Source organism: Nomascus leucogenys, chromosome 5 (genome assembly GCF_006542625.1).
Source record: "Nomascus leucogenys isolate Asia chromosome 5, Asia_NLE_v1, whole genome shotgun sequence".
NCBI classification, from domain to species: Eukaryota; Metazoa; Chordata; class Mammalia; order Primates; family Hylobatidae; genus Nomascus; species Nomascus leucogenys.
The window spans coordinates 47,812,852-48,060,041 of record NC_044385.1 but is presented as its reverse complement, the minus strand read 5'-3'; the positions used below and the strand labels follow the sequence as shown (position 1 = coordinate 48,060,041).

Sequence of the window (247,190 nt, the reverse complement as noted above, 5' to 3'; positions counted from 1 at the left end):
ATTTTTTTATTTTTTTATTCTCCAGATCTCAAGACGGTGTCTGGCACATACCATTCAACACAAGTTTGGTACCTGGAACCCACTGAACCCACTGAATGTGCATGTCCAGTAACTATTAACTACATGTGTTGGTGCAAGGGAGGTCGAGCAACCGGATCTGCTCCATCACAGCCCGTCTCAGTTGCTTCATTCACGTCAGCGGGGTGAGGTTGAGGGGATTCCAACTTCACAAGGGCAGATTTCTCATGGACTCTCTTTCTCTGGTTGTACTGGAACACTTTCTGGCGTTATTCCTCTGCTGGGATAGCATGACTTTATGAAACGTGGTCCTGTCTGCCCTAAAGCCGGGGTCTCACCGAGACGGACAGCGATGCTGGGGCGAGAAATAAAGTTCGTCCTGGGCCTGCGTACGGTACAGTGCCCTTGGGAAGCCCTTGTGGAGCTGAGGGTGATGCCCACTTCTTTGTCTCCCTCATTCTGTTTCGGTGGCTCTCTCGTTCCCAGTTCCAAGCTGCCCACTTGTTAGAAGAGCCACTGCTTACCAGGCATCTGGTTTAATAAAACATGGCCAGAGCGACTGCATGTTAAAGTGAGTAACTAGGCACTCACAGGGCACCTACAAGGTTAATGCTAAAGGTCTGAAAATAGCCGCATTCTAAGCTGACTAACAGTTATAATCACACAATATTTATGGTCACACAGGACATCTCCCACCGAGTCTGAGGAATGTCCAGATGTCCTGAGTTTTTTTTTTTTTTTAGACAGAAAATTTTTTTTTTTTTACAGAAAATTTTTGGTGCTCTCAGTCTAGGCACCAGGATGCTGCAGTGAAGAAAACTTTTAAACAAAAATCCCTACCCTCATGGAGCTTACATTCTACTGGGACTAGGGATGGGGTGGGGAACAGAATACAAGTAAACCAAAAGATGGGAAAGATATTTACTACATTAAATGGCAATAAATGCTATGGAGGAAAATAAAGCGAGAGAGAGAGTATCAGGAGTGCTGAAGGTGCTGGGAGCAGGAGTAGATTGAAGCGAAAAATAGGGTGTCACGAAGTTCTAGCTTCGAAGGCGACATTCCAGCAAAGACCCAAAGGAGGTGAAGGAGTGAGCCCTGTGGAAATGGGGCTGCAGGGACAGCTGCCAGTTAGAAGAGCAGCAGGTGCAAGGGAGTATTAACAATGGTTAATGCTGTATGAGCACTGTGTGCCGGGGCCCTTTGAGTGCTTTACGTACCTAATCTCATTTAATTACTTACAAGTCATTATCTCATTATACCCTTAATCTTACAAACAGATGATCTGCATATATGTCTATCACTAATATATTTCTATCACTAATACAGTTCTTTCAGTTTGCAAAGTTTTGTACTGTTGTTTGCTTGATCCCCAAAACGTTTCAGGAGGGTTACCGACCCCATCATAGAGTAACTGAAGGCCAGATAGGTCTAATTACTTGCCCGGATCACACAGCCAGTGAGTGCTGAAGCTAGGAAGAAAACCCAGGTATGTCTGGATCTAGACGTTGCACTCCCCTCTCTAAGCCACCAACTTTGGAGGGCATGGACTCTACCGCGTTTAACATTGTATTTGTCAACCCCACACACCTAAACCAAAAGCCTGCACCAAAGAGAAAAGGGGGTTTTCTCAAAAGGAGCTGAATTCCCATCATCGTTCCAGATGAGGGACACCAGATAAACTTCTGGAATCACACCCAGACACACATACATTTGATTTTTGCCTTTGTCCTGGAGCACCCACACTGTGCCCCAGACCACTGGCTGTGCCCAGTGCTCCGTAGAGCTAACCTAAAGAGGTGCTCCAAAAGAAGTTGTTGGGGGCTGGGTGCGGTGGCTCATGCCTGTAATCCCAGCACTCTGGGAGGTCGAGGCAGGTGGATCACCTGAGGTCAGGAGTTCGAGGCAAGCCTGACCAACATGGTAAAACCCCATCTCTACTAAAAATACAAAAAATTAGCTGGGTGTGGTGACAGGTGCCTGTAATCCCAGCTACTTGGGAAGCTAAGGCAGGAGAATCGCTTGAACCCGGGAGGCGGAGGTTGCAGTGAGCCGAGATCGTGCTATTGCACTCCAGCCTGGGTGACAGAGAGAGACTCTGTCTGAAAAAAAAAAAAAAAGAAGAAAAAAAAAGAAAGCAAAAGAAGTTGTTGGTTGGCAGATTAATTATTACTGGTTTTGCTCTGTTGTATTTTTAGCAGGGCATTATTATGAATTGATGGAATTGTTTAGAAATACATTACTTTGGCAAATATGTATTGAGATTCATTATGACATCTAGCAGGGCCAGAGATAAACATGGGCCCTACCCTCTGGGAGCTTGCGGTCTAGTGGGATAAAAAGATGAACTTTTTGTATGTGCTACATAACCTGCTGTGTGCCAGGCATCATGCCAGCCATGGGCACTGTCGTCAACATCAACAGTAATAATAATAGCAAACATTATTGACCCCTGATTATGCGCCAGGCACTGTACTAAGCCCTTTACATGGGCAAACTCTTCATTACAGCTTCACGAGGGAGATGTCACTACTATTTTAAGGATAAGGCATCTGAGGCTTGAGGAGGTTGAGTATCTCACCAATGACCATATGATAAGTAGGTAACAAAATGAGGATTTGCACTCAGGCCTGTTTGCCCTGTCACACTTACACACACAATTGTGACACATGTCAGAGAGTGAGCCGGTCAGATGGGAGACAGAAAAAATTACAAGGGGTGCCAGGAGAGGGAGAGTCTCTGCCCATGGGGGCTTCAAGGAAGGGCTCTTGATGGGGGTGCCACTGAGCTGAAGAGCAGGCCTCCAGACAGAGGGGCCAAGTCAGACAGGGTCTGTTTGGGTGATTGCTCCTGCAATTTTGGTGCTGGTTCAAGACATGCCTGATACAAATAAATTGCTATTGGAAGCCGTGAGTGCAGACATCAGGCTGTGCATCCAACAAACCCGGGTAAGACTCCCTTCTTCCCCTTTTACTGATTGTGTTGACCATGGAGAAGCCAACCAACTTTTCTGAGCCTTGGTTGCCTCATTTGTAAAATGGATATAACCATGATATTTATGCCTCCTGGAGATGTTCTAAGGATTTAATCAGACATAGGGGTAAAGTGGGCCAGGCGTGGTGGCTCACGCCTGTAATCCCAACACTTTGGGAGGCCGAGGTGGCAGATTGCCTGAGCTCAGGAGTTCCGGACCAGCCTAGACAACATGTGAAACCCCGTCTCTACTAAAATACAAAAAAAAAAAAAAAAAAATAGCTGGGCGTGGTGGTGTGCACCTGTAGTCCCAGCTACTCAGGAGGCTGAGGCATGAGAATTGCTTGAACCTGGGAGGCAGAGGTTGCACTGAGCCGAGCTCAAGCCACTGCACTCCAGCCTGAGTGACAGAGCAAGACTGTGTCTTAAAAAAAAGAAAGAAAGAAAAAGAAAGAAAGAAAGAAAGAAAGAAAGAAAGAAAGAAAGAAAGAAAGAAAGAAAGAAAAAGACATAGGTGTAAAGTAGTTAATATTGTCCCTGGCACATAGCAAGGGCTCCATAAATGTTACTGATGATGAGGAGGGTGATGATAGCAGTAGCCACACTCTAATTCTGAGGACTCTTCATAAAAACAGAGTCCCACCTTCCTGATCCCTGCTGGCCTCCACTCCGCTAGGCTTAGGCATCGAAAAAATGAACAAGTAGTGTGCTCTGGGCCCAAGGAGAAGGGGCCCTCGAAGACCAAGATTTTCATCCTACACAATGGCAAGAGTGGGGAGTCTTTCAGAACCAGAGGCAGCAGCAGTAGGATGAGGGTTCTCTCCTTACGATGGATGAGGGGAGCAGTAAGGTCCCCAGAGTCAACATGGGAGAGAAAGTGAGTAAACAAACGTTGAGGGATGGGCTGGAAGCTTTCAGTGACATTGCTCAGTGTCCCTTCATAACACCCCCATGGGGTGCTATTATGATTTCTGTCTTATGGATAAAGAAATGAGTAAGTAACTACCAAGGTCATGTAGCTGAGAAGAGCCTGGGCAGATTCCTAGTCAAGGCCTTCCTGACTACAAAGCCACCCTCACAGTCCCGCCTGTCTGGGCTGAGCTGGGCTAAGGGTGCAGGGGTGGGCTCAGGAGTCCATCAGGTGGACTGTCTCTGGACAGATGTCTCTGGAATCTGTCTCTTCCTCTGCCAGCCACTGCCCTAGTCTGGGCTATTATAGGAGTCTCCTTTGCGGCCTCTCTCGCCATCCTCCTCCTCCAATCTGAGCTCTCGCTTCAGGCAAAGAAACACAGTGGACCAGTCCCCTCCGGTGTACAACCCTCTTTTGCCCACAGGCCTGCTTCTCACATAAGCAATGTCTGCCTAGGGGCATGCAGCACAGCAGGAGGCTGCCTTCCTGTAGTGCCAATTATACTTTCAAGTTACGACAAGTCCATGCTACAGAGTGGGACACAAAGTGTCCAGGGATTGTGCTCAGAGCAGGAGTTTGTGTGTGCTGCGGGGAAGAGAGGGGCAGAGAGGAGTATCGTTCCTCATCAGAAAGGTTTCAATGGCCACAAAGATGGAGATAAATTCAGAGCTTCGTCCAGCAGGCCCTGCTGCACCTGGCTTCCGAGGGCTCTCCAGTTGTGTGTCCACGACACCTGGGGGTGCTCTATGCTCCAGCCAGAACCATCTCTAGCCAACTTCCTTATCAGAAGCAATTTATTGCCTCTCTGACCAGAATGTCTTTCCATCCCATTTTGGGCTTGGGAAGCTCCTATGTATTCCTTAAGGTCAATTCCAAGTACCCCTCCTCTGAGAAGCCCTCCCTGATCCCACCTCATGGCTGAATGTCACGTCCTTTCCCAACCCCAGTCTGCAGTGTGTTCCCTCGGCACCTTGCATGTCCCTCCTCACAGCTTCTTACCACAGGGCACTGTTTCACTGCTCTCAGAGGCAGCCTCTCCAGGAGGCCGTGAGCCCATGAGTTGGGGAGTTCATCATTAACTCTGCCTTCATTTGCTCATTCAACACACATTCAGAGCCCCTCCTGATGCCAGGCAAGGGGCTCTGGATGCAAGGACGATTCAGTGTGTCCTCAGAGGAGCCCATGATCTGAGGGAAGACAAACCATCCATTCATTTATTGATTGCTATATTAAAACAACACATCAACCAAAAAACAAAACCCTGTGATAAGCACCAACACTGGGCCAGGCCCTCTGCTCAGGGATGAGGATAGAGAAAAAAGCAAAACCTGTTCTTGCCCTCAAGGAGATCCTATTCTGGCCAGGGGAGATCGCTAAGTGCAGGGTGTGTCCCCAGAGCTGTGGGGCACCAAGGCAGTTGTGGAGTCCTTTTCTTGCTTTCTTTCTTTTTGATAACCAATTAATAAATGAGAGAATGAATAGATTTTTTTTCTGTGTGGGTTTTTGTTTTTTTGGTTTTTTTTTTTTGCAGGGGGTGGGGTGGTGCATCATGGGGCTTTAACCATGAATAAGCTCTGTAAATCAAGTCATTCAATAAATTCTGACCAGTTGATTGACTGAAATGTCACACAGGAAATCACTAGCAGCAACAGGGCTAGATTCTGGGTTTCCACGACCTTGGGATCTCCACCAACCTGGACTTTCTCAAATGGGGAGCAAATCTACTCCGTGGCTGTCTTGATAGGACTCTGCAGCCTGGAGCTGCAGAGCCTCCTGCAATCTCACAGTAAAATGCAGCATTCTTGGCCTGCCTCCCAAGGAGGTTGTGAGCATTAATTAGTTACCATTGGTAAAGTGCTCTGAAGATGTGGGGGTGTATAAACACGGCAAGTCATTAGGCCTCTCCACACCACTATGCTGTACAGCCTGGGGACTGCTAATTGAGAAATAATTAACACCTCAGGGTGCTGAGGACAGCTGCCTGGCTTTTCCAGGATCAGAAGGGATGTAATAATGAGCACAGGAGCAGGGAGAAATTAAAGGCTACTTTGGATACGTAGATCCAAGAAATTCTGAAGTTTATTTGCCCCCTGCCCCCAAAGAGGAGGAGTGAGGAATATCAGTCTAGTGAAACCTTGGGGAAAGCCTCTACCACAGCACTGGGCTGTAGAGGCTGAGCAAGGCTCTTAGAGACAAAATTGCTCAGGTCCACCCCAGCCCTGCCTGGCCTCCTAGCTGGTGGGTAAATGCAGTCGTGTGCTCCACCTGAGCTGTGTTTTCTTCAACTGTAAGACCAGGATAATAACATGTTATCTACCCCCCTGTCCCCTCCACCACCAGGTTGTCCAGTGCCTTTCCTCTAGGCCTACAGATCTAACCCCAGCTGCACATTAGAATTTCCTGGGGACTATAAAATAATAATGTCTGGACCCACCCCAGATCCACAACCAGCATCTCGGGACAGAGGGTGGGAGTGGGTGCATATGGTGACTGTAATGCAGTCAAGGTTGAGAATCACTGCTCTGGCCTGTGTGCCAAGCTCTGTGTGAGGAGCTGGGAGAAATAAACATGTAAATCACACCACACCCTATGCTTCCTTCACACTGGCTCATCATTTCCTGAGCTGTGCCTTTGAATGTCCTGGTCCCTCTGCCTGAACATTGCACTCCACTCCCGCTGCCATTCTTGTCTGGGTAGACCCCATTCATCCTTCAGGTCCAGCTCAAAGGTCACCTCCTCAGTGAAGCCTTCCTTCCCCACGCTCCCATAGGGGCTTGCTCAGCCCCTATCACACCACTGATCACACGGAGTTGTTGCTGGAAGATCCTGGCGAGCTGAGAGCTTCTTGGGGCCAGTATCAGAATCACCAGTGTCCAGCATTGGATCTGGTATGTTTTAGGCATTCAATAACTGTAGTTGTTATTAGGTAGAGTTATACAACATGCAGTTCCCACTTCAGGACATTTGCATTTCTTGTTTCCTGTGTCTGGAAAATTCTTCCCCCTGCAAGGCTCTCTCACTCCCTTCCGGTTTTTGCTAAAATGCCACCTACTTGATGAGGCTTTTCCTGATCCTCCTATTTTAAATTGCAAACACTTGGCCGCGCGCGGTGGCTCACACCTATAATCCTAATACTTTGGGAGGCTGAGGTGGGTGAATCACCACCTGAGGTCAGGAGTTCGAGACTAGCCTGGCCGACATGGTGAAACCCCATCTCTACTAAAAATACAAAAAGTAGTCGGACGTGGTGATGGGCGCCTGCAATCCCAGCTACTCGGGTGGTTGAGGCAGGAGAATTGCTTGAACCCGGGAGAAGGAGGTTGCAGTGAGCCGAGATCACGCCATTGGACTCCAGCCTGGGCGACAAGAGCAAAACTCCGTCTCAAAAAAACAACGAAAAAAATTGCAAACATTTAACTCCCCCACTCCATTCTCCTTCCCTAATTTTTTCTTTATAGCCCTTAGCACCATCTGACTGACAGATTCTGTCTTTCAAATTTTGATATTTTGTTTGCCATGGATTTTTTGCATTAATTTTGTTTTTTTAAAAAAACAATTGTATTAAAATACTGTTTATCTTGGTTACTGAGTTCTTTGCTCCCATTCCCTTCCCTGCTTAAATTTCGCTGTATTGGTTTATTGACTGCGTCCTCTCTAGAACACAAGCTACACTGAATGCAGTTAATTTTGTCTGTTTGGTTCACTTCACCGTCCCCAGTGTCTACAGCAGTGGCTTCTACGTGGCAGCAGCTCAAAAAATATTTTGTGCATGGAAGTTTGTATTTGTGTCTTAAAGACTGTCTTGGGCACTGTAATAAAGGTGTCTTTCTCCAACTGTTTCACAATTTTATACTATTTAAGTGGAAAGCCCGTAAAAATCATAGGATCGATTAGAAACTACCCTGCCCCGTGTGTCGTCATGGTTACACCGTCGCCAGCGGTTCTCCTATTGGGTGAGTGGGCGGGGCCTGGCAGTGGGCGGGAACATCACCCTCAAATCATCATAGAGTTATACCTCCCAAATTCCTAGAAAGTACTTCCGGAACGGTGATTTACTCGTGTCTGCCCTGGCCAATCAACGATCTTGGGGAAAGCCGGGTTCTCTCTCTTTGGCTACACTTCCGGAAAACCCTCTCACGGGCGTCTAGCGTGGGGCGGGGCCAGAGCGCTCCTGCACTCGGCCCCGCCTCCGTGAGCGCGGCTTTGCAATTGGTGAGAAGGGCAGGAGGCGGGGCTTAGGAGCGGGCTTGCTCGACGCGCAAGCGCGCTGGCCCGGCACGGCGGTGGTCTTGCGGGCGGCGTGGGCTCCGATTGCGGTAGGTGAACGTGGGTGACTCCCAGACCTGAGGGACGGGCGCGGGCAGCGAAGTGAAACGAGCACGCGGTGTGGGCGCGGAGACCTAGGGCCCTGGTGTCCGTTTTCCCACTTGCATCCCGTCCGTGAGTTGGGGCGGGCTGAGAGTCCCATAAACTTGGATACTCCTCGTCGCCGGGTCTCCGTGTCCTCCGTTGTAAAATGAGGGCAGCACTTCCTGGTCCCTCCCTCGGTCGTCGTGAGAGTCACACGGTGTTCTCGAAGTGCCAGCTCTGGAAAGGCCCTGGGACCACCTGCTACCAGAGCCAGCCTTCCCGTTTTTTGTTGGACAAAACGGAGGTCCGGAGTGAAGTGATTGGACCAGGGTCGCCGAGCGAGTGAAGGCCGAGCCGTTCTTAGACGTAGGCCTAGGGTTCCATTGCTGTTTAATGTAGCACAGTTCGTGATGGAAACTGTAGGATTTGGAGGCGGGGACCTTGCCTTCCAGGTCTGACCCTGCGCTTATTTGCTGTGTGGCTTGACACAAGTGACTTTATATTTCAGAGCCTCCCTTTTCTGAGTTGGGCATAATAATAATAGCACTTTGTGGCACTTAATAGTATGTATCAGGTACCGTTGTAAACGCTTTATGTACAACTTTTCTGATTAGATTGGGGGGCAATGGTGCGTCAAAGAATCTTTAAAAAGGTCTGGGCTGGAGGGGCTGACGTCCCGCAGAGAGTAGGTACTCAAAAAAATCGACTGAATGACTCAGAGGCTGTTTGCCAGAGCCTGAAGTGTTGCATACGTTAGTTACTATATTGCTTTCTAGATATTCCCTGTAGATAACTGAAAAATTGAGATAATTCTACTATTCTCCTGTTTGTATAAGCTGAGGGGTTTGAGGACAGACATGCTGAACGCGGAGGAGGAGGGCTTAAAGCTCTCGTTTAAATTATCCAGATAATTATATCATTGCACCTGTTTGCTTTGCTCTTGATTTATTAACATATTTCATCAACATAAGAATAGCCTAAATAGTAGGCATTATGCTAGACTCCGAAATTTAAAGATGTATAAAACTTCATGAACTTGTAATTTCATCAAGGAATAGAATGTTAAACGTCGACACTGACCTCCCCTCCTGGCCCCCGTACACACCCCCAGAAAGAAAAAAAAATGTATGTGAAACACCATTCGCTTCCAATGCCTGGCACACGATAGTTCCTCAAAAATATTTTTGGAGCTGATTCTAGTACAGTATACCAAAAAGAGGTGTGTGCAGTGGAGCACAGAGGAGGTGACTTTCTCTGTTTAGAGGGGTTGGAGAAAGTTTCTTGGAGTAAGTGAACCTTGAATTCGAGTTGGAATTGCTGGGGGTTTGGGGGAGGTCAGTCTGTTTCAAGAATGATGAGCAACTTGGGGAATGGTAGGATAAGAAGCTGGAAGAGGTGTGTTGGGATCAAAATATGAAGAGCTTTGGTGCCATTCTGAGAAAATTATGAGAGCCAGCCGTTAATGGATTGTAAACAGGGGAGTGATTGAGTCAGCTATCTTTTTAGCAGGAGACTAATATGGAGACTGGACTGACAGGGTTCAAGAATTAGTTCATTCATTGATAGAACATGTATTGAGCCTGGGCACAGTGGCTCACGCCTGTAATCCCAGCAATTTGGGAAGCTGAAGCAGGTGGATCGCATGAGGCCAGGAGTTCAAGACCAGCCTGGGCAACATAGCAAGACTCCAACTCTATTTTTTAAGAAAGAAAGAAAAAAAAGAACATGTATTTAGTGTCCTCTGTGTCCAGGCACTGTGCTGAATGCTGCAGATAAAACTTGGAATAAAATAGACATAACTGTCATTCTCATGGAGTTTGAGACTTTAGTTATTGGTGGTACACAGCTAGACCCTTGCAGTGGTTCTCCCAGTGGGGTCCCTGGACCAGCAGCATCAGTGTCACCTGGGAACTTGTTAGAAATACAGGTTCTCTGCCCATACCCCAAACTTACTAAATCAGAAGCGCTGGAGATGGGCCTCTGCAATCACTGTTTTAACAAGCCCAACCAGGCATGGTGGCTCACACCTGTAATCCCAGCACTTTGGGAGGCCATGGTGGGCCGATCACTTGAGGTTAAGGAGTTTGAGACCAGCCTGGCCAACGTGGTGAAACTCTGTCTCTACTAAAAATACGAAAAATAGCTGGGCATGGTGGCGCATACCTGTAATCCCAGCTACTCAGGAGGCTGAGGCAAGAGAATCGCTTGAGCCTGGGGGTACAGAGGTTGCAGTGATCTGAGATTGCACCACTGCACTCCAGCCTGGGTGATAGAGTGAGCTCTGTCTCAAAAAAAAAAAGAAAAAAAAAAAAAAAAAAACAAGCCCTCCAGTGATTCTGATGCTTGATTAGATTTCAGAACCACTGGGCGACTGTAATGTAGCAAGTGGTATTGAGGGGCTAACCTAATGTTGAGGCAGTAAGGGCCAGAAAGGAGGGGGTGGACTTAAGGGAAACCTTGAGACAGACTCATTTGCTTTAGGAGGAATCAAGGATGAGTTTCTGGCTGGAGCCACTCGCCTAAGTAAGGCTGGATCACAAGGAAGTGATAGAGCCAGGGGTGAATCCACATGTGCCTTGCCTCCGTGGCCTGTACGTTCCTACAACACCACACTAGGGCTCTGTGGCAGTGCCTCACCACCTTTAAACATTTGTACAGTGCACAGGGGAAATGGATGAGGCTGCTTGAGGTTGGAGAGGACCAGCTGGAGGACCTCAGGCTGCTAGAGGTAACCAGCTGGGAGATCCCAGCTCCCTAGAGCTGAGGGGAATCAGTAACCCATTCCCAGCATACTGCCGGGAGCTTTGTTGCATGGACTGTGCTGAAAAGTAGAGGTACTCACTAAATTTGGCGATACAAATAAAAAATCTCAAAAGAATTTATAGCCTTTGATTCAGTAATTCCATTCTTCAACGCCTCTCCCAAATATATAACAAAAAAAAGCCTTCTCTTCATTGTAGATTATGTATAACAGAGAAAAACAACTACTGATTTTTGATGTAGTCAATCAATGGAATGTCGTACTGCCATTAGAAATATGTGATTATTTTGTAAAATCAGAGAAACATACTTGCCTATTGGACAATGTCTAGTAAGCCCATGTCATGTGCTGAAGATACAGGGGTGAGCAAGCTAGACAGGTCCTTGCTTGCACTGAGCCAAGTGTCTGGGAGAAGACAGGCAGCCAAATGGGCAGGAACCCCAGGAGACAAGTGGACTATGCGGGAAAAGCCAGCCCTTTGGGGGTATGGGGAGTGGGACAAGAAAGGCTTCTTGGGGAGAGGATGGTAATCCTGAGGCCTGGAGGATGGCTAGATGTTGGCAGGAAAAGGGGAGAGGGTGTTCTGTGCAAAAGGGACAGTGTGTTTAAGAATGGGCATGGGGCCGGGCGCAGTGGCTCACACCTGTAATCCCAGCACTTTGGGAGGCCGAGGCAGGCGGATCACGAGGTCAGGAGGTCGAGACCATCCGGGCTAACATGGTGAAACCCCGTCTCTACTAAAGATACAAAAAAAAGATTAGCCGGGCGTGGTGGCGGGTGCCTGTAGTCCCAGCTACTCGAGAGGCTGAGGCAGGAGAATGGCGTGAACCCGGGAGGCAGAACTTGCAGTGAGCCGAGATCACGCCACTGCGCTCCAGCCTGGGTGACAGAGCGAGAATCCGTCTCAAAGAAAAAAAAAAGAGTGGGCATGGCGAAGCCGGATCAGAGAGGGGGCAGTGGTGAGATGAGGCCCAAGGGGGTCAGCTCATGTGGGGCTGTGCACACTCTGAAAGTCAGAAGCTTAGACCTTATTCTAAGGGTAGCAGGAGGCTGTTTTAACCAAGAAAGGCTGTTAGCATCTGTGTTTGGGAAGTATCCCCTGTGCCTGCACTATAGAGAAGGGATTGAAGGAGGGCAGGAATGGAAGTCAGGAGACCAGTGGGGAGGCTGTTGCAATCGTCCAGGTGAGAGGTGAGGGTGGCCTGGACCTGTGCGGAGGCTGTGGAGAGAAGAGGGACAGATTGAACAGCAAGTGAAGAGGTAGGAATGACAGGGCCAAGAGGGCTGTGAATGTGGGACACAGAAAGGGGCAGAGCAGGCGAACCCCACATTTTGGTTTGGGCAAAGTGCAACTTTTGGTGCCATTCACAATGACAGGCAGTGCTGGAGGGGGAGTGGGTTTGAGGGGAGCGTGCTGAGTTCATTCTGGGATGTGGAGTTTGAAGTACCTGCCTGATGTATTCTCCAGGAGGCAGGTGGAGATTTTGAGTCAGCCCTCAGCATGCAGGCTGTCCGGGGAGTGTGTGCTGTGAAGAGGGAAGAGGCCCATGACATTTAAATGTTGGGGGCAGGTAGAGGGACAAGAGAGGGATGTGCAAAGGACAGGGTTTGCAAGAGACAGATCGCAACAAAACGTCAGCTGCAGTTGACTCGAGGCTGAGGGATTACAGTTGATTTTCTTTTCTTTTTTTTTTTCCTTTGAGAAAGAGTCTTACTGTGTTGCCTAGGCTGGAATGCAGTGGCATAGTCTTAGCTCACTGCAACCTCCACCTCCCAGGTTCAAGTGATTCTCCTGCCTCAGCCTCTCAAGTAGCTGGGATTACAGGCGTGTGCCACCATGCCCAGCCAATTTTTGTATTTTTAGTAGAGATGGTTTCGCCATGTTGGTCAGGCTGGTCTCAAACTCCTGACCTCAGGTGATCCGCCCATCTTGGCCTCCCAAAGTGCTGGAATTACAGGCATAAGCCATCGTGCCCAGCCTTCTTTTCTTTTTTGTTTTCAGATTTCCCCCCTAGTTTTCTGTAATAATAATAGCAGACATTAGTTGAGCTCATAGTACACGCCAGATACTGTTCCAAGAACTTTTATAACTCTTAGAAGTGTCCACAATAAGCCTAGAAGGTAGGTTCTGTTGTTATTACCATTTTACAGATGAAGAAACAGCACAGAGGGGTTAAGACACATGTCCCCAGCTACACGGTGCAGCCAGTGGGAGGCCTGACTGGAATCCAGGCTGCCTGATTCCAGAGCCTGTGCAGTCACTACACGATGCTGTCTCTCCACAGGATGTTGTTAATGTTTTTATAATCAGGAAAATATTGATTTTTCGAAAACGGAAGTAAGAGGTTAGAGAAATAGTGCTTTGATCTGCTAGGATATTAGAAATGGAAGGATTTGTATCTGCAAAATCAGTGGCCGCCTTCAAGGTTTGTTGAGAGCAGGCTGGGTTGGCTGCTTCATGGTGTTGGAACACGGATGATGCTCATTCTCACACAACTCATTTTTCCTCAGGTGCCTGTTCTTCCCGGTGCCAGGGTGTCATGGAAGGGCTGCTGACAAGATGCAGAGCATTGCCCGCCCTGGCCACCTGCAGCCACCAGCTCTCTGGGTATGTTCCTTGCAGGTTTCACCACTGTGCCCCAAGAAGAGGGCGGCGCCTGCTGCTGTCTCGTGTGTTCCAGCCACAGAACCTTCGGGAAGACCGGGTGCTCTCCCTGCAGGACAAATTTGATGACCTGACCTGTAAGAGCCAGCGGCTGATGCTGCAGGTGGGCCTGATCTACCCAGCAAGCCCCGGCTGTTACCACCTCCTGCCATACACCGTCCGTGCCATGGAGAAGCTCGTGCGAGTGATAGACCAGGAGATGCAGGCCATCGGGGGCCAGAAAGTCAACATGCCCAGCCTCAGCCCGGCAGAGCTCTGGCAAGCCACCAACCGGTGGGACTTGATGGGCAAGGAGCTGCTAAGACTTAGAGACAGGCATGGCAAGGAATACTGCTTAGGACCAACTCACGAGGAAGCCATTACAGCCTTAATTGCCTCCCAGAAGAAACTGTCCTACAAGCAGCTTCCCTTCCTGCTGTACCAAGTGACAAGGAAGTTTCGGGATGAGCCCAGGCCCCGCTTTGGTCTTCTCCGTGGCCGAGAGTTTTACATGAAGGATATGTACACCTTTGACTCCTCCCCAGAGGCTGCCCAGCAGACCTACAGCCTGGTGTGTGATGCCTATTGCAGCCTGTTCAACAGGCTAGGGCTGCCATTTGTCAAGGTCCAGGCCGATGTGGGCACCATCGGGGGCACAGTGTCTCATGAGTTCCAGCTCCCAGTGGATATTGGAGAGGACCGGCTTGCCATCTGTCCCCGCTGCAGCTTCTCAGCCAACATGGAGACACTAGACTTTTCGCAAATGAACTGCCCTGCTTGCCAGGGCCCACTGACTAAAACCAAAGGCATTGAGGTGGGGCACACATTTTACCTGGGTACCAAGTACTCATCCATTTTCAATGCCCAGTTTACCAATGTCTATGGCAAACCAACCCTGGCTGAAATGGGGTGCTACGGCTTGGGTGTGACACGGATCTTGGCTGCTGCCATTGAAGTCCTCTCTACAGAAGACTGTGTCCGCTGGCCCAGCCTACTGGCCCCTTACCAAGCCTGCCTCATCCCCCCTAAGAAGGGCAGTAAGGAGGAGGCAGCCTCCGAGCTCATAGGGCAGCTGTACGACCACATCACAGAGGCAGTGCCTCAGCTTCACGGGGAGGTGCTCCTGGACGACAGGACCCATCTGACCATCGGAAACAGACTGAAAGATGCCAACAAGTTTGGCTACCCCTTTGTGATAATCGCTGGCAAGAGGGCCCTGGAGGACCCTGCATATTTTGAGGTTTGGTGTCAGAACACTGGTGAGGTGGTCTTCCTCACCAAAGATGGAGTCATGGATTTACTGACCCAAGTGCAGACTGTCTAAATGTCCCCAGCCCACCCCTGCCCCCATTTGCAGCCTTGTTGTTCGTTCTAACACTGCATTTTCCTACACCCCTTTCCTGGACTGCTCTCTCCAGAAACAGCACAGCTCGTGGAGGGTGAGATCACGTTAGGGAAAACAATTTTTATCTAGTCATTTGTTCAGATTATTTGTATTTGAAGTCATTAACTTGATCCCTTTCTCCAGACTGGCCATGCTGCCATATACCTTTCCTTTTGTATTCCATTGTGGAAGCTTCTAGGAGTCTGAGAGGCAGGAGATCCAAGCTCCAGTCTTGGGTGTTACCCTGAGGGGTAAGTCACTTCCCTTCTCTCAGCTGAGTTTTTCACATGTAAGATGGGAATGGCTGATGGCTGAGAGCCCACCAACCTTCCCCACCCCATGTCAGTTTGACCACGGGCCTTTTGCTACATTCTGTCCAGAGAGCAGGCCTGCCAGCCCCTGTCCACTGAGAAGTTGGGCTGAGAGTATGGGGAAAAGAATCGAGAGACCTGACTGCCACCAACTCACTAGTGACTTAGATACATACCCTCCCCCTGCTGGGGCCTCAGTTTCCCCATCTGTAACTTGAGAAAATGGAACTAGATCTGTAAAGTCTGGAACTAGATCTGTAACATCCTTATAGGTGTCACTAGGGGGTTCCATGAGAGGTTTGTGACAGGCAGTCTGATTCCTCTCATTCTCCATAGTCTGTTTCCTGGAAAGTCGATGTAATTAACTGATGGCCCAAAAACTACCTCAAGAGACCTGGCCCTATTAAGACGGCTTAACCACTGAGATCACGTACTATTGATTTAATAAAGCCAAACTATTGGAATGGGCCTTGCACATTAATTTGAAACTGATAACATCTGCCATTTTAACAGTGCAACAGCTTCCTACTCCTTTTCTTTCCTTTTTGACTGTTCCCACACACCCCACCCCCAACATAAAAAATCGGGTGGTTAGGAAAATATAGTTTAAACCATTTCTTCCCTCAAGTATCGGGGCAGCAGGCTTCAACTGCCACGGTGACCTTATCCTAGGTGCAGAGTTGGATCCTAGAGCCAAGATGGGGTGAATATTAAGAGCTGGTCTCTTGTGTCCTTAATGTAGAAGCTGGTTTAAAAAAAAAAAAAAGAAAAAGCTACTTTCTGCCTGAATTCTATGGAAAGTTGGAGCAAGCTTGAACTACCCTAGCAATGCCAGCTACTTTCATTGCTCCTGCATCCTAGGTAAGGAACATAACCAAGTTTTCCATCCTTGGCCCTCTAGGGTCTCTACATGTCCATATCTGACAAGAATCCTATCAAGACCAAGCTCAAAGCCAGCACCTCCTAAAAAGCTGCCTGGCAGCTCTGAATAGTGGTTTTCCTTCTGCCTCCCACAGCACAGATCACATCCCTTCTTGTTTTGTGCATACACAGCTCATTGTACAGTGGTCCTGCCTCTTGTTGATGGTGAGCTCCCTGAGGCCGGGCCCCTGAGCTAATTCCCAGTGCACTGCAGTTCTTATTTTGGCCAGTGGTTCCACCTGCTAAACAGCCTCCAGGCAGCTTGTTACTGGTAGAGCAACCCTGCCTGCCTCCACATAGCATCAGGTTTCCTGTTTTTGTTTTTGTTTTTGTTTTTTGAGACGGAGTTTCGCTCTTGTTGCCCAGGCTGGAGTGCAATGGCGCATTCTCAGCACACCACAACCTCCGCCTCCCAGGTTCAAGCGATACTCCTGCCTCAGCCTCCCGAGTAGCTGGGATTACAGGCATGCGCCACCACACCTGGCTAATTTTGTATTTTTAGTAGAGACGGTTTCTACACGTTGGTCAGGTTAATCTCAAACTCCCGACCTCAGGTGATCTGCCTGCCTCGGCCTCCCAAAGTGGTGGGATTACAGGCGTGAGCCACCATGCCCAGCCAGCATCGGGTTTTCTAATGATTGTGTAGCCAAGCCCTACCAGCTCCCAGCCCTGCCATTGGAGCTCCGGGCCCAGGATTCCTTTGGAATACTTCAGATTTTCAGGCTAGGAGACGTGCATTCTGAAAGCAAACCTACTAAGGCTAGATTACAAGGCAGAGGATCTTACCCTTGCACATTGGAATCACCTGGGTCCAGAGGGTCTGGTTACGTGTAGGGCGTGGCCTGGGCATTGGGAAGTTTAAAGCTTCCCAGCTGATTGTAATGTGCAGTCAAAGTCAATTGAGAGCTCCTGGTGCAAGAGCTGCCTCCTCTGGGTCCACTTTGTAGCTGGGCATTTCTTTTAGTAATTTCAGTTGTTCATTATCAGACTGATGTGCGCACTCTGCTTTTAATGGGCTGGCCATTTATTTGTTGAGGATCTGCCGTATGCCACTGTGGTGTGAGGCACTTTTAAAATTTTTTATTTACTTTTATTTTTTAGAGATGGGGCCTCACTATGTTGCTCAGGCAACAGGTTTCAAACTCCTGGGCTCAAGCGATCCTGCCTCAGCCTCCTGAGTGGCTTGGGGCTACAGGTGTGCACCATCCACGGCAGCTAGTGTTTTTCTTTTTTTTTTTTTTTAAGAGACAGGCTCTCGCTTACTTTGTTGCCCAGGCTGGTCTCCAACTCCTGGCTTCAAGTGATCCTCCTGCCTCAGCCTCCCAAAGTGCTAGGATTACAGGTGTGAGCCACTGCGCCTGGCCACTGTTAGGCACTTCTATATACATTTTCAGATTTCACAATTGTGCAAGGCAGATGCTGTTACCTCATTTTACAGATGAGGAAGCATGAGGATCTATTTCAGCAACTTACCCAAGGATGCACAGCTATTATGATCATAGCTAGATTGCAGGCACTGGCCAAAAACTGTCCTTCTCACTACACTGCTTAGCCTCTGCAAAAGTGATTTCAATAAATAAAACTAAATTATGTATATCTCTCTAACCAAGTTAGCCTAAAGTATGTGAGAAATTAGGATTCATGCAAATGGGTGCTTTAAATATATATATATTTTTTAAGAGACAGGGTTTTTACCTGGGAGCAGCCCAGCACTTTGGGAGGCTGAGGCCGGCAGATCACTTGAGCCCAAGAGTTGAAGACCAGCCTGGACAACATAACCCGAGCATGGTGGCACACACCTGTAGTCCCAGCTACTTGGGAGGCTGAGGTGGGAGGATTGCTTGAGCCCAGGAGGTGGAGGTTGCAGTGAGCTGAGATGGCACCACTACACTCCAGCCTGGGTGACAGAGCCAGACTCTGTCTCAATAAAGAGAGGCGGAGTTCTTGCTATGTTGTTCAGGCTGGACTTAACTCCTGGGCTTAAGCAATCCTCCCAATTCAGCCTCCCAAGTAGTGTGCCACTTCGGCTAAAAAATTTTTATTTTTATTTTTTGGCCAAATAATTTTTTAACTTTAAATTTATGCCCCATAAGCTTGCTTGTTTATGGGAGGTTAGCCTAATGTAAGCACTTTTAAAAACCAGATTCCAGGAATAGAGAGCCAGTTAATTTTACTTTTGATTAATGTGCAAGGCCTAGACTGACTTGAGGATGATATAGAATCCTGGAGCTTTAGAGTTTAGCTAAACTTGAAGCCGGCCTTGGCTCTCAGCTGGGAAGTGAGCCTGGAACAGGAATGAACCCGCCACATGTCATCTGACTCGCAAGACACCCGAGGACGGGACAGGCACTACTCCTCTCTGGTTGGTCCTGCTGAGTGAAGAGAAGACGGGCTGGATCAACCTTTGAGCTGCCAAAGCTGTGTAAGTTCGTGAAACAGGTAGGTGCCCATTCTCTTTATTTTACAATAGGGAGAGAAATACAGGGAGGACACCAATTTGCCCAAGGTCAGGCTGAATGAAACCTAAGTGTCCTGATGAGGAAGCTAGTGTTTCTTCTAGTAGCCGGGGCAGTGTGATTTGGCGAAAAGATCAGAGCCTTGAAGAGACGTAATCCTATATTCACTTACTGGGGATGTGACCTCAGACAAATTACTTGCCCTATGTGCGTCTCAGATTCTCCACTGGTGAGACGCTCGTGCTGATGGTATCCACCTTGTAGGTGGTTTGGGGGTTGACCAAGCTCACTTATGTGAAATGCTTAATTACCCCTTAGTCTTTACTCAGAGACACTTCCCTTACACCAGACGACTTAGGAAATCCCCCCACTGGGAGCTCAGGTTCTGCTGTGAAGTTTGTTATCTCAAGACCTGGATCTTGTTTTGTTGATAAGATGCTTGACAACTTTCCTGGGAAATGCCACGGGCAAGAATTAGGAGGCACCTGCAGAATAGCTGTATCTCCTTAGAGAAAAAGACAGAAATACTCAAACTGTACCTTACTGTCTCATTTCTGAACTTGCCAATTTTACCTCTTGCCATAAATTGATGAAATGGGATGCTGGCAAAATAGCAGGTACAGGCTGTATTATCATTGCTCATTCCTTGGGGAGATCTAGCAGCGACTGCCTGGGAAATATTTAGCAGAATTAATACTTGGGGACAAAGGCTGGTGCATAACAAAACCATTGTGTAAATCAGGCTTAGAATGTAAATCAAGGCCTCCATTAATATTCTGTGTTTTAATGGAAGAAACACCTGCTGGGCTATCCATAAAGGAGCTTTGCAGAAATCTGTTGAAATTGTCATTTCCTTAACTACTTGAGTGCCAGGTCTCCAGAGTTCCCATGATCCGTTTCCATGCTAAGATGCATGAGTGCTTTTTAGAATGGGTTACGCATCCAAGGGCATGTGAGGCTTGTTTTAGAGTTAGGAAAAGGATTTTTAAGTTTCCTTATAACGTGGAAAATGGGAAAATATTTTTATGATGTTATTGCAAACTTAACATCTGAAAAAAGTCAAGGTATTTTGCTTAATTTAAAATAATGAGGCTGGGCGCACGCCTGTAATCCTAGAGTTTGAGACCAGCCTGGGCCACATGACAAAACCCCGTGTCTACGAAAAATACAAAAATTAGCTGGGCGTGGTGGCGGGCACCTGTAGTGCCAGCTATTTGGGAGGCTGAGGTGGGAGGATGGCTTGAGCCCAGGAGGCAGAGGTGGCAGTGAGCCAAGATCCTGCCACTGTATTCCAACCTGGGCAACAGAGAGAGACCCTGTCTCAAAAATAAAATTGGAATAAAAGGCTTTTTTCTTTTCTTTTTTTTTTTTTTTTTAGACGGAGTCTCACTCTGTCGCCCAGGCTGGAGTGCAGTGGTGCGATCCCGGCTCACTGCAAGCTCCGCCTCCCGGGTTCACGCCATTCTCCTGCCTCAGCCTCTCCGAGTAGCTGGGACTACAGGCGCCCGCCACCACGCCCGGCTAATTTTTTGTATTTTTAGTAGAGACGGGGTTTCACCATGGTCTCGATCTCCTGACCTTGTGATCCGCCCGCCTCGGCCTCCTAAAGTGCTGGGATTACAAGCGTGAGCCACCGCGCCTGGCGGAATAAAAGGCTTATAGTGACCCCAGCTACAGACTCTGGAGTCAGACTGTCTGGGCCACTCACTATCTCCGTGACATTTGTGCAAGGCACTGCCTCATAGTCCCTCCACTTTAGCTTTCTTATCTGCAAAATGGGGATAACAGTGTCTGGTCCACAGCAGAGGCTTGGCCAAGTGGAGCTGCCTGTATATTAAGTGATACTTGGCACAGAAGGTAAGTGGGTGGTGCACTATGGCCAGCAGAACGGGGTGGCAACTTTAAGCACCATCCTGGTGCAGGGATTCCTGTCAAGCCAGCAGTGCCCAAGGCTGCTAATGAGCCCCTATGGTTAAAGCTTAAGTGCCCTTAGCTAATCAAAACTATGTAGGGCCAGGAGAGTGGAAAGGTGGCACCAGTTCATGTTTACTCAGGATGCCCGTTTTCCAGGGCAGCACTTCCTGCCAAGGCTTGCCAAGAAAAGCTCATAGGGTGACGGGAGCCCCATTGGCAAGGTATTGGGTGCTATGGGGATTCGACAGTGGGCTCTGGCAGGGGTTTCCACAGACTGAATTATTCTACCCAGGCAGAGAGGATGGGGACACTGCATGACACAGTGAGTGCTAAGACTTTACCATAAGCTTGGACTGAGCAAGGCAAGGGCAGCTGGGTCTATTGCAACTCCTTGAAGGCAGAGGGCTGGTCTCGTTAATATCGATATCTCCTGAGGGGCTTAGCAGAGTCCTGAATTCAAGTTCTGGCTCTACTTTTCATTAGCTAGCTGACTTTGGGAAAGTTACTTAACCTCTTCGCACCACTTTTCCTGTCAGTAAAATAGGGCTATAAAGCTACGTGCCTTCTAGAGGTGTTGAGAGGATTAAGTGAACCAATCCAAATAAAGCACCAAGAATGTTGCCTGGCATATCCTATGTGCTCAAGAGGTGGCAGCTGCCATTACTGAGCCAGGCCAGCACAGGTACTACCCCTGGAATATGCCAGAAGGCCCTCCCATCCCCCAATTCCTTCTTCAACTTCGTGACCCAAGTCCATCGTATATGGTGGCTTCCATCCCTGATCTGTTCAGAATTAATCACTCCTTGCTCTATATCATCAGCTAGTAATAATTTGTTGTGCATCTACTATGTGCTGAGCAGGTGCAGTAGTAGGCCCTGGCATTAGAAAGTGCACAGCTCAGGGTCCCTGACTCAGTTTACAGAGTGGGAACCATTGAGTAAACAATTAACAATGCACTGTGGTGCAGGCAGGTGCCATGGGGACATGCGGGATAAGGAGACAGGGAGGGCTTCCTGAAGGAGGCAGTTGGGCCTGATTGAAGGCTACGTGTTAAATAGTGAAGGGAGGAACAGTTGGGTGTGGAAGGAGGGGAACAAGTGGAAGGAAGAATGGTCCCAGCAGAGAGAATAGGATGAACAAAGGCCCAAAGCCCAGAGAGCATAACAAGGTTAGGGAATAGAAAATAACAATGTCATAGATTGAACACGTACTTTGAGGCAAGCTGTGTTCCACATGCTTCATGCAGATTAATGCATTTAATCCACATAGCACCTGCATGAGGTAGGTGCTGTTATCCTGCTCATGTTGCAGATGAGGAAACTGAGGCACAGAGAGCCTAAGCAAAGTGCCCAAGGCCTCCTCCAGCTAGTAAGCTGTGAGGCTGGAATTGGGATGCAGGCGCCTGGCTCCACAGCCAATCAATACTCAGCCACTGCACCCCCTGCCCCATAGCTGAACCATTCAGGATGGCTGGGCTAAGGAGGTCAGAGAGTGGAAGCTGTAGAGGTGGTGAGGGCCCAGATCCTGAACGGCCTTGAATGCCACACCAAGAGCGCTGATGAGGGAAGGGAGAGTCACTGGGGGCTCAGAGCAGGGCTGATGACAGACTTGCTTGTTGTGGCTGTATTTCTCTTCATTGGAGCAGTTCCCAGACCATTAGATTTATTGCATCCATTTAACAGCATAACCTTGAAGGCAGAGGCTGCCTGATGCACTTCAGCCTCGATGCTCTGCTCGTGGCAGGTGCCACATAAATGTTCGTAAAGCAAACGGAATAGCACAAAAGAGGAGGAAGGCGGGCTCTGGAGTGAGGTGCTTGGGTTCAGTTCCTGGCTTGGCACTCATTAGTGGGGTGACTGTGTGCCTCCATGTCCTTATTTATAAAATTGGATAACAGACCTGAGAGAGTGGCCGTTGGGATTAAATAAGAGAATCCAGGTACAGTGGTTAGCACGGTACCAGAATTCAATGTCAACAGCGCCTTTCCTTGCCTGCCTGCAGTGTATTTCAGGGGGCTTTGTTCCCATACCCACTTCTTCAGCTGCCACCCCAAATCCATAGAGGTAACCAGACAGAAGTCAGGTGGTCCCACCTCCATCACCGACCCCTGGCCCTGAGAAGGAAGGGCGGCACTCTGCTCCAGGGATGGGGGGTGCAAGAGGCTCTGCCCTGTGGTCAGGTGTGCGGATGTGAGTGCAGGTGCCTTGGCCTGGTCCTCATCAATGAGGCAGGGGAGGTTGGCTCTGCCAGAGTCCCGGGCACAGTGGTGGCGGAGGCCCACATCTGCAGGGAGCATTGGCCTTGCTCCTTGTTCTGCCAGCCCCCGGAGAAAGGGAAGCCCCCAGGGCCCTTCACCTGGCTCTCCCTGGCTCCTGGAAACACGCCGCTGCAGCAGGGCCTAGGCTCTGCGGCTGCCGTAAGCAACGGGACCCTCCTGCACTGCGCTCAAGCCAGCCACAGCTGGGGCTACCTCCCGGCCCAGTTCTAGTCCTTCCCTCTGTGGGCTCAGGGCGGAGGGAAGCCCTGCGCCTTATGTGGGCAGGAACCAGAATGCCAGGTGCAGCTGCACCACCTCAACTCCCCGCCCCACCCCGGGGCTCCCCAGTCTGTGCTGAGTCCAAAGTCCTGGCAACCAGAATAGATGGATAGCAGAGGCCAAAGAAGGCAGAGCCCATGGGCTGGGAGGCCAAGAGTCTCCCTGGAGGAGATGTAAGGTGGTCACGTTGGGCTTGGGCCTGGGAATGCTGTTGCTGATGCTTGTGTGTGCAAGTGGGGGCCTGGGAACAGGGCACTGGCTTATTTTACTCTTTCATTCATTAGTTCCTTCGTTGGTTCATCCATCCATCCACTCAGCACACTCACACACACCGAGCTTCTACCATGTGTCAGGCGCTGGGCACTCAGATGAATCCCTATGTGGCCCCTGCCCACTAAGCACTCACCTGCTGTAAGGGGAGGCAGACACCTGGACATCTGGGTGCCATGCAGTATTACAGGGGCAGGACAGATGGAGGGTGACGGTGGGAGTGTGTGCATGTCCATCAGGGAGGGCCAGCTCTACCAGCAGGCAGGGGAAACGTCCTAGTGAAGGTACCCTTTGGACTTCTCTGAAAATAGGTAGGTTTTTGGCAGGTAGACCAGGCAGGGGAAGGACATTCCAAGTAGAGGGAACTGGAGCAAAGGCATGGACCTATGAAGCATCTGGTGTGTTAGGGGAACTGTAATCAGGTTGATGTGGGCAGTTGGGGAGAAAGCCTGGAGAGGCCAAGGTTTGGGCAGAGCCAGGGTATGTGGGTGGACTGCTGTTAGGTGGCAGAGGTAACCCCTCACCCCATTGGCTGAGGATTCAGCTCTAGGGCTCATTCTGGGCCTTTAAAGCAGCAGGAGTACCTATGGAGAGATTGCTCGTGCCAGGTGCCATGTCCTTGGCCAGGGAGCCCGCAGACCTCATCAAGACCCTGCATCTGGTTTTCCTTGCCACCTTCTGGGGCATGCAGATCTGGGTGATATTTCTTTCAGGCGTGTCTCAGGGAAGGGACTTGTCCAGCCCATGACTTTGGCTGGGTTCCTAGGGTTGTTGAACACTACTTATCGCATGCCAGGCATTAAGCAAAGGTACTGAATATATTGCACCGCCTGGAGGCATTGCAGCACTCCCTAACCCCCCATATTCGGCAGTATTTTTGCCCAAATTTACAGATGATCAAATTGAGGCTCAGAGTGATTAAGTGACATGCACACAGCCTTTATGTAGCAGAGCCAGAGTTCAAACCAGTATCTGTTGGATATCAGGAACCATGCTGTCTCTCATACACAGGAATAGAAAGAAAGGAAAAAAAACCCACAACCCAGGCCGGGCGCGGTGGCTCACGCTTGTAATCCCAGCACTTTGGGAGGCCGAGGCGGGCGGATCACAAGGTCAGGAGATCGAGACCACGGTGAAACCCCGTCTCTACTAAAAATACAAAAAATTAGCCGGGCGTGGTGGCGGGCGCCTGTAGTCCCAGCTACTCGGAGAGGCTGAGGCAGGAGAATGGCATGAACCTGGGAGGCGGAGCTTGCAGTGAGCCGAGATTGCGCCACCGCACTCCAGCCTGGGCGACAGAGCAAGACTCCGTCTCAAAAAAAAAAAAATCCACAACCCGTGCTGTCTGTGGGCTAGAACACTACTTTTCTGGTGAGGACTTATGCTACATGCTGTTTAAAAGGAATAATAAGCCTTACAGGATCTAGTGTGTTGTTCCCATTTTTTAGATAGAAAAACCAAGGCCCAGGGAGGGCAGGGACTTGCTAGGATTAGGCAGTCCCTGGGCGCTGGCCCTGTCAGCAGGTCCTAGGGCTCCTGCCTTCTATCCAGGACACTCTAAAACAGGGAAGGACAGGTCAGTGGCTCACACCTGTAACCCCAGTGCCTTCGGAGGCTGAGGTGGGAGGATCACTTGATGCTAGGAGTTTGAGACCAGCCTGGGCAACAGAGCAAGACCCCATCACTACAAAAAAAAATTTTTTTTTAATTTTTTTAAATAAAAATAAAGAGGCAGGACCCTTTTCAGTCTGGCTATGCCTCTGGAATCCAGGATTTCTGGAAGACTCCTGAGGGCTGAGTCCACTTGTGGAGAGGCCCACCCTTCATGGGGCCTTAGAGCCATGGCAGTTCCTCATCTGGGGTCAAGTCAGGGGAGAAGCATCCTAGGCAAAGAGTTGTCCTACAGAGCAGCGGTCCCCAACCTTTTTGGCACCAGGGATGAATTTGGTGGAAGACCATTCTTCCACAGGATGGGGGAGGAAGATGGTTTGGGGATGAAACTGTTTCACCTCAGATCATCAGGCATTAGATTCTCATAAGGAGTGTGCAACCTAGATCCCTTGTGTGTGCAGTTCACAACAGGGTTCGTGCTCCTATGATAATTTAATGATGTCACTGACCTGATAGGAGGTGGAGCTCGGGCGGCAATGCTTTTCTGCCCACCACTCAACTGCTGTGTGGCCTGGTTCCTCACAGGACATGAACTGGTACCAGTCCACGGCCCAGGGGTTGGGGACCCCTGCAATAGAGTGCCTGATACCCATAACAACCAATGCTTACTAAGCACCTACTGTGTGCCAGGTGCCAGCCATTTAATCCTGAAAACAGTCCTCTGAGAATATATTATTAAATGTCCTTATATATAAGGAAACTGAGGCACAAGGTGGTTATGAAACTTGCCCAGAGTCACACAGCTATTAAGTGGCAGAACTGGACTTTGAACTGTGGCCCTTGGGTTTGAGAGTTCATGCTCTTAACTATTATGTTCCAACTGCCTTGGAGTATCAGCATCCACAGACCCTGGATGTAGATGGGCCCTGCAGGGAGGGTAAAGAGGGGCCCTGGGCCCACCAGTCACTTCTAGCCACTGATACTGCACGCACCATGTCTCACGGCCTTTGTGGGAAAGCAGCTTACCTTGGCGAATTCTGGGCTCCATCCAGAGCAGGATCTTCCCCTTCTGCTTCCACATCGGCTCTGCCTGCGCCTTCTACAACCTGGTGTTTTGTCATGTGCCAGCCAAGGGAGCTCGACGAGGAGGCCACCCAGGTATGCAGGCCCTTCATGCTCCTGGCCCTGCCTGTACTCTGGCTGCCAGACAGAGCTTTGGAAGACCCCTCTGGGCATACCACTCCCTGAGCCAAATGCACCCATGGCTGCCCAGGGTGTATGAACAAACACCTGGGCCCACAATCAAGGAAGGCTACACCTCCTGCCACTGGCCCATCTCTTCTTTGCTCCAGTATTCTCACACTCACTAGTCCTCAGACATGCCAGTGAGGCACCACCACATTCTTGGAGCACCTCTGTGCTCAGCTCTGAGGGGTATTGGGAATACAGGCACCAGATGCAGGCCTGGTCCTCAAGGAGCTCACAGTCTGGTGGGGGAAAGGGGTAGGAAGTCCTGCGAGTGGACAAAGATGTCGGGAGCCACACCTGGGGAGGGCAGAGGGTCAAGGAAAGGCTTCCATGTCCTTGCCTATGCTGAGCCCTCTGCCAGGAATGCTTAGCTTGGGCCTCTTCATCCCTGAACTCCAGTTTGGGTCACCTCTGGGAAGCCTTTTCTAAGCTCCCCCACACTCCATCAGGATCAGTCACTCCTACCTCTGCTCAGCTAAAGGGGGCTTGGGCCCCCTTTGTGCACCCTCGTTTCATATTGGTTTCCACATCACTCTCCCTGATGGCCTGGGAGCTCCTCAAGGGCAGGGCCCAGGGTGGGAGCTGACCCAGAGCCAGCCTCAGTGAGGCTTGTGACTAAATGACAGAAGCAAGTAGGTCTCCCCAGCCTGGTGTGGCCGGAAATATCCAACAACCTCCACAGCAGTGGGTGGGGAGGCAGTTCTGCCCAAGAGTTAGAGTACCCTTGGTACCCGATGGACTGGAGGTGTCCTTCATTCCAGGGGTCGTAAACAGGACCCTCTGCCCTCCCCAGGTGTGGCTCCCGACATCTTTGTCCACTCGCAGGACTTCCTACCCCTTTCCCCCACCAGACTGTGAGCTCCTTGAGAACCAGGCCTGCATCTGGTGCCTGTACTCCCAATACCCGTAATTCCTACGCCCTGCAGCCTGCGGCAAAGCCTTTCCACATGCAGTGTCTTGAGTTGCTGCTCCCACTGCCTCCTGATGGAGGACAGACAGGAGCATTTCACTGTCAGTAATACTGAGTGCAGCTACTATTATTAACGTCATTTGGCAAAAGATTCTGGGGCTCAGAGGTTACAAAACTCATCCAAGGTGCCTGTCATGGTGGGAGACCACAGAAGGAGGGTCGTGCCCTAACCTTTTCTCTCCTGTCATGCTTTCGTCATCTTGTGTGTGTGTGTGTGTGGCCATGGCCACGTTGAATGCCCAGTGGTTTGGGCAGATAACATTGGACATCATGGGTGACATGCATCTCAATGAATAGAGCTATGGCCTAGGCCACAACATTGGCCCCTTCTCCAGGAAGTCCTACACTCGTTACCAAGTCTTGCTACCAGGACCTCTGCAACCTGGGCTGCACCTGCAATGGCCTGAGCCTGTACTACCTGGCCATGCACCTCTCCACACTCTGGTCCCACGTGGCTTTCTCCCAAGTGAGCCTCTGGCCCTGCTGGGGGAGGGGGCTCCCTTGGCAAGCCTGCTGTGCTGAAAAGGCCCCAAATCCACATTCAAGGTTCCTAAACCCAGAATGTAGAACTGCAGGGGGTCTTAGGGATATCTCCAACCCTCTCTATAACACACGGTGGCGGGGTGGGGGGGCGGGGGTTGATGCACATAATGTGACAGAGCTTGCTCCAGGCCACACCGCTGGGCTGTGTAAACTGCTTCTGTCTACTTGAGGTCAGTGAGGAGGCTGACATCCACTTTCCCGATTGACCTAGGGTTCACGGTAGGCCCATTTCTAGCCACAAAGGCTTCTCCCCAGCTGCAGACACACCATGGACCTTACGTGTCCACAACACAGTGGTGTCCCAGGCCCCATTCCCTCTGGCTTTTCTGCAAGGACTGCCCACTAGGTCTTGGCAATAAGGGGCCAGGCTCTGTTTCCCATGTCAGGGATGGGGATGAAAAAGGGTTGCAGAAAGAACACAGCAAACATTCAGTCCTTCATTTCCCTTCTCCATCTGATAGATGTTCAGAGAGAAGGAATGTCATGTGACCCACATGATGGGTCAGGGCAGGGTCAAGACTCCAGGTTCCCATGTGGCTAACAGTACTTGAATACAGGATCAGGCCTCAGCAGGGGCAGAGCTCTCCCCTTTTCCCATCACTCTGTGCTAACAATCCCTAAAATTACTCTCTCAGTCTCTCCTAGGTCTGACAGCAGAGAGTGCACAAAGGACCTCATGTCCATCGGCCTCCTGGTCCTCAGGTCCTTAAGTGGCCAAAACCAGGCGTAGGAAGGAGACTGAACTTCAGCTTCCTGGCCACAAGCCACAGACGGACCGGCACCTGGAAGCTGCATGGTTCTTTCTTTGTAAGTATTCCACAGCCAATTTCCTTTCAAAGACAGTGAGGCACACTACACAAAACTCTAAATTAGTCTACTTTTTTGTTGTTGTTTGTGTTTGAGACAGGGTTTTGCTCTTGTTGCCCAGGCTGAAGTGCAATGGCACGATCTTGGCTCACTGCAACCTCTGCCTCCTGGGTTGAAGTGATTCTATTGCCTCAGCCTCCTGAGTAGCTGGGATTACAGATGCCTGCCACCACGCCTGGCTAATTTTTGTATTTTTAGTAGACACGGGGTTTGCTATGTTGGCCAGGCTGGTCTCGAACTCCTGACCTCAGGTGATCCACCCACCTCTGCCTCCCAGTGTCGGGATTACAGGCGTGAGCCACCGCACCCAGCCTCAAATTAGTCCACTTTTAAGGACAGCAGCTGGTTCCAGTTTACTGATGTATTAGCTCTGCTATAGTAACAACCAACCCACAAATCTCACTGCTTACTACAGCAAACATTGCCCTCTCATTCCTGTGACACTCAGTGGCTGCAGGCCAGCTGCTGTAGCTCGGCTCCATGGAATGGCTCCTCTGTGGGAAATGTGTTCTCACTGCAGAGGGAAGAGCACAGGCCAACCACACATGACTCTTCAGGCTTCTGTCAGACACAGGACAGCTCATGCCTGCGCATATCCCCCTGCATCGGGAGCAGGGAAGTACACTCTCCCGGGGGGATGCGGTGGGGGCACTACAAGAAGTCACACAGCTACAGGTCAGGATGGATAAACTCCTCTTAGGAACGGGGCAACAAACAGCTGCGGACAAAAATATACCCTATAACAACCCAACATGCTACAAGATTTTCCAGTTTAAAAGACACAAAATCCTAAATGTCAAAACTGCAGAGGAACTCAGAGGCCACTGTGCAAGTCTGTCACAGTCCTCCATATGGCAAAGATGAAGAAAATTGGCAATCTTTTTAGGGGTACCAAGGATCACAGTTTGTATGGTCTTTATAAATGCAGAGCAAGATGTGGCTTTCCTGCCCCCATTTCACCTCAAGGCATCTGCAGCAACCCCACGTGGCTTCCCTCTGTGAGCATGAAATAACTTGAGGCCAGGGTCTCAGCTTTAAAGCCTTGGAATCCTATGCATTGTTTGCTTGCGTGTAGATGTGCAGTTTGAGGGGTAGCTTCTCTAAGGTGTCAAACTCCACAAAAGTTCAGGATCATGTCACTGGATCCTGAGTCCATCTCCACAGACCAGGGTGCCCCTCAGGTCAGTTGCTGTGGTAACTGCAGCAGATGGTCCCTTTAGCAATGGAGTCCAGGGACATCATGGCCAAGGCCCAGAGTTTTATATCAACTGAGGAAAGTGAAGACCAGCTAGAGAGGCTGCAGTTGACGGAAGCCAGCGGCTCCTCCCCCACCACGATGCTACGAAGGACTATCCCCAGGGTGAGGGAAAGAAAGCACTGGACTCCAGCAGTATGTCCAGCTGATTCAGGTGTGCTAGGTTCCCAGCAGAGGAGGGTGAGGGAGGAGATCCAGGGGCCCTGGCTTAATCATCGTATCTGGTACACCTTTCTCCCCCGGAGATAATTCTTGCAAAAAGGAGAGGATCCTACACAGACCAAAAATGCTGGTGTCAGGGCTTTTACAAAGTACCTGCCGTGAACACAACAAAAGAGAGGGTGTTAATTTAATTACAATCTTAACCATCCATGCACCTTCCTAACAACATTCAAGGTGAGCCTTTGGATGGCAGTCAACATGAAAATGTAAGTTTAGCACAGTTATTTGGTGGTTCATAAATCTGGCAAATTAGCATGACATTCTCATCCTTACAACCTAGCCAGAACCTTTAGGCCAGTCCTCTGGCATCATGCATGTCTGTGGCTAAATATGAAATAAAAATATAAAGCATGGTTTTATTCATTCATTCAACATTCAGTGGTAAGCCAGGCCCTGTGCTGAAAACACAGAGATTAAAAAACAAACACCCACACACCATCATCTTTGTTGTCAAATTCGGTCCTGGAGGGGAGGGAGATGAGGAACAAATTAATGACAGCAAGGCACAACTGCAGAAGCATTTGTGAGGCACAGCATTATCCCAAGGAGGCACGATTCCCTCTATGAGGAAGGGAATCAAAAAAGGCTTCCTGGAAGATGCCATGTCTGAACTTGGCTTTAATTTGGGGAAGGGGTGGTGATGGGGGTTGGGGAGCAAAAGCCAGGAGGCGCAAGTAACCAGAACGTTTGCTGTGGCTAGGGCACAAAGCAAAAGGAGTCAGGCAGGCTAGAGAGGCAGGGAGGGCTTTGGCCTCCCAGGGATAGGGGTGTTGCATTACTCAGTGGGCCTGCTTTGGGACAGAGGGCCTATTTCGTGGCTCCACCCAGTTTAGGGTCTGAAGTTGCCAGAAATCAGTCCTGGGTAGGCTCTTGCCTATGGTAATAATTTTAAAGGTAGTAACTTCCAACAGCATTTACATTTTCTGAGAAGCATGAAACTGATTTCCTCCAAGCATCGGTCTGCTTTCTATTTAGATTTCTCCTCTGGGGTAGGGCAGAACTCAGGCCTTTAAAGAATTCTGGGTAATTTGCTAACACCTGAGAAAATGAGCAGCTAAAAATGTCTCCACGAACTAGAAGAAGAGAGATTTGGGACCAGAGCAAAACACCACCAAAGGTATCAATCAGATCTGGAAAAACCTTTCCTTCCTGACTACCAAGCCAAAGCATTAAGACTAGCTGGACACCCCTATCACATCACTCAACACTACACCAGCTCCCATCCAATCTACCTCCTAAACCTCTTTCTAATCCACCTCCTCCTACTTCAGGCCTCGCCACTGAACGGTACACTTCAAATCTTTACATCACTCTAATTTTTTTGGGTGGTGGGAGGATGGGATCTCACTCTCACCTAGGTTGGAGTGCAGTGGTGTGATCATAGCTCACTGCAGCCTCGAAATGCTGGGCTCAAGCAATCTTCCTGCCTCAGCCTCCCAAATAGCTAGGACTACAGGTGCACAACACCATAAAAAAAATTTCTGTAGAGACAGGATCTTGCTATGTTTCTCAGGATGATCTCTAACTTCTGAGCTCAGGTGATCCTCATGCCTTAGCCTCCCAAAATGCTGGAATTATAGGTGTGAGCCACTGTACCCGGCCTATTCTGTACATCTTTTAAAATCTTTTTAATTTTTAAAATCAACCCTGGTGTACACCACAATCAGGATAAAGTTTACGCTCCTTAGCAGGGCATTCAGGCCTTCCTGTATGGCCCTAACTTAGCTTTCTAGCCTCATTTCCTACCACATCCAACCACTCTCTTTACACTAATACACTGGGCTCTTTTAGCTTAAGTGCAAAAGCATCTGCTTTTCTCTTCTTTGCTTTGCTCAAAGCTTAAGGAAAAGTAGTCCAAGAGTCAATTTGCAAATCTGCTGAGGGTTTTCCCTTATAGTCCAGGAACACCTCACGGCTTCTCTGAGACAGCTGCCAAATCCAACTTCCTGCCACTGCTAATGACAAAGATGCCCTCCTACAGCAGGACTGCCCTGTGCAGTTTACAACAGCACTTCAACTCCTATCCTCTCATTGGCTCTCAAGTACCTGAGAAATGTGTAGGCATGTATTCCTCCCATTCCAGAGATGAGGCGGCAGTCCCAGAGAGGCAGCATGTGCTTAGAGTCACACAGCCAGTAAATGATGATGGGTCTGACTTCAAGAGCCAATGCTGTCTTCATATGACAGTATCAGGAGCCGGGTCACTAGCATGCACTCGATATCCCAGCTACCTGGGAGGGTGAGGCAGGAGAACTGCTTGAGCCCAGGAGTTCAAGACCAGCCTGGAGAAGATACCCTGTCTCTATCATAAAAATAATTTTTAAAAAAATTTTAGGGGCTGGGTGTGGTGGCTCACATCTGTAATCTCAGCACTTTGGGAGGCTGAGGTGGGTGGATTGCTTGAGCCCAGGAGTTCAAGACCAGCCTGGCCAACATGGTAAAACCCTGTCTCTGTTTAAAAAAAAAAAAAATTAAAAATAAGAAAAAGCAAACAAAGCATCAGGAGACATAGGTATAGGTACGAATAGGAAAAGGAAGGCTGGCCGGGTGCAGTGGCTCGCCTGTAATCCCAGCACTTTGGAAGACCAAGGTGCGTGGATCACCTGAGGTCAGGAGTTTGAGACCAGCCTGGACGACATGGTGAAACCCCGTCTCTATTAAAAATACAAAAATTAGCCAGGCGTGGTGGCGGGTACCTGTAATCTCAGCTACTCAGGAAGCTGAGGCAGGAGAATTGCTTCAACCTGGGAGGTGGAGGTTGCAGCGAGCCAAGATCGCACCACTGCACTCCAGCCTGGGTGACAGAGCGAGACACCGTCTCAAAAAAAAAAAGGCCATCCTAGTAGCCTTCATATACAAAAGCCAGGTAGCTTTTCCCTTCTCAGACCAGCCCTATTTATCTCCCCTGGTCTGGAGTGTTATGGCTGTGGTGCAGTGGGCTATCATCACACTAGAGCCTGTTTGACCAATGGCTAAGTTTAATGGGCCAGGCCAGTCTCCATGGCTGCTGTCTCACACAGCTCTGTGCTCAGGGCAGAAGGGACGGAAGTATGAGGCAATCAATCAGCAGCAGAATGAGAACTGGCTGTACTCCTGGGATGGTGCCTGAGTGATATGGTTTGGCTCTGTATCCCCACCCAAATCTCATCTTGTAGCTCCCAGGATTCCCATGTGTTGTGGGAGGGACCCGGTGGGAGATGACTGAATCATGGGGGTATGTCTTTCCTGTGCCGTTCTCGTGATGGCAACTAAGTCTCACGAGATCTGATGCTTTTAAAAATGGGAGTTTTTGACCGGGAGTGGTGGCTCACGCCTGTAATCCCAGCACTTTGGGAGGCCAAGGCAGGTGGATTACCTGAAGTCAGGAGTTCGAGACCAGCCTGGCCAACATGGTGAAACCCCGTCTCTACTAAAAATACAAAAGTTAGCCGGGCGTGATGGCAGGCACCTATAATCCCAACTACTCAGGAGGCTGAGGCAGGAGACTTGCTTGAACCCAGGAGGTGGAGGTTGCAGTGAGCCGAGATAGCACCATTGCACTCCAGCCTGGGCGACAAGAGAAAACTCCATCTCAAAAAAAAAAGGGAGTTTTCCTGCACAAGGCTCTCTCTCGTTGCCTTCCGCCATCCACGTAAGAGGTGACTTGCTCCTCCTTGCCTTCTGCCATGATTGTGAGGCTTCCCCAGCCACGTGGAACTGTGAGTTCTCCACTAAACCTCTTTTCTTTATAAATTGCCCAGTCTCAGGTATGTCTTTATCAGCAGTGTGAAAATGGACTAATACACTGAGCATCTTCCCCAGTCTACTCAGCGCCATGAGATGACTCACCTGTGGTGCTGTAGAACTCGCAGCAAGGTGCTCTTGGCAGGCACCCGGTATAGTTCTGCCCTGTCCTCATCCTCAAAGTAGACCTGCAAGATTAACAGAAGGGCAAGAGTCAGAGATAAAGTGCTTCGGCAGCCTTAGTTGAGGCTAAGCCCAGGGAAAATTAAAAAGATGGCAACGGTTAGCAGTTGAATGCCTCCTTTATATGGTTGTGTAGCTGGGTGCTTTACATTTAGTCCCCCCCATGCCACTGTAAGAGAGGCTATTATCAGTTCCATCTTCCAAAGACAGAATCAAGGCTCAGAGAAGGAGAACAACTTGCCAACATTACCCAGCTGGTAAACAGAAGAGTCAAGACTCAAGGCCAGGCCTATGTAGCCCTCCTTTCCCTAACAATTCAGACTAAAGCCATCAGGTATGTGGAGGAGAAAGCTATGGTGGCTCAGAGCAGCAAAGAGCCTGAGGAAGGAGAGAAAGATGTCTGTGCAGGGTGTCAAAGCCCAAGCAGGGTGAGGAAGATGCCTGCACAGGAAGCTGCCGGGGTGTCAGAGCAGGACCAGTGGAGAAGGGCATCCATGCTGGGGGCCAGCAGGCCTGAGTAGGGGAAGAAGGGCTCCCTTGTAAGATGGCTGTCCAAGGTGGGGTGTCAGAGGCCATGTGGGGTGAAAAGGGTATCCATGCATGAGGACAACTAATATGGAGTATACAGGCCCAACTAGGGTGAGGAGGGTGACCACTCATGGCAGGGGTGGCCTGCTGTGGGGGGTCAGAGCCCAAGCAGGATGAGGAGGATGTCCATGTAGGGTCGTTGAGCAGTGCGGGATGTCAGAGTCTGTGCAGGGTGAGGAAGACACCCACACTAGGGCAGCAGCGTAACATGCGGAGTCAAGAGTCCAAGTAGGGTGAGGAAGGCTCCACGTAGGAGAGGGGCCAGCGGTGATAACAGGAGGGGAACTGATCAAACAAATAACTATATTAAGAATAATAAAGTCAGGCCAGGCATGGTGGTTTATGCCTGTAATCTGAACACTTTGGGAGGCTGAGGCAGGTGGATCACTTGAGTCCAGGAGTTCAAGACCAGCCTGGGCAACATGGTGAAACCCCATCTCTACTAAAAATACAAAAATTAGTTGGGCACGGTGGCAAACGCCTACGGTCCCAGCTACTTGGGAGGCTGAGGTGGGAGGATCATTTGAGCCCAGGAGGTTGATCTTGGCAGTGAGCCAAGATCTCCCCACCACACTCCAGCCTGGGCAACACAGCCAGACCCCGTCTCAAAAAAAAAAAAAAAAGAAAAAGAACAAGAAGAAAGTCATTGTTACAAATATAGAAAGGGAGAAAAAATCCTGTGGATGTTGAATTAGAGTTGGAGATACCAATGAGACTTCATGGTTTTACAAACACACACACACACACACACTCTCCCCAGCTGTGGCACTGAGAAGGCACTGAGGCAGTAAGCTTGCCTCTCTACCCCCATTGTATTAATCAATACACTTATACACTTATTGCACAGAGATCTCAGCTTCTAAATACCATTCTTCACTAGAAAGAACCAGGGCTCCTTGGGAAAAAAGAGCTAATTCCAGAGCTGGGGCAAGGAAAGCAAAATCTGAACCTAGAACATCCTGTGTAAGGAAGCAACCACTTAAAAAATAGACACAAGTCAAAAGGACACAGAAACAAATTTGAAGAGATTCCCACTGGCCAAATCTGGGATATTCTGAGCATTAAACAAACAATCATAGTAATGGATTAAAACTCATTAAATGAAACAGGAAACTATAAATCCACCAATATAAATAAATATGTTGAATGTCTGACGAGCAATGGGATATTTACACCATTTCAAAGCACCTCCCTATAAAACACTTATTAATCGTAAAGAAAAAGTAACTGTACAGTGGAGAAGGCTGGCAGACCCCACCTCAATCAGGTGATCAGAGTGAACATCATGAGTAATGGGACAAATGGAGATCATGTACCGTCTGATAGGTGCAATGAGAATACAGCATCACTTCTGTAATATTCCCGCCAAACATGCATAATCCAGGCCGGGCGTGGTGGCTCATGCCTGTAATCCTAGCACTCTGGGAGGCCAAATCGGGCAGATCATTTGAGGTCAGGAGTTTGAGATCAGCCTGGCCAACATGGCAAAACCCCGTCTCTATTAAAAATACAAAAAATTAGCTGGGCATGGTGGCGGACGCCTGTAATCCCAGCTACTCTGGAGGCTGAGGCAGGAGAATCACTTGGACCTTGGAGGCAGAGGCTGCAGTGAGCCGAGATCACACCATTGCACTTCAGCATGGGCAACAAGAGCAAAATTCCATCTCAAAGCAAACAAACAAATATATATAATCCAAATCTAGTCAGAAGAAAACATGAGACAAACCCATAATGACAGACATTCTACAAAATATGTGGTCTGTAATCTTCAAAGGTGCAGTTGAGTCACATGATCACAAAAATATGAATAAAAATTTTTTAAGTAAAAAAAAAAAAAGTGGAGGAAAGACTGAGGAGCTCTTCCATACTGAAGGAGACTAAGGGGACATGATCACTAAATACAGTATGTGATTCTGAACAAAACCCTTTTGCTATAAAGAATTTGTGAAACCTGAATGGAGTCTGAAGGTTAGATGGTAACAGTGAATTAATGTAAACTTCCTGCTTTGATAGCTATATGGGTATTATAAAGAAAAATGTCCTTTTGTGTAGGAAATACACAGTAAAGTATTCAGGGGTAATGGGACATCAGTTGGCATCCTACTCTCAAATGCTAGAAAAAGGTAATTTTTTATACTGGATATTGTGATTTTTTATTTAAAAAATCCCAACAATGGAATGTTATTCAGCCTTAAAAAGGAAAGAAATTGGCCAGGCGCGGTGGCTCACGCTTGTAATCCCAGCACTTTGGGAGGCCGAGGTGGGCGGATCACGAGGTCAGGAGATCGAGACCATGGTGAAACCCCGTCTCTACTAAAAATACAAAAAATTAGCCGGGTGTGGTGGCGGGCGCCTGTAGCGCCTCAGCTATTCGGAGAGGCTGAGACAGGAGAATGGCGTGAACCCGGGAGGCGGAGCTTGCAGTGAGCCGAGATTGCGCCACTGCACTCCAGCCTGGGTGACAGAATTCTGGCTGGGCATGGTAGCTCACACCTGTAATCCCAGCACTTTGGGAGGCCAAGAAGGGCAGATCACTTGAGGCCAGGAGTTCAAGACCAGCCTGGCCAACATAGCAAAACCCCATCTCTACTGAAAATACAAACAAAATTAGCCAGGCATGGTGGTGCATGCCTGTAATCCCAGCTACCTGGAAGCCTGAGGCATGAAAATCACTTGAACCAAGAGGCAAGGTTGCAATGATCTGAGATTGCACCACAGCACTCCAGCCTAGGTGACAGAGCAAGATTCTGTCTCTAAAAATAAATAAAAAGGAAGACAATTCTGGCTGGGCGTGGTGGCTCACACCTGTAATCCCAGCACTTTGAAAAGCCGAGGTGAGTGGATCACTTGAGGTCAGGAGTTCGAGACCAGCCTGGCCAACATGGTGAAACCCCATCTCTACTAAAAATACAAAACTTAGCTGGGTGTGGTGGCACGCGTCTGTAATCCCAGCTACTCAGGAGGCTGAGGCAAGAGAATCGCTTGAACCTGGGAGGCAGAGGTTGCAGTGAGCCAAGATCGCACCACTGCACTCCAGCCTGGGTAAAACAGCGAGACTCCGTCTCAAAAATTAAAAAAAAAAGGAAATTCTGACACATGCTACAATATGTAATGAACCTGGAAGACATTATGCTAAGTGAAATAAGCCAGACATAAAAGGACAAATACTGTATGATTCCACTTATATGAAGTACTTAGAGTTTCAATTTGGGAAGATGAAAAAGTTTTGGAGATGGCTGGTGGTGATAGTTGCACAACAATGTGAATGTACTTAATGCCACTGACCTATATACCTAAAAATGGTTAAAATGGTAAATATTATGTCATGTATATTTTACTATAATTTTCAAAAAAATAAAGCAGACTGCTTCCCCCGCCGCAAAAAAAAAAAAAAAAAAAAATTAATTCCATAGAGGAACGAAATAAAACTTCTCTTACCTCCAAATTATCAGGGCAATATTTCTGCTCTAGGTCCCAAGAGGGTGTTTCACCAAACATCACCATTAGATGATCAATAAACCTAAGGATAAAACATGTACTTTCTGGGTATCAGTAACTCACGATCTATTTCCCCACATCGGTCCCCAGACACTAATTCAAAGTTATCTAGAATGTATAAAACATGAAATGCAGGCTTAACCCATTTGACAGCAGTACCCCAAATGTGTATATGTATCACTTGTCCTATTATGACATAATTTTCTTTCTTTTTTTTTTTTTTGAGACAGGGTCTCACTCTGTCACCCTGGCTAGAGTACAGTGGCATGATAACAGCTCACTGTAGCCTCGACTTCCGGGCTTAAGCAATTCGTCTACCTTAGCCTCCTGCGTAGCTGAGACTACAGGCACATGCCACCATGCCTGGCTAATTTTTTTCTTTTTTTGCAGAGACAGGGGTCTCCCTATATTGCCCAGGCTGGTCTCAAACTCCTGGGCTCAAATTATCCTCCTGCCTCAGCCTCCCAAAGTATTGGGATTACAGGTGTGAGCCCTGCACCTGACTGACAGGATTTTCTTTTTTTCTTTTCTTTTTTTTTTTTTTTTGAGACAAAGTCTTGCTCTGTCACCAAGGCTGGAGTGCAGTGGAGCAATCTCTGCTCACTGCAACCTCCACCTCCTGGGTTCAAGAGATTCTCGTGCCCCAGCCTCCCAGGCAGCTGGGACTACAGGCATGCGCCACCAGGCCTGGCTAATTTTTTATATTTTTATTAGGCACGGGATTTTGCCATGTTTGCCAGGCTGGTCTTGAAATCCTGGCCTCTAGTAATCCTCCTGTCTTGGCTTCCCAAAGTGTTGGGATTACAGGCATGAGCCACCGTGCCCAGCTGACATAATTTTCTTTAAACAGCTTCAGGGTTAAAAACATTTCTGGTAGGGTGCCGTGGCTCACGCCTGTAATCCCAGCACTTTGGGAGGCCGAGGTGGGAGGAACATTTGAGCCCAGGAGTTCAAGACAAGCCTGAGCAACAGAGAGAGACTCTGTGTCTACCAAGAATTAAAAAATTACCCAGATGTGGTGATGTTCACCTGTGGTCCCAGCTACTTGAGAGGCTGAGGCAGGAGGATCACCTGAGCCTGGGAGCTGGAGGCTGTGATGAACCATAATCACGCCACTGCACCCCAGCCTAGGCGACAGAGCAAGACCTGGTCTCCAAAAAAAAAAAAAAAAATTACAAAAAAAATTTTCTCACACTTAGACTCATTCTACACATTAACCCTATGAAATCACAAGTTTGATATATATATATCTCAAAGACATATATATATATAGAGAGAGAGAGCTTTTTTTTTTTTTTGAGACAGGGTCTTGCTTTGTCACCCAGGCTGGAGTGTAGTGGCGAGATCTCGGCTCACTGCAACCTCCACCTCCCAGGTTCAAGTGATTCTCATACCTCAGCCTCCTGAGTAGCTGAGATTACAGACGCCCAGCTAATTTTTTGTATTTTTAGTAGAGACTGGGTTTCACCATGTTGGCCAGGCTGGTCTCGAACTCCCGGCCTCAAGTAATCTGCCTGACTTGGCCTCCCAAAGTGCTGGGATTACAGGCATGAGCCACAGCGCCCGGCCTCTATATTTTTTTTCTAATTAATATTCACTTAAATTGCTATGCATGTATTACCTAAAATGACTTCATATTTTATCAGTGATGTGTACCACTGTTTGGTAAACACAATCCTGTGGTGTTGCGCGTACTAGCCCAGTTAGTATGACGATGAGACTTTTGTCTGTCATTGCAAACCTAGTTAGTCAAGGTTCAGTCAGCTACAGGATAGAGAGGTTATTATCAAACCAGATGGTGTGAAACTCTCTAAACCATTATCTTCCCTTCTTAACCAAAAATCCAGTTGTCCCTCCTGCCACAAAAACAGAGACAGCATGCAAGGAAAAGCAGAGGGCTCCTGGGCAAGTCAGTACCTGGAGTCCTCATGAAAAGCAGAGATGAAGTCCGACTGGGCATACTCTGGGTACAGGAAGAGCACAGGCCAGCTCAGCCTGCCCTGTTCATCTAGACTCAGCCTGGCTCCATGGGGGTTCTCAGAGCTGAGTCCATCCAGGAAAAGCTCACCTAGACCTTCTGAGGCTGAATCTTCATCCTCACAGGCAGCTTCTGAGAGCCTGATATTCCTAGCCTGGGTTAAAGACAGAAACACACACACATAATGCACATCTTATTGTGTGGGAGGATGCAAACCCATTTTACTGAAATAAACCATAATGCCCGGCTGATTTTTTTTATTTTTTATTTATTTTTATTTTTTGAAGAGACAGAGTTTCACTATATTGTCCAGGCTGCATGACTAACTTTATTTTTAATTTAATTTTCTCCATCTGTACCCTGAATGAACATGGACAACTAACTTTAATACACCAAAAAACAAACAAACAAACAAACAAAAACACCATAACAATGGGAGCTCCCTGAGGGACAGCTCTACACACAATCCATCTTCATTAGCTCTGAGGCCTGCCGCATAGTAGGTACCACTTAACTCACCTTCATTGGGCATCTACCTTGGGCTGGACCCTGTGTCACAGAGAATTAGACATGGTTACCTGCCCTCAAGCCTCTGCTCAATATCAAGTGGTGAGACAGCTATGGAAATAATGATGATATAAGGTAAGTAGTGGAGTTGTGGAACCATAGACAATGGAATAATTAATTCAGCCTTGGGGGCTGGAGGTGACTGAGATATGCTAGGCCTTGAACAATGACTTTGAAAAGCAGAGAAGTTGGAAGGGAGGGGCACTTAGAAGGGACAAAGAGCCTTCCACTCCAACGAGCAGCAAGTACAAAAGGACAGAAAAGATAAAAAAAAAAAAATGTCAAATGTTTCAGTTTAGTTGGGACATGGAATACTAGAAAGAGTGTGCATTGACTTAATCTTGACTGTCTCCTAGACATGGGCATAAATCAAGGGTCTGAAATAGTAGGGTCACCTCTTATGTAGGTGTGCAGGGGTTCCTAAGGTCAGCACATGAGGGGAAATGACATGCAATCAAAATTAGATTTGATGATATCCCCTAAATTGGAGGTTAGCAAACTTTTTCTTAAAGCATTAGATATGAAATATTTTAAGAGTTCTGGACAATGGTCTCTGTCAAAATTAACTACTCAACTCTGCCACTGTAGTGTGAAAACAGCCATAAGTAGTACATAAACAAATAGGCAGGGCTGTGTTCCAATGGCTGCAGTTTGCTGACTCCTCCCTTAAACCATTAGTAAAATACAGCATGCATGGCTTTGTGTACTGTTGAGAGTAATTCTTATGTATGCTAAGTTTGAGATGAAGGGTTACACTAAAGAAGAGAACCAAAAAAAAAAAAAAAAAGGATGTATGCAAATGTCTGGGTGTCTGGGCATCCCATATTCTACATTTAAGAAAACAAACAAATCCCTCACTGTGAATGAGAATTAGATGGAAAATCTGGAGCATTCTAATCTGTTTAACGTGTTAATACATGTAAACAGATTGTTTTGGGGAGTGAATAGTGGAGTATGTTTTAGCAGTGTTAAGTTTCTTACCGTCAACAAGTAACATAAATGGTGCATAATTTAACTGAACAAATAATGAAACAAAAAACCTATCCCGGCTGGGCACGGTGGCTCACGCCTATAATCCCAGCACTGTGGGAGGCCAAGGCAGGTGGATCGCCTGAGGTCAGGGGTTTGAGACCAGCCTGACCAATAAGGTGAAGCCCCGTCTCTACTGAAAATTTAAAAATTAGCTGGGCGTGGTGGTGTGCACCTGTAGTCCCAGCTACTCGGGAGGCTGAGGCAGAATTGCTTGAACCCAGGAAGTGGAGGCTGCAGTGAGCCGAGATCGCACCACTACACTCCAGCCTGGGCGACAGAGCGACATTCCATCTCAAAACAAAAAACAAAAAACAAACCTATCCCATAATCTCCCAGCAGATATTCTCTCCTTTGTTAAGACCAAACAAGCTCAAACAGGTGACTCCCTAGGTATGAAGGTTAAAGCAAGATTTGGGTCAGACTCTACATCTATTTCAAAACACAGAAAAGACAGAGAGAGGGTTGGGTGTGGGGTTCTGTTATTGTTGTTGTTATAGGAGCAACATCCTAAAATGTCAGACTTCCTCAAGATGCAGAGTATAACCCAGTGGTTAAGAGCAAGGACCTCGCTCTAACACCTTAGCTGGGTAAGGTTTCTTCAGCTCTCTGAAACTATTTTATTATCCAGAAAAACAGAAACAAGACAACCTATTTCAGAAGGCCACTGTGAAGATTAAATAACACTTAACCCAAAGCAGGTATTCAGTACAATAGTGTCCCCTTATCCATGGTTTTGCTTCCCACAGTTTCAGTTACCAGTGGTCAACCATGGTCTGAAAATATTAAATGAAAACTTCCAGAAATAAACAACCTGCAAGTTTTAAATTATGCACTGAGTAGCAGATGATGAAATCACAGGCTCTGCTCCTTTGTCCAGCACCTCCACGCTGTAGATGATACCCACCTGTGAGTTAGTATCCATCTCAATGATCAGATTGACTGTCATGGTATCACAGTCCCTGTATTAAGTAACACTCATTTTACTTAATAAGGACCCCAAAGCACAAGAGTACTGATGCTGGCAATTCGGATATGCCAAACAGAAGCTATAAACTACCTCCTTTAAGTAAAAAGGTGAAACTTCTCAACTTAATTAGAAGAAAAATTGTATGCTGAGGTTGCTAAGATCTATGGTAAGAGCAACCTTCTATCTGTGAAATTACAAAGAAGGAAAAAGAAATTCCTGCTAGTTTTGCTGTTGCTGATGTACCTCAAACTGCAAAAATTATGGCCACAGTGTGTGGTAAGTGCTTTAGCTAAGATAGAAAAGGCATTATATTTGTGGGTGGAAAATACAAACAGAAATGTGTTCTGACTGATGGCAATTGGGTTTGGAACTATTTGAGATTTCAAGCATCCACCGTGGATCCTGGAATACATCTGCTTCAGGTAAGTGGAGACAACTGTATATGTTACTGAGACCAACACATGCACATGAGAGAGCTGACTGAACTGGGGTGGCCTGACTCCAGAGCCTGGTCTCCTCCGTCACACTGCTTTACCAAAGTAGAAAGAAAATGAACAAATTCCTTCAGGTAAAGCACCCCAAGAAAGGTTCCCAACAAGCTTCACAGGATTAGTGGATTTAACAGGACCATAAAAACCTAAGGTTTGAGAACTCACCTTGATGGCCTGGAGTAAAGCCTCATTCTGATTCCTCTCCTTCTTTTCTTTCAAGTTAGCTTTCCTCACATCCCTCTGTTCAATTCGCTAAAAAATGAAATTTAGATGCATCAGCTCTAGAGACCTGGCTTCCTCTTCTGTTGCACTAGCCTGCTCCTAAATTACTGTCTCTGGTCTCTATCCAACCCAAGCTCCTGTGTTAAGGAATACCAGGTGGCCAGATTCAGTTCAATAAACATTTACAAAGTACATGCCTAGATGTCAGACCCAGTGGCAGCAGCAGTTTAAATTTACTTCCAGTATGTACCCGAGGAACTCACAGTCTACTGAGGGGTTGAGGGGTACAGACAAGTAAAGAGCCAGTGTAACAGGTCGATTATGTACTACTCTGGTGCTGTGATCCGAGTGCTATGAAACACAGCCTGGGTGACAGAAACCCTGTCTCTATAGATTTTTTTTTAAAAAGTATAACCACCCTAGTGGGTATGCAATGGTATCTTACTATGGTTTTTATTTGCATTTCCTAATTATTAATGATGTTGAACATCTTTTCATGTGCTTTTTGGCCATTTGTGTGTCTTTGGAGAAATGTCTATTCATATCCTTTGCTCATTTAAAAAACTGAGTTACCTGTCTTATTGAGATGGTAAGAGTTGTTTATATATCGTAGATAAAAGTCCCTTATGACTTACAAATATTGTCTTCCATTCTGTAGGCTTTTTCACCTTTTTTTTTTTTTTTGTAGAGACAAGGTCTCACTTTGTTGCCCAGGTTGGTCTCGAATTCCTGGCCTCAAGTGGTCCTCCTGCCCTGGCCTCCCAAAAGGCTAGGATTACAGGTGTGAGCCACTGCATCTGGCCCCTTTTCACTTTTTTCCTCACATTTATCTTAACCTTTTCATTTTTTTGATGGTATCCTTTGAAGCAAAAAGTTTTTACTTTTGATGAAGTGCAATCGATCTACTTTTCCTTTTGTTGTTTGTGCGTTGTGTCATATCCAAGTTCATGAAGATTTATATCTATGTTTCCTTTTAAGAGTTGTATAGTCTTAGCTCTTACATTTAGGTATTTGATCCACTTTGGGTAACTTTTTTATATAGTATGAGGTAAAGTTCTAGCTTCATTCTCCCACATGTGAATATCCAGTTGTCCCACTATCATTTGTTGAAAAGATTAACTCCCTACTGAATGGTCTTGGCACACTTGTTGAAAATAAATTCCCCATAAATGTGAGGGCTTATTTCTGAGCTCTCAATTTTATTACATTGACCTATATGTCTATTCTTATGCCAGTACCACAATGCCTTGATTACTGTAGCTCTGTCATATGTTTTGAAATTGTGAAGTGTGAGTCTTCCAATTCTGTTTTTTTTTTTGTCTTTCATGATTGTTGGTTATTCAGAGTCCTTTGAATTTCTGTGTGAATATTATGATCAGCCTGTCCATTTCTGCAGAGAAGCCAATTGGACTTTTGATAGATTGCACTGAAATTAGCCAGATGTGGCATCACATGCCTATAGTCCCAGTTGCTTGGGAGACTGAGGCAGGAGGGCTGCTTGAGCCCAGGAGTTTGAGGCTGCAGTGAGCCACGATCATGCCACTGCACTCCAGCTTGAATATTAAAGCAAGTTCATGTCTCAAAAAAGAAAATTACACTAAATTGATATACTAATTTTGGGAGTATTGCCATCTAACAATATTAAGATCTAATCTATGAACATGGGATGTCTTCCTATTTACTTAGGTCTTCTTTAATTTCTTTCAACAATGTTTTTTGTATTTTTAGAGTATAAGTTTTAGCACTTTTGTTAAATGTACTCCTAAGTATTTTTTGATGCTGTTTAAAATGGAATTGTTTTCTTAAGTTCATTTTCAGAGTGTTCATTAAAAATCTATAGAATACAAATGATTTTTGTGTACTGGTGATGTTGTTTCCAAAAAGCTTGCTGAACTTATTAGTTCCAAGAGTTTTTTAGTGGATCCCTTAGGATTTTCTATATACAAGGTCATGTTGTCTGCATATAGATGGTTTTACTACTACTTCTCTTCCACTCTTTCATTTTTGAAGAATAGATTTCTAAATATAGAATTCTTACAGTCTTTTTCTTTTAGCTCTTTGAATATGTCATTTACCTGCCTTTTGGCCTTCATGGCTTCTGATGAGAAAGCTGTTAATTTTCCTTGGATTTTTTGTATATGAAGAGTCATTTTTCTCTTGCTGCTTTTAAGGTTCTCTTCTTTGTTTTCCAACAGTTTGATTATAATGTGTTTAGGTAGAGATCACTTTAAGTTTATCCCACTTATAGTTTGTTAAACTTTTTGAATGTATACATTAGTGTTTTTCACCAAATTTGGGAAGTTTTTGGCCAATATTTCCCCAAGTATTCTTTTGCCCATTTCTCTCTCTTTCCTCTCCTTCTAGGACCCCCACTATGCCTTTGCTGGTATGCTTGATGGCATTGTACAAGTCTCTCTTCATCCTTATTCTTTTCTCATTCTGTTCTTCAGACTGGATAATCTTAACTGATACATCTTAAGTGTGATGATTCTTATTACTGCCTGCTCAAATGTGCTGTTGAGCCCCTCTAGTGAATTTTTCATTTCAGTTATTGTACTTTTCAACTACACAACTTCTGTTAAGTTCCTTTTAGTAACTTCTCTTTGTTGATATTCTCTATTTGGAAAGATATCATTCTCATACTTTTTTTAGTTCTTTAGACACTATTTCCTTTCATTCTGAGAAGATATTTAAATTAGCTGGTTTAAAGTCTTTGTCTAGTAAGTCCCACATCTAGGCTTCCTCTAGTTAATGACCAGACAGTAAGTCTTCCAATCTTTGTCAAGAGGCTTTGTGTACATGTTGAAGCATACTTTTAGCATTCACCCAAGCAGTTTACAATTCTACCTTAGCCTTCACTTCCTTCTTGCAGAGACTCTGAGAGCTTAGGGTCTTCTCAGGTCTTTCCTGAGCACATGTATAGCCCTGGGCACATGTGTGACCATCCAGATCTCCAGGAATACTGGAGCTTTTTGGAGCCCCCATAGAATTTCATTCCCCAGTTTTTCCTTTTAAGCTTTATGATGCACCTATTGTTTGCTCCAGTATTATCCACTGCTTCAGCTTCTACAGTCTTTAACAATTGCCTCTAATTGTTTTTTGACAAATTCTCTCCCACCTTTTCATTCCCTCTATTTTCTGGCCCTATGTAAAAAAGCTTTTTATACTGGGTAAGCTCCAAGTCAGGTCATATAAAAATAGGCCTGTGAGCGGGGTCTTCCAGGGATCTACCAGATGGTCAAATCATGACAGTTCTCTGGGGAAAAGGCTTTGAAAGAGCTCCAACCCTGTTCTGCCTCGTCTGGTGGCTGCAGGCTGCTTATTTTCACCATCTCTGTGGGCTACTGGCTTTCAAGGCTACTGCGGAACTGGGGAGGAGGGAGATGAGAATAGAGCAAGTTAAAATGTCACAAAGCTTGCTGTTCTTACTGAGGTTCCATCATTTTTCTTGAATAAACATGCTCCAGATTGCTGCAAACCTCTGGTTCATTTCCAGAGTCCTAGAAAAGTTAATTCTGATCATTTTTGCCAGTTTCCTCATTGATTTTATGGAGGAGAAAAATTTTAAGGGTCTTTAGTCTACCACTGTGACTGACACTACCCCTCTCTATTTTTTAAATACTGGTTTTATTAATTACTGAGATAGTTGATATTTCCACCTATTTATTGATTTGTCTCTTCTTTAAGTTGTCAAGTTTTGCATCATGCATTTTGAAGCTGTTAGTAGGTGCCTACACATTTAGAATTGTTAAATATTCTTATAAGCTGGTCCTTTTATCATTTAAAAAAATGCTTCAATGGCTGGGCACAGTGGCTCATGCCTGTAATTCTAGCACTTTTTTTTTTTTTTTTTTTTTTTTTTTGAGATGGAGTCTCGCTCTGTCACCCAGGCTGGAGTGCAGTGGCGCAATCTCGGCTCACTGCAAGCTCTGCCTCCCGGGTTCACGCCATTCTCCTGCCTCAGCCTCTCTGAGTAGCTGGGACTACAAGCGCCCGCCACCACGCCCGGCTAATTTTTTTTGTATTTTTAGTAGAGACGGGGTTTCACTGTGGTCTCGATCTCCTGACCTCGTGATCCGCCCGCCTCGGCCTCCCAAAGTGCTGGGATTACAAGCGTGAGCCACCGCGCCCGGCCAATTCTAGCACTTTGGAAGGCTAAGGCAGGAAGATTAAAGCCCAGGAGTTTGGGACTAGCCTGGGCAACACAGTGAAACCTCAACTCTAAAATTTACAAATTAAAAAAAAAAAAATTAGCCTGGCATGGTGGTGCACGCCTGTAGTTCCAGCTACTCAGGAGATTGAGGCAGGAGGATCAGTTGATCCCAGGAGGTCAAGGCTGCAGTAAGCCATGATCATGCCACTGCACTCCAGCCTGGGCAACAGAACAAGACTCTGTCTCAAGAAAAAAAGCTTCACTTCATCTGTGGGAACACTTGCTGCCTTGAAGTCTACTCCGTCTGATATTAACATAGCCACGAGTCTGTTGGCTATATGCCAAGCACATAGGAACCCAGAATCAGCTTGTACTCAGAAACAGGGGAATAATTCAGCTATTCAGCAAGCAATGTCACCTAGACCTAATATCAGGCTTCTGGGCCTTGAAATCTCCCTTTAATTGTGACTGTCCCCAGTAGCCCTCTAGACATTCATTCCTGTATATACCACTTTCAGAAATTCTGGCCACACCCAATTACCTAGGCTCAGAATTCTGTTATTGAGCCATGTGGGTCCATAGAGATCTACCTTTTCTACCATTTCATATGACCAGAATGACCTCTGGTCATTGCTGATGATATGTGACATTTCTGGCACATAATAGCTAAAATGATGATTAAAAACAGTAATAATAACAGAATACCATACTACCCAAAATAATATCCAACATTTAAATAGCACTACTGTGTGTATGCTCCAGGTGTTATTTAAAAACATTACTTATGTTAAACCATCTAAACTATATAATAGCCCTATAAGGTAGTATTTTAATTCTCCTTCTACTAGTGAGGTAGCTAAAGCACAAAGAGATCAGCAAGTTGTCCAAGTCACACAACTGTCGTGAAGGGAGTCTTTGAATTTAGGCAGTGGCTCCAGAGTCTAAGCTCTTAGTCACTGTGCAATACTGCCTTACAAGCCTGTTAATAGAAAGCCAGAACTAGTCTTAAGGTCTCTTAATTCCTGGTTTAGGTCTCTCCTCATGGCTTATACTATGGAATGGGAGTATATAATATACACTGGGAGTCTTTAGCTGGCCCTGAACACGTGACATTGTTATGTGACTGTGTATAGTAATGGTATCTAATTTTGCCCTGGACAAGATGTATCTCCATTCAGATTGATGGGGATACATTCTGAAAAATGCGCAATCATTGTTGTACAAGCATCGTGGAATGTACTTACACAAACTGAGATGGTATAGCCTGCTACATACCTAGATTATATGGTACAGCCTATTGCACCCAGGCTACAAACCTGTAAAGCACATAACTACACTGAATACTGTAGGCAACTGTAACACAATGGTAAGTATCTGTGTAGCTAAACACATCTAAACACAGAAAAAGTACAGTTAAAATATGGCATTATGATCTTATGGGACCACTGTAATATATACGGAGTTCCATCATTGAATGAAACACTGTCATGTGGCACATGACTGTACTACCACTATACACACCATCTACCCTTGCTTACCTCTATATCACACTATAACTGTTTACTTGTCTGTGTCCTCCACAGTTCCAGGAGTAGGGACTAGTTTGGGGTTTTGTTTTTAAAAAGTTTACAATGACTTGACAGACACGATCTTGGGAATGCTAATTAATGCTAATTAGCAAATGCTAATTAGTTGCTGACAGTCACCAACCTTCAGCTTGTCTGCTTTAGCCCTCATTTCCAGAAGCTTCTTCTCTTTGGCATCTATTTGCAGTCCCTCATCACACCAGTTCACGGCCTCGGCAAAGTGTTTCAGTTCCAGATGGCATAAGGCACCTGCAGAACCCAGAACCCTTAGGATTCAAGAACAACATGCATGGAAAGAGCCTGCTTTGGGCAAGATCTCCCACCCCCACCAACTACCAGCCAGTACCCTGAAGGCAAAATGTAGGATAATGCCCCTTATACTGCAGTCCCCAGACAAGGAAGAATATTTTTTGTGTCCTAAATCAGAAAAATCCCTAAGGTCCATTTAGTTCAAAACTCCTGTAAGTCTTCCTGGTATTAAGGGCTCTTAAAGTAGGAAAAGCTATAACTTAGTGGCAAACCAGATAGATCAAGGCTAGAAATCTGGCTGTGTCATTTGCCAACTAGACCTTAGACAAAGGACCAAGCATATCCAAGCTTTAGGTTCCTCATCTGCAAACAGGAAGGATAAAGTCCATCCCAGATGATTTTTTAAATGGAGGGAAAAAGCAGAATTTGCTTCAGCTATTCATCAAGGCAGTGGCAAGGCCAAAGACATTAGGTGTCTCCTAATTTTGTTCTTTATGGCTACCAGTTTAAGCTGCCTCTCCATCAAAAAAAAAAAAAAAAAAAAAAAATTTAATGTTATCATGTACATTTTTCTCCAGTTAGCCTCTTTAGGTTTTCCACAGAATTTCAAAATATAAGCATTGTAAGGGCTTAGATGCCAAGAGATTCTAACCCCATCTTCTAGAGATGAGCAAACTGATATTCAAAGTGGGTGTCTTGCCAAGGTCACATTGTAAGTTAAACCAACAACTGAATCAAGGATTACACACTTCTAGGCTGAGGCAAATTCCACAGGATTACCTAGGTTCAATTTATCAGCCAATCTTTGTTCAGTACCTTCTTTTCCTACAGCTGAGGGACACGGATCTGCCTACTGCCCTTAACCATGAACATTTAAAGAGGCATAATTTTGAGAAAGCATTTTAAGCTGGTCCATGGGGATGCAGGGAAGATTAATATGTGATGAATAAATTAAAGTTTGCAAAGCACCTATGAGCTTCCCAAAGAAAAGGTGAAGTATAAAAGTAATAAAAGCATTATTATTACATAGAAAGGTCAGACTACAAGAGAAAACATAATCTGAGAATATCTCAGCACCAGAGTCATCAGCAAAGGTCCCATAACTTATCTTTTAATTAACATTAACATGGCATTTGAAGACCTTGCCTTTCAATCAGCTAATTTGGAAAAAAAAATCAGAATATGGCTTTGCAACTGCTTTGTTTTAATTAATTTTATTTTTTATTACTTTAAAATGAGGGGCTTCTATTTCTCTACAAATTCTTATTACGTAAAGGGTTAAGTCATTCTCTGAGGAATTCTTTTAAAAGTGGCATGTTGCTGTTGATAAGGAACAGGAACTTAATACCCAGAGTGCAAAAATAAGATGACTTTATTAGTATCCTAGCACCTTCATATCAAAGCTTTAAATGTCATACTATAGTTCTACAAGACTTACCTCTTATTATTGCTTTGAGGTGGCAGGGTTTTAGCTTTCTGGCAGCTGTCACATCATTGAGAGCAGAACGAAAATTGCCTAACAAAACACCGTTTAGTAAAAGAGAGAAGTTTTGAGATCAAAATGTTTCCAAAATTATATATGTAGTGACAAAGACACTCTTGTAAACCTTGGGGAAATACAAATGACAGCAACTGTTTTTTTGAAAAAATATGGTTGTACTTGTCAAGAGCCTTAGAAATGTCTATAACAGGCAGTCTACAGAACTGTAAATGGCTAGTAAGCACATGAAAACATGTTCAGCATCACTAATGATTAGGAAATTAAAATTAAGAAATTGCTAAAAGTTAGAAAAATAATATCTATATTAGAAAAGATATGAAAAAGGGGTACTTTCAGGGTAAATTAGAAAGCAAATTAGCATGTATTTTGTACATATACTTTGACACAACAATTTTCTTCTGGAAAGTTATCAAAAATACTTGAACAAATGTGCAGGGATAAATGTAAAAGCATGTTAACTACAGCATTACTTTAATTGTGAAAAGCTGGAGATAACTCAGATATCCTCAATTTGGTAATGATTACATGAATTATGGTAAATCCATACTATTGAATACTATGCAGCCATTAAAAAGAATGAGATAGATCCTCATGTAAGAAACATGGTAGGATGTCTGTTCTATATTGTTTCAAGTGGTGGTTCTATGAGTATAGAGGAAGCCTATTTAAAAAAAAAAAAAAAAAACTAAATATCTAGACACACATGTATGTATTTGTAAGTGCATTTAAAAAAAAAAGAAGTATGCAATCACACACATATCAGTTATCCAAACTAGGAAGCCATGAGGTATACTTTAACTTTCCAGAGTATACTGTAATTATTACTTAATGGTTTAGTATTTACCTAAATCTCTAGCCCAGGGGTCAGCAAAATATTTTGTAAAGGGCCAGATGAATATTTTAGATGTTGCAGGCCGCATGTGGTCTACTGCACATTCTCCTTCATTTTATTACAATTCTTGAAAAATGTAAGAAACCTCTGGGGAGGTGGCTCACTCCTGCAATCCCAGCACTATGGGAGACCGAGGTGAGAGGATTGCTTAAGACCAGGAGTTCAAGACCAGCCTGGGCAATATAGCAAGACTCTCTACAAAAAAATTGTTTAAAATTAGCTGGGCATGGTGTTACATGCCTATAGTTCTACCTACTCGGGAGGCAGAAGTGAGAGAATTGCTTGAGCCCAGGAGTCTAAGATTGCACTAAGCTTCTTTGATCACGGCTAGTACACTCCAGCCTGAACAGAGTAAGACCCTGTCTCTTTAAAAAAAAAAAAAAAAAAAAAAGTATGGAACATTTTTAGTTCATGGCAACCCAAGGGGCCTGGGGTAGACTCTGAGTCCTAGTTTGCCAAATCCTGCTTTAGCCTAATGAATAATCAGAATTATCAGAAAAATATTATGACTTTATTTATTTGTGCATTATTTATAAAAACCAAAAAACAGTCTATATACGCAACAATAGTAGACTAATAAAGCAAACAGTATAAATAGTGGCATGTCCATATGATGCAACTTTAGCTATTGAAATAACATTCAGAAATGATTTTTAATGACGGTGAAATTTTTTGTTATAAAATTAAGTGAAAAAACTGAATATCAAACTGGAAGAACAGCAGGATCTCAACCATGGAAAAAAATGCACATGAAAGTGATCCAAGGACTTTTAAAGGAGGCAGATTGAACACATACATTTAACTTAATCCCCACTCTCCCTCCCATAAAGACAAAGAAAATGAGAAGAACACAGAACACATTCTGAAAGCTGGAAAACAAAGGGACAAGTAACTGATGTATCAGGCTTAAGGAAACTGAATTCTAAACCAGCAGAGGGAAAGCACAAAAGCTACCAAGCTGTACTGCAGAAACTACAAAGTACTCAGGACTCAGGAACTGATGGCGCCAGGTACCTCTGGAAGTGGGGGTGAAGGTGGGTTGAAAATCTACTTAAGAAGCAGTCAGAGTCCCATATTCCTTACCCCTCTGCTGCACCAGTGACCTACTCCTCCTCTGTTCCTCCAGGTGGAGGACTGGAGGTTTAGCCTAGCAGACAATAAAACAGTGGGTCTTTGGATTGGAACCACCAGGCACAAAGGTGATTCAGTAAAGGAAATATTAAAGATTGAGCCCTTGGTCCTCTTCTCCTACTTGGTTCCCAAAGTACCAGCAGCCAGGATTTCCAAAAAGAGAAAAAGGAGTAAAAAAGAACAAGAAAAATATCAAAGAATCCAGGAAAATTTCCTAGAAACATGAGTTTCCAGACTGAAAAGTTCCACTGAGTACCCAACACAAGGCACAGTGTTATGAAATTTCAGCATACCAGCCCCAGAGTCCTAGGTCCTCTCTGAATTCTGTGATAACAAACAGAGGTCTAGGCTGGGTGCAGTGGCTCACGCCAGTAATACCAGCACTTTGGGAGACCAAGGCAGGTGGATCGCTTGAGCTCAGGAGTTCAAGGCCAGCCTGGGCAACATAGCGAGACCCCTGTCTCAATTAAAAAAATAAATCATTAAAAAAAAAAAAAACCACAGGTCTAACATAACCAAGACTAGTCACCAGCAATACTACTTAAATAATCATTTCCCAAATTTACAACTACAGAATCTGCATGATGTTAGTATTACCTGAAGAGGAAGCTTACAAAATTTGAGAAACCCAGGGTAAATTTATTTTCTTGCAGGCTATCTCAGTGTCTTTAACATGTTAATGTGTACTGTAAATCTCTAAGAAGCAGCAGTTTCCAAACTTCCTCAATCTCCTGGGTGCGGTGGCTCACACCTGTAATTCCAATACTTTGGGAGGCTGAGGCAGATGGATCACTTGAGCCCGAGTTCGAGACCAGCCCGGGCAACATGGCAAAACCCTGTCTCTACAAAGAATGTAATAAAGTAAAAAATATGAATAAATAAATAAAAGAGTTAAAATTCCTCATCCAAACAACTTTTTAGAAACAGGGTCTTGCTTTGTCACCCAGGCTGGAGTGCAGTGGTGTGATTATGGCTCCCTGTAGCCTTGAGCAATCCTCCTGCCTCGGCCTCCCAAGTAGCTAGGACTACAGGCAGGCACCACCACGCCCAGCTAACTTTTTTGTAGAGACAGGGTCTCACTATGTTGCCAGGTTGGTCTTGAACTTCTGGCCTCAGGTGATCCTCCTGTCTCAGCCTCCCAAAGTGCTTGGATTACAGGTGTGAGCCACTGCACCCAACCAAAAAATATTTTTAACTCAAAGGTTCCACAGAACGCTCTGAAATATTCTCCCTTAGATTAAAATAGCTTATCTCACCTAAAGATCTCTACTGCCTTAATCCTGCTGGCATCCTTGAAAAGAGGATAAAGGGCCAGTAAAACACATTTTTTGAGAGAGTAGAAGCCCTTGGGCTCAAAAATCTCAGAACATACTGCCTCATACATCCAACAACTTACTTGAGTGACCAAGTCACTTTTTGGGTTCAGATAGTAAGAGTTACACAATCCATCCTGTTTCTCTTTTCATCATGTCAACTTGGAAGACCAGAGTTCAATCAGAGTAAACTATCCTTAGTCTAGGTTTCTGTGATAACAGCCCCTCATCCTCTGATGTTCTCAGACCTCCACTAACCATCATGATGGCTTGTATCATAAGTTTATTCTTCAGAAAGCACTTATAAATTACCCAGATAGTACTGTGCTGCTGCCCGGTTGGTATAAAGGACAGCATTCAAATCAGGATCTGCACATTTCTTCTTTAATCCTTCAGTGTACGAAATTACAGCTTTCTTGTAGTCTTTTTCTTTAAAGTAATCATTGCCCTCATCTTTATAGGTCTTGGCCTGTTCTGCAAAGAAGAGGAAAAATAATCACTATTGCCTACTTTTTAAAAGGCTCATCAAAAATAGATTCTAAATCATATAATAATGTACTATATGATACACCAAAGTGAAGAAACCAATAGGGAAAGGAAACTCAACGTTATGATAAAAGTGGGTATCAACATAGACAAAGTCACACAAATGTAATGCTAATTCCAAATATCTTACAAGGTAGATTACTAAGTGCTTTCCAGAAAAAGAAGCATAAAGGAAAAAAGTATGCTCATCCTAGCTATTGAAGAAAAGAATTTTTTTAAATTACTGAACAAATCAGTGACGGGCAGGGGAATTGATTATACTTCTGCTTTTGCTTATGTTGTTTATTCTGTGGAGTGCAAATTCCCCTCCTCACCCTAGTAAAAGCCTACAAAATTACAAAGATTCAGCTCAAATTTCCTATCTATTGTGAATCCACTCCTGTTCCTTAAAGTGTTCCAACAGGACCCACTACAGCTGTAGTATACACCTACATGTTGACACTTATAGCACAAGTTTGTCTTGATTCTTTAAGACAATAGGCTTCTCACTGAGCCTGACCTTGGAGGGTGGAATCACAATTCACCCCTGTATCCCCAGTCCCTACCACTTAGTAGGTACACAAAGAGTATGTTGGAATGAATAATGACAAGTTAGCTCAGGCTAACTACTTCTTGTTATCAATCAGAACCCTTCTAACCCACACTTAATTTCAATTCAATGGAAACACACAAAAAATATTAGTCATGTTAAGATACCTTCTGGAGAACGCTCCTCATCAAAAATAATTGACTGGAGACAAGCCAAGTCAGGATTCTCCCTGGGATCAATTTCTGATGGTGCTCTCGTCATAAATAGGGGGACCTTTTCAAATTCCTATAAATGGTTAAGAATGAACTATATGAATAAGCTTTTCTACTGAACAGATCCAATTCCATGACTCATTATCAAAGTTTTTTTGCTCATCATGATTTGCAAATCATCACAGCTAGCTGTATCCATTGAGGCCTCCGCTTCCCTTCTGTAAAATGGGAGTGCGGTGTCATGGTCTCTAATGATTGTTTTAGTTCTCACATTCTACAAGAGCGGCAGGAATTATCATTAATTGAGCGCCCTTATGTTCTCGACATTTTACCAACTGTCTCATTTCATCTTTGCTATTGGTGATATAGTTCGGGCAGTTTTACAGATGAGGAAACGGACTCTGAGAAGTTAAGTAACTGACTCATATCAGAGCCAGTTAAGTGGTGGAGTCACAGGCCCCCGAAACCTAGGTTCTCAAATGTACTGACAGCTTAAGAAGCGACTCAAAACCTCGAGGCCGATTTTCAATACTAAACTAGAAACCAGCCATCGGCTGGCAGCGCCAGGGATCCGGGATTGAGGGAGGCTCCCCAGAGCCCGGGTGCCCCACGAGTCCGGACGACGCCCCTACACACGTGGGGAGACCCCAGGACCGCCCACCTTCTCCCACTGGTCCTCATGAAAGCCGCCACGGTAAGGCTGGCTCTGGAACTTTTCCAGGAACGAGTCCATGACGTCGTCTGAGGTGGGATCCTGCCCAGGTTGTTCCATAGCTGATGCCCTGCCTTCCAGCCCGGGTCCTGGCGCCGTGAAGCGAGCGGCTCCTTCCGGCGGCGCGGGTGCCCTTCCCTCAATCCTCCCGGCAGCGCAGGGCCGCGCGCCTCGGGTTCCGCCGGCCTGGGGGCGTGGCCGGGCGTGGCCAATACGCTCCTCCCCCGGCCCGCCCTCCTCGGCAGTGCCTGGCCTCGCCCGGCCTTCGAATGCTTTCGGGGTGGTGCGTAAACCCGAATTCCCAAAGCCCCCATCTCACTTCATTCATTTGTTCGTCAGTCAGTCAACACACACTTAGCTCTTTCTGCGCTTCCGGCCTGTTCTAGTGGCTGGCTATATAGTAGTGGGCAGAGCAGATGAAATCCCTGCCCTCTAGGAGTTGCTAAGGCACTGGGGAGGAAAGGACGATAGTTGAGATGTTAAGAGTTTGTCAGGGGTAGCAAGAGCTATTGGGGAAAAGTTTTAAACAGGATGGGCAGACATTCTGCCAGAGGCCTGGGAGTGACTAGGAGGGGTCTGGGAAAGGCATTCCCATGGAAGGAACAGGGAACAGGACGGAAGCCTGATGCGAGAGAGTCTTCTGTGCTTGGGGAACAGCAAGGAGGCCAGTGGGGCTGAAGCAGAGTGAGGAAGGGGGCAAGGAGATGATGAGGTGGGAGGACAAAAGGGCTGTAACTATGAGGAGTTGGCTATTTCCTCAGTGGCATGGGACCTTTTGGAGAGTTTCGAGGAAAGGAGAGACTGATCAGACCTCTATCTCTGAGCTTAGCCACCCCTAACTCCCACAGTTCAGATGGAAAAGGGTCTTCAGTCCAGGTGCTGCAGGCCTGGTTAGGCAGCCGCTGTGGCTTCCTGCAGCCGCTCTACTGGCCAGCAAATGGCTGCAGGTCCCTGCACCGGGGCTACAGCCTTGGGGAGCTCCTAGCCTGGTCTGGAATGAAAAGCAGACAGGAAGCATACCAATCTAAACTGGCATTGGGTCACAGGTCTGCTCAGTGAAGGCTCAGAGGGGTGGGATTCAAGGTGATGCAGAGCTGAGATCAGAGCTGAGGAAGGTCTCTGCAGATGGATAGAGGACTCGGCGTTTTAGGCAGTGGGAGCTCATATGTGGAGAGAGGCATGGAGGTGTGCACTGGCCCGCCATGCTAGGTACTGCAAGTGTTAAGAGGTGTGGCCGGGGCCGGGCGCGGTGGCTCACACCTGTAATCCCAGCACTTTGGGGTGCCGAGGCAGGTGGTTCATGAGGTCAGGAGTTCGAGACCATCCTGGCTAACACAGTGAAACCCCATCTCTACTAAAAATACAAAAAATTAGCCAGGCGTGGTGGCACGCACCTGTAGTCCCAGCTACTGGGGAGGCTGGGGCAGGAGAATCGCTTGAATCCGGGAGGTGGAGGTTGCAGTAAGCCGAGATTGTGCCACTGCACTCCAGCCTGGGCGACAGAGCAAGACTCCACCTCAACAACAAACAAACAAAAAAAAAGAGGTGTGGCTGGCAAGTGAGTAGGGGCCAGAAGGCCTGCCTGCCTCGCTAACCTTGGTCCTGCAGAGGATAATGAGCCACTGAAAAGACCTAAGAGGAGCGAGGGCCGTGAGCACATTTGTCTTAGGAAGACCTGGGCTGCCAGGTGAAGCATTGATGGGGGGAGGTTGGTTAAGAGATTGACAAGGAGGATGCTGATAAGAGACCAAGGTAAGAGAGAGATCTGAATCCCTGCAGTGGAGCTGGCAGGGTGGTCATTCTTTGATACGGGGATGGAGACAGCATGGCTAAGGATGGCACATGGGGACCATGAGCCTTCCAGTGCTGGGACTTTATCTTTTCCCTTCTGATTCTCCCACACCCAGCAGAACACTTGGTCCTAGCGCTTCCTTTCCTCCAAATCCAAACCTCCTTTTACACACTTCCTCCAGCCCAGCTCCCTAATCCTGGTTCCCTCCGTTATTCTCCTCTTCATCATCTTTTCCTTTACTGAGTCCAGAGCCTACAGAGTCTTTTTGCTTTCATTTTTTTTTTCATTTGATTCCCGTGAGAACACTGTGAGGTATGAACCCATTTTATAGGTAACAATAGGGGAAGCTAAGAGAAGCAAAGTGACTTGCCCAGCACACTCTGAACCTTCCAACTCAAAACTACTTAGTGGTCTTGGCTGATAACTGAGTCTATCAGCCTTTGCTGTGCTTAGGGGCCACCCAGACCCAAAATATAGCAGCTGTCATCTGTCAAGGCCACCCTAGACCTGGGTCCTAGCCCATGAAAGCAGAAGTAGTTCTGGGTGGAAAGGGTTCAGGTATAGGAGTCTGGAGATCTTCGGCACCTACACGTCCATTAGTTCCCTTGCATGACCTTGGGCAAGGCCCATGCCTCATTAAGCTGTGTCCTCATCTGTGGAATGTGAGCAGTAAAGCCAGTCTGCCTTCCCCATAATCCAGTCTGCTTTCCCCATAATCCAGTCTGCCTTCCCCATAATCCAGTCTGCCTTCCCCATAATCCAGTCTGCCTTCCCCATAATCCAGTCTGCCTTCCCCATAATCCAGTCTGCCTTCCCCATAATCCAGTCTGCCTTCCCCATAATCCAGTCTGCCTTCCCCATAATCCAGTCTGCCTTCCCCATAATCCAGTCTGCCTTCCCCATAATCCAGTCTGCCTTCCCCATAATCCAGTCTGCCTTCCCCACAATCCACAGGGCTACTGTAAGACTCCAAGGAGGCAATGTTTGTGAACATTCTCAGTGATGGAAAGGATTGTGCAAATGAATCTCCCCATTTCCTACTCTCTCTCAGGCCCAGAATACCAATGGCCTGGGCTACCATTTATTAGAAGATGATTGTGTGGTCAACATCATGGGTTCCTCACCCCCAACAGGAGCTTAAGTTAGCTGCTCCACAGGCCGATGTCTCTGCCCACTCTACATACTCTCCCAGGGAAATTGCACCCCAGCCCCTACACACAGATGAATCCCAAATCTGCTTCCTTCTTAGGTCCCTCGGCTGAGCTCCACCTGTGTCCCTTTGTGGCCGCCATAGTCTATTCAGGCTGCTGTAACGGAATACCATCAACTCTGTGGTGCGTAAACAGCAAACATTTATTTCTGACAGTTGTGGAGACTAGGAAATCCAAGATCAAGGCCTGGCAGATTCGGTGTCTGGTGAGGGCCTGCTTTCTGTTTCACAGATGCCATCTTCTCAGTGTCCTCCCATGGTGTGAGTGGTGAGGGAGCTCTCTGAAGGCTCTTTTATGAGGGCACTAATCCCATTCACTAATCCCTAATCACCTCTCAAAGGCCCCCACCTCCTAATATAATGACCTTGGGGGTTCGGATTTCATATGAATTTGGGGGGACACAGCATTCAGACCACAGCGGAAGCCAACTGCCCTGTGGATATCTCCACTAGCTTGCCGCACAGTCCCTCAAGCTTACCATTCCCATATTGAACTCATCCCCTGCCCCGCAGCCTTCTCCTGGTCCTGGGTTCACCGCTCAGTGTGGGCCCCATTGGCTCAGTCATCCACCCAGAAATCTGGGTGCCAAACTCAGCGCCTCCCTCTCCCTCCTCCCTCCTCCATTCTGTCAACCACTAGGCTCTGAAAGTCCCCTTCCTCAGTCTCCTGCAGGCCTGGCCATCCTCTCCATTTTGTGCTGCAAGGTCTGGTCACTGTTCTCTCAGCAGTTTCTGGCTAAGTCTCCCTGATGGTGCTCTCGTCCACCCTGCCATCCAGCCCTTTCACTCTGTGACATAGTGAGCTTCTTCTGCTTCCTTTTTTATTTACTCCCTTTTATACCCCAAAGCCCTCCTCCTTACCCTAATCAATCATTCTAGCATGTTTTATTAGCATTTTTTGGTTGTGTTTTATAGAGATGGAGGTCTCACTATATTGCCCAGGCTGGTCTTGAACTCCTGGCCTCAAGTGATCCTCCTGCCTCGGCCTCCCAAAGTGTTGGGGTTACAGGCGGGAGCCGCCACGCCTGGCCTCTAGTGTGTTCACTGTGTCTTCTCAGTTTCTAAGTGTTCTTCCAAAATGTGAATTCTTTTGTGTGTACATTCTTTTTTTTTTTTTTTTTTTGAGATGGAGTTTTGCTCTTGTTGCCCAGGCAGGAGTGCAATGGCGCAATCTTGCCTCACTGCAACCTCCGCCTCCCAGGTTCAAGTGATTCTCCTGCCTCAGCCTCCTGAGTAGCTGGGGTTACAGGTATGTGCCACCACGCCTGGCTAATTTTGTATTTCTAATAAAGATGGGGTTTAACCATGTTTGTCAGGCTGGTCTCGAACTCCTGACTCAGGTGATCCACCTGCTTCAGACTCCCAAAGTGCTGGCATTACAGGAGTAAGCCACCGCGCCTGGCCAACTTTTGTGTATACATTCTTGATAACAGTTTTTCCCTCAGCACTGGGTTTTAGGTCCCATCTAGCAGCCCCGAACTGCTGTGCAGGGCTCCACGGCACACATCCTCTCCCAAGGGATGGATACCCAGGCTGCCTCCTCTCCCCACCACCACAAAGAACACTGATCAACTTCCTCATGCATCTCTCTTTATGGACCTGTGGAAGATTCCTCTGAGCTATGTATCCATGAGTGGAACTGCTCAGTTGTGGGTATGCATGAACTTAGTAAGACTGAAGTGACCGAATAATGACAGATTTCTACAGATTCCAGAAGAGCTGTGCCAATTTACCATCTCACCAGCAGTGCCTGAGGGTTCCTGTATCCCCAGGAGGAGGCGCCTTCTAAAGCAGGCATCTGTCTACATCCCTCCCCTGCTTAGCATCCCACAATGCCTTACCACTCCTATCTGGATGAAGTCTCCCTCCTTAACACAGCCTCCAAGGCTTCTGTGGCTCTAGCCTGGAACTCCTCTCCCCTCTCTCTGTGGGCTTTGTACACTAAAGGACTGCAATTGTTCCTTGGTCCCATGTGTCCTGCTCCCTTCCATACATGTTCTTTCCAAACCCCCTGCAGGGGAGTTTCTTCCCTCAGAAGCCTTATCTGACACCTCACCGCCTGCTGGTCTGTGTACCTCCTCTGGACGCCGCAGCCCCCATGCTGACCTGCTGTGCTGTTAGTGTCTGTATATGTTTCTGACACTTTCATTAGACCACAGTTTCTCAACCGTGGCACTTTCGACAATTGGGATCGGGAACTCCTTGTTGAAGGACTGCCCTCAGCAGAGTAGGATGTTTAGCAGCATCCCTGGCCACTACCCATTAGATGATAATAGCACACCCCCAGCCCCCACAAGTGTAACAGCCAGAAACATCTCCAGACATTGTTAAATATTACCTGGGGATCAAAATCGCCCCTGGCTGAGAACCACTGTATCAGACTATGAACTGCTAGCGCTTGGTCTGGGGCTGGGTCTTGTTCATGTATGTATCATGGCACCCAGAGGAGGGCTGGCCCAGATTAGATGCTCAGTAAATGCTGCTAGAATCTGTGATGGCCAATTACTGGGCAAAGACCCAAGGGTGGGACTCAGAATTCAGGGTTTTGGGATATGCATGATGTCATGGGGGTGGGGCTGTCTCTTCTTTCCTTTTTTTCCCTTTCCCCAATGGCCACCCAAATCATCATCTCCTTTTGTTCTTATAATATGGGGCAGGGGAAACTGAGACATCCAGCAGACTTACTGTGTGGCCCTGGGGAAGCCACTTCATCCCTCTGGGCCTCCGCTTCCTCACTTATACAACAGGGGCAAAACAGACTATGTCAGTCAGTATTTATTGACCGAGCCAACAAACCAAGGCAAACTCCTCTCAAAGAGATGGCTGCTCAGAGTCTGGGGGATGTCCCAGGAGGAAACAATCAAGCTAGAGAGGTAAGCCACATGACACTTATAGGGAGCATGGCTGGAGCTCAACCACCCTGAGGAGGGCTGGGGGCTCAGGGACGTCACTGCTTCAAGGACATCTTCCAGGAGCCCAGTGCCTGCATGATCCAGGAGCGCCGCTGGTGGGAAGTGGGCAGGTTCTCACAGCTGGGACTCCAGCGGTGCGTGGTGGCCGGGTAACACACCCACGAGTCCCCGTGCGGCAGCCAGGAGTTCTGCCAGCAGCTGGCCAGGATGTGGTCCTGGACCTGGGCCGCACAGATGCACACTGATGCTTCTGGGTCATGTCTCAAGTTTTCCAGAGCTGCGTCATGGGGAAGGGAGAAGCCTCCTGTTAAGACCCAGGGCCCTATGTGGGTCTCATACCTAATCCTTCCCATCTCCATGCCTTGGCTTAGGCACCCTCTGCTTGGCATCCCCTCATCTCACTTTCCTCCTGGCAATTCAAATTATTCACATTTTTCAGAGCCTGAATCAAAACCTGCCTCCTCCAGGAAGCCTTCCTGGACTGTCCCAGCCTACCTTAATGCTTTCATCATATTCCTTGGTTACAAAGTGAGTCAGTCCCCACTTAAGAGTCGCCCTGCACTAAATGGCTTTCGCTCTCGATTTTGAGCCTCATTTCCTTAATGAGATTGTGAGCTCCCCTAGGGCAGGGCTGTGTGTTCTGTCTCTTGGTAACCCAGTGGTACCTAATGCTATACTAACCCTGGATTAAAAACTAGTAAAATTGGCCCCGCGCAGTGGCTCATGCCTGTAATTCCAGCACTTTGGGAGGCAGAAGCAGGCGGATCACTTGAGGTCAGGAGTTCAAGACCAGCGTGGCCAACATGGTGAAACCCTGTCTCTACTGAAGATACAAAAATTAGCCAGGCACAGTGGCATGTGCCTGTAGTCCCAGCTACTTGCGAGGCTGAAGCAGGAGAATCGCTTGAACCAGGAGGGGGAGGTTGCAGTGAGCCGAGATTGCGCCATTGCACGCCAGCCTGGGTGATAGAGTGAGACTCCGTCTCAAAACAAACAAACAAACAAACAAAAAACTAGTGCAACTGAACTGAGTTGAAGACCCTTGTCTTGGGACACATCCCTTCCCTTTCCCTATTACCCACTGTGATTCTACTCACTGTCTCACTGTCCCCTGAAATCTCACCAACGCGGGGCATGACTTACCTGCTTTCACTTCATTCAGACGATCTTCTGTCATTATGCTCTCCATGCAGGGGACCAGGGACCCTTGAGCATAATCCAAGAAGTGAGGGAATTTGTCTTCCGAAGTTGACCCCACCCCAACCCACCCTTAGACCAGAGCTCCTCAGAGATGCTTTTCCCATTATCCTCCAGCCCCACGCATGAGGACACAAAACTTCATTTGGACCCTGGGACAGACTCCCCAAGAGGGGTTGGGAAGGATGGCTGGTCCAGTGGGCAGGATGGCACCAAGATAGGGGCAGTATCTGGGCTGCAGCTGACTCTCAGTGCAGCCTGAGGCTGGCCCAGTACCCAGGCTGAGGCTCAGTTTCCTCATCTGTGACACAAGGAATTGCTACCTCTGCTGTCCACTTCTATGGGGAATTTGAGCAGTAATGTAAGACACTGAGCACCTTGCATACCTGTCAGGCAAGGCTATAGCAGGGCCCTAGAGGGCTGAGATTCAGCTATGCTGGGTCAAGGATATGTTTCTGATGACTCCCTGATGCATTGCTCATCCCTCCCTTGCTCCCAGCCTGTGAGCCTGGCTCCTGCAGTATTTACAGGTCCTTAAATGGGCTGTACCTCTCAGAGGCTCCTTCCTTCACTATCGTTTTTTGTTTGTTTGTTTGTTTGTTTAGACAGTGTTGCCCAGGCTGGAGTGCAGTGGCATGATCATAGCACACTGTAGCCTCAAACTCCTGGGCTCAAGCAGTCCTCCTGCCTCAGCCTCCTGAGTAGCTAGGACTATAAGCATATGCCACTATGCCCAGCTAACTTTTTTAGTATTTGTTTTTTGTAGAGGTGGGGTCTTGCTATATTGCTTAGGCTACTCTCAAATTCCTGCCCTTAAATGATCCTCTCACCTTGACTCCCCAAAGGATTGGGATCACAGGAGTAAGCCACCCTGCCTGGCCCCTCACTTCTTTTCCTGGTAATTCGTATTTGTCCTTGAATATGCAATTTAACAAGTGGTTCCTCCAGGAAGTCCTTCCTCACCCTGCTGCGGATAAGTTAGGTGCTTCTCTAGGTTTCTTGAGTATCTGTGAGCTTTTCTCTATCTGTTTATACCACATTGTATTTTACTTGTGATTTATGAATTTTATCTCCCACCAGACCAGAAGTTACTTAATCTTAGATCCACTGAGGGGTGAGAGTGGGAGGGCAAGGATCTGAGGATCCAGCCGAGGATGCAAAATTGTATACATATATGCATTTTTTTCAGGAAAGTATTCATAATTTTCTTCAGAGTCTCACAAAAAAGCCATAACCCAAAAAAGGTTAATAATCATTGCACTGCTCTGGGAGCTATCTATGGGCCATAGATATCTGGGAGCTATCCATGGGAGCTATCTATGGGCAGATCCAGGCTCTACTCAACTCTGTTTCCCCAGCACAGGCCCTGACATAGAGATGATTCCCAGGGTGTTAGACACTCCATTTTAGAAGTGATTAATTCGGAGCAAGATTTAAAGAAATCAGCACGTAGGAAGCAGATGTCTCTGAGCAGCCCCCACATTCTAAGGGATCCCTCCAGTCCTGGGCATTTTTCTTCTGCCCCAGCACTGATCATGTTAACAGCCACCTCCTATCACCACACCTTCATCAGCATCACCTCCTGAAGGGCTCTTTGTTGTTCTAGCCTAAGCATCGCACCTCTCACAGGGTAGGGAATCAACGTTCGCTAAATAAACCAGCAGATGGGTGGATGGATGATCGGATGGATGAAAACAGCAAATTAACTTGGGAAAGGTACTAAAAGAAATATCACTTCACAAATGGCATCATTTCCAAGCCTCTTTGCAACAAGGTCTCCTGGCCCTTGGTGAAGGGCACGTGGTTATTTGGAGGGAGGGGTGAGTAACTGGGAGGAGACACACCCACTTGCCATCAGAAGGGTCCTGTGGGGGGCTCTGGTCAAGGGGAATGTACTGTTTGTTTTTGGTGTTTTTTGTTTGTTTGTTTGTTTGTTTTTTCCAAAAAGGCAGAGTTGGGATTATGGGAAATGGAAGAATGAAGATTGCTAACGCTGAGCACCTGTATGTGCCATCCCTCCCCTTTTAAAAAATATTCTCATTCAGTCTGTGAAACAGGAGGTGATCCCTATCTTACAGATGAGGAAACTGAGGCTCAGTGGGAGTAAATGATCCAGTAAGGGTGACACAGGAAGGGAACCATGGAACTGAGATTCTACTTGACTCTTTTCACTATGCTGCTTGGTCCCTCCTGCTGCTCTCAATGGGGGATTTGCCCAGGCTCCTGCTAGGCTTGTACCCATGCTGTACTCCAGAGAAAAGCAGCAGTCCTGCCATGTACAGTTGCCAAGGTTGTGACCTGCACAAAGACTTCAGACTGAATCCAGCCTGTGGCTCACTTCCTAAGCCATGATCTTAGAGTGGGGAAAACCATTCTAACTTGCACGGTGGCTGTCTGCTGGCCAAGCCTTGCACCCAAAGGGAGGCATCCACCCAGGTGCTGGAAGGGCTAGCAGCCTTGGAGGAAACAAATTGGAGAGCAGGCAGAGCCCTGGCAGCAGGATGACTTATGCCAGGGCAGGTTACCTATGAACATGACTGAGCACTTCCGGAGGGAGGCCCGTGAGTTCTTGGCATACTCCAGGCTCTGGCTGAGGAATATGAAGGCGCTGTCTCGGTGGGTGTTCACCTAGGACAAAGAGAAACCCCAAAAGTGCTGGCCTCTCAGAGGAACCAATTGTTCATCCACCCTTCTTGAAGCTAGGAATGGTGACCCTCACCCCCTGCCTCTTAAATACATCTGCTCCCTCTGCCTGAGCCCCCCAGAGGCCAGGGCTTATCTCCTCTTAGCTGATTACAACAATCACTTTGATGATGTTCCTGCCTTGGGTGTCTCCTCTTCCAATTTATCCCCCTGCTGCAGTCAGAGGGAAAGTTCTAAAATGCAGATCCAGCCAGAGATGCGAATGGACATGGCATGTGAGGGACATAGGTAAGGAGACAGTTTGACCAGGATGAAGGATTCAAGGTATAGAGCAATGGGGACAAACTGGAGAGTTAGGGGGTCTTAAAAGCCCTTAAAAGCCAGACAGAAATAGGACTTACTCGTACATTAGGAAATAGGAAGGCAACATTGATTTATTCTTAATAGGACAGTGAGAAAACCACGTTTTGGGTAAAATAGTCTGACAAAGGTAGTCATGATGGGTTTGACAGGTAGAAAGTGGTAGACAGTTGTCCAGCTAAGGAGCTGTTGAGGGAGAAGATAAGAAATCTGATTTGATCACTCTCCTGTTGACAACCGATGTATATCAAGGCCTAAGCCTGGCATGCAAAGCTTCACGATCATGTTCTGGGTCTGACCTTCCTTCCAAGTCTCAGCTCCTTCCACTGACTCCACCTGTCATGCCCACCATGCTGCACTCCGAGGATATGGCCAGCTATCCCCAGATCTGCACCTTCTACAAGAAATTGCTCCTATTTGGAGTGCCCTTCCCACTCTTCTTCACCTTATAAATTCCCTCTCATCCTTTAAGCCCCAGCTCAGGTGCTACCTCCTCCCTGAAGCCTTCCACAGCTCTTAGGCAGAGCTCCATCCCACCACTCTTGATGTTTCTAGCAGATCTTGCTCATCCTTTGTCATGACACCTATGACACTGTGTTGTAATTATTTATACTGATCTCCCCCAACTATGTCTCGAGCTCCCCCAACTATATCTCGAGCTTCCCCAAGAGAAGGGGCCATTTCACTCAGCTAAGAGTCTCAGCACCCTGGACAGGGCCTGGCTTGCAGCAGGTGCCCAAAAAGTGTCAGATGAATGAATGAACAAATGAATGAACAGGTTACCAGCCCCTTCTTAAAGCTAAGCCTGGAGGTTGACCTTTAAATGAGCAAAGCTCTTGATGGCCTGAAGAGCAAAGAAGAAACTGAGGACCCAGAGGGGTCTAATGTAGAGGTCACAAGATGGCAGCCACGGGCTACAGTAGCCTGCAGAGCAATGACAAGCACAGTGTTTAAAACGTGCTACATTCGGCCGGGTGCAGTAGCTCACACCTGTAATCCCAGCATTTTGGGAGGCTGAGGCGGGCAGATCACCTGAGGTCAAGAGTTCAAGACCAGTCTGACCAACATGGAGAAACTCCATCTCTACTAAAAATACAAAAAAATTAGCTGGGTGTGGAGGTGCACGCCTAAAATTCCAGCTACTTAGGAGGCCGACGCAGGAGAATCTCTTGAACCCCCTAAGGTGGAGGTTGCAGTGAGCCGAGATCACACCACTCACTGCACTCCAGCCTGAGTGACAGAGTGAGACTCCGTCTCAAAAAAAAAAAAAAAAAAAAAAGAATAGGTTTCTAGCTTTTCTCATGAAACCAGAGGACCTGGCAAGAGAGGGGCCTGCACGGTGAGCTTGAGCTCTTCACCCCTACCTTCAACGGGGCCTGGGCTCTCCAGGGTGCTCAGGGACCGCCACTTCCACACCACTCATGATTATCTGCCTGGTCACTGGCTACTGTAAGCATTTGAATTAGTGACCCTGGCCAAGCACTTCCTCCAGACCTCTATTTCCCGCTGGAATGTGATGGTAATATCATTAGACCCTCAATTGCAGAGGCTTTGAGCATTACTGATAACGGTGGTGGCCAAAGAGCTTTTCTCAGTCCAGTAACAATTTGTGGCTTTGTATATTTGTGTTAGATTGGTGTGGGGAGTGATGGACTCCCCACTCAGATGTCCCTTCACACGGGAGGGATTAATTCCCCCAACTCTGGGCGTTGCCTGGGCTGAGAACTGCCTGGCCCGAGGTCAAGCCCTTCCCAGGGTGACTGGCATCGAGTGACAGATGAACACAGGAGTGTACAGACCTGACCCCCAGGCCAAATTTGGGAATCTCATGGCAGTGCTGGCTGAGACCTCCGCTGAAGCTACATTAAAACTTGACCTCTCCCTTTTTATTCCTGTTTCTTCCACTCCCTTCCACGGGTATCGGTCCCGGGGCACTCCCTCATATGCTCACTGCTGCCCACAACAACAGGGAAAGTAGATTGAGACCGCAGGCAAAGCTTCCCAAATGACATGTAGAGGACTAGGCTGTATCCTGCAGAGTTGTGCTTCTGTGTGTGTGTGTGTGTGTGTGCGCGCGCGCGCATGCACGTGGCTTGCTCCTACCTCATGATGTTCACGGGTATCACTGAGAAAGGAAGCTCTGTGGTTAAATAAGTTTGGGAAACTATTATATAAACAACCATGAACACAGTTCCTCAACACAAAACATCTCAGAGCCTTTAGTATCCTGATGTCATTGCAAATCTACAAGAGGAGAATGTCAGTGCAGAATTTCCCAAACTTACTTGCCTTCAGACTTCTTTTCCTCCCTCTGGGGCATATTTTGTGAGACTGGTGTTGCAGGTAATACACTCTGGGAATTGGTGTCATAGTGCGGCCCTTGAGGCCGGGATCTAATACAAGCAGACTGTGTTTTAACAAGACCATTCTGGTGGCCTGCATGGGAAATGGATTGGAGGGGATGAAGTTAAAGGCTGGGAGACCCCTTGGGTGGCTGGGCCAATAGCCTAACCGAGGGGTGTGGGTGCCCTGAATTAAGGGCAATGACGGCAGCAGGGTGGGGAGGGAAAAGCAGATTCCAAGATACTCGGGATATTTAAGATTGATCAAATGTGGAGGGTGAGGGAGATGAAGGAGCCCAAGATGATTCTAGGTTTCTGCTTGGGGGCTCTAGAGGGAAAAGGAGGAATTGAAAGGAAAAGGCACAGGCTCAAAACAGACAAGCTGAGCTTGAAGTGCCCATGATCATCGTGGGAGGTATGCAGGAAGCCACTGAACAGAGAACACTAGAAGTCAGGAGAGAAGCCAGGGATGGAGAGGAACGTTCCAGAGCCAACAACTTGTAGTTGGTCATGGAAATAGGATGCTGGTGGGAAAAGAAGGAAGAGAGAGACACAGAATTCGCCACCTCCAACACGCTTGTAAAAAGCCACCCTACCCTCTGGGAGTACTCACAAGGCACTTGCAAATTTTGGCCACCGTCTGCTGCTGGCTGTCCCAGGGCTTCCGGCTATAAGCTCTTTTTGGCAACTCCCAAGCCATGAAGTAAGAACAGCGCAACAGGGTCTTCACACATTTCTGGGAATCAATAGGAAGAAAATGTCAGAACTGTGGACAGCCAGACTGTGGTCCAGAAAAAGGGATTTTGAAAACTCAGTTTCTATTTGAAATTGTACAAGCGAAGCTGACCATTTTTAATTTTTTAATTACTGTTATTTTATTTTTATTTTGCCCATGATTTAGGACCTTTTTCTTTTTTTATGCATCAGCTATGACCAGAAGCTGTGGCCATGTTGAGGAAGAATCCTGATGTGAGTGCCTTTAGCAAACAGACATGGACATACATAACTGCCCCCAGGATTGTTTGAGACTCTGGCTTGGTTAACGTAAAAAGAGGTGTGCCCACAGGGCCCGAGGGAGGGGTACAGGGTGCAGGGCCCACGCACACTCACCTGGCTTACCTTGGCGTTGCCCTCCTGCATGGTCAGCAGTAGGGGCACCAAGGTGCTGACCAGCTGCTCCTCCATGGCCTGAGTGCGTGGTGCCCGAAGCTTCTGGACCACCTTCCCATACAGGTTGATGCAGGAGGAGCGCACGTCCTCTCGTGCCTGGGGAAGACCAAAGGCTCAGAGGGGGTCCTTCCCCTGGGACGCCACTCACTGCGGCTGATTCAGAGCAATTGTTCCCCTCACTCAAGCCTAGGTCTGGAACTCTCCCGACTCTTCCCAGCCAGACCCCCACTAACCTGAAAGGCACCTGAGCACTAAGCAGGAAAATGCCTCCCTCCCCTCCTCTGCTGGGAGCAGTTTAAAGAAAAAAAAAGAAAAAACTGGCCAGGTGCTGTGGCTCATGCCTGTAATCCCAGCACTTTGGGAGGCTGAGGCGGGGCCGGGGGTGGGGGGGCGGGATCACGTGAGTCCAGGAGTTCAAGACCAGCCTGGGCAACATAGGGAGACCCCCATCTCTACAAAAAATGCAAAATTAGCTGGGCATGGTGGTGCATGCCCATAGTCCCAGCTATTAGGAGGCTGAGGTGGGAGAATTGCTTGAGCCAGGAAGGTGGAGCTGAGATCTTGCCACTGCACTCCAGCCTGGGTGCCAGAGCAAGATCGTCTTTAAAAAGAAAGTACCCCCTCTAGATGAACCAGTCACAATAGATGACCCTCTCTGGGGAGACTCGATTGTGAAAGAAGAGCTTCCTCTGTCAGAACCAGTTAGAATAAGGAACCTTTACAAAAAGATGTGGACCAGCTGGGACAAAGTTCCTCTCCCAGTAGGCTGACCCAACCCTGCCCAGGTCCCGATGGGGGCATAGGAGGAATTGCAGCCCCCGAGGTAGTAAAAGACCCCCTCTCGATCCCTCCTGCTCCTTCGCTCTGTGGGGTCCTCACGTCGCTGAAGTGCGGCAGCAGGATCTGCAGCATCTCCACATAGACCGCACTGTCCATCAGCTTCCGGTCCCGCCCCTTGAAGACAGCCTTGAGGTTGTGGACCGCTTCCACCACCAGCATCCCATCCATGTTCTTCAGGCCCTTCACCATGGAGGGCAGGAGGGCCTTCACCTTGGCGGTCTGTGGGGCAGGAGCATTTGGGATGAGGGCTCCTACCTGAGCTAGCAAGTAGGAAGAGACCCAGCCTCTGATTCACTGAAATGAACTTGGTGGTCCAATCCCCACTTCCAGGCCTTGGCTATGCCGCCCCACCTGCCTGGAATACCCTCGCCCAACCGCTTGCTGCTCCTCGAAGCCCTCTTTGGCCTCACTGACTCCTTGGCCAGGACCCTTGAGGCTCTTTGCTGTCTGCCCCCTTCCTTGGCTCTAGGTAGGTGACATGCTGTGTTGTCAGTTAGCTTTCTATGTCCTGTCCTTTCATAGCAGCTACATCGTGAGCTGCAACAGTGCCTGGTAGAGAAAAACAAAGCACTTTTAAAAATGCTAATGATGCCGCAACAATCTGGGCTCAGTTTCCTTATCTGTAAAATAGGAATACTTGTGCCACCCTTTGCCCTTCCTATACACACTGCCTTTAGAATCATTGTGAAAAACCTAGATTAGAAACTGTTCAAAAGGAATAAAATATATAGATTTTTAAAGGATATCTATTTTACAGATGGGGCAACTGAGGCTGAGATAGAAATGATCTCTGATTCCAGCTGTGGGCTTCTGAGGGACTATAATTGTGAAGCTCTGCCCTTCCTCCAGTCTGGGGCCTGGCTGGGCCACGCTTTCCTCTGCCTCCCACTCACCTTCTCAGTCCTGCGGGCCAGGATGACCAGGCCTCGAATGGAGAGCACCTTCATGATGGGGTCGTGGTGGATCAGGCCTTCTGCCATCCGCCCCAGAGAGTATTCCTCGGGGATCCGGCGCACCTGCTCCATCTGGAGGAGCTGAGGGAGCAAAGGGTCATTACTTCCCAGGCTGAGGGGGGCAGGGCAGCCCCCTGGCCTCTCATGCACTGGGATTGCACATTGGATACCAGGCTCAGCTCTGCCCAGACCGTCAGACTTGCAAAACCAACAGATTGCTGAAAGTCTCCATCTGATGTCCATCAGCACTGTGTGGCAAAGCTGAGTGTGTCACTCTCCAGCTCTGAGCCCGTGACTGCCCGTTGTTGCCTTTCCCATCAGGCCCCTGCCTGCCCTGTGGCCTCATTAACAGCAGCGTGCCCACCCTCCAGCCCACACCCTCACCACCAGCCAGCCAGCTTCCAACCAAGCTGTCCCCTGTTCCCTGAACTACCCAGGCTGTTCCACCCCTTCTGTGCTGGCAAAATGCCCTTCTTCTGGGATGCCCACCTCCACTCTGACCCCTGCCACCTCGCAGGGCTCCATCCAAAACTCAGAGCCTTAAAGCTAGGCTTGACACTGCCCCTGGCCTCATTTAGGCTGACTGCCTCCTTCCCTGGGCCCTTGGGTGCCCTGGACTTCCTCCTGAGGTGACAACTGGAAACCTTCAGTGCCTCCATCTGCCTCCCCTATCCAACAGGGGATTTCCCTGACGACAAAACCCGAGTTGTTCCTCCATGGGCCCCTGTTAGCTAACATCAACTCTGGTGCAGAATATGTGCTCAGGGACTGCGTGCTGCATGAGTTCAGGTCCAACATGAATCTTGGCTTGGGCCGGGCACGGTGGCTCATGCCTGTAATCCCAGCTACTCAGGAGGCCAAGGTGGGTGGGTCACCTGAGGTATGGAGTTCAAGACCAGCCTGGGCAACACGGTGAAACCCCCGTCTCTACTAAAAATACAAAAAATTAGCCAGGTGTGGTGGCACATGCCCCAACTACTTGGGAGGCTGAGGCAGGAGAATCACTTGAACCTAGGAGGTGGAGCTTGCAGTGAGCCAAGATCGCATCACTGCACTCCAGCCTCGGCGACAAGAGCGAGACTCCACCTTGAAAAAAGGAAGGAAGGAAGGAAGGAGAGAGAGAGAGAGAGAAGGAGGGAGGGAAGGAGGGAGGGAGGAAGGAAGGAAAGGGGAAAGAAGAAACAAAGAAAGAAAGAAGGAAGGAAGGAACAAAGGAAAGAAAGAAAGAAAGAAAGAAAGAAAGAAAGAAAGAAAGAAAGAAAGAAAGAAAGAAAGAAAGAAAGAAAGGGAAAGAAAGAAGGAAAGAGAAAGAGAGAAAGAAAGAAAGGAAGGCCAGGCAAGGTGGCTCACAGCTGTAATCCCAGCACTTTGAGAGGCTGAGGCGGGTAAATCACCTGAGGTCAGGAGTTTGAGACCTGGCCAACATGGGGAAACCTCGTCTCTACTAAAAATACAAAAATTAGCTGGGTGTGGTGGCAGGTGCCTGTAATCCCAGCCACTCAGGAGGATGAGGCATCAGAATCACTTGAAACTGGGAGGGGGAGGTTGCAGTGAGCCAAGATGGCGCCATTGCACTCCAGCCTGGGAGACAAGAATGAAACTCCATCTAAAAAAAACAAAAGAAAGAAACTTGGCTCCTTTCCTCCTAGGTATGCCCTCCTCTTGCACTCCCTGTGGCGGGGTTAGCACTACCAGCCCCCCATCGTCCAAGCTGCACACCAGCCTCCCCTTATCTCCCACCTCTCCCCCACTGGCCTCCCCACCCACGGCAGCCAACAGGTCTTCGATGCCTGCTGCTTCACTCTCACAAACGCTTCTCGCCTCCATGCCCTTGCCTGACATCTCCTGTGACTGTTGAGCCCATGTGTCTGCATTATGGGAGGAAAGAGCTGGGGAGAGGCAGAGCTGGAGGAGGGGGCAGGACAGGTCACCAGGGGGAGGAGGCAGAAAAGGAGGGGCTCCACCTATCCCCTGTCCTCCACCAATTTACACCACCAATATTCAGGCCTGCTGTGCACAGCTTCTGGACTGGGCACTGGAGACATGGAAAAGAGTCATGAGAACCCTAAAAGCAATGTAACTGACTCACAGAGAGCACTTCCTATGTGCCAGGCACTGTTCTAAGTGCTTTATGTAAAACTGACCACTCTAGGAGGTGGTCATCATCCCCATACTACAGGTGAGGAAACTGAGGCACAAGCAGGTTAAGTGACTTGCCCAAGGTGGCACACTTCCCTTAAGGAGTTCACCTGCCACTGGGAGAAGCAAGCACACACACCGTCACAGCCGAGAGGGCGACAGGAAGCCAGGGCGGAGGGGACGAGGGTGAAAGGGGCGTCTGAGCTACATCAAAGTGCCACGGCTTTAATGGTGGGGCTGACTCTGGCCAGGAGCAGACACCTCTTCTGGGGAGGTAGAAAAGACTGAACCTGGGCGAAGACCCTTGCTGCAGGGCAGAAGGGCCGCTGCTCAGGAGTCCAGGGAATGTTGGGGACAAGTTAAACCTAGAGTCCCTGACTTTATGGTGGACACAGGAATGCCCCATAAGGTCTGGCAAGATCCAACCTCCCTCCTCTCCTGCAAGAACCCATGTGGTAGCCACTAACAGACTTAGAAGTGCCTCTCCCAAGAGGCTGACCAAAATAGAGGACCGTGTCAGGCAGGCCTGTTTTGATCTCTCTGGACTCTCTGAGCTCTGTGACCTTAAAAAATTCCGCTTAACTCACCTAAGCATGTGTATCACAATTTCTTCTCGGCAGGGTTGCTGTGCAGATTAGTGAGATAACATTTAAAAGAGGTCAATACAAGTGTTTGGCACATAGTAGGCCTGTAAGAAATGGTAGTTTCCCTTTCTCTTTCCCTCACCATGGTCAGGGAAATTGGAGTTAGAACTGGATTGAGCTGGGGCTGGAACCCAGGACTCCCGACCCCAAGGCCAGGTTTGTTCTACCTGGAGGTGACACATTCTGCTGGTACCTGCAGTATTTATTCGGGCACTCCTTCATCCATCCCATCCCCACTTCTTGGGGCCCTCCTAAAGTTGGACCTGGGGGTGCAATGCCAACATGACATGGTCCCTTCTCCCAACTCACAGCCCACATGCAGTGGCAGAAAAGATGACAAAAGTACCTAGGATGCCCATGCTGCCTCTTGTTCATTCAGCAAACTTTAAGGTTCAGCTTAAATGTCATCTCCTCCAGGAAGCCTTCCTTAACCTTCACACTATCCAAGCAGCCAATGAGCCTCCTGCCTCTGAGCCTCACTATACAGATCCTAGTGATAGCCCAGACCTGCCTCATGACAACCATCAGGTCACAAGAACTAGGCAAGCATGGTGGTAAAAAGAGTGGGTTTTACTATGTCAGTCAACAGACAAATGGATAAACAAAATGTGGTATGTACATGCAATGAAATACTATTCAGTCTTCAAAAGTAAGGAAATTTTGGCCAGACGCAGTGGCTCACACCTGTAATCCCAGCACTTTGGGAGGCCGAGGCGGGAGGATCATTTGAGGTCAGGAGTTCGAGGCCAGCCTGGCCAACATGGGGAAACCCCATCTCTACTAAAAATACAAAAATTAGCTGGACGTGGTGGTGCTTGCCTGTAATCCCAGCTACTCGGGAGGCTGAGACAGAAGAATTGCTTGAATCTGGGAGGCGGAATTTGCAGTGAGCCAAAATCACACCACTGCACTCCAACCTGGGCAACAGAGCAAGACTCCATCTCAAAAAAAAAAAAAAAACAGTAAGGAAATTCTGATGCATGCAACAACACAGATAAATCTTGAAGACATTATGTTTAGGGAAACAGCCAGGCACAAAAGGACAAATACTGTATGATTCCACTTACATAAGATACCTAGAATAGGCAAATTCATAGAGATAGAGAGTAGAATAGAGGTTACTAGGGGCTAGGGGAGTGGAACGGGGAGTTTGTGTTTAGTGGGTGTCGAGTTTCAGTAGTGAAAGATATGAAAGTTCTGGAGATGAATGGTGGTGATGGTTGCATAACAATATGAATGTATTAATGTCATTGAACTGTACACCTAAAGTGGTTAAAATGGCAAATTTTATGTTATGTATATTTTACCACAATTTTTTAAAAACTAAAAGGAAAGGGGAGGGCTTTAGAGCCCAAATGTCTTTATTTGAATCCTGGATCTGCCACTTACAAGCTGTGTGGTCTTGGGAAAGTTTCTTAAATTGATGCCTCAGGGTTTTTTTTTCTCTAAAATGGGGCATGGAATAGTATCTGAGTCATAAGATTAGTATGAGACCAAATGAATCAATGTGTGTCAAGCTCTTAGAACATGCTTGGAAGATAGTAAGTGCTCAATAAATATTAGCTGTTATTATTAGCAAGTCTCTCTCTTCTGGGTCTGTCCCTACCAACTTCTCCTGACACCTCTCCCCAGCACCTCCCTAACACACACTCAGCTTAGTTGTCACCTCCTCCAGGAAGCCCTCCCTCCCTGATGCCTCCCTCCTTCAAGTCACTTGTTTCCCCACCACAGCCTGGATGGCCCCACCATAGCCCAAGTCACTCACTGGCATCACCCCCATGTTATAACTGGGGTGTCCTCTGTGTCCTCTGCCACACCAAAAATTCCTTGAGGGCAAGGTAGAGTCAAATTCACATTTATGTCTGGTGCCTGACACACAGAGGTGCCCAGCAAAGGTTTGTGGTTCCCTGGGCACTAGGGGAGTCTGGTTAAGAGTGGAATGGGGTAAAGGGTGGAGAGACGGGGAGAGGAGGGAGGGAGACCAACAAGATCATAGTCAAGAGAAGTCACTCCCATGGGAAGGCTTTGTAAACTATAAAGTACAGTTTACATAGGAGAAATGACCAGTGATGTGAACCGAGGCCCGGGAGGAGCTCCCGCTGTGTGCCCGCTGCCCCCATTGGTACCTCCACGAAGAAGGCCGTGGCCGTGATCTTGTGCTTCTCGTCGCCTCGCTCCAGGAGCGGGATGAGCAGGTAGAGGATGCGGCACAGCTCCTGGCAGGAGTACTGCACCATGGCCCTGGGGGTGGGAAGGGGGAGCAGTCCCCTCAGGTCTCCAGCCCCAGGGGGATTTCTGGGGTTTGCTTGTGACACTGGAAATCCTGGGTAAGCCAGGATCACCTGGATTCCTGCGTTCCCAGGATTTTCCACCTGGGTGGGATCTCAGAGGTCATCTGGTTTCACTGCTTCATTTTACAGATGAAGAAACTGAAGTCCAGAGGGGAAAGAGACTTGCCTGAGGGCACAGCACAAATCAGTAAGAGAGCCAGGCTGAAGACCCTCAGCTGCACAGGACCACGTCAGGCAGCAGAGAGAGGAAGGAGAGGATGTGAAGGCCCACTCACCAGGCGCCAGGCGGAAGGCACATGCGTTCACATTGTTACTCCATCTGATCCTTCGAAGCAGGTTACTGTTATTATCCCCATTTCATAGATGAGGAAACAGAGGCTCTAGGTGTGAACTGCCCACGGTCACAGAGCTAGAAAATGGCAGAGCTGGAGCCCCAACCGAGGGCTTGCATTCCAGCTGCCTCGTTCATTCTACTAAGCCAGTGGTCCTCTAAGCGCCATCTCCACTCAACCAGAGTATCAGCATCAGCTGGGAGCTTGTTAGAAGTGAACTATCCCAGGCCAGGTGTGGTGGCTCAGGCCTGACCACTTTGGGAGGCTGAGACGGGCAGATCATTTGAGGTCAGGAGTTCGAGACCAGCCTGGTCAACATGGTAAAACCCCGTCTCTACTAAAAATACAAAAGAAAAATTGGCTGGGTGTGGTGGCACATGCCTGAAATCCTAGCTACTTGGGAGGCTGAGGCAGAAGAATCACTTAAACCCAGGAGGCAGAGGTTGCAGTGAACTGACATTGTGCCACTGCACTCCAGCCTGGGCAACAGAGTGAGACTCCATCTCAAAAAAGAAATGCACCATCCCAGATCTACTAAGCAGGAACTCTTAGGGCAGGGGGCACAGCAACCAGTGTTTTCACAGGTCCGGCAGTTGATTCCGTTGCACACTCAAGTCTGAGGAGCACTGCATTATGCTCCACCGTCAGTGAATCCAGTGCAGTCTGGCAATCATGTGTGGAGTCCGGAATGGGACAGCTGGGTTCAAATCCTGGCCCCAGCATTAGCTGTGTGACTTGGAGAAAGATGCTTAACTTCTCTGGGCTTCCATTTCCTCATGTATAATGCTGGGATACTAATAGTGCTATTTCACCGAGGGATGTGGCTCACGCCTGTAATCCCAACACTTTGGGAGGCCAAGGCGGGCAGATCACCTGATTTCAGGAGTTTGAGACCAGCCTGGCCAACACAGTGAAACTCCGTCTCTACCAAAAATACAAAAATTAGCCAGGCGTGGTGGTGCATGCCTGTAATCTCAGCTACTCTGGAGGCTGAGGCAGGAGAATCACTTGAACCCAGGAGGCAGAGGTTGCAATGAGCAAAGATCGCACCACTGCACTCCAGCCTGGGCGATAGAGCAAGACTCTGTCTCAAAATAAATAAATAAATAAAAGTGCTATTTCATCAGTCATGGTGAGGATTAAATGGGATCATGCATGTGACAGCTCTCTGCATGGTGCCTAGAGCATAGTAAGTGCTGAACAAATGTGACTGTATCCTGAGACCCTGGGGAAAGCACCACCCGGGGCACTCAGGGTGCAGGTCTAAGATGCAGGCTCTCCTGCAGGAGTCACAGCATTGGAATCAAGGTTCTCCTTCTTGACCCCATGGGAAGCTGTGCGTGGCCTGGGGAAGAGCTTTGGTCTGGGTCAGCAGGTCACTTCCCAGCTCTGCCACTTCCTGCCTGTGTGACTTTGGGCACATGACAATTCCTCTCCAGACTTGGCATGTTCCTGTGCAAAATGTATATTAATCACCCCTGCCCCACCAGTGACTATAACTACAGCAAAAATTAGCCTGCATGGAGCTCTTACCATATGCCAGGGGCTATTCAAAGTACTTCTTTCAGGCTGGAGTGCGTGGTGCCATCTCAGCTCATGGCAACCTCCACCTCCTGGGTTCAAGCAATTCTCATGCCTCAGCCTCCCGAGTAGCTGGGACTACAGGCACATGCCACCACACCCAGCTAATTTTTGTATTTTCGGTAGAGATGGGGTTTCACTATGTTGCCTCCACAGACCTAACTGACACTTACCATCAGCCTGGGCAACATGTGCCATCATGTACTACACATTCAAATGGGAAAGAACAAAAGAACATACACAAAATATCAGCAGCACATTGTTGATAACTGTGTCTAAAAGACAGGTTCAAGCTGTTCTTGAACTCCTAACCTCAGATGACCCACCCGCCTCAAACGCCCAAAGCGCTGGGATTACAGGCATGAGCCACCATGCCTGGCCTGTTCAAAGTACTTTAATTAATCCTCACCCCATCCCTCAGAGGTGGGTCTATTATTTCCATGCTATTGAAGGAGAGTGGAGGCTCAGAGGGAAGTAACTTGTCCCAGGTCACACAGGTGGCAAGTGGTAAGCTGGGGTTCAGATGCAGTCAGGCCATCTCCAAGGCCACACCTCAACAACTTGGTTATAGCACCGTTTCTGTATTGGCGTGGGAACTAAATTCATAATGCACTAAGGAAAGGTGCTTTGGGGATACTCTAAGTGCTCCACAATTGCCAGGAACCTCTGAAGAGTGAGTGCCATCTTTAACATTTGTATTGTCTACCTGCCAAGGAAGACAGCACCCTCCCAGTTGTAGAGAAGAGGTGACAGACTGAGCAAAGGGTCTTGCCCAGAGAGAGATGCAAACCCAAGTCCGTCTGAAGATCCTGAGGTCCCCCTCTTTCTCCCTCCCACCCCAACCCCAAGGTGGTCCTGGGACTCACCTTGCCAGCAGGGCCACTCCGCGGTGGTGGCTCTCCGCCTGCTCCATGAGCTCCCAGCCACCCTGGTCCTCCAGAAAGGTGGTCTCACAAGAGCAGCCCATCCTCAGTAGCAGGGTTTTCACCACTCTCACCACCCAGCTGCCAAGACAAGGCAATTGAGACCTCATGCTTACCTGGGCCCTAGCAGCCCAAGCCTCCCTCCACCCTGGCCTCTCCTGCCATCTGGCCCGACAAATTTCTCTTCACCATTTTAGGTAGGGGTATTCAGCATATCCACAAAGGGTGGCTTTTTACAAATAATCATTAGCTTTTAGAACAAGAGAGGAAACAGAAGCAAAGTCCACCTCCCTATGAAGGCTGTGCTTTTACCTCTGGGACCAGCCTCTCTCTCACCCTCCACTCCTCATCAGCCATGGGCTGGGCAAGCAGCCTCTCTGCTCACTCACAGTCTCCTATCTGGGCCGAGTCCTTCTCCAACTCGGGACACTTAAGGAGTGATTCTCAAACTGGATGCCCAGCAGCAGTCCTTGAGGAGCTTTTATGACCCACCAACTGACCAGACTGGGGCTCCGGCCAGTGCTTGTCAAGCTCCAGAGTGAGCCTAAGAAGCCCTGGGAGGGCGCTGACATCCTACTCTATGCCTGGCACTGCACTGTGTGTTCATACATGGGGTGGGGAGAGAGAGAGAGAGAGAGAGATCAGACAGAGGTTTCTAGATACATACACACACACACACACACACACACACACGCCCACACACTTTTTTTTTTTTTTTTGTCGCCAGGCTGGAGTGCAATGGTGCGATCTCGGCTCACTGCAATCTCAGCCTCCTGAGTTAAAGCGATTCTTGTGCCTCAGCCTCCTGAGTAGCTGGGATTACAGGCACGCACCACCACACCTGGCTAATTTTTGTATTTTTAGTAGAGATGGGGTTTCCCCATGTTGGCCAGTTCCCCATGTTGAACTCCTGATCTCAGGTGATCTGCCTGCCTCAGCCTCCCAAAGTGCTGGGATTAGAGGCGTGAGCCCCTGCTCCCAGCCTATATACACTTTTATTAAAATAAAAACTGACACTGTATAGAATAGAGCTTATGTTTAAGCAAAGTTTTCCAGAAACCTAAACATTTGCTGAAAGAGTTTATGGTGCACTTTGTGGACATACCCCAGCTGATACTGAGAGCTGGTGGCTCTCATGATTCAAAAGAAAGGACTTAAGTAATTAGGTAATCCTCAGAAATTTGCCCTTCATTTTCATGTTTTTGCTTTTGTAATGATCCAGTGTGAAAATAAAAGCTTTTCCTGAGGCCAGAATTTTGGAATCATTCAACCTCTGTGCTTATTCTTTGAAATGTGTGCTATCAATGACAGTCCCCTACTGGCAATGCCTCTAGCATTCAGAGTTACAAACAAAAGGGAGGGAGAAAGACAGGCAGGCTCAGTGTTGTCCAATTCTCCCATCACCATTCTCTTCCCTTTGCAAGTACTGGCTGAATGGCTAAGGTGAGATGTACAGGTTTTTGTTTGGAGAAGAAAGGTTGTTCTCTTCAAGTTCGGGCACTAGCACCTTTACCTAAGACAGAATGAGCCTCCTGCATAAGATCCTCCGGTGACTGGACCACCCTTCCCTCCCTGTGTGTCCCTATCTCCAGGGTCATCGTTTTGGACACCTTCTTACAAACTGGCTTGGGCACAGATTGAACTCCAGAGCTCAAAAGGGAATGACTGAATTAGAGGTTCCAGATAGCCACGGCCTGGCCAGTCCTCCCAGCCCTCATTTGTGTTGCGTGATGAATATGTATTTAGGCCAAAACTTCCGAATTCGCCGGGTGCGGTGGCTCACGCCTGTAATCCCAGCACTTTGGGTGGCCAAGGCAGGTGGATCACGAGTTCAGGAGATCAAGACCATCCTGCCTAACACAGTGAAACCCTGTCTCTACTAAAAATACAAAAAATTAGCCGGGCGTGGTGGCGGGTGCCTGTAGTCCCAACTACTTCGAGGCTGAGGCAGGAGAATGGCGTGAACCCAGGAGGCGGAGTTTGCAGTGAGCCGAGATAGCGCCACTGCACTCTAGCCTGGGTGACAGAGCGAGACTCTGTCTAAAAAAAAAAAAAAACTTCTGAACTTCTGAACTCAGAACCGCATCATTCATAGTTGATCCTCTCTGTCATTTCACCTCACTCCCTCAATCAGTCTTCATATTTTCACGAAAGTGATCCTGGGTTTCCCTTCCCCCTCCCTCCCACCCTGACCCCAAGGTGGTCCCAGGCCTCACTTCCCTCCCTTCTCACCCCACTCCTAAAGTTATACCTGCCTGCAACAGCCCAAACAGAGCCCGTGCTGCTTCGTGAAAAAATAGAGTTGAAACTCTTGGGAGGAGGGCTGTGCTGTGGGTGGTGGGGTGGCTCTTGTGTCCCCAAACACTCAGTCTGCAAGTTTCACCCTTCTAAAAGGCTTTCTCTGCAAAGTGGAGCAAGGGATGCCTTGAAATATTTATTCTCTGTCTCTGCACTGGGACACCAGAGCCAATGATTGATCTGACATGGAGTTGCTTTCTTTTTTTGAGATAGGGTCTAGCTCTGTCACCCAGGCTGGAGTGCAGTGGCAAGAACATGGTTCACTGCAGCCTTGATCTCTTGGACTCATGCGACCCTCCTGTCTTATTCTTCCAAGTAGCTGGGACCACACACCTGACTAATTTTTTATTTTTTTGGAGTGATGGGGTTTCGCCATGTTGCTTAGGCTGGTCTCAAACTCCTGGCCTCAAGCGATTCTCCTGCCTCAGCCTCCCAGAGTGCTGGGGATACAGGCGTGGGCCACTGCACCCAGCTGGAGCTGCTTTAAAGCCCAGGGCTGCTGAAAGTTTCACCTTCATGGAAGGCACAGAAACTGGGCTTCACAGGACAAGCTCTCAGGCCACTCCCTCCTCCTCCCGCAAACCCAAGCTGTTTGCAGGGGTAATTGTTGCACTCATTACCAGAGCCTGCCTCGCCTCTCGGGAGGATGTGCACTGATGCCCCGTGGAGCTATTCCACCTCATCACTGCAGTCTGGAGCACCGACAATTTGCTCTGGTGCCATACCCCAGAGGATTCATTTCCTGTACAAATCACCACAACCTGCGTGGCTCAAAACAACAGAAACATATTTTTTCGCAGTTCTAGAGGCCAGATATTCAAAATCAAGGTGTCAGCAAGGCCGCAGCCCTCTGGAGAGCCCAGGGGAGAATCCTTCCTCGCCTATTCTGGCTTCTGGTGGCTTCCAGCACTCCTTGGCTTGTGACCACATCACTCACTCTCTGTCTTCATCAGCCTTCTCCCCTGTGTCTGGGCCTCTCTTCTCCTTATAAGGCCACTTGGCATTGGATTCAGTGCCCACATGGTTAATCCAGGAGGACCTCATCTTGAGATCCTTAATTATGTCTGCAAAGATCCTTTTCCAAATAAGGTCGTCATCATAGGTTCTGGGCAGACATGTCTTTTGGGAGCCACCATTTAGACCGCAACATCTCATGGCTTTTCTGGCCCCCCTTCAGCCTGGCACATGCCTGCCTCTGCTTTTTCTGCCTCTCAGGCTGCTTCTGAGACACTGAGGTGAGGTGGATACTCGGGCACTCCTCCAGCTTCTCCTTGATGTCCTCAGCTGAGCCATTCCCTCTGCGTTGGCAGCTCATACCTTTCATCACTCCAAGGTCAAGAATTTTTTCCCATATGTGTTCCTCCGCCCCCTCCAGAGCCTCCTTTTTTTCCTTTGTGTTTTCCCCAGAGCCCATCAGCCTTCTGGGCGATGCTCTCAGGGCGGCACCTACGAGCATGAGCAAGAGGGGAATGGGAACTGGCCGCACTGCGGGCAAATGGTGTCTTGCTGGGATGCGACCCTATCTGGTCCTCACATCACACCTATGGGGCAGGAATCATTTATCCATTTCATAGGCAAGGAAACCAGCTGCCAAGAGGTAAAATTCATTTACCCAAAATACAACATTCTAGGTGATGAAGCCACGATTTGAATCCAAGACCTTCAGACTCAAGCCCACTACACAACTGTTTGCCCTCTGCCTCTCTAAATGAACCTTTCTGTGCATAACACAGAAAGTGTTATGCACACTCCTATCATAACAATAGGAGTCACAGAAGAAAAAACTGATAATCTTGGCTACATAAAAAAGATTTCTGGCCTGGACATGGTGGCTTACACCTATAATCCTAGCACTTTGGGAGGTCAAGGTTGGAGGATCACTTGAGCCTAGGAGTTTGAGACCAGCCTGGGCAACATGGCAAGACCTCCATCTCTACAAAAAAAAAAAAAATTTTTTTTTTTTTTGAGACAGAGTCTCGCTGTGACGCCCAGGCTGGAGTACAGTGGCGCAATCTTGGTTCACTGTAACCTCTGCCTCCCAGGTTCAAGCAATTCTCCTGCCTCAGCCTCCTGAGCACCTGGGATTATAGGCACCCACCACCACACCTGGCTAATTTTTGTACTTTTAGTAGAGACGGGATTTCACCATATTGGCCAGGCTGGTCTTGAACTCCTGACTTCAAGCGATGAAGTCAGGCTCAAGCGAGAGGATTGCTTGAGCCTGGGAGGTCAAGGCTGCAGTGAGCCATGTTTGCACCACTGCACTCCAGCCTGGGCAACAGAGTGAGACCCTGTCTCAAAAAAAAAAAAAAGAAAGAAAGAAAGAAAAAAAGCAAACTCAATGTCATTCATAAGAGAAACGCATACAAAAACTACAGCAAAATTCCAATTTTTTAACTCTAATATTGGCAAAGATAAAAATGTTTTATAACACATTGTGTTGGCACGGATGTAGGGAAATAGATACTCATACACTGCTGGTGGCACTGCCCTCTGTGGGAGGCAATTTGGCAAACTGGATGTTTTAGGAGTCACTCCATTTTATCCTTTGTCATGCAATGGTCAGGAGCTTTTTCTATCACCTTAACACGTAATGCAGAAGCCCTTTGATGTGCCCATTCTACTTTCAGGAATTGTCCTACGTATAAAATCGCATGTACACATAAAGACATATAAACAAGCAAACTCATTGCAGCCTTGTAACTGCCAAAGGCTGGAAAGCACTGAAATCCAGAGAAGCCTGGTTAAATAAATTCCGGTGCACTGGGATCCTATACATAGAGATACTATGCAGTGTTGAAAATAAAGAGACAGCTCGGCCGGGTGCAGTGGCTCACGCCTATAATCCCAACACTTTGGGAGGCTGGGGCGGGTGGATCACCTGAGGTCAGGAGTTCAAGACCAGCCTGGCCAACGTGGTGAAACCCCATCTCTATTAAAAATGCAAACAATTAGCTGGGCATGGTGGCAGACGCTGGTAATCCCAGCTACTCGGGAGGCTGCGGTAGGAGAATTGTTTGAACCCAGGAGACGGAGGTTGCAGTGAGCCAAGATTACGCCACTGCACTCCAGCCTGGGCGACAGAGCAAGACTCCATCTCAAATAAATAAATAAATAAATAAATAAGGAGACAGCTCTACAATACAATGGTCTCTAAGATATAGTATGTAATGAAGGCAAAAAATGTGTAGCAGTGTGAGGTGCTGCCATTGGTGTAAAAATACAGAATATGAGCAAACGTGTTTATCCCTGCATAATCCTCCTCTGGGAGGGCATGAAGAACTTCGTTGTCTTCGGGAACATAACTGGGGTAAGGACAGGGAAGGAAGCTTCCGTTTAATGTCTTTTGAGTATTTTACCCATGTGCCTATATTATCTACTCCAATTAATAATTAAAAATTAAGTATTTGGGCCTTGGATACAAACTTAATACAAATAATACCTCTAGGGAGGAAGGAAGAAAAAGTAAAGAGTGAACTCCTTGGGGAGGGCTGATTCTTCCCTGTGATCTAGACTAAACACAGTGTGTAATGCACAAAGCAGGTGCTCAAAAACAGTTGTTGAATGAATTATTGGCTCTAATAAAATTGTGCTTCTGTTTTCTCTTCTAGTCCCAAAGCTAATTTCTATTGATTGATTGCCCTGGAGACCTTTGGAGACTGGCTGGATGGCCCTTCCCACTGCCAGGGACAGCAGGGTCAAGAGAGACGGCAGAGCATACCGCACAGGTACGAAGGGAGAGGGCTGTGCGCCCTTCTTGGTGTCCTTGGGAGGAGCCACGCAGCCAGGCAGGTTGAGGCCGATGTGGTAATGGACCTGAATGAGCAGGGCCAGGAGCAGCTGGGGGTAGATGCGCCTCACACGGCCCATGCAGCTGTTGACGGACAGGAGCTCGCACAGGCCGCTGGCTGCCTATGGGGCAGAGGGGAAGCTGCTGGGATGTCGTGGCCCATCTTTCCAGCACTCCTGGCTGGGCCCTGGACTGCCTCTCTGGGAGGTAGGATCTGGGTCTTTGCTGGCCTCTGGCCCAGCCTGGGGAAGCTCGGATTCCCCACCCCACAGCCCCAGACCTCTGGCTCTCTGGCTAGACGCCCTGTCCCAGAGCAAGGACAACAGTCCACCCCTTAGTTTTGGTCCAGGGCTTTGATGTTTATGCAACCTTGGAAGAATCATGGTGGAAGAATACCTTCTACCTCCTGAGAGGTAAAGAGTCTTGATCTCATTTTGCAGGTGAGGAGACAGACTCAGAGGGGTGAAGCTGCTAGTTCAAGGCCACCAGCCCCTTGGGGGCAGAGCTGGAACTTGAACCCAGGTTTTCTGATACCAACTATAGCATGCTGTGCCTCTTCCTCATTCATAACACAGGCACACAGAATGTAAGGGGCACCAGGCTGGCCTCTTCACCCCGGGCCATTAAACTAGGCTGTCCTCACTCCCATCCCCATGAGGCCAGCAGCCAAGAAAAACAACACCAGCTTTGAGCAAGAGCCTGGCTCAAGTGCCAGCTCTGCCCCCAAGGGCTGGTGACCTGGGGCAACTTCTCCACCTGCCAGTCCAGCTCTGGACCTGGCCTGGGCCCACCCTCATACTTGGCCCACCAAGTCCTCTCTAACTGGCAGGAGGGCAATACTAGTGGGTGGGGAGTGGATGATGGGCTGGTGTCACAAGACTCATGGCTCATTCTGGCTCTACCACTCCCTGGTGACTCTGGGCCTCAGATCTCTAAAAAGTGGAGTCACTGATCATCATCCGGCCAGCCCCACAGGAGTGTTAGAGCCTGAATGAGAGGGCGAAGGTAAGCATGCTTTATACATAAATGGTTTGAGCTGTGCCATTAGGATTCCATGCAGGCCAGGCACAGTGGCTCATGCCTGTAATCCCAGCACTTTGGGAGGTCAAAGCGGGCAAATCACTTGAGGTCAGGAGTTTGAGACCAGCCTGTCCAACATGGGGAAGCCCCATCTCTACTAAAAATACAAAAATTAGCCAGGTGTGGTGGCGGGTGCCTGTAGTCTCAGCTGCTCAGGAGGCTGAGGCATGAGAATCGCTGGAAACTGGGAGGTGGAGGGGTTGTGGTGAACCAAGATCATACCACTGCACTCCAACAACCTGGGTGATAGAGCAAGACTCAGTCTCAAAAAAAAAAAAAAAAAAGGAAAAAACACTCCATGCATCTGGGCCAAGAGGAAAGTATTTAACTGCAAAGTGAAAGAACCCCTGACACGTTTCCTTGGAGAAAAGTGACCTAACATGGGCTGGATGAGAACAATAAATGGCAGTTAATCTGCACTTTACAGCTTAAGAAATTCTTCCACGTACACTATCTCCCCTTTCTCAACAGGTCAGATAGACAATGCAGGAGTTATTATAGCCCGTTTTACAGACTTAAGCACCAAGGCTACAGAGGGGAAGGGATTGACCATGGTTATATAGTGAGGCAGTGGCAGGGCTAAGACAAGCCTCTTGGACTCAAAGCCCTTGCACTTTTTCAGCAGCCCAAAGCTAATGATTATATCCAAAGAACACAGTCTGTGGTGTAAGGGAAAAGTCTCTAGTGATGTGCCATAGGGCTCTGCTTTCGGCTCTATCTTGCACAAACGATTTATCAGTGCCATAAGATAAGAATGAGTTCAGGCTGTTCCATGCTTAAACTGTGCTTGCTGGACAGGAAGCACAAATGAGTGACTAGAGAATACGCTAACACACACCAGTTGTAGAAGAGGGTGAATGCCCATATCGCAAGGGAAGGAGTGCTGGTGCCTTATGCGCAGAACTCAGTGCTGGAGGACAAAGGCAGAGAGATATGGGAGTGAAGCGCGGGATTTGGAAGCAGAAGATCTGCTGGGTTGGAGTCCTAGCACCACCATTGCTAGCTAGGTGACCTTGGGGGAGACATGGAATGTCTCTAAGCAGGAGCATCCTCCTCTGTAATGGGATACTACTACCCTCTCCTTCATCTACTGTATCTTTATTTACTTCCCTTCACCAGAATGTCTTGCTGCTGAATCCCCAGAACCTATAAGTGTGCTTGGCACATAGTATATAGGAGGTGCTCACTAAATATTTGTTGAATAAATAAATCAGCCCAACAAAAACATTTTTGAGTGCTTACTATGCGCCAGGTGTATGCAAGACGTTGGGGATATCGTGGTGAGTGCAGCAGGACAGCACTGTCTTCATGCATCTCACAGATTAACCAGAGGATCCCCTGCAGTGTTGTCAAATGACAACTGGTATAAACTCTTTTCATACAAAGTATGTGAAGCAAAATATACTATGTGCAGATTTGACCAGGTCAGGGAGATCGGGGAGGGCTTCCCTAAGGAAGTGATACTGGAGCTGACAGCCGAAGGATGAGTAGAAGTTAGCTCGGTGGAGAGCACTCTAGGTAGAGGAAACAGCATGTGCAAAGGCCCTGTGACAAGATAGCGTGGCCGGATGAAGTTCTGACAAAGACTCATGAGGCTGGAGCAAAGCAAGCAAGAGGACCATGGAGCGTGGGGAGGTCGGCCAGGGATGCAGGGCCTTCGCCACAGGTAGGAGCACTGTGTCACTCTCAGGGGCAATGAAAAACCATCAAGGGGGCTGAGAAGAGGAGATGTGCATTTCTCAAAGACTTTTTGGCTGCAGTACGGATTGGAGGGGCAGGAGCAGAATCAGGAAGGTGAACAGGGGTATGGACCAGGGGTATGGACTAACTGGCATGGACCAGGGTGGTGATAGAGGCAGAAAGAAATCTGTCTCTTCAACCCAGCCAGCTTCTTGAGTCAGAGCTGCCTTTCCCTCTGTGTTCCCAGGGTCAAGCTTGGAGTGTGGCAGCAAGAAGGGCTTAAACATTTTCTGTCACCTAAATGAATGAATGTGTTATCTCATATAAACTTCACAGCCGCCATATGAGAAAGATATTATTTCTATTCACATATGTAGAAACTGAGCCTCACAGAGGTGGAAGTGACTTACCTAGGCCACAAAATGGTAACGTAGGATTTTTTTTTTTTAATTAGAGAAGAGGTCTTGCTATAGTGCACAGGCTGGCCTCAAACTCCTAGCCTCAAGTGATCCTCTGCCTCCGTCTCCCAAAGTGCTGGGATTACAGGCATGTGCCACCATGCCCAGCCAGAACCAGGATTTAGACTGCCTGTGACTCCAAGTCACTCTTTTCCCCATATCCCAGGCTGCTGCTGTCACCATAGATAACACTACTATTATCGTCCAGTGAACCACAAACAGGAGTCAGAGCCAGAGACCTGCCCAAGACCACACAACTAGTTACTGGCAGAGTGTGGTACTCAAGGCCGGGTGTGCTCAGCTCAGCAGGAGGGAAGGAGAGAGGAAGGGCAGGACAGGCAGCAATAGGGGCTGGCCGACTGGGCGCTCACCGCCAGGGGCACGATGGAAGCCCGGCCCTCCCTGGTGACGGGCTTCTCCTTCAGGCTGCCCAGGAGCAGATCCAGGAGGTCTCGGACGTCACAGCTGGGCTTGCACAGCATCAGCTGCCTCCACATCTCTGCTCCATTGCTGAGCGGTCAGGGAGGGGGGCAGTTAGTGGTGGCCAAGGCAGTGGGGCTCACCCAGCCTCCAAATGGCTTCGGGAGGGGGAAGGTAAGATGCCAGTGAAATGGCATCCAGGGGCACACCTGCAAGGAATAGTCCAGAAAACACTCCCAAAGAGTCAGGGGCTAGAAGGATGAGAAACCCTACTTCTCTGCTGGGCACAGTGGCTCACACCTGTAATCCCAGCACTTTGGGGGACCGAAGTGGGTGGATCACCCAAGGTCAGGAGTTCGAGACCAGCCTGGCCAACATGGTGAAACCCCGTCTCTACTAATAATACAAAAAAAATCGCTGGGTGCGGTGGCTCACGCCTGTAATCTCAGCACTTTGGGAGGCCGAGGCAGGCGGATCACGAGGTCAGGAGATCAAGACCATCCTGGCTAACATGGTGAAACCCCATCTCTATTAAAAATACAAAAAATTAGACAGGCGTGGTGGCGGGTGCCTGTAGTCCCAGCTACTCAGGAGGCTGAGGCAGGAGAATGGCATGAACCCGGGAGGCAGAGCTTGCAGTGAGCCGAGATTACGCCACTGCACTCCAGCCTGGGCAACAGAGCGAGACCCTGTCTCAAAAAAAAAAAAAAAATTAGCTGGGCATGGTAGTGCATGCCTGTAATCACAGCTACTTGGGAGGCTGAGGCAGGAGAATCGCTCGAACCCGGGAGGCAGAGGTTGCAGTGAACCGAGATCGCGCCAGTGCACTCCAGCCTGGGAGACAAGAGTGAAACTCCATCTTCAAAAAAAAAAAAAAAAAAGAAAGAAAGAAAGAAACCCTATTTCCCAGGTATCATGCCAAATGTTTTACGTTTTACATGCAATGTATTACTTTGGCAGATATTAGCTGAGCATTTACTGTACACCAGGCCCTAGGCAAATCTTGGGGAATACAGGCATGAACAAGAATTCAAGACACTCAAGATCACTGGATTCTCACAATAACCCTAAGGTGAGTGTTGTTATTCCCATTTTACAAATGAGGAATTGAAGCTCGGAGAGGTGAAATTACCAGTCCAAGATTACACAGCTAATGAACTGCAGAGTCACGATGCGGCCAGGTCTGATGTCTTCAAAGCCTGTGCTCATTCCTCTAACCAAGGAGCAAGAATGGAGGCAGTTGAGCAGCCTGGGGCTAGGATCCTGCACTTGTCACATAATATCAGGGAGACTCTGCTCCCATCCCTTAAAAGGCAGTATACCAGGCAAGGAAAAGCATCTGCACCCAACCAAACTCCTATCATGGGGTGTTGAAAGCACTGGCAGGCCAGTGTGCTAAAGGGTTAACAGAAACCTTTCCCCTTCTGCAAGAGGGTTTCAACCCTCCATTCACTTTCTAGTTCTGTTCCCCTGGAAACCTGATACAGTATGTCAACTATGTTGCTAGGCAACATTACTTATGGTAATAATGACTCCACTGGTAAATTGCATCTGGACTGGGAGGAACTATAAATTAACTAAAAGAACTGATGGCGACACTATAGCATTGAGCTTCCCAGGATGCAGTGACCCTTGTAACTTGGTTTGTCCCTGTGGGGACCCTGGAAGCAAAGCCAAGATGTAAAAGATACTGGTCTCTGTGAGGCCTGTGCCATTTAAGCCAGGGCAGCTCCTATATCCACCCTATAGGTCTCCTTTCATCACACCTGAACTTTCACCTGGGAGACCCAACAGACCAGCTCCTAGACTCGGGGCCAAGACTAGGGTAAGGAAAGTGAGGCATCCAGGGTGCCAACTTTAAGGAAGGCCTCATTCTCAGGCTCACACAAGTGCAGACTTGGCACCCGAGACTATCTCCTTAAATGTTGTGCCCTGGGTGCCTCTGCCTGGCCTGCTGTGGGGGCTGCTGCAAGGACCCCCGCAAAGAGGAGCTCCTGACACTGCCCTGTCCTGTATCCTGAGTGACGGATGTCAGATGAGGCCCCCGGTAGTCTTGTGAGTCTGACTGCTTAGTGGACCCAAGAAAAAAAAAACCCTGGTGGGGAGTACAGCCAGAAAGGGTTTAATTCTTCCAAGTGGGAGACTGGGATGTGCCAGCTGGGTCCTCACCATCCCGACTGATCTTCTTGATTTCTATGAATGACACCAACTGTCCTTATTGGAGCACACCCCATTTGCACAGCTCTGCACAGTTCTTTGGCTCTCAAACAACCACCCGAAGGTGTGGATCACTCACTGCCTTGTTTTACTCATTCAAAGAAGGCATGGGAGCATTTCCTGGGCTGGGAGGCTGAGGCCAGACTGACCTCTCCTGCCCACGAGCTCACCATCTGACCACAGTCCCCTCTGCCCATCAGATCATGAGCTCCCTGAAGACAGTGAGCATGGAGCACCCTTCCGCACGGGCCCAGGCCTGAGCAGGCACTCAGCACTGCTGGCTGCATTACTCTGTCATGACTGCATTACTCTGTCACCTGGGGTGGGATTGCAGGGATCATTTCCTTCTTTTGCCTAAGGGGGAAAGAGAGGACAAATGGGCTACCCAAGAACCACAGAGCAGCTGGAGGCAGAGTCAGGACGGACACTCAGACCTCCTTTCAATGGCATGGTTAAAGAGCTCTGGGCTTACCCAGAGTTAGTTAGACCTGAGTTTAAGTCCTCCGTTCTATTGCTTGCTCAGTGAGTACCTAGGGCAAGAAACTTCCGTAAGCCTCGGTTTCCTCATCTGCAGAATGGGATTGTTGTGAGAATGAGAGACTATTGTAATGCTTGGCGCTGACAGCAGCAGTGCTCAGGAAGTGCTTAATGGTTGTCATAAACACCCCAGATAACAAAAGGGGGGCCATCTGGGAGGGCGAGGGGCTTATCTGGGCAGAAGGGGGTACCCAACCTGGGGTGGGGGCTGCTTGAACCCTGTAAGATGCAGTGGCTGGGAACCCCTTCACTTGGTACCTGTTCAGTGGGAGGGGGCACATGAGCAGGGCCACCACAACCTCGGTCATGAAGGAGCTGGCCAGGAGGGAGACGGGCAGCAGGGCCACCTGGCGGGCCCGAGGCTCCTGGATGTGGCTCAGCTGCGTGTAGATGCCCTGCATGATTTCTGGGATCTGAGGCACAGCCGGGCAGCCATGAGCAGGGGGTACAACCCAGTGGAGAAGCCAAGAGAGGCACGGGGGCAGCAGGAAGGTGGGAGGAGAGGGAAGGGTGTGACAGGCTAGAGAACAGGGGAGAAGGCCCAAAGAAGAGAGAGAGGAAGAGGCAAGCAGAGTGTCTGCCCCTCCCTGGGAGTGAGCCAGTTTCTCTTTACTATGCTCCCTATACCCCCTTCCACCGCCAAACCCACCTCTACCCACCACCAAGTCAGTTGAGCTCCTTCAGGGGTGGTAAGAGAAAACCTTCAAGGTGGGAGCACCTAGAACTCAGCCACCAGCACCCCTTCCCTGCCCCATGGTTTAGGGGGTTCTGGTATCCCCCACCCTGCCCACTGTCAGGCCGGCCAGTGATGAGCAGGCCATGGGGGTGCTCCCGAGCCCCAGTGACAGCTCAGTCCCTGCCCTCAGGAGGCCTTACCACCTCCGGCGCCCTGTGGCGGTACCACTCCAGCACCGAGCTGAGCATGACCTCCGAAGCCAGCTGCATCACCTCCCTGGAGTCCTTCCCTGGAGCCTCTGAGCTGCCTTTCAGCCCTTCCAGGGCTGCCAGCAGCAGGTCCTTTATCTGCTGGGGCCCCAGGAAGTCTCCAAATTCCTGAAACAAAGGTGCTGAGATCATGACACTGATGGGTAACCAGAGCTTTGAGCTTCGAGCTTTGTGCACAGAGGCACAAACACTGCCCGACGCCCACATGCAGAAGTCAGCAGGGAGGGCCAGGAATATTCAGTTAACAGATAAGTGTTGAACCTTTAGGGGAGGAGCTGCAAAAGTAGGAGCAACATGTCCCTGCACTCAGCACAGGGTGACATGCGTAAGGGAGAAGGAAGTCCATGCACTGTGGCACAGACTAGAGGAGGAGGGCACTCAGGACAGGCATGGGTGGCTGGGAAAGCACCCCGCAAAGCCTGGAAAGCTGGAAGGGAAGAAGGCTTTGGGGCCAGGTGGCACTGCCCCTCCTCACCCCCCACCCTCCGCTCCTGGATGGGCACAAGGCAGTCACCGCGATCAACCGCAGGATGTTCTGGCACGGGCTCACAGGGTTGTAGGGCCCCAGGAAATGCTTGTTGCTCTCATATAGCTCCTTCTTGTTCGTCTCTTCCTTATCTCTGGCTCCTGCAAGAAGAGAACCTTCTCAGTGAGGCCAGATCTCCCTATTTTTGTTAAACATACATGTAGGAAGTCCCTACATCATAAGGAACCAGCTTGATACGTTTTCACATAGTGAACAAACCATTGTAGCCGGCCCTCAAGTCAAGAAGCAGAACTGAGCAGCACCCCAGAAGCCCCTCTTGTGCACCCCTTTCCATCAATAGCCCTTTCCCTGACCCTGGCTAAATACTATTCTAATTTCTCAACCCTTAGAGAGATGTCTTTGCTTTTGAACTTCAGATAAATGGACACATGTTATCCTTGATGTCTGTCTCCTTCCACTAAACATTATATGGTTGAGATTCATCCACACAGTTGCACCAGCATTAGTTCTTTCATTCATTCTCAGTGCTGTATAATTTCCCACAGTATGAAAGACTGTGTTAGTTATCAGTTCTATTTTTGATAGGCATTTGGGTTATTGCCAGCTAGTAAGCATCGTGCTGCTAAGAACATTCTAGTGTGTCTTTTGGTGAGTATATCTACACAGTTGTTAGTTGTATACCTAGGAATGGATTGCTGGGTCATAGTCTAAGCATAGGTTCAGCTACAGGAGATATTGCCAAACAGTTTTCTATGATGGGAAATCAACAGTACCCCTACTAACAGTGCACGAGAGTTCCCATCGCTCCACATCTTGCCAGCACACATCATTGTCTGTCTGTTTCATTTATGCCATTCTGGTGGATGTGTGGCAATACCTCTTTTAGATTGCAATCCCCTACCCCTGCTAGTACCAATCCTTATCTACTTTTCTTTAGTTTTTGTCATCATCTGACTTGCTATATGTGTTCCTTGTTTATTTTGTTCACTATCTATCTCCCGACAACAAGAAGGTACTCTCACCAAAGGAGGATTATTTAATCTCTTTTCCCCACTCCTGTGTCCCCATGTCCTAGAACAGTACCCGGCACATAGTGGCTTCATATTTTCAGTTGAAGGGAGCACATTTCAGGTGCACTTCCTGAGCCCTTATTGCAGCCCACCTTGGGTCCTACCTGGATCTCTTCAAGGAATACAGGACTTGGGCACAAGAAAGGGCCACCAAGGCAGAGTGATCACATGGACCAAGTGTGTGTGCTGTTTGTAAAGGAGAGGAGCTTGATACCTGCAGTCAGGCCGACTCAGGTTCAAATCCTAGCTGTGCTGCTTCCCATAGTCAGGGGGCCTGGACAGACCACTTCACTCATTGAGATTAAATCTTGAGAGTGGCCGTGTGCAGTGGCTCACGCCTGTAGTCTCCTCACTTCAGGTTTTTTGTTTGTTTTTGTTTTTGTTTTGTTTTGTTTGTTTGTTTTGAGACACAGCCTCACTCTGTTACCCAGGCTGGAGTGCAGTGGTGTGATCTTGGCTCACTGCAACCTCCGCCTCCCGAGTTCAAGTGATTCTCCTGCCTCAGCCTCTCAAGTAATGGGGACTACAGGCATGCGCCACCACACCTGGCTTATTTTTGTATTTTTAGTAGAGACAGGGTGTCACCTTGTTGGCCAGGCTGGTCTTGAACTCCTGATCTCAGCTGATCCACCCGCCTTGGCCTCCCAAAGTGCTGGAATTACAGGCGTGAGCCACCACACCCGGCCTGTAATCCCAGCACTTTGGAGGCCGAGGCAGATGGTTCACTTGCACCCAGGAGTTTCAGATCAGCCTGGGCAACATGGAGAAACTCTGTCTCTACAAAAAATAAATTAGCGGCTGGGCACAGTGGCTCATGCCTGTAATCCTAACACTTTAGGAGGCTGAGGGGGACGGATCATGAAGTCAGGAGTTTGAGACCAGCCTGACCAACATGATGAAACCCCATCTCTATTAAAAATATAAAAATTAGCCAGGCACGGTAGTGCATGTCTGTAATCCCAGCTACTCAGGAGGCTGAGGCAGGAGAATCTCTTGAACCTGGGAGGTGGAGTTTGCAGTGAGCTGAGATCACACCACTGCACTCCAGCCTGGGCGACAAAGCAAGACTCCAGAAAAAAAAAAAAAAGAAAAGAAAAATTAAATTAGCTGGGCCAGGCACAGTGGCTCACACCTGTAATGCCAGCACTTTGGGAGGCCAAGGCAGGCAGATCGCTTGAGATCAGGAGTTCGAGACCAGCCTAGCCAAAATGGCAAAACTCCGACTCTATTAAAAAACACAAAAATTAGCCACCTGTAGTCCCAGCTACTCAGGAGGCTGAGGCAGGAGAATCGCTTGAACCTGGGAGGCGGAGGTTGCAGTGAGCCAAGATCGTGCCACTGCACTCCAGCCTGGGCAACAGAGCTAGACTCCATCTCAAAAATAATAATAATAAATAAATAAGCTAGGCATGGTGGCACATGCCTGTAGTCCCAGCTACTCCGGAGGCTGAGGTGGGAGGATCACCTGAGCCCGGAAGGTTGAGGCTGCAATGAGCCATGACTGAGCCACTGCACTCCAGCCTGGATGACAGAGCAAGACTCTATCTCAAAAAATAAATAAATCTAAGAGTATGGTTCTTGCCTGCTAAAAAAAGAAAAAAATAAATAAAATCTAAGAGTATAAGTTTGGCCTAGGGTTGCCAAATAAAATACAGGATAACCAGTTAAATTTGAATTTCAGATAAACAAATCACTTTTAGTGAAAGTACATCTCAAATATACTAAAAATTATCCATCGTTTACCTGAAATTCAAATTTTACTGGGTATCCTGTATTTTTTATTTGCTAAATCTGGCAACCCTAACTGGGTCTATAATTCCTACTCATTTTTCTTTCTTTCTTTCTTTTTTAAATGAGCTGCCTCGGGAGGGTGCGGTGGTGCACATCTGTAATCCCAGCACTTTGGGAGGTCGAGGCGAGTGGATCACTTGAGCCCAGAAGTTCGAGACCAGCCTGGTCTTGAAACTCCAGTATTTTTTTGTATTTTTGGTAGAGATGGCAAAACCCCATCTCTACCAAAAATACAAAAAAAATTTAGCCAGGCATGGTAGGGTGCTCCTGTAGTCCCAGTTACTCAGGAGGCTGAGGTGGGAGGATTGCTTGAGCCTGAAAGATTGAGGCTGCAGTGAGCTGAGCATGCCACCGCACTTTAGCCTGGGCAACAGAGCAAGACTCTGTCTCAAAAAAAAAAAAAAAAAAAGGCAGCCTCCCGAGCCAGAATAGGCTCACAGAGGCTCCTATTCCTACCCCTAAAGCTGGTTATTAACATGGCTTATACCACCTTCACCCATCCTCCAGAGATGTGAGTGGCTCCTGGTCAACAGGGTAAATCTCCCAGGGACCAAATCTTTGTCCCAAATGCTAGAGATCAAGAAGAGTGAGGATACCAGATAAATCCCAAAAGCCTGAAGGGATAGGAAAAAGCGAACTATATGACAAGTGCCTGTAATGTGTGGCACTGAGCTAGTAGCTTTACATATGCTCTTACAAAATATCTCACTTAATCTTTCAGAAAGCATGAATTTAGGCTAGGCGTGGTGGCTCCTGCCTATAATCCCAGCACTTTAGGAGGCCGAGGCAGACGGGTCACTTGAGGTCAGGAGTTTGAGACCAGCCTGGCCAACATGCTGAAATCCCGTCTCTACTAAAAATATGAAAATTAGCTAGGTGTGGTGATGTATGCCTGTAATCCCAGCTACTGGGGAGGCTGAGGCAGGAGAATCATTTGAACCCAGGTGGCAGAGATTGCAGTGAGCCAAGATTGTGCCACTGCACTCCAGCCTGGGCAACAGAGCCAGACTCTGTCAAAAAAAAAAAAGCATGAATTATGAATCTGAGTATACCATTTTCACAGAAGAGGAAATCTAGGCCTACACAAAGTGCTTGCCTGAGGTCACACCACTAAGCAGGGATAGAACCAGCTCTTATGCACAGGTCACTCTACCCCCAGAGCCAGGAAAGTTTAAACCACATGCCAAGGTCCCGTGGTTTAGGGGTTTAGGGCAGAGGAGCTAGGATGATGGAGAAAGGAACTCCGGAGGCAAGTGATAGCTGATACTGTGCACCTCTAGGTACAATGCCTCCTGGATACCTGTGTCAGCCCATACCACATCACGAAGTGCTCCCTGAAGCTGAATCAAGGAAAGTTCTCCCAACTACAAGCTTTAGCTGCTCTGGATTCTAAGACAGAAGCTGTTCTTTGTTCATTCATTCAATAGATATTCACTAAGCACCCACCATGTGCCAAGCCCAGAGATGGCTCTTGGGAATACAGGGGTGACCAAGATACAGCCCTGCCCTTCCCTCATAGGATTATAGTCTCTAGTGGGGAAAACAGACAGGAAAACAAGGTATTAGGGGAATTATCCTTAGGTATACATAGTATTAAGGGAACATGAAAATGACAGTCACAAACTAAGCTTGGAAGGATGAGAAAAAGCAAGATTGCTTAAATCAAAATAGTTTTGTTTGTAGCCTTTGTCCTCTGGTTCTCTGGGGTCTTGGGCTTCACACCAGTTTCCACAGTCCCCATCTGACCCTGTGCTGGTTTCCCCCATCTCCCACCAGTATCTTAATGCCAAGGCTCCAGCTGATTCTTTATTGAATCCAGACTGAGCAACAACTCAGAAGACTTCCTTTAGAAGCACTCCAATAGGACTTACGTTTTTGGAGCTCCAGGATAGTGTAGAGGATGATGATGCCATCCAGAGCCTCACGGCCAATCTCCTCATCAGGATCCCCAATGCGAAGGATGAGTCTCCCCAGCAGAAGCCCCAGCGCCGGGAACCCCAAGGGCATCTGTTTGGATTGCAATCTTAGGGATTGAATGTTATAGGTTCAATAATGCTATACATTAAATGGTGAACACAGGTGGATAGTCTGGCCCAGATAACACAGTCCTCTGAAGATGGCAAGAGCCACCTGGGAATCCCTGAACAGAGGCACAGGCTCCTTCAGAAGTGGGAAGATTTTCCCTAAGAGAGTCTACCCCTCAGGGGCCACTCACAAATGAAGGCAGAGTTAGAAGCATGTGGTTCAACATAGAGACATTGCTGTTCACAGCCCGTGCTCGCTCATGGGCCTTCCCAGAGTTCATCCAAGGCCCCAGGGCCTGTGGGATCAAAAGCAAGACTCAGAACTACAGGTTAGATGCCAGCCCCTGCTGCTGGGTGGACAGGCCAGCCTTCACCCATCAGCAGGAAGCTTCCAGAGAGGGCATAAAGGTCACCACAGCCCTTCTCCTCTTCTTGGGGTTTAGGCAGAGATGGAGTTCAGAGTAGGACTGACAGACTATAGGGAAGAAGGAAGTCAATGAGGAGAGAGATGAAAGGTAAAGAGTCATGAAGACAGAAGAGAGATGCAGGGACAAGCATGGGAAGAGCACAGATATGGTGGCAGCTATAACCATGGGCAGCCATTTAGAGAGTGGGGGGATGGGGAGAGAGTGGGGAGAGGCAGGAGTCTGGGACAGGGCCTGTGAGACAGACACGGAGGCAGAACACTCGCACAAGATGACATCCTGAAGCCAAATCACTCCTGGGTCTGACCTCCACCGCTCCTGTGCCAATTTCTCTCTTCCCTTCCACCCTTCCTCCCCTCCCTTCCTTGCCCCTCCCATCTCCGCACCTCCAAGATGCTCTTCAGCCCAGCAGCAGTGGGGTCCTCGATAAAGAGGGCTTTGAGCAGTGTCTGCAGGGCCTCCAGCGTCTGATGGTAAAGAGTCTGTGGACAGGAGGAGGACCAAGCCACTAAGGCACCTCTGGAGTAGACATCAGCCCCAGGCGGCCCCTGGTGCAGGTCAGGGGAGGAGGGGGAATTAGGACCCAGGAGAGCTGCTTTCTGGTCCCACCCCTGAGACTAACTTGATGTGTAATGTTGGGCAAATTACTTCCCTTCATGGGTTACAGTTTCCTTATCAACAAATTACTAATTATTATCTCTGCACTTTCTACCTTAAAGAGGGAGGAAGTGGAGATCCAGCATATACTGAGAATTTACCATGGACCAGGTGGCTACCTGGTGATTTGCCACCTTGTCCACAAATTGTTTTTCTCATTTTACAAATGAAGGGACAGGGACACTTATCCAAGATCACAGAACAAGAAATTTCAAGTCATGAGGAGCAAATGAGAGGTTGGAAAAATGCTCTGGAATTGCAAGAGCTGGATCAGTGAAAGAGCCAATCTTACCTTCACCATCTCCGAAGAATGCTCTGATTCTTTTTTGAATTGCTTCTCCTAGACCCAAATAGCTTTTCCAAGTTGCCCCTTAAGGAAGCCATCTCTCCCTTGCCCAGGTTTCTCATCCCTTAGCCACACCACCATCCCGGAATTGTCTTATGGGTACTAGCATTACATGTACACAAGGCTGGGCAGTGGGTTTGAGTTACTCTGAGAAGACCCTCTCTTTTTTGCCTCCCCTCGTTCTGCCAGCTCCCTAAGTGTGCCTCCTAGGTTGTTATTGTCCAGACTTTCTGAGTCTGCACACACCGTGAAGCGAGTGGTCCTTGGGGTTATACCACAACCACCAGGAAAGCCTGGCTCACCACCTGCCTCCTCCTTCCTGCCCATCTCTGCAGATTACTATGCAGCACTGTCCTCTGCTGGCTACATCTGGTACTACAAGAGGGCTGCCTGCTTTTTTCTTCACCCCCACGACCCTAGTCTTCTCCAAGGGCACCACCTCTGGGACCCTAGCTCTCCAGCCCCACTTCCCAGAACTCTCGCCTCACCCTCTGGGCTCCAGTCACACTGCCACTTTGTCATCCTCTGCCTGGAATGCTCTTCTTTCCACCACCCTCTGCAGCTAATTAGCTCTTCTTTAACCTCTCAGCTTCACAATCACAATCCCTGACCCCCATCTAGGACTTCCCCTCCCCTCCACCCCACCATTGCAGGCTCTTTATAGCACCAAGTACTTCTGGCTTGCAGCATTTACGATTGGTGTAATTTTGCACTTATTCGTATTTATTTATTTGATACCATCCATCTCCCCCACACTCACCTTGGCTGTAAGCCTCCTGTGCTGAGTTCAGCATGGAGTAGGTACTGAGTTACTATTTGCTAAATGAAGTGATGAATGAATGTGCTGCACCTTGGGCTAAAACCCTTTGCCTTAACCTTCCCCACTGACCCTCTCTCTCCCTCATCCTACCCTGAGGGTCACCTCCACCCCTCCTCCCAGGAACGCCTGGAGAGGTTTAAAGATACTCGCATGAGCCCCCTGAGGTTCTGCTTCCCTAGGCCTCAGCCCCAGTTCCCCCAGTCTGTCTTCATTATAGCCTAGGCCTCAGCCCTGCCCCTCCCAATCCTCGCTGCTTCCCCTGGCCATGCCATCATCTGCCCACATCCCTCCCATAGGGCAGGGCCCAGAAGTGGACAGGATGGGTGTTTTGTTGCATTTTGTTTTGATACGGAGTCTCGCTCTGTCGCCCAGCCTGGAGTGCAGTGGTGCAATCTCGGCTCACTGCAAGTTCTGCCTCCCAGGTTCCAGCCATTCTCCTGCCTCAGCCTCCTGAGTAGCTGGGCCTACAGGTGCCTGCCACCATGCCCAGCTAATTTTCTTTTTTTTTTTTTTTCTGTTTTTTTGTATTTTCAGTAGATATGGGGATTCACCGTGTTAGCCAGGATGGTCTCAGTCTCCTGACCTCGTGATCCACCCGGCTCGGCCTCCCGAAGTGCTGGGATTACAGGCATGAGCCACCGCGCCCAGCCGAGTGTCTTTATTTGAATGGTTCATCTATTCACCATTTATCAAGTACCTACTCAGACCAACAGAAGTGAGTTGAATTGCCCAAAGCCACAGACCAATGAGCTGGAGGATGCAGCTCCATATCTCCTCCCAGAACATGGGCCGGCCCTGAGGACCTGCTGGGAAGGCCCCGCCTCACCTGGATGGTCTCCGCCTTGGCCTCGTCCTTCTCCTGCATCGCCTGCACGGAGGGCAGGGAGAACACGCTCTGCACACACATGTTCATCAGCTCCGACCTCTCCCGCATGCCCAGGGTGGGCTGGGTGTGGCTGGAGAAGAGGCAGAAAGCAAAGAAATGGAGTGAGAGAGGGGCCCTACGGCTAAAGACGGGGGCTGAGCTGAGGAGAGCAGGGACTGGGCAAGGGGAGGGGAAAAGGCACCGGGGGAGGGGTGGGGGCGGGTTGGGGGAGGGTACAGCGAAGAGATGGAGGGAGGCGGAAGTGGAGGAAGAGAGGAGAGGGGCTGTGGGAACAGGGAGAGGGCTGTGGACACCTCAGCTGGGTCAGGATCTCCATGGCCTGCTTGCGGACGGAGCTTGAGAGAGAATCCAGTGGCTCCTCCTGGATCTGCCTCTGGACAGGGGGCCACAGAAGGGCCGATGAGGACAGGGCTACTGCAGGCTGCCAGGGCCAAGGCTGCCCCCCTCACAAGGAGCAGGTCACAGCAGCCAGCATCCCCTCAAGTGCTCCTCCCGCCTCAGCTTGCCAAGTAACTGGGACTATAGGCTCATGCCACCACACTTGGCTAAGTATTTTTGTTTTTTATAGAGACAGAGTCTTACTATGTTGCCCAGGCTGGTATCAAACTCCTGAGCTCAAGCCATCCTCCTGCCTTGGCCTCCCAAAATGCTGGGATTAAAGACATGAGCCACCATGCCCGGCCTCCGGGAGGCGTATTCAAACCACGGAACTGGTCCAAAGCAAAAGCCACGACGTGTGGCCCTTGAAAACTGCCCAGTTGCATTCCTTTAAAATGTTTTGTTTTTTTTTGTTTTTTTCTTTTTAAGATGAGACCTTATGATGTTGGCCGGAATCATCTTGAACTCTTTTTTTTTTTTTTTTTTTGACACGAAGTCTTGCTCTGTTACCCAGGTTGGAGTGTAATGGCACAATCTCAGCTCACTGCAACCTCTGCCTCCCTAGCTCAAGCGATTCTCCTGCCGGAGCCTTCTGAGTAGCTGGGACCACAGACACATGCCACCATGTCTGGCTAAGCTTTTTTTATATTTTTATTAGAGATGGGGTTTCACCATTTTGGTCAGGCTGGTCTCGAACTCCTGACCTCAAGGGATCCACCTGCCTTGGCCTCCCAAAGTGCTGGGATTACAGACATGAGCCACCACACCTGGCCAAATGTCCATTTCTTTAAGATAAAAAATTAGCTGGGTGTGGTGGCACACACCTGTGGTCCCAAATCTCGAGCAGCTAAGGCGGGAGGATCCCGTGAGCCCAGGAGTCTGATGCTGCAGTGGGCCATGATGGCGCCACTGCACTCCAGCCTGGGTGACAGAGCATGACCCTGTCTCACAATAAAGTATGTCCTTCTAATTGCTTCTCATTTTTGATCTAGCACCTACCCACAGCAGATGCTCAATTAATGTTAGTTAAATGAAGGTATGGAGGGCAAGGACTTTTTTGTTGTCTCTGTAAAGTACACAAACACAAACATAATTTTGGAAGCTTTAGTGGTTATTCAGTGGTTATTCCTGCACCAGTCCATTCTGGTGGAGTGACTGTATTTATCAAAATGATGAGGAAACTGTCTAAAGTTGCCCACCAGAAGGAATTGCTGGGAAAGGAATGCATTAAGTAATAAGAACTGCTTCTGGGGGTGCAAGCCTTTACTGTAGACTAAGCATTGGGTTGTGTCCTCCCAACAAGCCAATGGCACAGGTATTATCAAACCCGTCTGTGAGATGAGAAGAGTGAGGCTCAGAACTTGCCTGAGCTCCCTCTGTGTAGGTGGAGGGCAGTTCGAGGTGGAGCTGAGACTCAATTCCCAGTGTCCTGCCTCCTCATCCCGTCCTCTTCCCACCTCAACCTCCCACCCCTGCTGTCTCATCAGTGGACGGACTTAGGAATTCTGCCCCCTCCCACCCCAGTGCCACAGACCCGCCTGTGGCTCCCCCACCATAATCTTCTTTATCATGGTCTTCTTTTCTCCTGCCTCCAGCAGATCCTGACTCTTCTGAAGGGTGGCGACATTCTCAACCTAGGGGACAGCAGAGGGCAAAACCTCAGAGTGAGAGCAACATTCTCAACCTAGGGGACAGCAGAGGGCAAAACCTCAGAATGAGAGCCCCACTGAGCCCAGTCCTCAGGGGTTGCCCATACAGCACTGTTAACCACCTGACACCTGCAGGCAAGCCAGCATTGGCGCAAGAGAAATGAGAGGCTCCCGCAAGGAGAATTTGGGGTGGGGTAAAGATTGGAGAATATTGAGGGGTTGGAGGAGTTAATCCTGAATGCCAGCATTTGGAAGAGGACCAGATATGAGGGACTGCAAAGTACTCCCCCTTCTCCAGTCAACTAAGGAGGGGACAGAAAGGGCCCCAATCCCTCAACCTGAAATTGCACCATTAGTAACACTTCATATGGGTCTCCCAGTACAGACAAGTCAGATTGAGGCATTCTGCTACCTGAGAGAGAGAACACATTAACCAATATCCAACTAATCTCTCCGTTCTCATCATCTTAAGGGAGAAGAAGGAAAATAAACAATGACCATGAAATAAGAAAACTAACTTCATATAGTAAAGAAGAAAAGACAAGTTAATTTGATGAGGAGTGTGGCACATTGAAAATGGTTGCGAGTTCTTTTCTGCTCCTCCTATCCAAAAGACAGATTCCTCTTGAATCTTGGCTCATTTTACAACTTGCTTTGACCAGCAGAATAATGTGGAAGTGATGCTGGGCCAGTTCCTGGACTAGTCCTTAAGGAAACTGGAAGCTTCCACTTTTTCCCTCTGGAACCTAGCCACTGTACTGCAAGGAAGCCCAGGCTAGAAGACAATGATTACAGACCATGTGAAGAGAGGCCCTGGAAAATGAGAGGGTCATCTTGAATATTCCAGTCCCACTGAGTGATCTCAGTCTATACTGTGCAGAAGAACCACCCAGCTAAGCCCAGTTAAACTTCAGAATCATGAGAAATTGGGCCTCTCCAATTCTAATGCCCCCAGCACCCAAGCTGGAATGCAGTGATGCAGTCACAGCTCGCTATAATCTCGAATTCCTGGGCTCAGGCAATCCTTCAGTCTCAGCCTTCTGAGTAGCTAGGACTACATGGACTACATAGGACTACTGGGCCACCATGCCCACCTAATTTTTTTTTTGTTTGTTTGTTTTACTTTGTAAATTTTTGTAGCTGGGCATAGTGGCTCACGCCTGTAATCCCAGCAACTTGGGAGGCCGAGGTGGGCAGATCACCTGAAGTCAGGAGTTCAAGACCAGTCTGACCAATATGATGAAACCCTGTCTCTACTAAAAATACAAAAATTAGCCAGGCATGGTGGCATGTGCCTGTGATCCCAGCTACTTGGGAGGCTGAGACAGGAGAATTGCTTGAACCCAGGAGGCAAAAGTTGCAGTGAGCCGAGATCACACCATTGCACTCCAGCCTGGGCAACAAGAGCGAAAACTCCGACTTAAAAAAAAAAATTGTAGACACTGGGTCTCACGATGTTGCCCAGGTTGGTCTCAAACTCCCGGCCTCAAGCAATCCGCCCACCTCAGCCTCCCAAAGTACTGGGATTACAGGTGTGAGCCACCATCCCCATCCCAGAGTGAACTTTTAAACCACTAAATTCTGGGGTGGTTTGTTAAATAGCAATAGGTAACTTAAACTGTAAGAGTGATGACAGAGGGATGGCTAATTTAATCCAAATGGTCAGAGAAGAACACTCAGAGGAGTTAACATCTGGGCTGAGTCCTAAATGACAAGAAAGAGCTAGCTATGCAAAGAACTAGGGGTAAGGCCTGTCTGTCTCCCCAAACTAGAATGTCAGGTCACATCATTGTTCTATCCCTAGTGCCTGAAACAGTGCCTGGCACATAGTAGAGGCTCAATGAAATGTGTTGAATGACAGTGTTAGGGCTCAGAAACTGATACCCCACAATATGGTGTTTGGACATGCTGAATTGAAGAAGCTTCCAGGTCTCTCTGATCTCTCCCAAAGTACAAGACGAAGGTGAAGTTCCTTGATCTGCCTAAGATCAAGATCTACCAAGGAGATCAACTGTTGTTCCTTCCCTTCCCTGTAAGACCAAGAATGTAACCACATCTGAACAGACCCTTTCACAAGATAATCTCTGTTGCGGATCCATTAATTCTTGCTACTAATCCCTTATTGCTCAACAGAATTCCTCTTCTCTTGCTGGGTATGGTGGCTCACTGCTGTAATCCCAGCACTTTGGAAGGCTGAGGCAGGAGGATGGCTTGAGCTCAGGAGTTCAAGACCAGCCTGGGCAACATAATGAGACCTCACCGCTAGGCAAAAAAAAAAAAAAAAAAAAAAAAAAATAGCCCAGGGCCGGGCACAGAGGCTCATGCCTGTAATCCCAGCTACTCAGGAGGCTGAGATGGGAGGATCGCTTAAGCCTGGGAAGTTAAGGCTGCAGCAAGCCAAGATCGCACCATTGCACTCCAGTCCAAGTGACAGAGCAAGACCCTGCCTCAAAAAAAAAAAAAAAATTCCTCTTCTCCGGCCTCCTATAACCTGTTTTGCCAGGATCCAAGCCCCCATTTTTTCTGTGACCTCAAAATGGTATATAAGCTTCTGAGCCCTCATTGGGGGGCAGGTAATCACTCTGTGCTTCTCTCCATGTACTCATTTAAAAATGTGTGTAGATTTTCTCCAATTAATCTGCCTTTGCGAGTTGATTTTTTTCAGCAAAGCTTCAGAGGATGAAGGGGACGTTTTCCCTTGGCCCCATGACATCAATAAAAAGTCTTCTTTTTGCAGGTGCCATGGTAGGTGCTGTGCAAATCATCTGGCATGGGCCTCACTTCAGCTTTGTTGTGCCCATTTTATAGAACTTTCCTAGCAGAAGAAACACGTGCAAAGCCCTGGGGCAGGAATGAGTTCGGCGTGTGTGAGAAACAGAAAAAGGCCAGCGTGGCAGGAACACGGTGGACAACTAGAAGGACGCCATGGGATGAGGATAAATGCTCCCTGAATGCAGGGCCTCCTCTTAGTCCCGTCACTTCTCCCTATCTCTGCCCTGCACTGCCCCAGGGACTGAAGCTTGGCCCTGAAGCAGCCTGGAGGCAGGGCCTGCCTCCTGCATGTCCGGGCCTGGATGGATCCCCCACCTCCTCCACATTCTGTCCACCAAGCCGCCTTGTCCACACTCCCTGTGTCCCACTCACGTCCACCGGTTTGTCTAGTCTTCCCCACTGGCCCTCGCCAAGTCCTGCAGACGCAAGTGTGCCTCACCTGCTGAACTGGTCTTCTTGGGCCTCCTGAGCCTGCCGCATGGCCCAGACCTGGGTTGGGCCTGACTGTCCTGAAAAAACGCCACTTCTAGACTTTCTGCCCCTTTCAGAGCCCCTCCCACAATTCATTCAATTGTTTAAAAGTATTTTATTGAGCATCTGTTATGTGCCAGGCACTGTTCTAGATGCTGAAGTTATAGCTGTGAATAACAGGCAAAAATGCCCGAGTAATGAGGATATGTCCTTGTGGGGGAGATGAACAAGAAAGAAGATGAATAAACAAAGCATACGGCACATCAGACGGCAATGAATGCTATGGAGAAAAGGAGAGCTGGGCAGAGGCACGAGGAATGCCGAGGCTGCTGGGCTGGGGGGTAGGGGGTAGGCAGGATGGAAGTATCCCAGGACAGTCAGCTAGGGGTTGGGCAGGAGGTATACCAGAGCCATGTTGTTGCCACCTTCTGTCTTCTCTGGCACCTTCACCAGGCATGAGGTCACTTCATCAAAGGCTCCTGCAAGGCACGATTTCAATGAGAAGGTGGATAAAGCTGTGATGTACCTAGGATGCCATCATGCCATCTCTCTCCTCCCCTTCTAGGCCCCTCCAATCCTTACCACACCCCAGCAGCCACACTGAACTTTCTTTCTTTTTTTTTTTTTTTTTTTTTTTTGAGTCAGAGTCTCGCTCTTATTGCCCAGGCTAGAGTGCAAGTGCAATGGCGCTATCTTGGCTCACTGCAACCTTCACCTTCCGGGTTCAAGTGATTTTCTTGCCTCAGCCTCCCAAGTAGCTGGGATTACAAGCACCCACCATCACGCCCGGCTAATTTTTGTATTTTTAGTAGAGATAGGATTTCACCATGTTGGCCAGGCTAGTCTCAAACTCCTGCCTCCAGTGATCCACTCGTCTCAGCCTCCTAAAGTGCTAGGATTACAGGTGTGAGCCACTGCGCCTAGCCTACACTGAGCTTTTAAGCGTTCATCAGCTCATGTCACCCCCTCCCTAAAACCCTTCAGTGATACTGCATTTCATTGAGCACAAAGCCAGCATCCTTGCCAAGGTCTTCAATGCCTTGCCTGGCCGGCTGTGCCCTGCCCTCCTCTGCAGCCCTATCTCCCACCGCTTGCCTGCTTCACTGTGCTTTGGCCACACCAGCCTCCTTCCAGAACTGGGCACATTTCCCTTCAGGGCCTTTGCACGGTGGTTCCCTCTACCCGGGCCGCTGCTCGCCATACCTCCTTGCCCCGCTAAGGCTCTCCTTCAGGCCTAGGCTTGCCTGCCAGTCCTGAGAAAGGCCACCCCCACCCTGGGGCTCTGCAAGGGCCACTATGGTCTTGCCGTGCATTGTCTGAATCTCTTCTTTCAGCAGTTATCACAATTCATAGCTAAACACCTACTTGTTATGAGAGGCATCTGCTGTTCTGTCAGCCCCCCATCTCTTCACTTTCTTTTGGTGAAAGAGCCTCATCTTTCCTGGGTGCACCCTATTCCATGTAGCTAGGTGAAGCTGGATTCCTCAGGACACATCCAGCACCCACTCTTCAGATAGGTGTGGGCCTGGGACCCAAGCTCCACTCCTAAGAGTGTCCCATGCCTCCAGCCACAGCGATTGGCCCAGAGATGAAAACTTACTGGGCAGAACCAATAGAGTCCTTTATTTAAGGGAGCTGAGGGGAACACCAAAGGAGAGAGGATCTTTCTCCTTCCAAGGACAAGGTCACTGGGGCCTATGAAAACCTGGAACTTCAGATTCTCGACCACCAGAGGACGCTGGAGAGTGGAGAAGTAGAAATAACCCCAATTGTAGTGAACGCAGCCAACACCAAGATCTTAGCTTCTAAATACCATTCCCCACTAAAAGGAACAAGGCTCCTTGGAGAAATGGTTGATTCCAGGACTCAAGCAGGGAAAGTCCAGGATGAACCCGAGACATCTGAATGATAAGGACATGTCAAATGTCAAAGGGACACAAAAGCGTGCTTTTTTTTTTTTTTTTTTTTTTGAGCAGATGGGGGCCGGGCATGGTGGTTCACGCCTATAATCCCAGCACTTTGGGAGGCCAAAGCGGGTGGATCATCTGAGGTCAGGAGTTTGAGACCAGCCTGGCCAACATGGTGAAACCCCACCTCTACTAAAAATACAAAAATTAGCTGGGCATGGTGGTGCACACCTATAATCACAGCTACTAGTGAGGCTGAGGCAGGAGAACCGCTTGAACCCAGAAGGCAGAGGTTTCAGTGAGCCAAGATTGTGCCACTGCATTCCAGCTGGGGAAACAGAGCAATATTTCATCTCAAAAAAAAAAAAAAAAAAACAAAAGAGCTCGGGGCTCTCACCATGTTAGCCAGGCTGGTCTCTACAGAAGTTTGCTGGAAGGGGAGTCCACTGATCAAACTGAGAAAAAGTTGAGTATCACAATAAATTGTGAAAAAAACGGATTATAGCCCATTGAATAAACTAACAAACCTTGAGTCCATACTATACAAATAAATAAATAAATTGAAAGTTTGATGAGGAATGGGATATTCACATAGTTTCAAAGTACTTGACCACACAATATTTACTACAAAGGGGTAAATACTGACTTCACACTGGAAAAGCTTGGCAGCAACCATCCTACTCAAGTGATGAAAGCAAACAGCATCAGTAACAAACAAATCAAAATTACGAGGCACCAGACAGGATGCAATGAGAAAAACCCAGCGTCACTTCTGTGCTATTCCTGCCAAAAATGCATGGCCTGAATCTAATCACGAGCAAGCATGAGACAAATCGAAACTGAGGCGTATCCTACAAAAATAGCTTGCCTGTCATCTTCAAATGTATCAAGGACAGGAAAGTCAAAGAAAGGCTGAGGACTGCAGGAGACAGATCAGACTAGAAAAAATGTACAATGAGTGGTTCTGAACTGGATCCTCTTGCTGTAGAGAACATTACTGGGAAAACTGGTGACTTTTGAACAGGGCCTGAGGATTATATGGTAGCTGTGTATCAGTATTAATTACTTGATTATGATAGTTATATTTTACCCTTTTTTGTAAGAAGTACACTCTGAAATTCAAGGATGATGGGGCATCATTTGGAAACTTATTCTGAAATGATTCAGGGAAAACAATTTATAGTACGTTTTCAACTTTTTTTTTTCCTTTGAGATGGAGTCTCACTCTGTCGCTTAGGCTGGAGTGCAGTGGCACCAATCTCGGCTCACTTCAACCTCCACCTCCCGGGTTCAAGCAGTTCTCCCACCTTAACCTGCTGAGAAGCTGGGTTTACAGGTGTGTGCCACCATGCCCAGCTAATTTTTGTATTTTTAGTAGAGACAGGGTTTCACCATGTTGGCCAGGCTGGTCTTGAACTGCTGGCTTCAAGTGATCTGCCCGTCTTGGCCTCCCAAAGTGCTGGGATTACAGGCATGAGCCACCACACCCAGCTCAAATTTTCTCCAAGTTTTGTTTTTTTTTGTTTGCAGACAGGGTCTTGCTCTGTCATCCAGGCTGGAGTGCAGTGGTGCAATCATGGCTGACTGCAGCCTCGCCCTCCTGGGCTCAAGTGATCCTCCTACCTCAGCCTCCCAACTAGTTGGCACTGCAGGCCCACGCCACCACATTTGGCTAATTTTTACATTTTTTGTATAGATGGGAGTCTCACTATGTTGCCCAGGCTGGTTGCGAACTCCTGGGTTCAAGACCAAGGCAGGTGGGTCACCTGAGTTCAGGAGTTCGAGACCAGCCTAGCCAATGTGGTGAAACTCCGTCTCTACTAAAAATACAAAAATTAGCTGGGCATGGTGGCGGGCGCCTGTAAACCCAGCTACTCAACAGGCTGAGGCAGGAAAATCACTTGAACCCAGGAGGCAGAGGTTATAGTGAGCCAAGATTGCTCCACTGCACTCCAGCCTGGGCAACAAGAGCGAAACTCTGTCTCAAAATAAATAAATAAATAAATCTATAAATAATATTTTTAAGTACCTACTATATGACCAGTACTGTTCTAAGCACAGTTAATAAAAGTGAACAGGGCCGGACGTGGTGGTTCATGCCTGTAATACCAGCACTTTGGGAGGCCAAGGTGGGCAGATCACCTGAGGTCAGAAGTTCGAAACCAGCCTGATCAACATGGAGAAACCCCGTCTCTACTAAAAATACAAAATTAGCCAGGCATGGTGGCACATGCCTGTAATCCCAGGTACTCAGGAGGCCGAGGCAGGAGGATCACTTGAGCCCAGGAGTTTGAGTCTGCAGTGAGCTATGATTGTGCCACTGCACTCCAGCCTAGGCAACAGATCTCCTTTCTTTAAAAAATTTAAAATTAATTTAATTTAAAAATAAATAAAAGGCTTCATCAAGCCACAGACTTGGAGAAAAGAGTCAAAATTCATGTATCTAACAAAGAACTCATATCTGGATTACATAAAGAATTCCCACAAACCAATAAGAAAAAGAGACAACCCAATTTTTTTAAATGAGCAAAATGTATATGCCGTTCCCTTCTGAAATTAAAAAAAAAAAAGCACAAAACGTTTGAACTGGTACTTCACAAAAGAGGATATGCAAATTGCCAATAATCATGTAAAAAGATGCTTAACATCAGTAGTTATCAAGATATGCAAATTAAAACCACAATGAACTATCACTAGACAGAAACCCCCTAGAATGACTACAATTTTTTATTTTTCTCTCTCTCTTTTTTTAATCTGGAGATGGAGTTTTGTTCTTGTTGCTCAGGCTGGAGTGCAATGGTGCAATCTAGGCTCACCGAAACCTCCACCTCCCGGGTTCAAGCGATTCTCTTGTCTCAGCCTCCTGAGTAGCTGGGATTACAGGCATGTGCCACCATGCCTGGCTAATTTTTCGTATTTTTAGTAGAGATGGGGTTTCTGCATGTTGGTCAGGCTGGTCTCGAACTCCTGACCTCAGGTGATCTGCCTGCCTCAGCCTCCCAAAGTGCTGGGATTACAGGCGTGAGCCACTGCACCTGGCCTGACTATAATTTTTTTAACTGATAATACCAAACCTTGGTGAGAATGTGGAACAATTGAAACTCACATTGTTTGTGGAAGCGTAAATTAATTCAGTCATTGCTGTGGTTTGAATATTTATGTCCCCTTCAAAATTCATGTTGAACTTAATCTCCAGTGCAATAGTATTAAGAGGCAGAGACTTTAGGAGGTTGTCAAATTATGAGGGCTACACCATCTAGAATGGGATTAAGGCCTTTATAAAGAGGCTTCATACAGAGTTCAGCCCCTTTTTGTCTTTCCACCTACCACCATTAGGGATACAGCAAGCAGGCCCTCTCCAGACACCAAATGCTGCTGCCTTGATCTGGGACTTCCAGTCTCTAGAACTGTGAGAAAATAAATTCCTGTTGTTTATAAATTACTCAGTCTCAGGCATTTTGTTATGGCAGCACAAACAGACTAAGATTATCACTTTGAAAAACGGTTTGGCAATATCTCTTAAAGCTATAACTATGCCTGCACTATGACCCAGAAATTCTACTCTGACATAAATAAGTGTATCTCTGCACCAAAAGTCATGGTCAACAACGTTCACAGCTACTTATTAATAACATCCAAAAAATAGGAACAATTCTAATGTCCATCAGCAGCAGAATGAATAAACTGTGGTATATCCATACAATGGATTACTACAGAACACCAAAAAGCAATCTACAATTGAAATACAAAATATGGATGAATCCAACAGACATAATGTTGCACTAAAGAAGCCAGAGTCAAAACAGTAAATACAGCCAGGCGCTGTGGCTCACGCTTGTAATCCTGGCACTTTGGGAGACAGAGGCAAGTGGATCACCTGAGGCTGGGAGTTCAAGACCAGCCTGACCAACATGCAGAAAACTTGTCTGTACCAAAAATACAAAATTAGCCAGGCATGCTGGCTAACACCTGTAATTCCAGCTACTCAGGAGGCTAAGGCAGGAGAATTGCTTGAACCCGGAGGCAGAGGTTGTGGTGAGCCAAGATCATGCCATTGCACTCCAGCCTGGGCAACAAGAGCGAAACTCCATCTAAAAAAAAAAAAAAAAAAATACAAAAATTAGCCAGAAATGGTGGCAGACACCTGTAATCCCAGCTAATCAGGAGGCTGAGGCAGGAGAATTGCTTGAACCCCAAAGGTGGAGGTTGCAGTGAGCCAAGATTGTGCCATTGCACTCCAGCCTGGGCAACAGAGTGAGACTCCGTCTCAAAAAATAAATAAATAAAAATTAAAATACAAAAAATTAGCTAAGCGTGGTGGTATATGCCTGTAATCCCAGCTACTCAGGAGGCTGAGGCAGGAGAATCACTTGAACCTGGGAGGCAGAGGTTGCAGTGAGCCGAGATTGCACCACTGCACTCCAGCCTGGGCAACAAGAGCGAAACTCCATCTAAAAAAAAACAAAAACAAACAAACAAACAAACCACACACAGTAAATACAGTACTATTCTATTGGCAATATGTTCAAGAATAAGCAAAACTAGTCTATGGTGATGCAAATCGGAATTGTCACCTCCAGGGCAGTGATTATCAACCAAGAGCAGTTGTCCCCCCAACCCCCATGGAACATGTAGCAATGTCTGGAAACCATTTTGGTTTTTACAACTTGAGGGTGGCAATGGGAGGTTGCTACTAGCATCTACTAAGTAGAGTCCAGGGATGGGTGCATTTCATAATGCATAGAACAGCACCCCCATCCCCACTACCAACATAGACACATACACACACCAAAGAATTTCCCAACACAAAATATCAATAGTGCCAAAGTTGAGAAATCTTGCCCCAGAAGAAGGGATACTGATTGGAAAGGGACACAAGGGAAGCTTCTGGGATTCCGGGACTTGATCTGAGTGGTAGCTACCACAGTGTATACTTCTATAAATTTTCATTAAGCTGTACACTTGAGATGACTAGCACACTTTTCATATTTTACCAATCCATCTTATACCCCAAAAAAGTTTTTAAAAGGCTACTATAATTTGAAAATACATTGTTTTAAACATGCAAATGGATAAAATGCTCCTATTAAAAAAGCAAAGAGTGGCCCTGATAGCCAAAACAATCTTGAAAGAAAAACAAAGCTGGAGGACTCATACTTCCTGATTTCAAAACATACCACAAAGCTATAATAATCAAAACAGCACAGTACTGGCATAAGGACAGACATATAGACCAATGAAACAAAATACAGTACCCAGAAATAAACACATTTATGGTCAGTCTATTTTTGACAAGAACACTAAGAACATTCACTGGGGAAAGGACAGTTTTTTCAACAAATAGAGCAAGAAAAACTGGATATCCACATGCAAAAGAATGAAGTTGTTATATGAGGTACCTAGAGTAGTGAAAATCATAGAAACAGTAGAATGGTGGTGGCTAGGGGCTGGGGGACTGGAAAATGGGAAGCTATTGTTTAATGTACATGGAGTTTGAGGTTCATAAGATGAAGAGTTATGGAGAGGAAATGGTGCCAATACTTGCACAACATTATGAATATATTTAATACCACTGTATTAAACTGTTCACTTAAAAATGGCTGGCCAGTCATGGTGGCTCACACCTGTAATCCCAGCACTTTGGGAGACCTAGGCAGGTGGATCACCTGAGGTCAGGAGTTTGAGACTAGCCTGGCCAACAAGATAAAACCCCATCTCTACTAAAACTACCAAAATAAGCAGGGCATGGTGGCACACACCTGTAGTTCCAGCTACTGAGGCTGAGGCAGGAGAATTGTTTGAACCTGGGAGGCAGAGGTTGCAGTGAGCTAGGATTGCAACACTGTGCTCCAACATGGGCAACAGGGTGAGACTCCATCTCAAAAAAAAAAAAAAAAAAAAAAGGTTAAGATAGGGCCAGGTGTGGTGGATTATGCTTGAAATCCCAGCACTTGGGGAACCCAAGGCAGGAGGATCATTTGAGCCAGGAGTTGAAGACCAGCCTGGGCAACATAGAGAGGTCTCTTCTCTACAAGATATTAGCTAGATGTAGTGGTGTGTGCCTACAGTCGTAGCTATTTGGGAGGCTGAGGTGAAAGAATCACTTGATCCCAGCAGTTTGAGACTGCAGTGAGCTATCATCGCTCCACTGCACTCCAGCCTGGGTGACAGAGTGAGACCCTGATGCTAAAAAATAATAATAATAATTTAAAAATGTTTAAGATGGTAAAAGGTTTGGCTGGACATGGTGGTTCATGCTTGTAATCCCAGCACTTTGGGAGGCTGAGGCAGTGGATCACTTGAGCCCTGAAGTTCAGACCAGCCTGGGTAACATGGCGAAACCCTGTCTCTACTAAAATTATTTAAAAAGTTAGCTGAGGGCCAGGCGCGGTGGCTCATGCTTGTAATCCCAGCACTTTGGGAGGCCGAGGCGGGCGGATCACGAGGTCAGGAGATCAAGACCACGGTGAAACCCCGTCTCTACTAAAAATACAAAAAATTAGCCGGGCGTGGTGGCGGGTGCCTGTAGTCCCAGCTACTCGGAGAGGCTGGGGCAGGAGAATGGCGTGAACCTGGGAGGCGGAGCTTGCAGTGAGCTGAGATTGCGCCACTGCACTCCAGCCTGGGTGACAGAGCAAGACTCCGTCTCAAAAAAAAAAAAAAGTTAGCTGAGTATGGTGGCACATGCTTGTAATCCCAGCTACTTGGGAGGCTGAGGCAGGAGGATCACTTTAGCCCCAGAGGTGGAGGTTGCAGTGAGGCAAGATCATGACACTGTACTCCAGCATGGGCAACAGAGTGAGATCATGTATTAAAAAAAAAAATATATGGTGAGAATTTTTTTGTTTTTTATACAGACAGAGTCTTGCTATGTTGCTCAGACTGGTCCCAAACTCCTGACTTCAAGTGATCTTCCTGCCTTGGCTTCTCAAAGCACTGGTATTACAGGCATGAGTCATTGTGCTGGCCTAGATGGTAAATTTCGTTATGTATATTTTACCACAATTAAAAAATTGGGAAAAAAAACTTTATTTTTTATTTATTTATTTATTTATTTATTTTTGAGACAGAGTCCCCCTCTGTCGCTCAGGCTGGAATGTAGTGGCACGATCTTGGCTTACTGCAACCTCCGTCTCCCGGTTTCAAGCAGGAGCCTCCCAAGTAGCTGGGATTACAGGCCCCGGCCACCACAGCAGCTAATTTTTGTATTTTTAGTAGAGACAGGGTTTCACCATGTTGGCCAGGCTGGTCTCGAACTCCTAACCTCAGGTGATCCACCCACCTCGGTTTCCCAAAGTGCTGGGATTACAGGTGTGAGCCACTGCACCCAGCCTGAAAAAAGGCTTTTTTTTTTTTTTTTTTTTTTTTTTGAGATGGAGTCTTGCTCTGTCTCCCTGGCTGGAGTGCAGCGGCTCAATCTCAGCTCACTGCAACCTCCATCTCCAGGGTTCAGGTGATTCTCCTGCCTCAGCCTCCCGAGTAGCTGAGATTACAGGAGTATGCCACCACACCGGCAGATTTTGTATTTTTAGTACAGAGGGGGATTTGCCATGTTGGCCAGGCTGATCTGGAACTCCTGATCTCAGGTGATCTGCCCACCACAGCCTCCCAAAGTGCTGGGATTACAGGCGTGAGCCACCACACTCAGCCGGAAAAAAAAAAAAAACTTTTCAATTAAAAAAGAATACGTTGAGATGGGTGTGGTGGCTCATGCCTGTAATCCCAGCACTCTGGGAGGCTGAGGCAGGCAGATCACTTGAGGTCAGGAGTTCAAGACCAGCCTGGCCAACATGGTGAAACCCCATCTCTACTAAAACTACAAAAATTAGCCAGGCATGATGATGCATGCCTATAGTCCCAGCTACTTGGGAGGCTGAGGCAGGAGAATGGCTTGAACCTGAGAAGCAGAGGTTGCAGTGAGCCGAGATCGTGCCATTGCACTCCAGCCTGGATGACAGAGCAAGACTCCATCTCAATCAATCAATCAATCAATCAATGGGCCAGGCGCTGTGGCTCAGGCCTGTAATCCCAGCACTTTGGGAGGCCAAGGTGGGCAGATCATGAGGTCAGGAGTTTGAGACCAGCCTGGCCAACATGCGGCAACCCCATCTCTACTAAAAATACAAAAATTAGCTGGGTGTGGTGGTGGGTACCTGTAGTCGCAGCTACTCAGCAGATTGAGGTAGGAGAATTGCTTGAACCTGGGAGATGGAGGTTGCAGTGAGCTGAGACCATGCCATTGCACTCCAGCCTGGGCGACAGAATGAGACTCTGTCCCAAAAAAATAAATAAATAAAATAAATAAAAAATAAGAATAAATTTGGACTCTTACCATATATATATATATATATATATATACAAAATTTAACTCAAAGAATTTAACTTAAGAGCTAAAACTAGGCCAGGCGTGGTGACTCAAGCCTGTAATCCCAGCACTTTGGGAGGCCAAGGCAGGCGGATCACGAGGTCAGGAGATCGAGACCATCCTGGCTAACATGGTGAAACCCCAACTCTACTAAAAATACAAAAAATTAGCCAGGCGTGGTGGCAGGCACTTGTAGTCCCAGCTACTCAGGAGGCTGAGGCAGGAGAATGGCGTGAACCTGGGAGGCGGAGCTTGCAGTGAACCGCGATCACGCCACTGCACTCCAGCCTGGGCGACAGAGCAAGACTCCGTCTCAAAAAAAAAAAAAAAAACAAGAGCTAAAACTATAAAACACAGGGAAAAATCTTCATGACACTGGATTTGGCAACAATTTCTTGCATATGGCACCAAAAACAGAGGCACTAAAAAATGGAATATAACCCAAACCATTGAATCACACTTTTTTTTTTTTTGAAAAGACAAGGTCTCACTCTGTTGCCCAACCTGAAGTACAGTGGCATGATCACAGCTCACTGTAGCGTCCACTATCTGGGCTCAAGCAATCCTCCCATCTCAGTCTCCTGAGTAGCTGGGACCATAGGCACACACCACGTCTGGCTAATTTATTTTTGTTTTTTGTAGAGACAGGGTATTCCTATGTTGCTCAGGCTGGTCTTGAACTCCTGGGTTAAAGCAATCCTCCTGCCTCAGCCTCCCAAAGTGCTGGGCTTATAGGCATGAGCCACTACACTCCGCAAATGACACATTTTATTTTCTATTTTATTCATTTATTTATTTAATTTATTTTTTGAGACAGAGTCTCACTCCATCATCCAGGCTGGAGTGCAGTGGCGTGATCTCGGCTCACTGCAACCTCCACCTCCTGGTTTCAAGCCATTCCCAAATAGCTGGGATTATAGGCATGTGCCACCATACCCAGCTAATTTTTTTTTGTTGTTGAGATGGAGTCTCACTCTGTTGCCCAGACTGGAGTGCAGTGGCATAATCTCGGCTCATTGCAACCTCCACCTCCCAGGTTCAAGCAATTCTCCTGCCTCAGCCTCCTGAGTAGCTGGAATTACAGGTGTGTGCCACCACACCTGGCTAATTTTTGTATTTTTAGTACAGACGGGGTTTCAGCATGTTGGTCAGGCTGGTCTCGAACTCCTGACCTCATGATCTGCTTGCCTCGGCCTCCCAAAGTATTGGGATTACAGGCGTGAGCCACCACGCCCAGCCTCGGCTACTTTTTTGTATTTTTAGTAGAGACAGGGTTTCACCATGTTGGCCAGGCTGGTCTTGAACCCCTGACCTCAAGTGATCCACCCGCCTCAGCCTCCCAAAGTGCTGAGATTACAGGCATGGGCCACCACACCTGGCTGACACATTTTAAATGGGTGAATTATATGGCTTGTGAATTATATGACAATAATAACTGAACATCCACATGCAAAATAATGAAGCTGAACCCCCACCTCACACCATAAACAAAAATTAACACAAATTGTACCAAAGACCTAAAAGTAAGAGCTAACATTATTAAACTCTTAGAAGAAAACATGGCATAAATGTTAATGACCTTAGACTAGGCAATGATTTCTTTAAATATGACACCAAAAGCACAAACAATAAAAGAAAAATTAGACAAATTGGACAATGCCAAAATTTAAAACTTTTGTGTTTCAAAGGACACCATCAAGAAAATGAAAAGGCGACCAACAGAATAGAAGAAAAAATATTAGTAAATTGGCCGGGCATGGTGACTCATGCCTGTAATGCCAGCACTTTGGGAAGCTGAGGAGGGAGGATTGCTTGATCCCAGGAGTTCAAGACCAGACTGGTCAACATAGTGAGTCCCTGCCTCTACAAAATATACAAAAGTTAGCCAGATGTGGTGGTGCATGCCTGTGGTCCTAGCCACTTGGGAGGCTGTGGTGGGAGGATTGCTTGAGCCTGGGAGGTGGAGGTTGCAGTGAGCCGAGATCATGCCACTGCACTCCAGCCTGGGTGACAGAGCGAGACTCTGTCTCAAAAATAAAATAAAATAAAATAAAATAGCCAAAAGATAGAAACAACCCAAATGGCAATCAACTGACATAAACAAAATGTGGTGTGTCCATATATGGAATATTATTTAGCCATAACAAGGGATGAAGTACTGATACATGCTACAAAGGGGATGAACCTTGAATACATTCTGCTAAGTGAAAGAAGCCAGTCACAAAGGATGACATATTACATGATTCTATTTATATAAAATGTCCAAAATAGGTCAACTATAGGACAGAAAGTAGATTAATGATTGCCCAGGGCTGGATTGAGAGCTGGCATGGGTTGAGGGTGATGTCTAAGGGGTGCAGCATTTCTTTTAGGGATGACGAAAATGCTCTAAAATTGATTGTGGCGATAGTTGCACAATTCTGTGTATATAAAAAGCCATTAAATTACATACTTTAAAAGAGCAAATTGTATTTACAGTTATATCTCCACAAAGTTTTTTTTTTTTTTTTTTTTTTCAAAAAAAGAAAAACTTGCAAAAACAAAGTTCCTCTAGATCATCAGCATCATCCATAACGAGTAGAAATTTTATTAGAAAATAAGATACTATAGGCTGGGCGTGATGGTTCACGCCTGTAATCCCAGCACTTTGGGAGGCCAAGGTGGGCAGATCACAAGTTCAGGAGTTTGAGACCATCCTGGCCAACATGGTGAATCCCCGTCTCTACTAAAACTACAAAAAATTAGCCGGGCATGGTGGCACATGCCTATAATCCCAGCTACTCGGGAGGCTGAGGCAGGAGAATCACTTGAACCCAGGGGGTGGAGGTTGTGGTGAGTGGAGATCATGCCATTACACTCCAGCCTGAGTGACAGAGCAAGACTCCAACTCAAAAAAAAAAAAAAAAAAAATGCTATAAAGTATCTACGATTAACCCAACCCACGGTGCACTAGACTTCTATGAAGAATTTTTAAATCCTAGTAAAGCATATATCCTATGTAAAGGAAAATGTGAATAGGTGAATAAATTGATAACATTCTTTAAAAAATGCAGCAAGGTTTTTTTGAGGCCCTAAAAAAAATCCCTAAGAAACCCTAGAAATGCATTCTAAAACGTACAGAGGCTGGACGTGGTGGAACATACCTGTAGTAGTCCCAGAGCTCTGGGAGGAAGAGGTGGGAGGAGAGCTTGAGGCCAGGAGTTCAAGACCAGCCTGAGCAACATAGCAAGGCCCCATCTCTACAAAAAATAAAAAATAAAATTACTCAGGTGTGGTGGTGTGGTGTGCACCTGTAGTCCTTGCTACTCGGGAGGCTGAGGCAAGAGGGTCTCTTGAGTCAAGGAATTCAAAGCTGCAAGGGGCTATGATTGCACCACTGAACTCCAGCCTAGGCAACAGAGTTTATTTTTTGTCTCAAAAAATAAAATAAAATAAAATGTTATCTATCAATAGCTAAGTTGATTTTCAGGACAATTTTAAAGAAGGATTATCGGTCGGGTGTGGTGGCTCACGCCTGTAATCCCAGCACTTTGGGAGGCTGAGGTGGGCAGATCACCTGAGGTCGGGAGTTCAAGACCAGCCTGACCAACATGGCGAAACCTTGTCTCTACTAAAAATACAAAAATTAGCTGGGCGTGGTGGTGGGCGCCTGTAATCCCTGCTACTCAAGAGGCTGAGGCAGGAGAATCACTTGAACCCAGGAGGCAGAGGTTACAGTGAGCCGAGATCGAGCCATTGTACTCCAGCCGGGGCTGCAGAATGAGACTCCCTCTCAAAAAAAAAAAGGGATTCTCATCAGATATGAACACCTATTTACAAAACTATGGTCCTTTTTAAAAAATCTTAATATAGTGTTGGCACATGGACAAATAAAAATTGATTAAGAAAAGATATTTACAGCATCAGAAACTGACAGGGGATTAATTACAGAAATCCTACCAATCAGGAGGGAGGCACAGGTTCCAGACAGGACCCCAAGGCCTTGCTCAGACCTGAGAAGCCAGGTCTGAAATGTATCAAGGAAGAAAGATGTACATTTTGAATGGAAGGGACAGTTGGTTGATACAACAGACATAATTTGGACAGAATAGAAGTATTATTACACAGTGATTTTTTTTTCTTTTTTGAGACAGAGTTTTGCTCTTGTTGCCCAGGCTGGAGTGCAATGGTGAGATCTCAGCTCACTGTAACCTCTGCCTCCCAGGTTCAAGCAATTCTCCCGCCTCAGCCTCCCGAGTAGCTGGGATTACAGGCATGCGCCACCACACCCGGCTAATTCTTTGTATTTTTAGTAGAGACGGGGGATTTCACCATGTTGGCCAGGCTGGTCTCAAACTCCCAACCTCAGATGATCCACCTGCCTCAGCCTCCCAAAGTACTGGGATTACAGGCGTGAGCCACTGCGCCCGGTTATATACTGATATTACAGTCAACGAAGTTGAAGCTCAGGCAGATGAAGTAGCTCGTCCCAAGTCACACTGCTAGCAGAGGCCAATTATTAGATGTCTAGTATAGAATTAATAGATCGTATGTTATCAACTGCCTGCTGTCCCCTTCCTTGCTTCTCCTCTCCCTGCCCTAAGAGTCTGAAGACAGAATTCCTCCAGGACAGTGCTCTCTCTAGGGCTGCGGCCCTGGCCTTACCCTCAGGGATGCCTTGCAAGGTCACGGCGTCCTTGCCTGCGGGGTTGGAGGTGGGGAATCCCAGCGGGAACTGGCCCACCTTAATGCTGGCCATCTCATTCCAACTCTCCAGATTCTCCTCCAGGGGCACAGTGTGGATGCTGCTGTCCTTGGCATCATCCTGCTGACTGCTCAGTGTCAAAGTGGAGGTGTCGCTGAACAGGAGGCTGGAGTCCAGGCTCAGAGTCTCATTGGAACCCAGGATTAGAGTCATGCATGAGGGTGGAGAGATGGTGGAGTTGGGCCCATGGGTGCTGGAGTGCAGGCTCATACCATCGCTGGAGCCAGGAATCAGGGTCACATATGAGGCTTGAGTGATGGTTACGTCCAAATCAGATCTGGGGTGGCCATTGGAAGCCACATTCATGGTTTCCTTTGAACTTGTGCTCCAGGTGGTACTAAAGGCTCCTTTTGAAACAGACTCAGAGATGTTATGTGAAGCCAAAGTGATGGTCTCGTTTGTGTCTGGGATTAGGGTCCCACGAGAATCTGGAGCTACATTCAGGTTCAGCTTGGAGGTGTTTCTTGAGTCCATGTTGAGCAATGGATTGGAGTCAAGGTCCAGAAAAGAGTTTGAGGCTGGAATAAGGAGTGCTTTTGAGCTTGGCCTAGTGATGCAGTGGCCCAGAACCAGACCTTCTCTGGAATGGTGCCTTATAAATGGGTTTAATTCATGCCTAGAAGGGTTGGAGTTTCTCTGACCCAACTCAAAAATCTTACTTGAGAGGCATTTGAAGCCATCTTCAGAATTTGACTGAGGTTGGTTCCCGGAGCTCAGAGCAGGGGCCTCAGTAGAGCTAGGGCTCAGAATGGGGTTTGAGGCTGGACAGAGGAGCCCCTGTGAGTCAGGCCTTGAGACATCCTTGGAATCCAGGTCCAGGGCTTCACCAGAACAAGAACTGGTGATCTGGAGGGAGGCTGGAGCGATGGCCCTGCTGTCATCAGGTCTGGGGGTGTTTTCAGACCACAGGCCTGAGGCCTCCCCTGAGACTGGACTCAAAGAAGCATTAAGATCTGGAACGAGAGCCAAGCCAGGACTTGGGAGCAGATTCAACATAGGCACATGAGCCGTGTCTGGGTGGGACCGAGGGATGGTACCAGACCCTAATCCTGGGGTCCCACAGGAGGGGAGACTTGGTGTCATCTTTGGGTCTTCATGGAAGACCAGGTTAGCCCCTGGACTCAGGGCCATGTCCAGTCTGGAGGTCTGTCAATGCCAGTGCCCCCTTCTCTCCAACAGCCAACTGTCACGCTCCCAGCAGCAGTCTTGAGAGAGAGAAAAGACAAATGCAGCCATGCCACACCTGGTAAGGCTTTTCCAGGGCTCCCACTATTCTTAGGATGAAAGCCCCTTGCTGTGACTTACAAGGCCCTGCGGACTGTGCCCAGCCCACCTTTCCAGCCCATCACTCGCCACTTGCCTCCACAGTCTCTCATTTCCGTTCTTTGACCACAACCTGCTCCCTCCTGGCTCATGACCCTGGACAAACTCAGTACCCTTGGCTTGTGGGATTGCACGGGGGTAATTCTCATTATCCTTTGCTTAATCCCACTGCTAGCAAAATACTCAGCACATTTCATTCCAGTGACTCATTTAGTGGTCTAGCTCTTTAGCTAGAGATGAGCTTTGCAATGACAAGAACTGTGTATACCTTGGCCCCTGGGGCAACCCCGGCTCCTAGCCCAGTGCCAGTTACACAATTGGAAGCTTACAAATAGACAAATGAGGAGTCTCTTCTACTTTAAGGCAGAAAAAGGGAAGGAGGAGCCTCCTTATAAGTTACCCCACTTCCAGCTGGCCACATGTGACAGGGTAACCTACGTGCACCAACAAGGAGCCCTGAACCTTGCAAGACTGGGGTGCTCCAAACCAGAGACAAACTCCTAAGTTGCTAGAACTCCTCTGCCAGTACCCATGGCACTAGATTCTCAGAGCAACCCTGGTAAAGCTGCCTATAGCCTTAACAGCTTGCCTGTTACGGGTGAAGCGGGCTATGTGGAGGAGACCATGGGGCAGCTGTCAAACACCTGCCTCAACGCAGCAATCTAACTGCTGGATGAACTCCCCAGTCCTCCCAGCACCCCCACCCTCAATCTGGGGCTACCCTCCCTGTGGGAATCATAGGGACAGCTCACCTGCATGCATGGTGTTTTTAAGCAGGAGTGGGGCCCTGGGAGGAGATGCAGAAGGAAATCAAGTCAGGGAAGAGTGCCTTTTTCAACACTTACTGCACAGTCCACAGGCCAGGCATGCACATCTGCTAACAAGCTCCACACTACACACACACACACAGAGAGAGAGAGTTTAATATTTATACCTGAGGAAGTGAAGGTCAAAGAGAGGAAGGTCACTCACCCCACTGGCCTTCTGGGCAGCCAACACCATCTCTAAGCCATCCCCTTGCCTAAACCCCTCCATGGCTTCCTGTTGTCTTTAGGGTAGAGTTTTCCAGTTGTTAGCAGACCCAAAGGCCCTCTGTATCTGGTCCCAGTCCCCTTTTCACCCTTTTTGCCCCTCCATATGTCCCTTTCCTTTTCCGTTCCACCCTTGCAGGGTTCTTTTGACTTCCTCCAAAGAGGCAAGCTCTCCCAGTTGGGTCTGGGTGCTCCACCGGCTGGGCATCCATCTCCATTCCCCTTCCCCAGCCAATGACTGCTGCTTCACCCTTTCAGGTTTCAGCTCAAATGCTAAGAGCCTTCCAGGTTCCCTAGACAGGTGGGGGCCACCTGAAAGTTCTCAGGCCACCTTGTTTCTTCCCATCTCTTGGCTCACGGTACCTGGCTTCCCCACTAGCCGAAGAGCTCTACTGATGCAGAAACTGCAACTGCCTTATTCTCTGCCAATTTATAATGTCTAGTATAGCACCTGACACACAGTAAATGTCCAAAGCCCGTTTGTGTTATTTCATTATTTTTCTCTCTTCTCTGTTTGTAGTTTTTGTTTTGCTTTTAATTTCTTTTGGCAAGGGGTAAGGACAGAACCACACAGTGGTGGTGGGGGAAGGGCGAGGGAGATGAGCGAGCTGGGGAAGAGAAAAGAAAATGCAAGAAACAGGGAGTGCAGCTGGGTATAGGGGCTCATGCCTGTAATCCCAGGACTGTGGAAGGCCGAGGCGGGAGGATTGTTTGAGTCCAGGAGTTTGGGACCAGCCTGGACAACATAGTGAGACTCTGTCTCTACAAAAAAAATACAAAAATTAGCTGGGTATGGTGGCATGTGCCTGCTGTCTCAGCTACTCAGGAGGCTGAGGTGGGAGGATCACCTGAGCCCAGGAGGTTGAGGCTACAATGAGCTGTGATCACGCCACTGCATTCCAGCCTGAGTGACAAAGTGACACCCTGTCTCAAAAAAAAAAAAATCAGGATGGCGATCAACATGCATAGGGAGAAATACTAAGTAGTGGTAAGGAAAGTAGGGAGATAAGAGAGGAAAAGGGAAGGAAGGGAGGAGAGGAGAAAGGCAAGAGGGAAGAGAAGAAGGAAGAAAGGAGAGGTAAGAGAAGGAAGGGATAAAGGAGAAGACAAATGGCAGTAAAGAGGAGAGGGAAGAGGAAGGCCAGAGGGAAGGAAAGGAGGAAATAAGAGAAGGGCAATGGGTGGCTAGGGGAGACTCTTCTTCATTTGATGATGTATTCTTTCACTAACTCATTTCATCACTTCTTCATTTATCATTCATTCATGTGATAACTCATTCAGTGAATCATTTACTCACTCCACAAATTTTGCTGTGTATCTTTATAGCATGGCTTTGGAAAGACCATAGATTTGTATTCATGTAGTCCTGAGTTTAAAGCCCAGCTCAACCTCTTGCTAGTCTGGGTAAACATGGGCAAGAGACTTTTCCCCTCTGGCCCTTGTCCTCCCCATCTCTAAGATAGGGAACACATAAAGCCTTCCACAGGGGTGACTGTAGTTACAGTGCCTGGCATGGAGTACATGGCCCACCGAAGCCCTTACCTAAATGGTAGCTACTTGTTTTATTCCTCTCTGCCAGGCACTGTGGGCAGAAAGGAATAAGGCACTCAGCACCCAATGGAAGCTGTCTTCATTCCAAGCAAGTTCCTGCATAGCTTTGCATCTGCCTTGGAAGCAAGTTCCAAGGAAGCGGTTCCTGCACAGCTTTGCATCTGCCTTGGAAGCAAGAAATGTTCACTTACCATCAGCACCAGAGGCAATTTTACCCTGAATGTAAACTTTGATTGCTCCTTGATTTCACAGTCCCTTTCCAAAGCCCTGTACTTAATTTCATGTCCATAATTTTGTCTCTTTTTACTTAAGGAGGAGCGTGAATCTTCCCTTAATGATCTCTCCCACCCATGTGTAAACATGCCACATGCACACGCACAGACCGTAGTCACCAAAGGGAGGCATTTTTAACCTGGAAAATATGGCTTGTTGCAGCCTATGAGGCAGTGAGCAAGATCTTCAAAGACCTAACTTGTTTGGGCTGAGGAAGAAAGACTTCATCTCTACCCTAGCAGATGCACCATACCAGGTCACTGGGCAGAAAGCCACAGATCTCAACCCCAGCTGACCTGCCCGCAATCCTCTTCCTCCATCCTGTAACAGACAGGCAAGGCTTCAGAGCTGCCTGGCAATGACTGGGGTAGCCCGTGGCTTGCCCTCTACCAAACGGTCCTGTGCATTAGGAGGAGCCGTGGCTGTTGAGAGGCTTGGGTGGGATCTATAGGAGCTAAAGGAGCTCACTACTTCCTGCTGACAGCCACAAACTGCCTACTGGCCTTTGCCCTACAATCCTGGGGCCCCAAATAGAAAGGGCAGAGCACAGCCATAAAACAGCTAGTGCTGTCTAAGACAGAGAGAATCATTGACCAATTGCCATCCTCCCTTCTCCACCTCAATTAACCCTTCCAGGCCCTGGACAAGGGTTGCTAGAGCCTTCAGGGGGTGGAACTATTGATAGATTGTCCAGTTCATCATTGAGAATACACTGTTATCAGATGTAAGGGCCTGGAATGTGTTAGGCACTTGTACAAGTACCTATACACTCACACACACGTGCACACACAGAACAGCTGAGATTGGGGCACCTCAGACCCAGAGCATCCAAAACAGACTCTCCATTTTTCCCCTAAATAGGACTCTTCTATTCTCCTCCATTGCAAGGAACTGGCACCATCTATCATCCAAGCCAGAAACAACATCCTCCTTGAGTGCTCTCTTTCTCACTTGCTGCACCCAATTTTGGCCAAGTTCTGCTAATTCTGGCTCCAGAACAGCTCTCAAATCTCTTCCCATTTCTTCATCATCACTACCAGAACCTAGTCCAGTTACCATTGTTTTGGGGCTGGATCTTGGAATTGTTTGCTCAACAGGGGTCCCTGTATCTAGGCCGGCTTCCAATAAACCATTTTCCAAAGTAAGCCGTAGAGATCTTCCTTTAAAATTGCACGCAGACTGGGTGCAGTGGCTCACACCTGTAATCCCAACATTCTGGGAGGCCAAGCTGGGTGGATCACCTGAGGTCAGGAGTTCGAGACCAGCCTGGCCAACATGGCGAAACCCTGTCTTTACTAAAATACAAAAAATTAGCCAGGCATGGCGGCACATGTCTTTAATCCCAGCTACTTGGGAGGCAGGAGAGTTGCTTGAACCTGGGAGGCGGATGTTGCAGTGAGCCGAGATTGCGCCACTGCACTCCAGCCTGGGCAACAGGAGCAAAACTTCGCCTCAAAATAAAATAAAATAAAATAAATAAAATTGCATGCAACAGTATGGTACTGACATAAGGACAAATATATAGACTAATGGGATAGAATTGCAAGTCCAGAAATAAATCCATGCATATATGGTCAAATGATTTTTGACAGGGGTGATAACTCTTACATTAATAGGGAAAGATAGTCTCTTCAGCAGGGCATGGAGGCTCACGTCTATAATCTCAGCACTTCGAGAGGCCGAAGTGGGAGGATCACTTGAGCCCAGGAGTTCGAGACCAGCCTGGGCAACATAATGAGACTCTATCTTAAAAATAATAATAATAAAATAATTAAATAAAATGTTTAAAAAGAATAGTCTTTTCAACAAATGGCAGTGGAACAGCTGGATATTGACATGCAAAAGAATAAGGTTGAACTCCTATCCCACATTTTTTTTTTTTTTTTTTTTTGAGATGGAGTCTCACTCTGTCACCCAGGCTAGAGTGCAATGGTGCAATCTCGGCTCACTGCAACCTCCGCCTCCCAGGTTCAAGCAATTCTCCTGCCTCAGCCTCTCAAGTAGCTGGGGTTACAGGCACCCACCACCAAACCCAGCTAATTTTTTTTTTTTTTAGATGGAGTTTCGCCCTTGTCGCCCAGGCTGGAGTGCAATGGCACAATCTCGGTTCACTGCAACCTCTGCCTCCCAGGTTCAAGTGATTCTCCTGTCTCAGCCTCCCGAGTAGCTGGGATTACAGGTGCATGCCACCACACCCGGCTAATTTTTGTATTTTTAGTAGCAACAGGGTTTCATCATATTGGTCAGGCTGGTCTCAAACTCCTGACCTCAGGTGATCCACCTGCCTTGGCCTGTGAAAGTGCTGGGATTACAGGCATGAGCCACCATGCCTGGCCTTTTTTTTAAGTAGAGACGGGGTTTCACCATGTTGACCAAGCTGGTCTCAAACTCCTGAACTCAAGTGATCCTCCTGCCTCAGCCTCCCCAAAGTGCTGGGATTACAGGCAAGAGCCACTGCACCCAGCATCCTATCTCACATGCTATACAAAAATTAACTCAAAATGCATTAAAGACCTACATGTAAGAGCTAAAACTATAAAACTCTTGGAAGAAAACATAAGAGTAAACCTTCACAATCTTGCATTTGGCAATGGTTTCTTAGACATGACACCAAAAGCATAAGCAACAAAAGAAAAATATAGATAAATTGGACATCAGCAATATTTAAAACTTTTTTGCTTCAAAAGACACTGTCAGCCAGGCGCTGGGGCTTATGAGAGCCAAAGGTGGCAACAACCCAAATAGCCACATACTGATGAATGGATAAACAATATATGGTATGTCCATACAGTGGATTATTCAGCCACTAAAAGGAATGAAGTACTCATGCATGCTAAACATGGATAAACTGAAAACATTAAGCTAGGTGAAAGTAGCCGGTCACAAAAGACCACATATTATATGACTCCATTTATATAAAATATCCAGAATAGTCAAATCTACAGAGACAGTAGATTAAAGCAGGACAGAGAGAGGTTGCCAGGGGAAGGGGAAAGCAGGGAATGGGAAGTGACTGCTTAATGGGTATAGGGTTTCCTTTTGGACCAGAAAAATATTCTGATAGTAATGATGGTTGCACAACCTTATGAACCACTAATTGTCACTAATGGTCAATTTTATGCTGGGTGCATTATACCACAATTTTTTTTTTTTTTTTTTTTGAGATAGAGTCTTGCTCTGTCGCCCAGGCTGAAGTGCAGTGGTGCTATCTTGGCTCACTGCAAGCTTCGCCTCCCGGGTTCACGCCATTCTCCTGCCTCAGCCTCCCGAGTAGCTGGGACTACAGGCACCCGCCACCATGCCCGGCTAATTTTTTGTATTTTTAGTAGAGACGGGGTTTCACCGTGTTAGCCAGGATGGTCTCGATCTCCTGACCTCGTGATCCGCCCGCCTCAGCCTCCCAAAGTGCTGGGATTACAGGCATGAGCCACTGCGCCCGGCCCACAATTTTTTTTAATGCATGTAATAGACAAGATTGTCAATTCACTTTTCTCTGTTCTTCGCTTCTAAAAATAGCTAAATATTCTGGAAATAGTTCAACAGACAACCATAAAAGGACTCTGACGGCTGGAAAGAAGGCAGTGACTGACTAGGCATCTCACAACTTGAAGGCTGACACTACAGTGAGTTCCCTGGAGTTTTCTTTTTGTCACTCATGTAACCCAAACTGGGCACCAAAGAAGCCTGCCACACAGATCTGCAGACAGCATAAACACACACTCAAAAGTAGAAGAAAAACCTGCTTTCTCCAGCCAAAAGACCAGGAAAGAGGAAGCCCAGCAGAGAGGGTCTCCCAGTAGGGAACCCCAATCCCTTCTCCATACCTGGAGCAGTGACAGACCAATCCAACCTGCAGTAGCAATGTCAGCAGAACCCTGGATCTCTGGGCCCTCCACCCAGCATCAGACATTTTACCAGACCCTACATCTTCTGGCTTCCCCCACCCGCTCCAGTGATAACAAGTGGCCCAGGGAAGTGCCTTCTACCCCTGCAGGCAGCACCAGCAGGAATAAACAGGAGCACTGGCGGTACCAGAAAAATGAAGCAAACGAGGAGTCACAAATATCACTGGAGACCGGGCCTGTACCAGGACTGTCAGAGTACAGAACAGTACCAAGAACTTCTCTACTTTAAAATAACTTTTGGCTGCACGCGGTGGCTCATGCCTGTATCCCAGCACTTTGGGAAGCGGAGGCGGGTGGATCATTTGAGCTCAGGAGTTCAAGACCAGCCTGGGCAACATAGCAAAACCCCATCTCTACAGAAAATACAAAAATTAGCCAAGTGCAGTGGTGTGCGCCTGTAGCTTACTTGGAAGGCTGAGGCAGGAGAATTGCTTGAGCCCGGGAGGCAAGGCTGCGGTGAGCCGAGATTTTGCTGTTGCACTCCAGCCTGAACAACAGAGAGAGAGCTTGTCTCAAAGAAAAAAAAAAAAGAAAAAGAAAAGAAAAGAAATATAATTGGAGCTACAGTCCACAAAAGTAGGCCAAAACCTACAAACTAAACCTTAACACGGTGGCTCACACCTGTAATCCCAGCACCTTGCGAAGCCAAGGCAGGCAGATCACTTGAGGTCAGAACTTCAAGACCAGCCTGGCCAACATGGTGAAACCCTGTCTCTACTACAAATACAAAAAATTAGCTGGACATGGTGGTGCATACCTGTAATCCCAGCTACTCAGGAGGCTGAGGCAGGAGAATCCCTTGAACCTGGGAGATGGAGGTTGCAGTGAGCCAAGATTGCACCACTACCACTGCACTCCAGCTTGGGTGACAGAGCAAGACTGTCTCAGAAAAAAGAAAAAAAAATCTTAATGTAATACCTAAAATGTCAAAGATGCAGTAAAAATCACTCATCATACCAAAAACTAGGAAAATCTCATCTTAAGACAACCAACCAACATTAACACTGAGATGAATCAGATGTTGGAATTTTTGACAAGGATTTCAAAGCAGTCATCATAAAAATGCTTTGGCTGGGCACGGTGGCTCATGCATGTAAGCTCAGCACTTTGGGAGGCTGAAGCAAGCAGATCTTTTGATGCCAGGAGTTCGAGACCAGCTTGGCCAACATGGTGAAACCCCGTCTCTACTAAAAATTCAAAAATTAGCCAGGTATGGTGACAGGTGCCTATAGTCCCACCTACTAGGGAGGCTGAGGCATGAGAATTACTTGAATCTGGGAGGCAAATGTTGCAGTGAGCTGAGATTGCACCACCATACTCCAGCCACCAGCCTGGGTGACAGAGTGTGACTCCATCTCAAAAAAAAAAAAAAAAAAAAAAAAAAAAAAAAAAAAAAAAAAAAAAAAACTTATTTGGCTGGACATGGTGGCTGATGTCTATAAGCCCAGCACTTTGGGAGGCCGAGGATCACTTGAGCCCAGGAGTTCTAGACCAGCCTGGGCAACACAGTGGGACCGCATTTCTATTTTTTTTTTTACATTAAAACATAGAAGAAAGAAAAATAGGCCAGGCGAAGTGGCTCATGCATGTAATCCCAGCACTTTGGGAGGCTGAGTCAGGCAGATCACCTGAGGTTAGGAGCTTGAGATCAGCCTGGCCAACATGGTGAAACCCCATCTCTACTAAAAATACAAAAATTATCCAGGCATGGTGGTGGGCACCTGTAATCCCAGCTACTAAGGAGGCTGAAGCCAGAGAATTGCTTGAACCCAGGTTGTGGAGGTTGCAGTGAGCCAAAATTGTGCCACTACACTCCAGCCTTGGTGACAGAGCAAGACAGGAAAGAAAGAAAGAAAGAAGAAAGAAAGAAAGAAAAGTAAGAGAGAAAGAAAGAAAGGAAGAAAGAAAGAAAGAAAGAAAGAAAGAAAGAAAGAAAGAAAGAAAGAAAGAAAGAGGCCGGGCACGGTGGCTCAAGCCTGTAATCCCAGCACTTTGGGAGGCCGAGGCGGGCGGATCACGAGGTCAGGAGATCGAGACCATCCTGGCTAACAGAGTGAAACCCCGTCTCTACTAAAAATACAAAAAATTAGCCGGGTGTGTTGGCGGGCGCCTGTAGTCCCAGCTACTCGGGAGGCTGAGGCAGGAGAATGGCGTGAACCCGGGAGGCGGAGCTTGCAGTGAGCCGAGATCGCGCCACTGCACTCCAGCCTGGGGCACAGAGCAAGACTCCGTCTCAAAAAAAAAAAAAAAAAAAAAAGAAAGAAAGAAAGAAAGAGAAGAGAGAGAAAGGGAAGGAAAGGAAAGGAGAAGAGAGAGGGAGAGGGGGGGAGGGAGGGAAGGAAGGAAGGAAGGAAGGTCTAAACAACAAAGGGAAAATAGACCCCCCCAAAAAAAAAAAAACCAGAACCTCAGGAATCTGTGGAACAATAACAAAATAATGTTTATATCATCAGAGTTCCAGAAGGAGAAAAGAAAGAGTGCTGAAAAAGCATTACAAGCAAGTCATGACTGAAAACTCCCCAAATTTAGTAAAAAACATAAATATACAGATCCAGAAAACTGCTGAAACTTCAAGTGGGATAAATCTAAAGGAATCCATGCCAAAACACACCATGATTAAACTTCTGAAGAATAAAGAGTTTAAAAAAAAAATCTTAAAAGCAACCGGAGAGCCTTACCTATAGGGGAACACCAAGTTGAATGACAGCAGATTTCTCATCTGAAATTATGGAGGCCAAAAGGAAGTGGCACATATTTTTCAAGAGTTGAAAGAAAAGAATTCTCAATCACACATTCTATATTAGGCAAAATTATACTTGAGGAATGAAAGGGAAATAAAGACATTCTCAGATGAAATAAAAATGCATGCAAGTCTAACCATGACATTCCCCTCTTGTAACCCCTCTGTGACTTCTTGTAGGTTTTCAAATGGTGAGGTGTGGGTGTAGCTTATATTTTTAAAAAGATAGATTCCCAAGCCTCACTCTCAGAGACTCTGCTTTGCAGTTCTGAAGGGATCTAGGAATCACCTTTCATCAAGCTTTCCCCTACTTCCCCTCTCCTAAGCGACTTTTGCATGACTGGTGAACAGGCCAGGAGTGAAGACACCCTAATCTGAAGTCTGATATCTGTGTTTCTTCTGTCAGAGTCCTCAGCCCACAGGCCTAGCCCCTCCATCTCTCCAGCTACATTCATTCCCTTCCCTGGCCTTGCACCACGTTTGAACCACTCTCAACTTCTCCCAGGATCCTTAATGTTTTTGGCCTCCCTCTTGCCTTGGGACCTTTGCAAATACTCTTTCCTCTTCCTATAAACTTCCCCAAGACTGCTCACCTAAACTTCAATTGCTCCCTCTGGCTAACATCTAGTCTAGTCACATTTCAGATACCAGCTTAGATTAGATGTCCCTTCCTCCAGGAAGTCTTCCTGGAATCCCCAAATGTGGGTGAGGCACCCTCCTCATGTGATCATTCTGTATCAGAGGATCAGTCTGTTTACTTATATGCATCTACTCTGAAAATGAGTTGGTGAGTGTCTGGCTATCTTGTTACCCCTACTTTCCCAGCACATAGTACACAGGGAAGGTTCAGAAAACATTCATGGAGTGAGGGAAGGATGAATGAATGAATGAATGACAACTCTTCAAGAAAGATATCATTATCTCATTCACTGGCATGTTAATTCAGACTGTGCAGGGATCTAAAGTTATTTCTGGCCAGGCACAATGTCTCACGCCTGTAATCCCAGCATTTTGGGAGGCTGAGGCAAGAGGATTCCTTGAGCTCAGGAGTTCAAGGCCAGCCTGAACAAAGTGGCAAAACCCCGTCACTACAAAAAAGACAAAAATTAGCCAGGCATGATGTGTGCACCTGTAGTTCTAGCTACTTGGGAGGCTGAGGTGGGAGGGTCACTGGAGCCAGGGAGGTTGAGGCTGCAGTGAGCTGTGTTCATGTCACTGCACTACAGTCTGGGTGACAGAGAGAGACTCTGTCTCAAAAAATAAAATAAATTGATTTCCACTAAGTCCCAAGCAAGTGGTAGAGGCTGGATTCAAATCCAGGTTCCTTGAACCCACAGTTTTCCCTATAATACCATAGAGATTCCCAAGACATGAATCACTCAGTGGAACCATGTCTTCCTGTTTCTTTTCCCCATTCCCTCTGCCACTTTTAGGTCCCTATCCTAAAGGAAAAGTTCAGTGAAAACAAGGCAACTTTCCTGATACCCAGCTATAATGCCAAAATCCAAGGCTTTGGAGTCAGGCAGACCTGAATTCAAAACTTTCTCTCTCACCAGCTGTGTGAACCTGGACAGATGCCCTCACCACTCTAAGTCTCTATCATAATATTCCAGATGGGATAGCCCACATAAAGTGATGATCGCAGGGCCTGGCCAACAGCAAGCCCTCAATAAATGTTTATCCCCACCATCCTTTCCTCCCCCTGGGTGAGGGCAGGCTGGCGAGACTTGGAAAAAAGACAAAGTATGGTTTCCAGGCTCCAAGCCTCTTCTTTCCCCAGATTTATGGCATTCCCTCCCTGCATCTTTTCACTCCCTTCCCCTCACCTCCCCGCAACTCCCCGCCACTACACTGTCAGGACCTGAGAGCCTAAACTTTCCATGAGCCTTGAGCTGCTCATGTAAAGTTCAATGTGTTACCTCCACCTGGAGCATCCACATGGTAACAGAAAATTCAGCTCTAAGCCAAAGGTATGAAGTTCTAACTGTGGAATACAGCCAGAGCGGAAGACTTTTACCCAGAGGTGGGGGAAGGTGGTAACTCCCTTGTGGAGACTATGGAGACAGCCCCCACCCCTAGGACTTTCCCAGAGCCACCCCTCAGCTTATGTAGGCTTCCCCAGCCCAGGCCAGTGTTATGGGCTTTATGAGGTCACCATGACCCAGAAATCCCTCAGCCAATGAGACCCCTGCTCCCACCTATACAGTGGGGAGAAGGGATGGGGTCCTTTCAAAGAACAACCTGCCCTGAGACCCTCTTCAGCCTCCAGGAAAGGACTTCACTGCTAATAAACACTGAGTTTCTCATCCAGAATTCAAGTCTTCCCATAAAAGCCCCTCGCCATATGACCTTGGACCTCTGTTTATTTCAGGGTGACAAGGGCTTTGAAATCAGCTGGTCTGTGATGAGGCAACTGAGACCTATAGTGAGAAAACACTGGTCCAAGTTCAGGAGCTAGGATGCCTGCCTGTCCTTGTGCACTCAAATCGTTGATCTTTTTCCTACTCCACCCTGGCTCCTGTTCCAGGCACAGATAAGTGTGTGGAGCAAGGCAGGAATGAGGGCAGGGAGGGCCGGGGCATAGCAGTGTCATCTAGATCTTTTGATAAGAAAAGCAAGACTCTACGGCTATCTTTCTAAAGAAAATCCTCTTAATGACGAGCAATAGCTAATTAAGATGATTGGAGACTAGATGATTGGAGACTAGAAACTTCACTGGGCACCACTGATAAAATGATAATGGAATCTTCCTGTCTTCCTGTTCCCCCAGGTCAGATGCCCTTAGATACACTGCATAACCTGTTGTCAGACAAGCTGCCTAGAAGTCAGCCTCATCAGACTCAGTCCCCACACTTGACCGTGACTTCACATTAGTGAGCAGCTGATGGGCTCTCCTGGATTCCCTCCAGTCCACCTAGGATCTCACCTTTTCTGCTCCTCTCCTCTCCTGTCCACATCTGGACAGGGGGTCCCCTGCACCCCCAGTTTCCTTCTGCTGCTTCAGAGGCCTTGTGTCTTCGAGGATTCCTCCTCCACTTACTCCTTCCCCAGCAAAAATCCTTCCTTTGGCTGGGTGCAGTGGCTCATGCCTGTAATCCCAGCAATTTGGGAAGCTGAGGCAGGAGGATCACCTAAGCCCAGGAGTTCAAGACCAGCCTGGGCAACATAGTGAGACTTCATCTCTACTAAAAATAAAAATTAAAAAAAATCAACCAGGTATGGTGGCATGCGCCTGTAGTCCCAGCTACTTAGCAGGCTGAGGTGGGGGGAATCACCAGCACCTGAGAGGTTGAGCTACAGTGAGCCATGATGGTGCCACTGCACTACAGCCTGGGCAACAGAGCAAGACCCTGTTTAAAGAAAAAAAACAAATTCTTCCCTCACACTTGCTTCTTTCCCCGGTGTCCCCTCCCTCACTCTTTATCTCCAATGACAAGCCTCTTCCAAGGATCATTTTTGACTCCTCCCTCTTCCTCCCTGGCCTCCTGCATGTAAACTCCCAAGTGCTTCCAATTTTGCCTTCAAATCCGCTCTTGGCCTCCAACCTCACACCCTCCATCCTGGCTCAGGTCTTCGTCATTGAAAGCCCAGATTCTGGCCAGTCCTGTAAATAATGTCCCACGGGGCAGGTGTTCCCCTCTCCTAGCCACCCGTATTAGGCAGAGAGGCAGCTTCCCTGACAACTCATTTCCCCTCTTAACACCTTCGGTGCCCTCCACTGCTGCCAGGGTCACGTCCAGCTCTTTAGTCTGGCATTGAGGCCCCTTCACAGTCTGCCCTGCCTGCCTGTCCATCTTGTCTCTGCTCCCTTTTGATTTTTAAGTTTGTACTGAAGCAAAAAATTGCATATGTCCTGTCTATTTTCATGAATTTTCACCGAGTGAGCACACCCATGAAACCAGCACCCAGATCCAGAAATAGAGCATTACCAGGACCCCAGAAATCCTCATGTCCCCCTTCCAATTGCTATCCTCCTCCTCATCAGGGGAACCACTATCCTGACTTTTAATATGGTTTGCCTGTTTTCATACTTCATATAAATGGAATTATAAAACAGACCCTTTTCTTCTGACTTCTTTGGTTCAACATTATGTTTGTGAGATTTTAAATATCTTTTGCAACCGGTAGCAATTTCTTTTCTTGTAACTGTCGGTTTCCCTTTAGGTTCTCCGTTTTTGCTCTTTCCAGAGTCTTCAGGAGGTTTTTTGTTTGTTTTTGTTCAGAGCTCATAGTTGTTACCAGTATGAAGGCTGATCTGATAGGAGCTACTTTGCCATTATTACAAGCAAAACCTCTCCTTTTTCATTTTTGTTTTTTCTCTTTTCTCACTTTCTTTTGGATTATTGAATTTGCCTTTCTTCTCATACTCCTTTCTTTCCCTTTCCATTTGTTTGGAAGTTACATATTATATGTCTATTCTTTTTTATTTCTCTTTTGAGACAGGGTCTCATTCTGCTGCGCAGGTTGGAATGCAGCCTCAACTCCATCCCCTACCAGGATCAAGGGATCATCCTGGGCTCAAGCAATTCTCCTGCCTCACCCTCCCAAGTAGTTGGGACCACAGGTGCAGCCACCATACTTAGCTAATTTTTTAAATTTTTTTGTAGAGACTGGGTCTCCATATGTTACCCAAGTGAGTCTCATATATCTACTATTTTCTTTCTTTCTTTCTTTTTTTTTTTGAGACAGAGTATCGCTCTGTTGCCCAGGCTGGAGTGCAGTGGTGTGATCATGGCTCACTGCAGCCTCGACCTCCCTGGACTCAAGCAATCCTCCCACCTCAGCCTCCCAAGCCGCTCGGATTATAGGTGCATGCCATCATATCTGGCTAATTTTTAAAAATTTTTTTGTAGAGACAAGCTTTCACCATGTTGCCCAGGCTGGTCTCAAACTCTTGAGCCCAAGCGATCCTCCCACCTCAGCCTCCCAAAGTGCTAAAATTACAAGAATGCACCACTGCATCCAGACTGTATACATCTATTCTTAACATTCAACCATTAGTTAGCAAAGTCCAAAATTAATTAATACTGCTACCTTCCTTCAAGAAACAAATAAAAAATGGGCTAAGCACAGTGGTTCACACCTGTAATCCCAGCACTTTGGGAGATCCAAGGCAGGAGGATCACTTGAGGCCAACAGACAGGCCTGGGCAACACAGTGAAAGTGTCTCTAAAAACAAACAAGCAAAACCTCCAAAAACAAACAAAAAAAAAACCACAGGGACTGGAGAGGCACGGTGGTTCGCGCCTGTAATCCCAGCACTTTAGCAGGCCAGGGCGGGCAGATCACTTGAAGTCAGGAGTTTGAGACCAGCCTGGCCAACATGGTGAAACCCTATCTCTACTAAAAATATAAAAAGTAGCTGGGCCTGGTGGTGCACACCTGTAATCCCAGCTACTTGGGAGGCTGAGACACAAGAATCGCCTGAACCCGGGAGGCTGAGGTTGCAGTGAGCTGAGATTTTGTCTCTGCACTCCAGCCTGGGCAACAGAGCGAGGCTGTCTCAAAAAAAAGTTTCTTAGTAGTAAACTCCTTTAGTTTTGTTTGCCAGAAAATTATAATTCTCATTCTCGAAACATTTTCACTGTATGTAGGAGCCTAGAGTGGTATCTTATTTTAGTACATCAAAGCTAATGTTCTACTGCCTTCTGTCTTCTGTGGATTCTGTCAAGAAGTTAGTCTGCCACCTTTTTGGTGATCAATCTATTCATGCCCAGCCCAAATCTATTTTTTCTGGCCTCTTCTAAGATCTTTTACTTTGGGCCAGACGCAGCAGCTCATGCCTGTAATCCTAGCACTTTAGGATGCCGTGGTGGGAGGATAGCTTTAAGCCAGGAGTTCAAGACCAGCCTGGGCAGCATAGTGAGACCCTGACTCTATTTAAAAAAATTTTTTAATAAAAAATAAATAAGATATTTTACTTTGGTGTTCTACAATCATATTATGCCACATATAGGTATGGGTTTTTTTGTATTTTTCCTATTTGGAATATTTGGTGTTGATCTGAAAATTTGAAAAGTTTTCTAGAAATTGTTTCTTTCCCATTCTTTCTCTGCCCTGTGCAACTCTGGTGAGATGCACACTAAGCCTTCTGTCTTTTTTTTTTTTTTTTTTTTTTTTGAGGCAGAGTCTCGCTCTCTCACCCAGGCTGGAATGCAGTGGCACGATTGCTCACTGCAACCTCTCACTCCTGGGTTCAACCAATTCTCCTGCCTCAGCCTCCCAAGCAGCTGTGATTACAGGCACCCACCACCACACCTGGCTAAATTTTGTATTTTTAGTAGAGAGAGATGGGGTTTCACCATGTTGGCCAGACTGGTCTCGAACTCCTGACCTCAGATGATCTGCCTTCCTCAGCCTCCCAAAGTGCTGGGATTACAGGCATGAGCCACCACACCTGGCCTAAAACTGTTTTTGTTTGTTTGCTTGTTTTGAGACAGAGTCTCACTCTATTGCCCAGGCTGGAGTGCAGTGGCATGATCTCAGCTCACTGCAGCCTCCACCTCCCATGTTCAAGCAATTCTCGTGCCTCAGCTTCCTGAGTAGCTGAAAGTACAGAGGCACACCACCATGCCTGGATAATTTTCGTATTTTTAGTAGAGAAGGGGCTTCACCATGTTGGCCAGGGTGGTCTCGAACTCCTGAACTCAAAAGATCCGCCTGCCTCTGCTGAGACCAGCTCTGTTGGTCGGGGAAACCCTAACCCAGCGGCACTAGAGGAATTAAAGACACACACACAGAAATACAGAAGTGTGAAGTGGGAAATCAGAGGTCTCACAGCCTTCAGAGCTGAGAGCCCCCAACAGAGATTTACCCACATATTTATTAACAGCAAACCAGTCATTAGCATTGTTTCTATAGATATTAAATTAACTAAAAGTATCCCTTATGGGAAATGAAGGGATGGGCCAAATTAATTGCAGCAGGAACACACCCTTAAGACACAGATCGCTCCTGCTTTTGTTTGTGGCTTAAGAATGCCTTTAAGCGGTGCCGGGCGCGGTGGCTCACGCTTGTAATCCCAGCACTTTGGGAGGCCGAGGCGAGCGGATCACGAGGTCAGGAGATCGAGACCACGGTGAAACCCCGTCTCTACTAAAAAAAATACAAAAAATTAGCCGGGCATGGTGGCGGGCGCCTGTAGTCCCAGCTACTCGGCGAGGCTGAGGCAGGAGAATGGCGTGAACCTGGGAGGCGGAGCTTGCAGTGAGCCGAGATCGCGCCACTGCACTCCAGCCTGGGTGACAGAGCAAGACTCCGTCTCAAAAAAAAAAAAGAATGCCTTTAAGCGGTTTTCCGCCTTGGGTGGGCCAGGTGTTCCTTGCCCTCATTCCCATAAACCCACAACCTTCCAGCTTGGGCATTAGGGCCATTATGGACATGTTATAGTGCTGCAGAGATTTTGCTTATGGCCAGTTTTGGGGCTAGTTTATGGCCAGACTCTGGGAGGCTTGCTGCCAACATGTCCCCCTTCTTTGATGTGCAAAGAGATAAAAGCAAAAGCAGCTTTGTCACGGTGAGCTACTTCTCGCAGGAGTCAGGATCCACATCTGCAGACTATACAAAGGCAAACAACATAGATTAAAAGCATAGTCATCATGGAAATCACAGAGCCTCCAAGTGTTTTTGTCCATTTAAATGGGTTACTACCTACTAATTTGTCTGCAGCTCCTTTAAGCACTCCAGTTCCTGGCATTGAGGTCAGGTGTGGCTGGGATGCTTTAAATATTTGTTCTTTTAATTTTGCTATATCCAAAAACAAGTTTGTAGAGTGTCTTTCTAGATGCTTTTTTATTCTTTCCCAAATTTTGATCTTATTAAGAGCATTTAATCGTTTTTACAAATCCTTATGTTTAGCTCCGAGAGCGGGCCATTTCATTTGAGGTTGAGGTGCCACTATACCGCCATGGTTCCAGATAATAGGAACTTTTGCAGTACTTCTTATCATTTCTACCATCTGCTTGTTTTGTTCAGATCATCTGAACATAGCGTGGCTGTGGCACGCAGACTGAGAGGTGCAATTCAAGCTAAACATCCCCTTAGGGGACCAATTAATAATGATTCCATAGGAATTGCTGTGCAGCCCCTCTGCCTGTTCTGCAAAGCAATCTTCCTAAACAAGTATGTTCATTTTTTCTAACTGGGTCCAATCCTGTTTACAAATAGGTTTTTGAGGGCGGTATCCCTCAATTATAGAAGCAGATTTATTATGGTAAATACTGAGATCAGAAAGCATGTGTAACTGTGTCATAGAGTGATTGCATCCAGGCATTATTACCAGCCCTTAGTGGAGGAATACTCACAGCAGTGGTGATAACTGCTATCATAGCTACCATTAAATTATTCAGTGTGACTGGTTGTCCCGCTTTCCTCAGGTTTTCTTCTGCCATCTGTGACAGCTTCTTGATCTGTCCCCAGGTGGGTGGCTGTGTTCAACGGGTGTTGCTCGTGACAGTTGGAGTCCTCCTCAGCATCAGTCTCAACATGGCTGCAACTGGGGGGTCCTCTGGATCCTCCCGGAGTCTCTTCTTTGGCATCTGGCTCATGATAAGGTTTTAGGTGTCTTGATGGTATCCAAATCGGCTGTTGATTTTTTTGGGATGGAGTCTCGCTCTTTCGCCCAGGCTGGAGTGCAGTGGCACGATCTCAGCTCACTGCAAGCTCTGCCTCCTGGGTTCACGCCATTCTCCTGCCTCAGCCTCCCCAGTAGCTGGGACTACAGGCGCCCGTGACCACGGCCGGCTAATTTTTTTTTTTTTGTATTTTTAGTAGAGACGGGGTTTCACCGTGTTAGCCAGGATGGTCTCGATCTCCTGACCTCGTGATCCGCCCACCTCGGCCTCTCAAAGTGCTGGGATTACAGGCGTGAGCCACCGCGCCCGGCCTGGCTGTTGGTTTTTGTCTGGAGAAATACAAGCATAACCTCTACCCCAAGTTATTATTTTACCTATTTCCCAACTTTTTGTTATTGGATCTCCTCACCAAATAATGCTAGATTCAATTGTGTATGGGCTGTCCTGTCATCCCTATTTCTTCTCCTTTTTTGTTTTTATCATCAGTTGTTCATCTGCATGAAATCATAACTGAGCATTTTCAATTAACTGTGTGGAATGAACCACGTATGAAGAATCAGAAATCACATTAATAGGCATATCAAAAGCAGTCAATACCTCAATTACCGCTACAAGCTCCGCTTTTTGAGCTGAGTATTGGACGTCTGAAAAACTTTACTTTTTGAGCCAGAATAAGAAGCTTTACATTACTAGACCCATCTGTAAAAACACTCTCAGCACCTTCAATTGGTTTAAATTTACTTATTTTAGGGAGAATCCAATTAATTAATTTTAAAAACTGAAACAGCTTTGTTTTAGGAAAGTGATTATCGAGAATACCCACAAAGTCAGCTAAATGGGTTTGCCAAGTAAGACTATTTATAAAAGCTTGCTGTATTTATGCCTTCATGAGAGGGACAATAATTTTTCCAGGATCATATCCATGTAATTTAACAATCCGAGTTCTCCCAATCCCTATCATAGTAGCGATTTGATCTAAATAAGGAGTTGGAGTCTGTGAATTCGTATGTGGAAGAAAAAGCCACTCTACTAAGTCCTGTTCTTGGACAATAACACCAGTAGGTGAATGCTGAGTTGAAAAGATTAGCAAATCTAGAGTCTTCTCTGGATCTATTCTATTTATCTGAGCTTTATGAATTTGCTTCTCAATCAGTTGTAACTCTGCCTCAGCCTCTTTTGTTAATTGCCGAGGGCTAGTGAGACTGGGATTTCCTCTAAGGATAGAAAACAGATTACTCGTGGCATAGGTAGGAATGCCTAGAGCAGGTCTTATCCAATTAACATCCCCTAGTAATTTTTGAAAATCATTTTATGTTTTTAGTTGACAGTGAATAATGTTAACACTGTGAAAATTTTTTACGAGTAGGTTCAATTGCTTGCCCCACATACATCCAGCAAATTGTTGGGCTGTTTGACATGCCCTGTGGCAACACTTTTCAATGATAACGCTTAGCAGGCTGCAGGTTGTTTACTGCAGGAATTGTAAATGCAAACCGTTCACAGTCTTGCTTAGCCGAAGGTATGGTAAAGAAACAGTCTTTTAGGCCGGGCACGGTGGCTCAAGCTTGTAATCCCAGCGCTGTGGGAGGCTGAGGCGGGCGGATCACGAGGTCAGGAGATCGAGACCATCCTGGCTAATACGGTGAAACCCCGTCTCTACTAAAAATACAAAAAATTAGCCGGACATGTTGGCGGGCGCCTGTAGTCCCAGCTACTCGGGAGGCTGAGCCAGGAGAATGGCGTGAACCCGAGAGGCGGAACTTGCAGTGAGCCGAGATTGCACCACTGCACTCCAGCCTGGGGGACAGAGCAAGACTCCGTCTCAAAAAAAAAAAAAAGAAACAGTCTTTTAAACCTGTGACTATTAAAGGCCAATTTTTTGGAATTATAGCAGGAGAAGGCAATCCTGGCTGTGATGCTCCCATAGGTTGTATAACTGAATTGATGGCTCTTAAGTCAGTTAACATTCTCCATTTACCTGATTTTGTCTTAATTACAAAAACTAGAGAATTCCAAGGGGAAAATGTTGGAGCTATGTGCCCATTTTCTAATTGTTCAGCAACTAATTTCTCTAAAGCCTCCAGTTTCTCTCTATTTAGCGGCCATTGTTCTATCCAAATTGGCTTATCTGTTAACCATTCTAAAGGTATAGGTTCTGGAGGCTTAACAATGGCTGCCATCAAAAATGTTTTCCTAATCTTTGGCAGGAAGTTTGTTTTTCCGCTTGAAGCGGTTCTTTCAAACCTTGCAAATTTTTTTCTAGTCCCATACCAGGGACATACCCCATTTCATGCATTGTATGTTGACTTTGAGGGCTATATAATTGTTCTGGAATTAGAACTTGTGCTCCCCATTGTTGTAATAAATCTCTTCCCCTTAAATTTATAGGTACAGAAGTTACAATTGGTTGAATAGTCCCAGGTTGTCCATCAAGCCCCTCACAATGCAAAAATATAACTACTTTGATATACTTCAGCAGCTTTGCCAACTCCAACTATGTTAAATTGAGCGGGTTGAATTGGCCACGTGGACGGCCAGTGCTGTAGAGAAATGACTGAAATGTCCACTCCTGTATTTACCAAACCTTTAAATTTCTTTTCTTGAATAGTTAATTCACAGGTAGGACATTCATCAGTAATTTGATTTACCCAATAAGCTGCTTTGCCTTGTTTATTTGTGCTTCCAAATTCTCCTGTTCGTTTAATTTCACTTTTTCCCATTCCTACATACAGCACGATCAGGAGCTGTGCTATGCGCTCTCTGGCTCTGCATTCCAGGGAACAGAAGTTGATCTAACAATTTGAATTTCCCCATTGTAATCTGAATCAATGACTCCTATATGTATTTGTACGCCTTTTAAACTTATACTAGACCTTCCTAAAAGTAATCCTATTGTACCCGCTGGCAAGGGTCCACAGACTCCTGTTGGGATCCTTTGCGGGGGTTCCCCAGGAAGAAGGCTCACAGCTTTTGTGCAGCATAAATCTACTGCAGCACCACCAGCTGTGGCAGGAGACAGACATTGTACAGGGATGAGGGAATGGCCTGAGCCAGAAATGCCCCGGTTTAGAACGGGGCCCGGGACAGGCCCCTCATGGCATTTCCCGAAATCGGGTTCCCTTCTTTATCAAACTTAGAGTGATACTGACTAGCCCAGTGTTTTCCTTTTTTACATTTTGGACATATTTCAGGATCAGCAGTTTTCTTTTTTCCCCTATCTGGCGGCCTGACTCGCTGATTTCTTCTACATTCTTTTTTAGTATGACCATGCTTCCCACAGTTAAAACAAGCTCCAGGAAATGGAGTATTTCCTTTTTTTTTTGAGACGGAGTCTTGCTCTGTCGCCCAGGCTGGAGCGCAGTGGCACGATCTCCACTCACTGCAAGCTCCGCCTCCCGGGTTCACGCCATTCTCCTGCCTCAGCCTCCCGCGTAGCTGGGACTACAGGCGCCCGCCATAACGCCCGGCTAATTTTTTGTATTTTTAGTAGAGACGGGGTTTCACCATGTTAGCCAGGATGGTCTCGATCTCCTGACCCTGTGATCCGCCTGCCTCGGCCTCCCAAAGTGCTGGGATTACAGGCTTGAGCCACCGCGCCCGGCCGTAGTATTTCCTTTATCCACTCTCAGTCCTGCCATTGCCTGTGCCAACAAGGTAGCTTTATGCAGATTACCTCCAATACCATCACAGGCCTTGATGTGCTTTCCCTCTGATAAATGTGCTTTCCCTCTGATAGGTCGCAGAGCGGCCTGGCAATCGGGATTAGCATTGTCAAAAGCTAATAACTGCAACACTGTATCCTGAGCAGCCGAATCTGGAATCATCTTTTTAAGAGACTCCTGTAACCGAGCTATAAAATCAACCTATGGTTCCCTTGGTCCCTGTTCTATAGCACTAAAGGAAGGGTATTGTTCCCCACCTGAAGTGATTTTTTCCCAAGCTCTAATGCACACTCCTCTAAACTGTTCAGTGGCATCATCCTGCATGACCACTAGTGTATCTAAACCAGCCCAGCCGCCAACCCCCAAAAGTTGATCTGCAGTTATAGTAATTTGAGGTTGGGCCTGGGCATTGTGAGCAGCCTGAATGGAAGCTTCATCTGCCCACTAAGTTTTAAATTGTAAGAACTGAGCAGGAGTTACACAAGCTCAAGTAAGAGCGTCCCAGTCAGTAGGAATCATCCGACTGGAAACAGCAACATTCTTTAACAGTCCCATTACAAAAAGAGAAGCTGGCCAGGCGCGGTGGCTCACGCCTGTAATCCCAGCACCTTGGGAGGCAGAGGCGGGCAGATCACGAGGTCAGGAGATCAAGACCATCCTGGCTAACACAGTGAAACCCCGTCTCTACTAAAAATACCAAAAATTAGCCAGGCGTGGTGGCAGGCACCTGTAGTCCCAGCTACTCGGGAGGCTGAGGCAGGAGAATGGCGTGAACCTGGGAAGTGGAGGTTGCAGTGAGCTGAGATTGCGCCACTGCACTCCAGCCTGGGCGACAGAGCGAGACTCCGTCTCAAAAAACAAAACAAACAAACAAACAAAAAACAAAAGGAGAACCTGCTCCATACTCATTTATTGCTTGTTTTAATTCTTTGAGTAATTTAAAAAGAAAAGGCTCAAATGTAGCTGTAATATTTCCCTGTTGATCTGGGGTTGTATGCTAACAGGGAACTGCCAAACCTCTAAATCACCCTCTCATCCAGCTTGCTGAATTCCTGCCAGAATAGAACTAAGAGCTATCGCTCGAGGGGCTGCTCGAACAGTCACTGGGGCAACTACTTTTTGCCCAGTGTCCTCCGGAAAAGAAAGATCTGGGGGTCGTTTTCTTCAAAATAATAACGAGGGGATGCAGAAGGGTAGGGATGAACCTCTCCTTCCTTTGCCGCTTTAGCTTTAGCTGGCAAATAAACATGCTCTGTAACCTCTTCTGTTACTTTGCTATACTCTTGTTCCTCCTCGTTATCAGTGTGAAAAAGTTCCAAGGTGAAACGAACCAGACCCCATACCTGTCCCATTGTTACCCGGACGCTTCCAAGCTCCCCTTCTTACTCACCACGGGCATTGCTTTAAGAGTACTCAGGTGTCCTCCAGCTAGTTTTCCGTTCCCACCGTCTCTCCAGCGACCATTCGACCTGGATTCGAGCCCCCACGAATGGACGCCACTTGCCGAGACCAGCTCGGTCGGGGAGACCCTAACCTAGCGGTGCTAGAGGAATTAAAAGACACACACACAGAAATACAGAAGTGTGAAGTGGGAAATTAGGGGCCTCACAGCCTTCAGAGCTGACAGCCCCGAACAGAGATTTACCCACGTATTTATTAACAGCAAACCAGTCATTAGCATTGTTTCTATAGATATTAAATTAACTAAAAGTATCCCTTATGGGAAACAAAGGGATGGGCCGAGTTAATTGCAGCAGGAACATGCCCTTAAGACACAGATCGCTCATGCTTTTGTTTGTGGCTTAAGAATGCCTTTAAGCGGTTTTCCGCCCTGGGCGGGCCAGGTGTTCCTTGCCCTCATTCCCATAAACCCATAACCTTCTAGCTTGGGCATTAGGGCCATTATGGACATGTTACAGTGCTGCAGAGATTTTGCTTATGGCCAGTTTTGGGGCTAGTTTATGGCCAGACTTTGGGGGGCTTGCTCCAAACACACCTCTGCCTCCCAAAGTGCTGGGATTACAGGTGTGAGCCATCACACCTGGCTTGTTTTTTTTATTTCCTTAAACATTAAACAGGCCAGGCGTGGTGGCTCACGCCTGTAATCCCAGCACTTCGGGAGGCCGAGGCAGGTGGATCACGAGGTCAAGAGATCGAGACCATCCTGGCCAACATGGTGAAACCTTGTCTCTACTAAAAATACAAAAAAATAGCCAGGTGTGTTGGCGGGCGCCTGTAGTCCCAGCTACTCAGGAGGTTGAAGCAGGAGAATGGCAAGAACCTGGGAGGCAGAGTTTGCAGTGAGCTGAGATCATGCAACTGCACTCCAGCCTGGGCGACAGAGCAAGACTCCGTCTCAAAAAATAAAATAAAAAATTAAAAATTAAAAATTAAACAGGCTGGGTGTGGCAGTTCATGCCTTAATCCCAGCATTTGGGGAAGCCTAGGTAGGAGGATGGATTGAGTCCATGAGTTCAAGACCAGCCTGGAAACATAGTGACACCCTATCTCCACACACAAAAAAATTAGCTAGGCATGGTGGTGCACAGCTGTAGTCCTAGCTACTTGGGAGGCTGTGGTGGGAGAATAGCTTGAGCCCAGGAGGTCAAGGCTGCAATGAGCCATGATCGCATCATTGCACTCCAGCCTGGATGACAGAGCAAGACACTGTCTCAAAAAAATCAAAAAACAGGCCAGGCACAGGGGCTCGTGTCTGTAATCCCAGCCCTTTGGGAGGCTGAGGTGGGCAGATCACGAGATCAGGAGATTGAGACCACCCTGGCTAACACAGTGAAACCCCATCTCTACTAAAAATACAAAAAATTAGCTGGGTGTGGTGGCATGTATCTGTAGTCCCAGCTACTCAGGAGGCTGAGGCAGGAGAATCACTTGAACCCGGGAGGCAGAGGTTGCAGTGAGCGGAGATTGCACCACTGCACTCCAGCCTGGGTAACAGAGTGAGACTCTATCTCAAAACAAAAAACAAAAAAACAAAAAAACCCATGTTATTTTACTTTTGATAATTTTGTATGCTGAACACTTTGTGGGGCTGATTCTGCTGTTTACAACGTCTCTTGGTTTTCACCCACGGTGCCTTATTTTCCTATGATTTTTGGGATTGTTGACAGGGAACTGCTTATTTTCCCTGAAACTTTGTCTCAGAATTCCTTGAGGCCTAGATTAAAGCTATGTTTTTTGTTTTTTTGTTTTTTTTTTGAGACAGAGTCTTGCTCTGTTGCCCAGGCTGGAGTGCAGCAGTGCAATCTCGGCTCACTGCAACCTCTGCCTCCTGGGTTCAAGTGATTCTCCTCCCTCAGCCTCCCAAGTAGCTGGGATCACAGGCATGAGCCACCACACCCCGCTAATTTTGTATTTTTAGTAGAGACGGGGTTTCGTCATGTTGGCCAGGCTGATCTCGAATGCCTGATCTTGAGTGATCCGCCCGCCTTGGCCTCCCAAAGTGTTGGGATTACAGGCGTGAGCCACTGCGCCCAGCCTCTATGTTCCTCTTGAGAAAACGTGTTTTTGCTTGTAGTAGTTATCTTGGGGCACCACCGACATGAAACTACTTTAAATAAAATTCCACCATTTAGAGTGTTGAGACCACCTAAGCAGTACAAATTCATGACAGTGTCAAAATAGGCAAATGGGTTTCTTTCTTCCTTTTTTTTTTTTAAGATGGGGTCTTGCTCTGATGCCCAGGATACAGTACGGTGGCACCATCCTCCCACCTCCTGGGTAGCTGGGACTATAGGCATGCACCACCATGTCTCGCTAATTTTTTTTTTATTTTGTAGAGATGAGATCCCTCTGCATTGCCCAGGCTGGTCTCGAGCTCCTGGGCTCAAGCAATCCTCCCACCTAAGCCCTGCAAACTGCTGGGATTACAGGTGTCAGCCACCAGTTCTAAAAATGACAGCTCCATATCTGAAATGTTGGAGCCTCTGAATCACCGCTGATTTCGTCTTGCCTATAACATGCCATGTTGTGGGAGTGGGGAGAGTATCAGAGTAACCCACGTAACACAGCCTGAGGCACACACTTCCCTGGGCCATTTGCTGTTCTGAGCAATGCAGTGTGGGAAGTCCTGTGGCTCTGCGGGGGTGCAGGGGTGAGCAGTGCTGAAATAGGACAGCCTGGATGCAGAGGCAGTCAGGGCTCCAGGAGCCATTTCTCAACTCCAGCCTCTAGCCACCTCCCAAATGCAAAGCTAAGTGTGGCGCTCCCTGCTTATCCCATGGGTAAGGGCTCCCCTACCCCTCCAAGTTGAAGCCAAATTCTTTATCAGGGTGACCCAGCCCTCCGGGGCTCCCCAGTCTCATCTCTCTCCCCTTCCACCTCCCCACATTTCCCACCTGGTGCTCCAGCCACACTGCTCATGCTCCCAAACAGGCTCTTCTCCCTCATGCCTGGGCCCTCTCCCACGAACACTGAGCCCTTTGTCTGGAAGGTCTTCCCTAGCCCCCGTCCCTGATGGTTCTCTGAGTCAGCCAAGCCTCTTCTGAAAGCCTCCTGGCCCACCCAGGAGTTTGGGGTTTCTAACCTGTGTCTTCTCCATCCTGCATGCCCCAACCTGGGCCCACTGCCACTTTCCATGTCTGACATCCTTACAGGCTATAAGCCCGCTCTGTGTTTTTGATGGGCACCAACTCTATTAATAAAATGGCTGTTTCACATCTGAAATGCTGGAGCCCCCTGACAGCCCCTGCTTTCTTCTCTCCCACAATATGCCATGGGGTGGATCCCCAGAGCCTAGCACAGTGCCTGGCACAGAATGCGTGCTCAGTAACTTGTTTAGTAATTTATGCCCCAGGAGAAGTGTCACAGAAAATGGAGGAGTCTTTGCAGGTTGGAATCGGTTCCAGGGCTGTTCCTCCTGCCAAAAACCAGAGCCAGATGAAGTCTCTTTCCTCCCAGACAGACTGCAGAGCTCTTTGGAGCCAAGAGAGGTGGCAAAGCTCTGTGCCTCGGAGCTCGGCTCGCCGGCTTCTTTCCCAGGGAGGACAGGTGATACACGGCCTGCGGAGTCGGAATGATGGGGCATGGGCATCCCTTTCTGCTGCAAACTGACTCTGGCTCCCTTCTGTGAAAAAGGGGCATAAGAATGCCTTCCTCGGCCGGGTACAGTGGCTCATGCCTGTAATCCCAGCACTTTGGGAGGCTGAGGTGAGTGGATCATTTGAGGTCAGGAGTTCGAGACTAGCCTGGCCAACATGGTGAAACCCCATCTTTACTAAAAATACAAAAATTAGCTGAGCATGGTGGTGCGCGCCTGTAATCCCAGCTACTTGGAGACTGAGGCAAGAAAATAGCTTGAACCCAGGGGACAGAAGTCGCAGTGAGCCAAGATTGTGCCACTGTACTCCAGCCTGGACAACAGAGCGAGACTCTGCCTCAAAAAAAAAAAAAAAAAAAAAAAAAGAATGCCTCCCTCATAAGAATGTCACGAACACTAAATAAGCTGCAGTTCCAAAATGAGGATGGTTTGTGCAGGGGGTGCCCTCGTGGACCGTAATAACTAAGTTGTTGATTTTTCTTTCAAAAATAGATTTGTCCAGCATTGCTGTTAAATATTCTTGCCAAAATAAGTGACTGTCCCACTGTAAGTGATTGTGAATAAGAAGGGACACGTAGATGGATAAAATCAGGCAGATAGGCCCACAGTCAGCCTGACCTCCATTTGAACTTAACATAGAAGTGATTTGGGACAAGTCTCGACCTCTCCAAGTCTTGATTTCTTTGCCTGCAACATGGGGACATGAGAGTCATTTGGCAGTGTTGTGTGACACGTGGATGAACTTAAAATGTGGGACACTTTGTAGGAAATCACAAATAATATTATTAATAAAAGCAGAAAAAATGCAAGCCAGACTAGGTGAGACTTATCAGTATGGGGCTTGGAGACAATCCTGGAGTCACATTGTATAATCCTGGTGGTTTGTTGTTCCTCTAGATTCCCCTCCCCTTCCCTTCCCCTCCCCTCCCCTCCCCTCCCCCTCCCCTCCCCTCCCCTCCCTTCCCTTCCCCTCCCTTCTTTTTTGAAACAGGGTCTCACTCTGTCGCTCAGGCTGTTTCACATCTGAAATGCTGGAGCTCCCTGACAGCCCCTGCTTTCTTCTCTCCCACAATATGCCATGGGGTGCAATCTCGGCTCACTGCAACCTCCACCTCCCAGATTCAAGCGATTCTCCTGCATCAGCCTCCCAAGTAGCTGGGATTACAGGCTCGTGCCACTATGCCCAGCTAATTTTTGTATTTTAGTAGAAACAGGGTCTCACTGTGTTGGCCAAGCTAGTCGTAAACTCCTGACCTCAAGAGATCCGCCCGCCTCGGCCTCCCAAAGTGCTGGGATTACAGGCGTGAGCCACCGTGCCGGCCTTTTCTTTTCTTTTCTTTTTTATGGCCAGCTCTTACACAGAAATTTCCCCTAGACTTTAACTGTAGAGTAAAGCATATGTGGTTGTTACTCGAGATGTAGTTCTGTCATTCTGTTAACTTTTTACGGCTATCATAATATCCCTGTTAACACACCCTTCCATGCCTTATTACAGAAGGGATCTGGGTAAGGCCCAATTAGCATTTGGATTCTGGAGTCTGGAGTGGGTGGCCTGGGAGAGCAGCCCGCCTAAGAAAGGGGACTCACAAAACATGTTCCTGCTTGTCTACGGCTCCCTTACTGTCTCCTGAGAAGACCCCAGAGCACTGACCCTGCTCCATTCCAGCCAGCAGCCCTGACACCCCACCAGGGCCTGGCTCCTGGAAGCTGCTGAGTTTGTTGAGTTGATCTGGAGAACGAGCCAGAAGCCCAGACAGACTAGATCTCCCTCTCTCCAGAGGCTCCGAGAACCGAGAATTGAGCCTGGGCTCCAGGACCGGCTCTCCCTCGGATGGCCCATCACAGTCTCACATTTCTGGATGTACAGTGGTGGGGAGGGGGTGTTGAATGGGGTCCTGTCCATCTAGCAGCCCACAGCTTGGGTCTCGTTGGATCCCTGTAGGCATACCACACATGCCCCGACCAGCCAACAGAACCTCCCTGTCCTCAAACCTCTCCCTCATTGTCCCCCTTCACCACATCACCTCCCAACCAGCACCCCCAGACTCACCACTCACAATGCCCACCCTTCCCCACATCCTACAGAATAGCACCCCGAGCACCAGATCCTCCTGCTCCCATCCTCACTTTGTCCCAGTGCCTCTCCTTCCTGTACCTTCAGCCTCTCTGGTCTTTCCTGGCCCCTCTAAACAGGCTCTGCTCTGACACCTGCCCTCCCCACTGATCCAGGGAAACGGTCCTGGCCAGCATCGGGGGACTTGCTGTCCTTATTGGGCTCCATCTCCCGGCCCGGCTGACCATTCCTTTCTTCTTGACCTTCCCATCAACACCCCCCACCACCCTCTGCTGTCCCCTCTCCTTTACTGGTGCCTCTTCCTCCACCTGTCCTCCTGTCAGTGGCCCCCAGAAGTCAGCCTCCAGCCCTTTCTCTCTCTGCTTTGGCCAGAAAATGATGCTCAGTCCTGAGCCCATGGCCTCTATATCCAGTTCCCTCCTCCGGGAGGCCGAGGCAGGAAAACCGACTCAGGAATGACCCACGACAAGCCCCATGACCAAAGTCCCTCCCACCCTGCCCCTCCACCCCTCAGTCCCTGACATCTGCCCGCCTGGGCATCATTCTAGACACGCTTTCACACACACAATCAAAGCCACCGCGTGCCCTGCTCTGCCTCGGCTGGCCTATCACAGCCTCACATTCCGGATCTCTCTGTGAGCCCCAATGTGTAGACGCTGAAGTCTCCATGCACATTACAGGTGATTCTTGGACTCATTTAAATTCTGGGGTCCTCAGAATAGGGGCAGCCTCTAACTTGCTTCCCATAGCAGGGTCCCCAGAACTCCCTCTGCGTGAAGTGACTCGGCCCCTTCCCCATGGACTTGCTGCCCCAGAACCGGCCTGCAGTAACCCATGCCAGCATGCCAGGACTATCCATTTCTATCCCAGGTAGATAATCTATTAGCCATAATCTCAGATGAAATGAAGATTATTGCCCCTTACGCAGATCTAATCTGTCTTTGTCACCACCCTTGCCTGATAATGCAGGATTCCCTGAAGGCAGGGCAGAAAGCCTGGAGTTAGAAAGGGAAAGAACAGAATGTTCAGGATCACCCAGTCTAGTGCCTCCTTTTACACAGAAGGAAATGAGGCCCAGAGAGGGGCAGACACTTGCTCCAGGACTCCAGAAAAGCAACAGGGGCTGGGATTGGTCTCCTGACTCTCAGGCAGGGGCAGAGAGCCAGGGGTCGGGGCTCGGTCCAACATTCTCTGCTGCCTCTTACTGTGCTCAAAGGTCATTTTAGGGATGGTAGATTTTCTGGTTAGCCTGTTAAGATCCCGGGAGGGTGTGGGGAAGAGGATTAGGGCGGGGAGGGAGGAGGGGCTTCAGGGGTTATCTCCAGTCGGGGATATTACAGGGCTGCAGCGCAGACCAGGCCTGGTGGAGAATTAGGTGCTGCTGGGAGCTCCTGCCTCCCACAGGATCCCAGCTGCAGGGAGCCTTGGGGACTCTGGGCCGCGCGGAGTTGGGGGCATTCCCCAGAGAGCGTCGCCATGGTCTGCAGGGAGCAGTTATCAAAGAATCAGGTCAAGTGGGTGTTTGCTGGCATTACCTGTGTGTCTGCGGTTGTCATTGCCGCGATAGTCCTTGCCATCACCCTGCGACGGCCAGGTAGGTGCCTCCCCCCATGCCATCCTGAGTGGCTTCCCTCATGGCTCACTCCTTATCCCCACTTCCCACTTACAGCTCTGACCAGCTCTTTTTTTTTTTTTGAGACGGAGTTTTGCTCTTGTTGCCCAGGCTGGAGCGCAATGGCGTGATTCTCGGCTCACTGCAACCTCCACCTCCCAGGTTCAAGCGATTCTCCTGCCTCAGCCTCCCGAGTAGCTGGGATTACAGGCACCCGCCACCAGGCCCAACTAATTTTTTGTATTTTTAGTAGAGATGGGGTTTCACCATGTTGGCCAGGCTGGTTGCGAACTCCTGACCTCAGGTGATCCACCCGCCTCAGCCTCTCAAAATGCTGTGATTACAGATGTGAGTCATCATGCCCAGCCAACCAGCTCTTCTTGAGCCCTCATCCCCACCAAGCCTCATTCCCCATCCGCAGCTCTTTCTCTCTTCCATCCCCCAACCCTACATGACTTCATCCCCAGCAGAAAGTCCCATTGACTTCCCCAGCAGAAAGTCCCATTAACTATTTTTTTTTTTTTTTTTTGAGACGGAGTTTTCACTCTTGTCCCTCAGGCTGGAGTACAATGGTGCAATCTCAACTCACTGCAGCCTTCGCCTCCTGGATCCAAGAGATTCTCCTGCCTCAGCCCCGCAAGTAGCTGGGATCACAGGCGTGTGCAACCATACCCGGCTAATATTTTGTGGGTTTTTTTTTTTTTTTTTGAAACGGAGTCTGTCACCAGGCTGGAGTGCGATCTCGGCTCACTGCAACCTCTGCCTCCCAGATTCTCCTGCTTCAGCCTCCCAAGTAGCTGGGACTACAGGCGTGCACCACCATGCTCAGCTAATTTTTGTGTTTTTAGTAGAGACAGGGTTTCACCATGTTGGCCAGGATGGTCTTGATCTCTTGACCTCCTGATCTGCCCATCTTGGCCTCCCAAATTTCTGGGATTACAGGCATGAGCCACCATACCCGGCCTTTTTTTTTTTTTTTTTTTTTTTTTTTTTGAGACAGAGTCTCACTCTGTCACCCAGCCTAGCGTGCAGTGGCATGATACTGGCTCACTGCAACCTCCACCTCCTGGGTTCAAGCTATTCTTCCACCTCAGCCTCCCAAGTAGCTGGGATTACAGGTGGGCACCACCACACCAGACTAATTTTTTCGTATTTTTACTAGAGGCGGGGTTTCACCATGTTGGCCAGGCTGGTCTCAAACTCCTGACCTCAGGTGATCCACCAGCCTCAGCCTCCCAAAGTGCTGGGATTATAGGCGTGCGCCACCGGGCCGGGCCAATTTTTTTTTGTATTTTCAGTAGAGACGGGGTTTCACCATGTTGGCCAGGGTCATCTTGAACTCCTGACCTCAGGTGATCGGCCCGCCTTGGCCTCCCAAAGTGCTGGGATTACAGGCATGAGCCACTGCGCCTGGCCACCTTTAACTTTTTTTCCTACTTCAGTTGCCTGAAGACCATCAGATCTTGGCTTTCAGCCCAGACCTTCCTCCTGTGCCCTTCTTGGGAGTCACACAAGCAACCTCAAACTCAGCAGACTAGGCTGAGCTCAACTCTTCTCCCCAACAGCTGCTCGCCCCTGCAGCCTCTCAGTGAAGGGCTCCTCCATTCACACAGGTACCTGGAGTAGCCACCACGCACCCACCTCATGCTTGTGTTCCTCAGTCCTGAGCCTTAAGGGCTCTGCCTTTCTGCCCTCTGCCCTCCATCCCTCCGGCCCTACCCTGTGAGAAGCTTCGAAGTCTCCTCCTGGACCCCTCTTACAAGGTCCCTCTGCCTGCTTTTGTTAGCTCATGTTAGCTCTGTAGCCCAGATCTTTCCAAGCAACCCTCGCTCGCTGCCCTCAGCACATACCAACTCCTTTGCTAAAGTTCAAGGCCATTCACAACCTGATCCCAACCTTCTTCCAATCTTTTTTTTTAATTTAATTAATTAATTTATTTATTTTGAGACAGAGTCTTGCTCTGTTGCCCAGGCTGGAGTGCAGTGGCATGATCTGGGCTCAATGCAACCTCCGCCTCCCAGGTTCAAGCAATTATTTTGCCTCAGCCTCCCCAGTAGCTGGAATTACAGGCATGGACCACCACGCCCAGCTAATTTTTTTATTTTTAGTAGAGATGGGGTTTCACCATGTTGGCCAGGCTGATCGTGAATTCCTGAACTCAGGTGATCCGCCTGCCTCAGTCTCCCAAAGTGCTGGGATTACAGGCATCAGTCACCGCGCACAGCTTTTTTTTTTTTTTTTTGAGACAGTGTCTCACTCAATCACCCAGGCTGGAGTGCAGTGGCATGATCTCCGGCTCACTGCAACCTCTGTCTCCCAGGTTCAAGTGATTCTCTGCCTTGGCCTCCCCAGTGGTTGGGATTACAGGCGCATGCCACCAAGCCCATCTAATTTTTTGTATTTTTAGTAGAGATGGGGTTTCACCATGTTGGCCAGGCTGGTTGCGAACTCCTGACCTCAGGTGATCCACCCGCCTCAGCCTCTCAAAATGCTGTGATTACAGATGTGAGTCATCATGCCCAGCCAACCAGCTCTTCTTGAGCCCTCATCCCCACCAAGCCTCATTCCCCATCCGCAGCTCTTTCTCTCTTCCATCCCCCAACCCTACATGACTTCATCCCCAGCAGAAAGTCCCGTTGACTTCCCCAGCAGAAAGTCCCATTAACTATTTTTTTTTTTTTTTTGAGACGGAGTTTTCACTCTTGTCCCTCAGGCTGGAGTACAATGGTGCAATCTCAACTCACTGCAGCCTTCGCCTCCTGGATCCAAGAGATTCTCCTGCCTCAGCCCCGCAAGCAGCTGGGATCACAGGCGTGTGCAACCATACCCGGCTAATTTTTTGTGGGTTTTTTTTTTTTTTTTTGAAACGGAGTCTGTCACCAGGCTGGAGTGCGATCTCGGCTCACTGCAACCTCTGCCTCCCAGATTCTCCTGCTTCAGCCTCCCAAGTAGCTGGGACTACAGGCGTGCACCACCATGCTCAGCTAATTTTTGTATTTTTAGTAGAGACAGGGTTTCACCATGTTGGCCAGGATGGTCTTGATCTCTTGATCTCCTGATCTGCCCATCTTGGCCTCCCAAAGTTCTGGGATTACAGGCATGAGCCACCATACCCGGCCTTTTTTTTTTTTTTTTTTTTTTTTTTTTTTTGAGACAGAGTCTCACTCTGTCACCCAGCCTAGCGTGCAGTGGCATGATACTGGCTCACTGCAACCTCCACCTCCTGGGTTCAAGCTATTCTTCCACCTCAGCCTCCCAAGTAGCTGGGATTACAGGTGGGCACCACCACACCAGACTAATTTTTTCGTATTTTTACTAGAGGCGGGGTTTCACCATGTTGGCCAGGCTGGTCTCAAACTCCTGACCTCAGGTGATCCACCTGCCTCAGCCTCCCAAAGTGCTGGGATTATAGGCGTGAGCCACCGGGCCGGGCCAATTTTTTTTTGTATTTTCAGTAGAGACGGGGTTTCACCATGTTGGCCAGGGTCGTCTTGAACTCCTGACCTCAGGTGATCGGCCCGCCTTGGCCTCCCAAAGTGCTGGGATTACAGGCATGAGCCACTGCGCCTGGCCACCTTTAACTTTTTTTCCTACTTCAGTTGCCTGAAGACCATCAGATCTTGGCTTTCAGCCCAGACCTTCCTCCTGTGCCCTTCTTGGGAGTCACACAAGCAACCTCAAACTCAGCAGACTAGGCTGAGCTCAACTCTTCTCCCCAACAGCTGCTCGCCCCTGCAGCCTCTCAGTGAAGGGCTCCTCCATTCACACAGGTACCTGGAGTAGCCACCACGCACCCACCTCATGCTTGTGTTCCTCAGTCCTGAGCCTTAAGGGCTCTGCCTTTCTGCCCTCTGCCCTCCATCCCTCCGGCCCTACCCTGTGAGAAGCTTCGAAGTCTCCTCCTGGACCCCTCTTACAAGGTCCCTCTGCCTGCTTTTGTTAGCTCATGTTAGCTCTGTAGCCCAGATCTTTCCAAGCAACCCTCGCTCGCTGCCCTCAGCACATACCAACTCCTTTGCTAAAGTTCAAGGCCATTCACAACCTGATCCCAACCTTCTTCCAATCTTTTTTTTTAATTTAATTAATTAATTTATTTATTTTGAGACAGAGTCTTGCTCTGTTGCCCAGGCTGGAGTGCAGTGGCATGATCTGGGCTCAATGCAACCTCCGCCTCCCAGGTTCAAGCAATTATTTTGCCTCAGCCTCCCCAGTAGCTGGAATTACAGGCATGGACCACCACGCCCAGCTAATTTTTGTATTTTTAGTAGAGATGGGGTTTCACCATGTTGGCCAGGCTGATCGTGAATTCCTGAACTCAGGTGATCCGCCAGCCTCAGGCTCCCAAAGTGCTGGGATTACAGGCATCAGTCACCGCGCACAGCTTTTTTTTTTTTTTTTTGAGACAGTGTCTCACTCAATCACCCAGGCTGGAGTGCAGTGGCATGATCTCCGGCTCACTGCAACCTCTGTCTCCCAGGTTCAAGTGATTCTCTGCCTTGGCCTCCCCAGTGGTTGGGATTACAGGCGCATGCCACCAAGCCCATCTAATTTTTTGTGTTTTTAGTAGAGATGGGGTTTCACCATGTTGCCCAGGCTGGTCTTGAACTCCTGAGCTCAGGCAATCCACCCACCTCAGCCTCCCAAAGTGCTAGGATTACAGGTGCGAGCCACTGAACCCAGCCTTTTTTTTTTTGACAGAGTCTCTTTCTGTCATCCAGGCTGGAGTACAGTGGTGCAATCTCGGCTCACTGCAACCTCCGCCTTCCGGTTTCAGGTGATTCTCCTGCTTCAGCCTCCCGAGTAGCTGGGATTACAGGCTCCTGCCACCACGTCCATCTAACTAATTTTTGTATGTGTAGTAGAGACATGGTTTCACCATGTTGGCCAGGCTGGTCTCGAACTCCTGATCTCAGGTGATCCACCCACCTTGGCCTCCCAAAGTGCTGGGATTACAGGCATGAGCCACCATGCCTGGCCTCCTCTTCCAATCTTTCCACATTCCACTTTTATGTTCCATCTCTACCAGGCCAGTGGCTCTTCCTTCAGGCAACTGCACTCTCCTGAAGCCAAGCCTTTGCTTTCTCTCTGTCTGGAATAACCTATTCTCCCATTTCTGTGAAATTTACACACATCCTTCAAGGTCTTCCTTAAGTGTTCCCTTCTCTGTGAACCTGCCCCCCTTTCCTGACTGCCCCAGGCTGGTACTGAGGCCTCCTTAGGCCCCAGGAGCCCATTCATTTCCCTCTATTGCAGCACCAGTGAGTCTGAGCCTCACTGTCCCTCTGCCAGATGGGGTACTAGACACCGTGGGAGCCCAGGGAGGGTCATGGGATGAACGAAATGAGTCTTGGGCTGGGGCGAGGACAGACGCTAACAGCCCCTTGGGATTCCTTCCAGGCTGTGAGCCGGAGGCCTGCAGCCCTGATGCCGACATGCTGGACTACCTGCTGAGCCTGGGCCAGATCAGCCGCCGAGATGCCTTGGAGGTCACCTGGTACCACGCAGCCAACAGCAAGGAAGCCATGACAGCTGCCCTGAACAGTAAGTCCAGCTGCCAAGACTGAGGCAGGCCAGGGCAGGGGATGGAGAAGACGGAGAGAAGTGAGGATCTGTGGTGGCATGACGGCTGTTTACATGTCTTTCCTCACAAGGAAATAAGGGCTCAGAGGGGTTAAGTGACCGCCTTAAGGTTGTGCAGCTGATAAACTCCGAGCTTAGATTTAAACCACATGTCTGACTCCAAAGTCATGACTATACTGCCCTTCCTCCCAGCTACCCCTTCCTCGACCTGTCAGGGACCAACCTGTAAGGAAGCCTTTACCTTCAAAGCCTCAAGAAGCCAGAAATCTGCACTTCAAAAATGGTTACAGTAACCAGGTGGCCAAGGTTCACTGGGCGCACATTACACACAGGTTCTCCTGGGACTACCATGCAACCTGTTTCATGGGTACCATTTCACAGGAGAGAAATAGAGGCTCAGAAAAGTTAGGTGACTTAGCCAAGGTTACACTGTCTGAAAGCGATTAAGCCAACATTGGAGCTCAGAGTGGTCAGCCCCAGAGTGCACGCTCCAAGCCACTGCATGACGCTTGACCCCCACCCTCTCCTTCAGGGCTGTTGGGAAGCTCAGTAGATAATGTTCACAAACATGCTAGTGAACTTTAAAGCAGTAGCTATAAAAGATGAAGGGAACAGTCCTCAAACCCGGGCACGTTTCAGAAGACACAGGCTGCTGGCCCCACCCCCAAGTGATGCTAAGGCTGCTGGCCCCAGGACCACACTTTGAGAACCACTGCTCAAGCAAACTCCTTCCATTTCAGACAAGGAAACTGGGGTCTGAGGGCTGGTAGAATGACCGAATCAACCAAAGCAGGGCTCTTTTGAGGTCATTATTAATAATTATGCTGAAGCAACAGAAATACACCAGATGGCCCCTTACACTAGTTAAGCAATCAACTCCATATAAATAATTAACACTTAGTGAATGCCTAACCAGGGATATTTTATTATTTAATTCTTGTAGATGAGGAAACAGGCACAAAAAGGTCAAATAACCTTCCCAAGATCACACAGCTGGAAAGTGTTAGGGTGGGGACTGGAAGCCAACAGTGTCAATTCATGGTCTGCACACAGCCACCGTGATCTCCTGCAGATGGGTAAAGCTGGTACAAGGAGGGCTAGTGACTGCATGTCCCCTTCCCTCCTGACTATGGCTTCCTGGGGACCAGGGCTGCAGCTGTGGCCACAGGAAACCAATCCTTTCCTCTCATCTCTTGCTCCTTCTTCACTTCCCACCCCCAAGCAAGTCAGCCCCCAGGTTCAGCCTCTGGAAGGCAAGTCACAATTTTTAAGGTGAAGAGAGTTTTTGTTTGTTTGTTTGTCTTGAGACAGGATCTCGCTCTGTTGCCCAGGCTGGAGTGCACTGGCGTGATCTTGGCTCACTGCAACCTCCACCTCCCAGGTTTAAGTGATTCTTCCTGCCTCAGCCTCCCGAGTAGCTGGGATTATAGGAGCCCACCACCATGCCTGGCTAATTTTTGTATTTTTAGTAGAGACAGGGTTTCACCATGTTGACCAGGCTAGTCTCAAACTAACCTCAAGTGATCTGCCTGCCTCGGACTCCCAAAGTGCTAGGATTACAGGCGTGAGCCACCGTGCCCGGCTGAGGAAGTGATTTTTTTAAGCCAACGCTAAAGGATGAGCGGGAGGTGCCATAGTAAAGTTGAGAGAAGAGTGTTGCCAGGCAATAGCCCAGAGAAGGGGAGGACAAAACAAATTAAAGCCTTGCTACCCAACATGTGGCCCATGGCCCAGCAGCATGTGCATCCCTGGGGAGTGTGTTAAAAATGCAGAATCTCGGGCCAGGCCTGGTAGCTCATGCCTGTAATTCCAGCACTTTGGGAGGCTGAGGGGGGTGGATCACCTGAGGTCAGGAGTTCAAGACCAGCCTGACTGATGAGGTAAAACCGCGTCTCCACTAAAAGTACAAAAATTGGCCGGGCGCGGTGGCTCACGCTTGTAATCCCAGCACTTTGGGAGGCCGAGGCGGGCGGATCACGAGGTCAGGAGATCGACACCACGGTGAAACCCCGTCTCTACTAAAAATACAAAAAATTAGCCGGGCGTGGTGGCGGGCGCTTGTAGTCCCAGCTACTCGGAGAGGCTGAGGCAGGAGAATGGCGTGAACCCGGGAGGTGGAGCTTGCAGTGAGCCGAGATCGCGCCACCGCACTCCAGCCTGGGTGAAAGAGCAAGACTCCGTCTCAAAAAAAAAAAAAAAAAAAAAAAAAAAAAAAAAAAGTACAAAAATTAGCCATGCACGGTGGTGGTGCATACCTGTAGTCCCAGCTACTCAGGAGGCTGAGGCAGGAGAATCGCTTGAACCCAGCAGGCAGAGGTTGCAGTGAGCCGTGATCGCGCCACTGCACTCCAGCCTGGGCGACGGAGCGAGACTTCATCTAAAAAAAAAAAAAAAGCAGAATCTCAGGCCCTGCCACAGACCTAGTGATCAGAACATGCATTTGTACAGTTCCTGGGTGATCTATGTGCACATTACAGTTGGAGAAGCTGGGCGCCTGGAACTCGAAGAATGAAGGAGAGTGGAACGTGAGATGAAATTGGAAAATCTGGCAGGCCCTGATTGTACAGACCACAAAGACTATGATAAAGAGTTTGGGTTTCATGTTCAGAGCAATGGGTAGGTTTTCTGGCCTTTTTTAACAGCAAGCGACATGATCAGGTACATGTTTAGGACACTCACTCTGGTGGCTCTATAGAGAACAGACTTGCAGGGAAGCAGTGCTAGAGGTGAGAAGAATGGTCAGGAGTCGGGGAGAGAGCAAGAGAAAAGGCTCCTTCTGGCATCAATTGTCTGTGATGCTGCAAGGGCCAAAAGCAACCCCTCTCCCTCCACTACACTCTTCAAGTGTGAGTGCCCCTTGCATGATTTTCTAGAGACAGCTTCCCATTAGAAAGGTCTGAGCTCCCTACTAGACTGAATTCTCGAAGGCAGGAATCAGAAGATGTCCACCTGATTGAGTTAACTACGTGAAGCTAAAAGATAACTCAGTGTCGGTGATGATGCGGTGAAATGGGCAACCTTGTGTACTACAGGCGGGAACAGGAATCAGAACAACTTTTCCGGAAAGCAGTTTGATAACATGGGCTTTAAAAATGATCCTGTGGGCTGGGCACTGAGGCTCACACCTGTAATCTCAACAGTTTGAGAGGCCAAAGTGGGAGGATTGCTTGAGCCCAGGAGTTCAAGACCAGACAGGGCAACATAGCAAGACTAATAGCAAAAATCAAACTACCAAAGCATCTCAGGAATGGGGGATGATCCCTACATGGTAGTGAACACCCTCAACCAGGGCTTTTGAAGCTTTTTGTTTCTTCGCCTTGTTTGCTCTAAAGAGATGTATAAAAAAGATTATGGAAATGTGTCATAATGTTGAAAAAACATGAATTATAAATGCAGTGGAGTCTCAACTGTGTAAAAACTATGCATAGGGCCGGGCGCGGTGGCTCACGCCTGTAATCCCAGCACTTGGGAGGCTGAGGTGGGCAGATCACTTGAGGTCAGGAGTTCTGACAGCAGCCTGGCCAATATGGTGAAACCCCGTCTCCACTAAATACAAAAATTAGCTAGGCATGGTGGCACACGCCTGTAAATCCCAGCTACTTGGGAGGCTGAGGCAGGAGAATTTCAAGAATTGCTTGAAACTGGGAGATGGAGGTTATAGTGAGCCCAAGATCACACCACTGCACTCCAGCCTGGGTAATAGAGCAAGACTCTGTCTCAAAAAAAAAAAAAAAAAAAAAACCTATGCATAGAAGAAAATGGAAGAAAAAATCCATCAAAATGTGAAACTATGATGGAAGTGTGGGTGAATATTTTCCTCTTCTTCCACTTTTCTGTATTTCTCAAATGTTCTGTAATTTGTAATGCTTTTATGATGAGAAAAAAGTTTTCTTTTTTTAAAAAAAGGAACTGACTGAGTTTTTGCCTCTTCCACAGGCAACATCACAGTCCTGGAGGCTGACGTCAATGTGGAAGGGCTCGGCACAGCCAATGAGACAGGAGTTCCCATCATGGCACACCCTCCGGCTATCTATAGCGACAACACACTGGAGCAGTGGCTGGACGCTGTGCTGGGCTCTTCCCAAAAGGGTAAGGGCCTCTCTGGAAACCCTCTCCGGCCCCCAGCCCTCTGGCCTGGGGGCAGCATGTGCAGAGATCCCTCACTGGGAAGCAAGTCCAGCCCTGACACGAGGTGTTCATTGCCTTGGCTTTCTCATCACGATATTATAGATGCCCAGGCTCAGTGAGGACTAGGCGAGATGGGGAACGTGTCAGTGCAGGTCCTGGTGTTCTCTCCTGGACACACAGGGGAGACAGCGGGCAGTACAGTGTGAACTGCAAAGTGCCACGCATGCTCAGAGTGCTTCCTCCTGTATCTACAGAACTGGACGTAACACGTTCAAAGCCCAGCCCCACCCTTCCCCTCTGCACCCCTTCACCAGTCACAGTCAGAATCCAGGTATCACCATAACGCCTCCCCTCTCCCTCATCCTCACAGCCACTCAGTTGCAGCACCCACCAATCCTAACCCCTAACCCTGCCCCCGTCTAGTCGCAGCCACATCGTATCTCTCCAGGACCTCCCTCACCGGCTTCCTGCCCCAAATTCGGCCCCTCCAGGCTTCCCTTGACTACCATGACCACACACACGCACCTGAGGGATCTTTTCAAAACACCAGTTTTGTCATGCCACGCCTCTGTTTTAACCCTCCGTGGCTCCCCATTGTCCTCAGGAAAAAGTGTGATCTTGGCCTGGCTTTCAGCATCCCTCTGTATCTTCCCAGCCTCCTCTCCTCACCACCCTGAAAAGCACCAGGTCCTTCCTCTGCAGAGATTTCCTCCTCTATTCAAACGCACCTTCCCGGAGGCTGAGTAACCTCCCTACAGGCCCTGGTGGTTTAGGACCCCCTGAGTCCGCCCTGTTCAGGAACCACAACCCCTTTTCAGCAGAGACTTCATTCCCAGCTGCAGCAGCCACAAGGCCAAGTCCTCACCCGGCCTCTGTTTCCTCCCCGCAGAAGATGGGAACTCCTCTAGAGGCAGGCCCTTCTTCTCTGAGTTAGCTCTGTCTCTTCGAAACGCCTTCCTCACACCCTGCAGGGATGTGGTGCTTGTCCTTCCGCCCTCCCGACTCCACCGCGCCCGCGCACGCACACGCATGCACACGCACACACGCACGCGCACGCACATGCACACGCACCCTCTCTGCTTTCTGCCCAGGGAGTCACCTATTCCTAGTTCCTTCACCAGTTCCCCAAGCCCTTGTCCCTTTCCCCACAGGCATCAAACTGGACTTCAAGAACATCAAGGCCGTGGGCCCCTCCCTGGACCTCCTGCGGCGGCTGACAGAGGAAGGCAAAGTCCGGCGGCCCATATGGATCAACGCTGACATCTTAAAGGGCCCCAACATGCTCATCTCAACTGAGGTCAATGCCACACAGTGAGTGTCCGCCTCTCTGTCCCAGCTGTGTCCAGCCCTCTTCTGTCAACACCTACCACAGGATGGGGATCTTAGGGGACCTCTGAGTTTGTCTCCAGTCACACTATATATAGCCTCACCTCTGAGCCTTTGCACATGCTGTTCCCTCTTCCTCCAGTGCCTTTCCCCCATTTTCTGACAAACCACTGGCACTTCATTGTCTCCTCTAGAAACTTCCTTGACATCCTAGGCCGCTGCAGGACTTCTTCTGGGCCCCTAAACCCCTACACTTCCTTCTAACACAGCCCTGACTTCATGGGGCTGTCACTGTGCATTCACAGATTTGTCACCCCTACTACATTGAACTCCTGGAAGGCAGACAGGGCCAAGTGCCCACTTGTATTTCCCAGTGACCAGCACAGGATTTGGCCTGCTAGAGAAGTCTAAAACCTTGATTCCTTCCCCAGCTGGAATTCCCCTCATGAGTTCCAGCGCTGCTGCTCACAGCCCTCACATACAGTAGCTGCACAGTGCTCTACAGTTTACAAAGAGACCACATAAAAGGAGAGAATGTCTTTGATCCGATCCTTACATAGCACTGCCAAGTCAGGGCTTTCTCCCCACTTTGCAGATGATAAAGCTGACAATAGTGGAAGCTCAATTTGTTCAAAGTTTATTACGTGTCCCAGAACTGTTTTAAGCACTTGACTTGCAGAACACCATTTAACTCTTACAAGAATGAGGTAGGTAGTATTATTTTCATTTTATTAATGCAGGAACTATATTATAGAAGTTAAAAGACCTGCCTAAGTCTAGTAAGTGGCAGAGGAAAGATTCAAACCCAGGCCTTTCTGATTCTAAGCTCCAGGCTCTTTCCATCCATCTCTTCCTCCATCCATCCAACCAGCCAGCAACCCATCCATCTAGTATTTATTATTGTGCTTCTCAAGCTGAGGTGCCTTCCAAAAGTAGTAGTTTGGAAAATGTAATCAGTGGCCCAAGATAAATATGACCTGTCTTCTTGGAGTGCTAATTTTACTCAGTAGATTTTTTTGGGTGGGCAGTGGGTGGCAACGTAATTTGCCTATTAAAATTTGCATCTTTTGAAGAAGAAAAGTACAAAGAAAAAATTAAAATATTTTTATCAAGGCAAAATTCAAATAAAATTTTAGGCTGGGCACAGTGGCTGACACCTATAATCCCAGTACTTTGGGAGGCCGAGGTGAGTGGATCCCTTGAGCTCAGGAGTTTGAGACCAGCCTGGGCAACACAGCGAGACCACGTATAGAAAGAAAAGAGAGAAAGATATGAAGGGAAGAAAAGAAGGAAGGGAGGGAGGGAGGGAGAGAGGAAAGCAGGAAGGCAGGAAGGCAGGAAAAGAAATTTTTTTTTTTTGAGACGGAGTCTTGCTCTGTTGCCCAAGTTGGAGTGCAATGGCGTGATCTCAGCTCACCACAACCTCTGCCTCCAGGGTTCAAGCGATTTTCCTGCCTCAGCCTCCCAAGTAGCTGGGATTATAGCCATGCGCCACCACGTTCAGCTAATTTTGTATTTTTAGTAGAGACGGGGTTTCTCCATGTTGGTCAGGCTGGTCTCGAACTCCCGACCTCAGGTGATCCACCTGCCTCCGCCTCCCAAAGTGCCGGGATTACAGGCGTGAGCCACCACACCTGGCAGGAGGGAGATTTTTAAAGAAAACCTGAAAAACTTCAGAGACTCCCAGCCGGCAGAGCTCAGCTCTGAGTCAGTTTCCTGTCTATATGGGGATGTTTAAGAAACCTGCCCTGCTAGAAGGGATGCTGTCTATGAGGTTGAGTTACCTGCCCAAGATCAGAATCAGGATCTGAACCCAGACTTCCCTGACTCCAAAGTCCACGCCCAATTTATGGGACCTGAAACAAGCCATTCTGTTCTTTGGGACTCTGCTTCTGACCTTATCATCGATCCAATAGGCCCTGCCACTCCCTAGCACTGTGATGAGAACCCAGAGGAGAGGAAGGGGCCACCGCAGCTCCATGAGACCAACATCTCTGATTTTTTTTGCAGGTTCCTGGCCCTGGTCCAGGAGAAGTATCCCAGGGCTACCCTGTCTCCAGGCTGGACCACCTTCTACGTGTCCACGTCCCCAGACAGGACGTACACCCGAGCCATGGTGGAGAAGATGCACGAGCTGGTGGGAGGGGTGCCCCAGAGGGTCACCTTCCCCGTGCGGTCCTCCATGGTGCGCACCGCCTGGCCCCACTTCAGCTGGCTGCTGAGCCAATCTGAGAGGTGAAAACCACCAAACCCACCCCCACCCTCCTGGAGGCGCTGATGCCCCCAGCAAGATCCCAGAAGCTCATGGCTGGAAGGGTCTTAAAGGTCATTTCGTCCAACCCCTGCCGGTTCTTTCTGCTTGCATACCTCTGGTGACGGGCTACTCACTACCTCCCAAGGGAACCCTTTCATTGGTGGGTAATTCTCTGCCCTCTGGAAAATATTTATACCAAGACACAGTTTGTCTCCCCACAGCTTCCTCCAATAGGAGCCAGCTGTACCCCTGGGGCTACACAGATTGTGCCTTCAACCCCTGCCCTAGGATAGCCCTATAGGAATTTAGAGACTCCCCTGCCCCCACTATCCCCCCTACTTTCCACAGGACTCCCAAAGCTGCCCCCTCCCCCTCTTGATGCCTGACCCACCCTTCCACACCCTCCCCCATCTGTCCTGCCCCTTTCCTAAGACAGGACTCAGAAATAGACACTGCAAGTGAGGAGGCAGGACAGGCTCCCCCTCCCTCCTGGGCCTCTGCTTTCAGTCATCTTTCCTGAATTCCCTCTGGCTCCTGCCCTTGGGAAGGGGTAGGACTCAGGGAGAAGTGGCAGGTAGGTGACTGGAGGACAGTTGCTCTACCCTGGGCCCAGCTGACATCCAGTTCTGAGCACAGGAGTGGGGCTGAGGGTCTTGCTGGGCCCAGACAGGCACCGAACCAGCTCTCGTGTCCCCAGGTACAGCCTGACGCTGTGGCAGGCTGCCTCAGACCCCATGTCGGTGGAGGATCTGCTCTACGTCCGGGATAACACTGCTGTCCACCAAGCCTACTACGACCTCTTTGAGCCCCTCCTGTCACAGTTCAAGCAGCTGGCCTGTAAGGAGAGGAACTGGGAAGGGTGGTGTGGGCTGGATTCTGCATGGAGCAGCACTTGGTGGGCACCGGAGCAGAGCTGGGTAGAAGGGATATCAGAAGGGGGAAGGCCGGGGTGGGACAGGAGGCGGCTGCATTTTGTGTGCCAGGCCCTGGGATGGTATGCTAAGCTTTAAACATCCATTTTATTTGTATTTATTTATTTATTTGAGACGTAGTCTGACTCTGTCACCCAGGCTGGAGTGCAGCGGCGCAATCTCGGCTCCCTGCAACCTCCGCCTCCTGGGTTCAAGCGATTCTCCTGCGCCACCATGCCCGGCTACTTTTTGTATTTTTAATAGAGATGGGGTTTCACCATGTTGGGCCAGGCTGGTCTCGAACTTCTGCCCTCAGGTGATCCGCCTGCCTTGGCCTCCCAAAGTGCTGGGATTACAAGCATGAGCCACCTGCCTGACCCACACATTCATTTTATAGAGAAACTGAGGGATTCCATTTTATAGAGAAACAGCAACTCAAAACAGTTCAGGGATTTATACAGTCACTCAGCTTGTATGTGGCCCAGCAGGTAGGAAACCAGCAAATTCCAAACCCCCCATTATTTCCCTTGGTGCACAGCTCCACTGCCGGTTACTCTTATGTTTCAGAGGCCTCCACTGTATTCGTTAAGCAGTGATCAGATGCCAGCATCCAAACCCCTCATTCCCTTGACCCCGAACCCAGAAGAGCTGCAGTTAAGCCATCTCAAAGGGGCCCCATCAGACTCAGCATTCCTGCCATGGGAGCCACCTAAGCGAGGGGGAAGGATACCAGCTCTGGGGCCAGGCAGACCTGGTCCCATCAGGTTCCACTCCCAGCAACTTTGCTTACTGCTTATAAGACCTTGGGCAAGTCACTTCTTCTAGTCTACAAAGCAAGGAAATGAGAGCTACTTGGCAGGGTGCCATGAGGCTTAGACAGGATGCCCGTAGAGCTGTGGCCTATGGAAGGTATTCCATGAATGGCAGCCACTTCACCTTGGCGATTTGGGGCCCCACAGTGAATGCCACACGGAAACCAATGTACTACACGGGAGGCAGCCTGATCCCTCTTCTCCAGCTGCCCGGGGATGATGGTCTGAATGTGGAGTGGCTGGTTCCTGACGTCCAGGGCAGCAGTAAAACAGCAACAGTGACCCTCCCAGGTAAGATCTACCCTTCAGCCCTGGTCCTCCCAGCTCATCTGCAGGGGTGTCCTTTGTTTGGGGCAGGTACCGCCAGTCTCTGTTGCCATGGCAACACGGGTTTATTTACACCATACCCTGGATGCAATGTGGGGCAGGGTTGCGGGAGAGGGAGAGGGAGTACAGTGATGTCAAGAGCACAGGGCTCCTGGCCTTCAGACCAGTCCTCAGCCACACTGCTGCAGGCAAGGCTGGCACCGGCCCCCAGGCTGAGTCATGGGTAAAGGCCAAGAGCTGAAACGAGAGTTTCTCATGCACCAGGCACATTTATAAAGCAACCCATCCACCTGGAGCCCAAAACTGGGTTGACAGATTCCAGAGAGGCAAGGTCCTTGATGACCCCATAACTCCCACTGCCCGTTTAACAAGGGACTCTAACACCTTATGATAACCCAAATCCTAAACACGGTTGCCTCTGCCGCCTTTTCCAGCCACAGAAGGCATGATCCTGTTGAACACTGGCCTCGAGGGAACTGTGGCTGAAAACCCCGTGCCCATTGTTCATACTCCGAGTGGCAGCATCCTGACGCTGGAGTCCTGCCTGCAGCAGCTGGCCACACATCCTGGACACTGGGGCATCCATTTGCAAATAGCGGAGCCCACAGCCCTCCGGCCTTCCCTGGCCTTGCTGGCACGCCTCTCCAGCCTTGGCCTCTTGCATTGGCCTGTGTGGGTTGGGGCCAAAATCTCCCACGGGAGTTTTTCGGTCCCTGGCCATGTGGCTGGCAGAGAGCTGCTTACAGCTGTGACTGAGGTCTTCCCCCACGTGACTGTGGCACCAGGCTGGCCTGAGGAGGTGCTGGGCAGTGGCTACAGGGAACAGCTGCTCACAGATATGCTGGAGTTGTGCCAGGGGCTCTGGCAACCTGTGTCCTTCCAGATGCAGGCCATGCTGTTGGGCCACAGCACAGCTGGAGCCATAGCCAGGCTGCTGGCATCCTCCCCCCGGGCCACCATCACAGTGGAGTACAACCCAGCTGGGGGCGACTATGCCTCTGTGAGGACAGCACTGCTGGCAGCTAGGGCTGTGGACAGGACCCGAGTCTACTACAGGCTGCCCCAGGGGTACCGCAAGGACTTGCTGGCCGATGTTGGCAGAAACTGAGCACCCAGGGGTGGTGGGCCAGTGGACCTCAGGGCGGAGGCTTCCCATGGGGAGGCAGGAAGAAGTAAAGGTCCTTGGCTTTCTCCAGGCACTGTATGTGAGTCCTTGGGGACAGGATGGAGTGGGAGTGGGCATGATGTGGCCACTGAGGGCATCTAGAGGGTCTGGAGGCTGGGGGCCAGATCATTCCGGTTGTCCAAGAGAAACTGCTCGCAAGCCTTGAAGGTGGTGTAGAACTCAGAGGAGAGGCCGGCCACGTTGGTGGTCACATAGTTGAGAACACCTGGGGTGGCCTGGTTGTAGTAGGACACCTGCAGGATGGGAGGCCAAGCTCAGGGGGACCGAGCTAGGGGAGGGTCCTGGGAAGGGGTGGGAGCCCAGTAGGCACGAGGCTGGTGGTGAGTCAGCCTTGCTCGCCTTCTGGGAGGGCAGAATATTCAACCCAACTCCCCAGGGTCTCAGATTACACAGTTGCCCAGCATGACCTCCTCCAGCTGATCTCCCCCAACCCTTCCTGGGGCGCTGACAACCCTGGCTTCCCACACCACACACCACATTGTCATCATGCATCTTCCCCGCCAGCCAGAGGCCCTGGAGGGCAGGGGCTGCGTCTCCAGGGCCCAGCTCTGAATCTTGGCCATAGAGACACGTTAGACATTAGCCCAGGGATGGTTCTGAGGCGCTCATGGGTTCAAGCACATGAATTCAGCAAACACCGGCTGAGTCTCTGCTGGGTGAGTCTCAAGGCCAGACCCAGGCTGCAGGGCCCTAACAGAAGCTGTGAGGGGGAGGCTGCAGTACCCCACCCTCGCTTTCCCTCAGCCTCCTCCCCATGTTTTCCATCAACACGTACTGCGCTGCTGGGTTTTATGGGCCCTCAGAGCCATATAAAGCCTTCCTAGATGAGAAGGGCTATCCAAGTAAATGATGAGTGAGATGGAATTTCAGTTCAGAACCCAGGCCTTCTGCCTTCAGCACCCAGAGCTTTTTCCAAGACCATGCAGTGGCCTCTGACTTACCTGTACACAGATTAGATCATTTTCAGCCCCTGACACTCTCAGGCTCCCCCAGGCTGGAAGGGGGAGCCTGCTGGGGGGCCAGCTCTGAGACTATCCTAGCCCAGCAGTGCTGAGCTCAATACATGTGTGGTGTTGGGATGGAGCCAGGCTGGGGGCGTGGTTGGGGGGACCGGCCTCACCTTGGTCAGCTGGTCCCCCTCGCGCCAGAAGCAGAAGCCTGAGCAGAGGGTCTCTCCGCGTCTGTACTCTGGCGTCTCTCGGTGTGTGGGCAGCGTGACTGACCTCAGCGCGATGACATAGGGGTCCCTGAGTGAAGGAAGGGCAGCAAGGGGACAGGGGTCAGCCATAGAAGAAAGTGGGGGCCTGTTCTGCCCAACCAAGTCCCAGACCCTGCCCCCTCTGGCACAGATTCCTCACCAGGGGGATGCAAGGCACATCGACTCTTAAAGCCCCGATGTGGGGCTCAGGGCCAGGCTGGAAGGAGGAGGTACCTGTGGGTTAGCACTGAATTCACCAGGAGCCAACCTGACTTCACTGTGGACTTCCTGGAAAAGCCACTCCACTTCAGCGCTCAGGAGAAGACTCGTGGGCTTTGGGATTTTTTTCTGTCCTTGTCTCTCCAGCAAAAGGGATGTTTAGGCCCTCCAGCCCACACAGGGCTGTCAGAGGGAGGAGGCCAAGGAGGTGGCCACGTGAGAAATACCTGCCCAAGGCCTGCATCGAGGCAGCCTGAGTCACCCTGGGTAAGGGGGACCCTGCTCTAGGGAATGCGACAAGAGGGGAAGTGTGTGCCCCTATCCCTCATTTTACCCATAGTAAAGCCACAGCAGCCCAGAAAAGTCTAGTGGTGCCTGGGGCCCCATAGCCAATGGGAAGCAGAGCTCTGGCTCCAGGCTGATGCCCTTCCCTGGGAGGGAGATGCGGCCACCCTACCACTCTGTCCAGTTGTGTCCCCCACCCCACAGCAGATAGGCACACACCCATTGTCACAAGGCTTCCGCCTCGAGGCCAGGATCACGAAGTCCTGGGGCTTTGTGTGACCTCCGAGGGCAGGGCTGGTGACGTGGTAGATGGCGTCGTCCTCGTCTACCTGCTGCACTAGCTCCACGCTCCTGTGGGGAGGCCAGGATCTCAGGGCCCCAGGAAGCTTCCAGCTCCCATGCAAGCAGCGGGTCTGCCCGGGCCCTGCCACGCTGCAGTGCCTGAGCAGCTTTCTGTGGTGGGATGTCACCCCCTGTACTGCTCAGCAAGGGCCAGCAGGAAGGCAGCAAGGCCCAGCCAAGATGGACACACATGTGCATGTGCACACACAGGAATACGTAGACATGCATGCAAGTAAATGAACACATACACACAGACATGGAAACAAAGATGTGCACATACATGCACACGTGATCATATGTGCACAGGCACATGGACAGACACCAGCATACACAGAGACCCACGTGTTTTTATACATGTCTGCGCAGGTGCAGACACCACAAAGATATGTGATGATTTAGCAGTTGTTCTTAATATTTACCGAGTGCCCACTGAGTGCCAGGTGCTGTTCTAAATGCTTTACACGTGTCACTTAATCTCCATAACAGCCCCATGCTATGGACGCTTTTAGTATTCCCATCTCATAGATGAGGAAGATAACCTGCCCACGGCCACAGAGCTAATAAGGAAACAGGGCTGGGGTGTGTCTAGGCCATCAGGTGGCAGAGATGTATCCCCAGGCCCAGGCACCAGACACATACATGCATGGGCATACACAGGTTCATACCAACACGTGCACCCACACAAGGACACCCACACAGAGGCAGACATGGCCATGTCCAGATGCACCTCCTCCTCCCTACTGCCCTGCATGCACTCAGCAGTAGGCAGGGTATGGGGAAGAAACTAGGGGCTCTCTTTCTCCTCAGGCCACTCCCCCACAAATCCCACCAAGTATCAAGATTTGGTCTGGCCTTCAAGGCCCACCCCAGCCTCCCTCCAAGAGGCCCACCTACCACATGCACAACCGCCCTCCCCCTACACGACATCCACCACCAAATCACCTCTCTGCCTTCTGGAAGGGGACAACCAGCAGGCCTGAGTCAGCTGGGCCAGGGCTTTTTAAGGCAACATGGCCCTTTTTGCAAAGAAACTTTCAGCAGGAAGCCCATGTATAAAGAGCTACAAGCCTGCTCTGGAGAAGACAGATGGGGTAGGAAGGGGAAGGCCAGTTTGTCAAAATACAATTCACCAAGTGACCGGCGCACTGAATTTCCAAACACACCGAACCTTCTTACGGAAATCCTCCAGAATGTAGGCTCCTCATAACAAGCAATTATCAAAGAACCCCCGCAAGCCAGGGTGTTGGCAGAACAGAAAATGACTTTAAGGGGACTTGAAAAACACAAATTTTGCTATTTTCTTAAGAACATATTTATCTTCCTTGACTAAATTCGAGAAGAAGATAGTCATATGAACAATCAATAAATTTGGAGGAACAAATGTATATAAAGGAATAACATTTCTATTTATAATCATTATATTCATAAATAATATATTTGTGAGGAAAATCAGCAAACTTGGTTAAGTTCAGCAAACTGGCCATGCTATGTCCCGCTCACCCTTCATCCTTCCAACTCCACCCCCAGCAGTTCCGGAAGCCCCTTTGGGAACACAGAACTCCACAGCACATGGTTTGACAATCAGTATCTCTGAGTGTGAATCCCTGACCTGCCATCCAAGCACGCATTTTAAGAAGAGAGAAACTGAGGCCAGAAAGGAAGTGACTTTGACTTATGCAGCGTCACACAGCTGGTTGGGACAGAAGCAGGACTTCAACCCAAGCCTCCAGCTCCAATTCCATGCTCAGCCTCTTCCCTAAGGGCTCAAAATACCCATGACCCTGACCCCCCACCCAACACGGAACTCCAACCCACCCCCAGCCCCTGCTAATGGCCAGCAGGGCAGAGCATCATGGAGGATGACCTGCAGAAGGAGACACTCCCTCCCTCATCAGGCCGGAGAAGGGACACTGCCCTGCCCTCACCCTGGCCCCTCACCGGTAGTGCTTGTCCCACTCTGGCCTCCGACGCAGGTCCGAGAGCAGCAGGAAGGCCTGGGCTGCATCCACATGCACCATCATCTCCATGTGGAAGGAGAGAAACTTGTCATCCTCCAGAGTGTACAGGCGGACCTGCATGGGACAGAGGGCAGCCGCATTTGCTGGGTGGTGGAGTGGACTGATGGGGATGCTGGAGGCTGAGGCTGGAAGCTCAGGGCCACAGCTGACTTGCTGTGTGACTGTGAACACACAGCTCAACCTCTCTGAGTCTCAGCTGCACCCCCATGAATTCAGCATATTTGTGCTGAGAATTCAGCACAAATGGACAGGAAGGTGGCTTAAGACAACAGTGACTAAGGCAACATGCAGTGGTTCCTGAGAGCCAGGTGCCCATCCAAGCCCCAGCGGCACAGGCAGGAAGTGGCTTGTCCGAGGGCACAGGCAGCTGGCAGAGCTTAGGTCTCCTGTAGCCTGTGCCTGCTGGCTGCCCCAATCCCTGCAGTGATCACTGCAGAAGAACAGAGAAGGAGGAAGTGCCTGGTCAGACAGCAGCAGACCTGAGTGGTTGAGAACAGGAAGGGGGGCAGGCAGCACAGAAGGATCTAGGGGTTCTCGACTCCAGGCCCTGCAGGGGCAGGTATGTTTCCATAACTGGACTGGTTTCTTGGTCTCGCCCAATTCTTTGAAGAGGTCTTTTTTTGACATACGTGGTGTGGGAGAGTTCTTGTTGCTTGCCATCAGCCACCTCTGGCTCAGAAGAGAAAGGAAAATTGGGTGGGTGGGGTCAGCTACCTGACTGATCTCCGAGGACAGCACCCAGTTGTCCTTGGCCACAAGCATCTTCAGGGAGGAGACGTTATTGTAGCTCAGGTACACCTGGAAGAGCACACAGGTGCTACCACTACGCCGCCCCCTTCCTCCAGGGCCCCTGAGCCAAGGCCAAGGGTGTGCCAGAGAGGAAGCTGGGCCATGAATGGGGTGGGCGGGGGGTGGTGTGGCAGGTGCTGTGGAAAGAGTCCTGGGCTTTGAGAAGGGAGGTCCAGGCTTGGGCTTGGCTAGACCCACTGTGTGACCCTGGACAAGCTGCTCTGCCTCTCAGGGTCTCTGCTTCCACCTGCCAAACAGGGACGCAGGCAAGCTCTTTGCTAACGGTAGCAATCATGAGGCATGTCATTCACATCCTGCTCTCCCCGGCCTTCCTCCAAACCCATTCTCACAAGCAGGGAAGGGTGGGGGCCCCGGTGGGTCTGAAGACTGTCCCCTTGGGGCAGAGGGCCTTACCTGGTTGCTAGGGTCCCAGGGGACGGAGAGGGGCACCTCTGTCTGCTTACAAGACACGATGTACTTCCTGGGAAGGAGAGAAGAGGACAACCTGGGACCCCTGGAAGTCCAGCACTTTCCACAGACTCTACTGCAGGCCTAGCTGAGCCCAGCAGAGTGGGAGACTCCTGTCTGGCTAGGGAGGCTGGATGGTCACACAGGACACAGCAGCTGAGGGCACACCAGCTCGGCCCCTATACCAGGGAAAGCTCGGAGGTGGGAGCGAGCCAGCAAGGAAGGATATGGTGTCTAAGGCTCGGTCCCCACACCTCACAGCCCTGCTGAGTGACCTCACCCTGATGCTGCTGTGTCCTCATCTGTGAAATGGGATCAGCAGTCACCCCTGCCTCATGGGGTCATCACAATAACAGTGCTTGGCACACAGTAAATGCTCAGTAAATGGCCGGGCGCGGTGGCTCACGCTTGTAATCCCAGCACTTTGGGAGGCCGAGGCGGGCGGATCACGAGGTCAGGAGATCGAGACCACGGTGAAACCCCGTCTCTACTAAAAATACAAAAAATTAGCAGGGCGTGGTGGCGGGCGCCTGTAGTCCCAGCTACTCGGAGAGGCTGAGGCAGGAGAATGGCGTGAACCCGGGAGGCGGAGTTTGCAGTGAGCCGAGATCGCGCCACTGCACTCCAGCCTGGGTGACAGGGCGAGATTCCGTCTCAAAAAAAAAAAAAAAAAAAAAAAAAGCTCAGTAAATGCCATAGATGTACACTTTCTTACTAACAACAGCCTGTGATCCCTGGTGTGCTTACAGCCTCTAAAGTCCGTAAATGCTTTCACAGCAGAGTCAGACACACCTGGCTTCATTTTTATTTATTTATTTATGTTGAGACAGAGTCTTGCTCTGTTGCCCAGGCTGGAGTGCAATGGCACAATCTCGGCAACTCCCGGTTCAAGCGATTCTCTTGCCTCAGCCTCAGCCTGCTGACTATAGGCACACTGGGAGTATAGGTGTGAGCCACCACACCCAGCTAATTTTTGTATTTTTAGTAGAGATGGGGTTTTGCCATGTTGGCCAGGCTGGTCTCGAACTCCTGACCTCAGGGGATCTGCCTGCCTCGGCCTCCCAAAGTGGCTTTACCTCTTGAACAACTGCATCTCCTCTCTGAACGTTTCTTCATCTGCCAAATGGACATCAGAATCAATGGGAAGAACACAGGATTTAAAATCGGCTGGACTCAGCCAGCTTCAAATTCTGACTCTGCTGATGATATTTGTGTGTCCCTGGGCAAGCCACCTAACCCCTCTGTCCCCAGCGTCCTCGCCTGTACAACAGGCCAGAAGACCGCTGTGTAATGAGACCCAAACCAGAGCATGTAAAGGGCCCGGCCCAGGGCCAACGCACAGGCAGCTCTGAAGAAAAGCGAGTGCCCTGGGGTCAGCGGAGCGTGAACAGCCCCGAATCCACATTCTGCCCACCACTCAGCCCCTACTCACCTGTCCAGGCGGATCTTCTTTCTGGCACTGGCCTCTCGGTACCGCCGCTCGCCATCCTGGGGAGGAAGTGGGGATAGGCTGTGCTGTGAGAGGAGCAACCAGCTATCCCACCCTCTGTCCTCCCCCCTCTCCATCCCCCAGGGCCCAAGGAGATCCTGCAGCCCTAACGTGGAGTTCAGGTGTCACTGGGGCAGCTAGAATCAAAACATCCTGGCCAGGAAAGTGGGAAACTAAGCTGTAGCCCCAGCTCCCCTCAAACTCTCTGAGTGACCTGGGAACATCACCTCCCCTGGCCAGACCTCAGTTTCCTCCTCTGTAAAATGGGGACCCTTACAAGCCACTCACAATGGTAATGAGAGTCCACATTTATTGAGCACTCGCTACACACCAGCCACTCTTCTCAAGGGCTTTCCAGGCGGAATTGCACCAAATCCTTACAACAACCCTCCGAGGCTGGTGCTGGTGCTGTATCCATTCTACAGAGGAGGAACCTGAGACAAGGAAGGGTGAGGGTTTGCCAAGGCCACAGGGGTAAGGGCCGAGGCCGGGATCAGCGCCCCAGTGGCCTGCCTCAAGCCCACCCTCTTTACCACCACATCTAACGTCCTCCAGTCCCAAGCACAACATGGAAAATGCCTGGGAAGCGGCTGTGGCTATGACCCCCAGCTCCCGGTCCAGAGGCTTCACTCAATTCCACAGCCCATGCTAGGCTCTAGAAGGCCAGCAGGCAGGGCAGGGGACCTCCCCTGAGGGAGGGAGCGGCCTCTCCAAGGCCTGGCCCACAGGAGGCACAGGGAGCATTTTGTAAGAGAGGACCTTGCACCAGGCTCCTGACTGTCCTCCCGTGCCCCTCGTGTTGCTTTCACCATCCTCCTGACCACTCCCAGGGCACAGCCAGGCATGGAGTCAGTACTGCATCTATCGCCCCGCAGTCCTGTAAGGTAGGGACTGCAGATACGCCCATTTTACCCATGGGGACTGAAAGCTCAAGGGGGCATCACTTGAATGTAGTAGAGGCGAGGTTCCAACCCACATCTGACTCCAAAGCCAGTACTCTCCCAACCCTGCAGGTTCATGACAGCCCAGTAACCCCCAACTCCGAACCAGACCCACACATATTCCAAGTTCTGTCAGGCAGAACAAGCCCGCCCTGCACAAGGGGCATCCCGGGGCTCACAGCCAGGACACTCAGAGTTGGCTGTGCCCCAGCACTGGGGTAGGGTGGGCCCCTCACACCTCTAGGCCTGTAGAGGGCTGGCAGGCTCCACCATGCCAGAGCAGAGAGGGAAGGGAGGGGAGCTGCTGGTGGGGCAGGGCACTGGTGCCACTTACCCCGGGCTGGGGCCGAATCCAGGGCAGCAGCTGGGGCTGGTCATCTGCGTCCAGGACCACAAAGGTCATAAAGGCACTGTTGATGTGGCGCCGGTGGGTCTCAGCCTCCTGGCGATAGGCCTCCACACACACGCCCACCTCCATGCTGAAGGGAGGGAGTGTAGCTTCCAACCTGGACAGACCTTCCCAAGGGCCATGCCTCTTCCCCAACATACACACTCACACACACACATACACACGTGCACTCACACACACATGTAGGTACACACATACATACACGTATGCACACACACAGCCACATACACTCCTGCAGTTCTTCCAACAACCTGGATCGGAGTCCCAGTGACAGGACACCTGGGACCGCTCCCTCCAATGTTTACAGAGCACCTCCTGTGTGTGTCCGGCCCTGTGAGGATGCGGGAGTGAATAAATCTGTCCAGTCTATGCCTCATGGGCTAATACTCGGGGGAGGAGGCAACCAACAAGAAAGCAAAGGTATAAATAAGCCATCAAAAACCACAAAGGGGTATGAGGACCTAAACCAGGAGGTGGAGGTGGACGGCCTAATTAGAAAACGTTCATTATGTGCATATTTACAAGTGCTGTGGCAGCCTTGCTTCAAACAGCTCAGTTGCTGCTATTCATGTATCTTACCATCTTTATTTCTTTATTCCTTTATTTATTTTTTGAGACAGTCTCATTCTGTCGCCCAGGCTGGAGTGCAGTGGTACAATCTCGGCTCACTACAACCTCCGCCTCCTGGATTCAAGGGATTCTTGTGCCTCAGCCTCCTGAGTAGCTGGGATTACAGGTGTGTGCACCATGCCTGGCTCATTTTTTGTTTATTTAATAGAGACGGGGTTTCGCCATGTTGGCCACGATAGTCTTGAACTCCGAGCCATAAGTGATCTGCCTGCCTCGGCCTCCCAAAGTGCTGGGATTACAGGCGTGAGCCACTGCGCTCAGCCACTTACCAGCTTTATTAATTATAAAATAGCAGCCACCACCATTCCCCCTCACTTGGAAGTTCTATGATTGCAGAATGTGGACATTATATAGATGGGGAATCCAAGGCCTAAAACTGGGCAATAATTTTTCCAAGGATTCCAGATTCCTGGAATCTGGACTAAAATCCAGGCTTCGCAGCTCCCACAAAAGGGCTTTTCCCCTGCACCGTGGCAGAATGTGTGCACGTCAGACTGCAAATAACAACAATAATAGTAAGAGCAGCCACAATGGCTGACCTTTACCAGACACTTCCTCTGGCATTCTACTAGTAACGGCTCATTGAATCCTCGTAACTCTGAGGTAGTTGTGATGAGCCCCATTTTATACGTGAAAGAACTGACACTCAGAGGGGTTAAGTTACTTCCCAAGGTCACAGAGCCAGTAAGAGGTGGAGCCAAACTCACACCCGGCAGCCTGGCTCCTGATCCCTCACTTTTAATAATTAAATAATGACCTCTGAAATTCTCAAAAAATTTACTTATTTAAAGTCAGCTTTCATGGGAGTGGGTTTCAGAATTCATTGCAAAGACAACAACTCTGTGGACTAATTATTTTAGGAAATGCGTGGGAAAGGATTTGATAAATAACCAAACACTGGCAAGAAGTGGCCCTGTGATCTGAGCATCTACAGCGGTCCAGGCATGGAGCCAGGAGCCAAGGAGGGAGATAGAGACACTGATCTGAGACAGCAGGAGACAGGGGCTGGGGGATCCCAGAGGATGGGTCCCTGACCCAGCCAGGGGTGGGCAGGACTGGGAGCCAGGGAAGGCTCCCAAGAAGCGAAAATCAGAGCTGAATTTCAGAGACAGTGAAGGAAGCCATCAGCCGGGCAGGGATTTAGATCCTGTCTGCAGGGCAAAGGGCTCCTGGACAGTTTGAAGTAGGGTCCTTTCTAGGGTCAGGAAGAGCCCTCAGCCCTGAATGGCCCTGGCCGCGCCCATCCCAGACCCTCACCTATGTTTGAAGGCATTGTTCACGATGGCTTTGAGCACCAGACGGTCGCCGACCTGGGACGGGCCTCGGAAGTGGAACATCTCAATGGCCTTCAGCGTAGGGTGGGCACGGCAGAGCCGGCTGAGGAGGCAGGAGTGGGGAGACAGAAGGAATGCCCCTGGTGCTTCAGCTACTAGTTTGGGCCAGATTTATATATATACATATATATATATATATATGTATATATATATATTTTTTTGAGACAGAGTTTCACTCTTGTTGCCCACGCTGGAGTGCAATGGCAGGATCTCGGCTCACTGTAGCCTCTGCCTCCTAGGTTCAAGCAATTCTCCTGCCTCAGCCTCCTGAGTAGCTGGGATTACAGGCGCCTGCCACCATGCCTGGCTAATTTTTGTATTTTTAGTAGAGATGAGGTTTTACCTTGTTGCCAGGCTGGTCTTGAACTCCTGGCCTAAGTGGCCTCGGCCTCCCAAAGTGCTGGGATTACAGGTGTGAGCCACCGTGCTGGGCCAGCTTGGGCCGGCCTATCCTGGTCCCATCCCCAGACCCAGCCTGGAACTACACATTCTGATCCACCCACTGCCACCCAATCCAGTGGCAGTTCTGCTCAGAGGCACAGAACTAAAGTCCCATTTCAGATCTTAGAATACTGAGGTCTATGCATGGCTGGAAAGGAGCCAAGTTTGAGGGGACAGAAGAAAGCAGGGCTTGGGGTAAACCCCTTTCCCACTTTCCTTCCAACTTTTACACCTTGGTAGCTGCTGTTCCCACTATCCAGAAGCCCTCCCCTTACCCAAAGCTACTTGGCATTCAAGTCCCAGCTGAAGTGCTCTTCCTTCAGGCAGCCTTCCCTGACCATCAGGCTCCTCCAGGATCTTACTGCACTTATAGCCAGGCCTGCCCAAAACAGCATTGCTTATGCACTGTCTCCCACAGGTTAAACTGGAGGAGGGGCCATTTAAGCCAGGCTCTAAAGAATAAGGAGGAATCCGCCTGGCTGGGAAGGGCATGGGTTGGTTGGGAAAGGCACTCCTGGTACAGGGAACAGCAAGAGCAAAGTCTTGGAGTTGTGAGAGTGTCAATTAGTGAAGGTCAGTTACCATAATTATAAAAAATACCCTGATATTTAGGGTAGAACAAGCCCCAGACAGACACAGATGTTAGAGGAGAGAAAACAATTTTCACCCCTTAGAAGAAGGGAACAGTCAGAGATGGCTTTATGGAGGAAGTGGGCAGGACATTAGCAGACAAAGAAAAGTAGGGGAAGCACGGCAGGAGGCTACACCAGGAGCAAAGGCAGGGGCTGGAAAAGTGGAGGATGGCAACAGAGAATGGCAAATGGCTTGATGTGAAGGGAACATAGATACTAGAAGGAGTGCAGGTAGGGCCAGATCAAGGGGAAGATCTAGTGCCAGGCCAAGAGACCTGGTGTTTCCCATGTAAAAGATGCTAACTTTTTTAGTAGAACAAGGAATGGTCAGTTCACAAAAATTCATTTCTCTGATTCAGAACAGCCAATCTTCTGAAGCCTTGAATGCCATCCCCAAGCTGGGGTTTCCCCTCCAGAGGGAGGTGGCCAAGGGGAGGAGGAGGAGAAAGGAGGGGAGGCAGAGGCAGCACACTCTGCCCTTACCTGGCTGCAATGGTGGCCACATTCTCCATCCAGGCCATGATCTGGCCCCCAAAGGTGTTGCCCTGGTGATTGGCATGGGGAGGCAGGACCAGCTCCACACTCTCCACACGGGTCTTCTCAGCCGGCACCATGAGGCTACAGTCTCTATTCTCCAGATCTGACCAGGGATGGGGTAAGGGAGGGAAGCGGGGAGGTGAGAACATTCCCAAGGGCAGCCCCTCCCCACGGGCAGCCCCGGGACCCCCCCTCCCCACTCCACCCCACTCAGGTTCTTTTATTTACTCGGCACCAAGTGCACATGAGGCAGAGGGTGGCCCTGGGTGAGAGGGATGAGCCTGTCCAGTGCAGTGGACGCAGCACCAGCTCTGAGACAAGACAGCTGATCTGAGCCTCAGCTCCACTCCAGACTGCCTGTATGGCCTTGGGCAAATCAAGTAATCCCTCTGAGCCTCGGTTGCCTCATCTGTAAAGGCAGGCATGAAATCCGACCCGACAGGACTGTTTGAAGATGAAACGTGATTATTGTCACAAAGTGCTTGACTCAAGGCCAGGTGTAATGGCTCATGCCTGTAATCCCAGCACTTTGGGAGGCCAAGGAGGATAGATCCCTTGAGGCCAGGAGTTCAAGACCAGCCTGGCCAACATGGTGAAACTTTTGTCTCTACTAAAATACAAAAAAATTAGCTGGGCATAGTGGCAAGCGCCTGTAATCCCAGCTACTCAGGGAACCACAAGAATCACTTGAACCTGGGAGGCAGAGGTTGCAGTGTGCCGAGATCACGCCACTATAATCCAGCCTGGGCAATAGAGTGAGACTCTGTCTCAAAAAAAAAATAATAATCACAAAGTACTTGACTCCAGTAAATATGCTCTCAGAAAGGACAGTTTTTCCCTGCCTTCTGCCCTGGTGTTTCCCTTATCTTTGGCAATAGGGTTAGGATATCCTTAGTAGGAGAGGCCAGGCAGTGAATGAGGCCTTGGGCTTCAGGGCAGCAGATGCTGGCATGCCCCACCAAACCCAAGGTGGTGCCCTTTGTCTCCCATTTCCCATGGAGAGACTTCTTCAGGGGGGTCCATCAAAGAGCTGGCATTGCCCTTGGCTTGGCTTGCAGGCTATCAGAGAGACCACAGACATGGTGGGGGCAGACATGAGGGGAAGCTGAGGGTGGCCTGAGCCAAGGTCTGGAGACAGGACGGAGAGGGTATTCACAGGCAATGGGGCCTGTGGCTTAACAGGAGCTGCAGCAGGTCAAGAGACAGCACTCAGTGAAGCTGAGCGGCCAGCCAGAAGGCCCAGTGCCAGGCAAAGGCACTTGAGCTGATTCTTAGGTGGGAAGGCTGTTAGCACAGAAGAGATTTAGGAGGGCTGCAAGGGGATGGATGGATCAAGGGGGCCTTGACGACTGTAGGAAGAGCTGGGCTTCCCCAGCTCCAGCCTCCAAGCCCAGTATAACCAGAGCACATGGAACTCAGGGCATAGCTTGAGGCTTCCACTGGGCTTGGTGAGTTCTGCCTGCTCTCTCCCCACTCCAGGGAGATTTTCTCCTAAAATTGCCTCCTTTTGGTTTCAAGGAAGACTCAAATTTGAACATTCTGGAGATAAGTAAACAAGTCCAAGGTCTCCCCTCTGGGCCTTTGCCCAGGCTGTGCGCTCTGTCAGGAACCCTTCCTTATCTCCCACCTGTCAAAATCCCACCCAGTCCAAAGTAGATCTTTCTGTACTGGTATAGAACAACCCCCAGGATGTATTTTTAAGGGGAAACTGCAAGATACAAAACAGTATGTACTGAATGCCCCTTTTCAGGAACTAAATAATATGTGCTATGCTTAGATATGCAGGGAATACTTCTGGAAAGATACCCTAAAATGGGTAATAGTAGATGCTTCTGGGGAGACTACCTGGATTCTGGGATAGAAAGGAGTCTTGCTTTTTATTTTATCTTTTGGGGGGTGGGAATATATATACGTGTGTGTGTGTGTATGCATATATACACACACACATACACATAAGCATATATAGATATGCTTTTTACATGTTTTATATATGCTATATACTTATTTATTTATTTTGAGATGGAGTTTCGCTCTTTTTGCCTAGTGCAATGGTGCGATCTCAGCTCACTGAAACCTCCACCTCCCAGGTCCAAGCGATTCTCCTGCCTCAGCCCCCCGAGTAGCTGGGATTACAGGTGCACGCCACCACGCCCAGCTAATTTTGTATTTTTAGTAGAGACGGGGTTTCACCATGTTGGCCAGGCTGGTCTTGAACTCCTGGCCTCAGGTGATCCACCCGCCTCGGCCTCCCAAAGTGCTGGGATTACAGGCATGAGCCACCATGCCTGGCCTATATATGCTTTTTATAGGTGCATACATATATATATATATGCTTTTTAAAAAATCCTACAGAGTCTTCAAGTTATAGCTCAATACTATCTTCCCAAACACCTTGGCTTCTGGAGACCCAAATGCGTTTTGTGGACAACAAAGGGATTTCCACATGACCTAACTGCAGCTTCATGGTTCCTGGGAGCTGGTAGAGAGGCCCAAACACTCCCTTTCCTTGGAGGAGACCTCGGAGCCAAGAGGGCTAGAGAGGCCCAGGGCCACCAGTGGGTGGAAGTCCCCGGAGCCTCCCTTCCTGCCTCTGCCCAGTGGGAGCCCGGGGCAGAGGGGCCATGCAGGACGCCAGCTACCCTCCCCATGCACGGCTGGCAGCTGCTCACCGTCCTGAATGGCGCAGTTGGCCAGGAGGTCCTTGATGGTGTCCGCATAGACAAGGCGCATGCGCCGGCGCTCAGCCGCCACGCTGTGCTCCATCTTCTCCTCCTCCGTCCGCGGCGTGATCTGCTTCAGCTTCACCTGCCGGCCAGGGGACAGGGTGGGGGCCACTCAGGGCAAGTCTCCTGAAATAGCACAGGGGCCTGTCCCCAGCACCATCCCATGTCCGAGGCTAGCACACAGCAGGCCTGGGCTGCTGCTCAGTTCCAAGGCTTCCTCCCTCTTTGCCCCATCTTCCTGCCTCCACAATGACCTGATACATATTCATCCTCCAGCTCCCACCCAGGTCCCTTCCTTGGGCAAAGGCTCAGAGGATGGGGGGTGTCACTGTAGGACATGCAGAATGTTGAGACCAGAAGAATCTTCGCTGGAGGAGCACAGGGAGAGGTGGGGGAAAGGAGGCGGGAGGAGGCTGGGGGATTCAAATGCAATGAGGGGTGGGCCTTCCTCTGGGAGCTGTGGATTCCTGCTGTGTCCCTCCCCATCCCCTCTGCCAACCCCTAACCTCATCCCCCTGATCCAGACTCGCCATGGCAGGTGCCCAGGTCACTGAGCAGCGTTCCAGCAGCCAGGTGCACCCAGTTACCTTGGTGATCTCTCGGTGGGCCACGAAGGTGGCCAAGGCCTTGCACACATTCCACTGCTTCTCAGAGCACAGGTCCTCCGAGGCCACCTGGATGCCCACCTGGAGAGGAACAGTAAGGGCGAAGGAATGAGGGACAACATTGCACTCACCAGTTAGAAGCCCCGCAGCTCCGCCAGACAGCAAGTCCCAGCCCAGGCCAGGCCTCCAGAGTTTCTGCACCACCTACTAAGGTCTGGGAGGCCAGAGATCTGAGGTGGGTTTTGACTCTGCCCTTGGGGCCCCAGGAAACCTTGGGCAAGTCACTTCCCTTCTCTGGGTCTCAGTTTCCTCATCTACAAAGTGGGAGTGATCGGACCTACCCTTGTGGGATTGTTGAGAGGATTAAAATGAGACTATGTCTACAACAGGCCTTAATATGGGGAGAATGTTGGCTAAATTTAAAGGATGGGCCAGGCTCAATGGCTTGTAATCCTAGAATTTTGGGAGGCTGCAGCGGGAGGATCACTTGAGGCCAGGAGTTCAAAACAAGCCAGGGCAACACAGTGAGACCCCTGTCTCTGCAAAACACACACACACACACACACACAAAAATTAGCTGGGTGTGGTGGCGCATGCCTGTAGTCCCAGCTTGAGGCAGGAATATTGCTAAAGCCCAGGAGTTTGAGGTTACAGCGAGCTATGATTGCACCACTGCACTCCAGCTTGGGTGACAGAGTAAGACCTCTTCTCAAAAAAATAGTAAAAATAAAAATAAAAAATCAAGAACAGGCACCTGGGGGTACCTGAGCATTTATGGGGCTCCCAGAGGCATAGTCAGGACTATGTCACCCAGCCTCAGTGCTCCCTCAGGAACCACTGGCCCAGCTGGTGAAGTTGCCTGGGCCTGAAGTCCATAGGCGGAAAATAGAGCCCTCCCCTATAGCTCACAGAACCCTGGGCATCACCAGCAGCCCTCCATTAACTGGACAACCCTGCCACATAGGAATCATGTTCCCTTTTGCAGATGAGGAGACGGGATGTGGGAGGCAAGCTCATGGGCCAGAACCCAGCACTCTCCCTGCCCCAGCTCCTCCTCCAAGATCAGGTGCTCATGCTGCCTTCCCTCCATTCCCACAAACACCTGGCTGCTGAGGCTGGATGTGAAGACTCAGGGGCCTGGAAGTCAAGTCCCACGCTGGAATCTACGTAGCTCAGTGACCTGGGGCAAGTCCCTTCCCCTCCCAGGCCTCGATTTTCCTGTCTGTGTTATGGGATTTGGGACAGGAAGATCCTTGGGATTCCCCTTGCTCTGCCAACCATTACAGAACTCTGCTGCTCTAATCAGGGCCCTGCGAGTGTGAGTGGCCCTGGGCTGCAGGGAGAAGAATGGAGAGAGGAGATAGAGGACCCACCCATGCACCCACTCCCAAGCAGTGCCCACCCCACACACCTCCATGCTGGAGTTGAAGGCCCGGTTCACCTTGGCCTTGATATTCACCACTTGTCCAACACTGGGGAGAGGAAAGTAGGAGGTGAGCCTTCCAGAGGGGCCAGAGGGAGGAACAGGGGCCTCAGATACTTGCAGAGCCTCTCTTGTGGGGAGCTGGCAGGAGAACTTCATGGCTTGCAGGGCATATTCACATCTGCGATGTCACCAAGTCCTTAAAGCCAGCTAGCAAGATAGTGTCAGCACCCCACTTTACAGATGGGGAAGCTGAGGCTGAGAGAAGTAGCATGATTGCACTCATCTGCTCCCCCGTTCCCTGCTCCCCGTTGTCCAATTAATGCCTGTGCTTCTTTCTGCTCTTGGCTCAATGGTCCCCTCCTCAGGGGAGCCCTCCCTGCCCTGCAGTGGCCCACCCACCAACAGAGGCCCTGCAGAGGCTCACCCTGCAGCACTCTCCTGGCACAGTGACCTCTGTCTCCCACAGTTCTTAAGCTCTACTAGGGTAAGGGCCATGTGTTTTGCTCCCCATTGACTCTCCAAGGCCTAGCACATGGCACAGGGTGGGTCTCCCATAAAGGGTAGCTGACTGAATTAATGCATTCTACATGTATTGAATGCCTAGTAAGGGCAAGATGCTATAAACAAAGGGCAAGAAGAGAAAAGGAAACGTTTAAAGAATGCCTGCTAGGTGCCAGGCACTGTGCACTGCCCCACTGGAGCCTCAGAATAAGCTTGGCAGGTAGGTTTAGGAGAAACTGAGCATCAGAGTGGTTAAGTCATTTGCCCAAGGTCACCAAGCTAAAAAGTGGCAGAGCCAGACTTCTAGACTGATTCTGTTGACTGCACCAGCCCCTCTTTTCCCAGCTGCAGCCTGTCCTTCTGGAATGATTCCCACATCCAAATGAATCCCCAGGGGAGCCACCTAGCCTGGGCTGTGCCTAATGGAGGGGGCAGAGGGTGCCCAGCTGATGGACTGTGGGGAGGAGGAGCAGGAGGCTAAAGGCTGGCCCCGTTCAATCACTGTGTGATCTCCAGCAGGTCCTTTCACTTCTCTGGGCCTTGGCTCATGAACATGGAGAGTGCCATGCCGACTTCTCTCTCAAATGACACAGTCTCCTGGCCAAGCCTAGGAAGGGTCCATTCTAAGGGGCCTGCTGGTCAAGGGGCCACCGTGAACACAGTGGGAATGGCCACACAGGCCTGGGTTCCAGTCAAGCTCCACCTTGACCATCACACTACAGAGCTGTGTGACCTTGGGTGAGTCACTTTGCCTCTCTGAGTCCATTTCCTCCTGTGTAAAGTACTGCCTGTGGTTCTGAGGGTCAAGTGAGAGAGAATGGGACTGAGCCAAGTGCCAGGTCTGGGTTTCTAAGCTCCTCCTCCTTCCTGACTGCCCTCTGTCCCCACAGCTCTGGCCCAAACCGGATCCTTCCCCAGGGCCACTGCCCAGCCTCCTCAGGGGCCCCGGAGCTCCCGGACACCCCTCCAGGTGTTCTTCACAACACAGACAAGCAACCCCCCATAAACAAATCTGACCCCCATCAAGACCTTCCCTAGACCAATTTACTCTCAGGAGACAGAAGAACATGTTAATTGCACTACAGAAATTCAAATAGCAAACCCAGGTGATGAAGGACTCTAGAGGGCAAATGGCCAGCTTTCCTCAAAAAATACATTTTGAGAGAGAGAGAGAGCATGCCAGAGAGCAGCTGGAGGATTGGTGGGTATCTATAGAGTTTTTTGTTTTTGTTTGTTTTTGTTTTTGTTTTGAGACAGAGTCTCGCTCTGTCGCCCAGGCTGGAGTGCAGTGGCGCTACTGCAAGCTCTGCCTCCCGGGTTCATGCCGTTCTCCTGCCTCAGCCTCCTGAGTAGCTGGGACTACAGGCGCCTGCCACCACACCCAGCTAATTTTTTGTATTTTTAGTAGAGACGGGGTTTCACCGTGTTAGCCAGGATGGTCTGGATCTTCTGATGTCGTGATCCGCCCACCTCAGCCTCCCTATAGAGAAGCAACCAATTACAATTATTTGCATCCTGACTTGAATAACAAAATAACTGCAGGCTGGGTGTGGTGGCTCATGCCTGTCATCTTAATGCTTTAGAAGGCACAGGTGGGAGGATCGCTTGACGCTAGGAATTTGAGACCCGCCTGGTCAACATAGCGAGACCTCATCTCTACAAAAAAATATATATATATAAAAAATTTAATTAGCCAGGTATGGTAGTGCCAGCTACTAGGGAGGCTAAGGTGGAAGGATCACTTGAGCCCATAAGTTCAGGGCTGCAGTGAGCTACAATGGTGCCACTGCACCCTAGCCTGGGCAACAAAGCAAGACTCCATCTTGAAAAAATAAATAACTGCAAAGCAAACAAAATAAAAACAAATTCATGAGACAGTTTGGGCATTTGAACACTGACAAGTGATGTTAGTGAAAAATTATTGTTAATTTTTTAGATGTGGTAATGATGTTAAGGTTGTGTTTAAAAAGAATCCTTCTCTCAAAAAAAAAAAGAAAAAAAAGAGGGCTAGGCATGGTGGCTCACACCTGTAATCCCATCACTTTGGGAGGCCAAGGTAAGCCAATCACCTGAGGTCAGGAATTCGAGACCAGCCTGACCAATATGGTGAAACCCCATCTCTAATAAAAATACAAAAATTAGCCTAGCTTGGTGGCGGGCACCTGTAATCCCACCTGCTCGGGTGGCTTAGACAGGAGAATTGCTTGAACCTGGGAGGCAGAGGTTGCAGTGAGCCAAAATTGCACCACTGCTCTCTAGCCTGGGAGACAGAGCAAGACTCCATCTCAAAAAATAAATAAACATAAAAAGAGTTCTTAGCCCTTAGAGATACATTTGGAAATATTTTCAAGTGGCAAAAGCAGAAACAAACAAACAAACAAACTTCTTAATCTTTCCTCAGGTGTGTCCAGGCCTTCCCTGGCCACCAACCATGCTCCAGGCCCCTCCCCAGCTTGTCCTCCTTCCTGGCATCCTCTCTGGCTTTCCCTTCCACCCACAGCCTCCTCCGCCCAGATTCACCTTCACTCTGCTGAGCCCTGCAGCAGGTCCAGCCATCATGCATGTACCCCTAACCCTCTCTATTCCTTGCTCCCCTAAGTAAAAGAACTTGTGTTGGCTACAGGGACCTGGAGCTGGCCCAGACACAGCTCCACTGGCTTCAAAGTATCACTATGTACAGAGCTGACAGTACCGGCAGCTCAAATGCCTCCCCCAGGAGGCCCCCCCTTGACTACCCTCAGTGCCACGACACCTACCCCCAGACATACAGGAAATACAGCCCATTGGTTAAGAGCAAGGGCTCTGGGGCTGGACTGCCTGCCTGGTAGTATATCCTGGGTCCTCCATTAGCTGTACCACCTTCAACAAGGTACTTCGTTTCTCTGTGCCTCAGTTTCCTCATCTGTAAAATAATACTAATAGCTATGGCCACATAGTATTGTTTTGAGGATCAATAAGTTAATGTATTTAAAACAGCATCAAAATAATGTATCAGTATTGGTGCACTAATTGTGACAAAGGTACCCTACAAATGTAAGATGTTAATCATGGGGCACCTGGGTGTGGGGTATATGGGAACTCTCTGTACTATCTTTATTTTTATTTTTTTATTTATCCTGAGACGGGGTCTCACTGTGTCACCCAGGTTGGAGTGCAGTGGTGTGACCTTGGCTCACTGCAACCTCCACATCCCAGGCTCAAGTGATCCTCCCACCTCAGCCTCCCAAGTAGCTGAGACCACAGGCATATATCACCATGCCTAGCTAATTTTTGGTAGAGACAGGGTTTTGCCATGTTGCCCGGCTGGCCTCAAACTCCTGAGCTCAAGTAATCTGCCTGCCTTGGCCTCCCAAAATTCTGGAATTACGGGCACAAGCCACTGCGCCCGGCCTTGTACTATCTTTAGAGATACAATGTTTTTATAAATTTAAAACTATTCTAAAATAAAAGGTATTACAAAGCAGCTGGGCAGGGTGGCTCACACCTGTAATCCCAGCACTTTGGGAGGCCAAGGCAGGCAGATCACTTGAGGCCAGGAGTTCGAGACCAGCCTGGCCAACATGGTGAAACCCTGTCTCTACTAAAAATACAAAAATTAGCTGGGTGTGGTGTCACGCACCTGTAATCCCAGCTACTCAAGAGGCTGAGGCAGGAGAATCGCTTGAACCCAGGAGGCGGAGGTTGCAGTGAGCCAAGATCACATCATTGCACTCCAGCCTGGGCGACAGATCAAGACTCTGTCTCAAACAAAAACAAACAAAAAAAAAGTATTACTAAGCAGAGCCCTTTTTTTTTTTTATTAGGAGGCTCGCTGTCTCGCCCAGGGTGGCAGGCTGGAGTGCAGTGGTGCAACCTCAGCTCACTGCAACCTCCGCCTCCAGGGTTCAAGCAATTCTCTGCCTCAGCCTCCCGAGTAGCTGGTATTACAGGTGCCCACCACCACGCCCAGCTAATTTTTTATATTTTCAGTAGAGACGGGATTTCACCATGTTGGCCAGGCTGGTCTTGAACTCCTAACCTCATGATCCACCCACCTAGGCCTCCCAAAGTGCTGAGATTACAGGCGTGAGCCACCACGCCTGGCCCAGAGCCCATTATTGCATAGAACTTCTCACTGCGAATTGAATGACGTTCCTACATCTGCCTCCCCTGAAGACTGGGAGGTCCGGGGAAGAGGCTGTGCTCTAGTGGACTTTGTGTGCCCAGTCTCAGCAAGGCCCCTGGTCTGGAAAAGGTGCTCATCTAATATTAAGTGTGTGGTGAGGGAATGATGACTGAATGAGTGAGTACAGGGACTGGCCAGTCTTCTTCCTTAATGGTGACCCACTGAGCACCCAGTGAGTCCTGAATAAGCCCTTGGCACTTGACGTCCAAGCTAATGCTAGGTGAGTTTAGGAACAGGCCCAGAGACAAGAGCTCTGTGTGTGGCCCTGCAGCCTGTCCTGAGCCAAGGGCTCAGCCTGCTCCTTGGATCCCAGAAGCAGGATCTATGGGCAAAGCTATGGGGAGGCAAAGCCCGGTGTGTGTGATGAATGTTCTTCTATTCTGTATAGCCATTAAAAAAAAGAAAAGGCCAGGTGCAGTGGCTCATGCCTGTAATCCCAGTGCTTTGGGAGGCCAGGGCAGATGGATCACCTAAGGTCAGGAGATCGAGACCAGTCTGGCCAACATGGTGAAACCCCGTCTCTACTAAAAATACAAAAAAATTAACCGGGCCTTGTGGCGGGCACCTGTAATCCCAGCTACTCGTGAGGCTGAGCCACAAGAATTGCTTAAACTCAGGAGGCGGAGATTGCAGTGAACCAAGATCGTGTCATTGCACTCCAGCCTGGGTGACAGAGGGAGACTCCATCTCCAAAAAAAAAGAAAAAAAAAAGTCTACTTTAGAAATGAGGTAACGAGCTCCTCACCCCCGGAAGTATGTGAGCAGAGGTTGAATGGCCCAAGCTTCTGGCTCAGACTTTGCCAAGGCAACTTGTCTAGGGGCCTCCCTACAGCCCAATGACCGAGGACCCCAAGAGAATGTCCAAGCTCAAAAAGGCACTCACTGATTAAGTCTAACCCCTTCTATTTTGCAGATGAGAAAGCTGAGGCTCAGAGAGAGAGACTGACTTCCCCAAAGTCACACAGCACCCCACGATGCATCTCGGCCACACCCTGGCTGAGGGAACACCCACCCACCCACCGCGTGGAACAGCAGGTCAACTCCTAGCCCCCAGAAACACTGCAGAGGGGTTCACGCTTCCCCAGAGGCTGCCCCCACCTCATTTTCAGTTAGCTGAGTCAGGCTTTCGGCAGCACACAGGCTGACCAGGCAGGGAGTCAGAAGGACGGGCCCCAGGCTGATGGGAGGGAGACCAGAGGACCTTGAAGTAGGAGGGGCCACTTACCTAATGGTGTGCTCAAAATAGATGTCATCCATGGAAGCTGTGACACAGGGGCAGCCAGCGTGCCTCTCCGCTGGTGTCAGGAGAAGAAAGTCAGACATTAGTAGCCTCCCCCGATCACAGGCCTCTGCTCAGATGGCACCTCCTCAGGAGGCTTCTCCGGCCGCCCAAGCCAAGGCCGCAACTCCCACCACACCCTGCTGCCACCCTTCCTTACACCCCTCACCACGGGCACCACCCCTGACCCTCTTCTGTATATCTGCTTTTCGTCTGTCTACTGTTTCTCCCTCCCGCTAGATTGTACATTACTTGAGGACAAGGATTTTTGCCTGTCTTGTTCATTGCTGTACCCCAGTCCTGGAACAGTGCATGGCACACAGTACACACTCAGTAAGTAGATGTTGAATGAGTGATCATGCCACACTGGCCTGCTTCCCGGCTTTCTGGAGCCCCCATCCCTTCAACCACCTGTTCCCTGCCTGAGTCATTCTCACCCTCAGGACTCCACTCAGGTGCCTTAGCCCCTCAGGAATCCCTTCCCTGCCCCCAGGCCTGGGTCAGGGCCTCTGAAACAGTGCTGGGGGAAAGTCAGGTCACCTGTCTGTCCCCCATCCCCACCCCACCAGGCTGTGAGCTCTGTGGGTTGGAGAACACCGGTGCAACAAAAGGAATCAAACGGGCTCGGTCCAGCGCACCTCAACTCAAGGGAAGGAGCGCTGCAGGGCAGGCAGTCATGGGCTTTGCTCAACGGCATCTCCGAGCCAATCTGAAGCAGCCATGTGGAAGGCTGCACTGTGTTGAGGCAGGGACTTAGGGCCTGGGACCAACACTCAGGGCTGAAGGGGTCTGAGTGAGAGAGAGGTGGGCTGTGCTGAGCATCGAGACATCAGGAAGGGCATTTCAGACAGATGGACCAGCATGAGCAAAGGCCAAGGTGAGAAACAAGTGTGGCACTTAGGGTGGACAGTGACCATCTCTGACAGCACGGCCCCTGCTCTGGGCCTGTGGGGCAGGTGGGGAGCCATGGGGAGCACAGCCTCACCAGACAGGCAGGCCGTGGTGTCAATCCACTTGAGCAGCTGCCCGACGCTCAGCTCGCCGCGTTGGTTGGTGTGGCAGGGCAGCACCAGCTGGCTCATCTGCACCTCCGTGGGGTTCCGGTATCCCTCGCCGTCTGCCATGGCACCGTCGTTCCCTGCACGTAAGGCTGACTTGCGGGATGTGCGGCTGGAGAACACAGAGGCCAAGCCCTGGGGGACAGGTGGGGACAGAGAGGTCTGCTTGCTGCAGGGTCTCCCAGGTCTGTCCAGCCCTGAGAACTTAGGGTCTGGGGGAGAGAGAGTAACTAGGGCCACCTCCCACCAGACCCCAACTCGAGAGTGGTCACCACCCTCCAGCCCGTGGTCTCGGACCCCAGGGGATCTGTGGATGCTGCTTCTGCCCAGTTTCCTTTTGGCCAAGAACCGCACGTGAACACGGCTTTGCACCCGAGTGGGCCAGTGGAGACAAAACCATGCAGAGAAGTCAGTCCTCCTCGCTTCAGCTCCTGGGCCAACTTTTTAAAGTGTTGCCTTAGATTTACCTTCATTCTGGAAAGAGTCCCCTCTCTATGCAGGGAGGCCTAGAGGGCTCCATAGCAGTCAAGCCCAGGGAACTGTTCCTAATACAGTGTTTCAAGAAGCCGCTCTGATTTCATCCCCAAAGGGCTCCTTTCTTGGGCTCCCTCCATCTTCAGAGGCCATCAGGACAGCCTCTGTGGCCTGCTAATGTCTAGCACTTGGATCTATTGACTGGGAGGGCTGTGGGCAGTCACTGACCAGCTGTCTGATCCAGGGCTGGGTACAACAGCTGCCAGCTGGAAAACTGGCTGAGAAAATTCTCCAACTCATGAATTAGAGCTGGGGTTTCTGCTTGGAACCAGCATGTCTTACTCTCCAGGCAGAAGAGGTGGGGTGTGCCCATCAGTCCTTTGGAAGTGAGGAAGAGGGAAGGGGCTAACAGCCTGCCATCCCTCAGCAGACCATGAGCTCAAGAGCTGGGCACACCTGCATGTGTGAGAAAAATGAGGAGGGACAGGCATATGGGTTCCGATTCTCATGGCCAATGCCAATTGTGTGGTAGTGATGACAGTCGCCACTAATGTTTATCTAGCACTTAGGTGTCACATAATTTTACAAGTACTTTATATGTACTAATCCAATTTTATCCTCACAACAAACCTATGAGACAGATGCCTTATTATCCTCATCCCACAGATGAGGAGCCCAAATAAGTGACAAAGCTCAGCTGTGACCCCAGAGGTCTTCTGCAACCTGAGCTCCTACCCCCGACACTACACTGCTTGCAGGGCCTCCTGGGGCTGAGATGAGGAGTCCAGGGACCTGGGCTTGGCTGTAGTGGCAAAGAGCACCATGCCCCAATGGTGAGCCTGCCACGGCTGCGGGATGATGGCAGTGGTAGCTCTTGCACCTGGTCTATACTCCTTAGATAATTCCCCCCAATGAGCCTCCCATAGCTAATTCAATTTCAAGCACACCAAGGTGGCTTGTTCAAAGTCACTGACCCCCATGTGGTAGAGCCAGGATTTGAACTAGGCCTGTCTGACCCAGAACGGCTTATGGGTTCCCAGAAACACGGCTTATTCCCAAGAGCCCCTGGGTAGGAGGCTGGGCACCAAGGGGAGGCAGGAAGGCAGCCATCCCAGGAGCTCTCAGCCTGGGGGGAGGCCTGCAGGGTGCCAGGCTGCCTGGCTTGCGGGCTGTCACAGGTAGCTGGAAGGCTGATGTTGTCCAAGCAGCAGGACCCATCGCCATGGCAACCACTGCCAAGGCACTTCCCGCTTGGTTGTGCGCTGGGGGCCTGCATGGATACGGGTGGCTGGCTTTCGGGGTGTGGGAGTGGGTAGAGGGAGGTGGTAGGCGAGACTCCATTCGCCCACACTCTTCCCAAACCCCTCCCATAGCCAGGGGTACTGGGAAGAAATTCCAGAAAGAAGCCCTAGGGAGAGCTGAGGAATGGGGAGACAATGCCCACTTGCAGAGGGCAACTGGGCAGAACAAAAGGGGCAGAACCAAAGGGGCAGACCGCCTGGGGTTTCTGGGCAGTCTGGACACACACACAGGGATGCCCACACACAATGCCCCCGCTTTACCAGCCTGGGCACGTCCGCCACTTCTCTGAGTCCTCACGAGGACGAGGGCAAGAACTGTTGACCCATTTCACCAACAAGGGAACATGGACACAGCCCTGGGCCAGCAGTCATGATGCCTGAGCTCTGGTCCTCTCTCTGCTTCTCACCTGGTCAACCCCTCCTCCCATGAGCTCCTGTTTCCTGTTCTGTGAATCAGGAGTCCCTACCTTCCTGTTGGACCCTATGCCATGGGAGCCGGGACCTGTGCCCTGCTCGCTGGTTCATTCGTTCATTTGTTCGTTCACCAAACACTTCCTCTGTATGGGGTCCTGGGCCAAACATAGAGAATACAAAGACAAATTGGGCCTAGAGGGGCCTGGCACATGGGAGGACATTGTCAAAGGTTTGTGGAGGGACAAACAGAGATGGACTTGAGTTCGAATTCTACCTGTGTCCCTCAGGTGCTGTGTGACCCTGAGCAGGGTCTCCCCCTTCCCAAGCCACATCTGTCACTCACCAGGTAGGACTGAGAATTGCCAGTCCCTAAGGTACCCCTGGTTCCAGGAGTCCAGGGCCTAACTCAGCCTGGGATTTGCACACTCAGCTGAGATTCCCAGTGAGGAAGCTCTAGAACCCTGTCAGAATGGAAATACTGTGCTCCTCTGAGCAGGGCCCCTGAAGCACACTGAGAGACAAGCCTCGCAGTTGCTGTCCCCACCACTCCCCTCAAAGAGAGGGGTGCAGAAGCCCTGGGCTGGAGCACAGGCGGCAGGGACAGAGCAGCAGGTGGCCCCAGGCATAGCCTTTCAGACTCCACTCCTTCCTTGGGCTCCAAGGCAGTCTGCCCACATTAGGGCATGCCAGGCCAGGCCTCCTAGTCCCAAGGTGGGCAGGCAGCCAGTCTGGGAGGCAGGGGTGTGTGCAGCCCAGGCAAGTTTTGGCCAATGGGGCTCCAGAGCTGGGCCACTCCTCCCAGGGCCAGTCATAGGGAGAGCAGGGGCCCTGGATGGAGTCAGGGCCTGGGCGGCCAGGCAGGCCGAGCCAAGAGAGCTGCCGGGTGGCGGGGGCTGAACCACTGCAAGGGTTGGAGGACACCCAGAGGTCGGAGATGTGCCCTCTCAGACAGCAGCTGTGCCAAGTGCTGGCCCCAGGCCCTGGCAGACTTGGCCAGACTTGATAATGCTAGACTAGGCCCCAGCTAGCCACACCATGGGCTCTGTGTCCCTCCTCCTGAGCCAGTCATGTCACAGACCTGCGGGGTCAGGGCAGGAGAGACCCCCTCACCCAATCCCTTCACAGTCTGGGGCACTAAGGCACAGAGGGAAAAGCTGGCCCAGGGCCACCCAGCTGCGGGGGCCAATATAAGCCCCGCTGGGCCACGGCTCCTTCTAGGCAAGTTGACAACAGGCCCACAGACTACTGGGCCCACAGGCTACTGGGGCTGGAAACAGGCCCAAGGCTTCACCTTGGTTTCCTCCCTCTGCCCAGTATCCAAGTCCCAATGATCCGACCTTAAACAGGCCTCTGATCTAACTCCTTCCAGCCTCCACACAACACCAGAGGGATCTTTCCAAAAAGCAAATCCAACTCAACAACTACTGCTTACCATGTCCTGCCTTTCGGGGAGACCTGGTCCTCATAACTCCACCCACCATGGGACTTTGCTCTGCCCCTTAGGAGCACATAGACCTTTCTAAAGAGCCTTACCAGGCCCTTCCCCTGCTCAAGACTCTTCGATGGCTCCCCACTGCTCTCAGGATCAAGAACCAGCCACCGTAGCTCCTGCCACTCACCCTAGCAGCCACTTTCTCAGCTCCAGACCATATACGTTTCCTTAGAGCATCACTCTCACTCCCGCTGTCTTCCCCCAATATGAAGGTACCGCTTCCACCTAGAATCCCTTTATCTGCCCCGTCTGCTAGGTGAGCCCTTCCTCATCCTCCGTCTGTCTCCCCCAGAGAGAGTTAGAATGCCCCTGCAGCCTCACCATCTCCGTCACAGCACTGACCAAGCTGGGTAGTCACTGTCCTCACAGTTGCCACCCCCATCAGATAGATGCTTCCATGGGACAGGACACATGCCTGGCACAGAGTCGGGGCTAAATAAATGCCCATGGAAGAGTGAAAGGAAAAGACTGATGGCCTGAGAGCTGAGACTCACAGTGGGAGGAAGGTCTGAGGTGCAGAGAGGCCACAAGGAACAGCGAAAAGGAGAAACAGAACGGCTGTGGTTCAGGTGATGGGAATGTCAGGGCAAAGGGTTCAGGTGATGTGAACACTGGAGCAAATGAGAGCAGGTGGGAAAATGCTCTACATACCTGGACGGGTGGAGACAGAGGAAGAGGGGCTTGGGGGCCAGGCCAAGAAGTCCCCAGAAACCATGGAAGACTCCTGGAGAAGGCATGGCCTAAAGTGATAAGCCAGCTGAGATCACAGTGCCTGCAGACCCCAACTGCAGCAACAGGCCTGGTGCAAAGGAGACCTACCTGCCCTGAAGGGGAGGAGCAAGCCTGGGTGACCTCTGGAGTAGCCCATCATGACACAGGCTGTGCACAGGCCTTGGGGGTCAGCCTAGCTTGGGTTCAAGTCCAATTCCACAACTAACTTTGATAACCTTGAGCAAGCTGCTCCACCCCTATGGGCCTCGGTTTCCTGTCTATAAAAATGGGATTATTATTCTCACTTCCAAGAATCATCATAGGGAGGAAATTAAACAACACCAAGTATATGAAGCTCCTAGCACACACATACCCTGTGGCTAACATGTACTGAGTGCTTACTATTAGCATTATAAAGTGTGTGCTTTCTACAGAAATACAGCTGGGAGGGTCCCAAACATAGTTCAAAGTGGACTGTTTCCACAGTGCTTTCTACCCACGAGCTCACCAGAGCCTCACAGCAACCCTGTGCAGGGCAAGATTACGAGCTTATTTGAGAGGTTCTGTGAGAATTCAAAAAGCCAGTGATTATGGAGCAGGGCTTCAAACCCAGGGTGCAAAACTGCAAAGCCCCTGTTCCTCCCACCGTCCCGCCCCTGCCTCTCACAAGGTACTGGAAGGTGGGCCCCAGGGGCGGGCAGGGAGAAGAGGCCTTGCACCCACCCCAGAGCTGTGGGCCAGGCCCCATGAAAGGCCCCATTGTCTGAACCAGGTCACTCTAAGCAGTGTGAGGGAGCTGACTAAATTCCATGCTCTGTCCCCACAAGGGTGGCCCCAGCCCCCTCCCCCTCCCCCAGCCTCTCAGAGAAACCAAAGGGCAGGCTCCTGGCGCTTTCCCCACCAGCAAGGCAGGAGTATTTGTCAACATTCCAAGGCTCCTCTTTTGGCCTATTCCCTACCTTCTTCCCAAAAAAGGCTCTGAGGCAGCCTACACACATACCCGAGACACACACAGGATGCACGTGCACTAGGAACCAAAATGCAAACAAATAAAGTTAAAGAACCAAATAAGAGAGGAGAGGATTGTTAGGAATCCAGATGCTGCCAAAGACAGCTGCAACGGCCTTGAGGTTCCCAGCAGACAAGGCAAAAAAGGGTAGTAGTGGGGGGCAGCAATCTCATGGGTAAAAGAGGGAGCATACGTCCTCAAAGCTAGCCCCAGGGCTGGGAGGAAGGATACCAGGGGGCTATTCCACAGGCTTCTGATTGTCATATAAGATCAGATCATATCTTCATTCTAGAAGACAAATGATGGTCCCAATGTCCTATCAAACATCTTAATTTTCCTTTAGCTACTGAATGTGTTCACACTTGACATTCTTCAAGATTTGGGAGTTGGAAAGGTAGAGAATTGAACCAAGATTTTTATGAAGCATCTCCTATATGTATTCATTTGGTGAACAGTTATTGAACACCTACTAAGTCTCAGGTCCTATGCTAGCAATTCTCATATGTATTACCCTAGCAATTTTTTTTTTCAAGATCATAAATTAAATATTTTATTTTTACAAGTAAAAATAAAAATTAAAAAAATAAACACTCCCCTTTGGGCTTCCAAATGGTAGGTGCTTCTTTCACTAATCCCACAATGTGCCTGTTCATTCTCCTTTCTATCACTGATTTTGCATCCGAGGAAAGGAGGCCTGGATAGAGGTCATAATAAAAAATAAAATAAAATAAACTTTCTCCTCCTAAATCTGAAGCCCTGGTAAGCAACCCAGAATGTGGAGCAGAATCTGAAAATCTTCACTAAGAGGTTATTCAGGTCATGGACTGTCATCTGCCTGTGAATCTGGATTTAGAAAGATGATCTCTTTTCCTGAGAATCTGTGGCAGACAGGAGTTAACCTAAAAGGCTTGAGGCTTATCCATAGTGCTGACATGCTCAGTCAAGTAGTGTGATGGCTTTTCAGGGGGTGGGGCCTGCACTGCCGCAGGTGTCTTGGTTTGTCCAGGAGATGCAGGTCCTTTCACAAGGTTCCCATCAGCAATAAGAGACTGGAGATGCTCATTCCAACATTGCGTGGAGAGAGCTGTGTCTTGCTGACCCAGACCCTGCCATTGCTATTTAGGGTCACCAGGCCAAGGCTGAGCCAGATTCTTAAAGGGCAGCACAGCCAGGCCGGTGCGTTTGTTCCCCTTGTCACTTTGGCATCTTCCTTGGTATGGGGGTCAGAAAGGAGTCTGCATATGTGACAGCCTCACTCATAGAACTGGTACCATTGACACAGGACTTCTAAGTGTCAAAGGAAGGTGAGAGCTCTCCGTGCACGGCCTGGGTAGGCTGAAGCATCATGACCCCTGGTGCCTGGCTCTTGCAGCCCCGAGAGGGATCCTAAGGAACCGAGGACATGTAGAATGGGAGAAAAGCCAGTACACAGGGCTGTTTGCTACTGAAAAACTTGGAAGGAGGAACAGGACCAGAGCTGCGTGGGGCAGCGCACAGGTGGCTTTACTCCAGCCTCACAGTCATGTGAGGTCTCTGGCCTGGGCCTGCTGCCAGGAAATTCACGGGACTCGTGTACATTACTGGTGGGAATATAAAATGGTTGAGTCGCCATGAAAAACAGTTTAGCAGTTCTTCAAAAAGTTACACATAGAAATACCATATGACCCAGCAATTCCACTCCTAGTTATATACCCAAAAGAACTAAAACAAGTACAAATACATGCACACACACATTCATAGCAGCACTATTCACAGCAAGCAAAAGGTAGAAACAGCTCAAATATCCATTAATAAATAAATATATGAGCAAATTGTAACATATATGTATGTATATAAATATATATGTATATCTATATATGTATCTTTATCAAATGCATGGTTATTCAGACATAAATATAAATGAAGTACTGATACATGCTAAAACATAGATGAATTTCAAAAAGATATACTAAGTGAAATATACCAGACACAAAAAGTCACATACTGTAGGTATCCATATTAGCGGATAAATCCATAGAAACAAAAAGCTGATTGGTGGTTGCCAGGGGCTGGGGGCAGAGGGAATGGGGAAAAACTACCTAATGAGTAAGGGATTGCAGTACTTTAGTGTGATGGAAATTTTCGGAGCTAGATAGAGGTGGTGGTTGTACAACACCATGAATGTGCTAAATACCACGGAAGTGGTCACTTTAAAATGGTTACATTTACATTATGTGAATTTTACTTCAATTAATTAATTTTTTTAATTATTGAGAGAAAACATTTTTGGCAAAAATCAAGTCAGTCTGCTAATTTAAATTAAATAAGATGTTAAATGCCAGCTATATTTTAAGGGGAAAATATGGTGAAAGCAGAAAGCAGAGTGTATAGCCTGATCTCTGGCACATGGTAAGTGATTGTAAAAAGGTGAGTTTTATTATTAGATGTCTGGGCCTTAGTTTCCTCATCTGTCAAATGGGGCATTTAACCAGAGAGTCTCCAAGATTCTTTCCAATCCTGAAAGGGTTTGGCTTATAGGAAGAACTCCTTAACAAAGTCTCTGAGGCCCTTCATGGACCACTCCTGCCCACACCTCCAGTCTCACTCACACTGAAGCCATCCTCACAAAATTAATCAAGCTAAATTGTTAAGTTTTTTTTTTTTTTTTTTTTTTTTTTGAGACAGAGTCTCGCTCTGTCGCCCAGGCTGGAGTGCAGTGGCGCAATCTCAGCTCACTGCAAGCTCTGCCTCCCGGGTTCACGCCATTCTCCTGCCTCAGCCTCTCCGAGTAGCTGGGACTACAGGCGCCCGCCACCACGCCCGGCTAATTTTTTGTATTTTTTTAGTAGAGACAGGGTTTCACCGTGGTCTCAATCTCCTGACCTCGTGATCCACCCGCCTCGGCCTCCCAAAGTGCTGGGATTACAAGCGTGAGCCACCGCGCCCGGCCTAAGTTTTTAACAAAAGCATAAGCTGTAAGTGAAAGCATAGCTAAGCATTAACCAGCTTGCCCTATAGTCCACTTTCTTATAGCTGCTTATTGCTTAAAAGTCACATAGCCCCTGCCACAAGGTCCTAACTTTTCCAGATAACATCTCTAACATTAAAAAAAACCTCAAGGTTTCTATTTTGAGATATTTACAAAATCCTGCTTTGCTTTTTTTTTTTTTTTTTTAAGATCTTGCTCTGTCACCTAGGCTGGAGTGCAGTGGTGTGACCTCAGCTCACTGCAGCCTCCACCTCCCAGGCTCCAGTGATCCTCCCACCTCAGCCTCCAGAGTTGCTGAGACCACAAGCACGTGCCACCCAGCTAATTTTTTGTTGCCCAGGCTGGTCTGGAGCTCCTGAGCTCAAGCCATCGGCCCACCTCAGCCTCCCAAAGTGCTGGGATTATAGGTGTGAGCCACTGCACCCGGCCCCAAATCCTGCATTTCAATGGGTCCACTGACACCAGTCAGTCTAAAGCCTCCCTCCAAAGAGGCAACTCAAGACAAGAACTAGTTTCTTCTTCTCCCTGTCCCATGACTCCACCCCTCACTACTCAGCCAATCAGCAACCCCCAGCTCCTCCAAATTCCGTTAAAAACCCCAGTCTGAGAAACTCCCCAGGGAGGTGGATTTGAGGTTTTCTCCCACCTCCTTGTTTTGCTGCCTTTTGATTATGAAACTTTCTCTGCTACAGTTCCCGCTGTTTTGGTGCATTGCTCCATTACTGCACACACAACAGACATGAGCCTTGTGGTCCTATATAGCACCATGGCGTGACCCAGTCACACTGGCTTTCTTTCAGGTCCTCATGTGCAGCTTGCCATCTCCCAGCACTGGGCCTTTGTCCGTGCCACTCCCTCTGCCTGGAACACTTGTCCTGCTCCGCCATCTCTGTAATGCTTCTTATCCCTCAGCACCCCGGGCACCCGTGTACCTCGCTTCTGCAGTGCTCTCCATTGTGACAAGTTTCAATTAATTGTGGGAGAATTTGATTGACACCAGACCAGAAGATCTACAATGCAGAAACTCTCTCTTTCTACTTCTGGTATCTCCAGGGCCCAGAGGGGACAGAGCCTGGTTTGCTGTGGACCAAATGCATGGGATTTTTTCAGTGCGTTCCCAATTCTCCCTAATGTCACCCCACACAGGCAGGGAGAATATGGACCTTGAGGTCAGACAAGGTTCTCCACTAGAGGCCCTCCTCCCATCCCTGTCCCCTCACCCCATTCTAGAACTGTTGAGTCCAAATGTCACCTGCCTCCCTCCACCCCCAAGGATAAAAATAACCTTTTCTGAAATCTGACACCTACCCTCTGCAGGTCATCTTGAGAATTGCCCCTGTCCCAGAGGTGACCACCAGGGGCCTGGGGGAGTAGGGAGGGCATTTCCTGAATGCTTTCCCATTCACATCTCATTTGACCCATAAGCAAATATGTGAGGTGCTATCACTGGTGAGGTACATAGGGATCCCGCACTCAGAGACATCTCAAGTCCTGCCTAAGGTCCCCAGCCAGAGTTTGAGCGCAGCCCTTTCCTTGGCACCATGAGGTGAGTAGGGCTTTGAAGACTGATTACACCTGCTTGGTTGTATGGGTGGAGAAACTGAGCCCCAGGGGGCTCTCTGTCTAAGGTCTTAAGTGAAAGGGCTTAGTTAGGCAGACTTTGGGCAAGTTATTGAGAAGCTGTTTCCTCCTTGGTTAAAGAAGGAGAAGCACTCCCAGCTAGCTCCATGAAGAGCTGCATGCGGATGAAAGGTGAGAACCTAAAGGCACCTGGCTAACTGTGCAGTTCTGTGCACATGCGAGGGAGCGGTGTCAAGGAGGCTGGAGAGGATGCAGCAGCTGGGCTGGACTGGGAACTTGTTTTTCCTAAACAACCAGACGCTAGCAGCGTTTGTTCTCACTTTGGGAAACAGAAGTGTGGAAAGAGGGTTTGCTGGTGGACAGTGGGTTCTTGAGACGGGTAGATTGCATTTGAATCCCAGCCCCACCCTTAGTACAGGGAGCGGGGTGGGGATGATGGGGAGGTCTCTGGGCAACTGGCTTCCCCTCTCTCCATTCATTCATTCAACAAGTGAGCACCCCCCAACAGACCAGTTTCCTCATCTGTAAAATGGGAATCCCAAGTACTTCGTAGATTGTCGTGAGGTGCAAAGGAGGCAACATATGAACAGCTTTGTAAGTTGCCATGGTCCTGCCTTCCTTTTATGTCAGCACTTACTGGGAGACTGAGTCAGGCCTGCAGGGAATGGGGAGTGTGGGCAAGCCTGAGCCGCGCCCTCACAGAGCCAAGGTCTAGATAGGGAGACAGCCACTGAACATGAAGTTCCCTAGGAGATCTGCTACGCCGACGGGCAGCTGGGCTGCAGAGTGTGAGCAGAGTCTGACCCTGTGTGCAGATGGACAGGAACCTGCAGGACAGGGGCCAGGCTGGGTGGGCCGGGGTTCAGCTCCTCCATATTGTTTGGGCGCTGTCCCTGCAGTATACCGAAAACTAACAACCTAATAGGAGCAAGTGTTTCAACCTCTCCGGACTCAGCTTCCTCAGTTTATAAAACTGAAAGTGGTGGGTGTGCAGGTAAGCTTGAGAACAATCATTCTTCCTTGTATATTTAATTAATATGGCCAAGCACTGTACTGAACTTTTTTTTTTTTTTTTTGAGATGGAGTTTCGCTCTTGTTGCCCAGGCTGGAGTGCAATGGCACAATCTTGGGTCACCACAACCTCCACCTCCTGGGTTCAAGTGATTCTCCTGCCACAGCCTCCTGAGTAGCTAGGATTACAGGCATGCGCCATCATGCCCGGCTAATTTTTTGTATTTAGTAGAGATGGGTTTTCACCATGTTCATCAGGCTGGTCTCAAACTCCTGACCTCAGGTAATCCACCTGCCTCAGCCTCCCAAAGTGCTGAGATTACAGGTGTGAGCCACCGCCCAGCCACATTTTTTTTTCTTTTGAGACAGTTTCACTCTGTCACCCAGGCTGGAATGCAGTGGCGTGATCTTGGCTCACTGCAACCTCCACCTCCAGGGTTCAAGCTATTCTCCTGCCTCAGCCTCCCGAGTAGCTGGGATTACGGGTGTGTGCCACCATGCCCGGATACTTTTTGTATTTTTAGTAGAGATGGGGTTTCACCATGTTGACCAGGGTGATCTCGAACTCCTAGCCTCAAGTGATCCCCCTGCCTTGGCCTCCCAAAGTGCTGGGATTACAGGCGTGAGCCACTGTGCCCAGCCTGTATTGAATATTTTTATGCATTATCTCTTTTAATCATCACACAGCCTTAATACCTGAATGTTGTTATTATTCCCATTTTACAGATGGGGAAACAAAGTCTCAGAAAAGGGAACTTGCAAATATATGCACACAAAATCCCACAGCCAGGAAAGGGCAGAGCTGGGACATCAACCCAAGTCTGCTTACCACAAAAGCTAAGACTGCTTGACCACTTTGTACAACTGCTTCTCTCTCATCTGGCAGGCAGGACAGTTGCTGCTGCATCCCAGGCATCTGTGATATCCAACAGCCCTTCCTTACCCAGACATGCCAGGCCAGGACCCATATCTGGAGCCAGGACTTCCAAGAAGCTCCCCTCCCTGTCTACCCTCATGTCCTCTGCAGGAGGCCGTGATGGTGTCAGTACTCTTTTCCAGCATGGTCCAGGGTCAAGGCACTTTCCAGAACACTGTCCCACTAGGCCACTGTAGTGAGGAAATTGCAAACTCTCAGGGAGCTGAAAACTGTACTTTATAAATCCTCAGCTCTCAGAGTGGGAGGAAACCTCAGGTTCAGCTAGACAGGCCCCTCTCAGGTGCAGAAATCTCAGCCCACCACACTACCTCTGGTGGCTGTCCAGCATGAGCTGGTTTGCTCCCAGAAGCAGAGGGCTCACTCCCTTCCAAGGGAGACCCTTCTGCTGAAGAGCAAATCTGCCTGTTCTTCCCTCTGTCCCACCCACTAGCTGCCTCCCTGTGGCTTCCTCCCTTAGGGCTATTTGCCACCTGCCACCCCCTACCTCCAGCAGACCACAAAAAGTGGCCAGAAGCGATTAGAACACGGGCAGTCTGAGTCTGCCCCCAAGTATGAATGACCTCCCCTTCCCATGTGACCCCCTGTCAGGGGAGCTGCTTTGACAGCACCCAGTACAGAATTCATGTTCACAGGCAGTCACCCCCATGCCAAAGGCCCTGACAGTGGGGTGGGCCATTCTGGGGCTGTGAAGAACAGACCTGGCTTCTCCCCTCCTCAGACCCCTGCCCTCCCTGCCAGACAGCCAAGGCTGCTGCCTGTGCTGCCTCTGGGTCACCATGGCAACAGGTGGCCAGGCAGTGGACCCGGGCCCTACCATCCTGCAAGCAACTCTGTTTACCCTGGAGCTGGGCACAGCAGCTACAGGCATCACAATTCCCCTTCAGGAGAGCAAGAGAGAGAGAATGAGAGAGAGCAGACGGAAGGGAGAAGAAACCAGAGTCAGAGAGAGAGAAAGGAAAGGCGGCAAAGACAGGAGGGAAGGAACAATGCAGAGGTCAGAGCGAGAGAAAAAGAGAGGCTGGCAGGGAACAGAGCAAGTAGAAGAGAGGCGAGCAGGAAGGGAGGAGAGGCTCCAGACCTCCCCCGCTGTGCACCTTCCTGCTGCCTGAGCTGCGCTCCCCTGGCCAAATTCTGGCTGCAGCCAGGACTTCCTGCCCCAGGAAACCAGCAGCCCAGTGGGCCCCTTCAAGGCCCCAGCAGCTGCTCCAGGGTCCTGCGGGCCCTTCCTGCTGGGGGATGATGTCCTCTTCCTCCCCAGAAAGTGGGGCCCCTTCTCCCAGCCCCTCCAGCAGCACCTCCCCACTCAGCATCCCCCTCACTCCCCCAAGGCCCCAGATGGTTCCCAGGGCCCTCCTGCCTGCCCAGGCCTGCTATCCTCTGGCTCTGTTCCTTCCCAGCTTACCCAGCTTCCCCTTGCACAACATAACATTTTCATTTTCCCAGGAGTGTTCAAGAAAACATTCCCGAGCAGAGCAGAGTGGTGGGAGAGGAGCTGTGATTTTACCCACTGAATGCATGCCCTTATACTGCAGGTGTTGCAGAGCAGGTCTCAGTACAAGGCTTAGCAGAGGAACACTGACCAGTGGGGCTGCTTCTAAGGCCCAAGCTGCCAAATCTGGGCATTAGGAGGTCCAGAGCTGAGCACAACCTAGTCTCTGGCAGAGGCAGCTGAGCTCAGCAGGTGTGCCAGCAACTCTGTACGCGGCACCATCCACACTCCAGATGCCGCCTTCAGCCTCAAGCTCTCTGGCTGCAAAGTAGCCCTATCAGACCTGTCGCAATTCCACTGCCATCCCCATTATTTTCCTACACTGTCTCAGAGGAATCTGAGCCTACAAGAAGGTTTATTGAAATAATCAGAAGGGTGAAGAGAAAGAGAGAAGGTAGAAAAAAACAGGAAGGCATGGGGGCTGGCAAAGAGGACAGCAAGGCCAAGGGCTTCAGACTGTCTGGCTAGATAACCCGAAGCCATTTTACTTGAGCCGCTCTGAACCTCAATATCCACATCTGTCAAATGGGAATAAGAATATCATAGCTACCCAGCCTGGGTGACAGAGTGAGACCCTGTCTCTTTAAAAAAAAAAGAGAGAGAGAGAGAGAGAATATCATAATTGGGATTCAATGAGATTATACATGTAAAGTGCTTAGAACAGGATCTGACTCACAGGAAGTGCCTTCATATTGTTAAAAAGCCAAGGCAGGCCTGTAATCCCAGCACTTTGGGAGGCCGAGGCAGGCAGATCACTTGAGGCCAGGAGTTTGAGACCAGCCTGGCCAACATGGTGAAACCCTGTCTCTACTAAAAATACAAAGAATTAGCCGGGCGTGGTGGCACATGCCTGTAATCCCAGCTACTTGGTAGGCTGAGGCAGGAGAGTCACTTGAACCTGGGAGCTGGAGGTTGCAGTAAGCCAAGATCTTGCCACTGTACTCCAACCTGGGCAACAGGGCGAGACTCTGTCTCAAAAAAAAAAAAAAGGCCAGGCACAGTGGCTCATGCCTGTAATCCCAGCCAGCACTTTGGGTGGCTGAGGCAGGAGAATCGCTTGAACCCAGGAGGTGGAGGTTGTAGTGAGCTGAGATCACTCCACTGCAGTCCAGCCTGGGTGACAGTGAGACTCTGTCTCAAAAAATAAAAAGGGCAAGGTGTTGTAGAAAGACCCAGGAAACCATTCTAGTGAGGAAGGGCCCAAACGGTCCCAAAGGTAAGTGCTGTGACTGGCCAGATGGCCTTTGCAGAGCAGTGGGAGTCAGATGGAGCCTTTCGGCCCTGGGCTATGACAATGGCATCTGCTTTCCCTCCTGGCACTGCCAGTTGAACACATCCTCTCTCTATCAAGACAGAATTCATTGGTTTGTGGTTCATTTCAACCGAGAATCAAGATGTTGAACAGGACAGAGTCTGTGGCACTCCACGAAGCCTCCCACAGACGCCCACATACCGTCTAACCAGACTCCACGACTGCTGGGAAGTCTTTACATTTCGCAGGCCCTCGAGAGGCTCAAGACACCTCATGAGGGAAATGGATTATTGGAATAGAAGGCAACGATCACTAGAAAGCAGCTCGGGTTCACTGAGAACAAGGCATGCTGGGCACACAGGAGCAGACCACTGGGTTAGGAATGGACATAATTTGCATTTGCATAGACCCAGAACATTGTAAGTGCTCAGTAAAAATGTGTTCAATGGAACCTGGGAGCTGTCTCCAATTAAGTACCACATGTACCTGCTCCATTCAACATGTGATCAAATGGCTTACCTGAAGACACACCTGGTTCTAGATGACCACTTGAAAGGTTGTAACATATAAACTTAAAACCAAGCAGATGAAAATGAAAAAGACTCATTCTATCAACATGCATTTAAGCTTTTCTGTTGCTATCACTTTTTTAAGTTTATGCATGCTGGGGTGGCTCCAGCTTAATAGTCGTTTACGGGAAAACAGCCTTATTATTTGATATGTCCACACACTCAACAATGACAATTCCTGCTGTAACCAAATGGGCACCCTGTGGCTGCTGAAGGCTTCACCCTGTGGTGAGGGGTTGGGGGGTGAAGGGGGTGCATTTAGGGAAGGAATGACTCGGTGGCAGGGAAGAGACAGCCCAAGACTGGCATTTGGCAGGCAGCATGAGGCCCAGTCCCGTGAAGGGGAAAACAGGGGGAACAAGGAGTGGCTCAGGATGACAACCAGGCCGTCAGAGGGACAGTGAGGGGGCCAGGCTGCGTGTGGCCTGGGTGTCAGGCCTCTGGCTGCAAATCCGAAGGCTGGCTGGATTAGACGACAGAAAGAGACCTAGTAAAGTGTAAAACCAAGACCTCAAAGGGGTGGACAAGGTTAGGAAGGGGCCGATTCTAGCTGGGAATCAACATAGATCTTTTGAAAAACTCCCACTGCCAGACACAGTGGCTCATGCCTGTAATCCCAGCACTTTGGGAGGCTGAGGCAGGAGGATTGCTTGAAGCCAGGCATTTGAGACCAACTTGGGCAAGAGAGCAAGATCCCATCGCTAAAAAAAAAAAAAATTTTTTTTTTTTCCAGACAGAGTCTTGCTCTGTCTATTGCCCAGGCTGGAATGCAGTGGCTCAATCATGGCTCACTGCAGCCTTGAACCTCCCAGGCTCAAGTAATCCTCCCACCTCAGCCTCCCAAGTTGCTGGGACTACAGACGGGTGCCACCATGCCCAGCTAATTTTAATTTTTTATTTTTTGCACAGATGGGTTCTCAACATGTTGCCCAGTCTGGTAAAAGAAAAAGTTTTTAGCCACACCCCAGCTACTCAGAAGGCTGAGGTGGGAGGATCACTTGAGCCAGGAATTCGAGGTTATGGTGAGCTATGATCACATCACTGCACTCCAGGCTAGGCAGTAGAGTGAGACCCTGTCTTTTAAAAAATAAAATTAATAAATCTAAAAACTCCCAGGAGGTTCAGTCCGCACTGGGCCCCCCAGCCTCGGCCAAAAGATAAAGGTGTTGGGGGCCGGGGGTGCGGTGGCTCACGCCTGTAATCCCAGCACTTTCAGAGGCCAAAGTGGGTGGATCACCTGAGGTCAGGAGTTGGAGAACAGTCTGACCAAAATGGAGAAACCCCGTCTCTACTAAAGATACAAAATTAGCCAGGCGTGATGGTGCATGCCTGTAATCCCGACTACTTGGGAGGCTGAGGCAGGAGAATTGCTTGAACCCGGGAGGTGAAGGTTTCAGTAAGCTGAGGTCGCACTATTGCACTCCAGCCTGGGCAACAAGAGCAAAACTTTCAAAAAAAAAAGGTGCTGGGAACACTTTAAACAGACATAGTGTCTTCTCACATGAACACACAATAAACGGAACAAGAAGAGTGAAAAATGCTATGAGAAAGAAAAAACGGGATGTGACAGAGAGAAGGTGGTGGACGGGAAGGGGCTTCTTTAGGCTGTGTAATCAAGGAGGCTTCCTGGCTAGGATCTGAAGGAATGATGAGAAGGAGCAATTGCACAAGACTCTGTGCAGGGCTGCGGGCAAGAGAACAGAGAGTGCAAAAACCCCAAGGAAGCGTGGGGACCGGCTGTCAGAGGAAGAACAGAGGCGTTGGGAGAGAAGCAGCTAAGAAATGCAGAGAGCAGACAGTGCCCCATCCCCTAAGGTCTTGTAGGTCCCAGTGGAGCTTGGATTTTACTCCAAGTGTGAGGGGAAGAACTGGAGGCTGTAGGGCAGGGTGGTGGTCTGGCCTGCATTGTAAGATCACTCTGCTGCTGTGTGGAGGTGAACTTTAGGATGGAGAGAAGCAGCAGGCAGACTCCTCAGCGGGCCACTGCAGTCAGGGGAGAGGGCTGGCTGGGCAGAGAGGTGGAGCCAGGATGTATTTGGGAGGTAGAGGCAACAGGACTTGCTGAAGGACTCCACGTGTGTGAGAAGGGACGCGGTGGTGCCGGTTGGAGCGGGTGGTCGAGGGAAGCGGCAGCTACAGCTGCGGGCACAGTAGAGGGAGGGTTTGCGAGCGGCTAGGGGACTTGGTGGTGGAGATGATGGGAGGCGGTAGGCAGGATAAAAATTAGGAAAAAAAGACCAGGCACAGTGGCTCATGCCTGTAATCCCAGCACTTTGGGAGGCTGAGGCGGGTGGATCACCTGAGGTCTGGAGTCCAAGACCAGCCTGGCCAACATGGTGAAACCCCGTCTCTACTAAAAATACAAAAATTAGCTGGGTGTGGTGGTAGGTGCCTGTAATCCCAGCTACTCCAGAGGCTGAGGCAGGAGAATCGCTTGAACCTGGGAGGCAGGGGTTGCAATGAGCCTAGATCGCGCCATTGCACTCCAGCCTGGGAGACAGAGCGAGACTCCATCTCAAAAAAAAAAAGGAAAAATGTCAAAATAAATAAATAAGAAAGGATGATCCAAGCTTAGAATGAGTGACTGGCAGATGGTGGTACTGGTTACTGAGCTGGGGGAGATCAGTGTAGAAGTAAGTAGGGGACAAGAATTTGTGAGATCCTATTAAACATTTAAAGAGAGGAATCAAGGACCTCAGGCCTGGAGCTCACTGCAGAAGAGGCCACACCTGGAGATACTAACCTATATAGGTATTTAAGATCCACAGGATTTTGAGACCTCGTGGTAAATGAAAGAAGGCTGCCAATTTTTGCTACTCCTCCTGTTCAAAGGTAGAGTCTAATCTCCTCCTCTTGAAGCTGAGTCATTTTTAGTGACATTTCAACAGTGACTCTGAGACTAGATCACGACACACCTTGCAGCTTCCCCCCAGGCCTCTTAGAACTCTTGCTCTGGTGGAGCCAGCTGCCAGGTAGAAAATCTAACTATCCCAAGACTGTCTTACTGAAGAGGCCACATGTGGGTGCTCCAAATGACAGTCCCAGCTAAGCCCAACCTTCCAGCCCTCCCCACTGAGGTGCCAGTGAGGGCATAATGGAGCCCCCAGTTCAGCCCATCCCCCACTAAGTTCCACTAAGCAGCCTCTATCTATGCCACATAGAGCAGAAGAACCACCCAGCCCAGCCCTGCCAGAATTCCTGACCCACAGAATCACAAGATGAAATAAACCAGTTGTTGCTTTAAGCTACTAAGGTTCGGGGTAGTTTGTTACACAGCCACCGTAACTAGAACAGACATCACCCAAGAAGATGGGTTGACAGAGACATTCACACTCGGCTTTTTTTTTTTTTTTTGAGACAGTCTTGCTCTGTCACCCAGGCTGGAGTGCAGTGGCACAATCTCGGCTCACTGCAATCTCCACCTCCCGGGTTCTAGCAATTCTCCTGCCTCAGCCACCCAAGTAGCTGGGATTATAGGAATACGCCACCATGCCCGGCTAATTTTTATATTTTTAGTAGAGATGGAGTATCACCATGTTGGTCAGGCTGGTCTCGAACTCCTGACTTCAAGTGATCTGCCTGCTTCGGCCTCCCAAAATGCTGGGATTACAGATGTGAGCCACCATGCCTGCCCTCACACTCAGCTATTTAGAAGTCATGTGGGGAGGAGGAACCTGCAAAGGAGACTGTGACGAAGCAGTCAGTGAGGTGGGAGGACCCCAGGAGAGTCTGGCTCTCCAGAGGGAAGGGGGCCCTGCTGGTGCGTGAGCTCTGAGTCAAGGCAGATGGGGAAACAAGCTATCACTGATTTTTGACAGGAAGGAAGGAAGGAGGGAGGGAGGGGGAAGACAGGAGCCCAGTTAGAGTGAATTAGGGAAAGAATGAGAGGTAATATGGTGGGAACAGAGAAAACTCTTTCCAAAATGTGTGTGGGAAAAGGGAGCAAAGAAACAAGGTAGCAGTTGGAAGGGGCTTTGTTTGCCTAGAGGCTGGGAGATACTAAAGCTGGTTGGTTCATCTGGTCCTGGGACAGACAGATCCAGTAGGAGAGATCCTACTGAGCCAAGAGAACTTTCTACAGCACAGGGGCTGTCAAAGAATTGCCTTTGCAGAAGCTCAAAGATCCCTTTTCAGAAATCTATGACTGCTATTTATCATGTACCTACTGTATGCCAGGTCTCGTTCTTGGGGCCCTTTAATTCTCACTCTGAAGCAGGAATCCTCATTCCTTATTTTACAGATGAGAGAAAGGAAATGGACAGGGAACAAGGAATGGGCTATCCATGCACTCCCGGCCAGTAAAAGGCAAAGGGGAGACTGGACCTGGGTCCTTCTGACTCCAGAGCCTGGCAGAAGTGCAGCTGGAGGGAGATCAGGTCACCCAACAACTGGAACTTCTGATACACAGCCTGGGACTTTGGACACCTTGTATCAGTTGCCTCCCAGCACTGCTACCTTCTGCGTGATATGAGCCTATAGGAAAAGAGCTCACTGCAGAAGTGGTTTCTGACCTGTGGATCCCACCCAGGTAGTGGGATCTGCCGGGTAAAGAGTATCACTGCCACGACTCCCCATCCAGAAGGCCTGCCTTCCTGTTTGCCCAGCTGAGAACCAGTCTGCACAGACACACCTTCTCCTCGCCTTGCTGCCTGGAAGCTCTAATTCAGTCTTCAAAAGCAAGGGGAGGGTGGGGACCAAGTAAACTCAAAGGCCAAGGAGGGCCTGGGGTGGTGTGGGGGAAGACTGTGCTGAGATGCAAGGCTATGCTTTTCCCCTCGGACTCGCTTCAGAGAGGGCCCCTCCCTTGGCCCCAAAGTCACTTAATGCTTGGGCCCCTTCCTCTCCCATGTTCGCCCTGCTCTCAAAGCCTATAGGCACATGTACATCTGATCTCTTAACACTCCTTCTCTGTAAATACCTGCCATGGCATTAAGCTACCCGGCAAAAGGCAGGCTCCAGTTGCAGGGACCATTATCACCCCCCACATCCCTATGTTATGAATGAGGAAGCTGAGGCTGGGGAAGAGATCCAGTCAAGAACCAGCCAGAGTCTTCCGGCTTCAGACCTCCCACTCGTCCCTCCCAACACTCACGGGGCTGTATCCCTGGAGAAGAAAAAGAGGAACTGGGTCTCTCCACACCCTCCCTAAGGGATCAAAAGAAAACTCAGACGCACCTGCTTCAGCTCAGCCCACGTGTGGTGCTGGAAACCAGAGGCCGCTGAAAGGAAGTCCCAAGGTCACACCCCTTCCGACCTCTCACCGAGTCCAGGTCTGGGACAGGGCCACACCTGGGCAGGGCCACACCCCAGGGCAGATCACAGCCTATTCTAGAGGTCGTAAATAAGACAATGCCAAGGAATGGAGAGACCTGAGATTCCCCACCCCCAGCAAGCAACCTGAACCTGGTCCTCTCTGGGCCACAGCCCGGGTGCTGTTAGCCAAGCTCTGACCTACTAGGCTTCTGAATAACAGACGACGTAAAGCTGCACACAGCTTTCTTTCTTTTTTTCTTTTATTTTTTCTTTTTCTTCTGGAGACAGGGTCTTGCTCTGTCACCCAGGTTGGAGTGCAGTGGCGCCATCATGGCTCACTGCAGCCTCTACCTCCCAGGCTCAAGCAATCCTCCCACCTCAGCCCCTTGAGTAGCTTGAGTAGCTGAGGCTACAGGCATGCACCACCACACCTGGCAAATTTTTTTTTTTTTTTTTCCGACATGGAGTTTCACTCTGTTGCCCAGGCTGGAGTGCAGTGGCACAATCTCGGCTCACTGCAACCTCCGCCTTCTGGGTTCAAGCAATTCTCCTGCCTCAGCCTCCCGAGTAGCTGGGATTACAGGCACAAGCCTCCACACCCAGCTAATTTTTATATTTTTAGTGGAGATGGGGTTTCACCATGTTGGCCAAGCTGGTCTCGAACTATTGACCTTAAGTGATCCACCGCCCCCCACCCAGCCTCCCAAAGTGCTGGGATTACAGGCATGAGCCACGGCACCAAGCCTAATTTTTTAAATTTTATTTTTACTAAGACGAGGTCTGTGTTGCCCAGGATGGTCTGCAACTCCTGGGCTCAAGGGATCCTCCTGCCTCTGCCTCCCAAAGTGCTGGGACTACAGGCATGAGCCACTGAGCCTGGCCCATAGAGCTTTCTAGGCTGTAAACTAATACACACATGTGGTAATAAGAAACTCCTTGAAGACAGGGGCCACATCTCATGTGTCTCTGGAATCCTGGTGCATCCTTACTAAGCACCTACTAAGTTTCAGGCCTTTCTATACATGATATAAAATTGCTTTGTATCCATAACACCATTCATCCTCACCAAAACCCTGTGAGGGACAATTATACCTCCTGCACAGAAAAGGGAAGTGAGGCTTGGGTTATAAAACACTTGTCTAATGGTACTCTGCCAGTGAGCGATGGAGCTGAGATTTTGCTTTTCTCAATACCAAAGCCATTTCTACTCACTGGGCTGCCTCTCCAAAAGTTGCTTAAACTGGGTGCAGTGGCTGACACCTATAATCCCAGCACTTTAAGAGGCCAAGGCAGAAGGATCACTTGAGGCCAGGAGTTCAAGACCAGCCTGGGCAACATGGCGAAACCCCATCTCTAGAATACATTTTTAAAAAATTAGCTGAGCAGCCAGGCACGATGGCTCACACCTGTAATCCCAGCACTTTGGGAGGCCGAGGTGGGCGGATTGCCTTGTAATCCCAGCACTTTGGGAGACTGAGGTGGGCAGATTGGCTAAGGTCAGGAGTTTGAGACCAGCCTGGCCAACATGGTGAAACCCCGTCTCTACTAAAAATACAAACAATTAGCCAGGCGTGGTGGCAGGCGCCTGTAATCCCAGCTACTCAGGAGGCTGAGGAAGGAGAATCGCTTGAACCCAGGAGGCGGAGGTTGCAGTGAGCCAAGATCGCGCCACTGCACTCCAGCCTGGGCAACAGAGCGAAACTCTGTCTCAAAAAAAAAAAAAAAAAAAAAAAAAAAATAGCCAAGCATAGTTGACACATTGTTCTTTTGGTTGCTAGGTCACCTGTACCAGTTACTTGTGAGGCTGAGATGGGAAGCTACAGCTGGAAGATCACCTGAGCCCAGGAATTCAAGGCTGCAGTGAGCTATGATCGCACCACTGCACTCCAGCCTGCACAACAGAGCGAGACCTTGTCTTGAGAAAACAAAAACAGATGCTTAATAATTCATGTCCACTGATATTAATTAGTTAATGTATCATTTGCTGAGGACAAATTATTACTACTGAAGAAGCCCTAGGCAGGATATAGATATTACATGGACAAGGGGGTCAAGGAGGCTGCCCTTAACTCCCTCCTCATTTCTCTGTGGACCTGGCTTCTTCACATCTCTCACATACAGGTGCCTCTGCCTGGATCATTCTTCCTAACCCAGAAAAGCTTTTAGGGCCAGCCTAACCCATCACCTCCTCCAGGGAGCCCACCCTGACCACTGGGCTGGTGAGGGGCTATCTTGGTGCTTCCCTCTGTCACATCCTGGCCATGCTGTGCTGCCATAGTAGGTTTGTACCTCCCTCTGTCTCTCCATCAACCTGAGGGCATCTGAGGACAAGTCTAGTCTGGCTCATCCCTATGTTCCCAAAGTGTCAGACTCTGGTCTGCCCCAGTCCATCACTGCCCCAATGTCACCTCTAACCTGCAAGGCTGCCCCTGGGAATGGCAGGAGCACACAGGCCTGCAGCCAGGGAGCTGGCAGAGGACCCAGTCAGCAGCACCATCTGTCCCTGGAGCCACGGGACAGAGCAGGCATAAGGCAGAGGTGTCAGTTCCTTGGCTCAGCCAGGTCAGCCCAGGACAAGGAGAGGAGCTTCAGCACCCTGGGCCCCTGCCCAGCTGGAGCTCAGGGTCAGACGAGGCTTTGAATTCTCTAATTAGATCACAGTGGCTTAATACCAGAGCCTTGGTTTTCTAACCTGTAAAGCCAGATAAATACCAGAAGCCTTGCAAAGCTGTTGGGAAGTTTAAACATGCCCAACACTTAGAAGGTCCTCAACAGAAAAGTTTGCTTTCACCATCTCATCTGACCAACTGACCCTGCCATTGAACCACTGAGAAAACTGAGGTTCACATGAGATGGAAAAAAAAGAAAAGAAAAGAAAAAATATTCACCATGGCCAATTATGTGCCGAGTTCTCCATTTTTTCAACATCTCTATTCCTGACAACAGTTTGGCATGATCTGCAGGAAGAGAACTGGTTCATATTAGGAAACTGATGCCCACAGAGGTGAGGTGAGTTAGTGCCTCTAAGGCAGCACCCTTTTCGTCATCGGGCCGAGTGATGAGCAGCCCTCCGAAGGCTCCCGGGATGCCAGCTTGGCCCTGCTCCAGCCCAGGCACAGGTGAGGGGCAGTGGGCAGCCTCCCTCGACCGTGAGGTGTGTGGTGGGGTCAGCTCAGCCTGGGGCCCTGAATCTACACTGTCAGTGTGTGAGGGTGGACAGAGGAGGCTAGGATGGGATGGGTCCACATGTAACAGTGAGGCCACATTCTGGGTGCACAGAAGTTCCAGATGCCCCCCTAGCCAAGACAAGGGCTGGAAAGGGGGACCCAGGCTAGCAGATGGGAGCTCTGGGTCTCTTGCCAGGTGTGCAAGCCCAGGCACGTCACCTCACTTCTCTGTGCCTCGTCTCTCACAGGGGCTGAGCCTTTCACCCACCTTCCTGTTGTAAAGAGTCAGGGGGTGAATGGGGAGGCAGCTGAGACCTTCAAGGTGCTGGCCATACAGAGAAGGGGAACCATGATGATGTGTTTCCCTGGGTCGCTGAGCCCAGCATGCAGGGATTGCATACCTTGGCACTAAGCCTGGGGACCAGAGAGCCCTCATGGCTCTCACAGTCAGGTAGCCAGGACAACATGACCCACAGTGATCGAAAGCCCAAACTCAGCCTACAAGGCCTAGACCCCTAGCCTGCAGGTCCTGGAAGCCTCCCCTCAGCCTCTTCCAGGTGTTCACTTTGCTCCCTCCACTCCAAGTGGAGTGAGGAGTGAGCAGCAGGGGCTGCTGGGCCCCTATTCAGCTGCTCAGATGCACCAAGCTCGCCCCAGCCTTGGAGCCTGCAAATGGATGCTGTTCCCCTTGCCTGGAATGCTGCTCCCCCAGATCTTCCCAAGGTTGCCTTCTCAGCTGCTAGCTTTCTGCTCAGCTGTCATCTGCTCAGAAAGCTCTCCCCTGAGCCCCTCATCATTCTCTCACAGTTCCCTGTTCTCCAGACAGTCTCAATTTAATCCCAGCAATGCTACTTACTAGCTGTGTGACCTCGGGCAACTTACTTAACCTGTCTGTCTCAGTTTCATCTTTAATACAGACACAATTATCTACTTCACAGAGATGTTATAAGGAATAATGAGTTGATGCAGGCATGGCATACAGCTAGCACTTGTACGGCATTTACTCTTATTACTACTATTCGTAGCACTTATTGCAGATTTTCATCATTGTTTATTTGAATACCGTCTCCCTATCTCTCCTGCACTAGCTTCAGCTCCAGGAGACAGGCTGTATCATAGGCCACAGCATACCCAGCACCAGCTACCTGTTAATCCCCCAGTACAGTAAGTACCCGTGGAGGGAACAAGTGAAGCGTGTACAACATCCTGAGGAGACATCATTAACTCTAGGGACAGGCAAGATGAGGATTCAAAGGAGAAATGATAGCTGAGCTGGGTTTTGAAGGATGAAGAAGAGTCCTCCACTGAAAAGGGAAAAGTTGAAAGCTTTTCATCCAAGATGTGGAATAAAACAAAGATGCCCACTTTCACCACTTATATCCAGTGTAATACTGGAAGTCCTAGCCAGAGCAATTAGGCAAGAGAGAGAAATAAAGAGCATCCAAATTGGAGAGAAGGAAGTTAAATTGTCCCTGTTTGCAGATGTCATAATCCTATATACAGAAAACCCTAAGGCCTCCACTAAAAAACTGGTAGGAATAATAAATTCAGTAAAGTTGCAGGATACAAAATCAACTTACAAAAGTCAGTGGTCTTTCTATATACTAATAGCAAACTATCTAAAAAAGAAATCTAGAGGCCGGGCGCGGTGGCTCACGCTTGTAATCCCAGCACTTTGGGAGGCCGAGGCGGGCGGATCACGAGGTCAGGAGATCGAGACCACAATGAAACCCCGTCTCTACTAAAATTACAAAAAATTAGCCGGGCGTGGTGGCGGGCGCCTGTAATCCCAGCTACTCGGAGAGGCTGAGGCAGGAGAATGGCGTGAACCCGGGAGGCAGAGTTTGCAGTGAGCCGAGATTGCGCCACTGCGCTCCAGCCTGGGTGACAGAGCAAGACTCCATCTCAAAAAAAAAAAAAAAAGAAATCTAGAAAACAATCCCATTGACAATAGCTACGAAAAATAAAATAAAATAAAATACTGAGAATAAATTTAACCAAGGAGGTAAAAAGCCAGGAGTGGTGGCTCATGCCTGTAATTCCAGCTACTCAGGAGGCTGAGGTGGGAGGATTGCTTGAGTCCAAGAGTTTGAAACCAGCCTGGGCAACATAGCAAGACTCTATCTCTTAAAGTGTTTTTTTCAGTGCACACATGGGTAGATAAAGAATTTAAATTTTTTTCTTTTTTTTTTTTTGAGATGGAATCTTGCTCTGTCACCCAGGCTGGAGTTCAGTGGCATGATCTCGGCTCACTGCAACCTCCGCCTCCCGGGTTCAAGCGATTCTCCTGCCTCAGCCTCCTGAGTAGCTGAGATTACAGGTGCACGCCACCATGCCTGACTAATTTTTGTATTTTTAGTAGAGATGGGATTTCACCATGTTGACCAGGCTGGTCTCGAACTCCTGACCTTGTGATCTGCCCGCCTCAGCCTCCCAAAGTGCTGGGATTACAAGCATGAGCCACCATGCCTGGCCTAAGTATAAAAATTTTTTTAAATTTTTTTAAATAAAAAATCAGCCAGGTGTGGTGGCACATGCCTGTAGTCTCAGCTACTTGGGAGGCTGAGGCAGGAGTATCATTTGAGCCCAGGAATTCATAGTTGCAGTAAGCTATGATCAGACCACTGCACTCCAACCTGGGCAACAGAGGGAAACACTGTCTCTTAAAAAATAAAGGAGATGAAAGATCTCTACAGTGAAGACCAGATGCGATGGCTCACGTCTGTAATCCCAGCACTTTGGAAGGCCAAGGTGGGTGGATCACCTAAGGTCAGGAGTTCGAGACCAGCCTTGCCAACATGGTGAAACCCTGTCTCTACTAAAAATACAAAAATTAGCCAGGCATGGTGGCACACACCTGTAATCCCAGCTACTCAGGGGGCTGAGGGAGGAGAATCACTTGAACCCAGGAGGCAGAGGTTGCAGTGAGCCAAGATCATGCCACTGCACTCCAGCCTAGGTGACACAGCAAGACTCTGTCTCCAAAAAAAAAAAAAAGCTCTACAATGAAAACTATAAAATGTTAATGAAAGAAATTGAAGAAGATATAAATGAAAAGATCCCATGTTCATGGATCAGAAGAATTAATGTTACAATGTCCATACTACTCAAAGCAATCTACAGATTCAATGCAATCCCTATCAAAGTGCCAATGACATTCTTCACAGAAACAGAAAAAACAAGCCTAAAATTCATATGGAACCACAAAAGACCCCAAATAGCCAAAGCAATCTTGAGCAAAAAGAGCAGAGCCAAAGGCATCATACTATACTAACTGATTTCAAAATATACTACAAAGCTACATTAATCAAAACAGTATGGTACTGGTATAAAAACAGACAGACATATAGACCAGTGGAACAGAATAGAGAGCTCTAAAATAAATCCACACATTTACAGCCAACTGATTTTCAACAAAGGTGCCAGAACACACATTGGGGAAGGAACAGTCTATTCCATAATTGATGTTGGGAAAACTGGATACCCACATGTAGAAAAATGAAATCAATCCCTTATCTCTCACTGTATAAAAAAATCAACTCAGGCCAGGTGCAGTGGCTCACACCTGTAATCTCAGCACTTTGGGAGGCTGAGGAAGGTGGATCACCTGAGGTCAGGAGTTCGAGACTGGGCTGGCCAACTTGGTGAAATCCCATCTCAACTAAAAATACAAAAGTTAGCTAGGCCTGGTGGCATGTATCTGTCATCCCAGCTACTTGGGAGGCTGAGGCAGCAGGAGAATCACTTGAACCTGGGAGGAGGAGGTTGCAGTGAGCCGAGATCACACCACTGCACTCCAACCTGGGCAACAGAGTGAGACTCCATCTCAAAAAAAAATTAAAAATAAAAATGAATTAAACACTTAAATGTACGACCCCCAAACTACGAAATTACTAGAAGAAAACATAAGGGAAACACTTCATGACATTGTGCTAGGTAAGAATTTTTTGGATAGGGTCTCAAAAGCACAGGCAACAAAAGCAAAAATAGATGTGATTTCTTTATACTAAAACACTTCTGCACAGCAAAGGAACCAATCAACAGAGTTAAGAGACAACCTACAGAATGGGAGAAAATATTTACAAACTATACGTCTGACAAGGGGTTAACACCCAAAATATACAAAGAAGTAAAACAACTCAAAAGCAAAAAAAAAAAAAAAAAAAATGGGCAAAAGACCTGAATAGGCATTTCTCAAAGGAACCTATACAAATGTCCACCAGGTATATGAAAAAATGCTCAACATCACTAATCACCATGAAAACGCAAATCAAAACCACAATGAAATAGCATCTCACACCTGTCAGAATGGCTACTATCAAAAAACCAGAGTCGGGCGTGGTGGCTCACGCCTGTAATCCCAGCACTTTGGGAGGCCAAGGCAGGCAGATCACAAGGTCAGGAGTTCGAGACCAGCCTGACCAACATGGTGAAACCCTGTCTTTGCTGAAAATACAAAAAATTAGCCAGGCGTGGTGTTGCAATGTCTGTAATCCCAGCTATTTGGGAGGCTGAGGCAGGAGAATCACTTGAACCCGGGAGGCGGAGGTTGCAGTGAGCCAAGATCATGCCACTACACTCCAGCCTGGGTGACAGAGCGAGACTCCGTCTCAAAACAAACAAACAAACAAACAAACAAAACCGGAAGACAATATGTGTTGGCAAGGACTTGGGGAAAAGGCAACCTTTTGACACTGTTCATGGGAATGTAAATTGGTACAGCCATTATAGAAAACAGTGTGGAGGTTCCTCAAAAAATTAAAAATAGAATTGCCATAAGATCCAGCAGTCCCACTACTGGGTATATAGCCAAAGGAAATGAAATCAGTATATTGAAGAGATACCTGCACTCCCATGTTTATTGCAGCACTCTTCACAATAGTCAAGATATGGAACCAACTAAGTGTCCACCAATGGATGAATGGATTTTTTAAATGTGGTATAAAGCTGAGTGTGGTGGCTCAAACCTGCAATCTCAACACTTTGGGAAGCCAAGGGGAGAGGATAGTTTGAGGCCAGGAGTTCAAGACCAGCCTGGTCAACATAGAGGGAACCCATCTCTACAAAAACTTAAAAAAAAAAAAAAAAATTAGCTGGGCACAGTGGTGCATACCTCTAATTCCCAGCTACTCAGGTGGCTGAGGCAGGAGGCTTGCTTGAGCCCAGGAGCTCAAGGCTGCAGTGAGCCATAATTGCACCACTGTATTCCAGCCTGGGTGACAGAGCAGGACTCCATCTCAAAAAAAAAAAAAAAAAAATACACACACACACACACACACACACACACTATGGAATACTATTCAGCCATAAAAATAAAATAAAATCCTGCCATTTGCAACTACACGGATGAACCTGGAGTATGTTATGGTGGAGTTTTTTTGTTTTCTTTTCTTTTGTTTTGTTTTGTTTTTGTTTTTGTGTGTGACAGGGTCTGGCTCCGTTGCCTAGGCTGAAATGCAATAACTTCAGCTCACAGCAACCTCCACCTCCCAGGCTCAAGCCATCCTCCCAACTCAGCCTCCCAACTAGCTGGGACTAGAGGTGCATGCCACCACACCTGGCAATTTTTGTGGTTTTTGTAGAGATCGGGTTTTGCCATGTTGCCCAGGCTGGCCTCGAAGTCCTGAGCTCAAGTGATCCACCCATCTCAGCCTCCCGAAGTACTGGGATTATGGGCATGACCCACCTCCCCCAAAGTATGTTATATTAAGTGAAATAAGGGCCAGGCACAGAAAGACAAATACCACATGACCTCACTCAGATGTGAATCTTAAAAAGTTGATTTCATGGAAATAGAGTATAATGCTACTTATCAGAGGCAGGGGTTGTTGGGGGGATGGAGAGATCTTGGTCAGAGGATGCATAATTACTCTTAGGAGGAATAAATTTCAAGAGATCTATTATACAGTAAGGTGATACAGTTAATGACAACACATATCGTATTCTTGGAAAATGCAGAGTAGATGTTCTGCACCATCACCAAAAAAATGAAAATTATGTGAGGTAATGTATCTGTTAATTAGATTTAATCATAACATAATGTATACATACTTCAAAACGTCATTTGTACATGATAAAAACATAGAATGTTATCTGTCCATTTATTTTTTTAAAAATTTTTTTTTGAGATAGAGGCTTGTTCTGTCACCCAGGCTGCAGTGCAGTGGCGTAATCTCGGCTCACTGCAACCTCCACCTCCCAGGTTCAACTGAGCACATCCAGCTCATTTTTGTATTTTTAATAGAGACAGGGTTTCTCCATGTTGGTCAGGCTCCTCAAGTACTCCTGACCTCAAGTAATCCACCCACTTCGGCCTCCCAAAGTGTTGGGATTATAGGCATGAGCCACCATGCCTGGCCCATTAGAAAAAATTTTTTAAATGAGGTAATCATTCCCTTATGCTATGCATATTAAAATAAAATTTTGGAAAGCAATAAAAGAGTCCTCCAGATAAATTAAGAACACTGGCAGGGCATGGTGGCTCACGCCTGTAATCCCAGCACTTTGGGAAGCCGAGGCGGGTAGATCACCTGAGGTCGGGAGTTTGAGACCAGCCTGACCAACATGGAGAAACCCCATCTCTACTAAAAATGCAAAATTAGCCGGGCATGGTGGCACATGCCTGTAATCCCAGCTTCTTGAGAGGCTGAGGCAGGAGAATCGCTTGAACCTGGGAGACAGAGGTTGCGGTGACCCAAGATTGCAACTCCAGCCTGGGCAACAAGAGCGAAACTCCGTCTCAAAAAAAAAAACAAAAATAAAAACAAACAACAACAACAACAAAAACACTAAGAGTGGGCCGGGCGTGGTGGCTCATGCCTGTAATCCCAGCACTTTGGGAGGCCAAGGCAGGTGGATCACCTGAGGTCAGGAGTTCAAGACCAGCCTGGCCAACATGGTGAAACCCCGTCTCTACTAAAGATAGAAAAAATTAGCCGATGGCACGCACCTGTAGTCCCAGCTACTCAGGAGGCCGAGAAACGAGAATCGCTTGGACCAGGGAGGTGGAGGTTGCAGTTAGCTGAGATGGCACCACTGTACTCCAGCACTCCAGCCTGGGCGACTGCCTCAAAAACAAACAAACAAAAAAAACACTAAGAGTGTCTGCCCATGGCTGAGCCTGGGGGTTCACATATGGCTCCTGAACAGGCTGATGCTACATGTTCAAGTCTCACTTCTTCCTCCAGGAAGCCTTCTGGGACCACCTCAGCCCGCTTCTGAGCACCTGTGGTCACTCATTCATTCAGCAGTTTTGGGACTCCTCATATATGATAGGCCCATCATTTTATGTCTAAGGTCTCCCCACCTCCAACACAGAGTAGGGTCCTCGAGAGAGATGGGACCCTGCCTCTCACTGTCAGGATCAACCTCACGGTGGCAGACAAACCCTTCACAAACATTCAGAGCCCCCGGATGTCCAGGCTGGTGGGGACCTCAGGGATCACCCAGCACCCTAAGGCCTAGAGAGAGGAACCCCTGGCCAAAGGTCACACCGTGAACCCCGGGGGGAACATCCAATTGTTGTGCCCTGAACCTCCCCACACTCTGGGTTAGACCCCTTATGAAGCTGAGGAGGTTGTGGGGAGCCCTCTAGCTGTCCTCAGGTTCAAGGTAAAGCAGTAGGATTGCATTGTGTGGTTGGAGGCTAATACAAAAATCAGCCGGGCATGGTGGTGGGCACCTGTAATCCCAGCTACTCCGGAGGCTGAGGCAGGAGAATCCCTTGAATCCAGGAGGCAGAGGCTGCAGTGAGCCAAGATTACACCACCGCACTCCAGCCTGGGTGACAGAGTGAGACTCCATCTCAAAACAGAAACAAAAACAAAAACAAACCAAAACAAAAACAACCAGCCTCATCACCATTTCTGGAGTAAAAAAAGCTTCTGAGCCCCACTGAGAGCTGACCTGGGCCAGGCTAGACCTGAGGCTGGGCAGAGGTTCTCAGACTTCCCAGGACCCTTGCCCACCTCCTACGAGGGCACCAGTGGGTCCCTGCTAGCCCAGAAATGTGAGACTCAGTGCCCAGTGTAGACTGACATCTTGGAAAGGGAAGGAAGAGCTCTCCACGGGGAGAGGCAAGGATTGAAGCGGGACAGGGAGACCTTTCCGGCACCAGCACGCTGGCACCCAGCAGTTCTCCCAGCCCCGAGCGTGGCAGCAGGCTGACCACTTCATTCGGTCGCCCACTCACTTGCTGGGTACCCAGGGGCGAGTAGGAACCCGAGCCCTCGAACTCCAATGCTGACTCTGTCTACAGTGCCACAGGACACTGAAAATGGCCCCCAACCATGCAAAGTGGGGCTTGTGGATTATCTGAGACCCCCTCTTCTGTTCCCAGTTTAGTCCCTATTAAAGACAATTTGGTGAGTTTGTTGTTGTTGTTGCTGGGTTTTTTTATTGTTGTTGTTGTTGTTTTTTTTTGAGACCACTCTGTCTCCCAGGCTGGAGTGCAGTGGTGTGATCTCGGCTCACTGCAACCTCGGCCTCCTGGGTTCAAGCGATTCTCCTGCCTCAGCCTCCCGAGTAGCTGGGACTATAGGAGCATGCCACCATGCCCAGCTAATTTTTGTATTTTTGGTAGAGATGGGGTTTCACCATGTTGGCCAGGCTGGTCTCGAACTCCTGGCCTCAAGCGATCCACCCGTCTTGGCCTCCCAAAGTGCTGGGATTACAGGCATGGGTCACCACACCCAGCTTGGTGGGGTTTTTTGTTTGTTTTTGTTTTTGTTTTTGTTTTGAGACAGGATCTCACCTGTCATTCAGGCTAGAGTACAGTAGCATGATCTTGGCTCACTGCAGCCTCCACCTCCCAGGCGGGCTCAAGTGATCCTCCCACTTCAGCCTCCCAAGTAGCTGGGTCCGCAGGTGCACGCCACCATGCCCAGCTTTTTTTTTTTTTTTTTTTTTGTATTTTTGGTAGAGATGGGATTTCACCATGTTGGCCTGGCTGGTCTCAAACTCCTGAGCTCAAGCAATTCACCTGCCTCAGCCTCCCAAAGTGCTAGGATGACAGGTGTAAGCCACCATGCCTGGCCAGGGATTGTTGGTTTATTTGTTTGCTTGTTTGCTTTTCATTAAAAACAGCTTTGGAACCAAGCCAGAAAATGTTCCCAAACCCTCTTATATTCCAGAGGAACTAAGGGAATTCAAGAGAAATCCAAAGAGATCTGCCATCCAGACAATGGTGCAGAGGTGGCAATCAAGGCCAGAGTGTTCTTAGCTGACAGGAGGCCACCTGTGTCGTCAAGACCCCAACTTCCACCCCCAGACTCAACAAAGGTAGTGCAAGGAAGCTGAATGCCAGCTGGGCTCAGAGTCGGGATGTGTGGGTTGGAATCCCATTATCTGTGCCTTCACCTGGCTGAGCCTCAGGTTCCTTAAGAGCTCAGACTCTGGGGCCAAACTGCTGGGTTCAAATCCCAGCTCTGCCACTTCCTACCATTGTGATCTTGGGCAAGTCACTTACCCTCTGTGAGGTTCCTTATCTGGGATACGGGGATGATAACTGTACCTACCTCATAGAGAACTGAATGAGTTCATAAATGCAAAGAGCTATGTGAAGATTTGTCACTATTGTTATCTCTGTAAAATGGTGATAATGATATGCCTCTTCCCCGGCGCCTTGCCCCCAGTTACTGATGAAGGAAAAAGTCATAAAGGGTTAAATACAACAGGGCACAAGAGAAGATACGAGGAGCCCCTCCCACCTAGGAGACACTCTGCCCTGCACTCAGGTGACAAGAGCAAGCGCCCTGCTACTCAGATCCCACCCTTGCCCTCGCTGCTGAAAAGCTGCCTGTCCCCATTCATTCATTAAGCATTCCCTGGCCTCTGGCCACACCCGTCCCTGTGCTGGGTATACCAAGAGCAGCCTCGTGTTGCTCCCTGGCTGGTGGGAGGGATGTATGTGCCAGTCTAGCACACAATCCAGTGTGAAAAGGGGCTAACACAGAGGCTCATGGTGCCATGAGAAATCTGGGAAGGACTTCCAGAGGAGGCAGCAGAGATCTGAGCTGAGATCTGAGGGCTCAGAAGGAACTTGCCGGGGAGACAAGTTTTGGGGAGATGCAGGAAGGCTGGGGGTAACTCCGGCAGAAGACACAGCAAGTACAACAGCCTGGAGGAGAGAACAAAGGTGGGACACCGAGGCCGTGGAGGGCAGCTCGCTATGGCTGAGGCAGAGACAGCAGAGGGGTGGGGACGGTGGAAGAAAAAGGGAGGCGTGGGCAGGGGCCAGAGTGCCAACATCCCTTTGTCTCAAGTAAGGGATGTGAAAATCATCCTCGGGTAGCTGCCTGAGCAGGTGAGGAGTCAGCACATTTACCTTTTAGAAGCATCCCTCCAGTGTGGAGAGTAGACTGAAAGGGGCTGACATGGGACAGGGGAGCCAGGGGAGACAAGATGCACAGGGCCCGGTGAGGATGCTGAGCTGTGCAGTGGCTGCGCAGATGGAGGGAGAGGATGGATAAGACATTTAGTTGTTCCACCCCCTTTTAATAAAGGCTTTTCCTGAAAATATCCTCAGAGGTCAGCCACACTACACCCATTACAACCTCTGCCAGTCTGTCCTGAGCCCATCTCCATACACTCCATCCACTGCCAGGCGCTGCTGGGCACTTGGGTCTGCCGTGTGCCTCAGCACCTAATCTCACCTCCAAAGTGCAGGGAAAAGTTCTCTTCAAGGTCACCTTGCAGGACAGCTTCCGCAGCCCTCATGTGATCCTGTGCTTGCAATCCCAAAGAGGTTCTGCTCCCTGAGAACGCCGGCCTCACCCCACCACACATACTCACTTACACCCATACCTCATACCCTGTCACTCCCATCAGCTCTGTGGCTTTGGGGTCCTGAGCTCTGAGCATGAAGCACCGCAAGGCCATGGAGCTCAGACGTCCCCCAGAAACATGCACAGAGCTCTGCAGGGAGAAACGTACACCCACCGAATAGATTTCCAGAGGCCAACACTTGCTGAAGGTGATTCCACTCAACGCAGCCAGCCCATGGGGGATCTGACAGCCCCTGGGGCTTGTTTGGAGATTGCTGCTGATAATAAACCAGCCCAGGGGCTCTGCGATTTCTCCTTCCAAAGAGAGCTAGAAAATGGCCCGTGGAGAGCGTGAGGAGATGAATTAAATGGAAAGGTCAATCTCTTTCTGGGTGCCCAGCCTCCAGAGCCCTCCCGCTGCCCCAGCCCACCCTCCATACCCGTCGCAGGTGATTTCCGACATTCTGGATCATCGTGCCGGGTGGCCGGGGAAAGCAGCGCCCTCCCAGAGACACAAGCTGGTCACCTGAGCAACAGCCAGGCCCAGACTCCAAATGAAGCCTGTGGGCCTCTCCTGCTCCTCCTCCCCAGCTCCCGCCCGCCCACCAGAGCCAGCTGTTACCACCCCGAGTCCCGCCTCTCTTCAGACTGCCCTCTACCCCCCTTCTCCTAGGAGCCCTGCATAGAAAGCTCCAGTGCTCGCCTAGCGGAGAGGAAGGACGAGGCTGCCAGCTAGGCCACAGCCACGTCAAGGGGCCTGTGCCCACCCACTGGGCACCCAGCCCCAGCCAAACTCCAGGCAGCCCCAGCCAAACTCCAGGCACCCCCAGTCCCAGAGCCCATCATCCTGCCAACAGTGTCTCTTGGCTCTGTGATCACTCCCAGGGAAGGGGGCTGGTGGGGGTCCAGGTCCCTGATCCCAGCCAGCAGATGGGCAAAACAGCCATAAGGTTTCCATCCATCCACAAGGGGACTGGCTGGAAGGTGGCAGGAGGCCAAGGAGCTGCCAGCAACCTCCCGGAGAGATACCAGACCCACCTGCTAGGATTCTTCACCCCAGGAGCGCTGCCCTCCAGCTCCTCAGCTCCAGGCCGCAGGCATCCAGCAGTTGCTGGCTGGGGACAGGACACACCCCTCACTTCCTTTAAATAGGCAGTGTGACTTTTCTAAAAGTGGCACCTGCCAAATTCCACCCCGATGGCCACGTAGGCTTCAGCCCCTTGGGGCACCCACTCCAGTTTCTCTCTAGCCACCACCAACTGAGAGACCACCAGGGTTTCCCCTTCTCCCTCTGACTTCTGCCCACAGGCTTGATCAGGAGGTCTTGACACTCACGTTGGACTAAGGACAGGACAATGAGTGCTTGGTGGCTAAGGGAAGTGGGGGGGGCAGGGAAAGGATTTAGGCATGGGGGCTGGGATGGACAACAGATGGAAAATAATAGCATGCACCCCATAATAACCAAGCACCTGCCGTGTGACAGGCCTCGGGCTGGTCTTCCTCCAACCCCACTGGGAAGATTCCTTAGGAAGGGTACATGACATGCCCCAGGTGGCACAGCCAGTCAGAGCACAGGCCAGCTGGGACAGACCAGCTGGATTCCGAGGCCACAGCCTTCCTTCCATCCTCAGGGCCTCTCGCTCATTCACCGCAGATCTAATCATGCATCCTCCGGGCCTGTCTTGCCTAAGAGGCCTGGGTTCTCCTTCTTTCACTAATGTACCATGTGACTCTGGGCAAGTTCCCTCCTTTCTCTGGGCCTCCCTGCTCCACAAGTCAAGCACTCTAATAATGTCCATCCCCATGAGCTCAGGCCTTGCCCTCAAACAGCTTGTTAGTGGTCAGCCATTCTGTGTCTACAAATGAGAAACTGAAGTCACACCTTAAAGACTGCAAGATGGCCCATGGATGGCCCTGAGGATTGGGGCAATCCTGGAGACTTCCTGGAGGAGATGGTGCTAGAGCTGGCCTGAAGACTGAATGCGCTTGGATAGGCTGAGAAGAGGGGGGAGGTGGAAGACCTGACAGGCGCAGAACAGGAGGCAGTCACAGGCTGTGAGAAGCATTGCCTTGCAGGAAAGCTGGGAACCTGTCATGGAGGGCTCGAATGCCAGACACTGGGGTTTAGGCATCAAGGAGCCTGTGAGAACAACAGAATGATGAGCACGCTTGACATGAGGAAAGCCACGTGAGGTGGACAGGACAGGTGTCATGAGACTTCCCTGGACGGTAAGGAAGCCAGCCCAAAGAGGGGGTAGCTCATCTTATGGGTCCCCAAGATAACTTGACAGGCAGCCAGGGCAATTTCAGAATCCTCCCTCTGCAGAAGGAGGAATGAAAACCCAGAGAGCTCCTGGCGCCCAAGCCTACCCTCTCTCCAGACGACTGCAATGTCCCACACTCACTGGATTTGGCTCACCCCCGCATCTTACAGATGGCTAAACTGAGGCCCAGAGGAAAGTGAGCCTCCCAAGGACACACAGTGAGGAAGTTGGCTAGAATCACACTCCCGACCTCAAGTCCAGAGCCCTGTCCACCCCCCACACAGCAAGGCATGAAATGAGAGAGGCTTCAGTTAGACTTATGAGAGGTCTTCCAGAAAGGCTGAATCAATCTTAGTGTTAGGAACAAGCAGCAGAGAGCTAGAACTTTCAACAGGGCCCCCTCCAACCCACAAAGGTCCCTCTCGTCTCTGCGCTATTACAGAGCTCACTCCTGTGTCGCCACAACAGCTCTGTGCAGTCTGTTACTCCAGTCAGTGTTCCCATGGGTGTCTGTCTCCCCTTTCCAACTCACCCACGAGTCCCCCGAGGGCTTGGACCACATCTTACCCATCTCTGTGCCCCCTCCCCACCACCCTGCAGACTTGGACACTATGTGCAGGAGGCACGAAACACACACGGCTGGATAACAGTCTAGAACAGCGGATCAAGAACAGGTCTGCGGTTCTCAAACTCCAGCCTGCACCAGAATCACCTGGAGGGCTTGTCAAAATACAGATTGCTGGGCCCTGTCACCACAGTTTTTGATTCCATAGAACTGAAGTAGCACCCAAGAATTTGCGTTTCTAACAAGACCCCAAAGGATACCGATGGTCCAGGGACCGCGCTTGGAGAACTGGTGAGCTAGGTCAGTCCTCCCATTTTACACCCGGGGACAATGAGGCCCAGAGATTTTTTGTTCTTTTTTTTTTTTTTTGACAGAGTCTCACTCTGTCACTCAGGCTGGAGTGCAGTGGCGCAATTTCGGCTCACTGCAACCTTCACCTCCTGGGTTCAAGCAATCCTCCTGACTCAGGCTCCTGAGTAGCTGGAGTTGCAGGCACGCACCACCACACCCAGCTAATCTTTTTTTTTTTTGTTTTGAGACAGAGTCTTGCTCTGTTGCCCGGGCTGGAGTGCAGTGGCGCAATCTCGGCTCACTGAAAGCTCCATCTCCCATTCTCCTGCCTCAGCCTCCCGAGTAGCTGGGACCACAGGCGCCCACCACCACGCCCGGCTAATTTTTATATTTTTAGCAGAGACAGCATTTCACCGTGTTAGCCAGGATGGTCTTGATCTCCTGACCTCGTGATCTGCCCACCTCGGCCTCCCAAAGTGCTGGGATTACAGGCGTGAGCCACCGCGCCCAGCCCTGTTTTTTAATATTTTTTTTAGCAGAGATGGGATTTTACCATGTTGGCCAGGCTGGTCTCAAACTCCTGACCTCAGTGATTTGCCCACCTTGGCCTCCCAAAGTGCCGGGATTACAAGCATGAGCCACTGTGCCCGGTCGAGGCCCAGAGATTTTAAAGGCAGCACTTGACAGTATGTCACTGTCATCATCATAGTCACTGTCATTATAACCCTGTCATTATAGCCCTTTTCAATGTCCAGCACTGTGCAAGCACATCATGTATGTTATTGCCTTTAGGCCTCACCCTAAAAGGAAGATACTATGATTATTATCTTCCTGCAGAGGAAAAAATGGAGGCAAAGAGTATTAAGTCATTTGTCCAAAGTCACATCACTGGGAAGGGAACATCGGGATTTGAACCCTGATCTAAGTCCAAAGCCCACAAATTTAACCACCACCCTCTACAACCTGCTTACAGCTTATGCTGGCCAGCCAGAAAATTCTCTAGGCGCTCCCAAATCCCTCAGGTTCATCACTAATGTGAGGGGAGCTTGTGGTGCCCTCAGCCCAAAGGCCCAGTCCCTGAGTGGGCCTCTGGGGAGTCTCGCATCTAGAGAAAGCCTGCCTCTTCACACCTGTGAACCCAGAGGATTTTCTCTTTCAAACACTCATTTTCCCAAACTACAACCTTCTTCACCTGGCCCCATGGATCAGGCCTTGCTGGCTGGAGGCCAAACATCTGCATTAATTCTTCTGGTTCATGTCTCAACTCTGCCTCCCCACTCAGTGACAAAACACAATGAAATTATCTCCATTTATATTCCACAGTGATTCTGGGTTGTCGCTGTCAGGCACGGGTCTGTCTCTCCCACCAGACTGGGAGCTCACATGAGCAGGGACCTCTTCTGAGTCATCTGAGTCCCCAGCACAAGGCTTGCCCAGAGGAAGGGTTGAGTGACTAAGTGAAGAATGAATGAATGAGTGGGTTTAAGGGCAAAAGAGGAAATGAATGACTGAATAAAATAACCAATCTCCCAAGAATTCCCTCTCCTGGCTCTTTGGCCTTTTCCAGGCAGAACCACGGACTCTCTGGAGAGGAGGGACCTCTGACACCATCTACACCAACTTCCACTTTCAGTACTGTCCTAGCCGAACTCCTACAGCTTCTACCAGAACCTACAGCTACACACACACACACACACACACACACACACACACACACACACACACACACACACAAAGAGCCAGAAGCGGCTTGGCTGCTCAGAACAAGGCTGCTCCTCTCTCCTGTCCTCCACTCAGCCCTGGCCTCCCTGTCCAGACTTCGTTCTTCTGATCCTCTCATGCCATGATTAGAACTGCTCACTGCTCCCTCACACCCCTGGTGTGTCCTTTGTTTCTGCTGTTCCCTCCACCCTGATGCCCGTTTAATAAGTCTACATCCAAACCATGCCCGCCATCAAGGCCAGCTCAAATATCACTGCCTCCAGGAAGCCTTCTCGGCCCCTCCTAAGTGGAATTACATTCTCCCCCTATGTGCCCCAACGCCTGTGCACACACACACACACACACACCACACACACTTCACAGCCCTCTCTCGGTGCATTTTCTTGTAAATTGGACTGATTTGTGCTAATTTCCCCTTTTTGACCTTGAACTAGCTGGCATCAGGGATGGGACTGACCCATCAGAGTATCCTGGCCCCTCCCCCTGAATGCTCAGGGCCTTGAACATAGTAGATGCTCAGTAAGTGTCCAGAAAATGAATGAATGAGTAATTAACTGCAAAAGAATGAAGGAATGTATGAGTGAGTGAATGGAAGTAAACGCATGTGTTTATGCATGCTCAAATGAATGAGTGGACGCAAGAACATTCTCATTCCCTCCTGTTCTCCAAACTAAAAACTCCCCAGTTGCTCCTGGCCCCTCCTAGGGGCCCCTTAGGCGTGGCATGACAGAATAAAGCAAGTTGTGGGATAAATGCAGGGGACGGGGATAAAGCAAGGAAGGACAGAGGAAGGGGTTAGTGATACCAGCACTAGAGGAAGTGGAGGTGACCTGGCTTCAAAGCCTGGCGCTCCTAACAGCCACATTTCTTTATGGAGAAGCTGGGGCAAGGAGAGCAGTGAGAAACCGGGGTAGGTGGAAAGAAGTGTCCAGAGGAAAGAAGACACAGCCTGGTGGGGACGGAGGGTGGCAACGCCAAGTCCCGGAGGCCAGATTCAGGATGGATGAGCAGGCTGTGGGACCCTAACCCTAACTCATCCTGCCTAGGGGCTTCAGATATGCCCTCTCTCACCACCTCCTCCTGCGGGGACTGGAATCCCCTCGCTGGCCCAGCTGGCCGTCTGGACCCAGATTTGGCCCTGGCTCTCAAATTGCTCACAGCAGGGGCTAGCGCTCCTCCCAGCCGCCCCCTCCCCAAATGAGTCAGCAGTGGCTGCACCGTCTGGCCTCTGAGTCTTGCGCCCCCAGGTCCTCTCCGGAGCCAGCCTCTGCAGCGCGCCGGGCCGGGTGACCCCAGCCCGCCCCAACCCTAGTGAGAGACCCATCCCGGCGTAAATCCCAGGGTGCTTCATGCCCCAGCCTGCAAGCAAGACCGTGCGAGGCAGCACCTGGCTGTCTGGAGGCCAGCGCCGGGGTACAGGCTGATCTCCCCAGGCAGCGTGCTGGAGCAGAGGAGGAGCCCAGGAAACGGGGCCCTTCCCCCGCGCGGGGCGGGGAAGGGGCTCTTACCCAGAGCATGGGAGGCTCCGCCCTGGCGGCGTGCAGGGCCGAGGCCGGGGGAGCCCGCCGGGGGCGTCGGGGGAGCGAGTCCGCGGGGAGGGGCTCAGAAACAGGCCTCTGAGGTCCCCGAGCCCAGCCGGAGGCGGGAAGCTGCGGGCAGGCTGAAGGCAGGCGCGGAGGCGGCGGCGCTGGAGAGTTCCTGGACGGCTCTGCCCCTCCCGGCCCCTCCCCGGCGCGGGCGCGGCACCCGGGGCTGCCCAGTCTGCACATCACACAGGCCTGGGCCCCGCCGGCGCCAGGCTCCCCGCCCGCAAGGCGTCAATCCCCGGGCGCTGGGCACAGGCGGAAACGCGGGCGGCCGCACCAGGCAAGGTCCGGGCGGAGCGCCCCTGAGCCGCCTTCTGCGATGCGGAGCCGGCCACTCAGCCTTCCAAAGGGATATTTGCTATTCGTTCACCCCTTGACTGAGCACCTACTATGTGCCAGACCATGCACTGTGTCCTGGGATGAGGTTCTGAGCAGGATGCGCTGTCCTTGTCCTCATGGGTATTGATAGAAAGAGGAAAAAAAAAAAGTGGATAGTTTTGCACAGCACGGAGCAAATGCATACCACCCAAGATGTCTTTGCTCAGAGAGAAGCTAGACTAGAGTTGGCAGATGCAGACGTGGTTGGTAAGAGACGGTGGTACCACTCCCTCCCCAGCCCACCCCTCTCCACCCCCCCGGATGTATTGTTATGTAAGAGATGATATGAAATCTGCAATGTGTGATCACGGCCTCAGAAGAGTCGCTCAGAAAAACGTCCATCAGGCCGAGCGCGGTGGCTCACGCCTGTAATCCCAGCACTTTGGGGGGCCTAGGCGGGTGGATCACCGGAGGTCAGGAGTTCGAGATCAGCCTGGCCAACATGGCGAAACCCCATCTCTACTAAACATACAAAAAATTAGCCAGGCGTGGTGACGGGCGCTTGTAATCCCAGCTACTCGGGAGACTGAGGCAGGAGAATTGCTTGAACCCAGGAGGAGGAGCTTGCCGTGAGCTGAGATTGCGCCACTGCACTCCAGTCTGGGCGACAAGAGCGAAACTGTCTCAAAAAAAAAGAAAAAGAAAAAAAAAGAAAAACATCCATCAGTGTCATGTTTGGGATCTAGGCTCAGCTGGCAAACTTAGAAGGGGCCTGACAAAATACAGTGGTGGTCCCTTCTAAGAAGGAAGTGAATCCCCGGAGGAGGAGGCACTTGGCAGGTGGAGTGCATTCCACACACCAGAACCAGGGATTCGTAGGGGGCTAGGCATTCCAGGCACCCACAGAGGCTGGCACCTGAACTCACCTGCCCCCACAACTCTGGGGAGAAAAGGGCAATTTATGTACAAAGAGAGCAGCTGTGCTGAGCTTGGCCACCTGGGGCCCAAGCAGCCCTCCTGTGGAGGGCCTCTCGGTGTAACAAAAACGGGGGCCTTGCCTTTGTCACTTGCTTACACCATCCTCTCAGAGCATGGTAAGGGTTCAATGTCATGGCAGAATGATGAACACCCCGTGCGTGGGGCTTTGACAGCGGCCTGGATGGCCACTCCAGCCATCTCTTGCTCAGCTGTTCTCATCAGTGTTGGAGCCTCAGCTCAGCAGAGGCCCCAGGTGTCAGCAACAGCAAAGTGCTGACGCTCCCGGCCGAATAAAAACCTCTTCCTTCTTTAATCCAGTGTCTAAGGAGTTTTGTCTGCAGCTCGTCCTGCTACAAAAGGATGTCTTAGATCACTTTCCAAGTGCAAGTGAGGCACATGTGGGAACACCCAGAAACATATGGGGCAGGTGGACTGTGCTGAGAAGGGGATTCCCACACTGGCAAAATGAATCTGGTCTGCGTAAACCATGGTTTAATGTTAATGGGCCACTCTAATCAAGTGGTGAATCCTGAAAATACTCAGATTAACCACATGGGATATACTGTTTTGTAATCTGCTTTTTCTCTTAATTATCAAATATTAAACAATTATCTTTTCATGATTTTCTTTCTTTTTTTTTTTTTTAATGGTAGAGATGGGATCTACCCATCTGTCCAGGCTGGACTTGAACTCCTGGCCTCAAGTGATCCTTCCTCTTCAGCCTCCTAAAGTGCTGGGATTATGGGCATGAACCATCGTGCTGAGCCTTTCCATGATTTTTATTGCTACACAGTATTTCTTTACGTGGATCTACTTCAATTTATTTAGCCAATCTCTTTCCTTTTCTTTTTTGAAACATAGTATCTCTCTGTCCCCAGGCTGGAGTGCAGTGGCACAATCTCAGCTCACTGCAACCTCCGCCTCCCAGGTTCAAGCAATTCTCCTGCCTCAGCCTCCTGAGAAGCTGGGACTACAGGTGCACACCACCATGCCCGGCTAATTTTTGTATTTTTGGTAGAGACAGGGTTTCACCGTGATGGCCAGGATGGTCTCGATCTCCTGCCCTCGTGATCCACCCACCTCGGCCTCCCAAAGTGCTGGGATTACAGGCATGAGCCACTACTCCCGGCCTGTTTTGTTTTTAACAGCTTTATTGAGATAGAGTTAATAAACTGCACATATTTAAAGTGTGCCCTTTGATGAGTTTTGATATACATACATGATATATACATATGCATATAAATTACATATATATACGTGTGTGTGTATGTGTGTGTATATATATATGTATATATGTATATATCTCCATCATCTCATTTGTCACCATGTCAAGGCAATGAACATATTCATCACCCCCAAAGTTTCCTCATGACCCTACACTGCCCACTTCCCCACATCCCCAAGCAAATAATAATCTGCCTTCTGTCCCTAGATTAGTTTTCATTTTCTAAAATTCTATATAAATGGAATCATACAGTATGTATTATTTTTGTCTGCCTTTGTTCACTCAGCATAATTATTTTGCAATTCATATGTTTTGTTGCATGTATCAATAATTTGTTCTCTTTTATTATTGCTGAGCAGAATGCCATGGTATGAATATAACAGAATTGGCTTATCCATTCACCTATTGATGATGGATTTTTGGTTGTTTCTAGTTACTAGCTATCATACAAATAAAGCTGGTATGAGCATTTGTGTTCAAATCTGTGTGTAGACATGTACTTTTTTTTTTTTTTTTTGAGATGGAGTTTCACTCTTGTGGCCCAGGCTGGGGTGCAGTGGCATGATCTCAGCTCACCGCAACCTCTGCCTCCCAGGTTCAAGTGCTTCTCCCACCTCAGCCTCCTGAGTAGCTGGGATTACAAGTGTGTGCCACGACGTCCAGCTAATTTTTGTATTTTTAGTAGAGACGGGGTTTCACCATGTGGGCCGGGCTGGTCTCGAACTCCTGGCCTCAAGTGATCAGCCCACCTCAGCCTCCCAAAATGCTAGGATTACAGGCCTGAGCCACCGCGCGTGGCAGCATTTACATTATTATCAGCTATGAGAATAGCTGATAAATACCTAATTTATTTCAGAGACAAATTAGGTACTATCATTTCCCTTCCTTTCTTATAGAACAGTTTGTTTTTCCCAGAGTTTCTACTTTCTTTTCTCTTGTACTGTTTTCCTTAAGTTATTCTCATTCATTAGGTCTGGACAGTTGCCCCTCTCTGTGCTCTATCATGTCAGATGGCCTAACGGATCCCGTCTTTATCTTCTCAGACCCCTCCATTCTCCTAATCAATCTGGCCTGGTTGCTCTCTAAGCTTACTCCTATGGTGGTCATCAGTGCTGTTCACGAATACTCTCATTCATTAGGTCTCATTCATTACCACCTTCGTTGGTGGTAAAGCATTGAGATTGTGGGGGTGTTTGTTAACTCTTCATAACCTAGCTTCTCCCAACTGACGTGGAAATTGGTACCAGAAGTGGAGTGGCACTGTAACCAAATCTGAAATATGGCCAGGCGTGGTGGCTCACGCCTGTAATCTCAACACTTTGGGAGGCCGAGGCAGGCGGATTGTTTGAGGTCAGGAGTTCGAGACCAGCCTGGGCAACATGGTGAAACTCTGTCTCTACTAAAAATATGAAAATTAGCCAAGCGATGGTGGTGCACCCCTATAGTCCCAGCTACTCGGGGGCTGAGACGGGAGAATCGCTTGAGCCCAGAGGGCAGAGGTTGCAGTGAGCCGAGATTATGCCACTGCACTGCAGCCTGGACGACAGAGGGAGACTCCATCTCAAAAAAAAAAAAAAAAAAAGAGGTTAGCAACAGAACATTAGTAGTGTGTGTTGGTTGCTGTTGGCTATATTTGGCAAGGTACTCCAGAAATTATTAGCCTCAGAAAATAATTGGCCAGTTTACCAGCAAGAATGAAATGAAACAGAAAGAATCCAGACATCAGGATTTACAGGATTACTTCTCAATCTCAACCTATAGCCGATGAAAGTGAGGGGATTTTTGAGTGAAAAAGCCTAGGCAGAAGCAGAAGTATTGCCGTCACCCTCTTGTGAAAACCTCTAAGTGTGGCCAGACACTGGATCAAGCCTGTAATCCCAGCACTTTGAGAGGCCACGGCGGGAGAATCACTTAAGCCCGAGTGTAAGACCAGTCTGGGCAATATGGTGAGACCCCCATCTCTACAAAAAAATTTAAAAATTAGCTAGGCATGGTGGCACACCTGTGGTCCCAGCTACTCAGGAGGCTGAGGTGGGAGGACCCCTTGAGCCTAGGAGTTTGAGCCTACAGTGAACCATGATCTGGGCAACAATACCTGTCTCAAAAAAATGAAATAAAACCTCTAAATGCATTACAGTGTCTCACAGTAAAGGTCCAGTTAAGAGCATAGCACCCAGTAAATCTTTCAACTGGACAAAATAATTCAGAGAAAGGGAGCCTCGGGAGGCTGAGGCAGGAGAATTGCTTGAACCTGGGAAGTAGAGAGTGCAATGAGCTGAGATCACACCGTTGCACTCCAGCCTGGGCAACAAGAGTGAAACTCCATCTCAAAAAATAATAATAAATAAATAAATAAATAAATAAATAAATAAATATTGTCAGAACACCATTTTAAACTCAATTAGTAATAATATTCAAACAGCCTGAGACTATATTTTTGTCATCTTTAAAAACAACAGGCCAGGCACAGCAGCTCACACTTGTAATCCCAGCACTTTGGGAGGCCACGGCAGGTGGATCACTTGAGCTCAGGGGTTCAAGACCAACCTGGGCAACATGGTAAGATCCCATCTCTACAAAAAATACAAAAATTAGCCAGGCATGGTGACACCCACCTGTGGTCTCAGCTACTCAGGAGGCTGAGATGAGAGAATCACCTGAGCCTGGGAGGCAGAGTTTGCAGTGAACTGAGATCACGCCACTGCACTCCAGCCCGGGCGACAGCACAAGACCCTGTCTCAAATAAAAATAACAATAAAAAAATAAAAACAACAACAAAAGATCATTGCATTGTCAATGAAAACTTCTAGAACTCTTCCTATATGAATCCCTGTTAATCTCCGCACTCTGTTTACATAATTTATATCTGAGTGCAAAGCGTGGCTCTTACTTTTATTTCACAATGTTAGATTTTTCTTGGTTCCAGTCTGGGAATCTGTTTGTCTTTGATTTACTTGTTTGTTTTTAATAACTCTCAGATGCATAGAACTGGATTAATCATAATCCTTGGCTCAACACACTCATAGTTGTCTTTTATATTTATTTATTCTTCATTTGTTTGTCCACTTTTTAATTTATTTAATTAATAGACTATTTTTTAGCAGTTTCAGGTTTACAGAAAAATTGAGTGAAAAGCACAGAGAGTTCTGATATACCCTTATTTCCCACTCCAACTTTCCTTATTATTAAAATCTTGAATTCGTAGGGGGCATTTGTTTCAATTGATGAGCCAATACTGATATATTACTGTTAATTAAAGTCCATAGCTTACATTAGGGTTCATTCTTATACATCCTATGGGTTTTAACAAGCATCCATTTATTTTATTTAATTTTTTATTTTTTAAGTGCTTTAATGTATTAGGCAAAACTTTACATAAAATCAGAAATCTATGATCTGTCCCTGCTCCAATTTGTAAGAAAAGCAAGATTCATCAGAAGCCATGTGCAGTCAGACCCCACCTGGCCAGCAGTGCAGATCTGGAGTCCAGCCTCAGGGCTGCACTACTTTCCATTCTCTGCATTGAACATTCGTTCTGTCAGCATCTGCTCCAGCTTCACTGCGTCAGCAGCAAACTTGCAGATCCCATCAGAGAGCTTCTCCACAGCCATCTGCATCCATTTATTTTTAATTTTTATTTTATTTATTTATTTTTTGAGACAAAGTCTCACTCTGTTGTCCCAGCTGGACGGCAGTTCACTGTAGACTCAACCTCCCAGGCTCAAGTGATTCTCCTGCCTCAGCCTCCCCAGCAGCAGAGACTACAGGCACACACCACCACACCCAGCTAATTTTTGATTTTTTATAAGGACAGGGTCTCACTATGTTGTCCAGGCTGGTCTCACATTCCTGGCTTCAAGTGATCCTCCCACCTTGGCTTCCCAAAATGCTGGAATTACAGGCATGAGCCACCACACCCAGCCCCATTTATTTTTAATAATATAATGAAGATCTGTGAACCTACTACCAAAATTTTATAGCATCAGTGACAAATTTAATCTACCTATATTCTTCTCCCCATCTCACCCCCAGGAAATCACTATCCTGAATTTGTATTTCTTATTCTCTCTCCCTGATGGAGTTAGGGGTTTTGTTACTGCTGTTTTGCTACCGCAGATTGCTGTAAGGAATATCCTTATACATGACTCCTGGTGCTATACAAGAGTTTCTCTTGAGTATATCTAGAGTGGAGTTCCTGGGATATATAAAAATGTCCAGTGTTACAAAATAATAATAATAAATTGGTTTTCAAAGCATTTGTACCAATTTATACTCCCACCAGCAATGTATAAGCAGTCCCACTGATCCACAGCCTCTTTAATTGTCAGACTTTTCAATTTTGGCCATTCAGATGCAGAATGGTATTTAATTGTCTTGAATTTCATTTCCCTGATTACTAGTAAGGTGAGTATCTTTTCAGAAGTTTATTGGCTACACATATTCACATTTTCTCTTCTAAGAACTGTTTGGTCATGTTTCCCCCCCACCCCCGCCTTTTTATTTATTTTTTTTTTATTTTATTTTTTGACCGGGCTAGTTGTTCTTTCTTACTAATTTCACGTAGTCTTTTTTTTTTCTTTTCTTTTTTTTTTTTTTTTTTTTGAGACAGAGTCTGTCACCCAGGCTGGAGTGCAGTGGCGCCATCTTGGCTCACTGCAACCTCCACCTCCTGAGTTCAAGCAATTCTTCTGCCTCAGCCTCCCAAGTAGCTGGGACTACAGGCACGCGCCACCATGCCTGTCTAATTTTTTTTTTTTTTTTGTATTTTTAGTAGAGATGGGGTTTCACCATGTTGGCCAGGATGGTCTCGATCTCTTGACCTCGTGATCTGCCCACCTCGGCCTCCAAAAGTGCCGGGATTACAGTTGTGAGTCACCTCACCCAGCCAGTCTTTTTTTTTTTTTTTTTTTTAAGGCTAGACATAATTTTACATATTCTTGAGACCTGTCATTTGTTATATGCATTACAAATATCTTCTTTGTAGTGTTTGTTTGTTTGTTTGTTTTAAGACAGGGTCTCTCTCTGTCTCCCAGGCTGGAGGGCAGTAGCAATAACACAGCGCACTACAGCCTGGAACTCCCAAGCTCAAGAGATCCCCCCACCTCAATCTCCTGAGTAGTTGGGACTATAGGCACACACTACCACGTCTGGCTACAATTTTTTTTTTTTTTTTTGTAGAGACAGAGTCTCACTATGTTGTCCAGGCTGTTCTCAAACTCCTGGGCTCCAGCAATCCTCTCGCCCCAGCCTCCTAAAATTCTGGGATTACAGGCGTGAGCCACCTCACCTAGCCCTTTGGAGTGTTTTTACTTTAAGATTCCTTTTCAGAAAAAGAAGTTCTGGGTTTTAATGTAGTCAACTATATCAATCTTCTATGTATGTATGTATGTATGTTTGTATGTATGTATGTATGTTTGTATGTATGTATGTATGTTTGTATGTATGTATGTATTTTTAGAGACAAGGTCTTGCTCTGTCACCCAGGCTGGAGTGCAGCGGCACTATCATAATTCACTGTTCACTGTAACCTTGAACTCCCAGCCTCAGCCTCCCAAAGGGCTGAGATTAGAGGCATGAGCCACCATGCCTGGCCTATATCAATCATTTATGGTTAGCACTGGTTTTGTTGTTGTTGTTGTTTGTTTGTTTTGAGACAGAGTCTTTCTCTGTCGCCCAGGCTGGAGTGCAATGGTACAGTCTCAGCTCACTGAAACCTCTGCCTCCTGGGTTCAAGCGAGTCTCGTGCCCCAGCCTCCCGAGTAGCTGGAATTACAGGCATGTGCCACTCACCTAACTAATTTTTTTGTATTTTTAGTAGAGACGGGGTTTCACCATGTTCCCCAGGCTGGTTTTGAACTCCTGACCTGAGGTGTTCCGCCCCCCTCAGCCTCCCAAAGTACTGGGATTACAGGCATGAGCCACCATGCCCATCCTATGGTTAGCACTTTTAAGTCCTTTTTAAAGAATTACCCCAAAGTCAAAAAGATTTTCACTTACACTTTCTCCTCAAAGTTTCAAAGTGCTATCGTTGATATGGACTTTTGGTAAAAAGTTGGGTACAGATCCAATTTCATTTTTCCATGTCTATAACTATGTTTTCCACTTCCATTTATTGAATAGTTTCCCTTTCCCCACCAGGGAGACTGAGGCCAGAGAGATTCAGCAACTTGTCCAAGATCACGCAGCTAATAAGTGTCAAACCTAGGCAGTCTCCCTCCAGAATCTGCCATAGTTTTCATCTCTGCAATACTGTCTTTTGCTTCTATTATGTAAATTAAATGCAAATCTCTGGCAGGCTTTCAATTCTATTCCACTCATCATTTTGTCCATTCCTGCATCAACTCCACACTGTTTTAATTTTTAGGGCCTTTTCATAAATCTTGATATCTTGTTGGGCAAGTCATATGGTTTGGATCCGTGTCCCTACCCAAATCTCATGTTGAAATGTAACCCTCAATGCTGGAGATGGGGCCCGATGAGAGGTGATTAGATCATGGGGGCAGTTTTTCGTGGTTTAACACTATTCCCCCTTGATGCTGTCATGGCAATAGTGAGTTCTCATGAGATCTGGTTGTTTAAAAGCATGTGGCACCTCCCCACTCTTTCTCTTGCTCCTGCTCCTGCCCCTGCCGTGTAAGACATATCTGCTTCCCTTTCATCTTCCCCCATGATTGGAAACTTCCAGAGGCCTCCCCAGAAGCAGATGCTGCCATGCTTCCTGTACAGGCTGCAGAACTGTGAGCCAATTAAACCTCTTTTCTTTATAAATTACCCAGTCTCAGCTGGGCGCAGTGGCTCATACCTGTAATCCCAGCATTTGGGGAGGCTGGGGTGGGTGGATCACTTGAGCTCAGGAGTTCAAGACCAGCCTGGGCAACATGGGGATACCCCATCTCTATAAAAAAATAAAAAAATTAGCTGGGCATGGTGGCACGTGCCTGTAGTCCCAGCTACTGGGGAAGCTGAGGTGGGAGGATCACTTGAGCCTAAGAGGCAGAAGTTGCAGTGAACTGAGATCCTGCCACTGCACTCCAGCCTGGGTGACAGAGTGAGACCCCACCTCAAAAAATAAAAATAAAAAATAAATTATCCAGTCTCAGGTATTTCTTTATAGCAATGCAAGAGCAGATTAATACAGCATGTCTAACCACCTTATTCTTTAGAAATGTCTTGGCTATTTTTTGGATCTTTATTCTTATACACATATTTCAGAATCAGTATGTCAAGTTCCTGAAATCCCTGTTGGAATATCAGATTGGAGTTGCATTAAATTTATTTATTTATTTATTCATTCATTTATTTTTTAGATGGAGTTTCGCTCTTGTTGTATTTTTGGTAGAGACAGGGTTTCTTCATGTTGGTCAGGCTGGTCTCGAACTCCTGACCTCAGGTGATCCGCCCGCCTTGGCCTCCTAAAGTGCTGGGATTACAGGCGTGAGCCACCGCCCCCGGCTATCTATTAATTTAAGGAGAATTTATACCTTTATCATTGTTAAGTCTTTCTCACCATTTATTTAAGTCTTTTTAATGCCCTTTAAGTTAAGTATTAACTTTTTTCCATGCTGGTTTTGCACAGCTTTTACTCCTTAGACATTTTATAATGTTCCTTAGATACTTCTTTTACTGCATTATAAATAGGTCTTTCTCATTACGTTCCCTTCACCTGGAGCCCATGTTTCCCAAGGCAGCATGGCTGGGCTGCAGGGGTTCTGTGAACCTTCTGACACCCTATGTGCATTTTGTTGGGGAGTTCTGTACTCCTGCCAGATTCCCAAATAGCAACTGCCACCAGTACTAAATGTTTCTCATGTGATAGGTGTTCCCCTGAGCACTTTACAAGCACCACAACCACCCCGAAACATAAAGGCAGTTATTTTCCCCATTTTCTGGATGAGGACACTCATGCTCACACAGATTAAGTACTTTGCCTGAAGTCACACAGCTGAGAAGTTAACATCCAGCATTTAAACCAGGCTGTCTGATCCCAAAGCTGCACACTTAACCTCTGTACTTGGCAGCCTTCAGAGAGATTGAGGGGCCCTGCTCTGGGCCTAGGCACTTGGCCTCTCCGGGCTCCTGTTTGCTTATCTGTAAAATGGGGAAAAGAATTGCCACTTCACCTCCATCTCAGGGCTTTTTGGAGAGTTGCTGAGGCCACAGATGGAAAAGAGGCTCTATAAGCTCTAAAGTGCTCCCACGAGGCAGGCGAGGTAGCGGAGAAGGCAGGGGCCCGGGTTGCAGAGCTGGCAAAGGCCCAGGCCTCTATCCCATCATTACTGCTAGCTTCCCAGGCAGCCTCTTCCCAGGAGATGGAGGACCCCCAGGCCGAGCTGGGGAGAGGCTGTGTCCCCTTAACACTGCTCTGCACCAGGGCCTGGGCTGAGCGAGGTGGAGACACAGAATCAGACATGGCCACGTTGGGGAAGGCCCACATCTGGTGGGTCTGACCTTAATAGATGGTGACAGCAAGGGGTGAAAGTGCCATGACACAGTCAGGCCTGGGAGTGGCAGGAGCACAGAGAGGAGCCTGGTCCGGCCCAGGGAAGCCAGGGAAAGCTTCCAGGTAGAGGTGTTGTGGTATCTTTTTTTTTTTTTTAAACAAATCCAACAAAGTTTTTTTGTTTTGTTTTGTTTTTTGAGACAGAGTCTTGCTCTGTCACCCAGGCCGGAGTGCAGTTGCATGATCTCGGCTCACTGCAACCTCTGCCTCCCGGGTTCAAGCAATTCTCCCACCTCAGCCTCCCAAGTAGCTGAGATTACAGGTATGTGCCACCACACCCAACTAATTTTTTTGTATTTTTAGTAGAGACAGGGTTTCTCTATGTAGGCCAGGCTGGTCTCGAACTCTTGACCTCAAGTGATCCGCCCACCTCATCCTCCCAAAATGCTGGGATTACAGGTGTGAACCACCACACCTGGTCCCTGTAGTGGCATCTTGTACCACCCTGGCCAGTTCCTCTTCCCTAGACAACCATCACCCACCTTCACTTAGGGCTTCCTTCAACCCAGCCCTAGGAAGTGGCCAGGTCAACTTCTGAAGTTGTGCCCCTGTCTAGAACCCTTTAGTGACCTCTGCTGCCCTTACAACAAAATCCATAGTCCTCCCCATGGTCTTTCATCTGGCCCCCGCCCCTCCTTTCCTGGCCTTGCCCCATACTCATTACACTCCAACCCCACTGATTTCCTCAGACTCACCCAGCTCTCTCCTGCCTCCACCACAGCACTGCTGGGCCCTCTGCGTTGAGCAGCCCCTGCACCCCCCCAGCATAAACACACACACTCTCCCTGGAAAGCTCCTTCTCACCCCTGGGTCTCAGCTTACATGGCTCCTCCTCAGAGACACCTTTCCTGACCACCCCATCTAAAGAAGGCTGCCATCTCAAAAAAAAAAAAAAGAAGAAGAAGAAGGCTGCCCCAGGCTTTCTGTTCTCTGTCTCAGCCCGTTGTTTCTTTCCTAGCTTTTATTATAACTTCCAATTATTTTGTCTAGTTCTTGTTCTCTCTCCTGTCTCTCCTATCCCTTCCCATACAAATGCTTCATGAGGGCAAGGGTCATGCCTGCTTATTCTCAATAGTCTCCCCAGTGCCTGGCCACAGCAGATACTCAAAAAATATTTGTTGGATGAATGAATGAATTAGCAAATGAATGAATGAATGAACTGGATCTTAAAGGAGCTCGAGCTGCACTGCCCAATACAATAGCCACTAGCCACATGTGGCTATTTAAATTTAAATGAATTAAAAGTAAAAAAATTAAAAATTCAGCCCTTCAGTTGCACTAGTCATATTTCAAGGACTCAACAGCTACATGTGGCTCATGGCTACTATATGGGATAGTAGGGATATAGAACACATCTGCCATTCAGGACATTCTACTGGACAGCGCTGCTCTGCATGACCTTAAAGGCAGAGAAGGTGGACAGGGCATTAGGAGCAGGGGCACGGCATGTACCAAAACCTACAAGTGAGAGAGCATAGTAATGGTGTGCCCTGGAATAAAGAAGGGGGGCACTTCGCCCCATCTCTACACAGCCCTGTTTCTTATTAGAAATTTTGGCTTAAGGCAAGGAAGGATATCAGAGCAGGGAGAGTTCTGAGATGAGCTGGTTCCATCCATCCCCATCAGAAGCGGAGACTGTGACCCAGAGCGGGAAGGGATTTACTCAAGGTCATAGAGAAAGTTGCATAAATGGGGCCAGAACCTGAGGCTCCTGATTCCTGGTGAATGGAGTCAGTTTCCCCCTACCAGGCTCA

General features: G+C 49.0%; 5 protein-coding genes across 7 annotated transcripts; 2 read left to right on the top strand and 3 right to left on the bottom strand.

Annotated features, from left to right (window-relative positions):
* The first annotated feature begins 13,528 nt into the window (after positions 1 to 13,528).
* On the top strand, positions 13,529 to 15,815 carry PARS2 (prolyl-tRNA synthetase 2, mitochondrial). Its single transcript, XM_030813032.1, has 2 exons — positions 13,529 to 15,095; positions 15,185 to 15,815. The coding sequence occupies exon 1, from the start codon at positions 13,553 to 13,555 to the stop codon at positions 14,978 to 14,980; it is 1,428 nt and encodes a 475-aa protein (XP_030668892.1). The 5' UTR covers positions 13,529 to 13,552; the 3' UTR covers positions 14,981 to 15,095; positions 15,185 to 15,815.
* A 13,221-nt stretch (positions 15,816 to 29,036) lies between these two features.
* On the bottom strand, positions 29,037 to 56,378 carry TTC4 (tetratricopeptide repeat domain 4). Of its 2 annotated transcripts, XM_003273069.2 has the most exons (10): positions 56,187 to 56,378; positions 55,481 to 55,598; positions 54,551 to 54,712; positions 50,840 to 50,917; positions 49,277 to 49,401; positions 43,357 to 43,443; positions 40,074 to 40,288; positions 38,097 to 38,178; positions 33,993 to 34,075; positions 29,037 to 30,257 (listed from the first exon to the last, which is right to left on the bottom strand). In XM_003273069.2, the coding sequence occupies exons 1-10, from the start codon at positions 56,295 to 56,297 to the stop codon at positions 30,155 to 30,157; spliced, it is 1,164 nt and encodes a 387-aa protein (XP_003273117.1). In that variant the 5' UTR covers positions 56,298 to 56,378; the 3' UTR covers positions 29,037 to 30,154. The 2 variants fall into 2 exon arrangements, with proteins under 2 accessions (XP_003273117.1, XP_030668891.1); XM_030813031.1 differs by lacking the exon at positions 54,551 to 54,712 and having other exon boundaries at positions 29,364 to 30,257.
* Positions 56,379 to 62,071: 5,693 nt separating this feature from the next.
* MROH7 (maestro heat like repeat family member 7) lies at positions 62,072 to 134,753 on the bottom strand. 2 transcript variants are annotated; one of them, XM_003273068.3, is made up of 24 exons: positions 134,526 to 134,707; positions 123,859 to 123,893; positions 121,684 to 122,988; positions 107,173 to 107,246; positions 103,429 to 103,509; positions 101,791 to 101,870; positions 101,438 to 101,567; positions 99,175 to 99,270; positions 98,555 to 98,659; positions 98,211 to 98,346; positions 93,506 to 93,618; positions 92,923 to 93,099; positions 92,305 to 92,459; positions 89,244 to 89,382; positions 85,586 to 85,776; positions 79,510 to 79,647; positions 76,566 to 76,680; positions 71,597 to 71,737; positions 70,743 to 70,922; positions 69,804 to 69,959; positions 69,307 to 69,429; positions 65,874 to 65,976; positions 63,295 to 63,357; positions 62,072 to 62,428 (listed from the first exon to the last, which is right to left on the bottom strand). In XM_003273068.3, the coding sequence occupies exons 3-24, from the start codon at positions 122,912 to 122,914 to the stop codon at positions 62,187 to 62,189; spliced, it is 3,969 nt and encodes a 1,322-aa protein (XP_003273116.2). In that variant the 5' UTR covers positions 122,915 to 122,988; positions 123,859 to 123,893; positions 134,526 to 134,707; the 3' UTR covers positions 62,072 to 62,186. The 2 variants fall into 2 exon arrangements, with proteins under 2 accessions (XP_003273116.2, XP_030668890.1); XM_030813030.1 differs by lacking the exons at positions 121,684 to 122,988; positions 123,859 to 123,893 and having other exon boundaries at positions 101,791 to 101,868; positions 134,526 to 134,753.
* An 18,538-nt stretch (positions 134,754 to 153,291) lies between these two features.
* FAM151A (family with sequence similarity 151 member A) lies at positions 153,292 to 170,120 on the top strand. Its single transcript, XM_030813029.1, has 8 exons — positions 153,292 to 153,565; positions 158,981 to 159,124; positions 163,100 to 163,252; positions 164,443 to 164,602; positions 166,628 to 166,852; positions 167,569 to 167,708; positions 168,742 to 168,885; positions 169,356 to 170,120. Exons 1-8 carry the CDS (start codon positions 153,448 to 153,450, stop codon positions 170,027 to 170,029), a joined length of 1,758 nt encoding a protein of 585 aa, XP_030668889.1. The 5' UTR covers positions 153,292 to 153,447; the 3' UTR covers positions 170,030 to 170,120.
* ACOT11 (acyl-CoA thioesterase 11) lies at positions 168,968 to 228,631 on the bottom strand. The gene is made up of 16 exons (XM_003273070.3): positions 228,428 to 228,631; positions 193,524 to 193,731; positions 192,485 to 192,554; positions 186,579 to 186,639; positions 185,150 to 185,248; positions 184,509 to 184,644; positions 181,786 to 181,942; positions 180,153 to 180,272; positions 178,191 to 178,335; positions 176,859 to 176,914; positions 175,373 to 175,439; positions 174,884 to 174,967; positions 174,090 to 174,223; positions 172,029 to 172,160; positions 171,228 to 171,354; positions 168,968 to 170,340 (listed from the first exon to the last, which is right to left on the bottom strand). Exons 1-16 carry the CDS (start codon positions 228,458 to 228,460, stop codon positions 170,185 to 170,187), a joined length of 1,785 nt encoding a protein of 594 aa, XP_003273118.1. The 5' UTR covers positions 228,461 to 228,631; the 3' UTR covers positions 168,968 to 170,184.
* Between the last annotated feature and the right edge of the window lie 18,559 nt (positions 228,632 to 247,190).

Excerpts from the sequence above, each read along its gene's own strand:
- PARS2 (XM_030813032.1), top strand. The coding sequence starts at position 13,553 with ATGGAAGGGCTGCTGACAAGATGCAGAGCATTGCCCGCCCTGGCCACC.
- TTC4 (XM_003273069.2), bottom strand. The coding sequence starts at position 56,297 with ATGGAACAACCTGGGCAGGATCCCACCTCAGACGACGTCATGGACTCG. Across the intron at positions 43,444-49,276 it reads CTAAAGCAGACAAGCTGAAG|CGAATTGAACAGAGGGATGT; the intron begins GTTGGTGACTGT and ends TTCATTTTTTAG. Across the intron at positions 38,179-40,073 it reads GCTTTTCATGAGGACTCCAG|GTTTATTGATCATCTAATGG; the intron begins GTACTGACTTGC and ends TTTTATCCTTAG.
- MROH7 (XM_003273068.3), bottom strand. The coding sequence starts at position 122,914 with ATGGCCCTGAGTCCAGGGGCTAACCTGGTCTTCCATGAAGACCCAAAG. Across the intron at positions 101,871-103,428 it reads CCATGATAAAGAAGATTATG|AGGCAGATCCAGGAGGAGCC; the intron begins GTGGGGGAGCCA and ends CCCCCTGTCCAG. Across the intron at positions 63,358-65,873 it reads GTGCTCAGTCATGTTCATAG|GGTCCCTGGTCCCCTGCATG; the intron begins GTAACCTGCCCT and ends ATTATGCTCAAG.
- FAM151A (XM_030813029.1), top strand. The coding sequence starts at position 153,448 with ATGGTCTGCAGGGAGCAGTTATCAAAGAATCAGGTCAAGTGGGTGTTT. Across the intron at positions 159,125-163,099 it reads CATGACAGCTGCCCTGAACA|GCAACATCACAGTCCTGGAG; the intron begins GTAAGTCCAGCT and ends CCTCTTCCACAG. Across the intron at positions 163,253-164,442 it reads GCTGGGCTCTTCCCAAAAGG|GCATCAAACTGGACTTCAAG; the intron begins GTAAGGGCCTCT and ends CTTTCCCCACAG.
- ACOT11 (XM_003273070.3), bottom strand. The coding sequence starts at position 228,460 with ATGATCCAGAATGTCGGAAATCACCTGCGACGG. Across the intron at positions 184,645-185,149 it reads CCCACCGAGAGATCACCAAG|GTGAAGCTGAAGCAGATCAC; the intron begins GTAACTGGGTGC and ends CCTGGCCGGCAG. Across the intron at positions 174,968-175,372 it reads CCTGGGACCCTAGCAACCAG|GTGTACCTGAGCTACAATAA; the intron begins GTAAGGCCCTCT and ends GTGCTCTTCCAG.